This window comes from Neolamprologus brichardi, chromosome 20, assembly GCF_056152115.1.
Source record: "Neolamprologus brichardi isolate AB-2024 chromosome 20, ASM5615211v1, whole genome shotgun sequence".
NCBI lineage: Eukaryota > Metazoa > Chordata > Actinopteri > Cichliformes > Cichlidae > Neolamprologus > Neolamprologus brichardi.
The window spans coordinates 20,361,538-20,649,895 of NC_142123.1; the positions used below are offsets into that span (position 1 = coordinate 20,361,538).

Here is a 288,358-nt window from a genome sequence, read left to right on the forward strand (position 1 = left end):
TGTCAAGAATTAATTGCTGTATTTTAGTCATACCATAAACGATTAAAATTGAACATGTGTGCTGAAAACAGGGTTTCAGAAAGTCTTTTTGGTTCTGGAAGTTATCTACATTTGGACTATATAAATATATCCATTGGTAATCATAAGGTTTTTTGTCTGATTGTTCACACTACAAATAAAATGTGACAGCAAACGCACTCTAGTGTGAACCGTTCACATCCCTCAAAGCGGTCCGCATGCGCAAAAGAAGACGTCTCACACAACGTGCTCCGTTTAGACCCAGACCAAACAGTATTGTTTGACTGATGGCCCTTAATATAAAGACTTGTTTCAGACTTTACGTTTTCCAATTTTGCTTTAAGTTATAAAGTTATTTTGTTATTTACATATGGCCTAATAATGATCCTTATTGCTGTTTTAGAGGAGCGGTGCTTCAAAGGCTAGTTGGAGATTTCTGTCAGAATCTGCAGATTAAACAGTACAAATAAAATGTTCACGTTTCTCCAACGTTGTCTTCCCAACAGTTTCACTAACATCTACGCTGGATGGCCAGGAAGCGTTCACGATGTCTTCTCCAGCGCTGATAATTGGCGTCTGTGTTGTGTCAGTGACGTAAAAAACGGATTTAATGGGACATGACCATTCAAACAGCAGTCGCTTTCTAAAACATCAGATATGTATCGGATTCAGTACCACATACGAAAGTGACCTAGATCGGATTTAAAAATATCGGATGTGTGCTGTTCACACTGTCATACCATGATCGGATATGGGTCCCATAGGGTCAAAAAAGTGAGATTTGATGCGCTTTCGCCTGCAGTGTGAACGTAGCCAAAGAAATGTTTGCCAACACTTCTACTGAAGTGTAAACTGAGCATATTTGCACACTGCTGTGTTGAATATACTGTATGTACGGCCACATAAATGTCTTTTGTGGTGGTATACTCATACTGTTTGTTATTGTTTGTGCTTCCAGGTGTTTAACGATCCTATCCACGGGCATGTGGCATTACACCCGCTTCTCATCAAAATCATAGACACACCTCAGTTCCAAAGATTGCGAAACATCAAGCAGCTAGGAGGGACCTACTTTGTCTTTCCCGGAGCGTCCCACAACCGATTCGAACATTCGCTTGGGTATGTTTTTAGTTCAACAGACTGCTTATTGAGAAGTGTTAAACTGATCTTGTTTTGCTGTTAACTACACATAAAGCTGTAAAATCATACGGAAGAGCATATCCTTCTCTCTAATATAATAGTGTTAGAGTTTTATCACAGGTCACACAGAAAAATTAGCTCCAAGTGTATTTTACAGTGACAAACAACCTATTCATTCCTGCCTGCCTCTAATAACAGCTTTCTGTTACACTGGCAAATATGGGTATGGGCAGAAAATAAGTGGAATAACAACACACAAAGTCAACATTTCAATGACTGTGAAACATAGATGTGTCACACATTTTTAAACCTTGCCAACCTTTTTTCAGATAAACTCATTGCTTGAAATACCTGAAATTGCTAAACTAAAAGTAAAATATATCACATAATCAAGTTTCACTGTGTATGTTGTTTGAAATAAGCAATTTTGTTTTGTCCTGGCACAGTGTGGGTTACTTGGCTGGACGGCTTGTAAAAGCTCTAAACGAGAAGCAGCCAGAGCTCCTTATCTCTCGCAGAGACATCTTGTGCGTGCAGATTGCTGGGCTGTGCCACGACCTGGGTAAGTGGTGTTATAAAAGAAACTTATTAAAACGTGTCACAAGATACTGACGTAAATTAAAATGGACTAAAGATGATTTGCTCAGCCAATGCTGCGTTTACCATGATTACTTACTGGGTCTGAGCACAAGTTAAAATAAAAGTGAAGCTGTGTTATTTTATTCTTATCATCTGTTTACCAGACTGCAGTGGAGCAAAGTTAACACAAACACATTATGTACTTTTCTCTTCCTAGGACATGGACCATTTTCCCACATGTTCGATGGTGTGTTCATCCCCAAAGCACGTCCTGGTATAACCTGGAAGGTACTGAACTCTGTGGCACAAATGTTAAATGAAAACAGCAGTTAAGGAGAAGTATGGAGGTCGCATACAGGGCAGTATCAGCCACAGAGGGAGTCGCAGTAGTTCAGCACCACTTTATTCCATGTAACCCAAAATAAAAATATATAATTATATATTTTTGTAGCTCCACTTTTTCTCAGTAGCAGCTTGGAGCCTCTCTATGTCCTCAGTTTCATTTTCCCTAAAACTACTCTTGCATTGTTGACATGTGTTGTTTTCTTGAGGTTTTAGCTGCTCCAGTGAGTCTTAATAAAACTATTTGGCAAACAAAGAAATGAGAATCAGCACCTATGAGTCACATCTACAACCTACTTGCCCGAACTTGCATTTAAGCATGCAAGAAAAAATACTTTTTTTTTTCCAAAAGCCATCATACTTGACCTGAAGTCCTGAAGCTAATTATGATTTCTAAAGGAAATAATGTTTCTGTTTCTGAGTTGTTTAAAATTGGGAAGTTACTGCTTTAACAAGATGTTTTTAAAAATAAAACCACACTGGATCTGACTTTTTCCAGACAGATGATGACTACTGTCTGGAAAACAGGCGATCTTTGTTGTGGCTGTTTTGGGAAGTTAATGGAAAAGGCCTCGAGTTGTCTAAGTCATCGCACTTTGGAGGATAATGAAGCTTGAGTGCTATTGTGTAAATTATTTCACTGCTACCTAAAGACATCCAGCTAATGTTAACATTTAATTGGTGATGTAGGCTTTTAAAATGCCTGCCTGCTCAACTCCCTTCATTCTATCGGTAGTTAAAACAGTTTTTCAAAATCAAATCATAGTTCTGAAATTATTTCTACTTGACCTTACAGTGAAGATCAATTTGCAGCAGTTGCTGGCGATTTTTGTTTACAGAAGCTTTTTATTGGCAGTTATAACAACTGCGGGTCAAGACCTAAGCACAAAGCATTATTTGATTTGATAATTTCTCAGTTAACGGCAAAGATAGCGATTGTAGTGTTCAGACTGATAAGGAGAGCTGATAAGAACCACTAAGCATACGGTCATTGTGTATGTTATGACCACAGGCCTGCTGTCTGGCAAACGTGAGAGATAAGATGAGCTTTCACGGTTGTTTCCTGTCATGTTTATTCTGAAGTCAGCACTTTCTCTTTGAGTAACGAGTCACTGATAGTTCAATCTACTGTGTATCTCCCAGCATGAGACTGCCTCTCTCTCCATGTTTGACTACCTGGTGGAGGCCAACAGGCTGAGTCCTGTGATGGAGGAGCACGGGCTGGTGCTGCCTGAGGACCTGGACTTCATTAAGGAGCAGATTGCTGGACCATTAGACACAACAGCAGCTAAGGGCAAAAAGGTACCTATCAGTTATGCCTGAATGGAACATGTCAGTAATTTCAACGCTCCACTGTCGGATATGTGATTTCTGTATGAAGTAAACCAGGATTTAGAGCCCTGCTTTAAATCTACACTTTAGTCTGTATGTATATTTACATGCTGGTGTGTGTGTCTGCAATGCATTGTTATACCATCACAGGTGAAACTGTGTCTTTATGTTGAGACTTCTGTTAGAGTTTCTCTATACTGGGCACATCAGACTACAGTGTAGGTTAAAGGTTTAGACCAGGGGTTGGCAACCTGCATGCGGCTCTTTAGTCCTTATACTGCGGCTCCGGGTGGTTTGGGAAAATAAATTAGAAATTTTTAGCTGAAGTGTATTCTATTTGTGTTTTTTTCTTTTTTTAACTTGTAGTTCTAAATTGGGAGATTATTGTGATTTTGAAATATAAAAATAAAATTATATCTTATTATTTTTTCATCGCTCAAAATAAGCGTCACACTCGCGGAAGCCGGTGTACCCGCCGAAACGCCGTGCATTTATCGAGACTTTCAACCCCAGGTAGGCCAGTTATGGATCTTTGGATCCACATTATGTTGGCAGCTGTTCTCCTCCGTGAACTATGTTAAAAACAAACACCGCTCACGCCTCACAGATGACAGCTTACAGTCCTGCGTAAAGATGAAAGCCCTGATTTGCAGACGCTGTGCGAGACCATAAGTCTTATTGTAAACATATCACGACAGACCCGACGATGTTTTCATGAACCTGCTTTTCAGCATCTCTTTATTGACCACTTTCCACACACGGTTGCTCTACGCTTTTCAGCTCACAGCCCGACAACACAACAGCAAAGAGAGCACAGACTTTAAGGAGGCGAGGCGTGATTGCAGGTGCCGCTCAGGTGCGTCCGCCTCCCCTGCAGCGGCGCTGCAGACCACGCCCCGCCACACACATTAACCAGGTAAAATACATATTTAGGCAGAATTTTGCAAATATCTACTTTTTTTTTTTTTTTTTAGCAGCATAGTGCTTTTTTTCTAATTACTTTTTAAAAGTCAGGTCAAGGCTCCAAAAGCCCAAAGGCGATATAAGGGTGGCGGCTCACAACAGTTTTTGTTTGCTACATGGATCATTTTAGTTCAGCTGGGTGTCTTTCCTTTTGTTATATTTCTTTAAGAGTTCAAAATGTGTTAAATAAATAAATAAAATGTAATTTTCTCTGTAGCACTTCATGGATTTCATAAGCAACACACCTTAGTTGCTCTGTGGATTCTTTTAAAAAGCAGTTAAAAACTTTTCTGTTCAAACAAGCCTTTTGTTGATCTACGTATTTTATATTCTTTACATTATTTACATTTGATCTTTTACATTGTGTATAATGTCTATTGATTGTATTGTTTATTTTAATATTTGTGTACAGCGCTTTGTGACTGCCTGTCTGTGAAAAGCATTTAATAAGTAAACTTTACTTACTTACTTTAGTTGTTCACACAAAGCATAAAGGTAAAAAAAACAATATATACAGCGTTATCTTCATTTTAAATTTCAAAAAGTATTTGCAGCTGCCAGTGTTTTCTTTTGCGTGGAAACTGGGTCCAAGTGGCTCTTTGGGTGTAAAAGGTTGCAGACCCCTGGTTTAGACTAATCCAAAATCTTCAGGTTAAAAAAAAACCTTGTTGAAGTTTAGTTTTTTATATTTAACCTTAACTTTTTTTTCTTAGATTCTTTAGATGAATTTACTTTGAAAATGTAATTATTGAAAGACATTTGGAAAGTCTCCTTTAGCATAAAGTGCAAGTTTATTAGGTTAACCATTAACCTGATTTGGTGCCATTACATTAATTGTGAACTTAAACAGCTTTTATACAGGTTATCTGTCTCAGAGCTGGTGGGTTTTTTTTCCTTAATGTTTTCCTTGGTTGTTCATGCTTTTGTTTTTTTGTCTGTTTGTATATTTTTTTGCATTCGATATTATCGATCATCTCCACAGTGGCCGTATAAAGGCCGTCAAAAAGACAAGTCCTTCCTCTACGAAATCGTGGCCAACAAAAGGAATGGCATTGACGTGGATAAGTGGGACTATTTTGCAAGGTGGGGCTTATTGATTTAGTGTTTTGTTTTAAAGTGATTTCCTAGTTTGTATATTTTCTATTAGATTTAATTACCTATCTCCCTTAATTTCTTTCTCTCCATCTTAACTCAGGGACTGTTACCACCTGGGCATCAATAACAACTTTGATTATAGCCGCTTCCTAAACTTTGCCAGGGTGTGTGAGGTGGACGGACAGAAGCACATCTGCACTCGAGACAAGGTGCTAACTTTTGTTGCATCTGTTTGTTTACTTTAAGCAGTAGTTTGAGTTTTATAAGATATTTGGTCACTAAAATACATCCGCTCCCTTCAACAGGAAGTGGGAAATCTATATGACATGTTCCACACCAGGAACTGTCTTCACAGAAGAGCCTACCAGCACAAAGTGTGCAACATTATAGAGAATATGTGAGTAGCTGATCCCTCTAATCGTTTTGCTTTGCTTCATGCTTTATATTCTCTAACTGTACACAGCAAAATGTCCTCACATGTAAAAATCTGTTGGACGTGTTTCTCCAGGATCACAGAGGCTTTTTTAAAAGCAGACCCACACCTTCAGTTTGAAGGTAAAGATGGGAAGATGTTCACGCTCTCCACTGCCATTGATGACATGGTGGCCTACACCAAGCTGACAGGTGTGTATGAAGAGTGTTGTTAGCTTATATTTGTAGTGCATCAGCCCAAAAAAACGAGGCGAGGTCAAGTCATCATCCCATCAAAAACAATCTGTTTAAAAGAAAATTTAATTTATTTTTCAGTCAAAACCTGTAATTTTCAAACTTGTGTTTTAAGAGACAGTATAGTAAAGGTCTTTATCGATATTGATAATCCAAGAAAATTCTGCTTAATTAAACATGATCAGTATTTATTACTAGTGCTTGTCGTTACTTGTTAATAATCTGCAGAACTAGCTGGCTTCTTTTAAGTGTGCACCTGCAGGTTTAGTGACTACCGAGTTTTGGCAAACCCTCAGTAAATATTTTTATTCTCTCAGACAACCTTGATCTGTTTGTGCACTGTGTTAACTGCCTCTGTGATTAATGCTGAACTTGTGGAAATACCAGTTTGGATTAAAGAACAACCTCGCTTTTAATATATGGAGAAAAAAAAGAAACATTATGATTGGTGTTAAGGTACAATTTCTAATCAACTAATTAACTAACTAATAAACTCCAACCACTTATGCACTAAAATACAGCATGTGTTGTGGGTGTCAAGTAACTCAGATGAGTAGAAAAAGACTAATTTGTGTTTCTGTGATAATTGTGTGCATGAGAGATTGAACCGTAAAGCCACATTTTTATTGAAGGATCTTTTTAAATACTGACATTTTTGGTTCTTTATTTACTTGTACCCTCTTTGTTTGCCTGGTAGATAATGTGTTTGAACAAATACTCAACTCCTCCTCCCCCGAGCTTGCAGAGGCGAAACAGATCCTGCACAACATCGTCTGCCGGCGCCTCTACAAGTGTCTGGGCCAAACTACCTCAGAAACTTCCATACATGTCACCCAGGTATTTTTTTTCTTAGAAGATTTCTTATAAAAGCAAAAGAATTAGCAACAAAGCATGCAAAAAATGAAAACAACTTTGCTCAATAAAATAATACATAACAAAATAGCTCAGAAAGGTTAATAAATTGCCTTCAAAGTTGAAAGTAAAATGCAAAAGATGGCAGGGGTGTTTGAGTAAATCTGAACCCCAGTAAAAAGGAGCAGGTTTAGCACGTTTATTGGCTCGACGAGGTTCTCCCACCTTTGTTTTTTCTCAACAAGCAAATTTTATGATAGAAAAAAATATTGAAAATGACGCACTTGCTTTCAGTGTTATTTGTGAGACTAACAGCAGCCGTCTTTCTGTCTCATCACTGCAGCATGCAGGGAGAAAGCATGAACTCCTCCTAATTTAACTTCCTAATTATCTTTGTACTTTGAGATGATGATGATGGTGGTGATGAGGGGACATTATGTGTCCTGAAAGTAAAGACATAATGTTTCAGTTAATACTGAAATGAACGTAATCTGACAGCTGATAACGTGAGTTGCAGTCCGAGCTTTCCCAGTTGCTTGTTTTGTGCAATCAAGAAACAAAACATGCCAAACACAGAGAGATTCTCTGTTCGCTGACGCATACAGAAAAGAAAATGATCAGTACTAAAGTTTCAGCCAAATGTTGACATTTTGCAGTTTGCTAATTAAAAAATGAAATGGAAAAATCTGCCTGTTATGTTTCTGCTGTTTTGCCAAATGGATTTGATATGAGAAATTGCTCATTCTGTGGTTCTGTGTTTGTTAGTTTTTTTTATTTTATTTACATGCTATATATAGAATTTCAGTTATTTATAATATGTAACAAAAAAATATGATACAATGATATAGCTGTGAACTCTGCCATTTCTTGCTGTTTACAAGGAGACGATCAAGAGCTTGGAAGCTGACCTGGCCCGATCCATCCCTCAGAGCGGCACCCAGGACGTCAATCTACAGCCAGAGGACTTCGTAGTTAGTGTGAGTTTTTAATTAATGTTAATATTTATCATATAATTTGCTCATGGCCTTAAAACCGGGAGATTCTTTTTAATATGGATATGCTTTTGTTGCTTGTCATTGGATTTAGTTATATTTGGAGTCAGGGTGTTGCCTGTACTTTTGGGGCTTTAGGCTCTTCTCGATCTAATACTTTGTCTGTTTTAGGTTATTGTCATGGATTATGGGATGAAGGAGAAGAACCCCATCAACAATGTGCGTTTCTATTGCAAGAACGATGTGACTAAAGCCATCCAGATACGCAAGAATCAGGTCAGAAGTAAAGCAAGATGCGAAAAATTCAATTCTTGAATATGTGAGCACGTTTCCTTTGGTTTTTCATTTATTCTTCTTTTAAAAAAGAGTGTCTCTTTCCCTCTGCCTCTGTAATTTGTGGCTGCTGTTGCTCTTGTCAGGTGTCTAAACTTCTTCCAGAGCACTTTGTTGAGCAGCTGATCAGGGTCTACTGTAAGAAGACAGATGATAAGACTTTGGAGGCTGCCAAGAAGCACTTTGTTCAGTGGTGCATGGACAGGAACTTCTCAAAGCCTCAGGTACTGTTTATCTGCTGCACTGTAAAGAATTGCAGTTGAATGCAGCGACAGTGGTTAAAATATTGAATGGAGTCACATAATGAATAGGTCTGTGTTGTTACCTCTCTGCCACGCCTTCTAGCCTTGCAGTCGTAATGCAAGAGTCTATGTGGATTGCATGGGCTTAAGTGCTAATTGCTTTTATCCATATGTTATTATGGGTGGATAAAGGCATGTGTAACAGTTGTCCTCTCCTTGCGGCAGTCATACAATTTAACTCCAAGTTTCGGCTCCAATTATCTGGTGCTTCAAATTCTAAAAAGAGGCTATTAGTAGCATGTTATATCTGCAGAGTGTGCAGGTAAGTTATATTAGATTATTAGCTGATTCAGTCAAGCTATAATAGATGTTTTTAACATTTGTATCAAATGAGAGTGTAAAAAAAACAACAACCTTATTTCCTTAATCAGAAGTTCCAGTACATTCACAGAGCTTTATATGTCCCAGATAACTGTTTAGCTGCAACCGTGGGCTTTTTGTTTTCTGGCTTTGGGACACTGAACCAGCTCTGCACCCTCTCCAGGAAACTTGGAGAGGCATGTTCTTTGTGGACTTGGAAAAGGCTTGGTGTATCCTGTGGGAGTGTATATCGGGCCCATAAGGGCACAAGACTGGTTTCCATTGTTGGTATTAAATCAGACTTGTTCACTGAGGGCGTAGAACTCTGTCAGACCTTCTTTTTGTCATATATTCTGTTCATCGCTCTTATGGACAGAATTTCTTGGCTGTGCCTAGAAAGTGTGTCCATAAAACACTGGAAAGCTTTCCAGTGTGGTGGCCTCAGGATGGAAGTCAGAGAACTGCTTCTCTACTCCTCCATGACAAAAGGAGCCAATTAAAAAATAAAATTGTACACAGAACTTTTAAAAGACTGTGTGGTTTGCTTGTAGGTTAGATATAATGTCACTTCTGTTTTTTAACATAATGAACATACAGCTCATTAGCATTCGTGTTTACGAAGTATTATGTATGAATTTGAAACCGATATGCTGTTAAATCCGGAATAAGTAGCATCACTTAACAGTCGAACTCCCTCTCGTGACTTGCATATCATTCTTTCCACTGCAGCTGGCAGCTCTTCATACACTGTACCAATAGCAAACAAAAGCCCTTTTCATGAAGGATTATTATTTCCAGGGTTGGTCATGTGACTTAGAAATGTTTTGTCACGTATTTGAGCTTGTGATTCTGTAAAAAAAAAAAAAAAAAAAAGTCTCCATGCTTTGAAAGGACCAAAACCTCAATTTGCATCCTGAATATTTTCCAAAAACCAATATATTCTAAAACAAACTCCCTAATTTTGTTATACAATATACTCAAAATGATGATAAAGACAATCTGAAACCTTGTGGAGGGAAAACAAAGAGCACAAATAGCTGAGATGCCATCTGTGAGTTATATGGTTGGGAATTTGTGGTGCAGTTTGTACAGAAGAAGTAACGAACATGTAAATAAGGCTAAACCTGGTGACGAAATGATGAAGAGCTTGGGATTTAGCAGCTAAAAAGCCAAATATACAGACAAAAAAAATTGAGGGGAAATGTAAATACTGAGTTTACACTTGCCACATGGCCAGAAACTACACTATAGATGATCTATAAAACTGCTCTGACTGCTAGATGATTTAGTAATCAGCTGTTTTCTAAACAGCAGGCTGAAGTAAATAAAAGGTGCTAACAGCTGGCTCAGACCCTGAACAACCAGCCAATATTTTTTTTATGTATCTATTTATGCACTTATAATTTGCAGTACCGTAGTGTAATGGCATCTCTCCATATTAGAAAGGACTTTTGTTGCTGAAGAGAAAGCAACTGTTTGACAGCACTTCCACCTACTAAAAGCAGAGACATTTTCTCTATGCATTAAAGGAAGTGACAGATCGAGATATTTTAGTTTTAATTTACATCTACTATCAGTACTAATCATATAGAACATGCTCTGAGGCCTTGTTACTTTAGCATTTTTGCATAATTTAAAAAGGCATAAGTTGCCTGCTGCTCCTGTCTTTTGCTTAAAGACTGTAAGTCAATGTCCTAGAAAGAAAGAATTGTCTTCCAGATCCTTCAATTACTGCAATCACTTGTTTATTTCCACTGCTCGTCTCAACAACACTATCTTTTGTTTCTGTTCTCACGCAGGATGGAGACATAATAGCTCCAGAGCTGACTCCTCTGAAACCCAGCTGGTCGAACAACGACGACGATAGTGAAGAGGGCGCATCCACAGAAGCAAACTGTGTCAATTTAAATGGAAAAAAGACGGCCAAAACTAAGCTTTTCTGGTGAGAGAGGGAGATTTTACATATGGAGAAAGATCAGATTAAACAGTGTGCTATATTTTTCTGTAAGGAGTGTGCTGATGAACACAGCAAGTTGTTTTATATCAAAAAGGTTTAAAATATTCAAAAAGAGAAGAAGCATAGATGTCTTTCAGAACTTCTCAGGGTTTTTTGTTTGTTTGTTTTTTGGTTCGGTTTTGTTTGTGAATATGGTTTTAATTTAGACTTCTCTGGGGGGAAAAAAAGTCTTATCATGTCATTAGATACCAAATGATGAATCAGGTCAGTTCAAATGTTACACAGACTACATTTCAGGGCAGTATATCTTATAGCTGGGATTTAGGTATTTTATTCAGCTTCAGCTAAAGTTTGATGCTGTTCAGAACTCTCAGGCTTTCACGCACAAAATGTTACATATGAATGTGTGATGATATTTAAAGTGAGCATTTGTTTTTACTCTTGGGGTTGTTTGGAGAGTTGGTTTGATTTTTACTTTGAATGCGTGTGTTTTTCTCTATTTTTGAGTGTTTTGTGGTGTTTTATTTATTCTCCTTATTGTATCTCAGATTGCTCACTGTCATCTTCACCTCAAAGTTCAGTGCGACATTTTATTGGTAATGTGTTTGGGATGCCTTTTAAAATGATTCTTCTCTTGCCACAATATGGGGCATCATCATCAGATTTTTGCTGTGTTTAAAAATACATGTATTTTTAAAACATGCGATTTAAAACAATCACAATGATGGAGATAATCCTGTCAAAATAAATACTTTCCTTCAACCATGTCCTTCTGTATGAAATTTTTATTGAACACTAGAGGGCAGCATGCTCCCAGTCATGGCAAGGCAAGGAGTTTAATAAGTAAATGGCAATTTTGTGGTGTGATGGATCCAGCTCAGTGTATGAGCATGCAAATCATATGTCAGATGGCTGGAGTGCAGCACCTGGGTTCAACTGTGCCTTCTCTCTCTACCCACAGTCCTGTCTGTTTATTGACTAAAATTAAAGAAATAATAATTATATTTCCATACACATAGAAGCTTTATATTGTATTGAATTGAGCTCTGAGTTGTGGATGTGGCAAAAATTGTTTTGCAATACATATGTAAATGTCAGATGTTTTATTAAAAAAAAAAAAAAAAAAAAAAAAAAACTTAGCCCAAACTGCAAAACATTTTAAGCCAAGAGTAACAAGTTAATATTTACCAATAAAAGCAGAATAAATGTTTAAGGAAGTCTAATGTTCCCATAACTAAACTAGGTTTTGTTTGCTGTCATATCTGCCTATCTCACAATAATTTTAAAAAATGTCTTTTAAACATAAATTTAGTACTTTGGATAACATTTTGCATAAACTAAGTCTAAAGCAGTGTAAGCATGGTAACTTAAGGAGGAACTTTATACATGTAGAACACCTTTGTGAGGAGCACGCTACAAACACTTTAGACATCATCAGTACTCCCAAGATCAGTACACACCTGTTTTGTTTTGTTTTTGTTTATATTTTTGTTTTTTAAATTATACAATAGACCAAATATGATAGAATTTTTCATTCATTTACAGAATTATAATTTTTCAGATATTTCATTGCAAGCACAGCAAGGTCTGCAGTTTTTCAGTGTCGCTAAACAGATTTTGTTCTGAATAAAACAAACATGGTAAGACAGCAGTATCAATAGATAGATAGATAGACCAACTTAATACTTCGCTGAATAGTGGAAAAAGTGGACTTTCTCAAAATAATACATCCAACAAATTTAAACATGATTGATTGATTGATTGAATCTTTATTTTGAACATGTTAAAAAAGTACAACAACATAGAATTAAAAGAGACAAATAAACAAAGCAAAACAAAAAGAAAACGAGCAACCACAACTACAAATATCTTTTATGTTCAAAAAGGAGCAGGAAGAAGCATGAGCTTATTTAATCCCACCCCTTTTCCACTATCTAGTAATTTATAGACTACCGAAATACCTCCTTGCAATCACATTATATGTCATGTGTATTTTATTTTATTTTATTTTTATTATTTATTTATTTTATTTTATTTTTCTATTTTTTTATTTTTAATATATATACATATATGTTTCTATCTATCCATACATACGTATTTACACATACGCACATATACACATTTTCAATAACCCCATTAACACCTCAAAGGATACACAACCTACAAATATATATATACCCATACCAACATACCCGTGCACCCGCACTCACATGAAAATATTAGACAAGAACACCCTATCAAATCTCTACCTCCTCCCTGTACCCTGTAAAAACCATCTCCTTAAACCGCTTTTTAAACTGTGCCATGCTCGGACATTGCTTTATATCTTTACTTAGTCTGTTCCACAGTTTCACTCCACACACAGAGATGCAAAAACTTTTTAATGTTGTACGGATACGAGGATGTTTTAAATTTAATTCCCCCCTCAAATTGTATCCCCGTTCCCTTTTAGAAAACATTTTTAGAATATTGTCAGGAAGCAGGTTATTTATTGCTTTATATATAATTTGTGCAGTGAGAAAATGAACCAGATCTGTGAATTTTAGAATTTTTGATTTTAAGAATAGTGGATTTGTATGATCTCTGTAACCGGTTTTATGGATTATCCTTATGGCCCTTTTTTGTAATATAAAGATTGATGATAGCGAACATTTGTAAGTATTGCCCCACACCTCTGCACAGTAATTCAAATACGGTGCAATCAGGGAACAATAGAGAATGTGGAGTGATTTGTGGTCCAGAATGTGTTTTACTTTACTCAAGATTGAGACACTTCTTGAAATTTTGTTATGTATATGATTTATATGAGACTTCCAGTTTAATTTATCATCTATAATCACACCAAGAAACTTATGTTCAAGTACTCTTTCAATTTCCACACCATCTATATGAATCTGCACTTGTGCATTTCTAAGGGAATTCCCAAATAAGATTATTTTAGTTTTACTTAGATTTAGCGATAGTTTGTTCCTGTTAAACCATTTTTTAATTTTGCACATTTCTGAAGTAATTGTATCCAGCAGCTCCTTTAGATTCCCCCCAGAACAAAAAATATTTGTGTCATCTGCAAATAATACTAATTTTAATATATCAGATGCCTTACAAATATCGTTTATATAAATAATAAATAATTTTGGACCCAGTACAGAGCCTTGTGGAACACCACAAGCAATGTCCAAGCATGATGAGGAATGGACACCCAGCTTCACAAATTGTTTCCTGTCACTTAAATAATTTTTCACCCATTGCAGTACAACCCCCCTGATCCCGTACCGTTCCAGTTTATTAATTAATATGTCATGATTGATTGTGTCGAATGCTTTCTTGAGATCCAGAAATACTCCAGCTGCATACTGTTTCTGATCTATAGCATTCGTAATCTCCTCAATTGATTCGATTAATGCCAGAGATGTTGATCTTTTTGATCTGAATCCATATTGACTGTCAGAGAGTAATTTATATTTATCTAAGAATTTGTCTAATCGTTTATTAAACAGGTTTTCTAGGATTTTGGAGAATTGTGGTAGTAAAGAAACAGGCCTGTAGTTTGTGAAGTGGCGTCTATCCCCAGTTTTATACAGCGGCACAACTTTAGCTATTTTCATTTTGTTTGGCACTTTTCCCGTCTGAAATGAAAAGTATTGGCACATAGTTCTAAAATGTATTTACAAACGTTTTAAATGCATTTTTTGCAGAGTTTATCTCAGTCTTGTCAAAAGTGTACATTTAATGTTATAGTGTGGGTTGTTTTTAATCAACTGAGTCGTTTTATTTCTTTCTGATAGCGGATCATATCCCGTCCATGGTTCTCCGAAGAATAATAGTAAAAATAGAAGAAGAAAAGTGCTTGACTCGTGCATTCAGTAACGGGTCACTGACTGTTTTGATTACACAGCCAATAATATTGCAGTCATGTGGTCTTTCTGGTGGCCTCAGAGTCGGCAGCACAATCATGTGTTGTGATATTTGCGGCTTCAAGATGAACACATTTTATCGGCGTCTTCTATAGCCTAAATCACATGATAATCTAAGATTATCCGCCTGTTTAAGCAGGTGGGATTGACTGTTTTGACCCAAATTTAAGAATGGTTCATCGTCTGAGTTATCCAAAAGTTTTTCGATGTAACAAAAGTTTTTCACTGATGTAACAAGGAATGTTCCAGGTTTATTGTTGTATTTATAGTAGTCATGTTTCAGCTGTTTTAATAAGAAATATTTTTTAAATAATGAATCTGAAAATTATTTCCCTGCTTATTAATATTTTTTGCGGTGCCAGATTAAAGTAGTTGTTTTGACGTGTCATTAGTTTCTGTGAAAGATTCTCTTTAAAAAGAAGAGAAGTATTATAGCGCCATCTGGTGGGTTGTTTATGGACCCATCAGCTGTTGAGAGAAATAGAGAAGTGAATGAATTGAGGTATTCATTATATTCTAAAACAAAGTGATTGATTTATTATTGAGGAAAAATATATCTGCAAAAGAATGAATCAATCATGAAAAGTCTTTCTTTGCGTGCTGTCAAATATGAAGTTCAGAATCTTCTGTCTTTCTTTTTTTATCTCTTTAGATTGATATTTTGTTCTTCATATGATAATTTTGGAATTTGATCAGTTGTTTTGTTTCTTAAATAATTTTTGTGTTCTATGGTACAGTTAGTGCCAATAATGGATGTATTTAAACTGATAAATCTACCTTCTGAGTCAGGATTAGTTTAGGTTTCAGTCTGTGTAATCTTCTGATGATTCAGTACAGATATACCTCTTTGCCTTAAGTTATAGCAGGAAGGAAAGTATTAATAATACACTGTGGAGTCTATTGTTTAATCTATTGTCACCGGGGTTTGGTAAATGACTTTGTAGTGGATATTTATTAGAATTAAACTTGTTTAGGTAAATAAATATTTTGTAAGATTTTAACCAGGAAGCCCAGTCCTCGTCATGAAATAACAGCTACTAATATCAGCTGCTAAATAAGATGTTAAGCATGGAGGAAGACTTGGATTTATTAAAGAGTTCTGAAAAGGGTTTATGAAATAAGTTATCAGATAATAACTGAGGGGAAAAAATTCTTGCAAATTTATTAAAAGTAAAAAGCAAAAATATAACATATTTATAAGCTTAGCAAACCTAATTTCAGACAGTTTCTCCCATTTGTCTTTCCACAACCTTTCGGTTCAATCCTCACTGCATCCACTTGTATTAAACTGTGTTGAACACAAGAGGGAATCATACACTCATCTTTGGCTGCTGATCAGGAAATGCTGCTGAACTTCTTTCAATATAAACAATAATCATGTGATACAAAATGCACAACACTTACCAAAACTCTGTGTTTGTTTGTTTTTCACATTTTAGAAATATGGGGACTAAATGTCTCTAAATATTTGCATTTCATGTAGAAAAGAAGCACTTTTGTTCTTTGTGCCAGAAAAAAGTAAACGATTGGTTTGAATTCAAAACTTTACTGATTCACTAAATATCATTTCAGTCATAGTCAGTCTGGGGTCTGACTGTGATTGACTAAAATATATTTTTTGTAATCTTTTTCTTTTTTAACTACCTGAACAACTGGTGCAACAGTAATTGATTAAAAAACAACAACATGGGATGAGCCCCTGTTACTCAACCAGGAAGGTTATCTCACAGGATGTATGCAGAAACACCCGCCCTGATGCACCATGGGCACTCTTCCACATCCTGTGGCACTGCGGCAGGCAAAGAGTATCTGCCACACACACTCACACTGTGCACCGGCAGGACCAAGGCCAACTGCCTGCTAGTATTTTTATAATCTTCATCCTCTCTGACCTGTTGCACCCCTCCTGGCGCCACTGGTCTCAGCCATCCCCCTGTGATGCCTCAGCTTTACACTCATGCACACACATACACACACATGCTCCTGTACACTCAGCAGTCACTCCATGTATAATTGAGACCAGCTGTTGCAAGGTGCCTCTTCCCTTGACCCTATACCCTTCCCTCACCCTGCTGCTGCTGCACTTGCCTTTCTGACTTAAAGCTGTTCCAAAGCCCTCCTCCCCTCCCTTTCCTTTCTCTTGCCTTACTCACCCTCCTCCTATTCCTCCCCCCACATGCCTCCGAGTGTGTTTACTATCAGTTGTTGTGTTGATTGATAAATTGGTGTGATTTTGTTTTTGTTCTGCCGTTTTGTTTTTGTCTTCTCTCGTTGATGATGCCTCTCGAAGAAAAAAATGTTGTTGTTTTTTTTGTTGTTTTTTTAGCTGAAGTCTTATCCTGATACAGATTTTTAAAAATTTAAGAGAAGACATTCAATCCACACATTGTAATAGCCGTTTAGAGTCACGGCAGACTTTACTGATCTCTCAAAGCAAACTTTTTTGGGGGTGGATCTATAACCTCCAGCTTCTCTTTGATTTTGACTAATTTCAGCCCAGTTTAAGTTTAAATTGGTGAAAAGGCTATCCCACAAACAGCAACACTGTACAGACATTAAATATAATCTGTAGCTTTTTTTTTAATAACAAGTAATTTAAGTTAATTTTTAAGCACATATTTTTAAAAAATCATCTCGTGGCAGATTTAGATTATTTTTTAAGGTTTTGGCCATTTTTGATTAAATGATAACTAAATAATAACTTTTAATTTCTGGATATTTCTGAGGACTATGCAAAACATAATCAGAAGTAACTTTTTCTTATGAAGTAAAGATTTCACATGAAACAGTCACTTTATTTACAAAGTTTTGGCAAACAAAACTCCAGTTAAAGTAATCCTTCCTGTTTGATAGATATCCACTGGATTGAGGTATGTTAGGGAGGTGAGATGTAACTGGCCCACTGGTGACGGCAAACTGCTGCACTGGGTCTGGAATGTGTGGATTTTTGGCAGAGGACTGGAAGAGGCAAGTGGAGGAAGGAGGGTGAGGAGAGGGCGGTAGGAACAGACATGTCAGACTCTCTTTTCCAGCTGGTCGTGAGGGGTCAAACTGTGCGAGGATGTGTGCATGTCATGGCCTCTCATTAGGGGGTGAGACGCTGCGGCTCCAGACCCCCATGGTAGGATTGCTGGGTGAGTCTGCGGTGATCCTGCCACTTTGATGCCCCTGACCCCCACACCCCCCGCCAGGAGGTTAATGAGCCTCAGTGAGCTCCTAAACTATGCTGTTATTGTGTGTAGCTGTGGGTGTCTGTGTTGTTAGATTTGAGCTGCAAAGACCCTCCATAGTTTCGTATCGCATTCTCGTATCGCATTCTCGTATCGCATTCTCGTATCGCATTCTCGTATCGCATTCTCGTATCGCATTCTCGTATCGCCCATTTAGTTATATTTGTTGTCTGTAAGCTGCTGTATGTGTCACTGCAATCAATAATCACCATCTTCTAATTTGTTTTTCATCAGCATTTTGGCCATCATAGGACTTGAACACATGGAGTATGCATGGTTAACAAGCATTAGAAATAAAAAGTATGAAAAACTCCAATCATTTTTTTCTCTTTTGTGCTGCCAGTTTAAAGTAAAAGGCTTTTTCTCATATCTTTTGACACAAACATGTTCCAAACCAGTCATATAGAAAGTGAAATCGTTTCCTGATGAGAGCACAATGGTAAGTATGGCAGTGTTATCACACCTGCAGTGTGTGCACAGATCACTCTTTTTTCACCTGCAGATAGTTGAACCTTTTTCAGAGCCACAAAATGCACCTGTTTGGTTTTCAAGCTAAAATAAAACAAACCTGCAGTTTACCGTTTGTCTTCTCCCCTGTTCACGTTGCCGCACCATTAGGCTGCTCGACAGAATGAAGTCTGCTGTTTTGTGTACTGCCTCAACATTGGTGATTACTGACCATAATTGCCGGTCTTACTTGACTATTTTCCCATTTGTGTTTTCCTCTAACCCCTTGAAAATTGACCCCGGCATTACTTCACATTGCTGAGCAGGCACTGAGACGTAAATGTGTTGTTAAGGGCGGGGCAGAGCGAGCCCCAGCCTGCAGAGGGAAGGCACAGGAGTCCAAAACAGGTGCTCATGTTCCCTTTTTCTTTTTTTTCTCTCCTTTCTTTTCATCGTTCGTTCTTTTTCCTTCTTTCTTCTCTCCACACCTGTTGAAGTGTGAAGAATCATGCTGTTTTATCCAAGCAGCTTCAGCCAAGCAAAGCTATGCCAAAAACAGTGGGAGTCTGTGGGTAATTACTTAACTTGTATGTTTTATCTCCTCTGCCTCCTCCCCCCCTTTCCTCCTACCTAATTCCCACATTTTATATCAGGTGTTACTTCTGGGCTGATGAGTTGTGTGTCTTTTAGCAGGTCATGACAAAAAGGGGGTGGGATGGGGCAACATGTTTGTGAGAGTGCAAATGGGAAACCCCCAATAAGTAAGAAAGGTTACATGGATAAGAACGAAACAGAACGCAACCTGTTACATTACACCTGTGCCATCTGCTCAGAGCTCAGCACTCTTACTGCAGTAGAAACCAAAGTGGCAGCAGAGACCTCCAGTGATTTGATTGTAATGTGACTGATGTCTCCAGAGACAGTGGCGGGGGGTCTCTCTCAGGTGGAGCACCTTATGGGGCCCACAGAAAGCCCTCTGGCTTCTGTCTGTTGTCCCACAACAGGGGATCAAGATTTACCCAGCTGTTTGGGATCTGTGGTTATGCTTGACGAATGAAAGTTGACTCTAGGTGCAAAGCCCAACTGATGAACACTACTGTCTGCTGAAAACTATATAAATGTCTTGAGATTATCGGGGTTTTTATCAGGAGCGTGTGTGAGGAGATCTGTTAAAGAAGAATAAGATAACACCACATAAATAAATGATCAACAGTCCTCACCAAACAAAGAAGGTCCAAGAAGAGTACAAGAGATGCACTTTAACTTTTTTTGTGTAACATATGTGTATGATGTACACACCTGTTCATTAGAGTGTCTGGAGATCAGCAGCTGGTTTTCGTACCTGCAAGTGTAACCCGTGGATGTGTTAGAGAAAGAGGTCAGGAAAGGTAAAGACTTTGACAAGACAAAAGATTCAGCTCAGACAGCAAAATACAAGTGAACTTTGACAGAAGGTTAAGTCTAAATGTGTCTAATTTTCACTGACAATACATCTGTCTGCAGAGTTTTCTGCAGTCTGAACCTGAAATCAAAGCTTTGCCCTGAACCGAATGAACAACAAAAGAATAAAGAAAAATTAAATGGGAAGAAAATTTATTAAGGTGGTTTTTGTTTTCATTTTCTATAATCATCAAGTGACGTGTGACACACATTGGAAGTAAATTGCACACTTCTGGTTCTTTGCATAGAAAACGAGAACATCTTTATTGTCACACAATGTGACCAAGACCAAGGTGAGCACATTATCGTTGACTCTCGTTGACTGTGCTTCGCACATTGTTTATTGGATGACCATGGTAGTTTATTTCAGCGACCTCTTATTTGATTATAAATTAGACATTTCCTGCAAACACAACCATTTTGGATTGTTTTGTTTTTTCCCTTGCAGTTTCCTTGCAAATGTTCTCATTGTTTTCCTTCACGCTGGCTTGAACAGACCAGTGAAATCAGGTGGAAGCTGACATTGTTGCTGTAAGTAAATAGCACAGTTAAATTAGAAGTTAGAAGAATTAGTGTGACAATATCACTCACTTTTAATGTCTCTATATTAATATGGCCACTCTTCAGGAAATGATTGTGACGGAAAAAGAAGGAATTTATACTTGATGACCAATCGTGAATCCATGAAATAAAATATTGACAGTGCTATTAGTTTTATACTTTTATTTTAAGAATGATTTCCTTAAGGATGCTTCGGCAGTACTAATGTTTAAAACCAATGAGTTCTGCAGCCTGAAGACTGCAGCTAACCAGTATGTGGGAGCTAAATAATGTAGTACCAGGATGTGTTTATTGTGCTGCATGGACTCACAGCGGAGCAAATTACATATTGTACACTGAAATAAAGCTTTACAAATAAAATCAAATTATCCAACCACAAATCACCCAAAATCAAGTCATTATGGTTAAAATTATGAGCTTTAAATCATTAAATGAAACACGAACTCACACTACTGAGGGCTAAATACAATAACTTTTTTCATATAATGAAAAGTTTCAGTTTCTATAATAATACCTGAATGTAACTGCACATTCAACTATAAGTTATAAGTTAATTTTTACAATATGGCGATTCAGATGAGATAATGTGTAATTTAAGTTTGTAGAAACCGTTTGAAATAAATATGTTTACTGTAACTCTACAGCCAAATTGACACTTATGCTTCCTGCACTGATTTTCTTCTACAGGTGAGAAAAATAACTGCACCTAGTATTTGTTTCACTGATTAAATAACTGTGTTAAATCTAACGGTGGATGTTAAAGAGGCGTCATTGCAGTGAAAACTGACTTGGTCACATCTGGAAAGGCTTTGTGTGGAGCCTCTAGTTTCAAATGCTGCATTTTGTGTGTGTTTGGGTGGCACTGGGAGGCTGTCATGTGTGAATCCTTTCAGCATTCTCCACAGGGGTGTTGTTTTCTTTGGGTTTCAAAAAAACAAGCTCTCGGTTAATGATTTCAGCGTGGGTTTTTTTTTCTTTGTGCTACCAAAAGTTCTGCCTCATTCAGTGCAACGTATCAGGTGCAAATCTTCCATTAAAGTGCTGCGGCATCCGGCAATGTGGCGTGTTCAATCGATAAACCGATGGTGCGTGTCAGATGATGTGCTGTATGTGTGTGTTCGGGCACATGTGCGTGCATGCATGCCACCCTGTGCTCCTGTCATCTGTTTGGCCCCTCTAGCTGGTAATCTGAGCATAGAGATTAGAAAGAAAAACACCACAGAAGAATGTCTTTGGTTGAGCCAACGAGGAATTTACAATGGCCTTCAGGCTGCTTTGACCTGTCCCTGCCTTTCTCTTGCTGACTCTTTCTCTCACACACACAAACAGAAGAAAATATCAACCTGCACCCTTTTTCAGTTTATCAATTATTAAAACATTTATTTCACCAACTTCAAATTAGGCCAAACAACACATTCGTTCAAAAAATAACAAATATTAGAAACATTATCTCATTTATCTGGCAGCAAACCAAATGTTAGCTCTCAGGGTAAACTCTAATTATCCTTTAAAAATATCACAATATGCACTTGTATTGAAGCTGTAATATCAATTAACAATCTGGGTAATCATTTCTTTAAATTGCCTGTCTTTTCTCTTTTGATGCTGACGATTATTTACAGTTTATATGAACTTAACAGTGTTATCATTCCTTTTTCCCTTCTCTATTGTTCACAGGGGCTGAAGCAGCTTAAGGAATAGGTTGCAGTAATGTCACCATGTGGGTAGACATGACAACATGTAGCATGTTGTAGGGCAGAAAGGGAGCTTGAGCTCGATGCGTCGATGGAGTTCTAGTTTCAGTGGGACAGCTGCTTCAGTGCCCAGGTCAAACTGGACACCAGACCGTCTGATCTGATTCCTCTCACTCCGTCACAGCCCAGCAACCTGCCTTCCTCATAGACAAGCCACAGCCGGTGTGTGTGTGTGTGTGTGTGTGTGTGTGTGTGTGTGTGTGTGTGTGTGTGTGTGTGTGTGTGTAACACAGGCAAAAAGGAGGTCTTTGCCCCGACGAAGGGGACAGGTGTTAGGGACAGGAGGTGCCGTGTGGCCCGGGGGTGTGGTCAGGTGGTGACACACCTGTCCCCCCTTGCACAGGCGGGTCTAGTTACACACAAATACACGCTGACTCGCATGCAGACGACTCACATCAGCCAGACCATGTGTTCTGACATGCACCATTAGACCATCTACCCGCTGATGCCATCTGGGATTGATGACAAACCTGGTGCGCCATAGAAAGCAGTAGATATGTTACACAAAGCTTTGCGTGGATATTTGGTTACCATGAAAAATGTGCATGACAAAGAGAGAGAGAGACAGCTTATAGAAAGTTTGCCTGGATGTGATAGATAATTTTTCCAAATATACTGTGGCTTAAGTTCCCTTATGTAATGTGGCTCAGAAAATCAGTGTTGACTTTGTTGATGAACTTAGGAAGATGGCAAACCAGTGAAATGAGGAGGTTAACTCTCTACATCCAACATGTTTAACGGCTAGTACTTGACTAACTAAGAATATCATCACAGCAGAGGCTGATTTATTCTCCTCTGAGTTTGTCTGAGAGCTAATGTAGCCTCAAGCCCTCGTGATTTTTTTTTTGCTTTTGCAGACTTGTTATCTTAAGCTGCAACGTACGCTGACTCAAGTTACAAAGTTGAAGCAATTTATTGGATTTCACTCAGCTTTTCATGGAGCCATTAAATATGTTATACAGCTTCTTTTTACATACACTATTGTCATCCTTAAAAGTTGTAAACAGACTTCAATTCCAGATTTTGGACCCTTAAGGTGCACCGTTGCTACATGTCCCTCTGTGCTTTCCATTTAAAAGAGTGTAAGTGGACACCAGTGTGTGTGGCACATGCGGCATTTCTGTAAAACCTTGGAGATGGGGAGATAGGCGTCTGGCCCTGGGGTGTGGATTTCAGGCAGGTGCATGTGCCTGCCCCGCGGCTCCTCAAGGGACAGGACAGGACGGGACAAAACGAAGAGGAGGAGGAGGAGAAGAGGGGAGGCAATCTGCAGTAACGCACACAAACCCCAGATCCTCACTCAAAGGCTGTTCCCCACCCATCTTGTCCTCCCTGCCCAGAGCCCCTCCTTCCTTCGCTCCCCACCATATCCTTCATTGACTGGAATGTGCTTGGACAATAGAACTGTCCTGGTCCTTCGGCTGGTGCCCACCCACTCCACGCCGGGCCCACACAGGCCCTGACAAGAGGACAAAAGTGCACCTTGCACTCCTCAGCACTACCAGCAGCACCCTGGGGGAGAATACCTGAATACCTGAGGTAAAGAAAAGGAGACAGGCGGGCAAGAAAGAATGAAACAACACGAGGAGAGAGAGGGGAGAAGGATGAATTTTAAAAGAAAACAAAAACAAAATAATACTCAACGCAAGATAATTTTCACTCTCAGCTGCCAAATGAAACACAGACTCCTGGAGAGATCCAAGCAAAACACAAGAGAGGTATTGCACTTTTAATATCCTCCCCCTCATTAGTCATTATGTTGCTCATGCTTATATGTTATATCCATTTTGATACCTGCTTTCTTGGCAATATCTCACCCAGAAAGTGTTTGATCCTGCTCTTCCTCCAGTACTCTTTTATTCCCTCATGTCACGACTTGCTGGCCCCTGCCTAGCTTGTCCTGCGTGTGGTTTGCTCACAATCAACCCTTACACTCCTTTTCTTGCATCACAGTTAGTCCTAACTGGCTCACAGCTGAAATACACACCAATGCCACTGGCAGAGCAGCAGTTTGGTGATTTAACTGCTGAGCTTCGAGCAACTTTCTCACCAAATTGAAGCTTCACAGGCTCCCTCCTCCTGTCTCTGGGCGAAGGCGTGCTAATCAGTGAAGTGAAGTGTGCTAAGCCTCAGTCACATTACCACTGATGAAACCACAATCACTTTTCCACTGCACGGCAAATGTATGTGAGGTCATGATACTGAAAAAGTAAAGCAACTTTTAATAGAACACGCAGTCGCTTCACCTCTGGCAATACTTCATCAGTGCTTCTGCTCTTTGCCCAAGTAAGAACTTTATGAAGCATACTGTATGCAAAACCTCTCCTCCACCATTTCCTAAACCATGCTGCTCCCTTTGCACATGCATTGCAATACCTACAGGCAGTGTGCAGTTGCAAAAGGTTAACAGATAAAATAACGTTGCACATAAAACAACTTCACAATGAATATCTGTTGGTAGACACTGAGCATGTGCAGCCAAAACTACTCTGATCCACTGGGGTTTCCTGTGGTTGCACTGGGATGTTGGCAGCAAGCTCTTTGGGATAGAGCCTCCGTGAATCGGGAATATTCCACCATCTTGAGGGATTGTTGATCAGATTTTGATGTGGGGAATCTGGGCTCTTTTTCCCCCTCCAGCTGTTCTTGAGCACTCTTTATGTGTGGCAGGGAGTCTTGTCCTGCTGTTGACTACAGGGTTTTGCATGGCGGTCTTTAACAATGTTAACGTGGGTGGTACATGTCACGTACACGTGAATTCTGAAGATCACTGCAGATCATTGCACTGTGACGAGATGAAGAATGTCTCTCATTTCACCAGCCATGTTGTGGCTCATTAACGGACCTGTTTGAATCTAAATCTAAGTTGAATCTAAAGGAATTTTGTCCTAACATATTGGTATGTTTTTAACAATTACATAATCATCTATTTATTTTTGTTTATTCTGACAAGAGATATTTGCATCCATACTACCCCTGTATTCTCTTGCCCCATATTCCCATGTAACTAAAGATTAGTAGTTCTTTAACTGTTTATGAGCAGTAGAAACATTCATGTAGAGAGCTCTGCATGACACAAAGTTGGAAGCTTCTGTTAAGCACAAAGTATCTCATTTGTTTACGCTCCTGTTTCTTTATGGCTCATCCTCTACCCTCTGACCCTGTGGGACAGAGTGTCTGTGTTTAGGAGGAAAGCACTGGCCACATAACACTGATACACTCACACACTCTCACACACACACACACACACACCACTGAAAGGGGACAGCAGGAGTGCGGAGGTGGGCAGGAAATGGCGTGTACCCCCTCCTGCAGGCCATATCCTGTCCTTGGGTAAAACGGGTTTATTTGTGCAGAGATCTGAGCTCTGCGTGCGCGTGTCTCACATAGTTGAATGTGGATGTCTTCGGAGAGGTAATGAAAAACAAGAATTTAAAACAAACAGAGTTGGAACAAGAAATAATTTCTTTGGACTCGGCACAGGAATAAAAAATAAATTAAAAAAAAAAAGATCTGCACGTGTTTTGCACATTGATTGTGTGTTTGTGTGAAACTCTCACTTGAAAACCTTCCATAGTCAGCATATCTCACACAGCATGTCATTGATCAAGTCTGCATTGCAACATGTAGCATTCCTCTGTAAATTCTACTCCCTAGTGATTTGATTAATGGCCCACAAACAGAAACAGTCATTCTTCTCCAGACACCCACCAAGCCACCCCACCCCCACGCTCCTCCAGTGTCCAGTCTCCTCTCCCTCGTTCTGTTCCTCCTCCCGTTATTATCTTCTTATCCTTACTTCACCCTCCCATGCAAACCTCAAGCCGTTACTTTCCTCATCCTGCATTATTTTCTGGAGTAGAGAGGTGGAGATTTGTCAGCCCTCTGAAAAATTGAGCTTTTTTAATGGCTTTTTAAGGACAAAGGTAGAGAAGAGTCCATTGGGACAGCTCCAGGAGAAAAGCGGTGGCATTGTGTAAGAGCCACTTGCAAAAAAAAGTTTGAAACTTTAACCCAGTGACTTAACCCTCCTGGCTTGAATCTGATCCTCTAGTGAATTGGTTTTGCAACCCCTGCCAATTCTGATTTCAGCAACATACCTTCTTCAATATGGACCACTGTAAAATCCCAGCAGAGACACATCAGCCCCTCACAGAGACTCACAAATGCTCTCATGCAGTCATGTGCACAGAAACAGCCGTAGCCGCACCCAGATGCTTTATATCAGCACTTTTTGGGGCAGGCTGTGTTTGTACAAGACCGACAGGCCACTTCCCGTGTCCTAAACATTACCCGAAACCTTTCAACATATTGGGTCCCAAAAATGTTCATGCTACACGTTTGAAAAAAGTTTATTTCATTGTTGATATCCTCTGCTGCTTACCATTTCTCAAATCCAGAGACCCGGCTTAACCCGGCCTTGTGATCTGTTCTTTTACACTCATGCAAAGCCCCACTTATGAGTCAGGGTGATTGTTTAGAGAAAGCCATATATTTTGCGTTTCCAGGATGACGCCATCCTAACAAAATAAAACTCATCCCGCTGCGTATTGTCAAACATCAGCTTTTGCATACACAAAACCAAAAGCAGGGTTTGCTCTTCACTGGACACCGTCCAGCTTTTAAAATCACAGAGTTATCAGTGAATACATTTTCACTGTTTTCATTTGTTAGAGCAAACTAATAACACTTCAGACATTCTTTCCATGAGAGTAACACATGTGGTATATTTAAATAATCATCTCAGCATTACATTATTTCCTGTTACTGGAAAATCTAATTATTACTTTAATTCAGGAGCAAACTGCAATGACAGTAGACAGAGCAGCCCTCTCTGTGTTAGGCTGTGATATTGTATGTCTGTCACTAATGGCTCAGGAATGTTAAATTAGTCAGGGGCTACATGCGTGACGATGTGAACATTAAAGCACTTTGAGGAGACCAATATGATATTACACACACACCGAAAAAGAAAGGTGACAGGTCCAGTGATCTCATTGCCTCAAAGCTACAGAGTGATAGACTGCCTCCCACACACTGCAAACCAGGAAAAATGCCCCCCGAGCAAGATGTCAGAGTTAAATTTCAAAACGGCCGAAACACATAAGAAATGACAGTCTGTTTGGTGGCATTGTTTTGGATAAATTTGGTTTGGCCGAGCTTCAATGTCCCAAGGAGAAAATGCAATATCTTTCTTTTTTATCTTTCTTTTTTGCATTATTTGACGTGTTTTGCATCTTTCTAACACATAAAAGTGACAAGTTCAAGCTCAGTTCAGTCCCTTGTGGCGTGCTTCTCTGCTTTTCTGACTCACTGCCTGCGTAGGTGTGCAATGACTAAATGACTCTCACCTCACAATTAACAGGAGCCCAGGACAGACAAATGTTTTTAAAAAATCCCCCTTGATCACCTCTTTATTCAGCCGGTGTGTGTTTGAATGCGTGCACACACGTGTGTAGTCTTTCGGGTGCTGTTTACATTGGACAAGCTAAGTCATGCAATCTGATCTCAAGCTTTTTGAGTGCCCCCGCAAACCCCTGTCACACACACACACACACACACACATGCATCCACCTCTCAACACCGTGAGCTATTGGAGGAAACACTTTGTTACCTCACTAAGACATGCTGGCGTCAGTGTGTGTGGGTCAGGAGGGCAGTAGGGATTGGAGACACATTGCTGCCATGTGTTCACCCTGAATGTTCCCATTCAGGTTGTGGAAGACTGCACTTTCACCAGAACTTCCTACCAGGTAACCCAGAGATTAACCATTCCTGCACAAGCTGCAACTTATTTCTGCATTTGCTCATCTTGACCCCAGAGCGCTCCTTCCTCTCCCAAAGCTGGACGTGGGTCAGTGGGACTCTTCTCAGCTGATTTCACACAAATTTTCTTCTGAAAAATAAAATCACATCCTTTTTCTAGCTTACCATTTTCTTTGACACCAGTTTACTTGCCTGCCTTTTTCCCCCACACCTGCAACCGCAGTGTTCCCCACCTCTTGGGCATGTGTCCTCCATCTGTGCATGCTGACAGCCTGGCAGGTGTGCGCAGGTGTTCCCCTCATCACTCAGCATCACACAAACCCATCACCGCTCCCCCTTAACACACATGAACCCATATACAACAACGTACAGCTCTATCTTCCCATTCAGAAACTGTCATGTCTGTCCTGATGAACTCATTTGTATTTAAATAAGAAGCCTGCTGACACACACAAGAAGCAGACGGGAACGAGCTGTTATTTTAAAACAATGCTTTTATTTACAAATGACAGAAAAATTCACAACCTTAAAAAAAGGCACATTCAGTTCAATGTTTCATAAAAACTGTATGTCAACACTTATCCAAAATACAAATGTCATTTAGATTGTAAAACAGCCCTGAGCAGTTAGTCCCTGGTTCAATTCCTGGCTGACTGAACCATTTGTTGCACGTCATGAATGTCTGTTGTATATTTCCACTATTTCCTGTGACTCTCCACTTAAAAATGACAACTTTTTTTCTTTTCAAATGAGACATTTGTAAAAAGGCAAGGTGTATTTTTGGTCCTATAACACACACACACACATATTGGAGTGTCTATTGAAAGTGTTTCTGGCTTGCAGAGAGGCACACCAGGCAGGGGGTGTCACCTGTTGTCGAGGTCACAGCTAACACGTCCCTCAGCGCCCTGCCTCCACAGTGCACCATGCAGACAGCTGTCTCTACACTCACATTTGCTCAGATACACACATGTCATGTATGCATAGTATAGTGAGGAAGGACATCCCCACATACACACACACACACACACACACAAGCAGCTGCAACATTGCCAAAGTCCCGGACTGGCGGGCACCAACGGGCTCCCCTGGGAATTAATTGAATGTCCACCTGCTCTCAAATCACAATGGATGAGACAAAATTGTGACACAGATAGGACCTCAATCTGATCCTCTAATTGATTAAGGCACATTTCATAAAAGTATAACTGCTTTTTTTTTTTTCATGTGTGTGTGTGCAGCTAATAGCATTGGCTCCCATCACAACAGGTAGCTTCAACTGAAAGGACAACAGGAGGAATGTGACTTTTACGAGGAAGGACAGCATCCAGAGGCGCTGTGTTTGTTCAGAAGAGACATGCGACTGAAGGTCCTGGAGCAGGAGCCACACTGGTACTTCTTCACCTCAGAGTGGGTCTGCATGTGGGCGCGCAGGTTGGAGCGATCGGCAAAGGCCCGGCTACAGTGCTGACAAGCAAAGGGGCGCTCACCTGGTTAAAAAAAAAAAAGAGAGAGAGAGAGAGACAATCAGTGCCAGCCCAACATTCCCAACACATTAACAAAAGTTTACCCCTGAGTCATTGTTTTTTCAGATACTCTAGAGATAACAGAAAACAGTGGTAGGACACACTAACTTCATTAATGCAGAGTGCCTTTTAACATGCAAAGCACCTGTGAGGAAGATTAGATTATGTCCCCCCCCCACCCAGCATTTGCTCACACATCAGGAAACGTCAATGAATATCAATGAGAACAAGGTGCAACCAGCTGTTAAGTTAACAAGCCTACAGATCTTGGAAAAATCAATTGTCTGACATACCTGTGTGTGTGCGAATGTGTCCCCTGAGGAGCCACGGTCTGGAGAAAGCCTTGCCACACGTGGTGCACACGCAGGGCAACGTGTGTGATCGAATGTGCATTTTCAGGGCACCCAGGCTGTTGTACTCCTTGGGGCAGTGTTTGCAGTGGAAGACCGGGCGTGCTGAAGCCTCTGTGGTCATAGGAGTCTCGGGAGCACAGGGGGGGAGCTGGTGGGACATCTGATGCTGGGAAAATGCAGAGAGGCTGGTGTAGCTCTTGGTGCAGTGCAAACAGTGATAGATTGGCTGAATTGTATCTGGGCTTGGTGGATCCGAAGTACGTCCGCCGTCCTCCTCTTCCTCACCGCTGCTGCAGGAGGGAGAGCTGCTGAGGTCCAAAGGGCCCATGGGTGAAGGGGGGAGAGATTCTGGGGAAATTAGGGGGTGAGGTCGAGGCAGGATGTCCACGCTGAATATTAGCGTGGCGGGTTGGCAGGTCAGTGCAGAGCTGTTCTCTGATGGAAGTTCAACCAGTGGAAAGTTTTCTGGCACAAAAGCTGGAGATGCAAAGGAAATGAAGTCAGGTTAGTTAAATGGGACAGACAATCTAATAAACCACTAAACCCGTTTTCATTCTTCGGGTTCACGTTACAGCCTATTTTCATCACAAGCTTTCTTATCATGAGTTTTTCCAGGTGACAGGGACAAGAATTAGGAATGCCCAAGCTGCTACATGACAGGTATACACCTTATTACGTCTGCCACATGACTGTTATGTGTCTGCAGGTAACTTGATGGGGAGCTCATGACTGTGATTCCCTATGTATCTAATGCACTCGCAAATATCTTGCATACAATCACGGACAATAGCAAACTTACCTGTGTGGCTCTCCGGGTAGCGTTCCCTATTATGCTGCTTCTTGTAGGGAAAATACTTCTTGACAAGGAACGACCGAGGCATCTTGAGCTCTAGCTTCACCGATGGAATAACAATACAAAATAAAAATAAAAAACGGGGTTGAAAAATACAGTCCAAGGCGTTGTGCGCTCTAATCACAGCTTGAGCAAACAGCGGATTCCTGTCGGGGTGGAGAGAAAACTCTTGGAAGATTGACAAGACGACTACCAAAGTTGAATCTGTCTGGGGGATCCCAAACTTGCCTCCTCATATAGTAAGCAGAGGAGAGAAGCAGCGGAGTGGGTGGGCACGTCTCCGCCCACATACACACCCCCGTGTGTCCGAGCTGGGCGCCACCGGCTCCATTCATCACAGGTGATCAATGTGCCAAAAGCTGCTGCAGCGCCCTGATCTAATTATGCATTTCACGCCTCTAATGGCTGGCTTTCAAACATCGAGCATACGCGTATTGTCATGAAATGTGAACGGCCGAGTGTTCAATTCAATGTGAAACATAGCCTACCTGAACTGAAATGTGCATATCAATGTTTTCCATTGTGAGGAAGACCCGGAGCGAGAAGTGAATATGTAAAACAGACGGAGGGGGAGACGTTTGCCTTCAGGGCCAAAAGATTTCTTTTATATTGTGTTCAGTCGAAGATCCTGATATGAGTTCAAATAGGTCCACGGTAATCCTAACGGGGCGTCCTGCAGGAAAAGCACCAAAACCAAAGCATTTCCCATTTTTGCAATAATTTTGCAAAGAAATAAATCATACACCTTACACCATACAGCCCTTTAAAAAATGGGCCAGCAATAACTTGAGCGTCCTCTGTTGGTCCATACTGGAATGCAGTCAGTGGTTTGTGGAGGAAGAATATGTTTTGCACAATATATATTCACAAATACCCGAAAATCAGTGTTAAAAAATAAGATTTGTGGCACTGATTTGCACAAAATATTGTTATTTCTATTTACAACCCGCACAATAATGTGCAAAAATGTCACAAGTAATCGTATAAGCAGTTTGAGAATTTCACAATTATCATTGCATTGCAAAACAAGTGACACTACGTGACTTTTACAAGCAAATGAGAATAAGCGTAGGTTTTGTCCTCACTGACTACCCCTCTCATTCTCTCTCTGCGGGGGACACGTCCGTTTGAATAAAGGCGTCGCTGTTCTCCAGATTGCTCACAGCGTGATATAAAGTAAAAAATTAACAGAGCCGACAGGAGCACATGATGATGTAAACTGAGACCTATTAAATCCACTTTAGGCGCTTCTCTCGAATGAGCATCACGTTTTAGACTTCCTCCAAAGGTTTTCCAATCAAAAGTCATGTCTTTGTCTCCGTTGTGGGTTACAGGGACCGTTGGAAAGATCATCAGGCAAAGGTTTATTGTTATTTTTTTTATTTTTTTTAAATTACATACCAGAAATTTATTTTACCTTTATGATCACTTTAGAAAGCTGTATCTTTCTCTAATATCTTTGCTTATATTGGTTATACTGGTAAATATTGTCTAGTCTTAAGAAAGACTATATATATATATATATATATATATATATATATATATATATATATATATATATATATATAAGAAATTCTCTTTTTGTAAATATCCTTATTACTTGTACCCATTCTGTGTTTTACGTAATAATCAATCCAAAAAGAAGTGTAATTTATGGACAGATAAAATACCTTTATGGGACTGTTGTGTTCTATTTGTTGCTGTTTCTGCTGCTCTCTTTGCCAGATATCGCAGTGACACTTTTTACCTGGATAAATAAAGGATAAAAGTCACCTTGCCAAAAACTGTTTTGAAGCATCCTCCTGAAATGACAGATGTATGTTTAAAAGACTCTATATCGACGGGTTATCTACAAAATCTTAAAAACCCACAATCTTTTTTTTTTCTTTTGCAAATGCCAGCAGTCACTGTGCACCCTCTAAGTGTGAAAATCACGTGAATGCCATTCACTAGACAAGACCATCACAGTCTTCACTGGTCCTATTTAGCACTGCAAAAGAGAGCGGTTGTGTGTGAAGGGTGTATATACACCTGTCTAAAGGCGCCATTGTCATGGCAGGCCCGATAGTTCACACATCGTTAGAGCGCTCCTTGACTCCGACGCCACGTAGGCTGGAGGGTCATGAGGGCAGGTCGGCAGTAAAAACAAAAGCAAATAGCAAAGACACACGTGAAAGTGATCTGAGCGGTGCTTCTGTGCATGTTTAACCTGACTCTTAAAAGCGGTCGAATGAAATAATTGACATTAAAGGTATGCGCAGTGATATGATTACGTGTGTGTCTAACCCTGACACACTTTCATGAGATTTTCTCTCTTTTGAAGAAGTCGTAAGAGTGAAAACAGCTGATTATACACTGCTGAATCTGCCCCTCCGTGCAGAGCAGTGTGTCTGCGGACAATTTGTGACACAACAGGGTTGGAGTGACCTCATGACACAGTGGGGACATGAAGACATGAAAAGTTGTCTGCTTGGAGCAGATGTTCTTCTTTTTTCTGGCCTCCGGAATAAAGCAGCCAGTGTTCTCAAAGCCTCCTGAAAAGGAAACTGTTGTGGACGACGAGTCTTGTAATTCAGACTCATCTTAGGAGGGCTTCACTGGTGGAGAACCACAAAATTAAAACGAGACGCTGTCTGTCTAACATTAACTGGGTTCTTTAGAAAACTGAATAAAGATATGGATGAAACCAAAGGGTAAAAGGTGTCACACAGTCCAGGATAAACTGTAGTACAGAGCAGGTTACAAAAACGAAACTCTGGGCGTTTATCAATAAACTCAGAGTACAAAGAAAAACTTACTGTTTTTCTATGACATTATAAAGCATCATAAATTGTATTCTGTATGAGGATAGACAGTTTTCTAATGACAGGAATAGGTCATTTCATTGAATTGTACATTGCTAAACTAGTAATTATTTTATCACCAGTGTACTGTAGATAAAAGGTGTTTCTTGTATGCACACATAAATGAATCCATTCATTCATTTATAAATTATAACTTTTTTCATGCATTGAATGGAACATTTCAAAGCAAGCCTTACCTGTGCAGCTGCATATGTAAACAAAGCATATATCAAGTATTATAAACGTGAGTTGTGAAAGTGATACAATATAAAATCAGCGGGAGTCAAATTGACATTTTAAACCTCTGTAGCTGCTGACCACTGCTGACCGCCCCGATTTCATTCTCATTATTCTGTGTCCTTGTATGGGGACATCACATTGTGGCTTTTCTGCACCTTTATCCTCTGTTCTTCTCAAGAAATTATTAGCAGTCTGTTCTAATGTCATACACAAACGTTTACTTCAGGATTCATTTTTTGAGCAGGGTTTCATTAGTGCTAATAAATGTTCCATATTGCAGAGAAGAAGGGTGTGTGTGTGGGGGGGGGGGGGGGGGGGGGGGGGGGGGTTATAAGGAGGGCTATAAGGATAATCCTTAATACTGGATATAAATCCACTATTCTTAAAATCAAAAATACAAACATTCTCTGATCAGGTTCAATTTAAAGCAGCACAAATTATGTACTAAGCTTTAAACAACCTACTTACTCAGAGTATGCTCAAATTGTTTTCTAGAGAATAAGTTAAATTTAAAACATTCATGTATCCATACGACATAAAGGAGTGAAGCTGTGGAACACACTGAGTGATGAACCGTCCCAGCATGACTCTGTTAAAAAGCAGCACAAAAATATGTTTTTGCAAGGTACAGAGTGTGCACTATTTAAACACTATGTGTGTTAATACATGTATGTGTGTGTACATTTATGTGTATATATATACATCTGTAAATATCTAAATCTCTTTTCATGTTACAGAGGTTATAAAACCAAATTCATGTAACAAATTATAAGAAAGGATTTATGATAGGACAGGGCATAAACAGGGGAGAAACTCGTGGTTATAAGTTACTAAATAGTTTCAAAGTAGAGGGATTAAATAAGATTGTCTCCTCATACTCATTTTAAACAGTTATAAAGTTATTTATTAAGATTTGTCATTTTACCCTGGGGGGGGGGTCTGTGTTGTTGTTGTTTTATTATTTTTAACATGTTCAAAATAAAGGCACACATCCCATCTCATAATACAATAAAGAAAAACATTATAAGCTCCTAAATCTTTTATTTAACCAACTTTTACTGGAGCTGAGGATATTTATTTAGCATGTTTTGATATGTTTTTCTTTTGTTTTCTGAGCAAGTCACCATTTCAACATCCAAACACTTGCTTGGACATGTGTTTTTTTTCTCAAGTGCATCTTAAAACCCTTTTTTTGCATTTTAAATCCACCTTGATCACTTTTGATCAGCCCGGTGCATTGTTACCATTCAGTCTATTCAAGCAGCAGGTAACGGCCACTCAAGCACATTAGCATTTGTTTATGCATATTGACTTCCAGGCTGAAAACAGGTCAAGTCTTCTTTGAACGGTGATTGATGATAGGCAGGAATACTGTAGCCCCCCTGGTGTGCCTCTAATTTAATCTGGAAGAAAGGTGATAAGTCTTTAATTTTTGGCTCTATTGAGTTTTTTTTAAGGGTTTCATCTACTAAGTGATGCATTTTCACATATTAAACTGAGCAGTTATATCTTCAACTCACAGGATGGAAAATATTTGTTCCTTGAACAAAATGCTCCATCCTTTCACCACCACAAGTTTGCTTTGTTTGTGCTTGTGCATGTGAGAGTGTTGCCCTACAGTTCAGAGGTCTTTAAGCTCATCAGCAGGGAGATAAGATTATCCCAGAGGAATGCAGAGGTGGACTCCGACACATATGTTCTGTGGATTGCACGTTTCTGTTCCAGTCTCTTTCTCCAAGACACAATCACTGGTGGTTAAACTCCGGCCCATTCAAGCACATTTTGATGTGGGGAGGCAAACCGACATATCATGCAGATTAAAGCTGGTCTACCAGGAGTTTATACAATTGACTGGATATTTTCTGTTTTTGTAATCAGCCAAGTGAATTACACACTCACTTACATTTACAGTGGCTCTTTCAATCATCACTAACAATTTCAAATGCTCGGTTCAATTAGTTTTCATTTAAATGGCGCCAGTTCACAATAACAATCTGCCACTGAAATTGTGGAGCAAAAGCGTCGTTAGATTTATAGTAAAACATCAAGGATGAGGTCAAGTTACACATTTAAAGACATTTTGTGCTTTACTTTAGTGGTAAATATTGTACTTTGTACTCAACTAAATTTAACTAAAAGTTGCATTACTTCAGCTACAACTTTATACAAAACCTACGAGTCTTACAATAAACCATACGACACATGGATCATGATAAATAAAGCCTGAGCTTTGGGAATTAGCTCATTTAAATGGTTAAACATCTGTAGTAAAAGGGTTTCTATGCTAGACTTTATTTCATTTTTTTTTGTGTCACCTTTATTTATTGTGATACTGACATTGTATCCTCTGTATACTTTAACCAAGGGTTTTGTCTTAAACAGAGACAATAACTACATTTTGGTTCTAAAATCTTTTTGTGCTTTTCCACCAGACTCAGACTGTTCAAATCTCACGTGTGCCATCTCCATCCTAAACTTGCAATGTTTTTCTGAACTCCATCCCTGCCATGAAAATATGATAGGAAGATAAGCTGCTACTTTATAAAGGCAGTTTTTCTTGGATTTGATGCTTTGTGTTCCTTATATCAGTATATGTAAGATATATGCATATTTCTACATTTTGACAGTGCACTATGAAACATACAGACATATACAAGATAAGAAAACAAAACATACATGCAAACAAAAAAACACATCATTATAACACAATTTACGCCTCATGTCAGGGTAAATACTAATAACATAGGATTTGCATAACATAACTTTAAATAAACTATTAATGCTACAGCACAAAAAAATGGACGGTTGTACCGATGAAGAAATATAAAGAAACTGGATGATAACAATCAAAACATCAGTATAAGTGTGATGATGTCGAACTGAAGTGGCCAAATCAGGCGGTCAGATTTGACTTTGATTTTCTCATCAGTCATAATTCATTTACTGTGTTTTATATACTACAAATGTGGAGTTTGTTGTGCTGAATGCCAGATATCATAATGACAGTTGTTTCTTTACAATCAGCACATAGCAGAAGTCTAAAGAGTTGAAATAATAATTTGACAAACTGTCAGTGATTACCACGAAAATACAAATTAACAGTGTTTTTATGTTAAATATGAAGAGCTAAGTTGGTCAGATGAACAAATAAAAGTGAGATTGTTTACTCTTTACTATTATATTAAACACCGATTTTCGGGAACTATTAAAATGCTGAATAATAAGTATCATCGCTATTCTTATTCTCATCAATGTGCATATGCTGCACAAGCGTATTGCATTATGTACAGTTTTCATACACCTGTCACCACCAGATAATAACTCTGGTGATAATAGACTTCTGCCGCTGCACGGTCGTCTAAACAAACATTTGACAAGACAACAGACTTGGTAATGAGCAAACACGTAGATGGAAACATTTTCTCTCCTTAAATGAGGCGATGAAGGCTGATGTTTGTTTAAAACAACATCTGGAAATCTGAAGCACAGAGTTAGTTTCTGTGCCTTTACATTTACTTTTCTTTCCTTCAATCCTAAAACTTGGATCAATTCCCATCTCCAGATGCTGACAGAGATGGAATTTGCCCAGATGCATTCAAGCGTCTGTTTCTGTGCGTCTGTTTGCAAGCTTCTGTTCTACCCTTATCTGGATAACATGCAGACACCGCAGTCCAATCACAGGCAACCTTTGATGCAATATATGCTACAAGCAAAGGTCAGTTGATGGCCAGTTTTTTTCTAGGCAAAATTAAAGCTCTTGCAAAGACCACATGAGGAAAGTGCATGCTTTTTTTTTTTTTTGCTTTGTTTTTATAGCATAGTGTGATCTAATCTAAATTACTCATTTGAAAGTCTTTAATTTTTCTTTTCATTCAAAGCTCATGTCTCATGTAAAGCTTTGTTAAATATGTTTGCAGAAAATGTGTTCAGTTAATTAGAAAGAAAGAAAGAAAGAAAGAAAGAAAGAAAGAAAGAAAGAAAGAAAGAAAGAAAGAAACTTTGGTTGACACAATATTTCAGTTATTTTTTTTGTTTTGGGGTTTGTTTGTTTTTTCCGGTTTTTTCGGGGGATGAAGGCCAACAACTTTATAAAAACATATGCAAATTTGGGGGATTAAATCAATAAAACATTCAATACAATTTTTATTACAATTTTTTAACATGTAAGTGACAAGCATTGATAAGCATAAAAAACGGAACATGAAACCTGGGAAAACCTTCATATTCACATTATATACATCTGTTTTGATCATACAGTCTGATATCTACATGAACTCTATAAATAATACCCTACAAATAGTTTACACTGGCAATACTAACCTGTACCTTTGCAACTGTGCACACAATATATTAATCATTGTTATAAACATTAAACAGTTTTATATAACACTCATACACTCTGAATGTTTTAACATGCATAACTCAATGCACATTATATTCTGACCATTATTTTCACTCACAACATAAGAATTTCGTTCCCCAGGGTAACCAGTGTGTTTCACAGTGTTTAAGACAATACATTTTTTGAGTCTTGATAAATATGCCTTCCCCATACACAGCATTCACAATCACTAATTCTCTGATATCTCTTTCCACTTTAATTTAGTGATTTTTCAGGAGAGGAATCGGCGCCCCCTACTCTTCATAAACTGAACTGATCTACAGAAGGGATATTCTAGGATTAATCACAGGGGGGCGACTGTAGACCAGAAATACCACTGCTGTTCACGAATCAATTATCAGGTCATAAACAACCAAATAATCTGGCCAATAATCTGGCTGCTCCGCATTGACCTGTTATGTGTAATTACTAGGTGAGAAAACAGGTTGGATCATAACAGCAATTAAACTGATGACAGGGTCAAGCACAAGAATCCTACCTATCCACACCAAACACACTGTTGGTGTTTTTTTCTTTTTCTTTAGTGGTTATCAATGAAAATCTTTATGCAAACCGACACTTGCATGCGTTCTGTAGAAAACGTGTTATGTAACACTTTGATAAATAAAACACTGACGTTTTTGATAAGATTCTGATCTCTGTAGGCAATATGGTTCCTCTACAAATCCTTTATTAACTTGTTTCACTGCTGAGCTTGTGGCTCCTGCTTTTCTGTTTTGTTTTGTTTTTTTTGTTTGTTTGTTTTAAAGGTACACTTTTTGCACGCGTCTAACCATGTGCATTTCAAATGGGACAAACACGTGGTGCAGCAGTCAGCTGGGGTGTTAAAAGTGACTGACGTTTCTCCTCCTTTCCCACCTTCAGCAATATTTGCATGACACTTTGTATGCATGTATCACACTTTGGAAATAAAGGTTCTTGTGATACAACATTTTCAGTTCATAATGTGCTGTATTATGTGGGTCAGGCTGGATCTAGATTATTTTCTAGGAAGCATTTTGAAAGGAATATAGGTCATTTTTAAAGTGTTGCTTCACAATTGTAAAAATAAGACAAATATACACCAATAGAAATCATATGTAAATGTCTGTGTTTGCAGTGGGTGTAAAATAAACATAGTTTTTTGTTTGGTTGTTTTTAATGATTAAGCTACGATAGATTAACTTACAAAGTTTTCTCTTAGGTAAGAGAACTGTAGACTCTATGCCTCTTAATAATTAAGACTTGCAAGAACTAAGAGACATACACGACCTGATGACATACTGCAAGAAAATGCAGGTGATTAGGTGTGGCTGATGCGCTTTTCTCTGAAAACTCAGCACAACTTACTCATGTACATGAAAATCACACTGTGTACCACACCTTTATATTTATTCATTTATAGTTAAAGGCATCTGAAAAGATGGACCTGACTGTCCAAACCGGCCCTTCAGTTTCTCAGAAAAACGTCTTGGAAGTATTTAGCATAATGACTGTTAACACACAAATGTAACAAAGAAGCTCCGGTCCTCACATCCCTGGGTTCACCCTTTCCTCAAACTGAATAAAACTTAAAAACAAGATAATACGATTAAGTTCAAGACCCCTCAACACAAAAATGTAATGTTAAGTAAAACATAAAGATGTAGAACTGCAGAACCTGATGATGAATGTAATAATCTGGATTAGCAAAACATTACTGTGTAATATAAAGATATAAATACAGGTGCAGACATTAGAGCACAGCATGTAAGCATATTTTATAAGGTTATCTAATGAATTAAAATAGCAATTAAAACTTAAGCTTTTATCAAATAGCCAATATTCACGTTTAATGGCGTAGAGCACAGACTAGTCGAGTTTTTATTTGTACAAAAAATAAAGTACCCTATATTTCATTACTCTGTATGTTAAAGTTTTGCTCCTCTGCTCCATTTTTCATAAATCTCAACGTTTTAGTGACTAGATACAGTAACATTCTCTGTTAGGCTGAAGCATAAAATGTGATTCAGCGCCTCCTGGCGGTTGAAAGAAGGGCCTGCCAAGCAAAAACACGCTAAAAGTATATCGTTTAATTTTTATAACAACATTTTATTTAATTCTGTTTTACCGTGGATCTTAGGTTGCTAAAGCCCGCGTGTTGTTTTTTTTTTATATATAAATGCACAAATCCCCCCAAAACACACACATACACCCTCCTCAAGTAAAGCAAACGCGAATTAATCAATGTAAGCAAAATAAACAGGCGTACATTTGATTAGCTGCTAGGCTTCTACTCAGAAAATGAATTCAGATAAAAGCTAACTGTTTATCTCAACCTGATTTAACCTGATTGCTAGATCCAAATCAGATCACTGCTAAATTAAACATTATCGTTCAATAATGGCTTCGTAAAAAGCGACGGTATCGCAGTATTTGTTTGCCTTCCCCCACTTACAACATACAAAAAATATAAACCCTGGTAAAAGAAGTGGAGATGCCGGGGATTGAACCCGGGGCCTCATACATGCAAAGCATGCGCTCTACCACTGAGCTACATCCCCTGTTGGAAATCCTGGCGCATTACTGCGTATATAACAGTACGCATCCATGAACCGGAAGTTGATATTCCTTCTGTAAAATGAGTCGACGTTGAGCAGGTTATTTTTGTTCTCCTTGAGACCAGGTTATATAATTTCAGATCACAGCTTTAGCCTTTGACCCTTGCAGTATTTCTCTGGATACAAGTACATTACTGGATACAAGTACATTACTGTAAGTTACCTTTTTGAATGGATGAAGAAAAGTCCCGAGGTACTCCAGCTCAAAGTGGTGTTTTTTTAGTAGTGGTTTTGTAAACACAGGAGCTCAACTGACGTCAGGATGGATGAATGGGAAATGTATCTGCTTTTTTGTATCCTTGTTTTGTGCTATTTTTAGCCTGCACATCTGAGCAATCTGCTCCTCTTTTTCCATGCTATCTGTAAAGCAGATAAACTGATGGTGGTGATGAGGGCTAAAACTATACTGAAAGACACAGGCACGAAGCCTGATTATAATAATTCTGAAATGAAGTGAGTTTGACACGAGCGGCTGAAAATCAGGTCCTTCTCACCATCCTAGGTACCCTAATCCTTCAGAGAATTTAAAATAGCTCCCCTCATTAAGTTTCATAATATTCTCCAGGGGAGCATGAGCAAGGGGCTGTCTGCCCCCTCTGGAGAGCACAGTTTGTCCTCACTCATGCTGTGTTTATCTGCACACCCTTGCCAAGGACACCACTTACAGGCCCTGTTTGCTCTGCCCATGTAGGGACAGACCCATGGGATGCACGCATGGCCTGAGGGCTTCAGGAGGGCTGAAGGAAGGAGAAGAGAAAGGGTGAGAGACTTTGTCTACACAGGGCTCTCCCAGGATGAGGAGGGATGGGCACCCACTGATGCTGTTATTGTGTAAATTGTGTAAATTTGGACTGGTGACAGAATGCCACCATGCTGAGTCTGTGCTGAGTAATAAGGAAAGGCTGACAACCGTTATGTGGTGAGGGTTATCTGGGGACTGTAGAGTGCTGCATGTACAGACAGGCTGTATGCAATATGAGATCCAAAAAGGAATTCTTTATCTAAGGCCACAGACCTCCAGACGTTACACTGGACAGTGTCAAAGAGGAAGACTCCAACTTTGGAGTTTCAAGTGTTTCTGTATACAGTGTTACATATTACAGTAGTTTATACAGTTAGTGTGGATTTTTAAAAGAATGGTTTGACATTTATGTTTTGACAATGTTCTTGTAGTCTTAACACTTGCAAAGTTAGATGACCTGTGCATGAGCTTTGGTGGTAGAGCTACCATATCCAAGTAAAACAGAGCTAATCAGTAAGTCTAGCTCTTACCAGATTTCAAAAATATACTTAAAAATAAATGCATTTATTAGCAAGTCTTCTCTTCACAATCAAATTGTGGCTTTGCATCTGGGTGTCATTACTACCCTCCACTGGCTGCATTGCAAACCTCATCGAGGCAGGATTATGCAACCTTTTTCTCCCCCATATGATCAAACTGATGTAGACAAAGTATTCATAACGCCACATATTCAACAACTCATGAAAATAAGGCTACAAGCTGCTATGAAATTCACTTACTTACGACAGCTCTTCGACTGCATAGGACACTGATGAATCACACTAAACATTACAGTCACTTGCCTCAAGCTTCTTTGGCATGATGATACCACTTATAGATTTTTGTGGGTTTTCTTTTGTTTTTCTGGATAGAGATGTGCAGCCAGTTTTGTACCTCTGCCTGTGTTTGTTTTACCCAAAGGTGTTCGAGGAAGTAGAAAGTAATGAATTGTTTCAACATATAACGTACTGTTAAACCCTACAAACTGCGATGTCAGTCAGTCTGTCATTTTTATACAGATTAAAATATCTTTTGTACAGAGGCTCATAATTCCTAGAGTATAAATCCTAATGATTGGTGCTCTAGTACCTACTAAATTAGCATTATCACTTCTTTTAGTGACCTATATCAGAAAGATGACTTCCAAAGAGTGTGGCACCTCAGATTCCCCTGTGAACTGTAATAGTATTGGTAAACCTTTTAAGCCATTAGCACCTTTTTTATACAAATATCAGAAGAAACTCGCACATTATCCAACTAGTCCTTTAAGTTCTCCACCCCTTATAATGTGTGTCATTTACTTTACTTCTGGCACTGTAAGTTGTCTGACCTCCTATCTCCTGGGGCTACTGTCTTATCATCAGCTGACAGCCAGCTACGCAGAAGCAGAAAGGCCCGAAAGAAGAGAGGGGCACCAAAAATAAAGCCTTCATAACAGGGTGAAGAAGAGGTGAATGAGGTAATGCTTGGAGTCGACTCAAAACAAAGTGACACATTTTTGAAAGTATGTCAGATCAGTCGATTTGATTTATGTGAAAAAATACAAAAATATTTTATGCAAACCACGAAGAAAATAAATTCTCTGGAGATCAAACTGAAAATGTTGTTTAGAAGTAAAACACAAATTTCTGTGAACAATAAGTTCCAATCGTCTCTCCTGCTCCCAGCAAGTCCCATCAGTATTTGTTTTGTTCCAGTCAGGAACTCACATTATTGTCTGATTCAAGCTTCAACATGCAACAAGCTGGACTTCCGAGTGAGCTGAATCATTGCTGCGCCTCTGTATTTCACCACAGTGTTATCCTTCTCATGCTGGGAACCTGGGTTAGCTGTGTCGGCCAGGAAAAGAACAGGTTTGCTGTGAAATAGGAACATGACCATGAACGTGAACCCAGACAGGAGGGGGAATGAGGGAGCTAGAGAGGGAAATACCGCTCTGACCTTTCGCCTATATTTTTTCCAGCTGGTAGGGGAAACTGTGGGAATCCGTGAATGCAGGAAAAAGCTCTATAGCCTTAGGCAGAAAATGGAAAACCGGAGCCTCTCTTCTCTGTGAGCAAGCTGGTGTGGCTGTGCTGCTATTCATTGCAGCATATTGCTAACACCTTAAAAAGCATCTGAAGCACGTCATAGCGACTGACAAAGTGTTTTACAAGGACGTACACAGGAGCGAGCCAGTGACATGTACTGATTAGTTTGAGAACACAGACATTACACAAACACAAGTACAGATAGCTCTTCCTGAATGTTTGTGTTCACTGTGTTACTGGGGTTGAGATATCATCATCACTGCAGGGTGAATGAGTCTTCATGAGTTGCCAAGCACCTGGTAACCGTATAGGCCGAAACCTTATCAACCTGACGTTAGAAAGCTCGTGCTGAACTCATTGTCTGTGACCAGGCAGCAATTACATACCAAATGTCTAAAGCAGAAAGAACTAGCTCTCAAAGAATGTGTGTGAAACATGAGAGGTGTGGCAAATTTGTTTGTTTGCATTTGAGACATCCAGTCACACACCCTGGTCTTATTACTCAAGTTCAAAAATGCTTCAAAATATAAGACAGCATTTCCGGCTAAATCAACTATGGAGAAATTTCAAGATCATGCTCTTGTCATTGTGTAAAAGCTTCTTAACTTAAAAACATAAGCATAGGCCTTTAATAACATGTTTATTATAATCTATTTTTAAGAAATACACTAACAGATTCACAATTAAAAACTCTCACACTCAGCTGCCGCTTTAATCGGTATGCCTGTTTGCCAGCTACATTTTGGTTATGTAGACATGGTCTAGAAGAGCTCCTGAAGTTCAAACTAAGCATCAGAAATTGAAAGAAAGTGTTAGTGTCAGCTATCTCTGGGGTTTTACAGAGAATGGCCCAAAAATGGGAAAATATCCAGTGAGCAGCAGTTCTCTGGGTGAAAATACCTTATTGATGTTAGAGGTCAGAGGAGAATGGCGAAACTGCTTTGAGCTAGTAACTCAAATAATAACCACATATTTATCTAAGGTAAGCAGAAAAGCAGCTGCACAAAACAGCAAACCTTGAATCAGATATAGCAGCAGACTGCATGGCCTCACCTAACGTTGGCTGGTCTGAGGAGTCTCGATTTCTGCTGTGGAAAATCAGACACTAGTCTGTTGGATTTGTTGTAAACAACATGAAAGCTTGAATCTATCCTGTTTTTTTTATCAATGGTTTGGGCTGCTGCTGGTAGTTTAATTGTGTGGGGATATTTTCTTGGCACACTTTGGTTCCCTTAGCACCAGTGAAGCCTTATTTAAATGCCATAGCCTACCTGACTATTCTTGCTAACCAGGCCTAACACTTTATGACTACAGCATACCCATCATTTTGTTAACACACCATGTCACAAAGCTCAGATGAACTCAAAGTAGTCTTTTGAACATGGCAATGAGTTTGATGTATTCAGGTGGTCTGCACAGTCACAGAACCTCAATCAAACAGACGACCTTTGGGATGTGGTGGAACCGAAGATTGATCTTGGATGTACAGCTGACAAATCTGCATCATGGTATCATTTTAATATGGACTGTGTGGAACCTTTAGCACCTTGTTGGATCAGTGCCTATTAAACTAACTATTAAAGCAGCTCTGGGGGCAAAAGGAGCTCCAATCCAGTACTAGCAAGTTGCATCTGATAAGGTGTGAATACATACAGTTATCCACTTATTTAAAGAGGACCAGCTGCTACTGAATAACTGTCAAATTTATAGCATCCATGTTATAAAATTTAAATAAGTCATTATGTGTTTGGCTGAGTTTCAGCTGGAAGAACAGAGGTATGTTTCACCCTGACTGCTGACTGAGAAGCAGGTACACACCCATGGAGACATAAACATGCGTGTTGCTAACAAGAACCACTTCTATTATCAATTATACAATATGTATTTTATAAAAAACACAACACCTAAAGAAACACACATGTATAAAAGCACACACAGTAATGGGAACAGTCACAATGTGCTAACACAAAGAGCAGTGGATAATCTCATTGCTTTACAGACTGCTGGGTAAAAAAGTGACCACAAGGGGTATTTAAAACATCTAAAAATCCCATTGGTTACACAAAAGCTGCATTCAAAATAGCAAATATGATTGGCTGATATAGCAAAAGTCGTCCCCACCAGTGGAATGAAAAAAAATATGCTGAAGGGGAAGAGAATGAGGTTTATTTACTATTAAAATGTAAAGTAAAACCACCAGCATCACCGGACAAGAAAAAATGAACATGATGTAAACTGCGGTTATTAAATGATTTGAATATTTGAGGTTTTAGTAAACAGGTCACCCTCAGGGAAAAACATGCAAATGAGATTGCAGTTGTCAGTGTTGTCCAGCATCCAGCATATGAGTAGAAGTAAAAACTACACCGGAAATGATACTGTTTCATATTTTAAATATCTTGTTTATAGAATTTCACATCATATCACATTTGGGCCCCTAATATGTTAAAAATTAACTGCAAAGGCCTCACTAAAACTGGATCACACAAAGTTATTGCAAACATGTTGTGTCTGTGGTTCAAATTCCATTCAGATGGTGACATAACCGGTTTGTTGCATCAGATTCCTCTTTCTCCTTCTCTTGATAGTTTAAATACTTTCATTTCCACATCCTACTTTTTCCTAGTCCTATATTAAAGACTTATGTGAAAACAGACCCAGAGTCAGTTTACCTCCCCCCAGCCCAGCTTTCAAAAACCACGGATGCTGTTCGTGGAAGCTGATTAGAGTTCAGATTCCCAGTGAAGTCACCGTTTCCATCTGGGTGCAGGTTGACGGCTCATCTTGCCCAGCCCCCACCCTGTCACCAAGTAGACCGGCTTGTATCGGGTGTAATATTCTGATTGGCCGCTTTCTTTGGCGTGGGCAGGGCGATAGGCGTGGCTCTGAGTATTGTGATCTCACAATCAGCTGTTTTGTACGCTCTACATTCTGATCCGAGGATCAGCTGGAGGCAGCAATAAACAGGAAAATCTGCAGCGTAAAAACTAGAGGAAGGAGGGGAAAGCTGCAGATGTTATGATCTGAAAACGTCCGTGTAAACATTTTTACACGAAGCCCTTCTTCTAAGAAGAAAGCCTTTTATTTTTATATAATGGTGTTCTAACTACCTCACATAAAGGCTATCTAAAGCTATGCTTTAAGAGTTGTCGTTTCTACTGTGTGTGAGATCTCGTTTACAACTTGAATAACACTGCAAGGGCAGGTAAGCTATTTCATTTTCTGTATTTTTTATCTCTATTTCCTTTTCCAGATTAAACGCTCGGTGTGTTTTGTGTCTAACTGTGCTTTTAAAGAGGCATCAGACTAACCTACATCTTTGCAATTGAACCTGCTGCGTTCCTTTTTGAGGTTATTCATAAAAATATCCATCACATATCAGCTGTCGTGAAATCATAGGGATTCTTATTATTGAATTGCATCCCTTTGTCTTGGCCTGCCTTTTAGTGTGTGTTTTTTCTTATACTATGAAATGACCTGTTAATGGGACATGAATAGATGGGAAAGCAGTATGTTATAGGCCCAAATAAACAGCCTTAGTTGGGTCGATTCGACGTCCTGCATCTGCAGAAATGACACCAGCCTGCATATAGATTAATCCTATAGGACGCCAGCAGTCGTTGTTTTGCAAACTGCACCAAATGCTGGTGTGGAGTCGATGGCGGATGTTGATGTATTTGTTGCAGATCGACCTTTTTAGGTTTTGATTTCCACTAAAAATACACCAGGCCTAACCTGAGCTGCTCTGTCAAATAACCGACTCGCTGTGTATTCAAGAGCCTCTCTTCTCCTGTCTTTCGTGCAGTGTTGCTGAGCCACAACTGTCATTGCTTTGACCCCTCAGCTGTAGCCAGAGCTTATACGGATAATTCATGTTTAACCTGGATACCCTGCGCAGAAAGTCGCGTCTTCTCTGAGCTCGTCGACGCTCTGGCATCGAGGTCGATGTTTTATTTTACATGAAGAGCCTATTCTTTGTGTTGGAAACGTAAACACCGCTGCATATTTTTTTCATAAGGGTTTCAAGTCCAGACGACAGCCGTCGACAACAGCAGCCGCTCTCACACGGATGGTTTTTCGGTACCGTGTTGCAAAATGCAGATCAAACACGAAAACTATGTCGACTGCAAACACACGATCAGAAAATCTCGATATTTTTTCCCTGTTTGTTATTCTGACCGATTTTCTTTTTTCCTCCGGTCGCAAAATAGGCTGGAGCCTCTCCGTCAGTGTCAGTGACGTGGCGTGACGTCAGACGCAGCTTGTTTTTACTTCTCGCGAGCCCCGCCCACTCCTCTTATGAAATAAATAAAATAAAAAACCTCAATCAATAGACCTGCCTATAAATCCGAAACATATTAAATATATACTGTTGTGTTACTGCCACATTTTAATAAATACACAAAACCTTTTGTTCAACATGTAAGAAGGCTTTCGTCTGCATTATTCATGCCAATTCTGTATCTGAGGTACAGTCTAATATATATATATATATAATGTTCCTTTTGACCTGTAAGGTCTCCTTATTATCTAACAGCATCAGTGATCATATAAACTATAAATGAGCTAGAGTTACCCTAGAGGGCCAAATGTCACCTGCTGTCCCTGGCCAGATAAGGTATCCTAAAATAGAAAAAACAAAATGTGTTATGAAAATATTATTTACCTCACAAGAAATATTCAATCAGCTCTTATTTCCTACTGTACTGTACATATGCCCAGCTACAAGCAGTGATAATAAAGAAAAAGAAAGGGAAAATGTAATGAGCGAGAGTCACTTTTACTGCTTTTAACTTTCCGATAACGCATATCTTTCTGCTTTTTTACAAGACAGTCAGCATCATGAATCTTTGTCATTGTGTTAATGGGTGGATTTGACAAGGTTTCTACAAAACATACATCATCTGGTCATTAGCCATCATTGTTTCTTTGGGCCCTTTTGGCAGTGTCAGTACCTATAAGGCCAATCAGTAGCTCTCAGTTGGCAAGCTAACAAAATGGTCAGGGAAGTGCTTCTTACGAGTCCATGTTGGGTGTTTATTGTGCGGATCTCCTCTCCACTTTATGCAAAGCAGCACTGAGGCCTGAAAAACGTTGTTTATCAGAATTTACTTGTCATAGTCCCATGACTTAATGCTTTATTAGTCAAGGAATGCATTAATCTTTGTGCTGAGGTATGCACTGCAGCGCATCAGCTCAAAGACAGTTCCTCAAAAACATTTCATAGTCATTGTTTAGTGACTGAACGTTTTTTTTCTCACAAGATCTAAAAAACAGGTCATGCAACCCAGATCTTTTTTTAATTAAGAGATAAGAGATAAGAAAGATAAGTCTTTATTGTCATTGCACAGTCATACCTAGTACAATAGTACAACAACATTGGAAACTGTCCTGCGTCGGTACTATGCACAACAAAACACAATACAAACAAGACAACACAACACAAGACAGTAACTTAACTGAATAAATTTAAAAAAGAATGAGTGTATGACAGTAACTTAATTATATATATAACAAGTTAAATTACTTTCATCGTTTAAAGAAAGGGCTTAAAAGGTTTCGCTTTTTTTCTTTTTGCACCAGTTACTGCTTCACTTGATTTATCTCATATCCTATCGTATCACTTCAAGCACCTGACATCAGCAATCCCACAAGCCTGCTCTGTATGACTGCAATTAGGATGTGTCTTCCCTTTTTTGCTCCGTTATCATGGTGATTCTCCAAATAAGGACAGAAACCCATCATGCATCCATGCATATCTGCTCCCATGACTCTTTGCTCTATAAATCCTTGCCTTTCACCTTATCTTTACTAACCTTCTCATTTATTTAGTGAGAAAGTTCAGCTTCATACACTTTACATTATAGTCAATGAGATTTCTGGGGCAAATGAGACTGTGGTTGAATGTGATGATTACTTAAATAGGTTATGGGCTGATATCGAACCTCTGCAACATTGAAACTAGTATCTTTAGTAAATACGCACTAACCTTGAATTCACAAACAAAAATAACTGTGTCAGACAGTTGCAGAGCGTGTTGAACTCTGTGATCTCTTGGGTCTCTTTGCCCTATATACTCAGTTTAAATAAAACTCAACCATTGAACATGCATAGCGTTGTCACATAAGCTAGACTTCAGGTTAACATTACATCAGTGTGTTCACATGTAGTTCACATCCTCGTCCTTTGGCCTCAGCACCTGCTGTCACAATGTTTCTGGTTTTCTTTGCATCTTTCACATGTGCACACACACATTACTTGGTTTTGTAAGAGTGTGGCTCTTTGTAAATATACCTTTTTTAGTTTTGCCTACTTTTTTCTAGAGGTGGATACCAACACTGGACAGATACTAGCATGGAAGGATTGTTACTTTGTCTCACTATGTTGCCTTCTTAATTGTGTTAAATAATTAATTATTTCAAAATTAATAATTTCTAAATCCACGAAAAGCTGAACGGTGTGTTTTGTTTTATTAACTAATAATTAATCACAACCACAATAAATTACAATGAAAAGTCTTCATTCAAATTTGCACAGAAATGCAAATGAATTCAACTCACAAACCATGACACACTGCTCTCCCCTACATAAGCTGCCTTTATAGGTTAAAAGTATCAGTATTGGTACTGGTATCAGTAATACTGGCCCTATATTTACTTGGTATTAGATGAATACCAAAATCATCTTCTTCTTCTTCTGTGCTCTGCCCATCTGTCTAGAAACTGAGAGTTGATTGGTTTTCTTGACCTAATAGGGGAGGGCAGTGTAGTCATTACACACTGGCTTGCTGATTAACTCATTAACTCCTGTTTCTTATGTAACTTCGCAGGACCTTCACAGTCCACTAGGGGGGCCCGACCCACATTTTGGAAATCACTGCACGAGATTGCTTGTAGTAACAAACCTGTAATTATTATTCGATCGTTCTCAGCTCTAAAAAATATTTCAGCATCTTTCAAGTATTTGTCCTTTTGTTTAGTTTCATCTACTATTACTGCAGTAACTGTTAAAAAAATGCATTCATTAACACATTTACCTGGACACGCAGGCAAAATTAGCAACTATCTTGCAAATATGAGGAGATGTTTAGCTGCTAAGGCCAAATATTCCCTCAGGGGTGCATGGCAACCAAAAACACAGCAGCCAGAAGTAAGATGCCAAATGAATGACAGGCACAGTGTTGATGTGCAGCCCCCAAGTGGTCAAAACATTAAAAAGAAAAAAAATGGAGTGGCCTTTCAAAAGTGTTAAGATATAAAGTGTTTAAAGTGAGTCGTCTTGAAGATTTTTTTTTTTTTTTCAAAAAAGCACTGTTGTTTTATAAACTCATTATAAGATTCCCACCTCTTCTAATTAACACGTTACTGTTAGTGTTCAAAATAATAATAGTAATTTTTTTAAAAATAGCAACACTTTTAATGCCACTAAGGTTTGAGTTCAGGCTAAAAACAACGATTGAATTGCATTTTTAAATAATCCTGACCTCTTTTGTTTCTTACTCTCTTTATCTAATGTATGTTTCATCTTTTCATTGCAACTAATTATCCTCTTTTTCCTCTCTCCCTTAGGCCTTTGCTCCAAACCAAGTGAAACCTTATATTTGCACTACAGAAGCCTGTCCACACCTGTTTGTCAAAACAAGATCCAGCAAGAGGCTTCAAGTTGGGGAAAAAAATAATCAAAGAACAGCGTAAAATAGCAACCGACAAGAAATTCAAAAAGGCAGCTACAGCTTTTTCTTTGTGCACCACAACAAAAGCACCAGAGTCATCAACACTTGACAATACGCGCAGTAATGTTTCAGCGTCTTAGCAACCTGCTGTTTGGGGAGGTGGAAGAGGTGGCAGCTGAGCTGAAGGGACCCAACCCATGTGTGACTGAGGCCGATGAGGAGGGATGGATGATTGTCAATCTGCCTGGTGAGTCAGAGAGAGCATTGTGCTGGGCTTGTGTTGAAGGGATGGTTATTTTAAAAGCCACATCAAAAGTGAGGAAATAGTCAAATTATGCTTTGTGTGCTGCTGTGCATGTTTATGATACTGACTAATATATGAAGTGTAGTGATAACAACAGTGGGATGATGAGATGGGGTGAAGTATTATGATAAGGGCGTGGCTCAGCTACACTGCCGCTCATCCATATGGCTGCCATGCCAAAGGTTGTGTTGTCCGTCAAATGGCGGAAACACATAGCTACCTGTGAACATGCATCTCCTTCCACTTTGTTTATGATCTTGATCATGACAAAGACAATTTTAAAGTATGAGAATGTGCTTTAATGCCTGCTCAGAAGAAGCCAAACAAACAACATAACATAAAAGTACCTCTCAGCAGAGTCAAGGCAGAAATTATGTCAATGACATAATCACAGCTTTAGAGGGTCAACACAACTAATGATGTGACTCTTTTATGTTTCCTTACCCCTCCTCCCCCCTCTTCCTTTCCTCCAACTTTTTTTAAATACCCTTACATTCCTCACACTGGTATGTGTGTGCGTGCGTATGTGATCCCTTCTTTGACCTGCATGGCTTTTTGAAAAATCTGCCACATTTGCATAACTTGTGCAACATCTTCCCCCACCCTGACCCCCCTCTCATCTGAACCATCTCATCGCTGCCATGTGCTCAGAAGAGTCTGACTGCATGATGCAGGTTGATGATGAGTCAGGAATCCCATTGATCGCACAATCATTCCCAGAGAATAACTTGTCAAATCGTCAAGACGCACGTACAAGGACTGAGTGCCCGGCCCCTGTCCCCCACCCCCCTCACAAGCGTCGTAGGACACATAAAGGCCGGCCACAAGGTGCAGTAGCATTAGTAGACCCTGTGTCCTGTCCCAGCCCCAGCCCATCAGACATGGGTGCTACTACACCCGTGACCCTGCCAAGACGGGTCAGACTGTCCACGCCCTCCTCCACGCCGTCAATGTCCCCAGGCTCTGGGAGTGAGTGTGGGGGCAGTGGGTGTAGCAGTAGGGCAGGCTCAGAGAGAGGCTGCATGGATGAGAGCTGGTTTGTCACCCCTCCCCCCTGTTTCACTGCAGAGGGAGCCACTGCAGAGGCCAGTCCGATGGAAGACCTGCTCATAGAGCACCCCAGCATGTCTGTGTACGTCTCCCCGAGCAACCTGTCCATGGTGTCCAACAGCAACCTGTCTGCAGTGGCAGAGGAAAGCATGGTTAGCCTGGGGGGCAGCGTGAGGTGAGAGCGATTGGCTAAAAATATACCTGCCCTTTATCCACTTTTTTCCCCAGCATCAGCTATCAACTATCTTATCTTTTCTCTCTTTTCCATCAGAGCGGCTGAACCAGCTTCGGTCCCCGCCACTCACGCCACTATGCCCACCAGGGTGAGCCGTGGAGCAGCTGCCCAGGCCGGTGCTCTGGCCAAGGTCACCCAAGTGGCCAGGGTCCAGCGTAGCAAAGCCCGAGTGGAACGCCGCCATCTGGGGCGCAACCGCATCCAACGCCAAAACCGCACCAGGGAGCAGATCCCTCGCCACGCAGCCCACACCAGAAACACCTTCCTTCACCAGCCCAGCAAGCGTAACTTCTGCCACTAAACTCCCCAGCGCACAGGGGGCATTGTTTACTCTGAGGGCATTAGTAGTCACACATGAATAAACGCAGTCAACCACAGCTTTTTTAATTTCCGTTGCACTTAAGATAACAGTAGTGTTTTGTTGTTTAGACATAATCTGACTTCACCTGGTAGCTCAATTCCCATTCTGGTGTTATGAAACCGAACCCTCTTGAATAGATATTGTTGACCTTTTTACTACTTATTGTCCGACACAGTATCCAAACCACAAAAAAAGTCTTTAAAATCTTAAAAGAAGCTATTCATAGTAATAATAATGCTTGAAAAGCACGAAAAACTTGATTTCTATAAAGTTTCTGTCCAATCTTGCCTCCCCAAGTTCATCCCTCCGCAGTGCATTTTATTTTAGAGAAATTAATTCAGCTAATACACCTCCGTTAAATTTATTTAATTATTTTGAAGACAATAAATTCAAAGTGAAGTTTATTTTTCTCTGGCTGGAATAACAGTTTTCTGATTTTTCCGGTGGAAACAATGCAAGACAGATTTTTTTCTTTATAACACCAAAAACAAGTCATCATGTCTTCAAAGCTTTATGTTAAGGAGATAAAAGGATTCAATCAAAATATGATTTTTTTTTTTGTTCAGAAGAGGTGGAAGGATATACCGTGTGTGACGAGGGGGAGAGGAAATTCACTAGACATTTGTTTCTCTCCAATTTGGTGCGCTAATGAGCAAAGTACACGACAAAGCCCAGGAAACATGAAGCAACCGATTTCATCAGAGGAAACCAAATGTTGTGAGATTTCTCTCTTCTTTCTTTGTGAAGGATAACAGCAAGTTGATGATGGCGAGAGTATGAGCAAAACAGATTAAAGAGTAAAGCAAAAAGACATGATGAATTGGAACATAACTGAATGAAGACTGAGGTGGGTTAACGAGAAAGGTTCACAGGAAAGTGTAACGTAACCCTCTGAGCAGCCTGAGTCCTTAAAATGTAACATCAAATTTTATTGGAGAGCTTTTAGAGTACAGCTGCTGCTTTTGCATATTCAAATAGTTGTCGTTGGCACTTCTAAAGTCATTACAGATGAGGATTATAAATGCAGTGGAAATATCCAAGGCTAGTCTTTGGGTTACAGGGTATGGCAGGTCATAGTAAGTGCAGAGCGGTATCGGTGGTAACTCTTTATTTTGTTTTGTCATCTGTTTTTCTGCGTACTTTGTCTCGTAAACAGTAATTTTATTGGGCTGTTTCTGTTTGCATGATTCCAACCGGACAAAATATCTAAACTGTTCCCTGCCAGATAAACAGAAAGTAGACATTTGGGCTTTTTAAAGTCAACACATTATAATCGTTTCTCCCCCCGCAGATCATAAAACAGCACGATTATCATTATTTGTGTCCTCTGTACACTAAAGCAATGTGCCCAGCACACACATCAGTCATTCTTTTACACAGTGTGTGCTGTGATCTTATGTTATCCATGTGAACACCAACAAAGAGAGCATTTTTTTTACATCTGTCCCTTTTATGGATAAAAGCACTGTCTTCACGGGACTTATTTTGTTTTGTTTTTAAAAAGACTAACACAAGCATCTTCATCCAGATTCAACACTTTCAACAAATATCATCTTCCTCATGGACGCCCAGCGCATTGCTGATATCTCCTTCATTATTCTCATATTTCTTATTAGCACATGCAGCTCTAACAGTGTCCACGTAAAGATCTAGCTTACTGATATGTATTCAACAACAATAGTAAACAATGGTGCTGAAGTGTATACTGATGTTTGTAAATTATTTGAGAAATGGATGTACGTTTGCACTGTCATACATTTTGTGAGTCAAAAAGTTTTAGCGGTGTGCCGTGTGCTTGTTTTGTTTTTGTTTTCTTTTTTCCTTTTGTGATAATTTTTTCTTCTTTTCATTTTGACCTGGACTGTGTGTGAGGTGTCCCGATACGTTGAATCCTACGAAAAAGACACAGATATCTGTCATCTTTTTCTTCTTGTAAATATTACAGAACAATTTATAATGCTTTGCTAGATGTCATAGCCTCTCAGGACTCGAGTCCACATTATTGTGTCCAACGGGACTGATGAGAATCCAGTCTCTGCCCCATCTCTGTGCTCGCTTTTTAAACCAGGAGGGCCACAAGTGGTGTCATTGCTCCATTTTCAGTGTCACCTTGTTGAGATGCACCATTTAAAAAAGAAAAAAGATATAGGCTCAGAGTTGACGTGCCATAGGCAAACACTGCCCTCCAGAGGGCCCACTCGACACAGCACCAGCTGCTGTGTAAATGCTGTTGAGGGTCCAGTCTTATGACCGTACTGAAGTGTTAAAAGGACAGACTGAGATACATCGAGAAAATAGATGTCCTGTGTGGTTCTTGAGTCACATGCTAAACCTTTTTTTCTATCAATAATCCTACAAATTACTTAATTTTATTAAATTACAAATGTTTCTGCTTTAAGGGTGGCTATAATGTATCCTGTCGGTCTCTCAAGTGCAGCGGGTGTATCTGAGGTGATGAGCGTGCACACATACACATCAAGATATCTCTGTTTAGGCTTTCACACTCTCTCCAAGGGGCTTTTACTATTCTCACTGTGCCTCAGAGGAAGCATCTTGTTTGAGGGGAAAACAGTAAAAACAGGTTAATGATGAGAGATCACAGGTGGATTATGGGTGCACGCCAAATCGCCGCAGATACCTCTGATGCTGAAAATTTCATTTACTTTTATTTTCCGTCCTTTATCAGCAATGAAATGTAAAAAGGAAACATGTTTAGGTATGTTGTGTGTGATTATTGCAATGTGTGGTTTTAGGAGGCAAGGTCATTCAAAACTTGCAGGGGAGGGAGTGGGCACCCACTGTGTTGAGCCTATAGCAGATGTGGGATGTGGATAGTGACAAAATGAGGCAGTAGACATATAGTTTATATATTTAAAAAAAAAGAAATGTATTATAAAAATACAATAGAACATGCTTGTATTTTCCCATATAGTTATTAGAAGAGTTGTTCGACAATATAATATTTTAAATGAAAGCGTTGAATGTCTGGGGAGTTTCACATGTTTTACGTCGTGCCCTAATATGACGGCAGCTTCAAAACACTTGGGGTTTCCCCCCCATGTTACATCTCAGTTAGTACACCCTCCCTCCCCTCCATGAAAATGAAAGATATAGACATATAAAATTTGATGTATCTGATATCTATGGTGATTGTGCCTTTCACTATTTCTGCATGGTTTTTGTGATGTACTGATTTTTTTTCCCACACCCAAAGCGGACCGTTGTCCACTGACAGGCAAGACCTATGCAAAAATCAACGGATGGGTTGTCCAACATCCATTCAGAAAACACAGGTACCCGCCAAAAATACCCCCCACGACAATAACAACAATAAATGCTCAGGTTAACACCTGAATCTCGTGTCATTATTTTCATGTGGGACAGCAAAAGAGGTGTTGGAATACAGTCTTATATAGGAAAGCTTAAAAAGGCCGTAGTACTTATTATTATAACACTCAGTGTTATTATTTTATAGCCTAACATTTAGAAATAATGCATAAGCACCTGGTTGAAAGCGCAATAATTGTGAATATTAAACTATATATGGCTTTTGACTTGGCATCATAAATATCCAAATTGTTTGGATTATAAAATTTTATAGCTGAAGTAGTTAACCAAATAATCGTACAGCGTAGGGTTAAGGTGACTAGATGTCCCTCTTTAGCATGTTTATTCCTTGTCCCCCTGTCCCACATCTGGAGACTTGTCCCACATTTTGACTTGTTCTACACTCCTTCTAAAGTCTTTCTTTTACCAGACGTGCGTGAAGGGAAGACTTTTTATGATATTCAAAACACAGAAGGTCAGTTTGTTTAATGCCCGTTTAATGTTTTTGTCTTTTTTTTCCCTTAAATATATTTTTCTGTTTCATGCAGGGGCAGTGACACAATATGTATCTGTGTCATAAGCAAAGTTTTAAATTTGCCATATTTGGCTCAAAGCATGGACACATTGTATTTGTTTGGAGAGAGAGCAGGGGATATATTTGGCCCGTGCTTGCTAATTAACAATATAAAACCATAAACATTTTTATCAAATTTCTATTTGCAAGCTAGACATGAAAATTCCATTGGTGGCATTGATGATGTTTTCCTCTCTGCCCACCAAAAACACAGTGTTTGCTTTGCATTAGTTTGCTAAGACCTGGCTACCAAGTAGCAAGTACCTTTAAGTACACCTATTTGAATATAGGCAGTTCTTTAAGTGTCTTAACTGCAGATGAAAGTAGGTTTTTTTGTAGACAGATATAACTGTTTGCAAAAAGGGAACAAGCGAATAGACAGGTGTGGTTAAAGAGAGTAAATACTGTCTGTGGACTGAAACTGGGTGGAGTCCTGTTATGCTTAGCTTTGAGTACATTAGTCCAAGCTGAGCAGGAAACTTAAAAGACTGACGAGGATTTAAAAAATAAAATAAAATAATTATGTCACACAGCAGAGTTTTTCATTGTTTTAAACAAACCAAAATACGTTTTATTATTTGGATTTCTCAAAGCTGCCACTACTGTTTGTCCTGATCCAGCACAGACTGCTGCTGTCTGGTAAAAATGCAAACCAATGTGCAAATTACAAGAGAAAAAAAGAATCTAAATGAAGCTTAATTTGGATAGCGCCTCACGTACCTTAAAATGTTCTTGTTTCAAAACCTAACCCAAATGACCCTGAATGTTCTAACAAGGACAGCGCCTGCAATGTTTTAACGCTCTGAGGGGTTTGCTGTAGTGATGGGTCGTTCGCGAACGGAATGGCTCTTAGAGCCGGGTCTTTGAAGTGAACGACGCGAGCCGGCTCCTTATTGGGAGCCGTGAGGTTGTTTTTTTTTCGTTTTTTTTTTTTTCTTTCTCTCACCCTCTCTCTCGCCCTTTTTTCCGCTAAACTCCGCATGCGCGGCCTGTACTTTGCGCTGGGCAGAGGGGGGAGGGGCGTTAGTTACACTCGCAGTAGCACAGGAACAGAGCCAGAGAGAAAGAGAGCGAGGGACAACAACGTCACATTAGAAAGGTATAGTAATCATCCGCTATTTTCAGTTGCAGATGATAAAGGATTCAGAAATCATGCAGGCCCATATGACAGAGAATGTGCATCTTCTTTTTGTTTTAATATTTTAATTTATATTTAATTGTGTTGTGGTTTGCAGTGTTTTGTGTTGTTTCACGTTAAATTTGTTTAAAAGGAAAAAGCTGAAAATTTAAATAGTTAAAAGTTTAAAATGTAAATAGTTGTTTTTTGTATTATATGATTTATTTATTACATTTTATGTGGAGTGAATAAATAAAGTATATTTATGGTGGCCCTTAGAGACAAAGCACGTACAAACTCCAAAACACGTACAAACACCTAAGCATGTACAAACTCCAAAACGCGTAAAAACTCCAAAACACATAAAAACTCAGAAGCACGTACAAACTCAGAAGCACGTACAAACTCCAAAACACATAAAAACTCAGAAGCACGTACAAACTCCAAAACACGTACAAAAGACAACAGAAGTGCTCCAGGTTTCTTGGGCCCAGTGTTGAGCTTTTGTTACCTAGTGGCTACACAAGCCAGGAAGTATCAACAACCGGATTTGGTGTGTGGTAGTAACAGGTAAATGAACTTTTTTTTTTTAAATTATTTGAATAAATATGAGTGCTTGTCTATAAATACACAAACAATACACACATGTTTTCAATTGTGTAATTTAAGTGATCTGGGTAGCTCTGTTTTGGAAGTTCAGTAAACGCTAGAAATGTGTTTTGGAGTTTGTACGTGCTTTGTCTCTAGGGGCCATATATAAACATATATAAATAAAACCACTTTTTTTTACATCAGTAATTCCTTTTCTGCATAATTTTATATTATTGTTAATGATTAAATAATTAAAGCAACAAAACAACCTGAAGAGTCGGTTCGGAGCCGAAAGAGCCGGCTCTTTTTAGTGAGCCGAGCCGAAAGAGCCGGATCTCTAAAAAGAGCCGGAAATCCCATCACTAGTTTGCTGCCAGTCAACATCGCGCCCATTACTCCCCCTAGCGGCCAGGAGTACTTCCGGTTTGTTTCTCGCGGTCATTCACCGTTTATGATATGTATGGAGCGCATTTCTCTTAATGTGTGTGCCTTTACTCATACATCTGTTGACTTTACAGTTCTCCGCTATTACTCAGCTCTATGATATGGCAAGTTAGAGCCTGCCCCACAAAGCTTCCTCCAAATATTTTTAATCATTAACAACAAAAGAGGATCCAAGTTAGAGTCTAGAGACATAAAGGTCACCATGATAACATTTGCAAACACTTCTTTGTTTACTTTTTCCTGTTTAAATCGTTCTAACAAGACTCTTATCAAGTTAGTTACTACTTCTCCACAGTCCAGCCCTTTAGTCGGTGCAAGAAGTTTTCAGGAACTTTAAAAATGTATTTGAGTGCAAGAAAGTAAGATTAGTCACTGCTACAGAGGATGTATTAGGATTAGACACTGGGGACTGACAGTTAAAAAAGTCTAAGTCAAACTAATGTTTTTTGAAGTATAGGGAAACACAAAATTGCAAAGCTCAGGGTTCACATAATGCAAATAAAACACGACATTATGCTTCGATATAGAGAACAGAAATTAAACTATGTGGTAATTTGTAATATATCATTCCTCCATTCACAGATACATATCTCAGCAGGAAGCTGCATGAACCAGATCTTCAGACTAGAAACTACAAGGCTGAATGAGACGAGTGAACATAGATAAAATGTAACTCGAGAAAGGGGACTTAAGTTAGTGGAAACTTAGGTCAGGACGACTTCAAATGTATGTGTTTGCTGGGCACAGAGAATGTGCACAGATTGTACATGCATATGGATTCTCTGCTGTGAAGCTTGAAGCTAGAGGTGTGATGGTATAGTGAGTGCTTTGCATTTGACACTGTGTTTTTTTTTATTTTTAAATCAGGTTTCAATGCAACACTTTATCAGCAATGGTAGTCCCAGAGTAGCAGCTACACAAAATCCCATTTCATTTGTGCTCATGGGATTCATTTATCATCAGGAAATGATGCAAAGACACACAGACTTACACCACAGACTAAGAGGAATAAAGTGAAGAAGCGACCTGACCTCCATAATCTCCTGGCGTGCAGCTTACATGCTTGGTGAAATCTACATGTAATTTATTTGGTTTTGTTTGTTTTCCTCTGCACCTTGTTTCTGAAATCTGTGAGATTTTTCAAGGTAAGTTCTTTACCCCTTTGCCTCTACCACTATTGGATTTGGTATATACCTACTGATCTACCACAGTAAAACTTTGGTTCTTCAATCAGTCAACCAAAACTTTATTTCAAACATATAAGTAACAAATGTTCATACATATAAAAAAAAAAAAACTGAAAGCATCATATTCACATGAAAAAGAAAATGTTGACTATTTCCAGTTCAAAAGAAGTAGGAGGAAGCAAATGCTTTTTAATTCATACCCCTGTCTAGCTCATCTTCTATACTGGTTTCAGTTAATAACAGTACCACTTTTAAATATGCCCATTTAACACACTGATTCATGCTATGTTGATACATAGATCTTTACACATTGATCTATAATTATTTAACTACACTTATGCAAAAGTATTGCTTTTTAAAATATATCATTATATGCAAATATCAATTTTTGTAATGCACGGTACAAAAATATAAACATATAACACATACCTCATCCATAAACTGCGTTATAAATGTTTTTTTTTTACACAATTTCAACACTGATTCATATCCTTAGTGTCTTTGTTTTAACATATGTATTAAATATGTATTATTTTAGCCCTTAATTGGACTACCTTTCTTTTAATCAGGCTTATTGTTGTTGTTTAATATGAAGCATAAGATGCCCCCCTGCATCACAGTCAATCTAACCCCAGACGCTTTGCTTTGAAATAAATAAATAGAGGAATTTCCCATTAAGAGATGACATAAGCAGGCCACTGTTGCAACTCTATCACTGAAGTAATTTCATGTCTCTTGCCTCCTGTTTCACAGATGGAAGAACAAGAATAGAATAAGGCTTTATGGGAGGGACCGAAGTTTTGTAAGTAGAACAGGTTTTTGTGCACCTGCTGTGACCTGTTTGTCCAGCTCACAAACACACAAGGTGGAGGTGGACGGTGTGCTATGGTCGACCCTTGTGAAAACAGAACTGGGATTAATGGTCTTCAGCTGTGAGGCTGTTCGAGGCCCCAACGCTATCTAAGTAAGTTTAATATTGGTAGGGGGACTGTTGAGGATAGGCGTGGTTTAATGGTGTTTATTTACAGTGTAATATATTTAAATTATTCCGAGCTTCCCTCGGTTATTAGTTCGCACTCACATGATTATTTAAAACACCCTTAACCCGAACAAGTCCAGCCGGTTATCCTGAGCTGTGGGGCTTTGGTGTGGGCTGTAACACGAAGCTAGCTTCCCAGAGCTGCGCGGTGGTGATTCAGCTTTGGCGACGGAGCTGCGTTCACCTCAGCTCACCTGCTGCTTTTAAAAATCCAAAATAACCCAGTCGGGAACGACTTTTTATTTTAGTATCACTGGTATTATTTGACTGGAGGTACCTTACAACGACGGTAAGTGACGTTAGCCGAGCTCCGAGCGCTTTGTAGCTGAATTTAAAAAAGGAGATGTGCTAGCTTGTGGCATCGCGGTGGTGGAGGCGCCGCGGAGGGAGGGAGGTCCGTGTTTAACCGGCAATAACGCTGTTATTCTGCAATAGTAATAGTTTATGTGTCTGTGTGTGTTATAGGCAAGCATGAAAATATTTAGATTAAGCCATATTTCGCGAGGGTTTAGATACATAATAAGCATGGTTATGAACATGTGCGTCTTTAAGGAAATTCATCCTCAAAAACTAGTTATTCTGCGTGGTTTTTCGTCTTTGCAGGTTGTAGAAAATGCACCATCACTGGAGCTACACATCCGGAGAACAAATGAGACTGCTGTGATCTTTTTGTAAGGGTGCCAATGTCACACTAGAGATTTACAGATCACGGTAGGAAAACTGTGATTTATTGGGACATTAAAGATAAAGCAGATGAGGTCATTCTCCAGCGCCACAGCAACACTAGCGGTCCATAAAGGTATATTTTAGTGATTTATTTGTGTTTTAGTGTGGATAATAGTAGCATGTGTGTGGCTTACTATCCCAGACAAGGAACAAGTGGGACAGTGAATATGGATATCCTGCATTAGGTCCTCAAAGATAAAGATACAGTACGTAGAAGTCATGCACAACGCTGCTCCGGAAATCGTTTCCGGATACCCGAGTGGAAGCGTGGTGGATAAAGATGCCAATCCAGAGACAACCTTGGGGAGCGCTTACTCTCCAGTGGACTACATGAGCATCACCAGCTTCCCCAGGTTGCCAGAAGATGACGTGTCTGGGGAAAATACCCTGAAATCCCGCAAGGATGATGACAACGTCCTGAGTGAGCAAGATACAGGTCAGACAGAAGTTATCAAAGAAAATCGTTTATCTCACACACAGTCATGGTTACAAGGGAGCTTTTTTTGTGATTTGAGACTAATAGCGTTTGGTATGGTGGTGCTGTGTCTCAGACCCAGATCTGTTTCTGAAGTCGGCTCGCCTCCAGCGTCTCCCCTCCTCGGCTTCAGACCTAGCTAGCCATGATGCTGTGTCGCTGCAGGAGACCAACAGAGACCCTTTTACAGAAGAATGTGCCTGCCAGCGAGATGGCTTGACAGTCATCATCACGGCCTGTCTCACCTTTGCTACAGGAGTCACTGTGGCTCTCATCATGCAGATCTACTTTGGAGACCCACAGGTAGGGTTGCATGTCATTTTTCTGTAGTCGTGTTGCAATGCTGTTGCTTCACTCAAATAAGTATGGGTTATTATAGGACTATGGGTGACTCCACATGCTTCTTAGCCTCCTTAAATGCAAGCCTCTGTCATTCTGAATGTTTTTTAACTGCCTCTCTCCCTTTCTGCTTTGTCTACTGCAAGGTCTTTAACCAAGGAGCAGTGGTGACAGATGTGGCTCAGTGTACATCTCTGGGCTTTGACGTTCTTGAAAAGCAGGGCTCCAGTGTTGACGCCGCCATCACCGCTGCTCTCTGTTTGGGAATTGTGCACCCTCACACGTCTGGTATTGGAGGGTGAGTTATAGGAACAGATCAATCTCTGCTAAGCAGAACCACCATTAAGTATGAATTTGAAGACCACTTTTTGCTCTTTTGATGATCAGCGGAGGCGTTATGTTGGTGCACGACATCCGTAAGAATGAGACAAGGGTCATTGACTTCAGAGAGACAGCACCATCGGCAATCGATGAGAAGATGCTGCTGACAGACCTTCAAGATAATGTAAGGAATTACTCTGGAGGACTCCTTATTATACCTATATGGGGTTGCTCAGAGAGTTGAAGTCAGCCTTGTCACTCTTTTGATTATTTATGCACTGTTTACTTTGCATTGGCATTTCAGAATGGCTTGCTGGTAGGAGTTCCTGGCATGCTCAGTGGGCTGCATCAGGCACACCAGCTCTATGGCAGGTAAACAGCATATCATGCAGTCCTTTCTTCTTATGCCATAAATAGTTGTGGCTTTCTGGATTATCTGCATTCCTTTCTTCTTGGTTATTGTTTAATTCACTTTGTTTGTGACGCTCCTCAATGAAACAAATCATTTTCTTTCATTGTTCTTTCAAGGCAAGAATAGCAAAAGCTGATATTTTGAGCTGTTGACAATGACTGTGCTTCTCTCATTGTTCAGAACTTAAGCAGTGACTCATTGTGAATGTACACCAGCTGTGTTTAAAGAAAAGCCAGTAGCTTATTTTTGTCAGATTGTTAAGCCGCAGTTACTCTAATGCTGTGTAATTATCCTGATCCAGAGGCCTTGGCTGTTAAGAGCTAACCTGCTTGATCCGTTTAGGGAGAAAATGTGGCTTCTCAATTTGGTAAAATATACTCTTTGAAAATGAGGAGTGTCTGTATGAAATATATCATATTTGTAAAAGAAGGCAGACTTGTATGACCTTTGATTTCAACAGGATCCCCTGGAAAGATGTCGTTGCCATGGCAGCAGATGTGGCCAGAAATGGATTTAATGTTACTCATGACTTTGGTAAGTATAGGGTAATATATAGAACAAATTGCTTGGTGTGAAATCAGTGGGGTTTTTTTTAAAATCTCATCTGCCTCTCTTTTGTTCTCTCCACAGCTGAAGCTTTGGCAAAAGTTAAGAGCCAAAACATGTCGGCTGCATTTCGGGATTTATTCCTACCCAAAGACCAGGTTCCCCTCACCGGACAGTTCACCAGACGCCTCGATTTAGCAGCTGTTCTTGATGCTGTCGCTGTTAAAGGGATATCAGAGTTCTATAGTGGAAATGTGGCTCAGAAAATGGCATCTGCAGTAAGGATAAACATTTTTTTCACCAAGCTACAGATGTGATTATATAAGTGGTCATGAATCCTGCATAGTCTCAGTGGCGAGTCGTTTTCCTTCTCCTATGCTAAGTCACTGTTATACTTGCCCTCTTGTTCCCTGTACGACTCGGGGAAATAAGGCTTCAGAGAAATTCAACTTCACTGTGACTCTCGACTACCTACCTTCAAATTAAAATAAACACATTTTATAAACTAGAAGTATTGCTTCTTTGTGGAAGTACTTTCATGTCTACAAAATTAAAACATATAAGAAAAAGCTTACATAAATACAAAAATATTTAGTGCAGTATTCAATATTCATAGCAGTTCATGAGATACCCATGACCTCTAATCTACTTCTTCCTGTTCCTGGGCAATAATTTCTATTACTTTTAGGCCCATGAACATAATTTTTCATTAGTCTTGTCTCATATGTTCTGAAATGTGTCCATCACTGTTGGGTGTAACCGTTTTCAGTAAAGGTCTAGGTTACGATACTAAATTCAGTAATAACATTACAGTTATTTGTACAGTTAGTCCAGTAATTACTTACAGGTATTGCTGCGCTAATAACTGTAAGTAATTACAAAAAATATTTGCCTTTTTCTTCCTGTACACTTGCGCTGCAATCAGCGGATTTCAGTTTGTCAGAAGGGAAATGATGGAGCGGTCTCCACTCTTTGAGGAGTGGAGATGTTGAGATGACTTTTATCTTTACTGCATGTTTTTTTCTGAGAAGAGCAAAATGCAAACCACAGCATTTGCTCTTTGCAAGCATCTGCAGTAGTTAGTAATAGGTGTGTCCTCATTAATAATAACTAGAAAGCAATGCAACAAGTAGTGTAACAAATTACTTTCTCCGGTGAGTAACTGTGTGAGTAAAATATTGCATTACATTTCAGTAAAATAATGAACATTGTGTAAAAGAGTGCTTTTTTGTGTGTGTAAATCTACACAAAATCAACATGAATTGGATTAGGCATTTTAAAGAACTTGTTTAGAGCTGGGGATTAAAAACTAGCGGATTAAGTAAAAAAAAAAAAAAAAAAGATGCAACAGTTGCTACTTCTTTTACAGCGGAGATTTCTTGGTTGCCAAGGTGACCCATCCCCACTTTGTCTGGACAATATAAGTGATGTCATGATTCATGTCAACGAAGATGGATGATGACAGAAATTGCTTTTTTGTGATTGTTTCACATTTTGCTCTGAGACTGGGCTAAAAATTACAGATCTCACAACAGAAAATGTTGTGACAGAATGTAATAACCAAGCTCATTACATGCAATTATTGTGACAGTGACTGGTGTAGATTTAAGCAGCACTAGCTTAATAAAATAATTCATTGCAATGAAATTTGTTGAAAGTTGTTGGGTTTTTTTGTTTTGTTTGTTTTTTTTAACATGTGGGGTAGCAGGCATCACAGCAGGTTATACCAGATGTTGTTCAGTCTATGTTCAGTCTTTAAATGTTTGTTTGTTTGTTTTGACTTTTTTCTGTAAACAAAATCATAAATTACACAATCTTAAATTAATCCTGAGATTCTAAATAATAAGGCTGTGCGATATGACTAAATATAAGACATTTCTCATCCCAATAACGATATATATATATATATATATATATATATACATATATGTATGAAAATAGTGCTTTTTCTGTAAATTCTGTGAATCTCGGGCAAATCGACTTATGTGAAGTGTTTTCAGCTGGGCGTCATGTACCTGGAGTCGAGTGTTTTGACCGATGCATGAAGTGATATATTTTTAGACATAAGTTGTAACAGACACCATTTTCTTTGTGAGTATTTATTACATGGCGTGCTGCAGAGGAAAGCCTGTTCTAACGTTTGAGTCTGGGGTTTATTTTGAGCACCTGATGCCTCTTTTTTGCTTCTCATCCGTAAACTCTCTCCACTCTCTTTCATGTGATTCTTGCATAGGTGGTTGACGAGGTTTGTCGTGTTTGAGTCCATGTTGGGACCGGTTTGTGGCATAATTTGCATAGTTTTCTGGTCCGTGTCAGACTTTTCATAACCAAACCATGTCCATGCTACAGAGGTAGCCTCTTGTTTAGGAATAACATCCTCGATTTGTTTTGACTGGTCTTTCTGTTTGGAGCTACCTGGTTCTGCCTCATCTTCACGGGCTATGCTGGTATTCTCTGTGCTGAAAAAATATTGTAAACAGTGTATTTTGCGACACCATGAGACAATGATAGCGTATGATTTCAAACGATAGATGTTTTAATTTCATCATATTTCTTCATATCGCACAGCCCTACTAAATAAGCATAAGAGTAAGGTAAATGAAATGTTCCTGACTCTTAAAATGTCCAGTTAGTAACATTAACACACAGGATAAAGAATACTCTCCTCTAAATTTCAGTTTATCCTTCATTTTTTTTAAGGTGAAAGCGAGAGGCGGAGTGCTCACAGAGGATGACATTCGAAACTACAGCTCAATCATACAGAAGCCAGCAGAAATCACCTATCAGGGTAAATACCAGTTCAGCTATTTTCAAGAACACAGCACTGATCTGAAGCAGTTCTGTGAACACAGCTTGTCCTTCCAGTATTTATTTAGTAACAGCCAGTTACATTTGCAGTTGACAAAGTCAAAGGGTTAAAGCTGGCTTGGGCAACATGTTTTTGGTATCATCAGACAGAAAACCGTAACAGCCTTTCAGCATATTGTTATTTAACCGATCTGTAAATGAACTGCACCGCCTCCGGGCTTCAGGCTCTGTTTTGCAGCTAGATAAAATTTTGATCAGATCAGGTGTAGAGAGTGAAGAAGTCCATGGCAGAAGTGAGAGTTGGTGCCCTTGGCAAACACATTTCCGATGTATATCTATTCTGTCTAATGATCTGTTGGTGTTTCTGAAGGACACCACGTGATGGCAGCCCCAGCCCCACATGCAGGCGTTGCTTTGATCACTGCACTCAACATCCTTGAAGGGTACAACATCACCAGCCAGATGCAGAGGACCACTACCTACCACTGGATTGCAGAGGTAATGCAAAACAGTTTAGCACAACTTACAAAGCCTATTAAATGTGTGTAAAGTAAATTAATTGACAGGATTAAAAAAAAAATATGTTAATTATGCATTAATCTTCCAGGCTGTGAAAATATCTCTGGGCCTGGCTAGTAAGCTGGGAGATCCCATGTATGACTCCACCGTTCCAGAGATTGTTGATAAGATGCTGAGGTAGATATCGGCTCCCACTGCCTTTCATATTGTATAAATACAGCCTAATTAAGTAAGATATTTTATTTGAACCCTGCCCTTTCTTTTGCAACCTTCAAGTAAATCACAGGCTTCCCAACTTCGCGAGATGATCAGTGACTCTCAGGCATTCCCTGTCCAGCATTACACAACAACCTTTACCTTGGAGGATGGTGCAGCAGCGGCCCAGGTCATGGTCATGGGCCCAGACGACCTCATTGTGTCTGTAATGAGGTATGCAACCCTTTAAAAGGACTGTAGGGGATTTAAACAATCCCAAAGATGTTTAAGAGTTTATGAATAATGCAAGTTAAGACTTTTTTTCCTCACTTCTGCTTGTTTTAGCTCACTAAACAAGCCCTTTGGCAGTGGGATAGTGACTCCTTCAGGAATCCTTTTGAATAGCCAGATTCTGGACTTCTCATGGTCTAATAAAACACAGAGCTCATCACCTAACCCAGTAACTGTGACTTTTTTGTTTCAGTGTTAACAGATTTGTTCTTAACACATTTGCAGCATTTCTTATGGATTTTGTTTTCTTTTGGTTGGCTGTAGCATAACAACCTCCACCCTGGGAAAAGACCCATGTCCTTCTTGATGCCCACAGCAGTGAGGCCAGCCGTGGGGTTATGTGGCACATATGTAGCCGTTGGATCATCCAATGGACAGAAGGCTCTCAGCGGCATAACACAGGTTGCTTAATTACTGGAGGAATTTGTAACATTCATAGTTATTCTTATAAATGTGGAAATACACGCTGACAGAAGTTTACTTTGATGTTATTCTGATCCTTCGTAGGTGCTGATGAATGTTTTATCTTCACGTAAAAACATGAGTGACAGTTTAGCATATGGAAGACTCCACCCACAGCTGCAGCCCAACACCCTCCTAGTGGACTGTGAGTTTTTCTTACTGATAACCTCTTTTATCAGGTTTGATCCAAGCATAACAGTGTTGGCTGACCATTACTGCTATGACATGCAGTATACACCATGCAGAGAGTCCTGTAGTACCCTTGCACCTCTATGGCGTTATTTTTGTGGCACTATTCTGAGCACACGTAAAAAAAAGTTTGCAGGTGCTAGTGTTGTATTATGAGGAGAAATTTATTTTGAGCAAAGAAAAGCTGAATTTGAGTGAACAAAATTAATTGCTGTGTGCAAAAAATTTATTTCCGTGTTTGCTATTATCCATACACACACACAAAAGCACTTATGCAAATATGTGATGTCTTGATAAATCGAGCAGGTATTTGAAGTTTACACAGCAACATTCTCGCATGAAAATATCTTAAAAGTTTATTTTGTGACCCAGAAAGAGTAATATTTCAAACTCCGCCACTCTGTGTTCCTCCACCACTGCCTCGTTTGAGTTTTGGACGAAATGGATTCTGGGATATCGCATTTCGTCATATGGAGACCAGAACAGCCAATCAGATTTTTTTGCATCCAAGTCTGTGATTGGCTGGTTTTGTGGCACAAATATAACGGTGTACAGAAAGAGTTGAACGCGCACAGGCAGAAATGTTGAGAGCGCGAGCAACACATTGCGAGCGAGCGCAAATGCAAAAACTGAGCGAGAGGGGCTGCTATTGTGTGTGTGTGTGTGGATAATAGCAAACACTGAAATACATTTTTTGCACGCAGCAAAGAATTTTGTTCACTCAAATTCAGCTTTTCTTCACTCAAAATAAATTTCTCTTCAAAATACAACACTTGCACCTGCAAACTTTTTTTACGTGCGCTCAGAATAGTGGCACAAAAATAACGCCATACACCTCTGCTTACGTTGTCTTTAGGTTGTGTTTTCTGTGTACACTATGCAAAGTAGAGGAGGAGCAGGAAAAGCAGCAGGTACTTCTGCTGTAATGGGAAGCAGATGCTGAGGTTTAGTGTTTCCATGGAACAGCGAAGTGTCTTGATTAAAAGATCAGTCTTCTGTAGTTTTAGTAGGATGTAGCATAAATGGACTGGAGTGGTACTTATATAGCACTTCTCTGACTGAGCACCCAAAGTGGTTTTTACTACAAGCCTAATTCTTTCAGTCACACACACATTCACACAGCGCTTCCATTCTATACCTTAAAGCACTATGTCTTGCATTCGCACAAACTCTCACACTCAGACTGATCCATCGAGAGCAGCTTGGCTGATGATCAAACCACCAACCTTCCAATCAGTGGACGACCTGAGCCACACCCACCCCCTAAATCTTAAGGTCATATGTGGAAATCCCATGAGAATTTTGTTTATGAATAATAATAATATAGAATCAGTAGCCACTTCATTAGTTATACATAGACTAACCGATATTGGACTACAGAAGAAAAGCATTGCCTGCTCTGATGGGTCTTGATTTATGCTGCAGCATTTAGATTCATACTTTGGCAACATGAAGGCATGGATCCAGCCTGACTTAACTCAACAGTTTAGGCTGTTGCTGGTGGTGTAATGATGGGGATGATATTTTCTTGCCACACTTCGGGCCACTTAGTAAGAATTAAGCCTCATTTAAATGTCACAGCTTAACTGAGTATTGTTGGTAACTGTTATGACCAAAGTGTACACACCTTCTGATGGCTGCTAACTGAAGCCAGCCATTGATCTGGCTAATAATGAACCCACAGTTAACTTGTCCACGTAATCTAGCAACTTAGTGCACGGGCTCTTAAAAAAGAATGAAGCTTGGCAGTTTGATATCTATGATTGCCTGGGAAAATTGTGAAGATGAATACTGTGTTACAAAAAAAATGATCTGGTTTATACACTTTAATTCTTGTTCTCTGGCTCCATTTTTATAGCAAGAAGGACAAACTACTAACTGAAAGCTTCTAGATAGATCTAACCAATCTACAGCATTTGGCTCCAATCAGTTCACTAAAGTACAAAAGAAAAATGTGACCAGCTAATCTAGGTAGCCTGAATCTATTGGTATTAATTCAAAGGGATCCTAATGTAGAATCACGAATTATCATCTTGGTTGAATTAATAGTCCATCTCTCACCTACCAGAGCTTATTGACTGGTATATGAGCAGCAGAGTGATGATCATTGGCTCAATCAGAGCCTCTGCTAACTTCTCACTTGTCTTAATCTTGCCCTTGAATCCGTTCATAAGTCAAAAGCCAGAAAACACGTGCATGGTTACAAACATGATATACTAGGTCCTTGTAGAATTAGAGTTTAACCTAACTGTGATCCCACAGCTACTGTTTTTATTAGCTCAACATTATGTTAGTACCATCTTCTGTCTCACACTTTCTCTTTCTCTCTTGCAGCCAAGTTTTTAGAAGAGGATGTGGAGGGGCTGGAAGCTAAAGGTCACAAAGTTCAGAAAAGAGATATTTTGTCATTGGTGGAGGGCACACGGAGAACTAATGACCTCATCATTGGAGTGAAGGACCCCCGTAGTGCAGATGCCTCTGCCCTTACTATGTCCAATATGCCTTAGTGCATCCGTCCAATCTTACAAACATATAATGCCAAGATAGTAAGACTTACTCTGTATGATGCCTAAAGAGGGAGTAAGGAGGCTGCTGATCAGATAAAAGTAGATAAGCAAAAGATTCTGAAAGGGATCCTCTGATACTAATTTTTTTTGCTCACAAGAATACTAAACTGGTCACCATCTTGCATATCAATCACTCTGCCACATCCTCACATAACATCCAGTCACGGTGTACATAGTGTTGAAAATGTGTGTTCAGTACCTTTACCCTTAGTGGCATCAGTCTGCAGCCTGCATTATGCAGAGCAGGGTAAAGAAATGTTAGGTGTGCTCATTAATTATTATCCAACACACAATAGAGGTCGGTGGTGAAAACAGTAATTTTTAAAGGTTAGAAATGATTGGGAGTAGCAGCTAGTTGAGACCTGAGTGAGCGGTTTTATATTAATGAAAGAAATGATGCCACACCATTTAAACGACACATGCATGGTGCAAAGTGCATATGAGCCATCGGATTGCTTTTCATCTTTTGCACTACATTTCACCATTAAACCAGATTGCGCGTGAGATCAAGTGGAGTGGTGAAAGTGATTAAGTGATTAAGCCGTGTATTGTCACGCATGAACAAGACTGTCCTGAACTGAAACACAGAGGCTAAAGCTTTTACTTTCCTGCTCGTTATATGGTGTGTAACTGTGATTAGATGTTGTTTGGTACAGCTGCTGCAGCTTTAACTGTTGCAAACAATCAGTGGCTCTTTGGACCATTTTTAAGACTAGCATTATATGTTGTACATAAATGTGATGAGACCGTCCTATCTCAATCGATTTCCTTCATCAAGTGAATTTGATTCCATTTAAAAGGTTTTAAATATCAGTAGAGTGAACGTATTTAAATACATAATTTAAGAAATTTGAGTTGTTGCATGATTTTGCTCTCACTTTGAACCTGTAAAGGCTTTTTTTTCTAGAGCTGGGTGCACTTGTTCGTAAATTTGGATTGATCAAATTCTTTAGAATTGGAATGAATGTAATGACTATTTTTATATGAACATTTGTTGTGCTGTACACATTATTTCTACTGTTGGAGCATTACATTCACTCGGCACATATTTAGGAAGGGATGTTCTGTTTACTTTTTGCCTACTTTTGTTGTTATATTAGCTAGAATATTTGAGGAGCCAGCAACTTTTGTAAAGCATTGCACTTGTACACAAAAAGGGTTTGATCTTTGCGTCCAGAACGGCCAGTGCTGACTAATCAAATTGGGGTTTTCACCTTATTTTCTCCCTCACCAGTGCAATATGACTGTTGATGCTTGTTTCCTGTACTGTAGAGTGCCATGCCTTAAGGCACACATTTGCACAGTCTGATGTTGCACCTGTCTGTTTTTTTGTTTGTTTGTTTTTCTAATGTTTGCATTTGTTGCTGATTTTAACAAAAATCGGCACTTTTCAGACCCAACAAATAAAAAGCTTGCACACATCCTAAACAGTAATGATTGTTTATCTGTTTTTTGAGTCTTCATACGCTGAGAAAAACATTTGAGCCACCTATTTCCGCCAGATTTTCTTGTAATTTTTACAAATTGGTCTTGAGCAGTAGCTCTCCAGGCTTTTTGAAGACTTTTCAAAGTGTTTCTCTGGACGTTACCACTCATTTTCGTTCCTATCTGTTTAACTGAGGAATCTGTTTTTGTCAGTTAAACCATTTGACACGGACCTCTCAATCATTCAAACAACAAAAACCTTAGCAAAGGTATTTTTAATTGTATCTTTACATGACTGTGAAAAATGCAAAATATAGCAGTTTAATTGGCATTAAATTTTATTTTTACATTTAACAAGGTGATTCCCAAAGTGCTATTAGCTGAAAATTTCAGTTATCTTGGTCCTGTATGCAATGTGTCCCTAAAGAAATTTGAGTAAACTGGATAAGTGGAGGACAGAAGAAGTGCCAGGCTGAGAAAACTACCTACACCAGATAAAGATTATCTGAAAGACATGCCTTTAACAAAAAAATCCCTGCAGTTAATACATCTACTGAAGCCTGATCACAAATGATCTTAGTGGAAGGGTGTCATCAAGAAATCATTAAGGAAGGGAAATGGGGAGAAAATGCTGAGGGATGTCAAAAAAACCTGAACTGAAAATCAGTGGCAAAGAGTTATATGGGGTAATGCATGAAAGCAAACATTTTCCAAGCAAAGTATAAAGAAATGAGAGGCGGGTCAAGGCTTTTGTGCTGTACTGTACTGTATTTGACCAAAAACTGAAGGAATAAGGTAGACCGTGGTAGACCAGGGTTGGTTGTCACATGCTTTTCTCTTGCACAAACTGCTCTTTCAGTACTCCTTCAGTAACCATTCCTTTGTTCAATCAAAATGTGTGTCCTTCTCATTTTTACAATTAATTGCAACAAAACGTAATTAACCATCACCAACACTGACACTTTGTGACAACCAACCCCATAGCAGGTTTGGTTGTACCTATAGTTATTAATTGGGTTTCAATAAAAATTGTGATTAAAAAAAGAATGTATAATGTTGTGAGGGGGTTTTCTGCCTTTCAGATAGAGCCATCAATAAGTATGAACACCACCTAGTGTTCTGTGTATTTAAACTGTGAATTTGAAGCAGTGATAATTATTGTGACTTATTCTACATATGAGCAGTTAAGGAATTTGCAGTGCTTTGATAATGTAACCTTTATTAAAGCAACAAAAACAAATGAGAACAGATTCCACATTCATGAGTGTATTCTGAAGTTTTGTATCACTGATATCATTAAAACAGCCAGAATCTTTTTAAAATCTTTTTGTGCAGGATTTTTACAACAGGTAATCTACGCAATAATGAACAAGTCAGTGTAAACATGTCAGAAGAAGAATGAAAGTCTAGATCAGGTGTGTCGAACTCCAGGCCTCAAGGGCCGGTGTCCTGCAGGTTTTAGATAATACCCTGGGTCAACACACCTGAATCAAATGATTAGTTCAATACCAGGCTTCTGGAGAACTTCAAGACATGTTGAGGAGGTCGTTTAGCCATTTAAATCAGCTGTGATGGATCAAGGACACATCTAAAACCTGCAGGACACTGGCCCTCGAGGCCTGGAGTTTGACACCTGTGGTCTAGATGGATGCTCAGTTATACATGTAAGGAAAGAGATGTATTTTAAAGTTCTAAAGATCTAGCAACCCTGTAACTTACCCAGGTCAATTATGACAAATGTACACCCCTGGACTGGTACAATATTTGTGAGATTATTTTTTCAGACAACAAATTTGGCTGGCTACTTGTGCATGACTCAACACAAACCATTCTGCCAACCAACAAACAAAAAGATTTGTCATACCTGTGAGAACTAACCCTAAGACCAGTGAGACAACAATCCCCAACTGACCTCTTGTTAAACATTTTAACTTTTTTACCACCACGGCTTGTGAAAAACTGTTTCAAAGCAAAGCTACTGCTTTGAGCTTTTTAACAAGTGTCTATTTTTAATTACTAATATTATGGGATTTTTTTAATACCAAAACAAAACAAAAAATAGTCACACCAATGAAAATTACAAGATACAAGTGCAAATGTGTGATACTGACAGAATTCCATAGTGCTTTCTAATGTGGTAGTAACAAGTAGTGACAACCCCACTACTCTATTTGACAGAAAAGGCCCATTTAAAATTATTCAGCTGGTATTTTACAAAACCGAATTATAAAATAATAATATTTATTATTATTATTACAATTTTAGAATGATGTTAATTATTTTTATTTACTTCAGTTACCTTTATAAAAAAAAAACGTTGTTACTTCCTCTGTTTTTATTTTGAAAATCATCGCCGGAAGTTGTAACTTGCTGTAAATTTACACTGTATTTGATTCATGTTTTGTTAGCTAATCTAGCAAGCAGATGCCGACTGCTTCAACTTATTTTCAGATGAATATATGTGGTAAGGCTTTTGCTTTTCTTACGCCTATTTTACTTACCTTATGTTGTAAGCTAAACGTAGGGAATTGGAAAGCTAATGCATTGCGTTTCAATGCATTCATGCTGAATTACCTTCTGTGCTAACCAGCTAACGTAGCTAACGATCGCTAACTGGAGCCTATGGAGAAGCCAGGGGGAACAGCCTTGACGTTAATTTTGACCTCTTTCACAATGTGGTGAAAGCCGAAAGTAACACGGTTATTAAATGTGCTCAAGAGGCCAAGAAAATGCACAGCAGCATAGGATATGGGCAATCTGTGGTCGCCCTGCGGATTTTGATCGCTTTACGTTAGCTTATGTTTGCGCTAAGGCCCGTGCCACGGCTGGGCCGTTGTTGTAAAGCAAGTTACGGTTCATGGCAGTAAATTTATGTGTTGTAACACTTTAATTGGCAGTGATGGAAATTAACCTATACTTTAAATAACTGTACCTCTTAAAGAACAATCTTCTGTTATTTGACATGTCTTCGATAATAAGTTCACCATCACCGGTCAAAGTGACGTCATTGTATTACAGGTGTGTTAACGTATGATTTGCAATGATGGCCATTTACATACTTGACGGGAATTTATAGGTCTTTGCTGTACTGTGCTATTGTCTTGAGCCACTACTCATTTCTGTTCAGTTTGCTTGGAAAATGGTGCAGAGATTTAGTTAAACATGTGTAAAAATACAGTATATGAGGTGAAAGCAGAGTTTGTACAATTCTAAAAAGCTTGAACTCTTAGGCAAGCTTTCTTTTAGGCAAGTCATTTCCTTAAGTAGCCTTTAGGAATAGTTCTATGGAACAGAGCTAACAACCATGCCACCATGCTATTGTATAGTGGATCAAAATCTGACGGTGCTTTTCCTCAATGCAGCCCCAGACCAAGACAGAGTGGTCCATCCTGTTTGACAGATGATTGTAGATACTTTTTTCTCTCCTGACTTCTCCCATACATTATCTGCCATTTGACACAGAATAGGGCTGTAGACTAGCCTTTTGCCAAGGCTGCACTGGTGCGTCTAACTTTTTTTTTTTTTTTTTTAGTTGGACCAGCACAAAAGAACAGCTTGATAGCTTATGGACTATCCTCCATTGCAGTGCATCATGTTGTCAGCTTTACTGTATCTTATCAGGGAAACTGGTCAAGACGCTCTCTTCGAAATGTATACACTTTCCCCCTTTTACTTTCAGTGGGTTCTGGCTCGGAGTTGATCGTATGTGGCTCATTATCTGATGCTGTCTCCAGACCAGTATTAGACATAACCTGAGAGGATGATGAGTCCGTGTCAGAACACTGGCTATGAATTTCGGACGGATCGGGCCTTAACTTAACGAAGAAGTTATCAAGCATTCTTTTCATCTTTTCCCATTACCCACAGCTACATCCACTTCTATCGGGCCTAGGCTACTTACTCCTTTCTATCCACCTGCACTTTCAAACGTACACACACACACACGTAGGCCTACAGGAATATCTGGACCATGGCCAATCAGAGAGGTCCCGCACCCTTGACTATCTCTCATTGGTTTAGACCACGATATGGGCATAATGTGTGGCTGCTGTTGACCACACAGAGACTTTTTTTTAATTTACTCGAATGGTTGGTCGCACTGGTGCAACCTAGCCTAACCCAATTTTTTTTTTTAGTCACACCATTAAGAAATTAGGTCGCATGTGCGACCAAATTGGTCACACTCTAGAGCCCTGCAGAACTTTCAAATTTCAGTTCATCACTCTGTAAGTTCATCACTCTAATTTTTGGTCCATTTCAGGCATAATTTGGCATACCACTGCCTTTTTTCCTCTTTTCCCTTAAGAATGGTACTGTTTTTTTGCAGTATGTAGTTCAGTTTAGGCCTGTCACTTCTGTTGTACCCCACCTTTTTAAGGACACATTTTTTTTGTTTCACCTCAAACAAAACAAGATGTGTCCTGGGAACAAATGATGTTTTTGCAACAGGCTGCTTGCAACAAAGTGCCTTAAGATACAGTTTAGACAGGTTCTTTGCCTGTTATGTGTAGACACAACACGGGTCATTCCTTTAGTTAGGTGCCTTTTTTTGTTTGAATGATTCATAGGTCAGTGTTAAGTGACTTCACAAATAAAACCACATTCTTCTGAAATGGTCATGGACAGTGAATGAAAAAGCCAAAGACCAGTGAAAAGGTCTTTTTGAAGGTCTTTGAAAGACCTTCAGAAAGCCTGGAGAACTATTGCTAGAGACCACTTAAAAAAATAAAAGCAAGTGTAGCTCCATCCTTCTATTTTCTTCCACTTATCCAGGGTTGTTGGGGGTTTTGGAGCCTATCCCAACCTGCGATAGGGCTAGACTGAGTACGCCTTGGATAGGTCGCCAGTCTGTCGCAGGACAGACAGAGAGACAGACAATCATTCACACTCAAATTCACACCTATGGACAATTTAGAATTACCATATTACTAGTTAACCGAACCTAACTCCAGCCAGAGTACCCGGAAAGAACTCACACAGATGTGGGGAGAACATGTAAACTCCACTCAGAAACTGCTCAATGTGACAGCGGTTAGCATTGTTACCTCACAGCAAGAAGGGCCTGAGTTTAAATCTACCATCAGGCCAGGGCCTTTCTGTGTGGTGTTTCCAAAGTCTGACTCGTTAGAAGGAAAATATAAACAAATGAGGGGTCACGCAACTCTTTTTCATAGAACTTTGTGTCCTTACCTTGTTTCCCTTTAAGATTGGTGCCACCACATACAACTGAGCCATCAAGCATATATATTATACTAATATATAATACATATTAAAAAAAATTCAATTATAACTCACATTTTCAGTTATTTGTCACAAACACTGATGCTGTCCAGTTTATTTTATTTTTTCAACTGAGACATTGTGGATTATAAAATGAATTTGGGATTATTTATGTATTTAATCTTTTTTCTGAACCAGTATAGTTAGTTTGGTTTGGGTTTCAACAGAGGTCACGTATCAGTTAAAATAGTTAAAATGTAAAATAAAATAATTGGCTGTATACGGTCTATCAGGCACCATGTGGCTTAACATAAACTTTGTGTCAGGCCTACCCTATTATACTCTTAATCTATGTCTATGTGTGATTGCAGCATAAAACAGCTCACACGCCACTCCTACTAAGAAGGGAGGATGGCACACCACCGCACCCCACCTGAGACATCCCAGAGGACGGAGTACCTAGAGGCTGATAATGAATCCGACAGGGACTCTGGTGTTGGGGATGATGCAGGAGAGGATGCTGACAGTTGCCATGAAAGCACAGTAACGGAAGAAGAGAAACGTGAGAAGCACGATGGCGGGGAAGGAAAAAGTGGGGAGGGAGAAGATTTTACAGTCTTTGTTGCCTTTCAAGGAAATATGGATGATGAAGACTTCATTCAGAAACTTGAGACAATCCTCAGAGGGATACCAAACGTGCTTGATATGGGTTAGTTCTATTTCCTTTAATGCTTTTATTTTGAAAAAGCTATTTGTGTTTGACAATTTGCATTTTAAAAAGCTGCTCATTAATAGATGAACAAATGCAAACTTTCAAGTGCTACTGAAAGTTGTTTCTACTGATGTCTGCATTTATATCAGTCTTGAGCAGAATCCACTTGGATCTTTCCATGTTTCTGATTGTAATGTTGACTCTTAGGAGTCTGTTGACACTGTTGACACTGTTGACAATATAAAATGGCATTCTAATGTCATGAATCTTTAATGATGTACGGTACACTGACTTTGATTCTGTCTTGTAAAACAAGTTTTACAAGGATTGTAAATGCAGATATGTTACCATTTGTGTCCTGGTCCCCCCCCCCCCCCCCCCCCCCCCAAAATAACCAGAAAAAAAATTCCCTCCTGTGCACTGTAATTGCAAGACCACCTCATTAATTATTGCTCCTCTAGGCCCTGAACGGCTTCAACCACAGCATGTGGAGCCGTGGAACAGTGTGCGGGTTACCTTCAACATTCCTCGGGATGCTGCTGAGCGTCTCCGTCTGTTGGCCCAGAACAACCAGCAGCAGCTCAGAGACCTGGGGATTCTCTCTGTCCAGATAGAAGGTAATGGCACAGTCCTCACGGTTCACTGCACATCAAAGCAGGATGCATGAGACCATTTTTGTCTATGGCACTTCAATATAAAGCATGCAAACAGGACTTTCTGTACAGATTAAGTTACTTATTGTTTCTGTCCATTGATGTTCAGGGGAAGGTGCCATCAATGTGGCTATGGGACCAAATCGAGGACAAGAAGTCAGGGTGAATGGACCAATGGGTGCACCTGGTCAGATAAGAATGGATGCTGGTTTTCCTGGTCAGCCTGGTCCAGGTATTACTTTACTCAAATTAACACACAGAGTAGCCATAGGAAGTTCTTGAAAATTTGTTTATTCAAAAACTAGTAAAAAAAAATATTAAATTACAATTTGTATTAGATACTTCTTTTTTGGTTCTTGTTATCCCTAATGTGGTCTTGTTAGTAATTGTGAATTTGTTTTGTTTGCAAAGAATTTACACATTTTTGTATTATTTTTATTTTTGTATTTCATAATGAATAAATATGCATATATTTCCTCTAGGGGGGGTTCGAATGGCTAATCCATCGATGGTTCCTCCAGGGCCTGGCATGGTAGGTCAGACTATGTTACCAAGTAGTAGTGGACAGATCCACCCTCGACTTCAGAGACCACCTTCACAAACAGGTTCAGGTTTCTTATTTCTCTACATGTTGCATTTTAGGATATGTTGCATCTTATACTGTACTGTAACAGAAAAAATTGCTTCTTCCTGACTCACAGATGCGATGGATCCAATGATGTCAGTCCAGCAGCAGCAACAGCTTCAGCACCAACAGGCTGGTCCCCATGGCTCAGGCCCCATGCCTCCTCAAGCTGCCCATCACATGCAGGCTCTACAGGCTGGGAGACCGCTCAATCCTGCTGCACTGCAGCAGCTACAACATCAGCATCACCAGCAGCAACAGGCTCAGCTCTCCCAACTTGGACCTAGACCTCCATTCAACCAATCAGGCCAGATGGCTGCGCCCTCTGGCTGGAATCAGTTGCCTCCTGGTGTCCTCCAGCCACCCACAGCCCAAGGAGGCCCTGCCTGGAGAAAGCCCCCACCCCAAGCACAGATGGTTCAACGCCCACCTTCCCTTGCTACAGTTCAGACCCCCAGTCATCCTCCGCCCCCCTACCCAGTTGGCAGCCAGCAGGCTGGGCAGGTATTCGGTGCCATGGGACAGGGACAATTACAGCAACAACAACAACAGGCTGGAATGGGTCAGTTTGCTGCTCCCCAGCCTAAAGGTCAACAGCCTGCCACTGGTGTTGCAGGGCCACCAAGACCCCCTCCACCCCTACCACCAACTACTGGACCACAGGGTAACCTCACTGCCAAATCCCCTGGTTCGTCCTCATCTCCTTTTCAGCAGGGTTCACCAGGGACACCACCTATGATGGCTCAGAGACCTACAACTCCACAGGGCTTCCCCCAGGGTGTAGGTTCACCAGGAAGGGCAGCCCTCAGTCAACAGGGTAACATGCAACAGGCATTCATGGGAATGCCCCAGCATGGACAGCCTGGGGCCCAAGTTCACCCAGGTGAGATGCTCTTCATAGTTATTTATTGTCACACTAAAAACACATTTTTGGTTATCAGAAAAACAATACGTATTTGGTTCTAAGATGTCTAAAATATCAAAATGTTTTATATATGCAGGTATGCCAAAGCGACCCATAGGCTTTCCAACCCCAAACTTTGTTCAAGGTCAGGTGAGTGCTAGCACTCCAGGAACCCCTGTTGGAGGCCCCGGCCAGCAGCTACAGAGCAGCCAAGCAATGGCTCACACAGGTAAAATGTCTACAACACTGCACATGTGTGGGATTTATGTCTTAGGTGCAACACAGTTATCTGCTTTCTAATACATTAAAATGGGCATCTTTTATATAGTTATTTATTTTCTTTTGGCCAGTAAACTGTTAAGACAATCAGAATTTTTTACATTTAATAAATATATTTGTATTGTTAGAGTGTAGTTTAGCATTATTAGATCACTGAGAAACAGCTTAAAATAGTTAATAATGTATAATAATGCAATAATGTATAATAAATAGCAATAAATTCATTATAGGCCTTAACTTTGATTTTGACAAACTTAATAGCGGTCGGCAGGCCATACAGTGCCATTTGTACTAAAATAAAAGGGTTCATTAAAAAAATAGCATCAGTAAGTAGCTTAATCTATTTTCCTTTTTTTTTTAAGAGTAATGTATTCTGTTTACCCTTCTAAGACCAAGTCACAATTCGTCTTTTTTTTTTTTATCAAGTTTTTCATTAAAATATTAGAGTAATGTATTTTAAATTATTTATCCTATGGATCCACCTGTGCTGTTTCTGATAAAGATGAGAATGTATTTGTCAGTGTCAGTGCAACATGCGTGACACATTGAATAAGAGCACGATCTTAACTCTGCAAAAAGCCAGTGCTCTATTTTGTCAAGCAGGCCTAGAGACCCATCAGCAACTCAGCAACCTAGGTGGTTGGCATAAGCGATAACACATTTTCACTAGTAATCAGTGGTTGACCGGGGCTTTAAAGAAAGCGATGAGAATTCACACCAAAATTTAATCGACTCTTCCTTTGGACGTGTTTCACTTCTCCAGCAATTCAGATGGTACACCTTTCACATAATAGTAGGTGACTTGTAGTAGACTAATAGTAATTTATCTCTGGACACTTTATAATCTAATTTAACAAAGCCTGGCTCTGTGTGCAGTTAGCAGAAGGCATAATAGCTGATTACCTCACATGAAATCCGTTAAGTTATTGTTTTTATGTCCCTCCCCAACCCATTTTGCATTAGGAGCTCAACCCTCAGCCTCTACACCAAACTCAATGCAGGGACCACCCCATGCTCCACCTAATGTTATGGGTGTTCAAAGTAGCATGGCAGGTTCAGCACCTGGTACAACTGCTGGGCCTAGTATGGGCCAGCAACAGCCTGGCCTCCAGACCCAGATGATGGGCCTCCAGCATCAGGCCCAGCCTGTGTCCTCCTCCCCCAGCCAGATGGTTCAAGGCCAGGGTGCAGGTCAGACTGTCCTCTCAAGGCCCATCAATCAAGGGCAGAGAGGAGGGATGACCCCACCCAAGCAGATGATGCCTCAGCAAGGCCAGGGGGTGATGCATGGGCAGGGTCAGATGGTTGGAGGCCAAGGGCACCAGGCCATGCTCCTGCAGCAGCAGCAGCAGCAACAACAGCAGCAACAAAACTCAATGATGGAACAAATGGTTGCCAACCAGATGCAAGGCAACAAGCAGGCTTTCGGGGGCAAGATGCCAGCCGGGGTTATGCCTGGGCAGATGATGCGTGGCCCTTCTCCAAATGTACCAGGTAACATGGCTCAGTTCCAGGGTCAGGTTGGCCCACAGCAGATGACTCCACAGCAACAACAACAAATGGCTCAACTTCAGCAGCAGCAAATGCAACAACACCAGCTGCAACAGCAGCTGCAACAGCAGCAGCAACAGCAGCACCAGCAGATGAATCAGCAACAGTCTCAGCAGGTTCCTGTTGCTGGAAATCCTAATCAAGCTATGGGCATGCATGGGCAACAGATGAGACTGCCTTCAGGGCACCCTCTCATTCAACAACAGTTGCAACAGCAGCAGTTACAACAGCAGCAGAAGCAACAACAAGCCATGATGCAGCAGCAGCAGCAGCAGCAACAACAACAACAGGCAGCTCAGCAACATCCACATGCCATGGGGGATCCAAACAGTGGGACAGGAGATTTGGGAGTACAACAAATGGTTCCTGATATGCAGGCACAGCAACAGCAAAGCATGATGGGAGGCCCCCAGCACATGCAGATGGGAAATGGGCACTTTCCAGGTCATGGCATGAATTTCAACTCACAGTTTCCAGGTCAGATGCAGATTGCAGGACCTTGTGGACAGCCAGGTGGCTTTCCTGTTAGCAAAGATGTTACACTGACTAGCCCACTGCTGGTCAATCTGCTGCAGAGTGATATTTCAGCCAGCCAATTTGGACCAGGAGGAAAACAAGGAGCAGGTGGGGGAAATCCAGCCAAACCCAAAAAGAAGAAGCCAGCACGCAAGAAGAAGCCCAAAGAGGGAGAAGGTCAACAGCAAGTAGAGGGACTTGGGTAATAATTTGTATTTGTAACAGTTTTTGCCATGGGATGCAATTTATTTTCATCACTCATTGGTTAATTGTCTAATTGTTCAACAATTTCTTTCTCTTCTTAGTAGTCTTGAAGTGGGTGCTGGCATGGAGGATGCTGAACTGCCAAATCTTGGTGGTGAACATGGTATGGGCTTAGACAACGCAGGCCAGAAACACCCTGAATTTGCTAACAGGCCTGCAGGTAAATAGCAACATACATTTCTAGTTATTTTGTGCACATTTAAGTTGCATTTGGTCCAGGGTAAATACCCCAACATTATGTATTGGCAGTAACCTTTTTTTAATACACGACATCTTTAAAAAAAAAAAAAAAAAAATAAAAAAAAAAAAAAAAATATATATATATATATATATATATATATATATATATATATATACAATTTATTTATTTTTTTATATTTTTCTTCAATTTATTTATTTATTTTTATTTGTGAATCTTTTTATGCTTTTACTTAGGCTTTCCTGGCCAGCCTGGAGATCAGAGAGTACTGCAGCAAGTACCCATGCAATTTATGCAGCAGCAGCAACAACAACAACAACCACCATCGCAGCAACAACAACAGCAGCAGCAGCAACAACAACCACCATCACAGCAACAACAACAGCAGATGCAGCAGCAGCAGCAACAACCACCATCACAGCAACAACAACAACAGATGCAGCACATGCAACAACAGCAGATGCAGCAACAACAAATGCAGCATCAGCAGCAGCAAATGCAACAGCAAATACAGCAACAGCAGCAACAGTTGCAGCAGCAGCAACAGTTGCAGCAACAGCAGCAACAGTTGCAGCAGCAGCAACAGTTACAGCAACAGCAGCAACAGTTGCAGCAGCAGCAGATGCAACACATGCAACAGATACAAGGTCTCCAGAATGCGCAAGGACAGCAGGGAATGACAGGACAGCAGACTACAGGTCAAGGCCAGCCCCAAATGCACCCTCATCAGCTACAGCAGCAACCACAACAGCAACCACACCTGCAACAGCAGGTAAAGAAGTTATGTACATTAGTGACAATTTTTGGTATTAGCATAACAATATGTCAGTTCATACTTAGCAGTGAGCCTCATGTTTCTTTCTAGCAACAACAGCAGATGATGATGATGCTGAAGATGCAGCAGGAGCAGGCGAAGAATCGTATGCCCATCCCTCCAGGAGGGCAGCTGCCTCCCCGAGGAATGGGCAATCAAACTGAGGTGCAAAGACATCCTGTCTCACAGCAAGGCAACATGCCTGTGATGATCAGCCTTCAAGGACCTGGAGGGGTGCCACCATCACCTGACAAAGCCAGAGGAATGCCCCTGATAGTGAACCCACAGGTGAGGGCCCTGTTGGGACATACATTAACATAGTGCTGAAATTCTCATCTATTTTTCTTTTTAGCATTTAAGTTTGGAGTCCAAAAATGTAATATGAACAATTTGCCTTTGTTTTTCCTCTCTACTTTTTAGCTTGCAGGGGCTGCACGACGAATGTCCCATTCTGATGCAGGACAGGCTCCCCAAGGAACTGGATCTGAAGAAGCCCCTTCAGGTGCCCACTCAAAGCAGGACAGACCTGGTGGCCCAGAAATGGGGGGACAACCAGGAAATGGCACTCAACAGATTGTGGGCAATCAGGCCTCCAACACTCACATGATGAAGCAAGTCCCTGGTTCAGCGCAAATGCCCCAGCATACAGGAGCTAGTCCTCAGCAGCAGTTACCCACTCAGCCTCAACAAGGAGGTCCCATGCCGGGTCTTCATTTCCCTAATGTGCCCACAACCTCACAGAGTTCAAGACCTAAAACCCCCAACAGAGCCAGCCCCAGACCATACCACCATCCCCTCACCCCAACCAATCGTCCACCCAGTACTGAACCCTCAGAAATTAACCTTTCACCCGAGAGGCTAAATGCCTCTATTGCAGGGCTTTTTCCTCCCAAAATTAACATTCCTTTGCCTCCAAGGCAGCCAAACCTAAACAGGGGATTTGATCAGCAAGGTCTTAATCCAACAACTCTGAAAGCCATTGGACAGGCACCTCCTAACCTAACTTTACCAGGAAACAACAATGGCAGTGCTGGTGGAAATAACACTAACAACAATCAGCAGGCATTTTCTGCTGGTTCTGGTGCTGGGATGGTAGGTGCTAAACAGGACAAACCAGCTGGAGTGCAGGGTAAGAGGGCAAGTCCCAGCAATAGTAGGAGGTCAAGCCCAGCCTCTAGTCGTAAGTCAGCCACCCCGAGTCCAGGAAGACAGAAAGGGGCAAAAATGGCTGTCACTGGCCCTCCACACCAGCAGCAGTTGGTCAGTCCTCAGGGGCAAACAATGATGCTAAGCCCTACCTCAGTACCTCCAAGTCCAGTATCTATGGCTTCACAAGTGACTGGTTCCATGGAGGCACAGCAGACCCAGAGCAACCTTCATGGAATTCAAGGTAACCCTGCTGATGGAGTCAGGGATAGTCAGGGAATGATAACAGCAGAGCAGCGACAGATACCACAGTCTCAGTCACAGCCACAGCCTTTAAGGGAGTTATCAGCACCCAGAATGACTAGCCCTCGTCTGCCTGCACCTCAGCAGCCTAAAACTGACTTGGAACTGCAGGCTTGCACTGTTGATAGGCAGCTGACGCATTCAGCACCTGTACAGGAGTCCGAGGTCTCACCTGCTATCAGAGCAGCCCCGACTTCCCTAAACCAGTTACTGGATAACACAGGTGTTCCAAATATGTCCCTGAGACCCTTACAGAGTAGTACTGTTAGGGATGTAATGGGAAAGGACAGTCCTAAGTCTGCTTTTGATCCAGAAAGACCACTTCACAGTAATTCCCAAAGCACAGATGTGGCAGTGTCTGTTGCTAATACTGCAGAAACCGAAGCTAAACTCAAACCTGCTGTCCCAGTCCCTACCAGCAGTCCTAACTTACTGCCTGTTTCAGTTCCTGGTTCACATCCTCCCAATAGCATGAACTCCAATACCACTCCCAGCCTTAACCAAAACTCAGTTTCCAGTCTTGGTGTCATTCCTAGTTCAAATGTAAATGCAACACCTACACACACAGTCAGTACCAACACTAATGCCACCACAAGTGTAAACCCCAGTACAATTGCTTCCAGTCAGATTAGTTCTGCGTCCACTGTTAGTAGTAGTTCGAACTCTAGCTCTGCTGTAAACCCAATTGGTTCGGCTACTAAACCAAGCCCTAGTCCTAAAACTGTGACAAGTGTCCACTCAGTCATACAGATCCCTGCCTCTTCTAGCACCATTTCCCCCAACCAGATCACTGTGTTTGTGGCCTCAAACCCTATCACTTCTGCCCCTGCTTCACAGCCGCCCACATCTATGGTTTCAACTATGGTGGCTGTCCCTCACAGGAACATTAGACCTCAGGACATCCGGCAGCAGAGCTCAGCATCCAGACCTCCTCAGTTCATCACAACCACCCCTGTATTTATCAACCCAATTTTCCAGGTCCCAAGTTCATCTGTGGCTCCCAATACTACAGTTGTATCTCAGTCAGTCACCATGGTGGGGTCTATCCAAGTGTCAAATGCAAATATCCAACTTTCTGCTGCTCCAAGCTCTACCCAGTCCTCAGGGACTAACATGACCAGCAGTCAGCCCACTAGAAATGCTGTTGGACAGCTTCAGATTGCCACTAGTATGTCATCACCGGCCCTAGCACCTCCCCTAGGTCTTCAAAGTAACCCAGCAGCTAACAAAACAGAAAGCCCTGGTGAGGCTACTTCTACTCCAAAATCTCACCCAGTTCCACAGCCATCTCCTCATCCCAACCCTTCAGCATCTCCCTTTCAGCCACCTCTGGCTTCTCCTCTTCCCTGCTCTAGTCCTGGGGCTGTTAACACCGTCTGGAAAAGCCCTGTCTCTTCATCTCCAACTGCCCAGTTAAGAAGTAAGCCTGCACAGGTTGCTGTAGCTGTTTCTGTTACAGCGGACTCCCAGCAAAGTCCTGTAGAAAGGCCTGCACAGGGGCACACAGGGGCTGTGCCACCACAGGTCTTTCATCCTCCTGCTAGTCCAGCCATTCAGATTGAAGCACAAGCCCCCCATACTACTGCTGTTTCCCAAAACACCCTTGCTATACCTGCAGTTTCATCTCCAGTCCCAGTTCCTGGTCAAGTCACTGCTCCTACTCAGATTATAAGCCAGACTCAAGCACATGCACCAGCTTCAGTCTCAACCCCAATGCAAGCTGTAACATCTCAAGCTCCTGTTGTGGCTGTAGTTGGTACTCCCACTGGTGTTTCTTCTTCAGCTGTGCTCTCCACGGTTCCTCTTGTGCAAAGTCCAGTACCGTCCATTATTCCAACCCTTGCCACACCTGGACCTGTTCAGGAGGGTTCCCAGACCACATCCTCTCCAGCTGCTAACCCAAGCGGAGTTCCAGCAGGCCAGTCTGACCCTGCAACAGCTGTGGAGCCCTCCATCCCAACAGCTGGAGCAGCTGCTGAAACCACTCAGACCACAGCAGGTAAACGTGCAGCCGTGAGCTACATTAATTTTTGAAGCTGATGAGCACCTTAATGCACCACATGTCAGTCATGTGCTTAGGTCCACTTATTGTATGTTACAAAAAACGTGTATAATGCTAGCTTATGTATGAAGTATTGTTTAATGTTTATGTCTTTTTCGATAGAGAAAGGCTGTTTCTCTGTGCAAATATTCTGGCAACTGATTCCCATAGTGGGAAGAATCCACTGCTTAGCTCCCTATATACAATTACATAGCTATATCATATCACATGTGCCCATATGTGAACAGTTAGTGGTGTGTATTTTAATGTGTTATTTATTTAGATATGTCAATTGAACTGTTTTATTCTTTCACCTCCCAGCACCTATTCAACAAGAAGCTCCACAGTCACAGGAACCTACTGCCACCGAGAAGACCGGTTAGTGTTGTTATCCTTGTTTTTGAGCTGTTAAAATACTTCTCGCTGAAATAGAATATAAGCAATTGGGATTTAAATTGCACGTGAATAATTCCTGTTTTTGTTTTGTTCAGGTGAAGAGGCTTCGACCGGTTCTGAACAGGGGTAAGATCATGTTCTTTGTTATGGTTTGTTAATTGCTGTGTAATGTGTCACGGGCTAGGGTTTTTAAGGTGTCCCTTACTGCTGATCTTTGAAAAAGCTGGCCTAATCTTAAGATTGATGCTTTTGAAGAAGAAATGCTTAGACATTTCAAGCTTCACTGAAACTCAGGGAGTTCATTTGCTTGGCCACGGAGGGATACATGGTGAAATCAATGAGCCAAGTGGCCCCAGCAATGGGTACGTATGATAAGCATGCAACAATATAATTATATTAATGCATGTCAAAAGGTTGAACAATGAGCAGCCTATCACAGAACAAATTGTAGCTCTCCCGCTGACCTTTATGGCCATGTTTCTTTTCCTGGAGATTGTCGTGTTATGGTGGGGGGAAGTGAAGCCATGTTTTGTTCAGCACAGTGTATAGTTTACCGCTGTTTTTCCACTTCTATCACAGATGGGCAAAGAAAAGAAAGGCGCCCATCAACTTAGTCTCAAGGTATGTATTTTAACACGTTTGTGCTGAAAAGACACAAGCAGTGATCATGTCAGCGTAGTGGATGCTGTCGGGATGAAGATGGACAGTATCTGTGGTAGACGAGGAAAAACAGCAGAGTCCTGATTGGTATTATATCTTTCTCTGACTAGAGCAGAGTTAACTCACACCGTTGTCTGTTTGGTAACACTTTCTTGTGTTGTTCTCCTTTTCTTTTCCATTTTTTCCCCTTTTCTATCTTGTTCTCCCAGAGCTGCTGTGGAGAAGCCCAAAGGGCCAAGCAGGCGCAGCTCCCGGGCTGAGAAAGAGGTGGAGGAGGAACCAGTAGCAGACAGCAGCCTTAGGAAGAGATCGGCCAGGCCTGCAACCAGTGCTGCTGTGAAAGGTAATTAAAAAAGACACAGTATCAATCACTATATCCAAGCTGTGCCTGCTACCATTTCCCCGACACAAATGCATGTTTTCTCTTTGACAGAAGCTGGAGCGAGCCCCACGCAGGCCAAGAGAAGGAAGTCTAAGTAGGCACGACTACAGTTGTGTTTACCTGTGAAATGTACTGTAAATGTTTTTGTTTCCCCGCTGTGAATCACTTGATAATGGTTTCTCTGAGCAGGATTATAAATTTTTACTAGAGGAAGAGACCTGTGTACAGATTGTTTTAAAAGGAATCATGCTATTGTCGTGTCCACGTGAGATTGTAGTTAGAAGGTGTGCATACAGTTTGTGTGAATGTGCTTTTTATATGAAATGCTGGATTAATCATGTGAAGATAGATGGTGCAGCTTGTCATGACGGTATAATGTAAAACAAATAAAATTTTCTACCGCTTTTGTTCTGTGGGAATGAGTCATTTGATCTGTGTGTTGCCCTTAATTCGCTCTTTAGTTGCTTTAAACAGGAATGTCAGACTTTGAGTTTAAGCGGGCCAGACCAGTAAAAGTAGAGATTGACAGACCACGTGACTTTCGCGCATTGCTTTGTGGGTACCCGTGGCAACAAAATCAAAACACTGCATCAAGTCCTAGTATTTCCAGCACCGGTAATAATTAATTCTGCGGTTTTAATCCCTACTTGCATTTTATTTGCCCCAAAAACAGTTATGTGCAAAACGACGGAGAACACGGCAGGTCCGTACAAAGACAGACTTGACGAAAAGGCAAAAAAAAGGACGAGGAAAAAATCAGAGTGAAATGGTCAGACCCATACTAGCATACAGAGTGGAGTAAGGACGTTAGTGTGCTGCCCAACTTTCATCACGCACATATTTATTATTATATGGTCCTAAGTTTTAGTGCATACACTCACAAAATGTTTAGTAACTTCAGATCCCTGCAACAAGCCCAGGTCCAGTTTACTTTGGTGATTTGGACTATTCCATTTAACAGCTGCTATTTTTTCCCCTTTATCTCCCGTACAGGCCAACGTCTTTTCAGGTTGTAGTATTACACAACATTTTCAGATCTAATATAAATAAAATGAGTGTTTCGTAATTCATTCAATTTATTGTTTTTATTTATAACTTGCATTATTGTTTCATTCTATTATAGAATCTTACAAGAAAGAGGCAAAATTGCATTCCATTATGCTTTATTAGCTACTTCGGTAAAAAACAAAAAAAACCAAAAAAACAAACAAACATGCAAAACAACATACTGGAAAACCGTTATTCATCACTTGATTGCTTCAATACAACACTTGGGCACATATATGCGGGACGTTTCGTGGCTGTTTTGATATCTCTCTCTATCTCTTAACCGATCAAATCCCGCTGTGGTAGCAGCTTTCCACTCGGTATGACCCCGGTTGATAGAGGGTGCCCAGTCTGGATCGCATTCCAGCATTTTTTTAGGCTGATTTCCTACAAAACACAACAAACATTAGCCCGAAAAGCCACAGTGAACAAAGCAGCATAGCGCAACGAATTCAGTTCAAATCAATATAAAACTTGTTTGTAACCTACATCAACAATTATGTTAAGATAAATTACGCAATTACAACTACAACAGAAGGCCTACCTTTGTGGAAATGCTTGGAGTAGACTAACATGTGAGCTGGAGTGTTCTGAAACGTTATGTTTGGTCTGCAATCCAGGCCATCCGTCGGCTCTTTGTTATTTCGGAAACATGGCTTAAACAATTTCTCTTCCACGACGTAATCCGATAAAAACCGATCTCTTTACCGTCGGCTTCCCGTGGCTGTCATGCGACCGGCTATTGTAGTTAATAATACAACAGCTTCTTGCCATTTTTTGTATTTCTTTTTTATCGCTGTGTGACTGTTTTCACGTAAAAGCCTGCGTGCGCTAGTACCGCTTGCCACTCGTTCCCAGAATCCTCAGACATTTTCAATCTCTAATAGAGATTGAAAATCTCTATTAGAGATCTCATTTGTTTGTTCATAGATTGTTTGTTCAATGATTGTTCATAGGTGTCAAACATGAGGCCCGAGGATCAAAAGACTTCAATGTGGCCACTGGACATGACATAAATTTTGGACTTAACATAACAAAGTGTGGGGGGTTTTTTTGTTGTTGTTTTGGTTTGGTTTTTCCAATATGTACTATAGAAATATTCTGTAAAATAACAACAAATGTTCACACTGAGCTAACATAACTTTTTCCCGTACGTTTACACACATATTTATCAAATTGAAGCCCAACAGGAAAAGCTGGAAAAACTTGTGAAACAGCTAAAAGTTCAAAATCTTTGCGCTCCAACACAATTTCCAGTTTTCCGATCTTTTATGTCCAGTGTCCTCACCAACCCGGTAAAAATGGTGTTACGATAGCGGTTCAGGTAAGGACCATGCACAGCCTTCTTCCAGGTTGGGTTGCGCATGCGCAGTCGGTAAACATCGGGACTCCATTCCAGGCTGTCAGTGAGGGTTCCCCGAGACTCGCATCCTGTGCGGCTGCATCCTTTAACAGCTGTCTACTCTTAACTTTACCTGCGTAACAAACAAAAACAACTTGACCATGAGCGGAGACCACGGACGCGGAGACTCCCAGGTAGCTTTTGGCCGATAATTAGTGTCTTCTGTACAGTTTTGGATCGATTCTCTCAGCAATAACAGACATAACACAAGTATTAACCATCAGGATATGAAATGAGTGCAAATTAACGTTAGCTGTCGCTGCAAGTTAGGCTGCTCTGTTTATTTTAGGAGAAAACTTTTACATTTTTGTGCTCTCTCGGCTCTTTGTTGTGCAGAAATACGCACATTCCTAGGCTCAGCGTATATTCCTATTGAAACTTGAATAAGCGAGCTTACCGGCGTTTTTAAAATTGAAATATTAAAAACATTTTTTTCACAATTTTCAGGTCAATTCCGGATCTAAAGGAAGCGGTAGGACCTCTAATGAGGATTTTCTTGTTCATTCTGACTCTTGATTTCCAGCTGGAATCTGTCTACTGTTAGTTTTTTTAAAGGACAGAAATGGCGTCCCAGAGACTAAGTCCCTTCTCCTCCACTCTCTTGCGGCTATTGTTCAAAAAGAGGGTCTGAAATGCACACTTGCCAGTCTCGTTTTTTTAATCTGACGGGGTATTCCGAAAGGGGCTGGCGTCGTGTAAATTTTGCATGCTTTAGACTGGCGATACGTGCGTGGAATTGCAGCGAATTTTGGAGCCGAAAGTGGCCGAATTGGGGCTGAGGACTTAGTCTCTGCGCCATTTTCTTTTTCTGTATGAAGCAGGCAGGGCGCCGAGCACAGAGCCAACTGTCTGCCGTGATATGGAGGCGAGAGCTGGGAGCTTATCGCCTCTCCCTGCCCCTATCTCACCACCACCTGTGCTCTGCCTCCATCCTTCCTTAAGAGATATTTATCTGCACTGTTAACGAGGAATACTCACACCAAACTTCAAGCCCTCTCACACACACTGAAAAAAAAGTTGCACGGCATTATTAAAAACATCCACATTTTTTTTATTTTTTTGGCACAAATTATACTTAAATTACACTTAAGTTGGGAGCACCCTTTTTTGTTTAAATGCTTTATTTGATGCAAAGCAAAGCTGTCTGAGGGAAATTAGTTTCTTATTAAAATGTGGTATATATTACAAAAGCTGATTATGTGGTTATTAAACTGCCATGACAACAGAGAGTCACAAGGTGATGATCAGGCTGTTTCAGGTCTACCTTAGGGGGGATTTTACTCAGCAGGAACCATTTTAATATTAGGAGAACATGCAGAATCATTACGGGCTAGTCGTTTGGCTGGCAGCAGGAGTGTATGAAAACAAAATTGATCTATGTGGAAAATACCCTTGGAAGAATGATGTTTTGCTGGGTGGGTATGAAACATACTTAGCCCCCCCCCCCCCCCACCCAGTCCTCACCAGCCAAGTTCTTCTTTTGGAGATTTGTGTCTCTTATTGTCTCATGGCAATTATCTCTGCAAGCATTAAGAGATTTTTGTTTTGTGTGTTTGCATGTTTGTTGACAAAGTGTTTCTCTGAGATTTGGAACCAGAAGTAAGGGAACGGACGTTTGTTGCACAGTTCGTCCTTAAGATGTCACTTCTCACTAGATTTGTTGCAGCTTTACCAAGGCATGTACATTCAGCTGTCGCTTTATTAGGTACACTTTGCTAATAGCAGGCTGTGGCCTGCCTTCAGAGCTACTTTAATTTCTAGTGGTATAGATTCAACAACATGCTGGAAACGTTCCTTGGAGAGTTTGGCCCATGTTGACATGATGGCATCATAGTTGCTGGAGATTTGTAAGTCACATATCCATCCAGCCATGCATTCCATAGTGTGCTCTTTTGACTTGTGATCTGGTGATTGTGGTGATCCTGTGCAAATTTTAGCCTGTTTCCTGTTCTTAGCTGACAGAAGTGGCACCCAGTGTGGTCTTCTGCTGCTGAGAGATGCTCTTCTGCACATTTTGGTTGTAACAATTGGTTATTTGACTTACTGTTCCTTTCCTATATGCACTTTGGCCATTCTACTCTGATCTGTGGCATCAACAAGACAATTTCTCCCAGATAACTGCTGCTCTCTGTAAATTGTTTTGGACCACTGTAAACCTAGAGATGGTTGTATGGGAAGATCCCAGTAAATCAGCAGTTTCTGAAATGATTGGGACATCTGGCACCATCAACCACACCACATCAAAAATCACTTCACCTTTCCTCACCTTTTTGATGCTGCCTAAATACATAATAAATGCTTTCATGTGAATGGCTGATTGGATATTTGCATTAACAAGCAACTGAATAGGTGTACCTAATAAAGTGTTGGTAAGTGAATGTTGCCTTGGAGGTGACACATCCTGACAAATCATGCAAATTGCAAACAGCTAATTGTGAAAGAATCATTTAAAAAGTTTTTGTTCTGATATCTTTAAATGCTTCTCAACAAGTTGATTTCTCCCTTGTACTGTAGACACACACAAACATAAAGACAAGCACAAAGACAAGGAACACAGACACAAAGATCACAAAAAAGACAAGGAGCGAGAGAAATTCAAGCACAGCAACAGGTAAGACGTCTGTTTCTTTGTCTCAGTTATTTGGTGATCTGCTAAACATCATTCACACCTGCCTTTATGTTTGGCTGTTCCCTTACTCTCTTGAAATAGTCGGTTTTCAGAGTTAAGTCTTAGTAATGGTATGTATTCACTTTTGCGGTGTTATGGGAACATTTTAAATGAGGAGGATCCTGGCAAAATCCAAATTTCATTTTGTCAGTATCAAACACAGTAATATGAAAGACTCAATAAGGGACTGCTGATTTAACTGAAATAAATACAGCAACCTCAAATTAAGTTTCTTAATGAAATCTTTCAATCTTGGAACCATTGTGGATTTGTTATGGTTTCTTTTTGTGTGTCATAAGTAGCTGTCATTACTTTGTCAGTTATTGTTGACAGCCCGCGTCTCTGTCTTTGTGTGATTAAAAACGATAAGCGTACGTTGCCGGTGGTTGTTTTTTGTTTTTTTTGTGATGGCATCTTCTGTGTCTGCACATCCGGACCTCGTCTGACCTTTTACGCTTGATCTCTGCCTTTTGTGTCTTCTGTGTTCTAGTGAGCATAAGGAGCACTCTGAGAAGAAACACAGAGACAAAGACAAAGAGCGACTGAAGCACAGCGACAGCAGCTCAGACAAACACAGACAAAAACACAAAGACAGGGACAAAGACAAGAGGAGAGAAGAGAAGGTTTGTTTATGGGTCGTCGGTATGCCTTTAAATGAAAAGCTTTATATGTGTTTGGAGTAAAGATTGTGAGTCATTATTTTTTGTGACAAATTGTTTTTCGTCCTGTTTTTTTTAATGTTTCTAAAATCCTCCAGAGAGATTGGCCTCATTAGAAACAAACACTAACAAGCAAACAGAGCCCCTCTGGTTTTCAGTTAACTCTGACTATATGCTAAAGTTTAAAATTTGTTTTTAAAGTTGGCAAAGGTGTGGCATACGTTTTAACATGGTTTTCTATATTTTCCCGTTTCTCTCAGATTCAATCATCTCATTTAGAGAAGCCTAAAAGGGAGAAGGAAAATGGATATGTGAGGTAAACATGATTGCTTTGTTGCAACTACAGACTCTGCACAAGTCCTGAAGCACATTTCATTTTTTTATCTATTACTTCTAGTGGTAAAATGCTCTTGAACAATAGTTCTCCATGATTTCAGAAGGTTTTTCAAAGTTTTACTTTGAACATTGGCTGATTTTTGTTTTGTTTTGTTTTGGGTTTTTTTTTTTACTTATTTTCAGTCCAGTCCTTGTAACTGACCATTTTCAGAGGAATGTTTTTTTTGTTTGTTTTTTTAAGACACTTAACACTGATCCATGCATCATTCAAGCATAAAAATGGCACTTGCCAAAATTGATAAAATTATGAACACAGTAACATGACAGATTTTGATTGAACCTGGAATATCATTTGAAAAATGTCTGGCAAATCCTTTATTTTTCAGCTTGCTATTTATCCCAAAACACACTACTAATATAGTTAAAAGCAAAAAAAAAAATAGAAAATGCAGAAAGAAACAGTCATGGATTAGCCAACATCCAACAAAGAGCTTTGAATGTCCTTCTAGAAGTCTGGAGAATGATTCCTGAAGATTTAAAGAAATTACAAGACTTGCCTAAGAGACTTTATAAATGTGGTCATACCAAATATTGACTTTCATTTTAGAAATGCACAAACTCTGTTTTTGACTTATAGTCTGCAATGTCATTTATGCCTGCACGTTTCAGTCCATCACTGCACCCATTTCCTGTTTTTCTAGCAAAATAACAAGAAATGACGGATGGCTAAAGACCTTTGCAGTTATCATGCAGTAAAAGTACTCATGAATCAGCCGTTAATTGCTTTTAAAATAATTATACTAAAGAGCAGTTATTGCTTTGTTGTCATTTACTAAAATGCTGTTCAATGTCTTTGACGTGCCAATTAGAGACAGGAGCCCTGCTGGCATTAAGAGTGAACCTGAGGAAGACAATGGCTTCTACCCCTCACCCCAACACAACAAGAGCTCCAGACAAGAGTATGATGATGAAGAGTAGGTGTCATTCAAATGAATCCAAAACTCTTGTAGTTGCAGTTCAGCTTTGGTTGTTCATGTAGTGGTGTAATTTTCTACAGATATGAATACAAGCCCAAAAAAGTCAAGTTGGAACACGACAAAAAGGCCAAAAAGAGGAAACATGAGTACGACGAAGACGAGGAAGATGAGGTTTATTACATGTTAATACACTGTAATGACAAAAATATTTTGATGGGGCATCTGCTGTGTATCTCCTTGTAGATCTATTTAGTTGAATCCATTTTTTTAGGGTATAAAGCACAAAAAGAAGATAAAAGATAAAAAAGGAACAGATGGGAAGAAAGTGAAAAAAGAAGAAGAAGAGAAGTGGAAATGGTGAGTTAATTATAGACACAAATTGATCTTTTCCTCAGGAAATTACAAACCACTTATTTAGATAAAGTGCAGTTTTATTTTTTCTCTCACCGGTTGTGTTGTGTTGTTGTTTGTCATGATTAGGTGGGAGGAGGAAAGATATACCGACGGCTCCAAATGGCGCTTCCTGGAACATAAAGGTCCAGTGTTTGCGCCTCCATACGAACCCTTGCCAGGCAAAGTTAAATTTTACTATGGTGGTGAGTCAGTTTGTATTAAAGAAAACTTATTTTTGTGTACTTATTATTATTTTTTTTATTAAAATAATGTAATTTCCTGTATTTGTAGGTAAGCCTATGAAGCTGAGTGCTCCTGCTGAAGAGGTTGCAACATTTTTTGCCAAAATGTTGGATCATGAGTATACCACGAAGGACATCTTTAGGAAGAACTTCTTTAAAGACTGGAGGAAGGTGAGGAAAATGGACATGGCTCTGCAGATAGTGTGAAGTTCCAAGTATTTAAATGGGGCTTCACATGTCTTCTGTTTTATTTTAGGAAATGACATCAGAAGAGAAGTCTGTGATTACTGACCTAAATAAATGTGACTTCAGTGATATGAGCGAGTACTTCAAGGCCCAGTCAGAAGCTCGGAAACAGATGTCTAAAGAGGAGAAACAGGTATTCCTGCTGCAGTTAGGTGCACTCTTCCAACCTCGAGAACTCTGGGATTTCTCAATATATGTTCATACATCTTGTAGAAAATCAAAGAGGAAAATGAACGGCTCCTTCAGGAGTATGGTTTCTGCATCATGGACAACCACAAGGAGAGGATCGGAAATTTCCGCATCGAGCCGCCGGGCCTTTTCCGAGGACGGGGTGACCATCCAAAGATGGGCATGCTGAAGCGGCGCATCAGACCCGAAGACATCATTATTAACTGTAGCAAGTAGGAAATCTCTTTGCCACCGTTATCGCCACCTCAGTTGCCCTGATCTTTAACCGTTCCTGTTTCAGAGGCGAAGCATAGCAGAAACATAAAATCTGGAGACAGGTTGTTGTTATTGTGTTTAGTTATGAGATTTACCACAAGGTGGCCCTGTAAAACCATTTTAGGTGAGGACGTGAAAGATGATGAGACTGTTGTTGTTAAAGGGATAAGATAAAAAGATGTGTGCATGTGAAAGGATATAATAAGCAGCAACTGATGAGGCTTTGAGTATTGATGAAGTGTTTGGTCAGGAGGTCACAGGCATTTACCCCACACCGATCACCTTGTTTTACCACCTGTCTGCCTTGTTTTCTGTTAATCTATGCTTCTGTCTTTTGATTTTGTGATTACCGTATTTATTTACAGGCTGTGGAAATGATGTTGTTTTTGCTTTGGAGGCGGGATGTGTGTGAGAGTTTGTGGGAAAGCTAAATTGTAGCGGTCAGTTGCCATCAAAGAAAAACACTGGGTAAAAGATTGTACGTGCTGCCTGTCGCATATACAGTATGGCAGATGTATCACTGACACACACATGCGCTTCTGGCACCATGTCAAAGGTGGTCTTCCTGTCAGTGTAAACTGTATCTGTGCAAACAATAACACAAGCCAGGGAGGACATGTTCACCCCCGCATACTGGAAGGTGGGATTTTATGTTCTCTTTACACTATTGTCTCATAGCTGTGGTGTTTACACTGCAGAAAAAAGATCAGTTATTTAATTTTTGGTACCTCTGAGGAACGCTTTTAAATCAGCACAAAGCTCCACTGTGAGAACAGCTCCAAACATAGATCAGTGGAAATGTGCCAGCATGTTTTGCACCTCTTTGGTAACTCTGGCTCTTTTTCTGTAGGGACTCCAAGCACCCCAAACCTCCCCCAGGGACAAAATGGAAGGAGGTTCGACATGACAACAAAGTAACCTGGTTAGCATCTTGGACAGAGAACATCCAGGGCTCCATCAAGTACATCATGTTAAACCCGAGCTCCAGGATCAAGGTACCCGCGCTCTCACCGCCTTTTCCCCCAGTAACCTTTTTTTTCTACCATTTTCCCATTGATGGGACATAGGTGTGTGTGTGTCTGTGTGTGCAGGGTGAGAAGGACTGGCAGAAATATGAAACTGCCCGGCGTTTAAAGAAGTGTGTGGATCGCATCCGTGCTCAGTACAGAGAGGACTGGAAGTCAAAAGAGATGAGGATCAGACAGAGAGCTGTGGCGCTGTACTTCATAGACAAGGTAAATAAGAATACAATAAAATTATGGTGACTGCACCAAGTGATAAAATAGATAAAGAAGATTATAGACAAGAACGCTTTGATTTAAGTAGTAGAAGTAGAACTAGTGGAAGTAGTAGGTTGAAAAGGGAAATCTGTGTAAAGTGACGTGAACTATTGTAGATAATTCAGCTGAATTTTCACATCTCGTGCATTCCCTATGCCTCCAAGCACTACGTTCTCATTTCCGTCCATCATCCCCTTAATGCGTTGTCTTCCACAGCTGTCAGTCACTCACCAGTTCCTATTCAAAGCTGAACATATTCCAGGCCACCATAAGGCCATTGCTGACTCCTCGTCTCATCTCTCACTCCAGACATCCAGGGCCGTGGGCCCACGTGCAGAGGCAGTCCTGATGTCTGTGCTTGAGATATAAACCCCACAAAATTAGAATGAATTTCCTTCCAACTTCAATCTACTTTTCCCTTTTTCAACATTGCTTCTTTGGCTAGTTCCCTATCATACGTCATATCATCTCCATCTATAAAAATCCCAGCAATTAAATCTTATCTTAGACGGCTTCCCCTCTTCTTCCTCCCCCTTTGGCTCGGGTCAGTGTCACTACTGGTAGCATGAGGCAACACCTTCACCCTACAGAGGTTTCACAGGTAGCCCAGCTCCTCCAGGATGGCACATCAATACGTGTCATTACCAGAAGGTTTGCTGACCGTAGAAGGTCCTTAACCCATCAGTAGGACCAGTATCTGCTCCTTTGTGCAAGGGGCAGGGTGAGCTGGGCTCTGTGCTCCCTGCATGAAACCGTGGGGCCTGATTGGCATTTGCCATAGAAGACCAGCATCTTTGTGGTTTTTGGGATGTCTTTAAATTCAGCCCTCTGTAGGCTGAAAATGTTCATTTCCATCAAACAATTTGGTATCCTTTCATTTCTAACACATTACACCAGTCTGTGTCAGCAAATGAAATTTACTGTTAATTTACACAAATCATAGGTCCTTCTTTAGTTCCACTGGTAAACTAAGTCTAAGATTAAACCCCAAACAAATCTGCTCCATTTATTTTCTTAACAAGTCATGCTGTTCAGAGTCACATGGGTGACATGGAGTTTATCCCAACTGTCATTGGGCCGTGGGCGGGTTACATGCCGAACAGTTCAGCAGTTCATCACAGGGCGTACATAAATCCTGACCAAATGTTCTGCTCTGAGGTTTTGCTTATGTTTGTGATGTTTGGTATTTTTCTCATAGCTGGCTCTGAGGGCAGGTAACGAAAAGGAGGAAGGCGAGACGGCGGACACTGTTGGCTGCTGCTCGCTGCGAGTGGAACACATCAAACTGTACCCCAAGCTGGACGACCAGGAGTATGTTGTGGAGTTTGACTTTTTAGGAAAAGACTCCATCCGCTACTACAACAAAATACCCGTGGAGAAGAGGGTAAGGAAGGAAATGAGAAGGGGAGGAGTTACTGAGGGAAGAAATTGGTGCTCTGGCAGATATTGGTTGTGTAATGACAGATGTGGAATTTAGTGTTGATGAGATAAAAATGTTCTAATCTATGGAGGATGTTTGTGCAGGCAGGTGATCAGAAAGAAATAGTTTTCCCTCAGCTCTGCCTCACAGGGTGGTCTGTTTCCTGCCATTAACAGAGTGTACAAACTACACAGACACACACACACACACACACACACACACACACACACACACACACAGAGTGTTTCGTTTTTAATTGCAAATTCTTCAGCACGTCTGGGTCCTGTCTATTTGGCTGCACTTCCTCTGAAGTACCAGTTAAAAAGCACTCACACAAAGCACACTAACCTGCAGTCCATAAACCACCTGCACTTGTCATCATGGGCACAAATAAGCCCACACCCTCTGCTGGTAACAATGTGTCAGTGCATCCATGGCACAGTTAAATGTAAGTGACTGATTTCAGGCTGAGTAAATCTTTGTTTTTGTTTCCTGTCAGGTCTTTAAAAACCTCCAGTTGTTCCTGGAAAACAAACAGCCTGAAGACGACCTCTTTGACAGACTGAATGTGAGAAACACACAAGAATACCTGCCTTCACGTTAACTGTTTACTTTAACTACTTTGTATAATTCTGATTCACCTGCCCTCCTTAACTGTTGTTCCCTCTTCTTTTCTGTGTTTCCTGCAGACATCTATTCTAAATAAGCACCTACAGGAGCTGATGGATGGACTTACAGCCAAAGTTTTCCGTACCTATAACGCCTCCAGCACCCTGCAACAGCAGCTCAAGGAGCTGACCTGTTGTGAGTGAAAATGGTTTCATGTAGTCTTATAGCAACTCATTGTCATCATTAAATAAGTTAGTGCTAGTCTCTTTCATCTCTATCATTTGTATTGATGGAACAATTTATTAGGTACTCTTTGCTACTCTCAGGTTTGGCCTTCACAACTGCCTTAATTCTTCATGATATAGATTCAACAAGGTGCTGGAAACATTCCTCAGAGATTTTGGTCCATATTCATATGACAGCATCAGTTGTTGCAGATTTGTCAGCCACACATCCATAACTCAAATCTCCCATTCGACCTCATTCCAAAGTTTCTCTATTGGTTTGAGATCTGGTGACTGTGGAGGTTGTTTGAGTACAGTGAACTTCTTGTTATGTTCAAGAAACCAGACTGAGATGATCTGAGCTTTGTGACATGGTGTTTTATCCTGACAGGAGCGGGGTTACATGGATTCAGCAACAATACTCAGGCAGGCTCAGCTGGTATTAAGGGGCCCAAAGTCTGCCAAGAAAGCATATCCCGCAACATTACACCAGCAGCAGCAGTCTGAACTATTATAAGACAGGATGAATCAGTGTTTTCATGTACATCAAATTCTGAACCTACAGAATGAACTCAAATCTCATCAGATGAGCCAATCTTCTGTTGTGCAGTTTGGGCGAGCCCGTGCAAATTGTAGACTCATGTTCGCGTTCTTTGCTGACTGAGGTGGCACCGGTGTCATCTTCTGCTGCTGTAGCCTTTCTTCTTCAGTGTTAAATGTGTTGTGCTTTTAGAGGTGCTCTTCTGCATACCTTGGCTATAACAATTGGTTCTTTAACTTTTACTGTTTCCTTCCTGTCAGCTCGAAGCATTCAGATTATTCTTCTCTGATTTCTGACATGAACAAGGCATTTTTTCCTAGAGAAGTGCTGCTCTCTTGATATTTTTTCTTTTTTATACAGTTCTCTGTACCATTAGAGATGGTTGTATGGGAAAATCCCAGCAAATCAGCAGTTTCTGAGATACTCAGACCAGCCTGGCACCAACCAGCACGCCAGCTTCAAAGACATTTAAATCACTTTTCTTTCTCGTTCTGACGCTCGCTTTGAACTTGACCATGTCTACATTCCTAAATGTACTGAGCTGCTGCCATGGCTAATTAGATATTTGCAAGCAGCTGAACAAGTTTGCATAATAAAGTGACCTGGGAGTGTATGTGAAGCTGTAACTGGTGGCTTCTGTGCTGTGTTGTGACCAGTTACTGTAGAAGTGATTTTGTTTTCTACAGTCACTGTTTGTGACACCTGGACTCTGGAGTTTATATTCATGACAGTGCAGGTATTAAAGTATTGTTTCCACCATGTAAACAAAAATACTGACCCCTGCTCCTCTCACACAGGTAATTTTAAACCTGTACTTTTAAGCTGTATACCAGTCTACTTGTACTGTACAGACAGATGTCATTATACGCGTGTCTGTTCATTAAAACTGGGAGAGCAACAGCACAGAGGAAAGGTGAAAAAGGAAGGAAGAAGGAATGACTAATAATAACTGTTCACATGAGCATTGTACACTTAATGCCTTTTTGGGCCTTTCCATTCAAAAATAACTACTTTATTACATTATGTGATATAATGATAGTAACAGCAGGTTAGCAGCAATTTAGCAAATTGGCTAAACCCTTACTGCGCCTGCAAACAGTCACAGCAAAGTTTGGGTCATTTTAAATTTAAATCATTTTAAACTTTTCCTCTTATGTTGTTTTTGGATCAACAGCTGATGACAGCATCCCAGCAAAGATCCTATCGTACAACCGAGCCAACCGGGCCGTGGCCATTCTTTGCAACCACCAGAGAGCTCCACCCAAAACATTTGAGAAGTCCATGCAAAATCTTCAGAACAAGGTAAACGTCTGTGTTACGACCGTTTCTGGTTTTGTTATTCCTCCCTTAGAATTTTTTCTCAGTAACAGGCATTTTTTCGTACCCATTAAAGATAAAGCTATCCACTCTTTTGGTGGTGCAGGTTTTAGACTTCACTCTGTGTGCATTTGTTGTGATTGTAGATCGATGAGAAACAAAATCAACTATCAGCAGCCAGGAAGCAGCTGAAGGCTGCCAAAGCTGATCACAAGGCTTCCCATGATGACAAGAGCAAAAAGTAAGAAAACATTACCACCGCTAATGAGTACAAGAGAGTTTGATCAATTACTTAATTACTTAAACATCTTTGCTCCTCAGCAACAAAGTTTAAATGGTGTCCAGGGCATTTAAAGTCTGTCGTTATAATTCCTCGTCTCTCTCTGTCTCCCCGCCTTCGTACACCCCCGTCTTTGTTTTCCTTTGCATCTTGTGTATCTGTCTTCTTCCTTCTCTCTGCCCTGTGTTTGTTTTTCTTTGTAAGGGCTGTGGAGATGAAGCGTAAAGCTGTACAGAGGATAGAGGAGCAGCTGATGAAACTCCAGGTGCAAGCCACAGACAGAGAGGAGAACAAACAAATTGCTCTGGGAACCTCCAAGCTTAATTACCTGGATCCACGCATCTCTGTGGCATGGTATTTATTGTGCACAAAAGACATTCTGTATCTGCGTTTATTAGCTGTTAATTATTATTTAATCAGAGCATCTTTTTTTGTTTGTTTGTTTGTTGTTTTATACTATGACTTTATGAGCAACCCCCCCCTACTGATAAATAGGCAGGCGGTCTCTGGGTGGGTGGGCATGTGCAGTCCATACCTACCCTTGGTGACAGAAAGGCAGGAAATGCTTTTGCATTGTAGGAAAAGGAGCAGCTCAAGCAAAAAAGCTAACTGCTGCAAAAGGAAAATAAGAGGAAGAAAAGCGTGTGAGCATGAGGAACAATGGGGTTTGTTTCTGAAAGCTAGGGAGCGTCGCAAAACAGCCCTCCTTCCTCCATGTGGGAAGGCAATGAGGTGCTGTCTGTGGGTGAATGGAGGGACTTGGCCATAGAGAGGGGGAACATGGTGGTCCGCCCTCCTTAACCGATGCCCCACAGCTATTTATGGAGAACCTCCTCCTCAAGCACAATGGATACAGGAATCCTCCGTGATTTTCTTGGTTGTAGGGCGTAAGGGATGGGGATCCTAGTAAAGGGTGGTGCATGGGAACGTGGTGTAAACTATGGTATTTGTGAGTAATGGTAAGGTGAAGGTACACTGGCTTAACGGCTAGGAAATTACAATTTTAGCTAGTTAATCATGGTTTCTCTCATTTTGTTATATCTCAGTAACAGCTTTAGCTTTTGGATGACTTAACCAGGAAAGTCATTATTGAGTCTTTATCTACAAATTTCAAAATTAACTGTTAACAAAATGATAAACGGAGAATCCCAAAGCTACAAGAGCTCACAGGGATTTATACACGGGAAAGCATAGCCGATTCTGTGCTAAAGTCGAGGGAGGCTGTACTGTTTATACACAGAGGCCAACACAAGCCGAATGTTACCTACTAATCACAGACAAGAAACTCACATGACTCATGAGACTGAAGAACACTGGGGAGTCAGGACAGAAACCAAAATATAATAATAACACAAATCAGAAATGAATCACTTGAATGGTAAATCTGAAGCAAGGAGTCAAAAGTTGAACACGAAGATCAAAAACTTTAAACATTAAAAGCAGCAGCAGCAATTAAACAGAAACTGACTTTCACTAATGTTAACTGAGAGTCCAAATAACACACAAGACCCTTGAGACCATAACATAAACAGTACCGCGCTGCAGAAGAAGTATAAATACTTAATATACATTGTAATATTTATTAAGTAATCTTTGTCAAAGCTGTCTAATCAAAAGTGTTTCATTCTGTCTTTATTCTTCTTCTACTCCATTCTTGCCACATTTTATGCTTTTAACTTTGCCCTCAACAGTCACATAAAGCTGTGTGAAGTGTGATTGTTAGTTTGTTAGAGTATTGGATCCACATGTTAAGGTTTGACCTTCAATTATAAACCGTAATTGTTTTTTTTTAATGTAAAAACTACAAAATCAGAAGCTGTGTTTGTTTGTATGTATTAGAAATAATATGAGAGCATAACGATTGACTGTCAACCTGTCCACTGTGTACCTTTCACCCCAACACAGCCAGGATAGACTCCAGCCTCCCTGCAACCCTGAATTGAATAAACAGATTTAACAAAGGATGGATAAATATGTTTTATGTCCTGCCACAGGCAGCAGGCTGGTAAAGTTTTGTGTGTCATTTAAGTACCTTTGTTCCAGACGTCTCAAATCACAATGATGTGAAAAGGAAAGCTTTCAAAGACTCGACCCCAGCAACCGCCTTTAGCAGCAATAACTTAAAGTAATTGTTCTCTGTAAGACTCGTTCACATTGTTGTGAAGAAACTTTGTCACACATTTCTTTACAGCTTTAGTTTTGCTTTAGTTCATTGAGGTTTGTGGGCATCTGCACAGCTCTCTTAAGGTCCTACCACATTTCATTTGGGTCAAGGTCTGGACTTTGACTGGCCTGTTGCAACACCTCGACTCTTATTTTTTGTAGATTTGCTGCTGTGCTTGGAATTGCGATTGCCCATACTTGTGCTGAGCTTTAGCTGTTGGACAGATGGCCTGACATCTCCCTCAAGAATATTTGAGTTCCCAGGTCAAAACAAGCCCAAATCATCACCCCTCCACCCCCGTGCTTTACAGTTGGTATAAGGTGTTTCTACTGATAAGTTTGTGGTAGAAAAAGAGGCCTACACGAGGGCCGTGTAACTGGAGTGAATCATTTTTTTTAACCTCACCAGTAGTTCAGTGTTCTGTGAATGTGTGCATAAAACCTTTCTTAGAAAACAGAAACTAATTTTCTGTTTGCAGCTGATTTGCTCTCTAATATTCTTCTTAGACTTTCCTGTTCAATGAGTCACATGGACACTTTCATGCCACATTGTTTAGATTGCCTGCAGACCAAGTACAAGCAGCCCAGAGTCTCCAAGCCAAAGACGATGTGATGTCCTACTGATATCCAACAAACTGCTGCAAATTTACCAGTACTGTAACAAAAAATAAAATCCAGTATTAGTATTGACGTGACAGCAGACATTCACTGCATGCTTTTTGTGGCCAAGTTATCACAATATGTATAGAATATATGAAAAATTAAGTCAAATCTCTTAATCTTTAAATTGTTCATATTGTGTTTTATTGTTTTTGTCAAATGAAACTCAAAAAGCAAGAGAGAGAGCGGGGGGATCTGAAACCGTAATTATACAGAAGCGTAAGAAAACTGCAGTTAACGGAAGCTCGCAAGACCTGACAGCAGCCATCTGAAACAAAACCACTCTTTTATCAACCTATTTGTCGAACTGCTACTGTTGCATTTTACCCAGTCTTTCTTTTTTTATTCTGTCTTGTCTTTCCTCCATTCCCAGGTGCAAGAAGTTCGGCATTCCCATTGAGAAAATCTACAACAAAACCCAGAGAGAGAAGTTCGCCTGGGCGATCGACATGGCCGATAAAGACTATGAGTTTTAAACCTATTTAATGTTTTACCTTTTATACCCATGCCTTTGATATGAAAATGGTTTGTAGGAGATGTCAAAATGTTTCCACTGTGTTGCTGCTGCAGGGCAGTGAAGGAGGAAGGTAAGCCTCTGCTCGAGAGCCGATCGCAGGTGAATAATTGTGCTGTACATAAGGATTAGCTATGTATAGGAAAATAACTCCTTAACCATTTGACCAAGCTGCCGAAGGGCATCTCTCTCTTACAAAACTACAGTAGTGCGTATGTAGCTGCAGCTATCTGCCTGTGACCCAGCAGTGACGGACGCATTAGTATTATCTTTTGTGAGATAAAATGTACTGAAATTTGTAAGCCATCAGATTTATTGAGAAATAAATCTATATTGTCATAGAATAATGAATTAAACAAATGTTTGTATGGGAGACTGTGAGACGCAACACGAGAGAGAGGTGATGTGATGACTTTTTATTTGTGTAATTTTAGTGTGAAAGATGAAATGAAATGACAGACTGGTGACAGTGTGAAGATCAGAAAACCCCCAGCACTATGCTCGCACAACTATTAGCGCACAGAATGTCGTCCTTTTTTCCATCACCTCTCTGAGTTTGCTGTTTCTTTCAGGGATGTACATATACTTTTTGTCTGTTTTTTGTTTTGTTTTGTTTTTTTAGTGACTGATTCAGTATTTTTTAAAATGTGTGCTGTAAGCATTATAACAGAAGGCTTTTCATTGCTCAAATGCAACTTTTGCGTGTTCGTTTCCTCAGTTTTACGATGAACTCTGTGTAATATGGATCTTGGTTACTTGAAGCAGCTGAAAGGCAGTGTATGTACTGTATGCCAGAGCTAAAAAAATAAAAAAATAAATACAGGATAGCTCCTCCTGACAAAAGGGGTGTGGATTTTTGCCAAAAAAGATCTCAAAAGTCTGTCATTGTAACGTGCTGTTTTTGTATTGCTCTGATAAAGCAGAACGTGTCTTTGAATTCATTTGCAAATGTGAATGGATATTCTAACTTTTGTCATTAATATTTCTTGCTATATGATCTTGTACCACACAATCGCAATCCTGATTAGTTGAATGCTTGTTTTGAGCTTTGTAGGTTTCAGAATAAAACATCAGACTTGTCTTTTTCGTCTTTTTGTTGCCAGCTTTGATTCATTTTCAAGTGGGTATTAAAAATAAGCTCATTGTCTGATTACACATGTCTGTGTAATCATTGTCTGATTCCTGATGTGGAGGGATTCAACAGGAATCAGTACACAACTTACTTATCATTATTCTCTACTGTTACAATATACTGTCAGTATTTAGATAAATGTTTTAAAATGTACAATTATAATGGAAAAAATAACTTAAAAAAATAAAAGTTTATTTAAGGCTATGTTTAGGAGACACAGTAAGCTCTGTGTTCAGGAAAGGTCTGGGTCTTTAAGAGGCCGATACCATTCCGCTTCAACTGCTCGTTGTGCCGTTATTTGCAGTCAGAACAGCAGGGTCAAACCGGAAGTGCCATGATTGACTACAAATTAAGTGCATGTCTTTGTCACAACGTTTGCCCTCAAAAAGAGTTTTGCAGATGTTGGATTTAGAACGCAAATCAGGTAACGGTGCTTTACCTCGCAGTAATTAGCAGCTATATACACATATTTTAGCTGAATATTGTAATACAGGGCTACTGACTGACTTTTAGAGATGGCAAATCAGGTCAAAACAACAACCCTTAGTCCTTGGGTTTATAAAACATGGACATTAAAGGCAGCGGGAGAAATTTAATGTCACAATTCTGTTGAGCAAATACAAAAAATATCGGTGTGTTGATAATACTGTACACTGAAGAATAATTAGGGAAACAGGCGTCAGTGGTTTCTTTGAAGGACATAAATCAGTCTGATTAAGTTATCTACCTGAAATGTAAGTGACCTTAAAGTGTAGTTATTGGTTTTATTTTGTCACTTTTTCCCACTAATAAGTGTGACTATTAGAGAAACAAACTGTCTGATGTCTCTGCTTCTCCACATCTACGTACAAAGAAATCCAAGGTAAACAACAAGAAGAAAGACTGTTTCAAAATGCTGCAGTAAGAAAAATTACAAGCATATAATTAGATGGTATTAGTAATAAATGGCTTGGATGTAAACTTAACATACAAGTGATAAATACCTGTTTAAAACTATAGACTGTATAAAAAGATGGACATAACCACTATGACATCAACCGTGGCTTTGGAATTTTGGATTTTAACTAAAAAAATTAATTGCCCTACTGAAATTTGTTATGAGGGCTGAAACTGTCCAAACAGACAGAAACTGTCCAAATTGTATTTTGCAAACGTTATTTTTTGTGTTGTGAACCTGAACATTTTACCATAAGAGTGTATGGAATCGGACTCCATTTAGGAGCCATCTTCAAGTGACAACTACTTGTTTTTTAATTTTAATTATGTTGCACCAATTCACAACATCAGCCGCCTCATGGTGTTTTGTATAGGAGAGTAAAGGCCCTACAACATTAGAAACGCTCCCCAACAATCAGACGCTCTCCCCTATGAGCCCTGCCATATCTTGAAAATATGACAGGGTCACCATTTCCTTCAAGGAACCTCAAGGAGCGGCAGTTTTTTCTGCTTCCTCATTCAACTGTGGATGTTGCTTCCTATTTAAAACCAGTATTACAACATGCTTCACCGTCACCACAGATGATAAAGCACGACTACTTTGATAATAAACATTGATAATGATAATAAGCATGCATATGTTAAATGTGTGAAAGATATGTGAAGTGTTATGTATCTGTTTTTCATACAGCTGTTGGGAATAGGGTGACCAGATCGCTATAAAATAAATGCAAACTAAACACAGTTTGTGCGAAATGCTAGCTCATAAGGAGGTCGAGTTATTGTTGAGGTTTTCGCTATAGTAATGTAGGGTCATTACTTTACCATACAAAGCACCTTGAGGTAACTGTTTTTGTGATATGGCACTATATAAATAAAAGTGAATTGAACTGGCATTAGGATAACCTTTTTCTGACTATATTAAAAAGCTTTTGCAAAAGCCAGAAATGTGCATGAACCAGTCAAAATGTGTAACGTTGTCTCAAGATGTGGGACAGTGGGGGCAAGGAATAAAACAAAAAACAAAAAACGAATAAATAAAACTGCGATGTCCCACATAAAGAGGGACATCAGGTCGCCCTAATTAAGAAACGGGCGCGTTACACGAAATTAATCTTTTTTTTTAAAACTACATTCTCAACCTCTTTACGCGACGCGAGTACTTCTTTTATTATGAAAAGCCGCGACGGAAGCCTAGTGACAGACTCCGGGTAGCTTGACGTGCCAGAGAGGGCCTGCGCTGGCTTGATCCGAGAGCAGACAAACTTGCGTAGTCTTACCACGGGCTTCTGTGTCTGTCTGCCTCTCTCTCTCTATGGACGACCAGAGGCGAGAAGAGGAAACGGGAATTGTTGTTGTCCGGACCGCAACGCCTTATGAGAGCCCGACGATGATTTAATCACGGAAAACCTGAGTGTGGGTGGGAAAAAAGAAGGAGAAAAGACGCGAGGAGAGAGGAGCAGCCAGCCGTTGGAGATGTGCGGTCGGGCCGAGATTGCGGCGGTAGGTAGTTCCAGCACGGCAGCCCCTCTCCGACGTGTTGTTTTCCCAGTTAATTTTTGTCCGCACGGAAAAGGAAAAGGAGGAGTAGGAATGAATAGAACAGCTACTGCTACCTCAGCCCCCCTGTTTTTTTTACGGGTCTAGCAGGGTATGTTTGTTGTTTTCGCCCAGCGAAATGCTAGCACACACCGGCCCCGCTTCCACGCCGTGAAAATAGCCAGACGGTTCTTGTTACAGCGTTAACCCCACTCTTCTGCCATTCGCCACCAGTTGTATTCCTAAAAATGTTTTCACAGGAAACTTTTTTTCCTGTAGGGAGTTACAGGCCTGTTGGTCATTTTCTTTATTTAATTGAAAAAGCAGTCTAAATAACATTAAACTCCGTTTCTCCTTTCTGTTGTATTTATCTACATCAACATGATTTCTCGTTGCACGATGGGTTTCTGATGCAGCTCTCATTTATTCACACCACTCTTAATGATACATAATGCACTCTCTCTGATGGGATTGAAAGGTTGTAGCCTAATCGTTGCTCTCAGTACTTGTACCCTTAAGTTAATAAGGTCAAAGGTATGTTTTGAAATATATTCTTTGCCCACATTTTCATTATTTACTGAATTTATGTGCTGCAAAACTACATAGTGATATTTTGTATTATTTTGTTTAGCATGTAAGTACGGTATAGATAAAATAATCTGAGAAGTTGGATGTTTGTAATCAAAACGTACAACGTAAAATATCTAGGTCTCTGGGTAGCAGTGTCTTACTGTGTGCATTTATTTATAAAGATTGGATGATAGAAACATTTACACTTCATGCAATATCGTTTAAAGCATGGCTCTTGACAGCATCAAACTCTTTGGTGCCTTATAATGTGCATGCAGCACTGACACACATGAAGTCCCAGAGGAATTGTTGTTTCACGGGCTTCCCCTCCCTTCTTCTCCTGCTGTAGGTATCCCTGTCTAAGCCTGGACTGAGCAGATTGTTCTGAGAGGAAACGGATAACAAACAGGGGAAGTGAACATGGCTGGGACCTCTGGCTTCTTTTCCAACGGACCTGTTCCGTGGATGGACAACGCCACAGAGATGAACAACCTGTACCGAGACCTGGAGCTGGGGACAGTACTGACACTATTTTATTCTAAGAAGTCCCAGCGGCCAGAGAGAAGGACATTTCAAGTAAAGCTGGAGACCAGGACTATTATCTGGACTCGGGGCACGGATAAAATAGAGGGCGAGAGTGAGTATTCTGTCAGTGCAAACATGCTCATACAAATATCAGCGCTCCTGATGACTGGTAAATTTGTAAGGTATATGTGCCAGAACTGGTTGGTTGGCATACAGTCAGAAATATGATGGGTGTAGTGTTTTTTAAGATGCTTGAATGCCTCACAAAAGACTTGCACGATGGGCCGACATGATGGTATTGTGAACAGTTGGATAGTGTTGTCAGTTAGGATGTGATGTCACATCTAAAAGCCCCAAATAATTGAATTCATACAGCAAAGATGCAGTGAAATCTCACAATTCCACTGATCAATAAGAGACTGGTGGTGCAGTGATATTGTAGATGTGGGATTTTTTTATTTTTATTTTTAATACATTACAGCTAAAAGTGCTTTAAGCGTCAAGTAACTTGTCGCTATTGGTGTAAGATATTTTAGTTGATGTCTACATTGGAACCCAAGGCAACTGATTAACCTTTAAAGACTCCAAAACCTTTGTGTTGTAAAAAATGTAAGTTGTACTGCCAGGATTAAAAATTAAAGTTACTGAGCAAATACATGAGTAGTTTAAGAGGTTGGGTGGTTTTACGAGGTTTTTACACTAAAGACAGTTTGGAGAAACTGGGATCAGTACGGTAGAAGTAAAACTGAACCGGCTGCTTTTTAAGCGCATAAATCAATATGATAGCTAAAGTTGTATGATAGAAAGAAAACATGCAACCCCGCCTGTGTGTCGTAATATCAGTGTTTAAAGTGCTTCTTACTGAACGACAGGTTGCTTAAATGTTCAGTTGTTTGGGATTATTTTCTTGCAATATAATATATTTATTTCTCTTGGAAAAAGCAGGTATGAATATCAGAGGAAGAAGAAATGAAATCACGTGTCGGGTACAAATAGTTGTAGGGTCGACGCAGAGAAGAAACACTGTTTCCTTGCGCTCTTTTGTTCCTTTTTAATAGGAATATTCTGTATAGTACCAGGAAGCTGGCATTCAGGTTAATCTTCAACAAAGCAGCGTGTCTAACTGAGGACGCACAGGCCTTTAGTGAGTCGTAATGTCATCTGTCTCTTGGGTAGCAGGATGCCTTGTGCACAGCTGCACTCTGCTCCGGATGCAACAAAAAGGCACACACACACACAGAGGAGGTTAGGCTTAGTGGTGTTCTTTTGTCCTTTTTTTTTTTTTTTTTTTTTTGTTTTGATGGGTTTTTTTTTTTTTTGTTAAATCAGTATCATCTTCTTAGTGAAGGGTTTCATACGCCCATGAGCTCATAGCTGCCATTTGATACTCCTGGAGAGGTGAAATTGGCCTGAGCTGCTCATTAATGTTCAGAAATAGAATACCAGGGTTTTTACTGGAAGTGTGTAATCGTTCAGGAACGATTTGGCCCCGTGTATTTACCCCTTATCAATGGCAATGAAAGAATGATGTCCATTAGCTGTGGAAACAGCAGTCTTGTATGCTTCTAAATATAAAGTGCTGAGAAGTGGACCCATTTGTTCCATCCTCTCTTAAAGTGTATTTTGTGCATTTTTTTTCACCACTCCACGTGATTTGCCTTTCGGTTTTTGCCCCGTGTTTCCAATCAGATAATTGGCTGCGCTCATTTGTGGCTCGCACACTTGTATATTACTCTACAGCACACTATGATGTATGTGCGGCTTGACATAGCAGGATGTGGTCTTGCAGAATAATTGTCAGTAGACAGACGTGCCTTCTGAGCGTGTCATAAATATACAGCTTGGATACCTGGGCTTCACAGTCTGTCTTTTTAAGTGAAAAAGTTTGCTCCAGTTCTGTTAGTCACTACATGAGTGTACAGTTTGTTTTCAAAGCGACTGCTATAACACGTCCTGCACAGCACCCTCAGTAAAACTCAGCAGTATCATGCTAATCATTTTCTAACCCCCTCGTTTAGTGTGTGACAGATACCAGGTGACATGTACATGAATCGAAATCTTGTTTGAGTCATTAGGCACCATCAACTCATTTTAATATCAGAGAGCTACGGAGATGGAAAGTGAGTTCGCTGGCAAGCTTTGATGAACTCTGAGCCGCTTCTAGAGTTGTATGAATTAATACTTTTATACTCTCAACCATTTATTTGAGTTTTGTGTCCTGGCTTGAAAAAATCCCAAAACAACTTAGTTATTGTAACCTCATAGTCATACCCTGTTATGTTTACAAGCTCTGGTTGGAGACACTGAAATACAATTGGCAAAAAAAAAAAGGGCATAAAAGCACATTATTTAACAAAAATTAAGCCAAAATGCAGAAGCAGTGTGTGAAAGACTAATGCTGCCAATCAGATGCACTTATTTGGAATAGAATAGAGTATGTCTTTATTGTCATTGTACATGTACAGCGAAACTGTGCAGGAAATATAAATAGACAATAGGACAACAGTAATAAATAACAAAGCAAGATGAAGTCACTCATTAAAAGGACAAATTGCAAAGGACTTGGTCTGTATATATAGTCTGTATGTAAGTAGCCTGAAAGATGAGGTGCTACTTAGACAATGGGTCACATTAGTGGGGTGGTGGGCAGGTGTATGTATGGAAGACATGGTGGTGGTGGCCTTAGCTGTTTGTGAGTCTGAAATTGATCATCAGTGAGTGTGAGCATCTCTACAAAAGCAGATGTTTCAGGAATTTACTGCTCTGGGGAATTCAGGTGTGTTAAGTGGCAAAGAGAAAAGACACCAGGGAAGTATATGAGGCCATTTCCAAACAATCAGTCTTTAAGTGTGGATCTCCTAACAAATTCATTGCAGACTTTGCAGTCCTCAGAAAACTGCAAAAAAAACTAAAAGCTACATCTCAGGCTGTACAGGCCTCAGTTAGCATTTTAAGTGTTAAAGTTTGTGACAGTAAAAAGAGAACAAGATGGAACAAGTATGGCTTGTTTGGAAGCCTCTTCTTAATAAAAAGAACATGACAGCACCGCTTAGGCAAAAATGCATCTGAGCAAATCACAAGACTTCCGAGGCAATGTTATTTGAACAGGTAAGACCAAACTGGAGATATTTGATAATAATGCAAAGCAACACCACTAGTGAAAACTAAACACAGCATGTCAGCACAAACACCCCATACCAGTTGTCAAGCACGGTGGTGGAGAGGTGATGGGTTGGGTTTGTTTTGCAGCCACAGGAACTGGGCACCTTGCAGTCATTGAGTCAACCATGAACCATAAGTATTCTAGAGTGAAGCCATCTGTCTACAGCTAAAGCTTGGCTGAAACTGGGTCATGCAACAAAGCAGCAAATCTACAACAGAATAGTTGAAAAAGTGTTGCAGTGGACAAGTCAAAGTCCAGACATCAGCCTGAGTGATATGCTGTGGTGGGACCTTAAGAGAGCTGTGCATAAATGAATGCCTGCAAAGCTGTAAAGAAGCGTGGGACGAAATACCTCCACAACAATATGAGAAACTCATGAAGGCATACAGAAAATAATTACTCAAAGCTATTGCTGCTATAGGCGGCTCTATATGCATTTGAATCATGTGGTGTACTTAATTTTTCACACATAGTTTCTTACTGAATTGTGGTTTATTTATTTTGTTATTCATCTGAAATTCTATTTACCTAATTGTAAGACCTGGTAAAGACTAAATAGTAATTTATTATGTCCTGATATGAAAAATCTTTAATGTCCTTCCTTTTTGCCGTGGCGTTGGGCAACATTAAATTGCTCATCTTCAAACAGCGTCACGGGCTAGCTTCACTGTTTAGCGGATTATATTTAATAACATACTGTAGAAATGTTTCTGTTATCCAGTTTATCTCTGGTTGAAGAAAACCACTGTGGGTAAATTTGTTCCATCTTGATAAGCCTGGTGTGGTGTTCATTAGAAGTTCTACATCCTTTGCACTTTTGCTCAGTTGAATGTTGAGAAAATCTTCTCTAAATCTGTAAGTGTATAGTTGGACATTAAGTTTTTATGTATATTATGGATATTAATGAACAGTTTATTGCAAACATTACAGAACCCCCTCTCCCCCCTGATTTTTGGTTTAGAATATGTCAAAGGTGTGTGTGTACGTATGTATGTGTGTGTCTATATATCTATATCTATATATATCACATCACAGCTCAGACACTGATAAAATTAAATATAACCATCACAGATTTTATTAAACACTTCTCACATGTAGTGTGAACCACGCAAGGATAAATGGTCAGCAGTAAGCATGAAATTCAACTCGTGGGCAAAGTCTTGTAGAAATGCAAGCTGCAGTGTAATATTAATTCCAAGACAAATACATATAAACTTGCTAAGTAATGACTGACACATCGTAAGTTTGAATATGAGACTTTTTTTCCCCTTTTTTAAACACTACATAATGATGCCGTGCTGCAACTGCTCCTAGGTTTGGGACAAAATCAATACTGCAGTATACCACATCCGCTTCCTCCTATGGTGTTATCAATACACTAGCAACAGAATCAATTTTTTTTATTTAACCCTGTGAGGCCTCAGTCAGTACTCTGACCCCTAAGCCTATATTATCAGAGTATGTGATTTTTATATTTATTTTTATTTTTTTTAACCTTTAAAAACTGACAAGCGTCAGTCCTTTAGTTTTTCTCCAAAGCTTACAGTAACGCTAAAATGGCTATGCGAATTAAACTTCTTGCGCATACTGCCAATCTAAATGGATTCCTTAGCTAGAGCCACAATTTCTTGACTCTTCATGTTGACATTGAGCAAATAAGAGAGGTTAAAATGAATGTCGTTAACCGGCTTGCGTTGAGGAAGAAGCAGCTCGGAAAGCGACAAATGCAGACTGCAAGAGAATCGGAGAGCTAACTGAGTGAATTTACAGATTATTCAAAAGTTGAAAAATAGTGATAATACTCACTGACAATACAGTGCACTGAATACATGGATAACTCGAGTTTTTTGGTCTTTTAGGGATATTTTTCACAGATATTTGTCTTGCACTCTACTGGATATCACTGAACTGTTGCATTGTAATGACACAAGTTACTTTCTACCTCTACTGTTGCATTGATCTGCTCAGTCACAGAGGGGCAGTTCACGTAAATGCAGAAACGGTCAAATTCATGGCATTTGAATAACAGCTTTAATTCTAGATGAGCACAAGAAAAGAAGCCACATCTATTTTGATAGTAATTTATGTCTTTTAACAAAAAAATCCTCAAATATGTTTATAGATTTTTCTACTGTAAACATTGTTGTTTGCTTAATATGACTGCTAACTCAATATCTTTGGGCTGTGGACTCTGATCATAACAAAATTAGATATTGAAATTTGGACTCTGGGAAACTAGGATGGGTATTTTCCACTGCTGCCCTGAGTTTTTACACTGTCATCGGGGCAATAATTGGCAGATTCATCTACAATGAAAGGATTCATTGACAACCTTTTAATTTGAATGGTGCAGGAATGTAAGGTATAGACAGGATTTAGAACTGTGTTGTCGTTGTTGTTGTTATGATACGTCGGTGAGCAGTTTTGACAATAATTCAAACCACATACTGTGTTTTAACACGCACCACGACATTGGATGAGTTCCTTTTCAGCAGCAGTACCAATAAATGTTCTCACCTGTAGCCTGGAAATCGTTTTTTGAGAATGAAGAAGTCTTTGGGTTGTTTATGTTAAGTTACATAACCGGCGGGTGGAATTAACTTGCACACACGTGTGAAAACTGTCGTCCTTCTGATGTGCTTTTTCCATACCTCCCGCAAAGGACGTGCATACACTGTAACACCTCAGACGTGATGTCATTTCTAACTGACCCACCTTTTTTTGTGTGTGTTTGTGTTACTCGTTTGGATCTGGCCGTAGTTTATATGTAAGAACATTTTCAACAAAATACTGAGACATTAGCCCTCAGGCAGCAACGCTGTTACTTAATCAGAAACTGCTTTCAGATTGATTGTCTGTATGAAAACGTTGTAAAGAGCAGGCTGTTGCTGGAAAACAAGCAGAACTCAACAGCAGACTCGTTCCATTTAGAGATTGTTGGAAAGGGGAACTGAACCCTTTTAGCGGCTTGTCAGATGTTTGTCAGAGGAAAAGTCTTCTGCTGAAGTTGATCCCATATGCTGTCAGTGAAGCTTACATGGATCAGCTGATGTGGAAGTGTGTAGTGAAACATTGTCACAACATAGGCCGCATAGTCACTTGGAAATGTTCAGGGGTTCTTTCTTGCTTTAGAATGGATGGTGCACATAAACACGATTGATCTGCTTAATAGTTAAAAAGATGAGTCTGGGGCTTACCTAACAGATTTATTTCTAGTTATTTATGGTTAAAAATATAAAAGATGCAGTCCAGGTAATTTATGGATGTGCCCATATGCAAGAAAGATCCCACAGTGTCAAGTTCATATTGCATACCCATATGTTTTTATTTATTCTATAGTCATCTTTATATTTTATCACTTAGAATATTTAGCAAAATAATTGCTCAATGGTCCTTTGCTGACATTGTGAACATGATTATCAGTCAAAGCTCTTAAGTCTGCATGGCCGAGTGTGATGTTTTCAGTTGCCATAAAATTCTAAGCGAATGCTGTGAACGTATTGACTTTTGACACCACCGTGGTTCAGCTGTAAACACTGCAAGAAGGTGTGCAATTTGAACCCATGCAGAGTTGAAAAATATGGGCTATCTGGGAAAAGGACACTGTCACAAAAGCGATTCTTAATCTCAAGATTTTGAGTCGGTGGTTGAATGCAGTTCAGTAATAATAGCTTATGTCTTTACCCATCCAATCCAATATTTTAGGCTTTATAGCAACACTAAAGCTGACAGTTACTTTTGATTTGTTTTATTTGTAATATTCTTTCTTTTAATTTTCTTATTAAATGTATGTGAAATGTCAGAAAGTTGGGCCTTCTTCCTATATTTTATTTTTGGTTTACAGTATTTTCAGTTGTATCAAAATGGAAAAGAAGCACATCCTGACATTGTATGTGAAACAGTAGAAGTTTGACATTTTAGATGAAAAACAGAAATGTTCTTTTTGATCGTTTGCTTTTTTCACAATATCATAACATTGGCTTATTTAAAGTAAAACAACAACAACAAACAAACAAAAAGGAAATTGGGGGAAGGGGATAAACTTTACATTGGCCAAAGTTTAAACATCAGGCTGTCATATTTTTACTGACAATACTTTTGCTTGGGTATGAAAAATGTTGGAAGACAGGGCACAGCACAGAAGGAAGTGTGGTAGTGTTTTGCAGGATACCTCCTCTCATCTCTTTTGGTAAGGTTACACCTCTGGCTATCTCTTTCTTTCCTGCATCTGTCTGAGGCAAGTTCCAAATATTTTGACACAAATGACTAAAAGTGTTGTCTAACAGATCAGCCTGTCAGAAGTGCTTCAGTCTAAACGGAAGTCTGCTGGCCCATGTGGCGGGTTAAGTAAACGGAGATATGATATATGATTAGAGCACAGTTTGGTGAAATTCTGTGAGAAGACATTTTTATGCTTGAGAAAAGAACATGCACATGCTCACCTATACGCAAGCACAGATGTGGTGTGTAGGCGACAAAGGCACAGGATGTGTGGTTCAGGGGCAGGAAGAGGAGCAGGAGCTGAAAGAAGTGTGTGTGTGTGTGTGTGTGCTTAGTAGGAGAGTCCCTGCTGTAGGTCTTGAACTGCAGTTAATGTAACACTGATAGGAACCCGCTGTGCTACTTTGCAGCCCACACACTTGTAAAGTTTCTCAATGATTGTTTATGGAGTTGAGATAAAATTATATCTGGTCTTTTTTTCTTCTTCTTTTTTTCATTTGTCATGTGAAAACGTTAGCATTATCATAGTTCCGATCATATGTTGTTTAAATGTTTAAACACGCACACTTAACAGCCTGCACTTACGAACACAGGTAGGTACATACTGTGATATATTTGTCATGTATATTTATATTTGAAATCTCAATCATTTAGACCTGACCAGTAGCTTCTAAAAAAAACAAAACAAAAACAAACAACAACAAAAAAACTGCCCTCTCCCCATTGCTTACTAATTAGTGGTTTTTGATCTATACTTAAATGTGGTTTGGGTCACCGCCTCAGCTTCATTGTTTTATGTGGTCAGAGGGGCTGCAGGTACTTGCACAATGTTTTTATTTTTTGTATGTTAGACTGTTAGGGTTAGTACTGAAGTGTTTCATGTTTCCTACATGAAATGGAATTAGAAAACAAGGAGAGCTTGGAGCTAAGTCTGCAGTTTTGTGCCAGATAATGTTATTTTGATTATTTCCATATCATTGCATATAAGTTTTGCACACCATATTCACACCAGAATATTACCGTGTCATGTGTTGGGAACCTGCAGCTTTGTGTTTTGCTAAATATTACATATCTGTCTGTATCTACAGTTGATATTCGAGAAATCAAGGAGATCCGTTCTGGACAGAAGTCTCGGGACTTTGATCGCTATGTGGAGGACTCGGCAGCACGGCTCGATCAGGCCCACTGCTTTGTTATTCTGTACGGCACAGAGTTTCGCCTTAAATCACTCAGCCTGGCAGGTATGCTCAGAGAAGGACTGCTTACACATTGACAAGAAGTAGCCTGTTACCATTGTACCTCAATAAGATCATTAGTACCATTGATAAATCAAATCTTCACATTTTGTTTTTGCTGGGCTTCTTGTATTTTTAGCATGTGACAGAATTGAGTTATTTAGATCAGCTGTTTTTGCTACAGCAACATCTGATGAAGAGATGACCATGTGGGTGCAAGGGTTAACCTCGCTTGTGACTGACACATTGAAGTCTCCAACACCTCTTCAGATCGAGCGGTAAATCTGAACTCAAAGTTTGTGTAAATAGACGGCATTATCTGTTTTCTGTATGCAATAAATCGCTTAAGTCTTTCTTTCTTTTCTTTAATTTTAAGGTGGTTACGTAAGCAGTTCTACGCAGTCGATCGCAACAGAGAAGACAGGTAACTAAACTCGGTCAAAGGATATCAGCTGCAGAGTTAATCAGATCGCCCTCACAAGAAATGGATGTTATTAGATGTAACTCAATTGTTTGCTACACCAGTTGTGTGCCCTTTCATCTAAGAGCACATAGACTTGCTGCAACCGGCTGGTAGGTGTCTGTGAGAGAGCTCAGCTGAGGTGTAGTAAGGGAACTAACCCCTCAGCCGCACACCAACAACTCTTCCTGCAGCAGGAAACAGACTGCAGAGAATGGAGAGGAGATGTACAGAGATGTTTGTCTGTTACATCCCTGACAGGCCTTTGTTACTGTGTGTGCGCCATGTATTGTCGTTTCTGGCCAAAATTCCAAGCTGTGTAGCAGAAGTGAAGCCCAAACCACTCAACAGAACATGCAGGGTGTCTGTTTACAAGGTTTCAGCCCATCTGTAAACTCAAAATGGCATTTCTGCCTCACAATAGTATCTACAAGTAGAAGTGTTTGCACATGTTGCACATGCTTATCCGTGTTTGTTTTATTTTTCAACAAAACGTGTTTAGGATATCCTGTAAGGATCTGAAGAGCATGCTGAGCCAGGTCAACTACAGGGTGCCCAACATGAGGTTCCTCCGAGAGAAACTTCCGGTAACCTCTTGCTGCTTACTTTCCTTATCACAAACCTCCTTCCCACTCCATCTCCCCGCCAACTACCCTTTCACGATGATGTTGTTTGAGGCTAAAGATTTATGATTTGCCGTTAAAAGTCATTTCACTTTTCTTTCTGATTCTCTGCTTCTTTTATAGGACTCGGAGATGAGGAATGGAGACGTGTCCTTCAGCCAGTTTGCGCAGCTTTATCGTAGTCTCATGTTTGATGCCCAGAAAAACGTAAGTGCAGTCTTTTTATGTATCCACAGATAGTCCCTGTGCTTTCATCCCCCTAGCACCCCATCTGATGCTCTGCCAAGGCTCACTTCATCTTCCATCTGTCCGTTCTCAAATGGCTTCAAGATCAATATGCACCAGCTAAAAACCCACCAAACCTCTATGGTGGAGGCCATTAGGACACACAAACACACACACACAGATAAGAAGGCAGGCAAGCAGGGGTCAGATAAAATGGATAACCTCAGTGCCCTCCCCCCACCTCACAGGATGTCTAACACTGAAAGTGCAGCGCTTTGATTAATTACTTTAAATGTTTTTTGTCTCTTTACTATCTTTTAGATGGAAATCCCATTTCTACAAAGGTAGGTATACAAAACGCACACACATACACAGTGATGTTTTCTCTTGCATCACGGTTGTTTGCTGAAATTAACCAGTACTTTTTCTATCAGGTTCATTGATAGACCAGAACAGAGGATTTCCCTGGAGGACTTCAAGAGCTTCCTTTTGGAGTCTCAAAAGGTATTCTCTCGGTTGTTGGACATTTACATACTTTATTGCCGATTTGTTTTGTTTTCATGCTCTAATGCATGTTTGTGTTTGCTGTTGCAGGAGATGTGGGCCACAGATAACAACAAAGTGCAAGAGTTTATGTTCGGCTACCTGAAAGACCCCCTGAGGGAAGTGGAGCAGCCTTATTTCCAGCAAGACGAGGTATGCGCACCTCGATGCCTCTCGCTCTTTCTTTTCCCCCCTTTTCTCACTTGTGTTCTTGTGTTTTTTTCTGGGTCTTCGCTCACTAACGGAAAAATGTACCATGTTTTCATAGGTTATGTTTTCCGATTTCCCCCCTGTGTTGTTAGTGTGGGAGGGAGATGCTCAGAAATTAACATGACTGGCCATGATCTTGGCCCTGAAGCACCTCCTCCTACACAGATATGAAAGGTTATTGAGTATGTTGCAGCATGACAGTTCTGCAGAAAGCGAAGGATGATTTTTGTGGTCACCGTAAAGTCATGAATAAAAGAGGAAAGTGGGACAAGCGAGCCTGCAGGAGGTGATGCTGTGTCTTCGTGCCAGAGGATGTTAGGTCACTGGTGCCCAGGCCTTGATTATGTGCAAAGAAAAGCCCATGAATAGTTAAAAAAATACATACTTTATTTTAAATATTATCACTACATGGAAATTATTATAGTTGAAGTTTAATGGGGAATCTGATATGTACAAATCCTACTCTAATGTGATGTTTTTGTTTGCTGATTATGGAATCCAATGTCATTATGTGTTTAATACATAAGTTAAATCTAAGAATCTGGATTAAGCAATTATGACAATAATTATGACATTTTGAACCCCACATGTTCCCCAGATGTTTCATCTCAGTTTTTCTTCGTTTTTGTAATTTATTCATGTTGGCAGTTGTGCGTGGTCGGTGATTTAACAGTGTTTTTTAGAAGCATTCATATTATTTTGACATGAAACATTTATCTTAGTACTTTATCTTGTACTTTCCTACTTGTTAGCATGTGTACAAGTTGACTGCCCTGTGGTTTAGAGCATTTGTGTTTTTTAAGCATGTGAAAATGTGCCAGAAAAATTTATATTTGCAAGGTGTACCTGCTTACAGGATAGATGGGCTCGTGCAGTGAAATGTTTAGGTTTAGTATTTGTTTTTGTTTTTTTACTTTATATCTTGGAATTTAGAATTATATTGAAACCAAGATAGACCTTTTCACCAGTAACATAAAAATAACAATAATTTTGGTGGAAACACAAACTCAACAGTTCTCACAGTCCAAAGGCTCGATCAGAACTTGGCAGTTCGCCTCTCCTTGGGGGCTCTAGCGCATGCCTGTGCATACAAACAGGTGTTGAGCCACTTCTTAAATGCCTTAAGCAACGGTGCCCTGATTCCTGAGTATTTAGGTCAGATGTTTTTAAGAATCTGATCATTATCATTTCAGTGCCACGTCGGTATATTGCTGTAAGTTAGGGTCTGTAATTCTTCCCACTTTTCACTGCTCCTCATTCTCTCTTGTGTAGTTCCTCACATACCTGTTCTCCAAAGAGAACACCATCTGGGATTCCTCCCTGGACCAAGTGTGTCCTGAGAATATGAACAACCCCCTCTCTCACTACTGGATCTCCTCTTCGCACAACACGTAAGCATGTCTGGTTTGCCTGCTTTAATTGGGCCCTGGGAATGCTGGAGTTCTTGAAACCTCTGCCCAAAGGGGGTCTTTTGAACTGGCTTCACACATCAGATAAAAGTGTATTATTTAACAATCTCTTTCCCGAATGAGATCCAGGCATTTATTTTGCAGGAAAATGTATTTTTCCTCCCATTGAAAAGTGTGTGAAAGTCAGCGCAAGTAATTCTGTACTAAATGTGAAACAATGCTCATTGGAGCGACGGAATGAAAATTTCCCATGTTCCTTTGATTAGACTTGAATTGACTGACTGAATGAGTAAGAAGTATTTATCCGGTCAACAGAGGAGAACGAGCTCTTTTGATATGACTGTATCGATTTATTTATGTAATCACCATAAAAAGTGTGTTCGTGTGCTAAGACACTCCCTGACATGTTAATCCCCCGAGAGCCTGTGTGGCTGTGTGTTTTGTGTACATACTTGACATTGTGTGCTTATTTTTAGCTACCTGACAGGAGACCAGTTTTCCAGTGAATCGTCCTTGGAGGCATACGCACGCTGTCTGAGGATGGGCTGTCGCTGTATTGAATGTAGGAACACACACATACCCACCCACCCCCCCACCCCCCCACCCCCCACATACAGATCCTGCAGTTGTCCCGTCACTCACACACGTCTCTTTATTTTCTTTATCCTTAAAGGATAAAAGATGAAATGATGTTGCATGCATGTGTCTGTTTTTTTCAGTGGACTGCTGGGATGGCCCTGAGGGAATGCCAGTCATCTACCATGGGCACACCCTCACAACCAAAATCAAGTTTTCTGATGTCTTGACCACCATCAAAGAGCACGCCTTTGTCACATCTGAGTGAGTGTGCATGACAACGTGCTATTCTTGTTTTGTTTTCTTCTCTTTTTATGACTGTCAGTAGGGATGTGGTGATTAACAGGATAAGAGATGGTGAAGATAAAGAGATGACGGGCACACACTAATGTAGAAACACTGTGGGCAGGCCACAGTGACATCACTGTGAGAAAATAAAAGTCACATCAGAACAAAGTTAAACAAGGGGTTTCCTTGGATTTGCCACTCCTCTGAGGTTGACTCGGTGGTCCCTTTTACAGATATCCCATCATCCTGTCCATAGAGGACCACTGTAGTATTGTGCAGCAGAGGAATATGGCCACTCACTTTAAGAAGGTGTTTGGAGACATGCTTCTAACCAAGGCAGTGGATATCGCAGCAGATGGGCTGCCCTCACCCAATCAGCTCAAGAGGAAGATCCTCATCAAGGTCAGAGCCTCTTGGAGTCATGAGAAATCATTTGATTTTTGGGGGGTGGGGATTAGTAACCTTACTCTGTCTGTCCTTCTCCTCTTATCTGATGCAGCATAAGAAGCTCGCAGAAGGCAGTGCCTATGAGGAGGTGTCCACCACCACTCCCTACTCAGAGAATGATATCAGCAACTCCATTAAAAATGGCATCCTGTACCTGGAAGATCCCATTAACCATGTAAGCATGTTCAGTGTATAAATAGTTTCTGAATCCTGCACGAGAAAGAATTTGTGGGCAGAAATGGTCAGAAAAGAAAAACTAGCTTCTGTATCACATATGCTTTATGTGGTGTTTATCAGTAAAAACATGAAAAATCAAGTTAAGACAAATTATGTTGCAGTCTTCCTTTATCAGCATTTTTTCCTTGGGATATCAAGTTCTTATTCTGTATCATCTTGTGCCACTTTGCACTGTAACACATGGATCTTGTAAATATTTGATCCAGCTAACAATCTGTCTCATTTCTCTCCCTTCATCCCAGGAGTGGTACCCTCATTTTTTTGTTCTGACCAGCAGTAAGATCTACTACTCAGAAGAGACCTCCAGTAACCCGGGAAATGATGATGAGGAGGAGCACAGAGAGGTTAGTAGGTCTGATCTGCTGCTGAAGTACAGAAATTATTTTTGAGCGTGAACATTTGTTCGCATTGTTCGTAATTTGATGCAATTTTAATATTTAGAGGTCTGTGGGAGGCTCTTATTTAGAGATAAAGTATGTGGATACACATAACGTGAACACATCTTGAATCTTCCCAGGTGTCCTATGGTATGGATCAACATGTGACAGAGAAATGGTTTCATGGAAAGCTTGGTGCTGGGCGGGATGGACGGCAGATAGCCGAGAGGCTGCTGTCTGAGTACTGCCTGGAAACTGGAGCTCCTGATGGCTCCTTCCTAGTTCGGGAGAGCGAGACTTTTGTCGGAGACTACACTCTGTCTTTCTGGTAAAGTACACATATTTTGTATTTAAAAAACATCTATTGGATTTCAGGGTGGAAAAGGTAATTTAGGGAAAATCACTTTTAAGTATAGGAAACTTTAATTTGTATGTAGAAAACTAGCACACGTCACTAAAATATAACCAAATTTAAGTGTCGCACTGACAGATCAGTCAGTGATAATGGCTGTCACAGTGTGACGTGTGATCTGTCTGATATTTTGAGCTCTTTGTGAAAGGAGGGCAGGACAGATCAGTCTGTCTGTTATTTACCTGCAAGCTATGGGAACGATGTAGAGATGGTATCACAAGGCAGTTTGTTAAAGATAAACAAGAGTTCACGTGTTCTTAACTTGTAATCAAACTGGAAGAAAAACTGACCTTTCATTGTTTCTCTCTCTCTCTCTCCATGCCTCCCATCTCTGCAACAGGCGCTCGGGGCGGGTGCAGCACTGTCGCATCCACTCTCGTCAGGAGGCAGGCAGCCCAAAGTTCTACCTGACTGACAACCTGGTATTTGACACGCTCTTTGCTCTGATTACACACTACCAGCAGGTGGCGCTGCGCTGTAACGAATTTGAGATGAAGCTGACTGAGCCGGTACCTCAGACCAATGCTCACGAGAGCAAAGAGTGAGTTCACATATGCATTTTCAAAGATTACTGAGAAAGTGCTGAATTTATTACGTGATGTGCATCATATTTTTGTTTTTGTTTGTCGCAGGTGGTACCACGCCAACCTCTCCAGGAGCCATGCAGAGAACATGTTGATGAGGGTTCCTCGCGATGGGGCTTTTCTAGTCAGGAAAAGGGCAGAGCCCAACTCCTTTGCCATTTCATTCAGGTAACTTAGTTGCCAGTTTAAATCTTAGATGATCAGCATATTGAGTGTAGATGCACATAAATGCCTTGGATCACTGTTATTTAGCAGAGTTCTCTCTTTGGGTTTCTTCACAGAGCCGAGGGTAAAATAAAGCACTGTCGTGTGCAGCAGGAGGGTCAGACCGTGGTGCTGGGCACCTCAGAGTTTGACAGCCTTGTAGATCTTATTAGCTACTATGAGAAGCACCCTTTGTACCGTAAAATGAAACTACGCTATCCCATCAACGAGGACACACTGGAGAAGATAGGCACTGCTGTAAGTACCACATTATACAGTCTACAAAGGAAACGTCTGGCCAGTGAGAAATGCTGTATTGTTTCATGTCATTATGCTAGTTTCATTCTGTGGTGAAGTCACCACCAGCCTAGCAAAAAGAAAAACAAACTCATAATGTATTGCCCAATAGGAGCCAGACTACGGGTCACTGTATGAGGGAAGGAATCCAGGCTTTTATGTGGAGGCTAATCAAATGCCAACATTTAAGGTAAGAGTGCAGGATGGAGAAATCGAAGGTTAGCTGAGATCTGCAACATCAACACTTGGACATAAAAACATGACGTTACCTTGTGTGCTGTCTTTCAGTGCACGGTGCGAGCCATGTATGAGTATAAAGCCCAGAGAGACGATGAGCTTTCCTTCACTAAGAATGCTATCATCTCTAATGTGGAAAAACAGGAAGGGGGATGGTAAGTGAGTGGCATCAAATCCATTCAGGAAGTAGCTCTTAATTATTAATTTAGACTGCGAATACGTGCTTAGCATTAGAGAACTACGGTAAATGAGTGAATGACACATTTAAAATTCTCTTAACAGTCCTGGGATCATTTTCTAAATATGAAACGCTTCTAAATATTTACAAACCACATCCCTTGTCTCTTTACCCCTCCCGCCTCTTCTTCTTTCAGGTGGAAGGGTGACTGTGGAGGAAAGAAGCAGATGTGGTTTCCGGCAAACTACGTGGAGGAGATCAGTCCGTCAGCAGCCGAGCCTGATAGAGCTGTGAGGATCAAACCCTTAAAACGAGATGCTTACTCAAGCACTTTTTTTTTGTATTTATTTAAAGAGAAATGAGTACACCTGCTCCCACCACAGTGAGGTCATTCATGTCTTTATTCACAAAAATACATATGTGCTCTCTGTTTTCTGTCAACAGGAGATGACAGAAAACAGTCCTCTTGGAGATATGCTGAGAGGAAGTCTTGATGTGTCTGCCTGTCAGATTAGTAAGTAGCACCTTCGCTTCCTGTAGCAAGTCATCTTGAGAGCAGTAAACCCCTACTAACTGCTTTTAAAAATAAATTTAATTGTAGGACACAGTCATCACTAGGGCTGGGCAAAACGGTTATTTTCCTAATCGATGAATCTACCGATTAACTTTTCAATCCGATTCTGTTTTGATTTGATTTGATTATCGATTATTTCCCCATTATTTGACTTGTATAGCAATTTCACATTTACTAATTTATGTATCTCAATGAAAAACACAAATTTCTTAATTTCAACACCTTTTAATAAAAAAATTGCAAAATAAAGTTGTAGTAGTAGTATAATCTTATATTAGAGATAGCATTTAACAAGAAATGAAATGTGCGAAGTGCATAGCCGTCGTGCTTTTATGATAGGCCATTTCCACCTTACAAAGCCGGCAAACGACTGAATCACTTCCTTTTCTGTTAAAATATCACCATACTGTAGAACTGCGTGTTCAAGTGGAGTGATTTAAGTTGACTGCGGCTGCCTCACTCGTGTTGCCGCTACTCACTGCCGCCATGTCTGTTTTGAAAGTGACGACGCATCGACGCACATTCTTTTCACGTCGACGTATTTTACGTGACGCGTCGTCCCGGCCCTAGTCATCACTCTCTTTATTGTTATTTTTCTCCATAATCAGCTTCTTAGTTTAATAAGTCTTCTCTGTTTTTATTATTACTGTTGTATTTCTCTCCGATTTGCATTTGATATGTTATTGACATCCTGCAGCCTAGTCAGTACACCCCTATTAGTTCTGGCACATGCTGCCTTGCATTGTTAACCTGAGTCCGTTTGTCCATCTGGGTGGCTCGTTGGCACCATCTAGTGGTAGTATGAAAGATGAGCTAAAAATGCTCAGAAAGTAATTGCATTCATTTACAAAAACATGAATGTTTTAATTTAAAAAAAAACAAACAATTCTAAAAAGGATTATTTGGTTTTATATAATCCTATCATCCTTTAAAAATAACTCCTTGCTGAATGTTATCACTTATTGTCTAATACTGGATGATACAGATGGTTTACAATAATTGCTATGGATTTGTCATCTTGGGCTCTTCTCAGGTGGTTCTTCTCCATCATGTTTTCTTCCTTATGGTCTGTTAGTCTAGTATGTCCATGATTTCAGCACCAGCCTCATTTATTTACTTTTTTAAAACCGTCATTACTTCCATTTATTGGTTCCCTTTTTCTAACTTTTTTCTTTTTCTTTCTCTTCAGCTGTTCGTGCCGAAGGGAAAGGCAGCAGGCCCTATGTTTTCACCCTGACACAGAGTACCCCTGTGCGGATAGGCATACCGCTCGACATCGCTGCAAACACGCAAGAAGAGCTCAAGGAATGGGTGCTCAAGATCCGTGAGGTCACCTTGACCTCAGAGGCCAAGGTAAATATACAGAAATAATATGCTTCACATGAAATGCACTCACACTTTGGGTTTAAGCTGAGCAGTGATGTGCCTCGCTGTTGGTACTACTATATTTATACTTGTGCCATGTCTGTGGCCAGATAGAAGAGGGGAAGATGATGGAAAGGAGGAAGAAGATTGCACTGGAATTATCTGACCTTGTCATCTACTGTAGGCCTGTGCCATTTGATGAAGAAAGTAAGAACTATGTGCACTCACTCGCCTGCACACATAATAAAAAGAAAAACACCAAATGCAGATGGGGTCACATTTCTCTTTTGTCGTCGCTTTTTTTTTTTTTTTTTTTAGAGATTGGCACAGAGCGAGCCTGTTTCCGGGACATGTCATCCTTCCCTGAAACCAAGGCAGAGAAATACGTCAACAAAATCAAGGGGAAGAAGTTCCTGCAGTACAATCGGCTGCAGCTGTCCAGGATCTACCCCAGAGGCCAGAGATTAGACTCTTCTAACTATGACCCGCTCCCCATGTGGCTCTGCGGATCTCAGCTGGTAGCACTTAACTTTCAGACAGGAGGTATCTTCTCTTCCCTTTTGAAAGCAAAGCTGGAAGACAGACAGTACATTTCATTTGTTTATGTGCTTTTTACATTTTTTTCCTTCTATTCCTTCCTCTTTCCTTCCCTGCAGACAAGCCCATGCAGATGAACCAGGCCCTGTTCATGCTGAACGGAAGAAGTGGCTACGTCCTTCAGCCGCCCATCATGAGGGACGACAACTTTGATCCCTTTGACAGACAAACACTACGGGGTGTGGAGCAAGTCAGTCTAGAGATTGAGGTACAGTAGACTGAGGACTGGATTTTTCTGCTTTCGGGTGTGATGCAGTTGTGCAGAAACGAGTCTGCCCTTCATCTCTTTGGGAGAAATGAAGCGGGTGGTGGTTATGGAGACAGACAAGGTGAAACTGACAGGTGGTGTTTTGTTAACAGTGTGATTATAGTTGCCCACTGGAGCAGCAGCAGTGATTGTAACACAGCTCGGAGAGGTAACCAAGGTACTTTACAAAACCTAGCAACCGATTGCTAAATACATTCCCCTTTAGTTGCAGACGTAATAATATTTTTTGATTAAAGGTAACTCACTTTTCATAAATTATGAATAAACATTCATGAACTTGTTTAGAAATCAAGTCAGGAAGCTCATTGTTGTTTCTTCACTGTGAGACTCACTGACTGCTTCCATGGGTGTACTGCAAACACTGCTCATAGTCATGCTTTTAATTACACATGTTTAAAGGAGTTCAACCTGTAGTTCAAACACTCAGTTGGCAATTGAGCAGAAAAACACATTATAAGATGTCACTGATGGAAAAGCATTGTGTGTTTGTTTGTAGCAACATGTTAATGTAAACAAAAATTCCAAAGACGTAATCGCTTTTTGTCCTCTGAAGGTCTTGGGCTCCCGGCATCTGCCCAAGCATGGACGTGGCATCGTTTGCCCTCTGATTGAGATCGAGGTGTGTGGAGCGGAGTACGACAGCGCCAAGCAAAAAACAGACTCTGAAGGTGACCGCTGCTCTTATTTAAACACAAGTTCCTCTGCCAGTAAAGGCAGGCCCTGCCAAAACTGGGGAGGAAGAAGAAAAAAAAAAAAGCAGTTGCTGTTTGCTGGATATATTTTCCTCGTGTAATTTCCTGTATGGTCTTAGGAAAAACAGGAAGTTATACAAACAACTGTGCCATGTGTGGGAATACAAAGGGAAAACATTGAAACTCGCACAGCTCGCATCAGGTCGTTATGACAGAAGAAACACCTTTTTTTTATGTTTTGATGGTTTAATGCATAGATTTTGTTTGCTACATACTTTGATGTGGATACTGGGAAATTTTACTGCAATCTATACTCTTTAAAATTCCCATCAGTGAGTAAGGACAGGATTACTTTAGTACAAATTTAAGAAATGTAATCTAGACTTATAACTACTTTTTTTTTCAGTATATTACTAAAAACTGGTATATCGGCATATTGTACTGTGGGCTCTAGCAGCATTTGTTCCCATTTATATTTATTTGCCTGTACTGGTTGTACACGCACTTTTTAAATGTCAATCATTTTATCAGTGAAGTTCATCAGCCCTTTGAATTTGGCACTTATTCAAAACTAGGTCATCAGATAACTTCTGTTACTTTAGATGGCAGATTCCGATGTAAGCCCAGCTCATATTTATCTTTTAAATATAAATACATAAATATAAACTCAAAATTTTAACACATTTAGCATTTCCTTCTGCTGTTTCTTTTCTCACTGCTCTCTGGTTCTACAGAAAGGGCAGCGAGCCAAGGAAAAATAATTTTCTGTTAATGACATACTCGTTTTTTTGTCCTGGAAAGTGTTTTATTTCCGTCTAATGTAGAGGTGCAACCTTTATCTAGCAGCTAATTACAGAGGTCTTTATACTGCTGTTACAAGGGAAATATAATTGCACAAATGTTAGAGAATTGAGGATACACGCTTTACATTTTCAATGTTTCTTTTCTTCTGTAGCTGATAATGGTCTCAATCCCACTTGGCCGAGAAAGACATTCCAGTTCACCGTGTGCAACTCTGCTTTTGCCTTTCTGCGTTTTGTGGTGTATGAGATCGACATGTTCAACGACCAAAACTTCCTGGCTCAGGCCACGTTCCCCATTCACGGGCTAAAGACAGGTACGCCTTCAAAATGTGTTCTCTGTAAATAGTTTTTACATGTTTTGTTGCTGACTTTAAGTATCTCAGGGTCTTGTTTGAGGTGAGGGGTGAGTAGAGCAGGGGATTGAGTGTAAAAGTGAGTTTTACCAGTCGATCTACATTTATCTGCTCACTTACGGGCATGAGCTTTGGTAGTGACCAATGCAAGCACTGGAAATGAGCTTCTTCTATAGCGTGGCGGATATCTTCCATAGAGAAGGGCGTAAAGCCGCTACTCTTTCATATTAAAAGGAGCCAGCTGAGGAGTTTCACATATCTGACTAGGATGCCTCCTGGGCACCTCCTAGGTGAGGTGTTCTGGGCATCTCCTGTTGGGAGGAGGCCCAGACTAAAAGCTGGAGAGGTTACCTCTCGACTGGTTTGGTAAAGTTTCGGTATCTTCCCTGAAGACCTGGAGGAGGTGGTGTGGGCTTCCCTGCTTAGACTGCCTCCCCAATTGGCAAAAAATGGATGGATGGATCTTTTTGCAGACCACTAAGGAAAAAAAAAAAATAAATCTTTTGCTTCTGTCTTTATAGGTTACCGGTCAGTACCTCTGACGAACAGCTACAACGAGGACCTGGAGTTAGCTTCTCTGTTAGTCCACATGGACATAACCAGAGGAAGGGTGAGCGCCACAATGTTTGTACTGTCAACAAACCACTCAAAAACATGCAGACACAACTTGAAGAAGGCCAAGCTGACATATTGCTGACAAATTAGTAATGAGTGCCGGGAAAGCCAGATCTTGATTTTTATTTATTTATTTTTTTTAATTTTCTGTTTTTTAAATTTTTATTTTTTTTATGGAAGAACAAATAGTCAAATGAGCTTTACACAGATTTCGTTACCTTTGGATCAAGGTAAACATACTCTTACCCTGTTTCATGACTTTATGTAAAGCTAGGTGAACTAGCATGTAGCTATACAGTTACTGAACAAACATGAGAGTGCTTTTACTTTTTGCATCTAACCTAGGTTTTAATTTCCATCATGTTTAATTTCCTGTATGTTAATAATACCACAGGACAGCCTCTTTTTTTGATTCTTACTTTAAAAGCAGGGGTGAGTGTACCTCATGTCTTAGTAGTGATAGTATACTGTACATTTTTCTGAATTAAAGGATTTGTATGAAAAACAATTAGCTACTTACTGGTGCAAAAATGTAAGGGCAGTGACATTAAAAGAAGAAGAAATGCATCACTATTTTAACACTTAAACCATGAGCCCCAACCCCATCACACCCTCTGTATTCAAACATAACCCTTCGTTTAACTCAGCCCACCACCCCTGGCTGACTGAGCTTCGGGTGGGATCGCACAATTGAAATACGAGCAGCCATAAGCAAAAAAAAAACCCAAAAACAAACCACCAAATGTATAGTCACACATTAGCCGGCAGGTCTGCAATGAGATTCGTCAGATAGTGAATGGTGCAAAACACCCAAATGGACCATAAAAGGCTTCCATGTATGAAAAAATGTCTCCCTTGGGCCTCTCAGTACAGCGGACTGATGTTTCTGTGTACGAAAGGTGAACGCAATTATTTTTGTTTAAAGCTAATGCTTCATTAGTGGTCCCAGAATTTGCTATTAGTGGGCATTGTTGCAGGGGACTCAACTGCTTTTATCTCGAGCATCGATATAAAGCACAGATTTGGAAAAATGAGTCCTTTTAAAAAATACTTCCGTTTGTCTGAGTTAAGTGCTTGTATGTTCTTTGTCTGTAGCTGCCTCCCTCAAATTATTTCTTAATCCCTCCCCAGCTTTTCTTCCCATTTACTTTTGCCTTTATAGTTCATCTTATGTTCTTGAATGACCTGACAAAATTATAAATGCAAGACTTTAAGCTCATCTTTGATTATACAGAGCACCACTAGTGTTTACTCCTTTGTTTTGTTTTTTATTTCAGGATGAAAACGGTGAGGTTCTCAGCCCATTCGCTGCAGTCGGGGCCTCATCAGTGTCGGCAACAGCTCAGTCAGTGCGGGAGCGTTTTGGGGAGCTGAGCTCAGTCTCCTCAACGTCCTCCAGCATGTCTCCTTTGCCTCAGTCTCCAGCCCAGGCCATGGCCTACAGAGGGAGGGAAGGCTCTTTTGAATCCCGCTACCAGTCCCCCATAGATGACTTCAGGGTGTCCCAGGAGACACTGCTGGACATGGACGCGCAAAACAGAAGGTGTGTGTGTGTGGTGTGTCTCTCTTTGGGGTGTTAGATGCCTGTACAGAGTGTTTTGGACGTGTAGAAGATTACAGACATCATCCTGTCTTTGTCTTCACTTCAGGATCCCGCGGAGGACCAGAGTGGAGAACCGTGTCTAAGTCCAAGCCAATCAGGACGCATTTCTGTTGCAACCCCCCCTTCCTCCTCCCCATCCCCACCACCCAGTCGCCTCTCCCCTGTACCGATGATGTCACTGACTGCTGTGAACAGTTTCCATGGAAACGCCCACCACCGCTTTGGCCTACATTTCAGGCAGCTCTCTCTCCCTCCATTCACCCAACCCCCCCCACCCCCCCCCCCCCCCCCCATTTTCTCTCTCTCTTTCTCTCTCTGCCCCTCCCTCCCTGCTGCCCAGCCTCTCTTCACCACTTGCCAGACGAGAACGTGAGGGGGGGCATACTCGGACATTAGAGGGGCGAGGGGGGGTCACTAAGAGGAAGCTGACCGCTGTGGGCAAGAAGAAGAAACGACATTCACAGTAGAACAAAAAGCAAGACTGAAAAAGTTCCAGCTCTGGCCTGACTGTTTGTAATCTCTCGTGTTTTCAGTGTGCACAGCTGCTTAGTTTGAAGGCTAAGATGAAGAAAGGGGACAGTTATAGAAGGTATCAGTTTGAAACTGTTTCCAGTTAAGTTTCTTTGCTCTTCTCTATTTGGCGAATATGAATATATATATATATGTATATGTGTGTATATATACACATATATATTTATTCCTGCTGTGCTGTTGGCCAGAGAACAGCACCAGCTCACCTGCTCTCAAAGAGCTCCTGTCTCTATGTTTTTAATTATTACGATTATTTAAACCTTTAAACATTCATAATGTGATTTCTTTTTGTTATGTACATGTGTAAAACATGAGGGCTCTCACTGCTTTTAAAAACATTTCTCTTCTCTTCTTTTGTTTTTTGTTTTTTTGCAGAGGAAATAGTGTGCCTCCAGCATATCTCCTACCCTAAACTTGGAGTGATATTACATTTTTATTTTATGTTTTTTTTTTTTCCTGTTTGTGTTTGGAGCAGTGAGAGAGCAGATCATATGTTATGCCTGCACATATACACACTTATTTCTAACCTACATTCCAGGAAAAACAAAAAGTGCACATCATTCCGTGTTTGCTGCGTTTCACACGCATTTACAAGCCAGTGTGACACATTGAGACATGTCCTGGGAATCCAACACCTCACTGTGTGACGAAGCAGGACCAGGGATAAACGTTAAGCCAAAAAAACAAAAAGGTCTTATTGTGAGAAATGTGCTTTTTTTATTTTTTTTTCCTTCCACTTCTTACTTGTACTACCAATGTGTTACAGGCCATATTTACAGATGTCCTGTCACTCAGAGGGACGAGTCACAGGGCTGTGGGTTACAGCTAAAACATTATCCTGTTCACTCCCCTCAGCAGTGGTTATTATTTACAGTCGCAGTCAGACATATTGGTTTGAGGGACATGAATGTGTGCCTCAAACTACTATAAAAATAATCTAATTAGATTAATTTACAGGGAACGCTGTAAATGTTTTAAATTTGTCAGTGCGCCACGATTACTGTAATTATGATGATTGTAATAGTTACCCTTTTAACTATGCAGCCCTTTGTTGCCAGGATTTATGAAGCAGTGGATACTCCTTTGAACTCAGATTTCACGTCGTAAAATTATGTCTGGCCACTTTATTCTGAGCATTTTAATTTGTTCACATTATCTCTTGGCGTAATGGCCACAGATCGGGGACAGTTCATATTAAAGAAAGTGTGTTTTGATTACAACAAATATGTATTCAAATGGTTTTAAGGTTCTAAGAAAGTGTTTTACTGTAACCAAACAGTTTTGGATATTCTTTGTTTCTTGTTTTGTTGTGTTTTGTTTTTTAGTTAAAAAGGAAATCTGTATTGACCAGCAGTGGTTGAGTGAGAAGGGTTCAGTTGCCAGTGTTGGGAATAAAGTAATCGTGCCATCTGGTACCCATCACTGGGCCACAGCGACATAAAGGACCGTTCGTGTTTGTGCTGTTGTGGTATTTTTGGGCAGTTTTGTCATAGCTACATGCTGCTTCCCAGAATCCAGTGAGGATTACACTGCCTAAGAGGTAATTAAATTGCCACTGCCCTTGGTTTTATTTGTAATGAAATGTGCAAACAAAACAAGAGGGAAAGAAATAGAGGCTTTGTGCAAAACACTGACTGATGGATCGAAGCGAATGCAGAATGCTACATTTCATTATTGTGAACGTTTGTCCAGCTGGTGGATCAGAACCTCCCTTGTGCATTGTGCAGTTAAAAGTTCAGGGAGATGTTCTTTCCTGTGATTCTGGGGTAAGAGCAAGATTGACATGAACAGGCAGAGTTAAAGCTTGAATTTTTTCTTTGTTTTTTTCTGTAGCTCATTTATGGATGACAAAGGTAATCTGCACCTTCATTGAACCCAGAAGGAGCACTTATGGTGTTATCTTTCCAGGTTTGTACCCGAAACAGTGTTTTCTCTGCTTGTAAGTGGTGACTATATGATGTAAGCTCAATATTCTTGCTCAGTGTTCAGTCACTGGGGCACACCTAAGCCATATGCTATGATTAGAGGTAAAGGCAGGGTCAGGAGTGAATACTTGAGGTCTCAAAGAAAAAGACAAAAATGTTGCATTTGCACCCCCATACTAATCCCAAAGCTCCTCCGTGTAACATTTATTTCTCCGATGGATAAGAGCTCACCCTCCAATGCTGCATTGCTCTCATTGCTGAACTGTCTGCTAATGTCTATGTGCCTCGATCTGTGTACACATCACATTGAAGCCACGTCTTTCACCTGCCCCGCTGGGCATAAATCACCTGCACAGCCATGGTACACCCACACAGGTGCTGTCACTTTGCTTCTCTGCACCGTGTGAGCCTCTACAGACCACGTTTGACTGACACGTCCCCGACTGTACTGTTCACTTCTGTCGAGACAAAACGTACTCCCGCCAACCTGTAATGAGCTCTAATCTGCCAGAATAACCGAGAACACCTGTGTGGGTGCACAGAGCCCTTAACTGTAATTTGAGTTTTGCGTTTTTGTTTTTCTCCAGTCTTGTCTGTTTAGTTAGTGACAGCTCCATTTACAACCGCCTTTCTGTAATGTGCCTAAATATGGAGAGGAAGAGTATTCATCTTAATTTTGCCTTTCATATGAAACATATTCAAGCCTGAAAAGTAAATAAAATACTTATTACTTATACATCTTTGTTAGCCTTTCTTTTTTTTAATGTGCTGGTGTGACTCGGTGAGGTTAATTCTTTTCGGTTCCAAGACCCTAATGTAAGTGCAACAGGTGTCACTAACTACACTACGCCACAGGAAATCTGTACTGTAGTTTCAATATGAGAATGTGTGAACAGCAGCCTGAACGTGACCAAAGTGTTGCTGTACTGAAAGTTTATTATCAATACCTTAAACCCAATTATCTGAAGGCAATTCTACTGTAAAAGAAACATAAGTACATTATTGGAAAACAGGGCAAAAGGCCACGTTGTGGTAGATACACCCTACTCGTATTGAGTTAGACTTGTGTTCTTGCTAAACTGGTGTAATTCTTTGTTGCAAAATTATTAGGTTGAGAGCTGGCGCCTGATTTCAGTACACTGAAGTCATTGTCATGTTCAAGAAGCTTTCTGATATGGCGCGTTATCAGCCATCAGAAGCCATTGGAAGATTGGTCCTGGGATAGACCGCAGCAATACTTGGGCTGTGGCACTGAAATGATACTCTGTAATAACGGACCTAAAGTGTGACAAGACTACATCCCTCACACCATTCATTACATCATCGCTCCCAACCTGAACCTTTGATAAAAGGGAGGATGGAGTCATGTGCGTATTGTAGCCCCAGTTTCCTAATCTTAGCTCAAAGGATTGGCACCCAGTGTGGTCGTCTGCTGCCCAAAGATGCTCTTCCCCATACCCTCGTTGTAACAAGTGGTTACTTTTGTGGCTGTTGCCTCCGCCTCAAAGCAGTCGAACCATTCTCCTCTGGCACCAAAAGGCATTTTCACCCAGGGAACTGCTGCTCTGGATATTCTTTTTCTGACCCTAGACATGGTTGTACGGGAAAAAAAAATCACAGTAAATCAGCAGTTTTTCAAATACTCAGACTAGCCAGCAGGTGTCCAACTCCAGTCCTCAAGAGCTACTGTCCTGGAGCTTTTAGATGCATCCCTGACACACCTGAATCAAATAAATGGGTTGTTTATCAGGCCTTTGCCAAACTTGATGGCCTGCTGAAGAGGTAATCCAACCATTTGATTCAACTGTGTTAGAGTAGGGATGCATCTAAAAGCTGCAGGACAGTAGCTCTTGAGGACTGGAGTTGGACACCCCTAAACTAGCCCATACAACCACACTACATTTAAAGTCACTTAAAGTCAGTTTGAACCTAAGCATGTCATCTTGACCATGTTTACATTGGCTGATTAAAGATTTGTGTTAATGAGCAATTACAACAGTACCTAATAAAGTGGCTGAGTGTTTGCAACAAAGCTAGCTCGACAGGGGCTTAAAATTACTTATGAGGTAAATCTTTCATCATAAGGTTCTTATTTGAGGTTTAGTCCTCTTAATTTGCCTCGGTGCTGTAAGCCATGTTGAAAACTTTACTTATGAACAGACACACTGAGCCACAGCTTTCTGACATTGCTTTTATTCTGAAATGCCATCTGTAAAAATTATACATCAAGCCTATGGAACTCTGGTAGTTCACAGTTTGTTTACAGTGTGATTTATTTTATAACAAAGTCTCATAAAAACAAATATACGTACATATCCGATACGTAAAGAAGCACTTGATGCTACAACACAAACCGTATGTCATGTAGTCTAATATACTGTGTCACTTTTTTGTTTGTTTGTTTTAGACTCTAAAGGGTGCTTGCCCTCTTTGGATGAAACAATCCCCGATGTCGTCCCACGCTGAGCAATTTCATGTTAAATGAAAAGTATGTACAGATACGAAAAGTGTGAACAAAAACATGTTCCAAAATAACCTCGGGTTGAATGAGCGTCAGTGCTGCTTTTCACATTTGTTGCTGTGAACAGGGCAGCTAGCACATTTCTAAAATAAACTGCAAGCATGAAGTCAGAGTTTGTGATGCAGGGGAAAAAAAAAGCAGCATGAAGACGGCACAATGGGGAAAATAAGGTTGATTTGATTTACGTTAAGGCCTAGGCAAGCACCCTGCAGCAAAACTGCAGTTTTTCGTACCCCAAAAAACAAACAATGAACAGTCTCAACGCTTCACTGAATCGTGTCTCAGCTTAGTCGATAAGAGTCCAAACCCAACCCCCACCTGATCAACATCTGCCAAGTTTGCAGTCTCAAACACACTTTTTCCCCCCCCTCTTCTTCTGCTTCCACACATCCACCCCTCTCTTTTTTTTCCCTTCCCACCCCTTTCTTTACCCCCATCACAGCAGGCAGTTGGAAAAAACATGGCAGCAAAACGCTGTCAGCCTGAACGCCTACACTGCCACCTCCACTCCTGCACCTCAGTGTCTACTTTCTCCTGAAGGGAAAATGGCGGAGGGGAGAATAGTGGAGAGTTGTAGTGGAGATCTAGACAAAACTGGAGAAGGAGAGAAGGGAGTGGGCGGCTGGGTGGGTGGATTTTGGCGGGGGCGGGGGGGCTGCTATAGCGTCCATCTCATGTAGGCGGTTTGGGGGATGTGGGGTGTCATGCCCACCTCGAGGGGTGTGAGCGGTAAGGAGAGACAGAGAGAGGGAGAGATGGGTGGGGGGGAGTAGGGGTGGGTGGGTGGAGGTGGCTCCAAGATCCATTTCCTTCCAGTGATCTTGTTACAAACGCATCTGCCGTCTTTTAGTCAGGCTCCCGGAACAAAGACCACCTGCGATGTCAACTCCATCCTCGCACAAAAAGGCCTCTTCAATCAGTTCCTGTTGCAATTAAAAAAAAAAAAAAGATTAAAAAAGGAAAAAGAAATTAAAAATCTGTCACCCTGACAACACGCTCCAGAAAGCACGTCTGAATTTCCTTCATTGCTACACACAGTGTGCTGGAGTTACACAAGCACTGGTTTGAAACAAAAACCTGCCACAGCATGCCTCATTACTCATAATTATGATGAATGTGTGTGTTTGTATATTCTATCTTAGCGCTTCTGTATCACCTGAGTGACGATTATAAACATTTAGGTGTGTTCTAATTATCACCTTTTAACACCTAAACCCTGCCACAAAAAAAATAAATTGTTACGGAGGCGCAAATAATATTTTCATAATGAAACACCTTCTGCTTCTGCTTTTAGAAGTTCTGCAGCTTTTCTTTAGGTGTTTAATTGCTCAAATCAGGATATTTGGTCAGACCCTGCAGGGAGAGCTTACGCTCACGCTGATGAAGATTACCTTTAGTAGCATTCACAGTCTCGTCAGCGTTTGCGTCCTCTGCTTCTGTTGCGACACTGCACACCGACGCCTCCATTTTCTCCTCCATCCCACCTCCTGCCTGCGACTCTGGAGGGGAGGATCCTGTTGTAGGTGGCTCTGCAGCCACACCTGGTGCAACCGGTCGCGTTCCTGTTGTATGAGCAGCGGCACTGGTGGCGGCAGTTTGTTGCAAAGACGCCTTAGTGGTAAACCAGTGTCGCACCAAGTCTGTTGTCAAACTGCTACTCTGAGCAAGTTCCTGCAACTGTGCATACAGAAGGGGAATCAAGAGGAAGGTTCACGGTTATTTTAGGTGCAAAGTGGACTCGTAGATGACACATTTCACCTTTTCATACTCATACCTGTTTGCAACAAAGTTCTTTTAGAATTTAGACAGTTTCCCTTTAATGACATGTTATTGAAAAAACCCTCAATATATTGCAATAATATTACATCTTACACTAGTCTAAAACGTCTTATTTGATTTTCAATGAACTCTAAAGTTTTAATATCATATGTACATATTTAGTTCATATTTATTTAGGAATCAATAAAAATCTGAAGACAGATGCTGATGCTAAATGGCAACAATCATATTAAGGCAAAAAAAAAGAAAGAAAAAAAAAGATCAAATGTGAAGATTTTTTCCAATTCGAAAATGTATGTTCATCAAAGATCCTGATGTTCACGTGAGCCTGCAGCTCAGTTTACGTGACTCATGAACACAAGTGTAAATTTGAACAAAAATGTAATATTGTAATAATGATGTCTGTTCACACAATGGCATTTTTTAAATCTCTTTCACTTTTTTGTCAATGCTCTTTAAAGCTACTTACAGAGATGGAGAGAGCAACATGATCAAATTTTAGCCACATGTGCAAAAAGAAAAAAAAAATGCTGCACTTGTAGCTATGACTTTGTTTTAGTTCCTCCTGACACCAAGAACGAGTTCAGAGAGAGATCGAGAGATCTCACTCCTGTCCAGACAGGACATGAAAAATGCATTAAAAAAATGAATGAATAAATAATTTTTATTGCAATTTAGAAACAGGCTGGATTACACAGTTGTTCACTAAAACGTACGTGGATTGAAATCGATTTGCAAATGCTACTAGGTGACACACTGACAGATTAATAGAAAGGAATGCACGTCTCAGAGCGGCTTCAGAGACATTTACATATATTTACTTATAAAATAAGATAATCCACACACTGCTTTGTTGGTGAACTGTATCCAGAATTACATCACATGATACCGTTGTATCCTGTATTTCCTTTTCTTGGTTCAGAATAAATGCATTTTACTTAAAGTAAAAGTAAAATGACCACGAAACAAATAAACAAAAGCATCAATTAGCAAACATGTTTTTTTTCTTCTAAAAAGCCTAAGCTTGAGCCCAGTTCTACCAATCAAATTCCAACAGACCCTTGAATGCATTCAACATTTTCACTGTTTGCAACCCAAAACCTTCCTTATGACCTCACAACATCTCCAATCAAGCACATAATCCCATATCCACTTCCTGGATTATATACAGGAGTGTATAGAAAGACGAGTGGGGTTAATTTTGTTTGAAGTGTGTTGCCAGAAAAACATGTAAATTAAAATATATAAAGCAATACTTTTGCCTTCGCAGGTCAACACTGAAAGAATTGATGGGAAAATAACACTTTAATCATGAGTAAACCACACACACCAACCAGAGGAGAGGATTTGCTAAAATAGCAAATGCCCCTAACAGTACATTGATATAACAGGAAGTGAGTCAGGGTTTTTCTATCACATATGAGGTTTCAGTTATTTACACCTAAAATCCCCAAAATATATATCTAATGCAACAGAAGCATTTTAAAAGTGGAACTCTAAATGCCTAGTGTGACTTTCAGGAGTGATATGCCTGTATAATTAGAGGATATGCTGTCAGCTTTTATAAAAGCAATAGTACAGAGAAATCGCTTGATTCTCAGGTTCCTGTGTTTCTCAGCTACGGAACTATAAAAAAATGTTTGTTGCTGTTGATACCTGTGAGTCTTCCAGCCTTCCGTGGACGTCAAGGTGAGCCTGGAGGACGTGCACGTTCCCCTTCTGTAGGTCTTCCTCCAGTGCCATGTTCTGGTACGACTCCAGCCACTTCAGCTGGCCATTCTTCTGCACATAACGGCAATCTCCGAACCAGCGCACCACTTCAGGCCTGGGCAGCCCAGTGCTTGAGATGAGTTCATCGTACTGAGTGGCGCTAGGCCACTGGGTCCGAGCGTAAACTTGTTTCAGCAGATGCAGCTGGTCCGCTGTCTTCTTACCTCGGACGCCTGTGGGTTTGGGGGAGTGAGCTGGTTTGGGTGTTGGCGTGGAGGTCTGCGATGTTTTGGGGGTGGCAGATGAGGCAGGACCCAGGGAGGATGCGGCCGTACTATCCAGCCCTTCGCTCTCAGTTTTCCCATTGGCCTCTGTCACCTTCAGCATCTTCAGATTTATTTTAATAGGGTTGACTTTTGGTTCCCCTGAACTTTCATCTCTCTGCCTCTCTTCTCCATCAACCTCGATATCCTCACCCTCCTCCTCCTCTCGCATTGCCCGCTCAGCCTCCTCTTTCTTTTTCTCAGCTGCCACTCTCTTCCTCCTCTCAGCAAACCAGCCGTGGATTTCTCTTCTGGTCATCTTGGTCTCAGACCGCAGTCTATCCACTTCCTCGCCTGATGGGTCTGGGTTCTGGGAAAAGCTGCCCTCTAGGGCTTTAACCTAACATAATAAACGCAAGTTAATTATTAGTGTCTTTTTTTCGATGAAGACAAAGAACTGGCATCTGTGAGATATCTGATTAATGATTTTGTTATTCAAGTTAAAAATAAAAATAAAACTACCATCCGTAACAGTTCAGACAGAGTGAGATATTTAAAGACATCATCTTTGTAGTTTACAAAAAACAAAACAAAACTCTGAATACCTCATTTTACAATTTTTCAAGCCTTCCAAGACCAAAAACTAATTCACTTATTCATCTTATAAGATGTGCATTGAAAGAAAATAAAACACATCCTCTTTTAGATTTGAACTTTACTGCTTACATTTTACTTGCACATTCAAGTTTGTTGTGGTAGTAGCAGCTAATGTAGATGAAGTCTACACCCCCGGAGACACACTATTTATCTAATTTTGTGCAGCTCCATCTGGAGCCACAACTCTTACAAATAGAAAGCTGATCTCTTCTGCATTTATAAACAGACTTTGATGTGGAAATCCACAGAACTGAGTAATCACGACAAAAGGAAACCTGGCTAACTGCTAAGCTTATTACACTTATATTACACAGCAAGCTTGCGTAGTAAGGCCTCACCTGGTGGGGTTCTCTCTCCTTGTAGCGGATGGCTGTGAAATCAGGTGACGGTGGCCTGGGGAGTCGGCGGGAAGGTGTGGTGGGAGAGGTGGGTGTCTGTGATGATGCAGATGGGCTCAGGGGTGCAGCGCTGTGTTGGGGAGTTTTCGCACCAGAGTTGTTGCTACTTTCTGACAGATCGATGGGGTTGGCACTGCCAGCGGCACTTGTTCCTGGCGTACCCGGACTGCTGCCCGTTCCGGGTGCGGTGGTGGGTTTAGTCTGTGGTCCTGAGCCGGCACGTGTACCTTTGAGGTTGCGAAAATGGTAGCGCCGGTCACTAAACCACTTGCGAACTTCTCGCACTGTGAGCCCCGTCAACGCAATGAGCCGGTCCACCTCCTCCTGGTTGGGAAACTGGCACACCTGAAAACTGTCCTTCAGGGCATTGAGCTGCTCCTGAGACTTTTTGCCTTTGTAAAAGCTGGGATCCAGGAAGGGGTTGACGGGCGTCCTGGATCCCAGCGTGCTGCTTGAGGCAGATGCAGGGGATGGGGAAGAAGACTTGGAGGCAGGGGAAGAAGCCTCCTCCATCTTCATGGGTGGGGAGTCACTGGCAGAGGGGTCGACGTCATCTGCGCTTGTCTCACTATTTTTGCTGCTGTTCCCATTATCATCTTTGCTCTTCGGTAAACTGTTGCCATTGACGGTTTTGATGTCTGTGATGTTTTTGCTTTCTGTGGTTACTTTGTTGTCACTCTGCAGCACGCTGGTGTTGTTGGCATTGCTGACATCTGTGTTCTTGGCATTTACATGCCCAGTTGCATCCCCATTGCCCTTGTCGCTGGAGTCAACATTACCGCTGCTGTCTTTACCATTGACACTGCTCACCTTAGCATTACTATGACTACTGCTTCCCAAGCTGAGGTTGATCACGCTAGTTTGACTGCTGCTAAGAGCACTGCTAGTGCCCCCTCCCCCACTCCTACTACTATTACAGCTGCTAATGATATTCGTTCCTGTGCTGCTGCTTCCCACTGACCCCACCACCATGCTCACACCTTTGTCTGCCACCAGGGCCGCTGCAGGTCGGGCCTGCATCATAGGTCGCGCTGCTGCCTGGGGCTTAGGTGTGACAGCTAGGGCAACAGGAGTACTGTTAACCTGGATACCGTTTGCCATGACCGGCTGTGTGACGATTACCCCTCCTTGGCCGACGAGAGACCCCTGCAGGATGTGAGGGATCCCTGTGGCCCCAAGCGATGCAGGCAGGACTGTGATGGTTTGCTGGGCTGGGCTGTGGTGACTCTGTGGCTGGTTGTGAGAGTTGGAAGGTGCCGTTTGAATTATGGTGTTGAACATCTTCCTCCTGGCCTCCTCTATCTCTTCAGGAGACCAGCTGATGCCTTGCTTCAGTCTCTGGGCTGTGAACCAGATCTTGATCTGCTCTTCTGGGAACTTTGTGACCACAGTCAGGTAGCAGAGCTCAGCTTTTGTGGGGTACGGAAATTTGCTGAAGGAGGTCTTCAGGAAGGAAGAGGAATCCATGGAGGCACTGTAGGTAGGGATGCTGCTCAAAGGAATCATTACCTGAGAAAGAAAGTTTGAATATCAGCCACTGATTTTACATTTAAAAATTCATAAGATTTGGATAGAAAGAATTACCTTTGGGAGATTTTCTGAGGAGGAAGTTGAGGAACTGGAGGAAATATTTGAGGAGGCGGTGACTGGCGCAGAATGATGAAGGTTTCTGTTTTGAACTACTGAAACCACCTGGAAAAAAAAACATTCAAGAATCAGAACAAGTGACTCCAATAAAAAAAAAATAATTTTAAAAACATTTTTTATCTAAAAAAAACAAAAAAACAAAAAAAAAACAGGAGAAATAAAAACTGACATTTACCTGTGTGATTGGTGTCTTTAACATGGGTAATGCTCCTGAGCCATTCACTATCTGGATTGCTGAGGGAAGTGTGACCTTAGTTGTTCCATTGTGGACAATCGTAGGAACATGGGCGACTGTTACTGAGGCAGTTTCTTTTCTCTCAGTCTCTCTAGATGCAGAGATAGTGTGTCGGTCTGAGGACGCCTCATCTGAGATTGGGTGAGACACCACAATCCGTTTAGGCTCCGATTTGCCCTTCAGCATCCGCATAATTGGGGTTTTAGTGATAGAAATCTCACTGTCCTTCCCGCTCTCTGGCCCAGCCACCAGATGTTGCTCCACAACCAGCCTCCTGTCTCTCTTTCTCAGCCGCAGAGTGGTGTTCAATGTGCTGGGGTGAACCCTGGCGTTGTGTAATGCTAGGCCCTCAAACTTGGGTGCTGAAACCCCACAGCTGACACAAAAGAAGCTGGGGTCAGCACGGAAGTCTGGGTGCCCGGAGTAGACGTGATCCAAAAATAAGTTAAGGTCATGCGTTTCGAAATTACAAGGCTTACATGTGTAACTGCCTGCACCATCTTTGACTGCATCCCCCGCCTCTGGTTTGGAAGACTCTCCAGGGTCTAAGGGGCTCTGTGTGTCACTGCCAGAAACCCTTGGCTGACGGAGAGCAGGAGAGTCCTGCTCAACCTCCTCTAAGGGGCGAATAATCTTGCTAGGTATCATACAAGGAGTGGACGACTTCCTTTTGCTGGCCATGGTGTGAAAAAAAATGGGGCTGGGGGTGGGAGGAGTGGTCAAATGGCTGAGAGTGAGGTGTGAAAAAGAATATGGGTTTCTCGTTGACTATAGACCAGGCATGGGGGAAGGGGGGTGGCGGGTCTTGTCCGTGGGTCCACTTGTGGTTATCACTTGAGTTTTTCGGGAAATCCTGCAAAAAGAGAGTGAAACACTGATTAGTTTGTCAATCACCAGCCAACAGTTTAGTCAAGTGGTTTGGTGAGTTACAATCACACAAAAAAGAGAAAATTTACATTTTAAGTGCAAATGAGTTGGGCGACTGAGAACAAATGAAAAATCTTACTCAGCGCAGCAAAACCCAGGTCCATCTCAGCGGCGGAAAACACATCATTGCTGACGTCGTTTCCAGGTAAAATGTCAACAGCACAGGTAATAAAGAACACCTCGTGGAAAGATTGAGCTCAAGCGCTTTAAAATCCACAGATCTTGCTGCTCAAAACCTCTGATCAGAGAAACCCAGGGCTGTCTCTCTTATGAAGGCCTACACACAAGCTCACTCTGCATCTTCACTGATGGCTTGTAGAGAGAGCTCCTGTCCTACCCCCTTCTTTCCCCTCCCCCCACACAACTCGGTCTCACTTCCCCTCTTTCAGACACACCCCCAACAGAGAGGGCACATTCTGTATTTTTTTTTTTTTTTTTTAAATCCAGGGCCTCTGTAGTTTAACTGAATATCTTTATTTAAATTCCTACAGCAATATAGTGCACGTAACATCTGGGCAGTTGAGCAGTTCAGATGAACAGATGTTCTGCGGGAAAATGGCTCCATCCTAACAATGGTACACATTGTACAGACAGGAATCACACCTATATAAGAATTCAAATCTTAAAACCTTCACAACACCTCTTAGATTCTTTGTCTCCATTAAGAAAAAAAAGATTCCTATTGGAAGACTTTTCCCTCTCCTTCCTTCCTTCGCACAGAGAGGTAGTGATGCAGTTCTAGAGGACAGCTCTAGGGCAATTACTCTCCCAGTCACTCTGCCCTGACATGACACCTCATGCGCAGAGCAGCAAAAGCTCAACAAAGTTCAGCGGCTTAGAAAGACACAACAGGAAAATGCTTAAAATCTCACCCAGTCCAGCCCAGATACTTCACCAACACATCCAGTTTTCACATTTCAGCGCTCAAAAGCTTAAACCCTTTCGTGCATGCAAGCAGAACAATTCCATGCTCATATTAAACTTGGCTGTGGGTGAGGGGGTGGTATACCTTCAGATGCTTAGCCTCATTGTGCACAAGGCTGTTCACTTATGACAAGGTGAGCAGCAAGCTCGATGTCTCCATTCGACAAATCCGCTAATGATGAATGTCCTATTTCTAAAAGTGCCCACAGACACATTAGCAGATCTTCGATTTGCCATAGAAAAGATCACAGTACACTAATTCAAAACCCAGTTAACGGACGAGGGCTCCAACTGTGACCGAGCACAGGTATGCAGAGTTGACTCTCCTGCACTCAGAAGCCTACGACAACCCAGACAGAGGCGGTAAAAGCAGGTTAAAGTTCCCATCATCTGCTGTCTGCCTTAGTACTGCTAATAGTAAAATGTTTTCTGAGCAGTCTGTGAAAACATTGCTGGACTCAAAATAAATTGTATCTTCTTTGTTTATTGTATTTTATTTTTTTGAACAGTAAGACTGGTCCCCTCTCTTTGGATCTGAATGTGAGGGGTTAACAGGCAAATTAAGTTTGCTACTGTGGAAGGAACGTGATGCCCCTTGTCCCCCACCCCACCCCGCGTGCACCAACTTGGGCTGTCGTGCACCCCTTCGACTCCCCCTGCCATTGAGTTCTGCATCAGGGGGCACCACTCTGCCAAGGCTGGCTGGTCACATGACCGACACAAAGGCTTATGGGTGGGCAGTCTCAACCATCAATCACGTGGTTCTGCTGGGTGCGGATGGCAGGCGAGAGGAGAGGGACAGCGAATGGGAAAGGACGGTGGGGGATGGGCGAGTCGGTATGGGGTGAGGAGAGTTGTTAACTATCGTTGAGGAAGCACTGAGGTGTTTCAGTGAGGAATTTTCCTACCCGATACCCCCCTCCAACTAGCCTGCCCAACCCTGCCTTCCCCCGCGCTTCAAAGCCCCCTTCTAGCTCCAAACTACAATCACAGTCCTTCCCTCTCCTCCCTCCCTGCTGCACTGCAAAAGCCCAGAACATTCAGCCACCGGACATAACCTGGAGTCCCGCTTCAGCGCCTGCATGCGGCGTGCACACCCGTGCAGTCAGCAGGCATGTGCAAAATAATCACTAACACTAAGACACCCAGCAAAACACAATGTCAGAGCAGCTAACTATGTAATCCTATTTCCACGACTGATCAAAAGCTGCAAACACTGACTGACAGACAGCAACTACCAACTTTACACATCACACTGTGATGGGCCTGTGAAAAATCAAAAACCACATCTGTGTGAACACAACTCCAGATAAGCCCTGGGCCTCAGCGAATGCGAAAGCAACCAGCAGAGACGCAGAGGCCTCTCGCACTCTCTTTCACACACACATACAGCTGCACACAGGTGAGCATCAAAACAGCACAAGCCCGAGCTATAATTGGCGAGTCGAAATGGGCAGCTCATGCCAGGATCAGATGAGCTCTCTGTTGACTCATGGGTGTGAGCGCATCAGCTGAAAACTTTTCATTTGAATGCCGCACATGAGTTGACTGACCATGCACGGGACGGTGGGTTTGTGTCTGTTATATGTGTGTGTCAGCATTTGCATGTGTTGGTTTCCTGTGAGATTGAGAGTAGAGGGGGTGGGGGGTAGGAGTGGGGTGCGTGTGAGCTCTTGGTGAGTGTGTGTGTGGGGGAGGCTGGCTGCATGCCTCTGTGTGAGGCTTGTTTACCGAGGTAGTCAGGCTGCAATTTTTCCTGTGTGTGTGAGTCCGAGAGCTCTCCCAGTGACACACAAAGACATTATTTTTGACCTCATGGTTCATAACCTATATTATTCTATGTGTCATCATTGGCTCAGCAAGGCGTGACCTCCTTTCATCCCGTGGCCTGACTCTCATCTAGGCTGGGGATGGATCCTGAGCACAGACCAATAATAGCTCTCTCTCGTACGCACACCTTTGTATAGCTTCACACAAACTAAACTAGTCGTCTCGTCACCTCGCTGAGAATGCAGGTGTAACACTGATGTGTGCTTGTGCGTGAAACAAATGTTCTCCCAGTAGGATGACGAAAAGGTGTACAGCACAGGCAGCTTTCTCCTAGTTTCCTCGCTCTTCCTCGTCTTCTTCACCCTCACTCCCCCTCCCTTTCTCCAACAGCCTCTGCACCCTCTGCTTCCCCTCCCTCCGCTTCCTCCTCTCAGAGCAAGTTTGGCCCAGGGAGACAGGTCGGCAGCGCCACTGGTGTGTTACTGTCCCCATGGCAACCACCTCCTACCCCCTCTTTCTCTCTCCTACCAGCTCATTTCGCTGAAGTACACGCATGTGGGTAAACACGCACACGTCTCCTATGCCATCCAGTCTCTGGCTCTAGCGGGGCTTGTTTGTTCCACACGCCCCTGTCAGTGGTATTTGGAGAGTCCCTGCCCTGCTCCTATTTCAGTGCCTCCCTCACACGGTGTTCATGTCTCCCTGCTAGGTGTGGTCGCCGTCGCCAAGGCACATTACTCTCCAAAGCTGATGGCGTCTCTTCCTGTTAACTCAGTGTCTGTGAGTCTTGGTTCAGGCATCTGCCCGGGCTACTGCTCTGGGGCTCCTGTGTTTTGGCCTACAGGGCCCTAAAGTCACGCAGGGCTCCTGTAGTCACTGTAGGCAATGCAGCCATGAGCGCATAAACAGGCCTGGCCTATCTGCCTGATGCTATCCTTTCAGGAGATGACAACCTCTCACCCCTGTGCGTTTTCCCCAAGCCCACCCTCAAAAAAAAAAATAAAAAAAAATCCAACGCCGTGTTTTGTTCTGCCTCAAAACAAACAAACAAACAAAAAAAACCCGCCTTAAGCTGCTAACCTTCTCTCATCAATCATTTTCAGGGTCTTGTTCGCTCATACACCCCTGCTCTCGAACAACCCACCACTAGAAATGCTCACAGGTTCTCTGCAGCCCAACTTCTTTCCACTCCCTCTTCGGCTCGCACACAATGCAGGCAACAATCAGAGCGCCTCTGAGCCTCAGTGACAGCACAGTGTCATTTTCATGTGATCCTGAGTCTCAGGTCAAGGGAGCGTGTGGCTGTGTGGGTTGTGCATGGCCGCATTGCTGTGGCCGCTGCCGGTGCATGCGTTAAAATTGGGTTGCTGAGAGGGGAGGGAGAGAAAAATGGCGGAGCACCATGCCTCTGTGCTGTCCAACCTAAAATGGCTGACATCACAAGCTGTTAACCAGCCAAGCAGAGCCAAGAGGCTGCTGCCGCTGCTGACCCAGACCTGCTCGCCGTGGCTGTGCGAGTGGCTTGCTCTGCTCTTCCCCAAGAATGTGCAAAGGCTCTTCAGTAGCAGATGACTCCTGTTTTTGATTTTTTTTGTGTGGCCATACTTGGTAGAGATCTGTAAATAAACTGTCTTACATGGGTCTGCAGGCACAGATGTGATGAAAGTCATTACCTACAGACTGACACACTCCAAGAATTGTTCAGCTTTATTAAATCATCAGCACAAATTTAATACTTAACAAGGGTTGCCAGTAAAGCATTTAAAAAGTTGTCTAAAATATGCAAAGGCACCATGGATTTTAATAAGCGACGTACTGATTAATCCTTCCACACAAAGCCACTCAACCTGTGTCAGCTACTAACCTAAATCTGAGGAAGAGAAAGGGAGGAGAAAGGAGGGAGGGAAACAGGGCCCAGGAGGTGGAGGTGGTAGTGATGATGATGGCAGAAGAGGGGGGTAGAGTGTACTATTGACTGAAATCTACAGCCATCAGCACACCAGCACAAAGAAATACAGCAAGATAGTAACAACAATAACAATACTAATCATCACCTACAGCTCCCCTCACAGCTGATCCACGTGTGATCTGAGCAGCAGTGTGGAAAACCTGGCCTGTTTCTAAAAGTGTAAAAAGGTGAGCTGGATTAGGCTAAGTGTCCGTGCCTGGGACTCACGTGGACGTCAAATTAGCGGTGTGGGAAATCTTTGCTCTAATCCCTGCAGTCAAACTCACTCATGACAACAGTGAAATAACAAATAAGACAAGTGGCTGCTAGAGAACAACAACAACAAACCCAGCTGGTGGAAGAAAAAAAAGGTGTGATTTTCATTTAAAACCAAGGTCCACACACATAGATTTTTCAAGCTAAATTTAAAAAAAATAAATTAAATAGATGGTAGATGTATGATGGAAGTGATTGGGACTTTTAAAAATGACTCCCAAACTTCTTCATTCATAGCACGGATTGACGGATTGGAAGAATTTTTTGGAAATTCAGCGCATTGTTTTAGGACATATTACAGGATTTTTTCCGGGTAGGTGGGTGGGGGCTACAGTGCACCCTGACAACATCTAATTGGCGCTAATTTGCTGATTAATCGGCGATATTCCGCGAAAATAGGAGGTACAATAAGAGTCTGCGCTGCAATGTTTCGGTCCCTGAGCGCAGCAGCGTCAGATATTTCCGAAAAATGATGCGTGTTCATCTTCCGCTCAAGTTAGGCGGAGTGAGCCCCAACTTAAAGGGCTTGTCTGCATTATAGGTTTGAACACTACGACCAATTCATACCGGAGAGAGAGAGGAAAAAAGGTAAGCCGTGCCCCCCTCCAAGCTTTTAAAAAAACTACTCTCTCTACCACCCCCCCAGGTTGGCTGTCGCCATTTTAAGCAGGCGACATGCAGCTGGCCAGCGCCGCTGAGCCACAAGCCCGTAAAGGTAAGACAGCTCGCGCACAAGTTTAGGAAAGGTGAACACTTAAGTAAATGCGTATCAGTGAAGCACACTCACCTCGCTTTGTCGGAGCTCAGCGTATGCATCGCAGGTATTAAAAAGTTTACACTGGTGCGGGTTCAGTGGAGCCAGACACGGACGGGGTCGGCTTTGGGCTTCTCTGATGGTAACTTATAGGTGTAAGGACCCCTCTGACAATCGGCCGCTGATAATAATAAACGTGACTGGAGCCGGACCGGTCCCCCCCTCCCTCTCACAACAACAACGGCCCCTCTCTTATTTTTTGCGCTTGTTTATTTCGAGTGGCTCTGTGTTACAGCAGGCAGTGAAAGGGGAGGAAAATACGACGGACGTACCGAGGGAAGAGGCAGACACGTGACGCCGACGTCACTGACGGTGGAATTGGCGTGAGAGCTCGAGCTCCGCCGAGCACAGAGTATGAAGTGACTCACGTATCCCGTACTGACTTTGACCCCCTACGCCCCCCTTCTCACCCAGCAACACCATCACCCCACCCCACCCCACCCCATCCCATCCTATCTACAAAGGTGGGGGTCCGTGTTTGAGGTTTTGAAAGGGTCACAACACCGTTAACCGTGCACGGTAACGGTTACAACACATCACACCTGTCCCCCCTCCCTCCTCCCCCAGGTGGGCTAGCCGCTCTTAAAGAGATAGAGCCAAACGGGTGCATGGCAAAAGGTTAATAAAGACGCACAATAAATATGAATCTGCTATTAAAGCTCCATTCAAACATATTAAACACCCACTACAGTTAGACGTGTTTTAGTCCACGTGACCTTTTAGCTGTAATTACGCAAATCTCAGTTTACATAGTCTGCAATTTATGGATTTCACTGAGCGGGCAGTTATCTGTGCTGTGAGAGTGTCGAGCTTTGAAGCTGAGTGGACAAATATTTAAATTTGCCGGGTGACCACTCAAATGACAGTTTATTAAGTACAGGTGAGGTAAAAGCTAATTTCTTTTCGTCAGGCTACTGTATAGTCTTCCTTTGTTCACAACAATGACTATAATAATAATGACTTTGACTTTGCCATCAGCTTTGACTTTAATAATAAAGTTTAATAATAATAACTCTTTATGGCTTTAAAAAAAGAGTCAAAATAAACAAAAGTATATAAATAAACAGAAAGGCTAGAAAGGAGGCTTTGGTGAAGTGATGAGGTGCTGCAAAGCATACTGAAGGCTCTGTTCCCATAGGTTTGGAGGTTGGTGCAAGGGATTGAAAACATTTGTTATATAAAAGGACAGAAATCAGCATATCCTCTACATTGGTGTTACAATTCAACTGCAACATAAACCACATCCTCAGCTGGCCCAGCACTTGAGGCCGCTTTAAAAGAATTTAGTTTTGCTGCCTGTTGCATTGTAACGGGTATTTTGTTAAACCTGAGAGCTTTCCATGCACGTTGGTGAACTCACATCACAAATCCCTAAAGTGACTAAAGTACAAAGACAAGCAAAACCCAGCAAAGTCAGAAATGCTCACAAAATGGACCACGGTGCAAAGCCAGTCGGCAAAAAGCAGCTGCATGGGTGTATCACTTTAAAGACATTCGTGTAAACTCATTTGTAGCTGATAAAGCAGATAAAACACATCATATAGTATTCTAGTGTTACTGATTTTCCATTGGGCCCTGTTTGTTATATGTATGTTCAGTTAGCTTCAAATTAAACACAATGACACATCCTCCACATCTTTCTGAATGAGTCACTGCTCGGTGGGTCAACTTAAAAGAGTCAAAGTGAAATTCTCTTAATGATTTTCAATAGTGCAACAAATAAACTGTAGCTAACAGTAGAGACCCATTAATAATATATTGGAGTCACTAGTCAGACACATTAATCAATTATTTTGCCAAACTGCTTTATTTGCAGTGACTACATTAGTTGTTCAGCTGACATACGTATAGAGGAGATGTTTAGGAGAGAGGGCAGTGCACTTGTTGACCACATTGTTTAACACAATCTTGGAGTGTGAGAGGATGCCTGAGTGCGTGAGAAGACGTGTGATGAGACAGATTTTCAAGAATAAGGGTGATGTGCAGAGCTGTAGTAACTACAGAGCTGATGAGCCACAACATGAAGAAATGGTAAAGAGTTGCTGAAGCTAGGTTAAGAAGGTGATCAGTGAGCAGCAGTATGGTTTCATGCTGAGAAAGAGCTCCACAAGTACAATGCTTGCTTTGAGAGTGCTGGTGGGGAAGTACAGAGAAGGTCAGAAGGAGCTGCACCACCTTTGTGAATGTAGACAAAACATAAGATAGGGTGCTGAGAGAGGGGCTGTGGTACTGAACGAGGGAGTCAGAACTGGCTGAGAAATACGTGAGGGTGGTGCAGCACATGTATGGGGACAGTGAGACACTGCTATAATGTTCACAGACAACATTGTGATCTGTAGCGAGAGTAAGGAGCAGGTGGAGGAGAGCCTGGAGAGGTGGAGGTATGCTCTGGAAAAAAGAGGAATGAAATTCAAACAAGATAGAATACTTATGCTAATGAGATAAATGTGGGTGTAACAGTAATGATGCAAGAATCAGAGGTAGTGAAAGTGAATGAGTTTAAATACAACCACCCAAACTAATACACAGTGCATTGGAGAGGTGAAGAAGAGAGTGAAGGCAAGGTGGAGTGGGTGGAGACAAGACTAGGGGTGATTTGTGACAGAAGGTTTGCCGCAAGAGTGAAAGAGAAGGTTTACAGTATGTTAGTGAAACCTGTTTTGGTGTAGGTTTGAAGATAGTGGCACTGAAGAAGGCAGGAAGAAGAGATGGAGGTGGCAGAGTTGAAGATGCTATGATTTACACTGGGAGTGAGAAGGGAATGGGGTTGGACATGATGAATATGTCAGAGGGACAGCTCAGGTTGAGCTGTTCGGAGACAAAGTTGGAGAAGGCTTGGACATTTCCTGATTAGAAAGAGTGGATATAGGATGCAGGATGTGGAGTTCCAGGCTAGAAGAAAAGAGTAAGACCACAAAGAAGATTTGTGGGTGTTGCCTAAGGACGGTAGAGATAAGGTGAAATGCAGGCGAAAGGAGCAGCCAAAAGGACAAGAAGAAGAATAAACAATTTTACACTGATTAATTGATTAATTGAATAAGTCAGTTTAGGTTAAACAATCACGATTACTGTAGTTATCATGGCATACGTTGGGGTTGCTATGAGATATGACTTGAACTCAATGGGGTGAAGCTCAATCAAAACAAATGAAGCCCTCTGCTGGACAGTGTAGAGAAGTACCTCTATGACTGTCAGAGCAGCCAGTAAGAGAAGTAAGCAAGCATCCATTCATCAATTTGTCAGCTAAAAAACTCATATTACATCAGTTATTACAGTTAAGTCACACATTATTCCTGTGATTTCATTTTTTAATCAAAACATATAAATCTTGCAGCCTGCTTGCGGTAAATGCTATTTTAGGAAATCTCTGCATAGGCTATATATAACTATGGATCCCAAACTTTTTATCTAACGACCATTTTTTATGATGTATTATTTATATAACAAGCTGGTGCTAGATAAGAAAAAATCCAGGATTTCACATGAAAAAAAAAAAGACCAAAAACCCCCTCTTGTAATTATTTTGATACCTTGGAGAAGTCCTGACACAGCATGCAGGGAAACACCTTTCTCTGTTTTTATACATGCTCACATCCACTGAAGCGCTTTTGATGTTTTCTCACCACAAGACATGCAGAACACTGTCCTTATTACTATCCCTTAGTTTTGAAATATACTTCAGAGCTGCCACAGTTCTTCAGCAAACAAGAAAAAGCAGCGGTCTCACAGACCAAATGAAAGGTTTTTCTTATTGAGATCAACAGATCAGTTGATTAGTCATTAGGTGCAGCTCCATGAGCTAACATGTGCTATTTGTGGAAGTCTCTGATGTGGAGATCTCTGAATAATCATAGGATTAAGGAAAATAGCCATGGAACCTTTTTTATGCAGCTTACATAAAAAGACACCTTTTTGGTCTTTATAGCTGCATGCCAGTAATTTATATACTCTGAATTTTTTTTGACTTTTTGTAAACATTACAACAGTGATTTTCAAGGAGGCGTATTGGTACTCTAGGGGCACTTCTGCAGTTTCAAAGATCCATCCACCCATTTTCTTCTGCGTATCTGAAGTATCCTACACAGGATATTCCAGGCATCCTTTTCCTCAGCCACAATTTTCCATTCCTCCTGGTGGCTTCCAAGGCTTTCTCAGGTCAGACGAGGACTATAATCTCTCTGGGGCAATCGTGGCTCAAGAGTTGGCAGTTCATCTTGTAATCGGAAGGTTGCCAGTCGCCCAGCTCCGACAGTCTCGGACAGTTGTGTCTTTGGGCAAGACAGTTCACCCGTTGCCTACTGGTGGTGGTCAGAGGGCCTGGTGGCACCAGTGTCCGGCAGCCTCGCCTCTGTCAGTGCGTCCCAGGGTGGCTGTGGCTACAATGTAGCTTGCCATCACCAGTGTGTGAATGGGTGAATGACTGAATGTAGTGTAAAGCGCTTTGGGGTCCTTAGGGACTAAGTAAAGTGCTATACAAATACAGGCCATTTACCATTTAGATTTCTTTTCTGATTTACTTTGAAAATAATGACTAAACCAAGTCACTAAAACCAGATCTCAAAAACCAAAGGAGATAATAAATAAATGGTTAAAAGAATCAGCCCAGAATAATAGCTTAAGTTAGTTAATACTTCTTGTGCTCCAACGTCTAATCAGTGAGACTTTTACTTGGATAAACAAAGGGTAATAATAAGATAATTACATATACTTTTCTGGATAGCTTATCAATATAGATAGCAGATTTAATTGTAATAGAAATGGATAAGCTTACTAAATATAATAGATGCAGATGTAAGTGTCAGTTTCTGAGTTTCACCATCAGAGGTCGCTGTGGAATTTATAGCAATTCTGAGGAATAGCGGCGCAGAAACGTCGCACTCTCTGATTGGCCGTCGCTGGCTGGGTTCAAACGATAGTACGCATGCTCAGACTCCCTTTTACGGTTAGCTTCTGAAACCTGTCAGCTCAGCGAAGCGTAGATTTTCTTAATACCTTCAAATATTTCCTAGCACTTTCTGCCTCCGGTCGGAGAAGAACAGTGAAATCTACCTGTAGGTGTCACCGAGCTTGGAGTGTAACTTTTCCACGTGTGTCGCTGAAAGAAAGCGCAAAGAATGACGAGCATTTCAAAGCGGAAAGAAGAAAGTCATCTAGTGAATGGAGGTGTAAAGCAGTCCACATGGAGCAAAGCCTTCAACAGTAACGCAGTTTGGGAAGAGAAGGTCAGTCACTTTGTCCTTTTCTGTTATGTTAGTGCTCTTGTTGTTAGTCGCCTCAAAGTTGTGAAAGCGTGTAATGTGGCAGCCAGCTGGAGGTATGGCTGCGAAGGATTAATCTGGGCTAGCTGTCAGATCTAAAGGGAGTAGAGTTAATCGTCTTGGTGATTTAGCCCTACTTTCAGATATTGCTCTTGTTTGTGGTTATTCATAACGAATTTCATTGCCTAATAAATATTTTAAGCCTTTCAAAGTCTGGCTGATATATTGGTGACTGACATTTCCCTATAAGAGAATTTCTTTATACCACTAAAATGTATTTATTTTAGTGGTATACTCAGTACTGGATGCAGAACATGTAGCTGAGTGTGTCAACATACAGTGCTGTATAGACAAAGATAATCCGAGTAAATACAAAATGCAGGTTTTAAGTGTGAGTTCATTTATAAGGCTTTGGGATGCCGGTGGACCACAGTGAGAGCCGTTATCCACAAATGGAGAGAACCTGTAGTGGCCCAGTGGTGAGCCTTCCCAGGAGTGGCTGACACAACTATTCCAAGAGTGCTTTGTCGACTCATCCAGGTGGACACAAAAGAACCCAGAACAACGTCTAAAGAGCTTCTGGCCTCGCTTGCCTCAGTTAAAGACAATGTTCATGATTCCGCAACAAAAGACTGGTCAAAAATCGCATCTATTGGAGAGCTGCTGATTAAAAAGAACACGAAGGATTGTCTCACATCTGCCAAAAAGCATCTTGATGATCCTCATGACTTATGTATTCTCTGAACTGATTAGACAAAAGTTGATTTTTTTTTCCACAAAATCTGTTACAACTGGCATAAAACTAACAGGGCATTTCTTATAAACATCATACCAACAGTCAAACATGGTGGTGTGATGGTCTTGGGCTGTTTTAGGACCTGTTAAATAAAATGTTTGTTTTATTCCACAGGACGAGTTCTTAGATGTGATTTATTGGCTCCGACAAATTATTGCAATTATCCTTGGTGTGATGTGGGGTGTAGCACCACTAAAAGGATTTCTGGGAATAGCCATGTAAGTGTTGTGTACAGCTTGTCTAAACCTTACATCTTTCACTGACCCTTTACATATCCTGTTGTACCAAAGGAAACACTGAAAAGCTAACATCTTTGTGTGTTTGTGTGCGCTTTTTAGATTCTGCATTATCAATGCTGGCGTCCTGTATGTATACTTCAGCAGCTTTCAGCAGATCGATGAGGAAGAGTATGGGGGCACGTGGGAACTCACCAAAGAAGGCTTCATGACATCTTTTGCCCTGTTTCTGGTGGGTTTAGTAATGTCTTTCAAAATGTATAAACTGTTGAAGTATAACAAAACTTTCAAAATAGGCTATTTTGGTTCCTGGTGTACATGCATGTAAATTCATGTTAGATGTCACATTGGGTTAAGCAAGGGTAGCACATTTGTAGTATGTTAGCAGTTCAAGGATGGCCCATTTATCTCTAGAGAGCTGTGTCAGTGGAGGCAGTGTACAAAGTATGTGGGTTTGTGCTGCTGTTGATCTGTCAGCCAGCCACAGAAATTCATGAAATTCAAACATACAAAGAGCTGAAGTGAAACGGAGTGTTAAAAGCAATGAAAAGCATCCACTGTCTGGGCTTTTCGTGCTGTTTTTATTGATCTTTGAAATCTTTTTTGTGTTTCTTCCATTCCCAATGAACGTAACACTAAAATGCAAAACTGTTACAAATAGGATGAAAGATTAAATCTTTAGTGCAGTGGCACTTTGGTGTCGCTGGAATTTGTTGAAATGCATAATTGTAAATTAGTGTTCATCAAGCAATTACACTAACAGTGCCTGTAGTTAATGACTTTATCTTATATGATTAATATGTAGCTTGCAAAGATGAGCAATAAATATTTATTCATTAGTGATAGTGATATGATAAATATGATAAAAAATAATATTTAATAATATTTATTATAATAATAATATAATTTAAAAAACATCATAAATGAACATGTGTGTTTTTATACACGAGGAAGGCGACAGGCTTTTTCCACAGGTCTGTAGGGTGGATTTTTGCTACTACACATAATTATGTTAAATTCTTTTTAGTTTATTGCTTCTCAAACACAGACGAACGCACAGAGAAGTACTTTTCAATTCTAGACTGCCCCAGGAGAAAGAAAACCACTGTGAGTGAAATGCAGTGAAACTTTAAAAGTTTACAGTTGGTTGATTTTTAGATGAGGACCAGATGTTAAACTGCTACTACCAAAAACACCATCCCCTTAAACCTCCATATTCTCCCTTTTTTGTTTCCCCCCTCCCCTCAGTTTTTATTTCATTTACAGATTTTTATGATTCATAAAATTTCAGCTCTTTGTCTAAAGCTTTTTAATTGTTTTCTTCTTATAGTATTTGATATTAATTTTCACCCTACTCTCTGACATGTTAGTTGATCAAATAAAATAAACAAAAAAACCTTCCAAATGCCAAGGAAGAAAATCCAGAGAAACATGTGCTCCTTAATAGGAATGTTTTTTTTCTCTAAATGCATTGTGAGATGTAGTTAAGGTGGTTTTGTAGATGTTTTTCTGTTTTTGAAGAGCAAAAACCACAAACAAACAAAAAATACCACCTCATTGAACCTTTTTAGATTAAATATCTGGCACTGTGGCTCAGGAGTGTAGCTTGATGTTGATGGTTGTTTGAATTCTCTAAAATATTTGCATGTCTGACATCTGACAGCAGATTCATACGTGTGTGTAGAAACCACAGTTTTGCAGGCAGGGCAATGATGTGCTATTTATAGTTACTCATATGCCAAGCACATGATATTCTTTCAAATGGTCCAAATCAGGTGACTGCATCACAAATATAATAAAGCTTCAATATGGAAACAAAGATTCTCATCCAACTTCATTGTGATATTCCCCCAGGCATGCAGTAAATCCAACCGTGTTTACAAAGAGCAAGTTTCTGTTAAAATTCAATCCAAATTTGTGATGGTTACGTTTAAATTCAGTGTATTAAGCCTCACAGCCCAGCAGGAAGTTTGTTTTGGAAAAGAAGAGAGAATATGTGCTGAGAACCATTACCAGAAAATTTTGGTTTGTTGCCAAAGTGCTTGCTCATAGGGGGTCATGTGATTGTTGGGTTTTTCTCTGTATTGTAGGGTCTACCTTACAACATAAATACATGTTCTTGTGAGAGATGAATATGATACAGTGTGAAGGTACCAAAAGTTCTGTATTACATCAGTGTTTTTAAGGCTATCTGATGGTTTTCTTCAGCTCAGTTTGAAATTTGTCAGGTCTGAGGCCCACGCTTTGATTGTCAATGTAATCACATCTTTTTCTCTCTCTGTTGATCAGGTGGTGTGGATAATCTTTTACACAGCTCTACATTTTGACTGAGGAGGAATCTGTAAGACACTAAAAACATTGAACATTTCTGCTAAAGTAAATTGTCAAGATACAAGAACTCAGTGGTATGGGATTATCAGTGCTACTACATAAAGTATGACTTCTCAGTGTGCAGTGCATCATGGGAATTGTCTTTGGAAGATCCAGGAAGAACACAGCAATGAAAATGTTCAAATACTGTCCTTTTTTTTTTTTTTTTTTTTTTTTTTTGAGAGTTTCTATTGAATGCATATTTGATTCATTCATTTCCTTCAACACTTGTCTGTTAAAACACTAAAGGCACAGGAAACCATTTGGTTGAATCTGTATCAATTTTTGTAAACAGTAGCTTGATGAGTGACATGAACATCGATTTCGGAGTGAAGTGGAAACTAATAGCGAGCACGGCCACTGTTCTCGCGGGTTATTGCTCACGGGCTGGCCAGTCAGGTGACAGGTGCAGGACAGTAAAAACAGCGTGTCATCATTTAGTCGACAGGGTTCAATCAGTCCACGGTTGAATGTTAAATGTCTCCTTTTATTTCAGGGACAAAAATCCACCATACCGGATGAACAGAAGTACTAGTAAAAGATTCAATCTGTGGCTTCACTGTTAATCCCCCAATCTACCTTATGTATATTTGTCTCTTTCTTTTTTTTTTTTTTTTTTTTTAAAGATCTTAGCTGCCTTAAAGTACAGCATATTACAGCTTACTGTTATGGTTACCAGCTACAGTATATGTATGTCTGTATTTTGAAGGCTGGAGTTATGTTTTCTTGTGAAATAGAACTCTATCCCCCCCCAAGTGGATATAAACCTTCAATTTCTTATTATTTCTAAAGATCTGCTGTCAAATTTAACGAATGTGAAAATTGTAGCTGGAGTCTAACTTTTAATATTGAAATAAATGCTGGTTGTAAGAGCGTGTATTGGCTAATATCCTATCTCAGTGTCACTAGTGTCAATGTGCTGCAGGAACAGATAACTATCAAATTTATCTCTCCATACATGTTCCTCAGTGGAAAAAGTGAGGAAACTTGCATGTTGTGGTCATATGCAATTCACAGATTTAAGTCAAACCTGATCTGTTAGAATTATTTAAATTTAATGTCTTTCTCATACGTAGCTTCCAGATCAAAGTCTTAGTTCTTGTGTTGAAATTAATTTAAACTTGTGTGTAAAATGTCTGCATTGTCCCCTTTCTTAAATCCAGCTTGTATTATGCAGATTTATTTGTATTTATGCCTTGTTTGATTAAACATTTTTCAGTATTTTATCATGAAGAACTTTAAAAAAAAGCAGTTCATGCAAAGTTAATGCAATGGTACTGTTATATTAGATATGCAGCTGGTGTTTGAAAGGTTTGTATTTTCTGATCAAAATTTTGGGAATCATTAAACATGGGCTTTATTTGGCCTCCATTTTCAAAGAGGTGGTCTCTTGTTTATTGAATCTAAATTTAAAAAGTGATTGAATGAAAACAAACTGTCATTGGAAGAATATTTGTGAGTGTTTACTGTGACTGTTTTGTATTTAAAGTTGCGAGTGGTAATGGCCACGAATCTTTAGTTCCCTGCGGTGTCTGCAGGAGGTTGAACAGCTGGTAGGCAGGGTGAGAGCAGTCTTTTACAATGTTTGGGCTCTGTAAAGGTAGCGTGTGTTTAATGTTAAAGAGGCCACCAGTGATTTTAATTTTTTTTTTAATTTAATTAATTTATTTTTTGGGCCGGTCTGGGGATGACCTTCTGTAGAGCTACTGAGCAGTCAGCATCGCACACTGTGAGGCAGCATGTTAACACACCGTCTATTGTGGAATGGTAAAAGGTCACCAGCAGCTTTTCCTTGATGATTCCCAGGCAGTGCAAATGTTGCCATGCCACGGTATTGATGGCTCAGGAGAGATTGTCATGTTGCTTCCCAGGAAGCCACATGAAAGATGAATGCTGTGGACTGTTTCCACACTGTCTAAACTTGGTACCGTTTAAGACCAAGATCTCAGCTTCTGGACTCATCTCCCCCTCTGTGGGGATGTGATGGAACAGGGAAATTCATATCATGGAGGTGCAAGAATATTATAGCTATTTAAAATAAACTTTAAAAAAAAAATTAGATGTAAAAATAAATACAAGACTTTTGAAAACAAAGCATTTTGTGTACTGAATTTCCTCAATCTTTCCCTACAATATACTTTCTTTCAAAAGTATTTTTATTAGACAATTCCCAGCAGGTCCCTGAGGTCATGTGACCAGGGCTTGCTTGCTGTCCAACACACGAGGCTGAAAACAAAAGGCGACAAAGCTTTTTGAACTGTGGCCCCCAGATTGTGGAACTCTCTCCCTTTGAGAGATCTGTGGACTCAGTGGTCGCTTTTAAAAAACAGCTAAAAACCCATCTTTTTAAAGATTTTTTAAAGGCGGTTCAGAAGCCAAAAGGGCTCCAAACTGGTGCTACCAAGATGTGCCTAATAAAATGTCTAGTGTGCGTATATATTTAACTGTAGTATTTATGACGTATGTAATTAACAGCTTGAAAAGTCAACGTAAACTTACCCTTGCACCTGTTTTTGAACTAGCTGACATCGTTCATAAAAACGAAGGAAACAGACGTCATCCCCCGCTATGCAAAGGGTGGGGGGATATGTGACGTAGAAGCCAAGATGGCGGCTCCCCTCTCCACGATGAAATTTTGGAAGCCGGGTAAGTAGGAATAAAAGCGAATAGATTAGCTTGTTGGTGGTTTGTTCGGGTTTGTATTTGTTAGCGTGAGCTGCTAACGTCGACCAGCGAGTCTCGGTGCGGCTGCAGCGGCTTTTACGGCAGCTGCGTGATTTCTGCAGCCGGCGCAGATCAGCTCGGTTTAACTGCGCGGAATCAAACTATAACCTGCCAGAAGAAAACAGACACACGCACTGTGGAGCAGGGTACAATAACACACATGATGGAGTTTCTGTGCGCTGAAACCTTTCTTTTATCGCTCTGCCATGACATGTTCATTGCACCACATCAAATCCTCCTAAATCCCTTTTTCCTCAGCCTGCCTGCGTTTAAATAAAATATCTTATCTCCTCCTTCACCATCTGCTCTGCTTCAGGCTCTGAGGCACCGGGGATCTCAGAGGAGCGGGAGCTGAACTCAGAGACCACCGGCTCCCCCATCATCTTCAACCCCCACACCGCACTCTCCATAGAGAAGCAGCGACAGAAACTCCCCGTTTTTAAGGTTTTTAAACCGCTCTTGCACCTGCTCTAATGTTTACAGGGTTATTTTGTGATCCCCTGTGCTTGTTGTTTAATTGTTCATTAAGTGCTTCTCGTTACTGCTGCCCCTCCAGCATAGAAACAACATCTTGTACTTGGTTGAGAGCTTCCAGACTGTAATCATAGTCGGTGAGACTGGATGTGGGAAGACGACACAGATACCTCAGGTTAGTGTGATTTACTCCATGCAACATTTATGGCATAAAAAGAAAAAAAGAACAGTTTTCTTGCATTTATGATAGCAGTCAGGAAAAAAAAAAAAGGGGGGGGGGGTTACCTTCAAAGTCATGCCGCAGTGACTCACACCTTTTCATGTGGATTAACTCCCACAGCGGTTTAACATGACCTTGTTTTTTGGTGCTTAGTAGCCTCTTTTGAAAGCAAGTGTTTGGACCACATCAGCTAGAATGTAATTTATGCACAGTCCACTTTTCATGCTTTGTACTTCCCTCCTTTTTTGGATCTACCTTCTCTTTTTTCATGTGATTTTTGTCAGTACCTGCTGGAGGCTGGCTGGGCAGCGGAGGGGAAGGTGATTGGAGTGACACAGCCTCGACGTGTGGCTGCTATCTCTGTAAGAACCCCACTGATCTCCTCCTATTGCGCGGCTCCTTCACTGTTTGCCAATGTCATTCCCTTCACAGCAGTTCAGCTCACACCGAAGGTCACACACATTCCTTAAACTCTGTATTTTCGCCCCTCTTTGTTTCCTGCTGATAGGTAGCTAACCGTGTGGCAGAGGAGAGAGGGGCCCTGCTGGGCCATGAGGTGGGCTACACTATTAGATTCGATGACTGTTCTGATCCCCACGCTACGAGGATCAAGGTATTTGCTTGTCAGACGTGTTTGTGGCCTTAGCGATAAGCGTTTTACATGTGTGGTTGTAGGAAAGCCCAGTTCTGTTTGTGTGTGGGGGGAAAAAGGTTTTAGAGGTTTTTTGAGAAAACCAACTTGGACTTATCATCAATATTTTAAGAGGCTAATTGGGGATCAGCCTCAGCAATACTGATATTTGAGGGGCAGTCCTAACACTAATATGTCATTATTTGGGGAAAAATATCTCATAATCTAAAGATAAGAAACCTTGTTTTCAAGAAAGTGTGTGGCTATGATTACTGGATCTTTGTAACCCATTGGCAGAAATTTCATTGAATCTTTCTGTAAATGTCCTTCAGTGCTTAACTGCACCTGTGTGCTTCAGTTTCTAACAGATGGCATGCTGGTGCGAGAGATGATGTCTGATCCTCTTCTGAAAAAGTACAGGTACATGACTGCAATAGAGCCATTAAGCAGTCCCTTTACGTTACTAGGGAGGCCGCATGTACAAAACCAGGACACAGAGCTGTCATGATGCTGGCCTGTGATCTTCACACTGAGATATCTGCTAAAAATCCTAACTCTTACATGTAAAGTTGTTTTTGTTATAAAGTATTAATTAATGTTTACTTTTTTGCAACTAATGTTCTTCATTGTACCCTCACCCAAAGTGTGTTGATGCTAGACGAGGCGCACGAGAGGACCCTCTATACAGACATAGCGATTGGTCTGCTAAAGAAGGTAATGCCCGCTGAAATGAATCTAAATTTTACGTTAATGTCCCTCATGAATTTACAGCTGTTTAAGTAGGAGAGAAAGTTGTGGCTCATTCCTCTGACTTTCATCCGTTTCTCTCCGATTTTTCGGCAGATTCAGAAGAAGCGACGAGACCTGAGGCTGATTGTGGCCTCTGCCACTCTTGATGCCAAGGTGACTGAATCATTAAGATGAGCAGATATGCTTGATTAGACAGAAAAGATAAACAAAAGACCGACAGAGGGAAAGCTGACGTCAGGTCAGATCACGTTGTACTGACATCTGCGATACCCCGATGATAGAAAGACACAATCAGGCCACGATTGTGCTAAGCATTACCCGAGTCAGCTAAAATGTCATATCAGATGTGTTCTGTACGTTCAGTTTAAAAAGGCTTTTATCTACACGTGCCATGTTTTTCAGCTAAACGCCGCTGGAAGTTGTGAACTTTCTCAAATGTCAGAGTGAGGGCAACAACTGTTTCTTTGGTTTGGTTAAAGTGAATTACACATTAAATTCAGTTTTAAATGTTTAATGTGTTAAATCTTTGCCAAGCCTGCCAGCTGTGGAAGCAGTGTTGTTGGCTTCTTTAATGTTAATGCAATTATAATGCCTCAATTCAAACATGAAACAGTTCAACTAGTGGTTAAAAATGCTTTATTAATGTCCATTTTATTAATTGAAATATGAACATTATGTGAAGAAATTCCATGACTTCTTCAACCTGAATGAGTCCGGCGATCCAGGCAAAGACACCTGTGGAATTCTGACAGTAGAGGGACGCTCTTACCCGGTGGATATCTTCTACACCGTCAGGTAGGCAACACACAGAATCCAAACTGAGCAAATAGTCTGTTATTTTTGCATATTCCTTTTTGTTGTTGTTGTTTTTTTTCCTGAGGTATGTTTGGTTTGCTTTCAGTCCTGTCCCAGATTATGTGAAAGCTACGGTGGAGACTGTGCTCAAGATTCACGAGACTGAGGATGATGGAGATGTCCTGGCTTTTCTCACTGGGCAGGTTAGGATCCAAATAATTTACTGACCTAGCTTTTATTCGACATCAGTCTGAAAACAGTAAAAACCAAATCATCCCATATACCAGGTTTCTTAATGGTTTCGATTGTTTTCTTTTCCACCTTAGGAGGAGGTGGAGAAGGTGGTGTCCCTGCTGCAGGATCAGGCCAGGACTCTGTCACGGTACGGCATGAAGAAGCACCTGAGAATTTTGCCCATGTATTCTGGTCTTCCTTACGCCGATCAGATGAAGGTCTTTGAGCGGGTGCCCTCTTCTGTTCGCAAGGTAAAAATCTTGTTTTTGTGTGTTTATATGGACAATCCAAGATGCAAGTCAAGCCAAAAATGTAGCTGGATAATCATATCAACATTTTTAGTTAATGGATGAAATAACTGCCATTTTTGGCATATATTAACAATCTTTTACTGTTATGATGAATTTCTTGTAATGATAGAAATGGTCCAGACTGGTGACATATGAGCCAGCAAGCAAATAAACCTTTATTAACACAATATCATTTCATTTTTCTTCCAGGTTGTGGTGGCCACTAATATAGCTGAGACCTCCATCACTATAAATGGAATTGTATTTGTCATTGACTGTGCGTTTGTGAAGCTGCGAGCCTATAATCCTCGCACTGCCATTGAATCGCTGGTGGTCACGCCCATCTCCAAGGCTTCAGCCAGTCAGAGGGCGGGGAGAGCTGGACGCAACCGACCTGGGAAATGCTTTCGACTGTACACGGGTATGTGTGAACCTCCAGCCATATGATACATGCAATGAACATATTTTTATTTACATTTTTGTTCATTATAACTCGCTTTCCCTGTCTTTTCTTTTCTGCATGTCTCCCTGTCCTCTCCCTGTCCACTTTATCGCTGCTGTTCCTTTGTCAGAGGAGGACTTTGAGAAACTGCCGGCTTCCACTGTGCCAGAGATGCAGCGCTCCAATTTGGCCCCTGTCATCCTGCAGCTCAAAGCGTTGGGCATTGACAACGTGCTGCGGTTCAGCTTTCTCTCTGTGAGTGGCTCGCTTTGCATCCACAGAGTAGCTGTGATGTGTTCACCCACTGTGAAAGGAATCGTAGTTTATATTTTTATTAGAAAGAGAAATGTGCCAAAAATGTGCATAGCAACTATAAAATGAATGCAGTTTGTGTTTTTAAAGATGTCATGGCCTCCTAAGAGTGCTAATTACCACTCCATTGTGTCTTTTAGAGTAAATATTGTGCTTAAAATTGCCTTTATTTTTATTATGATTTATTAGCCTCCTCCAGCTCAGACTATGGTTCAGGCACTGGAGCTTCTCTACGCTCTGGGAGGTAAGAAACAAGGTCCTTAAAAATTATGTGAAATAGTGGAAAAGCAAAGTTTGTCCTTCAACTATAGGACTAGCTTTCAAAATCCTGCACTCACAAGCTTCTTCGAGGTAAAATATCCTCGTGCAAAATGCAGACTCGTCGCTAATTTTGTGTCTCTTGGCAGGTTTGGATCATTACGGCCGTTTGACTGATCCCATGGGTGTGCGGATGGCAGAGTTTCCCCTCAGCCCCATGTTTGCTAAGATGCTCCTAGAGTCGGGAAACTTTGGGTGCTCCAAAGAGATTGTTACCATAGCAGCAATGATGCAGATTCAGAATATATTTGTCGTGCCACCCAATCAGAAGAAAGCTGCTGTAAGTGGAAACCGGCCCTCAGACGGAGCATGTTGTATTTTTAGCAGAAATGCTAAGTCAGCATAACAATTATCCTATTTATTTATTTATTTTTTGCTATCTCTGCCTGCAGGCCCGCGAGCACAGGAAATTTGCAGTTGCAGAAGGAGACCACCTCACCATGCTGAATGTGTATGAAGCATTCATTAAGGTATAGTTGTGAGCACACGTATGCACATTCCTCAGACTGTGACCATGAACTTTGCCAAAGCCTGTAGTAAAGTCAACTCTGACCTTGTGTTTTTACTTCTTTCCGACAGCACCAGAAGAGCTCCCAGTGGTGTCAGGAGCATTTTCTTAACTACAAGGGTCTGCTGCGAGCTGTGACTGTACGAGAGCAGCTCCGGCGCCTCATGAATAAGTTTAAAGTGCCGCGAACTTCCAGTGAAGGTACGCATGTTCTTTCTGGGCTTGTACCAGCCGAGTACACGCATTCAGTCCAAGACACATTCTGACTTGCTAGGCACAAAGTCTCCTGTTTTTAAGCTGTTTCACTTTAATCTTCTTGATGTGTGTCTCGCACAGGTGATCCAGATGTGATCTTGAAGTGCATTGTCTCTGGATTTTTTGCTAATGCAGCTCGCATTCACCATTCTGGTTCCTACCGGTAAGGACAAACGTCTGTCACTTTATTAGATGTCTCAGTTTTCCCACCAGAGGGGTTTTAACAGTTTTCATGTTTTGTTTTGTTTTTTACAAAAACCACTTGGTGCACTCCGTCATTCTTTTTCCTTTGCCAGGACTTTACGAGATGATCGTGAGCTTCACATCCACCCAAACTCTGTGCTGTACGGAGAGAAACCTCCAAAGTGGTCAGTGTTCATTCTTTGAGCTGCTGAAGTGTCAGTAATGATCTTAAGGCTTTGCAGAGAACTGAAATGCTTAACTGTTTCTAAAAGCATCTTTTATTTGGATGTGTTTGAGAGAAACATGCTGTAAACATTTCTGTGTTGAATTCTTTCAGGGTTGTCTTCAATGAAGTGGTGCAGACATCAAAATACTACATGCGTGACGTGACTGCTGTTGAGTCCTCTTGGCTGGTTGAGTTGGCCCCTCACTTTTACAAGCAAGCCAAGGTATGTCAAACAATTAAAACTGACTTACTCCAGCTTATTATTTGTTATTAATCTCAAATATATATTGTGCAATAATTGTGTTTTGTTTTCAATCTCAGTTCCAAAAGAGTTGTGATGCTGTGTAAAAATGTAAATAAAAATGATGCGCAAATCTCGCAAACCCATATTTTATTCACAATAGAACATAGGAAATATCAAATGTTTAAACAGCGGCTCATTTTGAATTTGTTGGCAGTAACGTGTCTCAAAAAACTGGGATGGGGTAACAAAAAGCTGGAAAAGTAAGGGGGTATTGAAAAGAAATGGCTGGTGGAATATTTTGCGTCTATTTAGGTGAACTGGGACTGCGCCTACAGATTGTAGAGTTTCAGAATAATGGTCTTCAACATAAAATTGCAAATAATTCGATTCATCATCATCCATAGTACAAACGATTCTGTAGAACACAGAAGATTAACACTGTTAATCTTGACGTAGCATTTTCAGTGGGAGAAACATTTAGTCTCTCATTTAAGTGACTTCTATTCAATTCAGTTCTATTCAATTTTATTTGTACAGCGCCAAATCACAACAACAGGCGGTTTATATTATAAGATAGATCCTACAACCCAACAATCATATGACTCCCCTATGACAATCATATTACTCAACAATCCATCCAATGTCCAAAGTCCAGCAGCTGGTCTCCTCAGCTCATAGATGGTTACATACTACTGTTAAAAGCAGAGGGGATGCCACGCAGTGGTAAATGTGGGCTCTTTCTAACTTTTCTCAGACATGTTGGTGCTATGACATTCAAAACAACCCTTTTTTTTTCTCTTTTTTTATTTCTACGTTCCATCTGATTTGAAGAAAGATGTGAAAATCACTGCATTTTGTTTTTATTTACATTTTACGTAGTTTAACAACTTATTTGGAATTTGGGGTTGTATGGAGACAGTCTGTGAACAAGCTCACAGCTTCTGTATTTTTTTTTTTTTTTTTAATTATTATTATTATTATTATTATTATTATTATTATTATTATTTTTGTGTCTTTTAGCATGGCTCGCTGGCCAGCAAGAGATCCAGGGTCCTCTAAATCTCCTCATCACTTCACCACGATAAAAGAGGAAGAATAATTTACCACTGTGCCCCTTCTCCATTTCACTGTATATAAAGATGTAATATATATATATGTATATTTATTGTCCACCTGCACAACCCCATCTACACTATGTGGCCATGCTACACTGGGATTAAGCGGTATAATTTAAATGTTGATGTAAACATTTCGAACTTGCTCCATCTGAGTGTGTCTCAGTTTTGGCTGTGCTGTAGTTTATATCCAGTCTATGAGAGTAAATGCTAATGAATGTGAAATGAGTCTAGGCTGTGCCTGACCCAGTGTCCATTCTGGGACGGTCATGTAGTTCATTCATATATGTGTGTATATATAATCATAGCAGGCTCAGGTCCAGGGAAGGGCTTCGGTGCCACAGGCCTGTCCACACCTGGTCCCAGGCTGCATTTTTTTTAAAAAAGTGCTATATTTTGTTTCCTGTTTCCGATGGATGATAGAAGACCCTGGTCTGTGAGGACGCGCCCTTTAAGAGCATGTTTTTGTTTGTTTGTAGTTATTTTGCTTTCCCCATAAACTGGGTGCCTTTTATGTTTAAATTAGTTTACTTAACCTCAGATTTAATTTTGATGTCTTATAAATTTCTTTTCCTTCATACAGAATGTAGTGGTATATATTTCCAACGCATCTACAGCATACCAAAACTCATGGTTTTGTTCAGTCAACCTGAGATCCTCCAATAATGATACTGTGAAGGGATAGCATTACTTTTGGATCCTCGTTTTACACTCTTACCGCTCGACTACAGTATAGCTCAGACATAGTGGCCTTGTCACCACTTTGTGCCAGTTTATTTTGACAGTGTGTTTTGCATTTCATTTTGAAATGTAATTGTAGATGTAAGGGGGGAAAATTACACCCAAACATTGTAAACAAAAAGCTGTGAAACTAAAACAAATGAAGTGCCATTTGTTCCTGTGATGACGTAAAGTGCATCTAAAGCCTCAAAAGACACTGTAGCAAACATCTGACTACTTCTTATGGTTTCATAGTTTTAACAAGTCTGTTTGTTTTTGTGTCCATCAGTATTGTCTAAGCAGCTGTTTAGTAAAAGGGTTTTTACATTCCACATGTATGGATTCACGAGTTTGTCTTTTTGTTTTCCTTCAGAGGTGTTTGGCCCTGAAAGCTTCAGTGAGCTGTATAATAAAGGTTTTGATATTATACTCTGCTGGGATCAAACCAGTACAGTTACTCCTGCCACCAAATTTTACATCTGCATGCCTGTTTTTTCTTCTTTTTTTTTTTTTAGGTTATAACTGTAGATGCAAACAAAACAAAACACCAAACAGTAGGTAGGCAAACAAATTCAAATTAGATGACTACGATTAAAAGTATCTCTGCATGCTAAGTTGTGCTCTGATGTAGACCTGTACATTTAAGATCACCTCGTAGACTTGTTGCAGATGAAAATATTCGAGGTGACTTGTTCTCTCTCATTTTGTGCAGACACTGAGTATGTATGCAGCCAAAGCAGTAATCTGTAGACCCGTGTAACAGCTTACCTCTGAGATACAACCTGCCACCTGCCATGTCTTCCTCCCATCATCAAATAAAGCCTTACTGTCATACACTTAAGTGCTGAGTGTCATTTGCTGTGCTCACTTAACTCTTTAAAGCCAAGTGCATTATATTTGATATATAATTTTTTTGAGACTTTTACATCATCAGCTTATTGGGTTTTTTTTGTCCCTTCCCGAAAAACCAAAATAAATGTCACGTTAAATTTATAAGGAATAAATCACCCCAAAATAGCCTGATGTAGCATATATGTAAATTAATGTCTTTATATAGACTTTTAAATTTCAACAGAAGTTTCAATAAATACTATTTTCAGAAAAGTTGAATTTTATAAATTATTTAATGTTTCAGGCTTTAAAAGGTTAACTGGTGTTCTTGCAGTACATGTGTCCGCCGGGGGGTGTCACCATTGCACCGCAAACAGTGCCGCTGAGGCACAATTATTCAGAAGCTCATCAGTAAGTGCAGCGGCATTTATCAGTGTCTGTATGTATATTTGTTCCGCTTGTGGTAAGTGCGTGTGCTGTAAGTGGCTGCTTTTGCTGTGACAACTTGCTTTGTGGATCATTTGGAGATGCGGTCTGATGAGCGCCTGGGCCCTAGCTGCAGTAATCTGTGTACACAGTCGGAAATGTAGACACTGCATGAGTATATTTAAGCGCATTTGGCACAGATGTAAGTTTTGTTTAACTGAGACTTTTCTGTTTGCTTTATTTTTTTTTTTATTTTTTTTTATTTTTAAAAAGGCTTTTTTTCTTTAAGCTTTCCTCCAACTTCTAGGAGTGTGCAGCAAATGCTCTTTGGGCCACATGTTACTAGATACTACAAAACCATCAAAACAGCATGTCGCAACCTTATTTTCTGATATATGTGTTGCATACAGAATTTTACAATACACACAAACAACAAACCAATCAAACAAAAATAACACAACTCTTTGGAGTTCCTAGTGAGGGTGGAAAGGTCCAGGGGTTCAAATAATGTGAATTATTTGAAGAACAAACTTCTAACACCAATAATTGTATGTCTTTTGAAAGCTACTTGGAACAAGAGGGATATAGGTTTAAGATGGTAGCCAGGTCTAGCATACAAAGGCTAGCTGAATGGCAGGTGAGCGTTTTACAGGTGCTTCAGTGTACGGCACACACCTGACATGCAGGCTGAGCAGCAGACGCCATCTTTACGTGCATTTCTACCAAACTCACTGCATCAATTATCTACTGAATATCTACTGAGTGCTTCCCCAGACTGTGCCCCAACACAGACAAGGTATAAAGTTAAGATGTTGTGTACAGCAAGGACGCTTTATGTCTCATTGAACTATTTTGCTTTTAAGCTGTTAGCTAGTAATGTAGCTGGCTAGATTTATGGCAATGCTTACCTAAAGTGATGCTTTTAGTCTGATGCTGCTGATGTTAACTGACGGATTTAAGAGGAGACGATAATGTTAACTTTCAGGCGGTAGCTTGTGCCAGGTAAACTTTATGAAGGGGTCCTAATTAAACAAACAATAACAAGAGTCCAAAAATTACAGGCCTAAGGAGTAAAAGTTTCTTTTCTTTTTTACCTTTCTGTGAGTTCGGTTAGGGTTGAAAGCCTGATTTTTTGCTTAAAGTCTTGAGGCTAACCTGTGCTGCACATTTATTATTAGTTAATGCAGGTGGTTGTGGTTTGATAACAAAATGAAGCATGCTGAGAAAGAGTTGGAGTTTACAGTAGAAATGAAAACAAGGAAGAAAGCTTACATACTTGCTGTAGCAGCCAGTGCCAGCCTAAAGAGGGGGGGGGGGTTGGTGCAGACACATATCTTTCCATGGTGTAGATAATCACAACAAGACAATATTTTAAATTGGGCCAGAAGCAAAAATAATGAGCTGAGTTTTGTTTTTGTAAATTATTATTTAATTTCTAATTTAATTTTTTTCTGTATGTTCTTAGTAGGCAGGTGAGTCTCCCAGTGGAAGGAAATAGATGATTTCCTCCCCATCTTAAGGCTGCGAGTACAGGTGAGTCCTTTAAAATAGGGATAAATGAGAATTTCAAATAATGCATATAATGTCTCAGTCTTTCCACAGAGATGGCCAGCATTTACACTGCACATGTCTTTTTAAAGTGAATACTTTCTCAGTCTATAAATGGATCAATTTTACCTTAGTTATATAACGCCAGTGCACAACAACAGTCATTTCAAGCCACTTTACATTGTAAGTTTAAAATCCCTAGTATAAGAGCCAACATTAACCCACCTGTGCTCTTTCATAGCCATTTCTGTTGTTATCTAGTGATGCCAGGTTATGTGGTCATTTGAGTGTCTTATAAAACACTAAATGCACTGCAATGCAATGCACCTATAACATAGTTTGCTCAGTCGCATTGTCACAAAGGCACTGCTGATGCCCCTTATGCATTTGGTGTGCTCTTTGTTTTAAGGATCTTCGGTGGTACGGCGCATTAAGCTATGGTGTTTCTGTCTCACTGTCAACTGACGGGAATGATGAATTTCTCAACCTGACATCTTCGTGGAGGACAAAAAACAAGTAAGAGATGAAAGGCTACATTACTACACGTGTTTTTCAGTTCCACTCAGTTGCCCATTAGTGTTGTATAACCACATACATGTTAGCTGACAGCCGGAGGTATCAGTGATTAATAGCATGCATGTGACTCGGACGAGGCAGCAGTTTTGAACAGGTTGTGTGTATGTGGTTGAGCGTTCCTCGCCATATTTCAGCACTGTCAAAAAATCATTGACATGTTCCATCCAATTCAAAGAATGTTTAACTGTTTTAAAGCGCTTGATGGGAAAGCAAGCCATGTGTGACTTGTAATTACCCCCTGTTCAAAGTTTAGACGTGTTTTGAAAGAAAACATTGTGGTTAATATTTCCCCACTTAATTGGTAATGAGTGCTTTTTTACAGTTTTTGCAAGATTTTGTTTGTCAGAGGGGTTCGCGGTGTACTAAGATTAGGTTTATGATTAGAAATGTGATGATGTTACTATTTTACCTATTTACTGTGTGGCTTGACCAAAAATTGTTTGTTATTTGAGTCCGTTAAAATTTTTCTCAGTAAATGTTCTTAAACATTAACAATTTCATGATACTTACACAGTTAAAAAGTTTAATCTGCTTAGAGGTTGATGCTCACTGCTGTCATTACCTTGATAATAAGGCTATTTAAAAAAGGGAACGCTTCTATAGTTGTTGCATTTAAAAAGAGTGCAACATAAGATGGTAATTAGCGTACTCGTGCAGAGAGATAGGAATTTTTGCAGTCACGTGCAAAATCTTGAAGAATAATCTGTTAAACTACTAGCACCTATTTTATCGGACCATATTCATTAGAAGAAATAACATGTTCTGGGATATATGTATGCGATTATCTCTCTGAATATTTTTTATAGCATCAGAGGCTTTATTTCCAAGCAGCTGTATGCATGGGCGAAAAAAAGAAGCCTTCAAGCACAGGAGGAATTTTTACATTTGGGAGGGAGGATGCAATCAGTAGCGTGGGACTTGCAGAGGCCTCCTCGGGTGACAAATTGAAAGTGTCTCGGTCTAGTTTATAGCCCTGATCAGGTCAAACGAAAAATATTGGAGGTCTGGGTGAGGAGACAGGCCCGCCTGGTGCAGATAAATGGACTGATCATTTCTTATTGAGAAACAATTCCTAAAAGGTAGTTTACTGTGTGACTGGCGAAGCGGCGAGCGGAGAGCAGAACACGCACCCGCTGCTCCCTCCCTGACCCTTCCTCCACTGCCGGAATTAAATGGATAGAGAGAACGCGTGTTTCTGATGGCACTCCTCCGCCAGAGAGACACTCCATTTGTTATGAAGTAGGGGTTCTGATGAAGTGCAGGGAGCTCCTTTTTCTTTTTTCCTCCTTTTTTCATCCTTCCTTTCTCAGGCACTACAAGGCCGGCCTTCAGTCTGCTTCACATGAAATGGATGGAAGGAGCCGATTGAATTTTACACTCCCCTGGTCATGATTAATGTGTTTGGTGAGGACTGTCTTGGCAGTGAAACGGCTTTACCACTAGCTGGTGCTCAAGCTCCTTCATGGCTGTAGTCTGATAAGTTTGCACAGTGGTACTGTAGGGGTGGGGGGAGGCTGTTAAAGCGGGGCAGTTTTGTTGAAGAAACTGGTCTTCACATAGCCAGCAACCCTTTTAACTCATCTCCCCTTGTGTTAATAGAAAATCTCTTGCCTACGCTCGCTTGTTATTACTTCACGGTCAGTTTCTCAGTGTGCTCTGTAACCCGTGTTACTTGGCAGGCCATGCTATAAATGCCAGTTTATCACTTAACCTTCTGTGAAAAGGTGGAGGGAACTAATGAAAGATGCCAGGTGATGTTAGCAGACACCTTAACAGATGCTGTAAGTTTACTTATTCAAACTTCATACATGCATGTGAAATGGCACCAATTTTTTTTAAAGTGCAACATTTGACTTTGAACATTTCTTTAGCTTGTAATGGTAACAGCAAAGTTTCAAATTAAATAGTTAATTTTATGTTATGCATAATCAATTCCAAAGCAAATATAGCCCTAATTTAAAGGCACAAACACACCCAAAGCAGTATTTCCCGAGCACACGCACTCTCTGGATGTTTTCAAGCACACCTGTTTTTTTTGGCTCATGAAGTTGAATATGAGGCATCGTGATAGTTCAACAAACGATAAGAAGCATCTCCTTGGAAATTGCCTGGAAAGTACAAAGCGACACAACAACAACTCATCAGAAAGTTTTTCAGCATCATCTGGTCTGATTTATGTGGTATTTGCACATGACTGTCCACTGTGAGATAAAACACAGTGGGTAATAGTTAATTATGGCACTGCACTTCTCAAATCAGAGGATGCAGATTTAACACTATACTCTGCATCAAGAAAAGTACTGGGACAGACACATTACAGGAGCTGCTCAGCCATGGAAACATGAAGCATGAAACTCCCGGCACACAATTTTTATGCTGATGTTAATACTGAGGAGGTTTGGAGCTCTGTAGTCATAGAGTCAGCAGGTCTTTGGTGAATTTTCACATCATATACACCAGCACTTGGTTACCTGGTTGCTTTTGTAATTTTATGTGATTTGTGGCTGAGCTGCTGTGTTTTTAAAACACTTGTACTTTGCAATAATGCAACATGGATCATGGAATATCTAGGACAGAAGAAATTTCACAAATGTGCGTGTTGCAACTGTGACATCCAGTTACACTACAATGTCGAATTCCATAAAATCTTTGGAACAAAATACATGGCTAAATGCTTGATTTTATACATGTGTGGCAATAGGACTGAAAATGCCTGAATTCAAAGAATAAGAGATGGATACTTTGGTCCATATGGTGTAGGGATCGCCAAGAAGGAAGGATTAATGAACTAAAGGAGAAGCCTTTTACATAATTCAAAGCAGCTATGCCTTTACTATTCATTATGTATTATTTTTAGTCCACTGCAAACTGTTTTACTGATGCACATGTTTAAACACACTAAATATTTTATTTTGTCGTATTAATTGAAGGACATGTCCTGGCTGGGAAATGATGAATTGAAATGGATTATTTTGCATTATTCTGTCATTGCTAGGTATTTTGTCTGAGTATTTAATTTGGCACTGGGGTTTAGCACTGTTTTTTCCCAGCTAGAAAGTCCTGAATGTAATCCATTACCTGGCCGGGGCCTTTCTATGTGGAGTTTGCATGTTTTCCCTGTGTCTATGTCCCACAGTCCAAAAATATGCAGTTTGTGGGTTTTGGTTATCCTGAATTGGCCATAAGTGTGAGTGTGACCGGTTGTCTGTCTCTCTGTGTTGGCCCTGTGACAGGATAGCGACCTGGACAGGGTCTACCCTGCCTCTTGCCCTGTGGGCAGCTGGGAGAGGCTCAAGTGGCTCTGGGACCTTGAATTGGATAAGCTGAAGAAAATGGATGGATTTATTTTGTTAGAAATCACCAAAGCACCTGCAGATTAATGTGAGATGGGGATTAGCTTCTGGTTAAAGTCCAAGACACATTTTGCACCAAAATGCCACTTTTGCACCTCCTACCTGTTTTCACCTTCTCTTCAAAGCTGTGCACGGTGTGGTTGGCATCCAACTTCTACACATTTATTTTAAGTTCATGATGTTACCAAATTGCTGGTGTTCTGCTTGCACCGTTTATTGCATTTTAAATATCACCTTGAATAATAAAGAGATCATTCATCCTGTTTGTGTATCTAATGATTGTGTATCCAAAACCTGTGATCACATATCCAACCCTGTTTGAGTAACATGAATTTTGTAATTTTCAAAAAGTCATTATGTTTGTAAGTCCAACCAACATCAGCTCATTTCTCTTTTGTTATAAGGAACAGTTTGTAAATGTGTAAAGTAGTAAACAACTCAGGTAATCACAAGAATGTGTTTTTACAGGACACAAACTTTAAATAAACATAGTTTTACTAAGATAAGATTATTTTTATTATCCTTTGAATTAGAAAATGAACCCAGAATTATAATCTGGGGACAACAAGCTGGATATCGTCAAAGTATCTGGTGATAAGAGACCCATATTTAATGGCATTAATGGCAGCAAGGCTGGAAGGAATGGACTGGATTTACAGAAGTGCCTTAGATGAGAGATCAATAAAGAGGTAACTGAGTGGATAAGCCAGACTAAGCAGGAATAGGAGCAGGTTTAATTTTGCATAAATAATGTACAGTGTGAGAAGAGAGAGGGCGATAGAGGTCGGACAGCCAGATTGTGGGTCAGTCCTCCATTTTTATAATATGTCTCCTCCAGTATTCAGGTGCAGTTTATTTCATTTTATCTTGTTTGTTCATCAGTGCTGTTCATTTGTTTCTGAATTAATTTCACCTTCTGCTGTACACACATGTAATCTGTTTATAGAGTTATAGCCAATAGAAACCCAGTAAGTGGATTTTATGTTGCCCTGCTGGAACTCCCAGAGATTTCTCCTCCATCGTCCAAGCCCTGCTTCGATCATCAGGACTTCAGTGGATGATGGATGGAGCTGTCTCCCTCCAGGTTGTCTTAGCATCTGTTGCATGGTGCTCACTGTATCCTGCATGGTTAATGCTTGCATGCACACAGATAGACCTCTACCACTGTTTGTGTGTGGGCCGTTTGGTGGGTAATGATGTAAAATGAGAAACACAAACCTACCTTTCAGCACCACATAGAAATGGTTTGAAATGACTGTGATCTTACATAATGATATAATGACGTACGCTTTTACAAACTCTCTAAAGGAGATGATCCACCTTCTTGAACCTCAGCTAACTCTTAACAAAATGGGTTTCTGTGGCTGAAATAGTCTAAAGGTGGTTAGCTGACCAGTTTCAGCTAAAGGTACGGAGGTTGGGGGGAGAAGATAACTGAAGATAAAAACAATAGGAGAGTGACGAAGGAAGGGATGGCTGAATGAGGGAGAAATCAATAGGAAATCAGTGTTTGGGGAAGGCCTGTCGTTTATCAGGTGACACGGTTAAACAGCGTTAAGGCACTAAAAGTGAAAAATAAGGGCCATCCCCATGCTGGTATTGATCACAGCGGAATGGGGCGGCAGAAGGCCGAAGCCACTAATAAAATAAGACGTATCTGAGTGGGAATCAGCCAGGGATCGATGGGCTTGGTGATCAAGGCCAAAAACATCTTCACTGGGATTTAAGCTCGTTCTGCTCTCTTGTGCCCCCGTTATACACCTCAGTGTGAGCAAAGGATGATGTGATAGAAGCGGTGGGGTCACTAAGAGGCTCTTCAGACGGGGCTCACCTGTTCAGTAAGAAATTGTAGCACAGAGTGGAGTGAAGGTGTCGATTATTTGAGACGACTAGGCAGAAGAAGGGAGAGAACGTCTCTCTTGACCTCACCATACGCTATGTAGAAGGTAGATGTAGCCAGCAGGATGTCGCTGGCTTTGATACCTGGTTTAACTCTATCTGATGAGACACACGTCTTTATTTTTAATGATTAATTTTAATTACCTACAAGTGTACATCAAGATCTTAAGAATGATCAGACAGGATACATTTCAACACAACCTGGACTATTCAACTAACTTAGCGCTTTTTATGGACTGTAAATCATTTATCCCTGTTTAAACTGTTTAATTTACACAAATTTAAAAAGTAGCTAACCCTAATATGTGTTTCAAAGTATCCTGAATATTAAAAAATAATTTGTCATTCTGGGATTATTGAGTAATAGCAGACTTGTTTTTAATCAAACACAAAAAGAGCCAACACACAAAGCTTTATATACTTCACAAAGATTACTTTTTAGGTTTGCCTCATCAGCTCTTATTGGTGCTCTGCTGTCAATAACAATGACAATCCTGCAACATCTTTCATTCTCTTCTTGTCTTTATCTTCATCACCCTCATTTCAAAGCAGCTGTGTTGGTGTCATCATGCCAGAGGTTTTGTCTCAAAATGGGGCCATAACAAAGAGGGAAAAAAAGAAAAAATCAGTTGTTGTGGCTGTTTAACATCTGGGTGTGAACATTTAGCAAGTGCAGCAAAGCCTGGAAAAGGAGGGTTTTTAGTATTATTACAGTTTCTTACTTTGGCACACTTTGGCATTAGAGGGGTGTTGCAAATAGACAGAATAGCGCTATATGGAACATAGTTTCTTACTCTCTCTTTTTCATGCTCTTGGTCTTCAATTTTTGCAGACCAAGGATCATCTGGAGAGGATAGGGTAGCAAAGATGCAGTTAAGTTGAAGCCCGTGGAAGCCTTTTTGTCTGTTTAGTTCTTCATAAGCAGACACTAGTGAATCCAAGTGTTCCAAATGTGAATGAGGACCACATGTTTTTATGTTCTGAACCCCGTTTGCTTTCTCTACTCAGTATAACGTCTGGCACATTCAAATGTGTAGAAACTATTGGCCAGCTGCTCTGTTCACTGCTCAAAATGAAGTCTTTTAGTATTTTCTTGTACATGCAGCTGTGGTATTCACATTATTTATAATGTAGAAAGAAATTTCCTGATATGGGGATAAATTCCAATAATAATTTAGAGTCACCAGGGGGTATGACAAAGGTTTTGTGAGGTTACATGGGCTGTAAAAGACTTAAGAAAGCCAAGCTGCTGAATGAACAGTGACCACTATCAGTATTAGTGAGGAACAGTGTTTTCCTTCTATCGCCACATTTTTCTTCTCCTCTTTCAGCTCTTATGTTTAACAAATCCTACAAGTGAGAGGCAACCAGAGGAGCGCAGTGTGACAAATAGCAGCAGATCATGCAGAAAATGTGCAATGCTAAACATCGGTTACTACACATGGGAGAAATTGTGTGTTTGTGCAGTGTTTGCTGTCCAAGGAGTTCTGGTAGCAAAGTGGAAAAAAAAAACAGGATCACTCTCACAGCTGGGGACTTGGAATTGAATACATGGCTTCATTTTCACAGCTTAAAAAAATTATGTTGAGGAGAGCAGAAAATCTTGCTGGGGTTTTGAGTTTCTTTTGATGTGTCCTGATGACGATTATGAAATCCAATAAAAACTAATTAGGAAATTAGGAGGTAGATCAATAAGGTTTGCTCTGGTGGAGCATGCTGTGTGCGTGTGTACGTGTGCGCATGTGTGTGTGTGTGCGTGCGTGGCGGTCATTTTTTGTCGACCCCCTTCTGCCCAGTAAGTGTGTTGCAGCTCTGACCTGGCCAAAGCAATTGTTACTGATACTCCTCTGTGGATTCAGTCTGCCCTACGCTCATATGGCTGTAATTTATATTTTGTTGACTGCCGGTTTCTTCGGCCGTGTGTAATCAGATTCTGTGAGTTCTCATTTTTGCTAATTCCACCCTTCTAATGTTACAACTAATGTACCCTGAAACCTCTTTATTGCGCTTTATTGCTCCAGCATTGCTTTACTTACTTAATTTATTTATTTAGAGTTGGTTTGACCACCCACAAAAACAAGTGACGTGGTGGTGGTGCATTGACAGGAATGTGATGGAGAGTTGTATGAGGTTTCCGTCTCGCCCTTGCCTTGACAGATGAATTGGTGTGTTCGGGTTTTGTATAGAAAACAATTTGATCTTGAATTTTACACTTTCAACACTTTGAAAAAAGTTTAATGGTCATGAAATGAATCTGTTTATAGGACAGCCTTCCAAACTAACCATCATTTGAGAAGAGTAACCAAGACCATGAATACAACTCAGTTTGAATTGTGAATGGAGTTGAGGTGTGCAGTGGTGTTGGAGCGGGGGTTTAGTTTTGGGGTATGTGGTTAGCCGTGTAGGTTCAACTCATAGGCTTGTAGGAAAATAAATGAGTTGCCAGGCCAAGCCAGGCCAGGGCAAGATGGTCACAGGGTGTATTGGACAGTACCAGCTCCTTTCTGCTTCCCTCTCTGACACCCCAGTCCTCTCCTTGGCCCTACTTGCCGCCCACCTTTCAGTATGGAAACAGGCCCTTATTTAGCGGCCGGACTCGTCCGTGTCCGCGGCCGGCTATTTGTCCTTGTCTAATTATGGCTGCTGGCTGCTGCCCGCGTGCACATGACTAATGGAGGGGCTGGGAACGGGGAGGGGGTGAGGCTGGGTGCAGGGAGGAGGCAGTGGGGGAAGAGGAAGCAGTGGACGAGCAGACCGGCCGCTGGTGATTTGTGGATCAGGCACTCTGTCATTGCCCTGGACCCATTTGTCTTCAAGAGCAGTCGGGAAGAAGAGGGGTGGAGATGGAGGGGATGGTGAGGGTGAGGGGGCGGTGTTGGTGGTGGGGCTCCAGGGCAGAAAATGGTTTACAATGACTCCCATTTTCAAGCACTTTCATCCTTGGCCGTAGCAGTCTGCATGGTTTGCCAGGAGATGGGATGGAATGGGCGGCTGACGTGATGTAGGATATGACAGAAACCTTGACAACTCACTGCTGCTATTTCTTTTTAGGGGTTTAGCTTGATGGCCACCCTCCCTCTCCCCTGAGAGCAAGCCTTATCTGTTTTCTCCCTGTCATGTGGCGAGAGCAGAGGCTCTGTGGATTCAATCCTCTGCTGCCTGCACTCAAACTTAGAAACTAGCTGTACCACAACATGCCTGACTATGCACACACATTGCGCACACCGTAGGCCTTGTCTTACATATTTTTTAAGGTGATCCTGAGATAATCCAGAGAAATTAAATAGTGCTTTTAAAAATTCCTATTTGGTGGTAATTAGGTATGTTTGTAGTAAAGTACTCTTTAGGTGGATTTTGTACCAGGCTCTCATTCTCTGCTGGCTTTTTTTTTTTTTTTTACCACATTTCCCTCCAGTTATGTGGAGGTAGCTGAAGGCACCTGCGTCCCTTTTCCTCCTGGAGTCCTTATTATCCCGAGCTTAGGTTTCTTCTGCTGCTCAGACAAGAAAGAGCAGCAGCAGGGCAGGAACTACTAACTCTGTATTGATTTTATACAGTTTTTTATCTGCCCCCCTTTTGCTTTTTCTCCTGGTCTTTTTAAGTAAATAAACACAAGATTTGTCATGTTTGTCCAGGGAGAAGAGGGGGTCGATGGAGGGGATAGGGGTGGTGGAGAGGAGCCAGGTCCAAGCCTCGCACTAGGTCAGCCATGATTAATTCTGCCATCTCATGGATGGAGGCATTCGGGTAAGATTGTTGAAGGGTGCCTGTGGAGCCTCTCTCTGACCTCCCTTGCTCCTGTCCCTCCCCTAACGCTCCTAGGCAGCCCTGGTCCTAAATCACCGACTGTCAGTGTCTTGGCAGAACAATGGTGCAGGGTCTTCTGTTCCATCTCAGGCTCCAGCCGACTGGACACGGTTTCCTCCATCGTTAGTGTGAGTTCGTAGCCTCTCTGGTCCTTCCTGGCCCCTGAGCCCCACAGGACCCACAGGAGGCAAGGGCTTAAGCTTTGCCTGGCTGTCTGATATGTTATTGGGCCTGCAGACTGCTGGTGTGGTTCTATATGCAGATTATTGTAGTGTAGTCATGAAGTCTGAGTGTTTTATTTATCTGCTTGTATAAGTACTTTTTGAAAACATTTTGACTGGTCATCAGTAAGCAGTTAGAAATTGTGTCAAGGTGACTTTGGGCTCTTAGAAACCAATATAGTTTCTTTCTTCTTCTTTTTTTAACAGACTAAAGGTTAATTTGTTAATTGGTAATATGTTATTGGAAGGTTAATTATAATAAAAGAAATCTGCAGTTGCATTCTTAAACGCATGAATTGAATTATATCTGTTTCTTTTAACCTTTTCCCTCAGTTGTTTTCTCAGACTTTTTGATTTGTCCTCCTCGATTTACTGTTTAAAGTCAAGAGTCTCGGGTCAATCTATCAAATCTTCTAACTGAGGGTCGATCAATATGTCAGCAGCCCAGCACACCCTCAGCAGTTATGATGATGTCCGTGGTCCTGCGCTTGGCTCGGCTGCTGTTACTGCCGCTACAGCGCGCTGAGCAGGGGATCGAACCCAGCCTGTCAGGGGGCCTGACGGAAAGCATGAATCACTATTACTGGAGCTGCTGTTTGCTCCCCCAGTGGAGAAGTGCAAACTCTGATGCACTGCAAGGAGTGTACTGTTCTTGACCACACACACTCACACACAGACAGATTGTTTGTACCAAGAATAGTATTCATATACAGGAATCTAAAGGAGAATTAAACAGGAAAAACAGGAAAACACCCCCCCCCCCCCCCCCCCCCCTCCCACACACACACACAAAACTAAATGTGCACACTTTATCACGCAATTAAGTGTCAGTTGGTATTTGACCCATTAGCTCCTGGAACCTGATCCAGCCTGCTCACCACCTCTGGACTTGTTATCCTGGTGTGAGCTCAGTTCAGTGGGCCTGGAAGGGTTCCGGTTACCCCTCTAATCTCATTGAAACGCTTTAGCCACGGCCAGCGGATGCCTGCATGTCCGACAAACAGCCCTCACACTAATAGCACCATGCTTTGTGTTTATGGTTTACGTGTGTATGTTCAGGCACACACATATAACAATATGGATCTGTTACTTAATAGTGAGCACAGGACGGGAGAGTATGTTGAAAAATTATTTGTGTGTGTGTATGGATACACAGCATGTTTGTGTGTAGAAATAATATTCTAGTTTACAGGATGCAATTCCCCTTAATATGCCCATCCTAATGTAATTTGGCGTCTATGGAGTGTCTGTGAGCCGGGCCGGGCTGGTGTGTATTTCTGCTGACTGCTCCTATTTTGTGTTTATATGGATGAGTGGCTCTATGGGAGAGCATTATGCATCCTTTTCAGCATTTAAAGATTATGTGCACGTTGGCGGCAGAAGCATTATACAAACAAGGAAATATGTCTTTGATTAAAATATCTTTTATCTCTTTATTGATTAAAAGGCTTAGTTTGATAATAGAATTCTCTGCCCCTCCCCCCTGGGCTCTTCGTTTCATTTTTGTGCTCTCAGTTTTATCAGTTACCCCTCTGTGGTTGTGAAAAAAAAAGATATATTTAATTTTAAGTTTTTCAACAAACCAAATCAAGTTGTCAGCCAGTCAAATTGAAAGGTCAGTTTTTGACCTCTGTTACAGGATAATTATCACTTTGTGAATTAATTGTCTGCAAATTCTTCTTCTTTTTTGTGCCATTCATATGTGTAGATTCATATGTGTCTTTCATTGTCCTGCTGCATAATCTAGGTGTGCTCAAGTTTCAGGGCATGAACTGATGGTCCGACATTCTCCTTCAGGATTTTTTGCTAGAGAGCAGAATTCATGGTTCAATTAATTCTACTGGTATGATGTTCTTTTTATGAAATGTTTTGATGGTTTTATGCCACGTGTAATGGGACTTATAAAAAGTTCAGGTTTTGTCTTGTGACTCTTGTGAAGACTGGAGAACTATTCCTGAAAACTATTACAAGAGAAACAAGAAAGTGCAACAACGTTTTGCTACTATAGTTCTGCTGAAGAATAAAGGTGGTCACACCAAATATTGACTTTCAAGCTCATCAGAGTTTGGTTCAAGACTGTTGTACAGTGCTGTAGTCATATTTCAGATATATATTTCATACATTCTGACTCAGTAAATCCAACTTCCTAACACATTTTGCCTGCTTCCAGTTATAAGAGCAGTGATACATTAATTATTTACTAATGGACTTAGTTGCTCAAATAGATTTCTTCCACTAGCATATGCACCTTGTAAGTGGAAAAAAGTTATTTAAAAAAGCCCACTTGATTTCCTGGGAAAGGTCATATGTGGCAGCTGAGCTGACAGACACATTGACACAAACACAGGGAACATCTTGTCTACAATGGCTGTATATTCTCCAGCTCTGTTAGCAGTTGACATCAGGGTCACATCATCTGTCTGTACCTCATTAGTCAGGTCAGGAAAGGGTGAGAGCTCAGATCATGTCTTTAAGACCCAGCATGTTTACCTGTGTCCCTGTGAACACCGTACTGTCAAGTTTCTTGTCTTTGTGCCGAAGAGCGCCAGCAGAGTCAAAACGCAATTCAGTTGTGTGTGTTTGGGGGTGTGTGTGTGTGAGACTGTCTTGCGTGCTTGATGGGAAGAGACTGAGCTGAGGCTGAATGAGAACAGATGGAGATGTGCTCTTTAATTAACCCTGCGGAATCACAGGGCTGAAAACAGGCCTCGGTCCGTGAATAACATCCAGCACATCCAGGGTGTTGTAAGGTGCAGTGTTAGTGTATATGACTTGTGTGTGTGCGTATGGAGTCTGCTATGGAGTAGCCGGAGCATCGACCCATTCCCCCATCCCCCTTCCCTAGAGCGGGGCGTTTTATTTCTCATTAGCGGGCAGCAAACTGCTGGGGGATGAAATTTGCTAACAGGAATTAAAAGTGCATTAACACATCTGAGAGATTCATTTCTGCTAATAGTTTTATTAGTGCTCTGACCTTTCAGTTCATTAGAGGACTGCTGGAGAAGGGAGGGGTGGAGAGGGGAAGAAAAGGGTGGATAAGAGGGTCTTAGGGCTCATTGTACTTGGGTAGACCTTTGGAAGTAGATTCAATCACAAAACGACCATAATGGTGGCAAATTACTGGACTTGGAGACCTTTTTTGATTTGTTGGCTGTAATTGCCTATTTAAAGACATTTATACAGTTGCCTTTCACGTTCCCCTTGAAAAAAGTGTGGTCCTTTGTCACCTTTCATGAGATTTTGATGGTTCAAAAGTGTCACCCACCCTTCCCCCCCCCCCCTTAGCACCAGCTCTAAGATACTGCCTGCTCAGTCTCAGTGGCCTGGTGCTCACCTCCCTCCAGTCAATTACCAGAATTTAACACAATGTTTTTCAGGTCTGTTAGCGCTTGAGTGTATCACTTATCCAGCCGGTTAATTGTTTATGAACTGTGCCCTCCCCTTCTCTGAAATGAAGTGAGGGAACCAAGAAGGGAGCAGTGTGACAAGAATGGCATTTGTCTGAGAGGAATAGGTCAGAGTAATCAACAGTGCTGTGAATATAAAGTTGACCAATCAAGTAAAACAGTCGCTAACAGCGTCCCCTCTATTTGTCATAGATAGGACGATAATGTTTGAATTTACCTCGCCAAGGAAAGCAGCTAAGAGGAAATTAATGTTGTTTTCTTTCTGTTTTATTGGAAAGCAAGTGAGGCAAGTTACAGTGCAATTTGCTTCCCCCTGTTCCCTATAATTAGCACCTTACAGAAATGAAATAACATTGACGAGAAGGTCAATAATCCTGATCTATAGTGAAATTAATCCTGCTATCGACACAACAAGCAAACAATACAATTAAGAGCAGAGGGAGGAGAGAGTGCGGAAAAGAAGAAAGAAGGAAAGGAGCAGGTCTGAGGAATAGGATGTTTTTATCTCCTGGGTTCACTGTGCAGAAATCCTGTGAAGGTTTCTAATTAATTCATCCATTGTTAATGAAGGCAAAGCAAGGAACCAGAGATTATACACGAGGAGAGGAAGGAACACAATTAGTGATACCAGCTTAATGATTGCTTTTTTAACTTGCTGTTGTTTTTCCTCTTGTACTTAGTTGACTTGCTGGGGTGCTTTTATTGCATATTTTAAAATCAGCGTAACCTCTGCCACGTGCCACCATGATGAAAGGCGTCTAGAGAAGTGGTAAGGTAAAGTTCAGTGTGATGTGAAATTCACTAATGTTTTAACAGCCTATGCCATTAAAAACCACCAATTGATTATTGTTTTTAAATACTGCACAGACTTGTGGAGACGAGCTGAGCTGCATGTCTGCAGGCATTATTAAGGATCCTTGTTTAGTTATTATTGCTATAAGCTTGTTAAACAGCATGAAGCACCAAATTATATTCTCTCTGTATGTTGGTGCTTAATTGTCTCATGTTATATCCAGATGCGAAAGAAAGCTTTAATGATTTTTTTCCGTTTTGTGCCCTCTGATTGCCCAACTTCCCTTCCGAACAGTCTAATATTTAATCCACCCTGGTTTCAGATTCAGAAGACTTTATTTATCCCCAAGGGGCAATTAAGAGACTGACCTTGCCGACCGTACATACAATACACAAACATCACATTGGGGAGACAGGTCAGGCTAGGTAGCTGGCCGGTCAGCTGGCCGGTCAGCTGCACGAGCAGCGACCAAGAACTGAACAATGGAAAAATGCACAACATCAGGAAGGACAAGGAGAAAAAAGAACTCCCCCCAGACTGAGCTCCAAGAGGGAGATCAGTTTGAACAGAAAAAAAAAAACACCTCAGTGCATAGCACATGAAAACTCTTAATCCACCATAGAAACACATGACAAGCAACAGAGATGGGTAAAAGGTGAGAGACAGCCAGTGTAGACAGCGCATCCGGGCCTGCAGTATATGCGCCGGACCTCTTTAATCCACTGGTGTCCTTTTATTGTGCAGTACTTGCTCAATCAACTCTTAAAACTTAATTTCAACATTGCTTTTGAATTGATCAAATACACGTTTTTGTTTCCTCAGTCATGTGTCGTCTGCCCATTTTCAACATTATCTGTTTGGTGCACAAAGTATTTCAGTGTTTATTGGCTAAATATAGGCAACCACTGTGTCCTAGTGTAAACAGGAGTCCATTATTTAGAGTGTGTCTGAGCTTGGATTCTAATTTAGAGGTTTTTTCAGTCATCATAAGCACACGGTTAGCAAAGCCTATTAGTCTGAACTCTGTCCTGCCTTAAAGACAATGTTTCACGACCTCCTCTGTACCTTTAATAATAGGTTTTGACACCTCAGGGTATATTAATAAAGACGTGATTTAACGACCATTAGAATAGTTTCCAGATTTTTCCGAGGCTAGCTGCATCAACAGGCACCCTCATTGACTTCTGACAGCTGACTATTTTTCCTATTATCGGGCCTGGAATATGATAGAAATCCTACGTTTGTGAGAAGGGCTTCAAGGGTTACCACTAGTAGGATTTCAAGGGGTTAAAAGACACCTTTTATAATATTGGTTAATTAGCCATGTGCCGTACTAATCATCTTCCTGTTCTCACCGATCCGTTAGCACACAGTAGACGTCTCAGATTCACAAGCAGCATTCCTCACACAGTCTGCAAAAAAACTGTACCGGGAAGCCCTGCCCTGTCAGCCCCCAGCAGATCATCCAGTGCCACTGATGGAAGGGACCTGGTGCTGTTTCCAGCTGAATAGTTTTATCTGGCGTTGGCCTGGCCTGGGGATCTGGAGAGGAGCACAGGGCAAGCATGGTGGGCTGCCCGAACGATGGTGCATCTGCGCGTCAGAGGGTGAAGAAGGATTGCCTTTCAAGAATTACGAGCCATTAAATCAGAGCCTGGAAATCTCAAGGTTCCCCAAGACTGCTGCACAAGGAATCTGGGCTCGAGAAATATTGTTTATGGTTTAAAAGGCCTGGCGATGGATTTATAAAAGAAACATTCATCATTGCAGGAAAACGGAACAAAACATTCCGGAAATAAATACTCACTCTATAGGTATACTTGTCACCCAGACAGCACAATAACAAGTGAATTGGGAAGGAGATCCTTCATTTGCTGGCAGTTGGCCCCCAAAACATGCTCTGTATGTGTGTGTCTGTGAGGGGGGGACTGTGTATGTGTGGTCACACAGTGATTGGTTTGAATGTGAGAATATCTTAATGATGAAGCATATCAGTATTTTTCATCAAGTCCCCCTTGTGCTTAATTTGCATATGAAAGACGAATACTTCACTGTTATAAATGGGTTATGTAAACCACAAAGTTTTATAAGGATTTGTACTGTGAATTTTTTATACTCAGTGTAAAGAATCAACCTTTATTTTTTTTAACATTTCCCACTTGAACTGTCTATTTAGGTAAGACCTCCACTAGACATAATTAATGTTATTGATTGTCTCTGGCTAATCCGTCCCTGGAAAAGAAAAATATGGCTTTAGTGAAGTAGCACTTAACAGGAAGGTGATGGGTTTTTGTGCAGTGGTGTGACCTTGAGACAGTATGAGAAATCTATGCTTTGGTCTCAGTGCTGTCTAGTGCCCTGAACAGGAGGTGCATTTAAGGTTTTTGGTAAAATTTAATTTGTAATACTTGTTTAATAATGCATCAGATGATCTAGTCCTCCCTCTTTTAGGGGTTTTCTATTTGAGCTATAGCTCATACAAAGTGTTTAAATGACCCAATAATCTGCTCACTATTCTATCTACAGTCTGTGAAATACACTGGGGCTCTACAGCGCAAACATTGCAAGCAACTTATAGTGTCCAAATGTGAAAGGCGGGAGCAACTTCATTCATTGGGTTGATGGTTAAAATGACTAACAACAGGTTTTATCTTAGTAGTAATCATTTAATAATTTAACTTCATGACAGGCAAAAATTAAGCAGATTTTAATTATTTAAAATAATTTATATATTTTTTAACATAAAGTATGGGTGTACTATTTGTGCCCCCACTAAACATCTCTCAGCTTTGTAATCAATGCGAGGATTTTTGACCAAAGGTTATGTGATCGATCATGACTTTAGGTATTTTCAGTATACTGGAAATTAAAGTGTGGAACATTATATGTTGTCTGTATTTCCATTATGCAATATATTGAGCACCTTTGCAAACATATTTCTTTGACGCTGTATGTGAAGCTGTTCAACTTTGAGGTTAAAATTTACTCTTGAATTTCAAAAATTACTCTGGAAACTTTTAAAAGTCAACAAATTAGATTAAATCAGGTTTGGAGGGATCACACTAAATTTCTGATTTAAATAATGGATTCAGAATGGATAAAACTTTTAGAAGCCTTCACTATGTTTCTTATTTGGTCAGAGGTTTTTTAGTGCATCTTATTTTCACAAATAATGAAGTTCATGCAAAAATATACAGATTAAGATAATATTTTATAAAATGTTCCCAATTTCACAGACAATGTTTTTCTGATTAATTGTATGAAATAAGAAACTTAAAAGGTCCTTAAATATGCTTGATTAAAAATTATTTAGTATTTTAAAGCTGTAAATTTTACATATTTAAAAAAAAACTTGTCACTTTCTTTGCACGAGAGTTGCCACCTTCAAATCTCTGTTTCCACAAAGATAGCCCCCACCACTCTCCCAGTCATTATAAAGGTCTTGCTGTTATGATTGGTTGGATTTACACACTTGTCCTCTGTGCAAGTGTGTTCAAAGATCCCCCGAGGGATAGCATGATCTGTGCCCGGGCTTTCTTGAAGCTATTGATTGATGAATCTGTAAGATTATGCGTATTGACTGATATTGATAAAAGAGGATTTGACCAGCGCCATGCTCTTTCACATAACTTATTCTCTTGGGAATTTGTGATTGGGAGACAGTCTTTACATATTGAAAATGAGAGCGGGGAAAGAAAACGAGCTAAAGAACAGATGGCAGTGATGAAGTGGTATTACTGGAAAAAGAAATGTGGGAGAATTCGCCATTTGATCTAGTCATGTAAGTGTGTAGTGTAATATTCCCTTACAATCACATTGGTGTGGAGATAAGTATATAAAAGCTTATGTAAATGTGAAAGCATTACGTACATATATACGTCTGTGTTTTTCTTACCCAGGAATACTATGTGCTGACAGTCGGTGGGTAGACATGTACACATGTGTGCCTGAGTGTGTCTGCGTGTTGATGGATGGGCCGGCAGGGCAAGGCCGCGGATAAGAGTGCAAACAAACTGGGTAATAAATGAGAGCGACAGAGCAGCAGTGATGGGGCCCACTCGCAAGCTCCTGATGCATGCCGACCAGCACTGGCAGCCATTTGTATTAGAAAAATGAGGAAGCTATCACAGGGATGAAGAGACAGTGTTCATCCTAAAGTGAAAAAAGGTCTCTCTCTCTTTCTCCCTGTGTTCCGTTTTCACTTCCTCTGCCTCGTCTTGATTTCACACACACGCAAACACATTTGTACTGTGGATTTGAGCTCAGCAGGGGAGTAATCAGGGCGAGGTAGGGTGCTAATGTAGGCCATAATGAGTTGAGCTCTCAGTGACACATCACACACCACTAGCTCTGTTAACACAGTGGTGGGAAGCACAGTGGTAGAGCTGCTTGTACCACACAGACACACATGCAGACACAAACGCAGGTGTAACTGCAAGCCTGGTGACACCTGGGACAATAACTTCAGAACAAAACCAATAAAAGGGAAAGAAATAAAGGAGTGGAGGATCACAGATACGTTGTAGTGGATAATGCTGAAATAGGTGGCAGAGGTGACTAGTATGTTTCTGAAGCTGCACTATTATTTCCATAATTTGAGTACTGTAATAACTGTAACTAAGTAGTATTATAGAGCACCATTTGGACCATGCACACTATTAGAATCATGACCATACAATAGATTATAGTTACACAACTGATAAATTCAAACAAACTTTGTTGCTTTGGAAATTGGACTTGCTAAAGGTCAGTTTTAGTGCTTTAAAGCTTGCAGTGGAGCCTTCTTGGAGCATGGTAAGCTTCTCAGAGAAGAAGTGGAGTCAGGAAAACCACGTTTCAGGACAAACTCTGTGTGCGTCTATTCGTGTTTGCAGTTGGTTTGTTATTTGCGTTTGTGCTAAATCTGGGTGCACAATCCTTCACGGCTGTGACGGCCAGTGTTCTCTGTGCCACCCAGACACCATAAGTACAGCCTGGCACCACAATGAGGGCAGGCTGCATGCGCTTGCCTTATTTATTTATTTGAGTCTTCATATGTGTGTGTGTGTATGTGTATTTCAGTGCATCCCAGCATACGGGTACAGCTGGGGGGATGAAGAATTTGGGCCTGCACCTGCATGGGGATAATTAATGTGGATGGAGTGGTACCAACATAAATCAGTGCCTCTTGCAGCCTCAACAGGACTTTTCTGTTTAGGGTCAAAATCTTCTCACGCTGCACTGGATTAATCACGCCCGCAAGCGAAGACGAGGTGGTACGGATGCAAACTGTATTTTGTGTGTGTGTGTTAGCGAGTCTGTCTTTTTTGTGTGTCTCTCCTCCTTCATGGAGCACATGAAGGAGGAAAAGCTGTAGGGCTATTTTTTCCCCTCTACACCTTCATCCTCAGCATTGTAATCTCTTAGAGGACAAACAAACAGCAGAATGTCATAATTTTCACAGCTGTATAATTAGCCCCACCCTCCTCTCTACAGTGATGAATAGGTGAACCTTTTGTTTGCATTTGTCATGCAGCGGTGGCATTGTCACAGATGTGAGATGCAGAGGTGCAGGAGGTCAATGCATGCGGGGATGGGTGTGGATGCCGGCTCGTGATGAGATGTTTTTCATTCCGCTCTGTACATATATTTGGACTCTCTAGTCAAGACATCCCGGTGTTTTACAGATCAGAGCTTATCTGTGCCTCTTCCTGCTATCACTGACAGCAGGCCTGCTGTTCTAGTCTGCAGCAGATCTACATCCTACTCTGTCCACTCCTATCTCCTGGACTGATAGCCTCTGATTGATCTCATCACCTCCCTCATCTATTATTCATGCCACCTTTCATGACCTGATGGAGGAAGGGCAAAAAGTGGAAAGGAGATACTACCTGTTTGCTGGCATGTCTGTTTCAGAGGAAGAAGCCTACACACAATTAGTTAAAAAAGTTTATTTTTTCCCCCCTTTTGTCTTCACTTCTAACTCTATTCCCGAACATGTGTTCATAGATCTGCCCTACTGGACTGATCAGTATAATGGAATGGAATAGCTTTGAGATTGACGCCCCATGGGGGTACACAGAGATGGGCACTGGGACAGAGAGACGTGTACTTACGGCTGTTTGGGAAGGAAATTAATGGTGCATTTTTTGTTTTTATAATGTGATTTAATGATGCAATTCGTCTAATAAAAAGAACATTTTTTAACATTCACACGTTCATTTACGCATTCCCTCCTTCACAGAGGGGAAACCCAGTGGGCCACTACAAACATCTCACTCCTCTCACCCACTCAGAGCGCTGCAGGCCTTTTTATTGCATGGTGATGGATGATTTCAGTTTGGCATTTTTCACCACCGCGCACCATCCAAATACTCCCCCCCTCCTCATTTGAGTGCATAAAGAGGCCATCCTATATTCACAAAGCCGACATCTAATGCATATTGAGTGTGTTTTGTAAAGGATCATTTGATTGTCTTGTAAATGAAGCTTTGCCTCTCAGCTGCTAATTTAGCCACATTCCATCTCATTAGAGAGGAGAAGGAGAACAAACAACAAAGGCATTCGCCGAGAAATGAACCCTTCTTTGACTTCAAGCTGCCATCGCGGCTGCTGTAGTGCCAACAGTTTGAATAATCTTGCGCTAACAGAAGAAGCAGGAGGGCTACAGTGAAACCTCAGAGTGACTGGCTCCTTCTCTACTTTTGCTCTTACTCCATTTACCCCTCCAACTTTCCACCCTGGACCTCTGTCTGTTTAGAGGATGTGCAAGTGTATCTGGTTTCCTGAAGCATTTAGCACCTTAGCCACAAAACCCGGACAGGAAGCCCACTCTATTCACAATGTATCAATTGCTCTGAACAACACTCCTCTTACCTCCACCTCCCTTCAATCTGTAGCTGGCTCAGCAGACACTTCTCACATACCTTCACGTGCAGCGACTCGAGCTCAAATTTGCAGTAGCGCAAAAGGATTTTTTTCTCTCTCCTGTAATGTTAACAGTGAATATACAGTAACCAAACCAAACTTCATCAGCATTAACACCTCGAGCTAAATGGACAAGTATTCCTGTGTTCACACAAACACACTCGGGGAGAATCTGACCTTGGCACCAGTTAGTCCGGGAGTTCATCCTCCGGCCAAGCTGGCAAGTCAAATGCTTCTGGCAGCCAAGACAGTGGCCTCAGCCACTGCAAGGCTGCTGTCATCTGTTATGCAGCATGATACACAGTGGGACGGTTGCAGATAATGAGCAGAGAGGAGACAAAGTTTTAAACTATAAGAAGGGTCTGATTTTTTTCTTTAAATTGTTGTTTGTGTGAGTAAAAATGCAGGTGTTTGGGCAGGGCCATTTCTTGCACGCTAGCAAAAGTGTGTGCACATGATGTATACATATAGAAGTGTGCACGTGCATACGTGTGTGTGACGGAGCAGAAATAAGCGCCTGAGGTGATGCCTTTCAAAGGCACTTTAGAAATTAAAGCAGTGCCACTGTTCTGTAATGGGGCTTAAATGATCCAGAAAACACAAGATATATTGAGCATTTAATGAAACACACAGCACACTCCTTAATTATGCTCACTGCTTCACCAAATTGTCTGCCAAACCTGCGTTTATGCCTTGCATATACATACAAAAACACACAGGCGGGTTTTTTTCATGCATTTATTTGCATTTGGGGAAAAAAATTCTTTGATTTTAATTGTTGTTTTCTTAAGCGTATTTCCCTTTGGATATATACATTTAAAGATATGCACAGATTCTGGTTTAGAAGAAGTTTGATAGTCAGCCCTGATTATAAAATTTGGAAGAAATTCATTTTGTAGCAAAGAAATTGACAGAATAACTTGTTTATGAGTGGGCTTTTGAAGTCATTTAGGGTGGCACACAACCTACTTTAATCCTAAAATCTACCTTCTCTATGGGTTCTGGTGTAAAGAGCAGAGAAGCAGTCACTCTGTTCCTCATTGTCTGCGAATGTCCTTTGTGGTTTGGCCATACATTAATAATGTAAAGGTAATGATCTCTAGACTAAAGGCCCTGTCCTGTCTTGTCTCCCCCTCTCTCCCTCCCTCCTCCTTCGCTCTCTCTCTCTCTCTATGTGACCCTTCCCCCGTTTCTCTGTAGACCAGCCAGAGGAAGGACGTTGTAGCGGGCCGGCCAGAAGGGGCAACGACTGTTAGTTGTAGAGGGTGAGTCACAGAAACGGAGGAATTCCTGTGCTGTTGGAACATCGAGGACATGGTTTTGCCTCATTGATTACTTGAGGAAAAGTGGAAGGAAGCAAAGAATAATTCTGTGAAAACATCTCTTCTCATCCTCTCCTCTCGCCCTTTTCCTTTGCTTCTAAAGTTTGGTCTTACAGAATGATGGATGAGGAGCTTGCACTGTGGCCTCCGATGTCCTCTCGTCTTCCTCCCTCCTTATCCTCCTCCTCTTCCTCCTTCAGACACACGCTGACTTCAATGCACAGTGTTAGCCAATGATGGATGGAGAGATGGCAGTGTGGCAGTAATAGAACAGCTCTGTTGCTCATTGATTTGTTTTCATTTTCATGTCTTTATGTCTTTTGCAAATCTAAATATAGATGTACATAATGAGAAAAATCTAAATTTTCTCACAGAAGGCTTCTAGAAGTTTTATTTTCTGAACAAAAATGTTTATAAGAATCTAATGGATTATTATTAATATCTTCAGGGATGTTGCATATATTTGTTGCAAGTTTATATTTTACCTACATCTGGTTAACAGAGAAAGTACACAAAGTATTAACTCTCAGTTCTGGTTTTAAAAAATGTCAGACAATGCAGGAGTGATGGACAGCAGGCTGTTTATGCAACATTACATATTATTAATCATCTTCAAATTTTCGGAATTGGGGGGGGGGACTGTACAAAGATGAGGAGGAGGAGAGGGGATGATGAGGAGGGGGAGGACGAAGAAAGAGGAGGAAGAGGAGGGGAGTGGAGGCAAAGGAGGAGGGTTAGAAAGCCACAAATAACTACCATCAATCATCAAGCAGTCAACATTTTCACATGTTAGGATTGCCTCTTATTGGCAGCAGCCAGAGATCTGTTTGTGTGTGCGTGTGTGTTTGCTCTGTCTTGCCCAGCCTAGACTTCTCTCCCTATCTCACTGTCTTCACCTTTCCTTAAACTGACGGCACGAACAACAACAGTTGAGAAATCACCCTCGTCAGCAGGAAGCTGGCAGGTGCGTTAACTCCCCTAGTACCAAATTAGGATGTGCAAGATTGCAGAAACGCCTCGGCTCTCATATCTCCCTTTTTAATCACTAACATTTAGACGAGTCTGGATGGAAACGCACATTAGGCTTTAGCCAAGGATTTTCTTTGGATGCCGAGCCAGGTCTCAGATCGCACTCAGCCCTCCAAAATCTAAGTGGGATCTTTGCCTTCTAGCCTGAGAGAAAGATCTTAGGTCAGGCTTCAACTTGGGTGTTGTAAAACTACTCATTTATTCAAATGTTACTGCCCAAAAAGAAGTTGGGCTGTGTTAAAGTGCATGTTAAAAATCATTCCAATAGGACCTCTTAGGATTAAATACAGGGAAAATGAGTTTAAAGGTTTGTTCATTCAGATATCTAAAATGATATTGTGTGGGACAGTCACAGCTCTGCCCTTAGACGGTGGCAATCTGAGTAGTTTTTCTTTTATAATTAATTTTGTTCTTAGTTTTTAGAAAATAAATCTGTTATTAGAATAATGCTTATGCTTAATCCTTATGTTGCTGCACTTTGGCTCGCAGAATTTGATGGTTGTTACAAACACCGTCATCAAAAACACATTTTGTTGAGATTGTGGATTATGGAAAAGTGACACTAGGGGGTGCTCTAGGTTTGTCAAGCCAACTGTTGAGGCTTCACGCTGCTTACAGTTGGAGCTGTATGTCCAGAGTGTTGGTGTGCATGCAGATGTGAAAGGACTGGCTGTCCAGTCCTGTCACACCACATCTTTCCACAAGACATATTTATGATTAACCCTGTGTCCCTGTGTATGTCCGCGAACGGTCAGAGGTTAAGCTTCTAAGTTACAAATTATTGTGTGAGAAAAGAGTTAATAGATGACGGCTTTTCCAGGAGTTGGTCCGCAGCTTCATATTTAGTTACCTAATACCACTGAATATGAATAAAACTTGCTGAGTGGACAAAGAGTGAGTGCTCTAATTGGGTATTTGAAAGATATACTGTTAGTCTTGTTTATGCATTTTCCGAATTGGAAGGACTCGCTAACTCTGTCCTTAATTATGTATTTTTTGCCCTTTCTTTATTTTTGTGCACATACACTCACACACTAATTCACAACGTTTGAGATGTGTCTTCTCAGTTTCAGTACAGTGAAGTACTAAAGCAAGTAAGTGTGTGTGTGTGTGTGTCTCTTCAAACCTATAAACTCAGTAATTCAATCATGCGGCCTTTAGGGGAAATGCTCTATGATTAAGCTGTCCTTATAGAAGCACAACATTGCGGCCCTATTGTTTCAACGCAGTATTTCTTCTTGTGTATTTTTCCAGCTTTGTGGCATCTCGTGCACTTTCTTTCATTTGTACTGACACAGTATGAACCCTTTCATTGACCTCCAGCTCTATTGTTGTGGGACTCACTTGTCTGTGGCTGAAAAAAATATAATCCTGGCATGATTGTAAATTAGATACATATTTTTTGAAAGACAGAGCTATAATATGGAAACTTATTAAAATCAGTTTCTGCAGTGTTTTGAGGTTTTGGTTAACTGCATTTGAATGTTTGCCTGTGTTTGTGGCCAGACAGTGTGGCTGAAGGATACAGCACCCTGGGCAAAATGTTTGTGTCACACTCTTTAAGTTTGCGCTGCTTCAAGAAGCACACAAAAAAAGAAGATTTTTAGCATGTGTTTGTCTTACATTGTTGAAGCCATTTTCCCAATACAATTTATTCCACTATAAATCTTGTTGTTTGCCATGGTTTTGCTTTTGTGACGAAACACTGGAAAAAATTCCAGAACTAGAAATGAATGAAAATGTCTCATGTGTGTTTCAGATTTTGATTTGTATTGTTAATGTGTTTATTTTCTGCTTTTATGCAGATCCTTAAAAACACTCTATACATGCAGAAGTTTTATAGTATTTAAACACAACCTCATTTTTTTTACTTGATAATTTCCTACCTCTCACTGTCAGATGAGAAATTGTTTAATCATTGAAAAAGCCATCCCAGGCCCTCCAGATGTGTGGCGGCAAGAAAGCGTTAGGAGCGACAGCACTGATGTTCAAGCTCCAGATGAGAGAGACAAGTAATCCTAAACATGGATGTGGAGAAAAACGGCATGCATCTGTTCATTGTCATCTTGTAGGGATGTTGACTGATGATGCACCTGATCCTCTCCTCTCCTCTCCTCCTCTTCCAGTTACTTTCAGACTCCGACAGACCTCCCCACCCCTACGCTGAAAACGGGGGAAAATCACAGAAATACACAGCCAGATTATTCACAGTACGCCATTATTGAATATGTGACTAACACACTGAGAATCGCTCTGGTAAATCAGATTAAAAAATGAATTATTTATAAGGACATGGAAAGCCGGTCCGACAGGGTGCAGAGACTGGAAGAATACACCAACAATATATCCCAAATAACATTACAACTTTGATCATGACACATACTGTAGTTATTCATTTTTATAATGTTCACAAATGTTCCCCTTTTATTCTGATATTGAAATATAGCTCATGGTAAAATTACATGGTAAAAGTGGTTTATTATTTTTGTTCGAATAATATTACCTCTGCTTTCACCGCCTCACCCACACGCGCGGTCTAAAAGACAGTTTGATATATTTTCACGGATGCTATAAAGCCAGATATCAAATCAGTTAAAACCCACTTTTGTTGCTATTTTCGTGTCACCTCTCTCTGGTGCATGAATCGTATAGTGCATCACACTATGATACACATATAGGGAAAGACTGAATCCCTTATTGATAACTCGCAAAACATCAGGTGGGTTGTTATTCTACTTTACGGTTTCATTGTTTCGTACACTAAATCAAAGCTCTGTTGTTAAGGATGTAAATTTATAAGGTAGGATTTTTGATGATCTGACAAAATTTTAAGAAGAAACACACAGTGTGACAGAGAGACGAAGATGAAGCTTTTTCTGTGTTAAAGTGTCAGAGCTATTTTAAGAGGAATACAGTGCCGTGTTATTTTGTAACTTCCCTAATACATAAGCCAGGGTGGATGTGGTTTTTAGCACCTCGCTTCATGTGCTTTAAACAGCTTGTCTTTCTCTCTCTCTCTCTCTCTGGAGTTCTTTTAATGTTTAATTAATCTAAAAGCCTTCTTGTTGTTCCTCTCCAGGAGTTTGAATTTCTGTTGGAAGTGTGTGCTGGTTGTTTCAATTTCGCTCACCCCTTAAACCACCTTCTGTGGCTGAGTGAGCGCTTACACCGTCACCAGGAGAGACGCTTCACCCTTTTCCTGTCCGTGTTTTTCCCCAAACAGTTTTGGCTTCAGTGGTAGATTCGGTCGGTGTTTCCATCTCAGTCTCTCTGTTGCTCTCTTTCTGTGCTTTGACAAGCAGCCAATGTGCTGACACCGGGAAGCGTTTAAGCGTGCAGCGATGTGCCAGAGTCGTCCTTGTCTAAGTGATTACTCTTTTATCTGATCCTTTGCTCTGATGTTACGGTCAAATATTTTTCCACTCACTTAGCTCTTTTTTTCCTTTTCTCTCTCGATTACATTTCCTTTATTCCTCCTCCTACAACTCAGAGTCACACATACTGTATACATATACATATACACCTGGACTCCAGTGGCAGGTGTGGTGCTTGAGTCCCGCAGGCTGCCACAGGTGAATGTGGGTGAAGAAGGTTATGTCAACACCTCTAGCCCCCTTGACACCCGTCTCTCCACTCTCTTATGGGTCAAACCACACATTTGGCAGGAGGCAGGGGATTGCCAGGGAGTTTCCACTTTGAACAGAGATGAGGTATAGAAATAATTCACATCTGGAAATAACACTCTCCTCTGTTTCCTTAAGACTTCGCCACTTCCCTTTTGCCTTTTTGACCTTTTCTAACTAACATAGGTGTCAGTAGTTTCACATTTACTACTCCCTGAGATCATTATCTCCACATTTGGGGGAATTTAAGAGTTGACATGCTAATTTTTTCCTTTTGCTTCAACCTAGCATTAAACAGTGACTGTTAATAGAATAGTGACACCATCAATGTTTGGATTTCTTGTTTAGAAGTCTTTTTTTTTTTTTAACCTATGCAGGTTTATCTGCCACCAGCTACCAAACCTCAGAAAATTAGGCCTCGATTGCACAACCAAAACAGGAAGACAACAGCACTGATTTATGTTTTTACATTGCTCATGCAAAAAGACAATGAAACAACACAATGAGACTTTACCTGAGCAAAGGAGAACACCCGTTATCAGAGGAAGGCAAAACAGGATGAAGAGGGAAGTAGATAGAAGCAAAAAATAAAACAACAAGCTTCGGATTTAAAAGAGATATTCATATCAGTAAGTAACATAACCTTCCTTTTTATTCTAATACAACATCAGTGCTGTAAAATTGGCATTTAAAAAAATCTAGTTATTTATCCTACCGTGATCACAGATTTTTTTTATTTTATAAAATGTCTTAATTATTTTTGGAGCATCCAGTTATTTTCACTAGTTGTGCTACTCTTTTCATTCACTGAACAATCTGGATGTTGTTGGTTTTGAATAGAAATGGATGCCCCCGATGGCATCGGGAGCATGCTGAAAGCCACATGGGTATAATGTTTGCAACAAAGCTCAAAGCTAATATTCATATCCATAGGTGTGTGATAAGAGTGGGAGGAAGAGGGGAAAGATGGGAAGGATGAAGGAGTAGTCGCATCAGCAGAAAGTTGTTGTTCTGTGGCCTGGAGACTCTATTTAAAGTGGGGTCTAGGGGTAGCGGGTGCAAAGGAGGGGGAAATTTGGAGATAGTCTTGAAGTGTGGAGTGGTCCGCAGCCTGGAGAAAGGTAGGTGGGATGAAGGAGAGAGTATGGGTGGTGGGAAGTTAGGAGAACCCTGCGCAGAACCCCTCTGTTGTTTTGAGTTCAGATTGAGGTTGGAGTGTTTGTGTGCATTTGGTGACGATCTACGAGGGTACCTTGCTGCGTGGGCGCGAAATGTGTGTGAGTATGGCCTCGCTTGTGTGTCTGTGTGTGTCTGAGGTATTAATCTTCTTTGTCAGTGGAGCCCAGATGCAGGGCCCTTCTAGCAGCACAAGCCCGGACTCAGCAGTCTGCACTGGGCTCTGGGAAGTAGGCATGGGGTGTAACGCGGGGGGGATGGGGGGAAGGATGTGGATGCTGCTGGCTGTGTTACTAGAGTGGGTTGCTCTGATGAAGAGGGCAAAGGGGACAACACACAGCAGATTAGCTAATGATATTAGCCAGAGTAGACCCTCAGGTAAAACCCAGTGGTCGCAATTAGTGAAGTCTCTCCAAGGTTGCCCTGTGGCCCCTTACACACACCTATACACACACACACACACACACACACACACACACACACACACACACACACACACACACACACGAGCGATCACTTGCATTAAATACTGACGCAACTCTTGCTCCACATTAGATTATAAGCCCCTATTCCCTCTATCATATTCCGTTGCACCTCCGCAGTCTACCCTTTAGCCCGCTCCATCTTCTCTCCATTAACATCACTCATGAGCCCCCTTCACTGTTTGCCCACTGTGAGAACAGACGAACTAACATGTTTGCTCTGCAGGAAACGAACACTCACAATCACTCAATGGGAGCGAAACTGGGACTGTGAGCGAGCCGACTGACTCTGTTCATGAGTATGCTGATACGCACAGTTGCTCAAACAAACGCACACATGCAGTACTACTACCACACACACACACACACATACAGGCTAAAAAACTTCAAAGCAGGGGGTACGGAGATTGACATAACAAGCTGATAAACCTCTTTCTCCCGTTAAGTTGCCAGGACAGCACTGAGAGGAAAGGTGTTGGTATCTGTTGGTGATGAAAGATATTAATGTACTAACAAAACAAAGTTGATTTCATCCACAGGGAATGCTGAGAACAACACATACTGATGATCATGCTTGTAATCAATCACAAACTCATTTAAAAAAATAACTCAATGGATTCAACTAAATACACTGAGAAGTAGATCAGCTTTAAGCCACTAATAAGTAAGGATTGCATGACAGCATATGCAGAGTTCATTTATGAGATCAAGCAGCTGATTAGTCAACTGATAAAACAAATCAAATCAAATTAGATAAATATTCATTACAGCTTCTCAAATGGGAGATTTTGTGGCCTTTTAAAATATTTTTCATTCTTCCACAAAAACAGTACAATTTCAGGTTGCATTAGAAGAGTGGTTCTCAAACTTTTTCCAGTTTTCCTACTACAAGCAAAATTCCTGCCTGAAACACCACAATTTTTTATCAATAAAAAGGGGCCAATATAAATTTTAGTAAAAAGAAAAGTGACCATTATGGAATTAACAGTTTCTATTTTTTTCTGTTAAAAAAATCATATTATCTAAATTAGGCTTCACTTTATAGTGTCTCTTGGACATCCAGTCTCCACCAGCGAGACCTGCAAAAACACAGCATTAGCTTTTGGGATATTATAGTAGATATTTTTCACTTTTACCCCTCAGCCGTGAAAGGCTGATGGGGTATTGTCAGTGTGGACACCCAAGTTTGTGAAAGTGCTAACTTGAGAACGAGACTGACTGACTTTTCACTGACTTTTCACTTTCCTCTATTTATAATATATATATATATATATATATATATATATATATATATGTGTTTGTGTGTGTGTGTATATTATATCATTAGTTATTTGCGATTATTGTCCAGGTAATTTTCTATTTATTTTGTTATTTTCTGTAGCCATTGACATTCATTAAATATACAGGGTGGGCCATTTATATGGATACACCGTAATAAAATGGGAACGGTTGGTGATATTAAAGTCCTGTTTGTGGCACATTAGTATATGTGAGGGGGCAAACTCCTCAAGATGGGTGGTGACCATGGTGGCCATTTAGAAGTCGCCAGATGTCACTGTAGAGTGGCATTAGTCGACATCCCTTCGGCAGATATTAGCTATTCACAAATGGCACCCTTACAAACTCCAGCTACTGCAGCATCTCAACGAAGATGACCCAGATTGGTGCACAGAATTTGCAGAATGGGCAAAACAAAAATTGGAACAGGACCCTCAGTTCACGCAGAAGATTTTGTTCAGTGATGAACAAAACTTTTATGTGAATGGTGAAGTTAACAAACAAAACCACCGCTATTGGTCTGACACTAACCCACATTGGATGGATCCCTCCAAGACTGTTGGAACAACAAAAGTGATGGTTTGGTGTGGTATATGGGGTACAACGATAGTGGGTCCATTCTTCATCAATGGAAACCTCAAGGCCACTGGATATTTGAAATTGCTACATGATGATGTGTTTCCCTCTTTGTGCACTGAAGCTGGCACGTTCCCTGAGTTTTTCCAGCAAGATGGTGCACCACCACATTATGGGTGGCAGGTCCGAGCATTCCTAGATGAACAGTTTCCTGGAAAGTGGATTGCTTGTCGTGGGCCAGTTGAATGGCCCCAAGGTCTCCCGATCTGACCCCCTTAGACTTTTATCTTTGGGGTCATCTGAAGGCAATTGTCTATGGTGTGAAGATATGAGATGTGCAGCACCTGAAACTACGGATACTGGATGCCTGTGCTGGCATTTCTCCTGCGGTGTTGCTATCAGTGTGTGAAGAGTGGGAGAAGAGGGTTGCATTGACAATCCAACACAATGGACACACACATTGAACACATTTTATAAGTGGTCAGAAACTTGTAAATAACTCATGAAAGAATAAAGTTACGTTGAAACCAAGCACACTGTTGTTTTTCTTGTGACATTTCCAATAAGTTTGATGTGTCACATGGCCCTCTTCCTATTGAAAAAACAAAAGTTGTATCCAGGATGGCCGACTTCTAAATGGCCACCATGGTCACCACACATCTTGAGGAGTTTGTCCCCTCACATATACTAATGTGCCACAAACAGGACTTTAATATCACCAATAGGGATGGGTACCGGTATCCGGTGCCATGATTGCACCGGTTCTGACATAAACGGTAGTAACCAGACCGAAAAGCAGCGCACATTTCGGTGCTTTATTTCGGTGCTTTTTTTTTTCCTGAGATGTCATGCACTTTGAATTCTAGCCAATCATTTTATGTTTCCGAGGATAGTAGGTGGGTCCAGGTACGTACGTTCTTTTAGAGCAGAGCTACAGATTAAAAATGCCCAAGGTGAAGCGGTCAAAGTCTGGCTGTACTAAACAGCAAAATATGCAAACTCAGCAGCCTGCAACAAGTGCTTTAAGGTGATACTGTCAAAGGAGGTAACACCTCAAATCCGATGAAACACCTGGCGACGCATAGCGTTTTTTTTTTAAAAGCCGAAAAATGCGCAGTATTTGATAGCTTGCTGCGAGACCTCACACCGTGCACATCTACTGCGGGTGTGGTGCCGGTTATCTGACCCGGAGTTTGCAACATCCCCCAAAAACCCGAAGAGGAGAGTCCTGGCCCCTAGTCCTGCCAGTGTAGCAGAAATAATGACGGATGATGATGGCAGCAGCAGCCGTTCTTCTCTGCGTGAGTAACTTAATGTTGTTCGTGTGTAATTTACGTTGAGTAGGCTAACCACGTTATTACATTAATGCATGTAAGGTGAACTAGCAAACATCATCATAGCTACATGCGGCTGTCTTCTTGTTTGATGGCAGATACTCCCTTCACCCTGGCCAAAAAGGCTAAAATGACTAAAGAAAAAGTGGAAAACAGTTAAACATGAGAGGTTTTTGGACAAAGTTTGTGTTTTTCCCATTGATTAACCCTTGATTAACCCCTGCATATGAAACCTGGGGAGTTGTACTTACATCTTATGCCATCAGCTTGTCCTCGGTCACAGTTTCCTTCCACATATAACTTTGCAAAAACTGCATAAAAAGCACTTGCAGCAACAAAAACAGAATATTCCAGAAACACGCTTTGCCGATCCGATCAGCTGTTCATAACACTTCCTACATTGGATTAGCCGTCAGCGCGAACTATCGCATGTCCGCTATGACCTGCCCGAAACCGGAAGTGACGTCATTTTCGCGGAAATGTAGTTTTTTACCATCCGGGCCTCAATGAGCCTATACTGGTGTTTTTAAAAGTTATGTTTGACTTTATGACTTTCTGTGTCGTTTCTGGGATGCTTAGGACTCATATTGCACTGCTGGAAATAGTTATTTTGATGCATATGCTGCTTTTTTGCAAATTTGCACTATAATATTTATTTTCGTTTTTCCTGCAGTGTATAAAAATTGGTGTATTTCAAAAATAAAACTATGAAGGCACTCAAAATAAATTTCCTGTGGTGGGAAACTATTTTGTGCACCTTTTTTGTATTTACAGTTTTGAGGGATAAGCCTCTTAAATTTCTCTAACTAGAAATATATGTTAAAAAAACAAAAACGATTTTCAATTTTTTTGTAGTTTATTGCACTTTTTTGCAATTTATGTAATTACTATGCACTTAATTCATACATATTATTAAAATCTAGGCTGTAATGGTTGTATTGATGTATAGCAACTTGAAATGCTCCCAAAAATGGCTCTACAGCATGTAAAAATATAATATAAGTTCTGGCGGACTTGGTTCTACGGTAGGTCTTAAAGGGTTAAGCACTGCTTCCAGCCAAGAGTGATACTATATATGCCCTATAGCTGCAGAAAAGGCTAACATTGTTATCTTTTTACAAAAAAACAGCTGAACATGAGAGGTTTTTGGACCAATTTTGTGTTCTCCATTCTTTAAGCACCGGTTTGAACACTGTTTAAGCACCGGCACCGTTTCAAAAGTACCGGTTTGGCACCGGTATCGGATAAAACCTAAACAATACCCATCCCTAATCACCAACCATTCCCATGTTATTATGGTGTATCCATATAAATGGTCCACCCTGTACATTCACTGACCACCTTATTCTGAAGGCAGAAGAGGATTTGACCTCTTTTGTCTTCAGAACTGCCTTTATTCTTTGTTACATAGATTTAAACAGATGTTTGAAAACATTCCTCAGATATTTTGATCCATACTGACATTTTAGCATCATATAGTTGTTGGGGATTTGTTGGCTGCACGTTAATGATGTGTGCCTTGTGTTTCACCACATCCAACAGATGCTCTGTCAGGTTAAGTTCTGGTGACTGTGGAGATCATTTAAGTACATTGCACTCAATGTCATGTTCACTAAACCAGCTTGAGATGATTAGAGCTTTATGGCTTGGAGATATCCTTCCATCCAAGTATTGTGGCAGGAATTGAGACCCAAAAGATTTCAATGTAGATGCTCTTCTGCATACTTTGGTTGTAACGAGTTGTTATTTGAGCTACTTTTGCCTTCCTTATCAGATCTCTAACATCAACAAAGCATTTTTGCCCACAGAAATGATGCTCATTGGATACTTTCTCTCTTTTGGACCATTCTCTGAAAAAATCCCAGTAGATCAGTAGTGTCTAAAATACTCAGACCAGCCTGTCTGTCACCAACAACCAGTCACTTAAATCACCGTTATCCCAAATCTGGTGCTTGGTTCAAACTTCAGGAGGTTCAAAGTCTTGACCATGTTTTTACCATGGCTGATCAGGTATTTGTCTTAATGAACAATTGAACAGGTGTATGCAATAAAATGTATTATTATTTAATACATGCATTTATTTGATGCCTTATTTATAAGAGTCAAGTAACAGCATTATTGTAACTGTATTGTAATTACTGAATTTAGTACAGTAACAATGTCCCGTTACTGCACTACTGAAAGATATAATGAGATTATAGTAAGATGTCATTTTGGAATATGTTACACCCCACACTGACTGCATGCGACTGCAAAGTTCATCCCTGGTAGCCACTGTTGATTGACTAACCACTCTGATTGGCTGACTCTTGCAATCAAAAACTGTAAACAGAACGTAATAATAATAATGGATTGCATTTATATAGCGCTTTTCGAGAACCTCAAACTGTACAATTCCATTATTCATTCACTCTCGCACCACGTAGGTGGTGCTGCTGTGCTCACAGGCAGAGTTGTACGCAAAGGTTGATCAAACACAGGGAAAAGAGTAGAAAAAGCTTTGGTCATGCTTAATATGGGCATCATACAGTATATATAATCAATAGAATAAGTAGAACCAGGGCAGGTGATAGGGTCCTTGCAGGTGGGGCCAAGGCTCAACAGACAAAGTGTAGGGATTCAGCTTTAATTTTCATTCTTGCTTTTTTATTTTGTTGGATTTTTCTTCCCTACCTGTCCTGCCTACATTACTGCTTCTATAACATCCTGTTTAAAACTTTCTGGTGCCATCCAACAACTTCTTCCCCTCACACAGTGTCAGAATAAATACACACAATGATAATGTCTTCATATACCTCGATGTAAAAACACAATCAGTGGGAAACCTGCCAATGCACAGCAGCACTTTAGATTTCTTTTGACTGACTTATGATGAGCTGCTTGTCATCTTTCTTTTCAGCTGATCAGATCTTCTTTTGCAGTTTATCATATCTGAAATAAATCTTTCCTCAAATTGACAAACACACTGCTCTCGCGCAGTGGGAAGTGTTACTTTTCCTCCCTCTACATCTCTGTAAAGTGGTGATCACCACTTAGAATTACATACACAACCTGGCTTTCCTGTGACAAAGTGATGAATTGTAAGAGCTTAGAAAACATCTCTTTTGCCCTGACTCTTTCTGTCTCTCGCTGGCTCAGAGAAGCGTCTTTCTGTAGTCCCTTGCTGGTATTTTTCTCACAGCGTCTTAATTTTCTCTCATTTGTCTGTCTGTCTTTTTACAGAGAAAGACAAACTGTCCTGCAAAAGGGGTAACATTATTTTCACTTTAATAATAAGGTTAAATTACTGATCTTTACAGTGTGTATGCGTGTGTAAATGTGTGCTTTTACTGCTTCCCTTGGCTTGTCAGCTGTGTCTCTATTTTTTATATGACCTTCTTTCTTATAATGCTGCTTATCTTATCCAAAAGACCATCAGGCTGGGCGATTAATTAAGGTGCTGTATCCCTCCAAGTGATGGCTTCCTCTTCCTTCTTCTCTTGCTTCTGTCCCTCCCTTGCTCCGTCTGCAGGAGATTAAACCGAGACCAGCTCTACTTTTCTTTCTCCTTCTGTCCATCATAGTGAAAAATTACCTTTTAGTCTTCTCCTTAATCGCGTTGGCCGCAGAGCAATCAGACAGGAAATAATGGCTCGGTGTCTGGCTGTGCAGGCCCTCGACTACAATGCTTCAAGACTGGACTGAGGTGAGAATGGGGAAACCTCATATTAATGACTCCTTGTAAGTGTCATCTTTCTAGAAATACAGATAGTGTAAAACTATCGTGCTGTCAAACCTTGGTGGAAATACATTTATAAATGTTGGACTGCTTCTCGGAGCACTCTCTCGAGTCAATTTTCTCCTGCTTTTACCCTCCAGATCTACATCCCGCCTTCCTCATTTGTCATTTATTCTCTTCTCTGAGAGCATTTGTCCAGAGTTTGTCTGACTTAAAAGAGAATTGAAAATTTGGACTCGCTCTGAGCTCAAAGCTAAAAGCAATATTTATTTTTTAAAGTTTTGATCTCTGCAAAAAAACCCTTCAAACTATAAGCAAGATGTTTCCTTTCTCATTCGCTAAAAACTTCTTCCTTCTTTATCAGGAGCCATTTCTGCTGCCCGATCATCTCTACTTTTCCTTCTCGGCTCTTTCAGTTTGATTCAGTGTGAATTAATTGTTCCTCATATGGGAGACGGCACACGATTAGTCTCAATCCTGATAATGGCGTGTGGCTTGGCCGCGGGGAATACACTGCCAATTTGCTCACAGCGCATCTGCCAAATGATTGGTGTTTACACGCCACATCCCCCGAGGAGTGTTTGTCACAACGCCACTTCTTACATCTCAATAACGCACACACTCCCGAGGCAGATGTCATGAAAGACGCACACCAGCTCACTTGCATCTGCACTGACACAATCTCAAGCAGGTAACATGTGCTGGACTGCATTTATTGCACTGACTTTTGGGCATATACATATTTTTTCCCTAATTTTCTTAATTCGTACATGACACAATCCCCTTTCTCAAACAGTTTAACTCCACACCCCCACCTGCCTGCTCGCCTAAACCTTTCCTCCTTCCTTCATATCTCCTCCCTAACACAGTGCTTCTTCTCTGCTGTCCCATTAATCACCCCTCTCTAATTAACAGGCCCACTGTTCCCAGTCTTCCCACTGCTCCCACTCCACACCTGGCCCAGCCCTGCTGCCCAGCAGGCATGCAGCGCACGCCAACCCTCAAACGCATATATGCACACGGTACAAACTAGAGCGCAGCTGGCAACTGACCACCACTGAATTGGGCTTTAGTAAGCAAAATTGGTGTATAATACAATAAGAATTGAATAATGCTGCTTAACATTAAAGTTTTGTTTTAAATATTGTTGTAAAATGTAAAGGATGAGGTAAAGTTCCTTTGCTGGACACTTTCTACGCATTGCCTGCTTGTCTTTCTCGCCCATTCATTCATGATGTTATCAGTCCTGTCTTCCTTATAATAACTCAGCTGTTCACCCCTTTCCTCACCTCCTCCCCTTTCATTTTTACAACAGACCTCACCCACACCGTCTTTGACTCACATCCGATTTCCTCCTCCTTTCCCACCTTCTCCCTGTCCGCCCCCTGTTAGCCAGGGTGGCCCGGCATTGCAGTAATGCCATCTGCCAGCGCAGCATGCCCACAGCCACGTGTCCATGCACACTTGCCCACAGACTTACATGAACACACGCACACACATACAAGCTTGGCAAGGACACCTTCCAGCGCAGGATACACCAGTATCCACGCTTCCGCCACCATATCACCATAGTCCCACGCATTGTGTAACACACACACACGCACACTAGCACAGCCCTGTTGAGTCACACGCTTCATCCGTCTCCCAACAGGGGGAGCCGGGGAGCATCTGCTGGAGCTAAGACGGGAGTCGGACCGGCTGCACTTACAGTAAGAGAGCAGATCATTGCAGCAGGCACATAGTGCCTAATCATAGACAAACAGAAGAGAGATGACCACATGGGTGTGTGTTCCACACCGACTACAAATGAAGTAAAATAAAGGAACGCAAACTAGCAATTACATGCAAATGCACATTTTTGAGGTAGCAGTCTATGGGAAATTTTTGCGGCCTCCTAAAACATTACATTACCGTGTGCTGCAAAAGTGCTTCAGATGTTTGGTAGCTTAAAAAAAGGTACATAGATAGAGAAATATGAGGGCAAAAACAGTGTTGTCATACTTGGAAATGTGTGGATAGAGACAAATATGCTTTCATTTCACATGATTAAGTCTGGCTAGAAAGAAGTTTGTTATTGTTGTTTGACAAGGTTTTTTTTTGTATTTATATGTGTGCTCACAAATATAAATGGGTGAAGATATGCCATGTCATAGCATGACAATGAAAAGCACCGTGCAAAAAGACACGTAAGGAAGTATTGCTACATGTTTCCCCTCTGATTATTTATTTAATTCAATAATTTATTTAAATCTTCTCGTTCTTGTTGACATTGAACAAGACAGAAGCAGAATTCACGGGAAACGCAGCAATTAGCAAATGAGCTCTAGGATGTGTTGCTGCTCGAGCTGCGTTTTGGTGCCGCATCGGGCTGCTGGGGGTGGCAGAATGAGTGTGTGCGCGTCTCGGGGGGGTGAGGGTGGTATAGTGTGTACTTACAGTGTGTGTGAGTGTGGTGCGCTCCCAGGTGCGAGTGGGGGTCTGTGGCAGTATATTTATTAGCGGCTGTCAGGGAGGTGACACTTTGATGAATGGTGCAGAGTAATCAGGGCTGGGCTGTGACAGGCTGCACTCACAGCCTTCTACCTGCCAAACAACCCAATCACATGCGCTCATATGCACACTTGCATGCGCTTACCCCCCAAACACACACACACACACACACACACACATATCCAAATGCATTTAATTCAGCACACAAATGTTGCTGTATATGCACGTGTTCAAACACAACCTTCCGTAAATATCCCCCCGCCGCCACCAGATGAACTAAGTCATCAGCGTCCCCTCATCGGCTCCTCTTTTAACAGCTCTTGCTCAGTCCTCAGACTCTTTCGCATTACAGTCATCTCCGCCGTGACACTGTGGTTTGAAGGAGGACATTTTTCAGGAGATAATTGAAAAGGATAAATTAGGTCGAGATAGTTTGAGTGGAAAAGACAAAGAGACAGAGCTATTTGGGGGGAAAATTTGCAGAGCTTTGTTGTTTTTTAATTGCCGGTGAGAGACAAGGTAGCCTTAATTAGTCCTTGTCTATCTCCTGTTGTACTGGAGGGTCATATTTCTGTGACTTTTGGCTAATTAGTCAACTGCTGCAGACGTAACACCTACTTTCCCCCTATAGGATGAGAAATATCCTCCAGTGGTGAGTGGGAGAATTTAGGTAGTTTGGTAAATTACCCAAGTTTTCCATTTTTGTTCAGCAGAACTGCAGTTGTCTTTTTTTCTTCTTTCATCCGTTCAGTTCTATCTGTGTTCTTCCATCATTTAAAAAATGTCGAAACAACTGAGAAATCAAGCAACTGCTACGTGCTGTCCTTGGAAAGAAACCGCAGCAAATACAACTGAAACACAAAATGGAAATCATTACTTCTCAGCAAGTTTTTAATGCATCCAAACCAGCAAGTAATGAGAGGTTGTAATCAAATAATTTCACTGAGGTTTGGGTTTCCAAACAGTTTTCCACTGATTCTATCGACAAACCACAGTCTGGCCCTAAAGAGAGGAGACCAGAGGGGTGTGTGTGTGTGTGTGTGTGTGTGTGTGTGTGTGTGTGTGTGTGTGTGTGTGTGTGTGTGTGTGTGTGTGTGTGTGTGTGTGTGTGTGTGGTGGGGAGGAAAGAAGAGAAGAGAGGGAGACAGATGAGAGAATGAAAAGACAAAATGAGAAAAGACAGAGAGAAGAGAAAAAGAGATATGGGATAGGAGAATATATGAGCCAAGAAAGGAGGACTCGTGTATGTTTCTGAGTTTCTCTCTCGCTGTCTTTTAACAAGCTACGGGATGGGAGCCGCTCACACATATACTCACTTCATATGAGTCTGTATAAGCACCTTCTGTAAAACCTCAGAAAGAGGATGATCCTCACTTGATAGTACAGGAGCCGTCCACTCCTACTCCTCCCTTTTTTCCCTCTGTCCCAAAATTACATTTTGCCACTGCCAATAGGGTGAGATCATTTTACCCCATTTCCAATGCTAGTGTAATTTTCTTGCTAGAACACTGATCAGCATATAAGCATTATTATCTAAACCCATTTATGGATTTAACAAATAGCACGAAATTATATGTTCGGATGGACATTTTCTGTCTGTGGTTTTAGGCTGAATTGAGAGGTGATTTTGAATATTGCTAAAGAAGAAATATGACCATTTTTAAAGTTATTACAGTTTATATTAGATCATCAACTGCTTCAATGAGTGAATAAACATTTGCACAAAATTAAATGAGCGTACTAATTAATGACAGAATGAATAAATGGACTGAAAGGATTCTCCCTTTCTCTCAGTAGAGGATTCACTGCTAGGTTGAGTGAGCATTGACGGAGTAACACTTATTCTCTCTGTCAACCAATGGAAATCAATTGGGTGGTAATTGCAGTATTTGACCCCTCTCCTGTCTCCACCACATCCCATCTTCTCTCTGTCCATACATCCTCCACACTCTGACCATAAAGACGGGTCTGAGACAGTCAATTCATTTTATACACTGGGCATTTCCCCTACCAACTAGATTAATGCGATATATTTAATCGGGCCTGATAAAATCTGTGAGGCAAAAAAAAAAGACAAACGGGAAAAGGAGGATGAGGGGGAGTGTGGACAAAGTTAACAAATTCGGGAAAGGGAGTGGTGAATTAAGACTGGGAAGAGTTTACAGAAGCTTCTTATTGCGACTGCTGTCTTGCAGTCTGTGTTTTCGTGCGTGCGCTTTCCTTTATGTGTTTAGGTTAGAGATGGCTGGTCAGATGGGTAATGAGTGACCCTTCCTCCCTGGCATGGTTGTGCTGTCACACCAATATTAATCTTCCCACATCACCCCCTCTTCTGAACCGACAGCAAGCCTCTCGGGACTGTGCGCACAGACACACACACACACAGGCATTGATGCATAAACGAGGTGGCAATGATGAATGGAGATGTTCCTATGATCTGTTTAATAAGTGTTAGGCAGGGCACTCTCAGAGCAATGGGAGAAAAGATGGCTTATATACATATCTGCAAATGGAGCCAAAATTGACTGCATTTTACTACATTTGCACTGATCACCAAGAGAAAGCAACGCTCAGGATGCATTGGGAGTTATTATGTGGAAAGAATTTTGTATTTGTTGCAGCTGACTCAGTCAATTGAGGAAAAATATATTTGATAAATAAACAGTTACTTTACTTTGGTAATATTTAGGTAATTTTCTTGTTTTTTTTTCTTTTTCTTCATTGTGGTCAAATAGCAGCATTTGTCACATGTAAATATGATTATTGTTGCATTTTGGACTTTGGAGGACAGACAGAACAAGAGATTTAAAAACATCACCTTTTTACCATTTCACACGCCTAAACATTAATCAATATTGATGATTAGCAGTTGCATATGTATGTATTGAAGTACTGCATTACTGTGTCAACTAGCATGGATCAACCATGAAAAAAATTGGCCCCACCTGTTGAATCTGTGCATGTGTTTGCATGATAGCTGCTGGGAGGGGTTGAAGGTGCCAGAGCTGTGAACATTAAGAGTCAAACTGACAGTCTGTCAGGATTACCGAGGCAGAGCTGACATCTCAAACTGACAAACTCAAAATATCCACATACTGCAGATGTTAAATTAATCATGCCAAGCGCTGATTTCAGTCTGAGTTCATGAATGCAGTACACTCAACACATATGTCATGTAAACACTTTTATGTCATAAAAATATTAACATTATCATTTAAACGATAACAGGTCAATTGAAAGTGACAAGATTGAATCTTCAAAAATGAGTGTTGGGTTAACTGTTGCTGTAGCTCAGTCTATTTTAAAGTGTAGCAGTCAGGCTGCTGGGTGCATGCAGATGTACTGGTTCTAGAGAACTTCAAGAGATCCTAATCACACTAATCTAATCCATTTAGTAGTTTGTTTAGTAGTTTTCATTTGCATGTCTTTATCTTCTTATCTGTTTGAGTTCTCTCCTTTTCTCTAGCTCTGAGCTTAGACTTCACCTCTCAGAAGACCCTTGGTTTTATTTTTTTCTCTCTCTGTTAAGAGCCTGGTCATGGAAGCTTGGGTTCTGTGTTGGCTGACAGCTGCTGCTGCATGCCTTTTTTTCCTCTCCCTCCCTCTCTTCCCCCTCTTCTTCTCTCTTTTAAACACGCGTCCTCATTTCTAAACTATCTATCATGCTGGCAGGGCCAGTGGGGCCTTTAAACTGTGGGATTGGCACTTTCTCAGCTGCTGAGCTGGAAAAGGGGGCTGCTTGCAGACTGAGACACAAGCAGTAGGCCAGCCCGCTGCAGGCGGGAGGAACAGGAGGTCTGTGCGAATGCAGGTGGACTGACGGTACACCTTCGTTCCTTGAGTTTGCGTATGTGTTGAGGTGCATGTACCTGTGAAGCTTTTGTGCTAAAAGAGTTCCTGCTGTGATCCAAAACACTCCTTATTTTAAGGCTGTTGAGTTTGAGATTTTGCTAATGCTGCTAGAAAACCCTCACTTTGAAACAAATTTAAAAAAAAAGTTCAGTGGAGTAAAGAGTCGTTTTAGGAAATTAATTGGAAAGGAAGTTGATGGTTTTGAGATGGGACTGTGAAACAGAGTGTGCGTATTCCAGGGGGTCGTCTGCAACGAGTTGACAAACTCCGTCTCACTCGGGAGTGAGAGGTGTCTGAAAAGATGGGAACTGCTGACAACATCTGTGTGTATTTGTGCGTGTGCATTGAGATGCCACGTTTGACAAACATGAAGAAATAACAATGAGGTGCTGTCAGCAGGTCTTGTCCCTGCCAGGGGGTTGGAAGCGAGCACGACGTGTGATTTTCTCAGACTAGCAGAGAACCCGCGATGACGCCTCATACCGATGTGCACATGCGAACGGGCTCAAATGTGACACATGCATGTCTGCACACACACTTGCACACACACACTCACCAGGGCACTACTGTTGGATCTTTACCAGTGCTGGCACTATCCCCAGTAGGGCAGAAACACAGACACACACACACACACACACACACACACACACACACTTATAGTATGTCCTAATGCTAAAGGACCATGTGCCAGTTTTAACGCTTTACATGAGGTCTGTTTCTCACCCACACATCTTGCCCTTGAATTTCTCGGTATGCTTTTCCTCTTGAGATCTGACGCAACTGTTCCAGCACCACACGATATTCCCAGGGCTCTCTGCATCTTCTGGTGCCAGAACAGTCACACTATCACCTCATCACAACAAGCAGAGGTGTGAGGGGATGCAACAGTAAGTCCAGGACGAACACATATGTCCATCCTTTCAGTCTTACTCTCACAGTCAACAGTTAGCAGTCTGTGCCTCTTGGCTCTCCCTGCTTTGTCTCACAGTCAGGCTATTTGACAGTAAAAATAAGTGACGCAGCCACTTTAAGCATGACAAATAGGTACTTAACAAGGTGATGATATACTACTGGAGAAAATATTGAATCACTTTGGAATACATGGGAAAAGTCATGAATTTATTCAATCCTATTTGTCACTGTTAGTTTGCCAGAACTTCTGACTATTCCCTTAGGGGTCCACTCCTTTTTTATAGTTATTTTATAGTTTAGCTATAATAAGTGAAGGCATATTAAACAAAACTAGGGAACATTTTGGTCCTAGGTGCTAAAACTAAAATCCAGACTTTTGAAGTTGAGTTGCACAATTTTAAGCCAAGTGTATTTTCATGTCTATGATGTTTACAGAAGAGAAGTCTATTTATTTCTTAGTGAGTAAGATTTAAAACATTATTGTCACACTGATTGCACTTACAAAGTAGTTTTGTTTTGTTTTTTTTTAAATTTTGTTGTCTATTTCTCTTAAGCTTCATTCTGTTTGTACTTTGGGGTCTGGAAAAGACTTGCTTGCATAGACACCGACCTTTTCTGGTCCGTCAGTAGAGGGCGATCTATCCTCAGTGGTACAACCACTGTGTGTGCCTGTGTGTGTGTGTTTGTGTCTCATCATTTAGTTAATTTACCAGCACACTGGTTGTTTCCGTGTGCTCTAATTACACTAAGGCAAACAGACTACCTCTTTCTTTGTCTGCTTCTTGCTGCTTTCTATGTATCATTCTTTCTTTCTCCAAATGATATATTTAAGAAGAATATGCGAGTGATCTGTTGGGTTATGTGATTGTTTGGGCATGATTATGGCCTTTGTGTATATATGTTGAGCACCTCCTTCAAGTGCTTCTCTGGAAATTTACCAAGTAAACAATAACTGGAGGTTCATAAAATCACATAGTGTCTGCAGCTGTATTTGAAGAACTGCTGGAAAAGAAGCAGTTCATTTAATTGACTTTTGATGTTTTTATGAGTGAATTATCCTTTTACATAAATAAAATCACATTATTTAGAGAGCTGGATAAGATATTCTCTTTAGCTGTGATATATACAGGAGATTTCTTAGTATAAACAGTGTTTCTATTGTGTGTTTTTATCATGGAGTTGCAAGCACATGTTTTAATGACTTCACTGGGAAATAACATTTTGGGATCATAGGATTATTTAAAAATGTAGACAGTCAAGGTGATACATTTGGCTCATTTTCAGTTTTCAGTTTCTGTATTACCCTCATTGGAGTTCTTATTAAATCAACACCTTGTTTTATTAATAATTGGCACTGGCTCAAAGGGCATGAAGGTTTTTTTTGTGTATTTTTTTAAAATCAGGCACGCACAACTTTTCTTATCTTTTCAGTACTCCCTGCGATAAGGTTTAATATCCTATCCTATCGCATTTTTTCTTAAAGCAGATAGCTTTTTAGTCTTTATTTGGATAGGACAGTGGATTCCCTTTTGGATGGGTCAGGAAGTGCATCCAGCGTAAAACTCAAATCAAAGATGTGGCGCAACCAGCTGTGGCGACCCCTTGTGGGTAGGCAAAAATAGCTTTACTATTTGGATAGAAAGAGTCAAGTGAAAAAGACAAAAACACAATAAACGACCTCAGGATGGATTTCAGCCGAGGCCTCTGCATTATGTTTACAGCATATAAGTCAACCGCTCATCCCAGGTAGCCAACAAATGCCCTGTTACCGTCCCTTTTAAAGGTTGTTTTTAATCCAACTTGTAGCAACTTCACTATAGTTGAAGTGAAAGTTATTTATTGTGCATTCATCTTTTTATTTCTCTCCTCAGTTATACCGCTTGTATGTAATCTAGTGTTGCCATGTCTTTGGCCATGAAACACTTGGTGTGATGATAAAGAAAAGGTTGTGTTTGTGGGTATTCGTGCCGCATGTTATGTTTATGGATATCAAGTTGCCAGAGAACTGGGTTATACTTGTTGTGCAGTCCTTTATAACAGACGAACTGTGCGTGACTTGGCATGAGTCACCCCTTCCCCATAGTTCACTAGATTTCACTCATCGTGACTCTGAATCATACGTCTGTATATTCAAAGCATGTTTTTCTGCTCACTCAGACATCAGGCATCAGTTGTTAGTCTCAAACTGTGATAACATTACCACTATTGTGATCACACCAAACCTTTATTGTGCCTTTATGGTAATGTATTAACTAGCCCCTATGAGACCTCAGGCACTGATATTATATAAAATTTTGGCGAACTAACATATTTGAAAATGCATGTCTAGAGCTTGTACACTAAATCAGCACTTTGCTATATATATAAAGGCTTGCATATATTCTTGAGAATGTTGCACGTGTGTGTGTATTTACGTAGAAAGTTCTGATGTGTCTGTGTGGGTGCGTGTTCGGCATGAGGGAGAGGTGAGATAAGAGTCTGCTGGAAGCATGTTCAGATTGCCTTCAATTAGTGCGGTTCAGAAGAGATGAGGGGAACAATGGGATATAGATTGGCACTCCACTGGACAAGAGACAGCGGAAGATGGAGAGTGTGTGAAGGTGGGAAAGTGAGGTTAATGACAGTCTACTCACAGACAGATAATCTCTCTCTCTCCCTCTCTTCTCTTTGGGTATAATCAGATTCTTTTCTCTATCTTCCCCATGTAGTCTTCATAATTATTATAACAATTAGCTGCCTTCTCTCTGCCGCTGTGAACTGTCCACTGATGCTGGGACTACAGTTTTTGCCACGTTCAGCCCTAATCTATCCTAAGAGCCTGGTATTTCTCTGCACCATCACATCCCATTGCACATGTTTAGAAATAACTGAGCATTTAACCCACTTCAAAGCACCTATGCTCACAGGCTGTGGGCAGTTAATAAGTGAGCCTTACAGATGCTGGTGGGTTTTGTGACCACAGGGCATAGCCAGGCTAACAATGTGGGCCTAAAAGGTTCAACTACTCCTTCAACATTGTAACAAACACTATATTTACAAGAAACCAGAACTGTTTACTGTGAACTGTGAAAGTTTAAGTGCCTGAATTTTACCAACTGAATAAAGTTCAGGGGTGGAAATGACTTAAACTTCTACACTCAGTGAGTTTCAGTTTTTGTCTCACTTTAGATGCATTCATTATTTAAAAAGCACCTTTCTGTGAGATTTGTTACGTGCTTGTGAACGTGTATAAAGCCTTGCATGTATTCATGATCAAGAATTTGATGCCCTCCAAACAGCAGGAGAGAACAGGTTTCTCATTTCTGTGATATTTGAGAAGTCAGATTGAGGGCTTAAGCTTTCTTTACCGGATGGACGGCAGATCGGTTGAAAATATAGAAAATAAAATCTGATAAATGGCAGTTGCTTTGAAGATGAACCCTGTCGGGTGTTTTTGATCCTGTGGTTTTCCACCGTTGCTACCATGATGTTGATATTTGTTGTTCTTAGTGAAACCTGAGACTTTTCATGTAGCTTTTGAAAAAATATTCAAGGTAGAGAGATTGTCAGTTTAAGCTCTTATACTTCTTAACACTAACCTAATAACCTGAAATCCTGTGTAAAAATTTGTAGTTACAGCAGTAGGCCTGACATGCTTGTACTTGTTCTGTGCAAAAAATAGTTTGAGTGTGAACACACAGTGAGACAAAAATGATCATTAAAACCTCTATTACTGAAGACAGAGGCCTGGTGCTGTAGGCGTGACGTGTGTACATGTCCCAGCACAGGAGCCAGCATAAAGTCATGGCAGTGCACCAGTAAAGATGCTGTAGGTTTGACATGTCAACAATTTCACCTTTAGATTTATATCCTGCAAAACTAAAAAGTGTAAATTAGGAGTCATTAAAACATTTTTAAAGAAAGATATTGGTTAAATGTTACCATTTATTGTTTGCCAAGTAGATGGAGGTCTTCTACTCTTTGGCTTGAAGATGCAGGAATGAACCTTTGACAACTTTCTTGGGTATGGGACACTGTGTCGGGGCGTGACCTGCGGTGCCGTGCAGGGAAGGCGGACGCACCTGCACGGCATCTGCAATCACACCCCGCTAACTTAAATATTGTGCTGGATCGTGTGGTTGGGGTTGTTGTGGTAATGTTGAGCTGGCAGCGGGAGAGCTGCAGCTCTGTGTGCATTGTTAACAGCAACCTTGTGTGCTAATAAAGAATGCTGCAAAGCATGTTGATGTCACTGGGTCTGCCGTGGTCATTCACTTATGTTGCCATTTTCTTCCATGTATCCAGTTAAGGGTTGCACGGAGGACTGGAGGCTATCCCAGCTGTCAAAAGGCCTGGACAGCTTACCAGTTTATCCCAGGGCTAATGCAGCACCTACACCCAATTTAAAATTGCCTGTTAACCTAAACCCCTGCATGTCTTTGGACTGTGAGAGAAAGCCAGAGGACCCAGAAAGAACCCACACAAGCATAGGGAGAACATGCAAACTCCACAAAGCAGGTGGATTCAAACCCAGGACCCTCTGGCTGTGACAATCCTGTGCTGCCACAATCACAAAACAACTTTGAGCACGAGGACCAGCTGGCTGATGCAGAACATCTGCTTAACCTCATCACTGGGTTTAAACAACCGCATCTGGTGCCTGTTGATATTATTACCTTTTACAACGGCATTGAATTCATAACTATAGGAATACATTTTACATGTAAAGACTGCCAACAGCCATACAAATTTTCTTCCTTCAAACAGCTTTAAAGTGAAGGAATCAGTTTGATTCCCGAATTATAGGAGTAAGTGAAAATCTCTCTCTTCTGTGTGTTTGTGTCCAGTGCTGAAGTGTGTAACCAGGCCTGCTAAGCTGAAGCCCAGTGCTGTCAATCACACGGGGTGGTGGGGGAAGAGGGGGGCTGGTATGCAGACACTACTGGCTGTCAACAGACCATAGGAAAATGGATGCCTGAGAAAGCCATAACTATGATAAATTTACTCCTTCAATTCTCGGAGTAACCCCTCCTCTCTCTCGCTCTTTCTGTCTCTCTCACTAACACATTCCTATAGACATGCATGCATTTCACATACAATGCCCCCTCCCCTCACTCCACCAAAACTCCATATACTACCTCTGCTAGGCCCCCACCTTTTCACCAGCAGTCTGCGAACGTGTGACTAATGTATGCGGTAAAGCTGCTTGCTACCATGCCGCTCACAAGCCCACCACCACGCCGATCGGCCCATCCATCTTTGCGTCTGCGTCTGAGGCGGCATTCAAATAAATTTGTCACTGTACGCTTATGAAATATTGATGGCGAGAGAGAAGGAGATGGAGAGGGAAAGTTTTGCTTAGGGACAGATCAAAAGGTTTGGGCCAGTGAAGGGAGGAAGAGCCCAGTGTGAACAGGAGGGTTGTGATTTTTTAGCAAAGGCCAGATGGAGCTTAAATAAGGACACAAAGTCTCAGTGCTGCTGGGAGACGACAGCAGGGTTCATATGCTTCAAAACTTCAGGCAGTAATGAAGACACAAGCCAAAGCATTTATTGTGAATATAGACCTCAAAATGAAATGGGTAATCTGAAAGGTTCATCCAAATGACAAAGAAACATATTTATCTTTGTGGTAATGCCTTCAGTTTTTTTTACTATCCCCTGAGATTTCTTTTCTACCTCATTACAGTAGAAATACAAAGAATTCTCAAAAGCAGAGCTGCGAGCTAAAATATGACCTTTACTTTTTTACTTTTATTAACCAGTTGATTTTCAAACTTATTCAGTACTGCAGTTTAGTCTTTGAATTCTTTCTCCAAGTACATGATCATCTACATGATCATCCTGCTAGTCTTCAGAGATTTCTGAATGGCACACATTTGGGCTGAAAATGAGGATAAAGCACACAGATAGAAGAAATTGTGGCGGTGATAGTTCACACAACATTTGAGATGTGGGAAAAACCTGAATAAACATAAAAAATAGTGTAATATTTGCTGCCCTACCATTTTAGGATTTTTCTTTACTCAACGTCTCGTCTTTACTTTTTAAAATTTCATTCATCACTCGTTGCAAATACCAAGACCAATAGATCGCTAGTACCGGCCAATATAAATGAGTTTAAGTGAGTCTTTTTTTCTGACAAAACTCAAATAAATTCATGAGGAGAGCCAAACCTAGCCTTAGGGGGTCACAAGCTAGTGTATTCTAGTGCTGCTCGGATAATAAACGTTTGGTGTCAAGAAGAGGATCGGATGTAAAATCTGCGCAAAATCAAACATACAAACCCATCCATTGGAGCGACACCTTGGGAAATAAGGGAACAGCCAAAATTACCTCCAGTTTGAATTTTCATGTGTTATTATGTGACACATAGAAGTAAATACAGCTGATAGGAGCACTGTGCTCGAGCCAAAATATGTGACAAAAGAGTTTTCTTGTAAACAAAGATACTGAAGTGTTGTAAATTGGTTGAATGTATTTCCTGCCTTATTAATAGTATGGAATACATATTGAAACAATTATAAATATTGATTACCTAGAAAACAAATTGTGATAATATTTGTAACCATATCAACGAGCTCTATGCTACAGAATTAGGACTGGGGCAATCTGCCCTGCTGGGGTAGAATACCACTTTAAATAATCTTTTAATGAGGTAGATCGATGTCAGTACGACAGAAAGCTTCAAACCTCCACTAGTAACAAAAACAGACTGTTCTGTTAAACCAATTAAAAGTGCAGAAACTAAAAAAAAGTGCTTTGTCAAGCTCAGGACGGCGTATTCCAAAGAGGGAGGAGACTCAGGACAACAAGCTGCATGTAACTTGTTCCAGCACAAAACAACCCGAGTCCAGATGTCCATTTTGTGTGCAGTTGTGGGTACTGGCAAGTTTGTGGGTGTTTGTGTGGTGCATACCAGTGCACAAAGGTCCCAAACATCTCAGATGAGCAGAGGAATGATAGGAATTCTGGTAGTGAACTAATGCACTTTCATAATGGTGATCTTTCCAAGACTTCTCCTCAGGTGTAAGTTACACAAGCGTAAAAGAGCAGCAGGGTACAGCCTGTAATGCTTCCAGTAATATGCCCATGGAGGTAAGAGGTAAGGCTTATTGACTGTTGTGATTATGTGTGGTTATTGTTAAGTATGATAAGCCTTCCATTGTGTGGTGTTGATAGAAAGAGGAGAAAGAGGAGTCTGTCAACAATAATGACTCATCTTTAGAGATACATTCCTTCTTTCTCTGGCCTCCGGGAAGCACATGATCCTTCTTACTCCCTCCTACTAAAACCTACAGTATCTTTTGGACCCACCATCACTCCCTCCCTCGCCAGTCTTCTTGCTGTTTTCCATCTGTCCGTCTTTCTCTCTGTCCCTGGGCCTATCAGCATGATGAGTCACAGGACTGTCTGTGTCAGGGGCTAAATGTTTAGTCCTCTGTTTTCAGCTCTCCGAGTACAAATGCACGGCAAAGAGAGATCCAAACTGGTTAAACATGATGATGCCAGAACTTTCCACCCTCATTGCAAGCACTCTTGTGCTGTATTTGGTCAGAGATAAACACAGTGTCAACAACACAGGGGAGACATGTTGTGCTTATTCTGAATTTGATGATCCTCAAGGCCACATGAAGAGATAAGGGGAATCAAGTGACATTTAGCGGGAAATGAGGGTAGAGTTATCTGTCAAACATCTGCTCCACAATATTAAAGACAAGTTTGTGTTTGTGAGTCTTAAAAAAAACAGATGGATGATTAAGATTCTGGTCAAATGGCTTTGTGGTTCACGCAAGGTTTATTTTCTGCATGGGTGCTAAAAAATGTCAAATTTGGCTGCAATCAACATTTCTATGATGCCAGTGTATCAAACAAAAATATAAACAGGGTCACTTTGAGTGATAAACTACAGAGAATTAGAACCTAAAGTGGAAGCTCCTGTGCTGAGTTTCTGTTGAGAGTCTTTTGTTCACTGTCACTTTTCTCATGGGCACAGCATATAGCTAGTTTCACTAAAAAGCTCTGAAACACCACTGAACACCTCCTGCTCAGCACTAAATGGCATACAGATCCTGTAAGTGACTAACTGCTGAAAACAGTTGAGAATTTAGCAGCTAAAGAGTCAGCTATTTCCCTCGGGGTTTAGTGAAGACTTTAACTTATCTCGACATTACCCAAAGGAGCTGTATGTGACAACACAAATGTCTGAATCAGTCTGCTTGGACATTAAACAGACTTTACTCTGCCAGCTTGCTACTATGACATCTCCATAATGTCCCTAGGAGCCCAAGTTTTTGTGAATCGAGCAAGTTTTTGTCCAGAGAATTTACAGCGAGTGAGTGAATCTCATGTGTCTTGCCTCTTGAACACTAAAAATGCACCACTTATTTCTAATAAGTGAAGAACACATCTGACAGGGGCTATCCCGTGTCATTCTTTGATGCTGTCTGGGGTCATGTGATAAAATGATGAGGTTCACCAGGAACATGTAATGTGTAGAAAGTTTGAGAGCTTTTCTTATCTGGCTTTTACAGAGATATTCAGCCTGGATTGTAAGGTTCACACAGAGGTGGTTATCAAATTCATGAGAACTCACACAGGCCTAGAGGCCGATCAGTAATCCCTGGAAACCTCTGGTCTCTAAGCAAAATGTCATTTGGCAAATGATTGCAAGAGGTTGCTGGGTATTGCTGGGTTTAGACCAGTTGCTGCAATGCACCAAAAACCTCCTTGTAATTGCTCTGGTTGCTAACAGATTGTTGTGGTTGCCAGTGGTGGTTGCAGATGCCTCCCTTTTACTGTCCAAGCTGTCATGAAAATTGGAAAAGGTGCAGCACAAACAGGAAATGGAGGATGTTTGCCTGTAAAGTACACGTTACACTTTTTGAAATATGTTTGATTTAGTGGCAAGCTCACACTCTTCAGTTTTACTACTCCAGTAATTCATTGCTGCAGACCAAAGCATTTGCAGGGAGGTTTTAAGTGAAGTACTGTGTGCTTCTTTTTGATCAATTTCACACTAAGCTATCACTCACCAGTCATCTGGAGAATACACATTTTTTTCTCACAACTATTGGTTGTCACTGACCTGCATCTATGGGGCTTGACAATCAATTTCACAGCGACTCTAGCAACCAGTTGCAACTGGAATACATTTTTTTTTCTTGTAGTCGGTAGTTGCCAGAAGGTCAATGATAGGCCTCTAGGCCTGTGTGTGAGTTAACTTGGTATTATTTGACCAATCACATACATTGGATGAGTCTGCTGGCAGCAGGACAACATGCTTTACAAATAAAGTGAAAACTACAATATTAGAGAATATGAAGAACTTAAACATACAATTCAAGCTAAAAGAAATATATTTGCTGCAGCTAATGCAGCTGTGTGTGCGATAAATGCAGTATGTGTGGGATGAAAAAATGGCTTATTAATGCTTGACTGTGGCTTGCAATGTAAATCACTTTAAGTGGTTAGTAATACTGGAACAATGCTGAATAAATATAGTCTATTTCAAGCCAGCAAGGAACGCTGGCAAAAATGGGATGCCTGTGTCAGCTAATAGACTTATCAGCATCACAACCCTGGCATTAATGCAGAGGAAGCCCTGACTACAATTACAAGTGTGCATTCTCTTATAACTTACACATCCATTTATAAATGAATGTGTCTGATGTATTCCTGTGGTGCCTGAGACATTTTAGCCGTATTCTTTGTGGCACTGGTGGGGTAAACAAGAGACGGCGTCTCTTTTGGTTAAATGTTCTGAAAAGAAGTAAAGAAGAAAGATAAACAGAATTCAAACCAACTGGTAGGCTGATTCGCAAATTTTATATAAGGTCAAAGGCGTCTTATATTTACAGGTCCATAGGATTTTCCAAAACTGGTAATGTTCTTTTCCAGACAACTGATTGGCGAGTAGGTGTAGGTTTTGCATGTCTTGACTTCTTATTGCAGACACATCCCGGTGTGGAGCAGAGCAGCTGTTCAGCATTAGTTACCATCCATCTATATGGATAAAAGTACTGAGCCACATATACTTTACACCTACAGAAGCTGCTTAGCCATTGAAGCTCAGGTCATGAAGCTCCTAGTGCACACTCTTTGTGCTGATGTTAATTTCTGAGGAGGTTCTTAACTCTGCAGTTACTGAGTCAGCAGAGCGTTGGCAACTTTTACACACTGTATGCCTCACCTGCAACCTAGTGCTGTAATTTTTGCATAGTCTGCAACTTCATGGCTGAGTTGCTGTGGTTCTTGAACTCTTTGACTTTGCAATAATGCCACGTACAGTTCATGGAATATCCAGGAGGGAAGAAATTTCAGGAAGTCACTTGATGTAATGGTAACATCCTATTACAGTACCATGTCTAAAGTCAGTGAGGTCTTTAGAACGACCCATGCTTTCAAAACTTTCTGTAAAGGGAGACTGCATGGCTAGCTGCTTTATTTTTATAGACCTGTGGCAATGAAACTGAAAACACCTGAATTCAAAGATTAAGAAGTGTGGCCCAAAGCTGCAATATAGGCAATCATAGAGGTGATCGAGCTTATAGTTGCAACCCCTAGACTCTGGAATAACCTTCGACTTGATTTTTGTACTGCAGTTTCTATACATTATTTTCACTCATATCTTAATACTTTGTTTGCTTTTTTTTTACCTTTGCTTTTGATTCAAGTTCAGTATGAGTCCATCAGCTTTTTTATTTCGTGGTGTCTTTTTGTTTTAGTTTGTTTTTGGTCAAATTTATTGTATTTGTTTGTTTTTAATTTTAATTTTATTGTTTTATTTTATCGATTTAAGATTTCATCTTGTTTCTTTTGAAAAAGCTATAGAAATAAAATAATAACAATACTTTTACTTTCCAGTACCAGTAACCAATACTTTTGTCCATATAGTGTACCTCAATAAGAAGTGACCTACCTTCATAACACTGACCCAGTGTTAAATACCTGAACTTACCTTGCTAAAAACCTAAATCTTACTTTGTAACTGCTGGATATTACAAATAATGTAAATAAATATTAAAGGTTCATTAACAAGTAAAATGTTTATTCATGTTAATGTCGGGCTCATGAATTGTTTCTGCTGCCTGTAGTCAGTAAAACAAAACAGAATAAAACAAATGTATACAAACAGGTATTACATAAATTTTGAGCCATATTTAGTTTTTTTGTTTTCAGTAATACAAGGGGAATCCTTTTTATCACTCATTCTGGACAAATTAGGCCACATTTCCATCCGATGAGCAAGAAGTCTCACTGGTGAGCTGGTTCAGAACACTCGTCACTTTTGTTTTTTTCAGATGTTCAGCTTTGTGCCTCCACACCCCTTACCTATTTGATTATCAGGTATTATGACATGATTCTTTTATTCAAATATCTAAAGTCTACTTTCCCAGTTTTTTTTTTTTTTTTATCTCTGTTGTTGCATGTTTGGCTCTTTGGTGCACCTTCCTGTTTGTGCTTTGCTCTTTTTAAGTGATGTCATTCTGGGCGTTCACACAGTTGAATGGATTGGAGTCAGAGGGTAACAGATGTGGATGTCTGTCTGGCTAATGTGTTCTATGTGTACATTTTTCACATATGTCTGTGAACGCATGCATCTGAATGTGAAGTGCATTTTATTCCATCTTGACCCCTGAGATGTATGTCTCAGTGTGTGTGTTTCTGGTCAAACAGCGAGACAGATGTATCGATACTTCGGACACTCATAGGTCATGACTCTCTATTATTTAGACAAAGGCTGTCTGTCACAACCTGTGTCTCGATCTTTCTTTTCACTTCTTATTTATCCCTTCTTCCCTTCCTATTTATCCATCTCTCCCTCCTCCCTCAGCTGACACACACACGCAGACGTGCAGAGTCCTCCCTAAATCACTCTTTGACAGAAAGAGGGAAAGAATGGGGAGACGGAGAGAAAGAGAGAGATAAAGGGGGTAGATAGATAGAGAGGGGAAAAAGAGAGGGATGAGGGTTTGAGCGTACATGGAATGAACCTATCAATCCAGGGTGCCTATTATCCCGTGTGAAATGCCTCTTGCTAGCAGACGCCTAGTTAGTGTGCCTGTTCAAAATTAATAAAACGCCAGCCGAGTCTGGGCTGAGACTGCGACAGGCCGGGTTATTGATTAAGTCATGTCACAGGAATGGAAGGCTCTGCCATTAAAAGTACAAATTATGCAGCACGTTTAGCCATGCCTCTTATTCATGTAAGAGACAGGCAAGAGTCACTGGAAGAATGGAAGCCTGCTCCATTTCCTAACACTGTCCAATGCATCTCTCCCTCTATTGTTTGGGTCTTTTGTTGTATTTAGGATCCTAATAATGTGAAGTTGTGTGAAAAGAAAAGGTTAGATTGCCTGTGCCTGGAAATAGCCCGAGACAAGACAGTCAGAGTGAGACAAAGAGGAGAAAGGCAGAGAGCGATTGCTTTTGTCGTGGACGACGGCACAAAGAGAACTCATAGCGCAGTTTATAAAACGTAGCGAGAGATTTCAGAGCCTTAAAATATAGCAGCGAAGGGTTCCCAGTGAAAAGAAGCTATTTAATGATGTAACATATTAAATGAAATTATTTTGACACACAGCCAGATGCCAAGGCTCCTCTTGTCTTCAGTGTGAAGAGTGATGGAGGTTTGGAGAGGGGTGAAATTAATTTGTCGGGAGTACGTTTGTTATGAGCTTTCCCTGTTAGGTGTTCAGAGTCACAGGTGTGACGCGCAGAAAGAGCAACAAGACAGACACGAGTAACGGGAAAGGGTGCAATCAGCAGGCCTCTTCCTTTCCTCCCTACTGTTTTTCTGCTTCACACATGGCTCTGCAGAAGGAAACATGGCTCGATTTCTTTTAAGTATTTGTGTGTTGTGGTGGCGGTGGGGTTCAGTGTGTGTGTGTGTGTGGGAGGGGAGATAGATGGGAGAGAAATGAGAAGATGTGGGAGTGTCAATAATTTATAGGAAGTGCCTTGTGTCAGAAGGGCAAAAAGAGCTCTATCCTGGGATCCTAAGGCCACTGCCATGTTTAGAGCACAGGCTCTCGTTAACACAAAAACGTGCACTCTATAGACATGCACACACATGCAGACGACAACAAAAGGCATATGTAAATGAGCGTTTGCACGCGCACACACACATATACCCACCCTTGTGCACAGTTATACAGACACAAAGCCAAAACATGCACAACAACAACAAAAAACAGCCTCAGTTTAGTCAACTGGCAGGTCATTAATTTCATGATGCAGAACCAGAACGCAAGCGATGAAGATGGAGAGGAGAAAAAAAAGTGTCATGTGTAACTGTGCAGGTCCTGATCCATCTAAACAGCTTCCACCAAACCCTCAAGAAACCTGCGTTCATGTATTCTAAAGTCTTTTTGTTGCTGTGGTTGTTATTGTTGTTGCTTCCAAAGCGCCAAAACCGACCTCTTAGATCTCAGAAGGAAGCGAAAGAGAGTTTTCTGACTGGCAGCCTCTTTGTTGTATGATTTATTACCTATCAAAAGTCAGAACTGAAGCCCTGGTCGTTTGTGAGTCTCGGGTGGACAAATGCTACCATTTTTCTGCCAGAGACGTTTGTCTTCTTATCTGACACATCTGTACATCCGGGCACCTGAAAGACTCATTAGGAAGAATCAAATTGCTGCTGGGAGAGGAAAGAAGGTCAATAACAGCATAATACGGCCTCATATTTTTAGCTACTTGTGAGTAAAGGTACAGTGATAGAGGGTAGTAGGCAGAGAGGTGGGCTAACAGAGGAATGTGACTAATTAAACTTCTAATTGGGACTATTATAGAACAGATGCAGGGGGAATTAAAGGAAAGTCTCCATTACCCATCTCTCTCTCTCTCTCTGTTTATTTCTACTGTCCCCTTTCCCTCGTCTAAAGTACCTTTTGGCAGTCACTGCCTTTTTTCCCTTTTCCTCTTGGCTAAAGAGCCAGCCGTGGCTAATGGCACAGTGTGCGGTAGGCAGACTGCCCCCTTGGCACTACCCACTGGAGGAGTAGAGGGCTTTAAGATGGCACAGAGCAGTAAAAACTGTTAGCTGAATAAAAAGCCACTGCGGGGGAGGGATAGACTGGCTTTATGGCCCTCTGTGCACTTTGGGGTGTTTAAATTTTTGTGGCTTAAGTAGCAAATTATGAAACGTCTTAGAATGTGATTGTGCAAGGTTTTGTTTTGTTTTTAATTTGCATATTTGTTTATACACGGATGTACTGCGCACTTCAACTTGTGACTTAACAGCCCCTCAGATGTGAGGCAGAGGAGGAGGAGTGTTGGATCGAGGTAGCGACAGAACGACAGAGGGTTAGAGAAGAGAGATGGGGGAGGGTGTGAGAGCTGAATCAGCGGGTAGCTCCGCTAATCGCTGCTGCTCATCTGTTAATGGAGTTAATGAAGAATGGGAGCAAACCAAATGCGCTGAGATGAGAGAAGTTCCACCACACTGCATAGGCCGCTGCTCTCTGTGTGTCTCTTCCACACAGTCACATCGACACAAACACAGTCATACACTCACAGCAGCTTTTTATTTCTTTCACTTGTTCCCCTGCTATCCTGCTCTGCTCACCACATTTCCAGAACCTATTGACACAAACACTTTCTTCTTGCACTGTCCCACACCTATGTGCGCAATCTGCAACTTTCTCACTCGCCCTCCCCAACACCCTGACATATGCACACTTACACACTTTCGTCGCTTGTCCTCTTTCCATATGTTTCCTTCTTTCGCCTCATAAAGATTGCAGCCCCCTCACCATTCCCTGGTGAGCAGATACATTGTGACACCACTGTGCTTGCGTGCGAGGTGAAGAGATATTCAGCGACGCCATGCGGACCTCTCACCCAGCCGATAAGGCTGATGGGTTGACAGGTCCCTGCGGAGACACGAACACAGCCAGTGCTCACTTGTTACTGGCTCAGTAGCACTTATTAGCAATCTATCAAACACTTGTTATTGACACAGCAGTTATCGCTCTATCATGACACAATTTTAGAGTTCATTCCCATCAATCAACATTAAATTCATAATTTAGATGTTGCAAGAGAGCTTACGGGTGTGATTGTATATGCCGTGCTATAAAGTAAACTGTTGAATTCACTTAGAAAAGTCTGTGACAGTAATCTTGGATAGAAAACTTCCTCAACATGTTATATTTAATAAAAAAAATGACTACAAGAGACTGTAAGATATGAGTTAGAAGAAATTGAAGACGACAAATGACAACCTTGGTTTATAGTCACAGTGTCTCATATAGTTTGTCCACCAGAGAGCATTGATAAGCTACTTTTAATGACACGACACCTCATTCAGGGGCCACACTTAATCTACTGATATCTATCAAGATTGCTTGATTATGCAATGTTAATATTTCTTTTTATTTCCTTTGGATAAGGATGTCATTGGTATCTCATTGCCCATCCCCCAACCTAGAGGTCGAGGGGACACCTTGCAGGTGGGGATGGGGTGGGGATCTCTGTAATACAGTATGAATTTGCAGAATTTTTACAGTGAAGAGAACATTTTTGCAGTTGTTCCATGGGACTATTTGTAGTCCCAGTTCTATCAGTCATGCAGTATGATTTGGCTGCCCTTACATGAGCAGTACTTGTGGAGTGCAAAAATGGGGCTGCATATGCAAATGTAGTTTCTAAACAATCAGCTATAGTCTGAGAATGCTTTTGTTTGTTTGTTTTTAGTCTATTATTATTATTATTATTATTATTATTATTATTATTATTATTATATAAATGATCAGCACACAGAACAGGAAGTCTTCAACTGGGCTATACTGAACACCCTGGTAGGAAGGAGCAGAGACTGAACTACCAACCCTGCTGTAAGTGGATAAATTCTGAATGCTTAACCATGAACATGCCTTTTGTAATGTGTTAATGTAAAAAAACCCTCCACATAATTTTATAGTTAATTAATTTTGATATCCATAACCTTAACTGTGAAAAAAAATCCGAAGAGGATATATTCCCTAATGTTTTCATGTCTTCTTTACTTTAACGATCCAAAAGGCTGTTTTTATAAGCACTTCTTAAAATGATCTTGGAAAAACTTTTTCTTTCACTATTTCATTGCACCGAAAAATAAACACTTATGCACTCTTTTATGCAACATGGTATTGTGTATTGCAATGCTGCATAGATATATCTTAATTTACCTACTCTGTATGTACAGCTCTTCAAACAAGCTTGCAGAAACAGTTTTTTGCAAATCTACCTATCTAACTACCATTTAACACTTTCTGACAATATGTGCAGATGTCTATATTCATGTGCACGGTCAAAGAAGAGCTTATTATTTTGTTGTGTGCATGGCAAAAATACAAAGCTTGATGAGCTTACCAAGCAAATACTCTTACAATGTTAACCACACATACATATGCACCCCCCCCCCCCCCCCCCCACACACACACACACACACACACACACAGCCTGCTGGTTAATCAGCTGTGTAAAGTACCATATCTATCTTTCAATTTCCTCCCATTAGGGCAGACGCTGGCTTGATTAGGCCCTTAATCTCCTGAGATTGAGACATTAAAGCATGGAAGTGATGTATTCACACATGCTCGCAGAGTGTCACACGTAGCCAGGAAAGACTCATCTGCCACAGCCGTGCCATGCTTGCTGCAAAACAGCCGTAGCGCTCTATCTATGATGAAGAGTTTTTTTGTTTGTTTTTTTTTGCTCTCTTTTTGCTTGTTATTGTTATATCCTTCTTCTGTTCTCTGTCACCTTCAGGCCTCTACAATAAACCAGGTCTTGCATTGCAGATGTGTTTCCCATAATTCCTGCTTACATAAGGGTCATTAAGTAGGAGCTGGTTGCAGAAATGGAACTGGGCAGCAGAGGAAGCTGGGATGGGCCTTCCTGTAATCTCAATGACACTCACACATGGGTGCATTTGGCTTGTATTTGAGGTGATTCAGCTTCTAAAACTAGTTTATTTTCCTGGATCTTGTTAGTTTCACACTTGCAGGATTTAGAAATATTTGTCTTTCTTTTTTCTTTTTTTTAGAAAGAGAGCAGCAGAGTTTTCACAGCAGAAACACAAAGCAGGAGGGGCAGGTGTATGGAACTAAGAAGCAAAGATGTCTTGAGTTCTGGGCCATTTCCTCCAAGGACAATAACCCCATCTTGTTTAACAACTCACCCAGCAGGGACTATTACGTTCATTTTAATTGGCTTTCACTTTAATTGCACATGTGGAAGGAGGGGGTCTTTTTTTCCCTTTTTCCTTATGCTCTTAAAGTTAGGCTTGACAAAATGAGTTTAATCCAGAGCTGTGTTTGTAAGAATCTTTTAAGTGGAACAATTAAAGCTAAAATAATCGTTGCATTGTTTTCATCCATCCTTTCACTTTTGATATTATGATTGGAAGAACATGTGGCTTTGATCGCTGTCTGAGGTGGAGTTCAGAAGCAGCAGGAGAAGAGGAAACGTCCTGTTCAATATCAAACCTCTACACATTACAGTTTGAGGCAATTAGCCTCCTGCCTTTGCTACCAGTGGTCTCCACTCTCGCCTGAACAGCTGTGGAATTAGATGGGGAGGACCATGAGTTGGTTAATGATGAGGAAAGTGAGAGTTTTGGGTTGGTTGAGAGTGAAACAAAAAGAAGGGAACAGTGCACTGACAGGCAGGTTTACGTAAAGGATGCAAAGAAGAAAAGGGGACTAGTGAGAGTAAACGTGCAGCAATGTGTACAGTTAAATGTTACCGTGATGCTCCGCTCCGCTCCACTCTCATGTAGCTCTGCTAGTGATTTTCTTAATTGAACAGCAATTGCACCAATTAAAACTATTGAGTGTTATTCATTACTGCTGTCTAGGAGCAAGCTCTTGCCCTCATTAGGCCTTGTCAACCCTCTTCATTTATTATTTTTCTACACCTTAATTTTGTCTGTCCTGTCTTTTTATGTTTATGCTATGTTTTGGTGTTTTCACCTTCTTTTTTCTCAACTGTTGTTTGTCCCGAGTCTTCTTTCTTCTTTGCCTCAAATCTATTGAGTATCTGCGTGTGATCGTGCATATGCGCGTGTGCACGCACCACTGAATTTATTGTCTAAAGGGGGCAGGAAAGCGTGTCCTATCCTTCACCTGCAGGCTTCTTAGCTGTATGAATGTTGGACAGGGTCAGGAGAGGTGAGGACATTAGAGATCATGAGGATCCAACGGGCCTCATATCCGAGTGCAGGGATTCCCCCAACCTTTTCTGACAATAGGGCAGGAAGGAAGGAGTGTGCAGGCTGCAGGAATGGGCCAGGCAGTAACAAGAGACAGGGCAGAGATTCACACGTGTGTTTGTGTGTGCGGCAAAGGCAATGTAAGGAGAAAAGAAGACGAGAAGCACCAAAGCTAATAAAGCTTCCAAAATGAAAGTCGACACACACATCCAGCACACAGAGTCTAGTGCATATAATGTGAAAGGACCAGGCAGTAACAAACCACAGTGTGATTAGAGACAAACACTCTACGCACATGTTATACGCTCCTAATTCTTCTTTCTGTTAGTTAAGACTCTGCAACACGTTAAAATGACTCTGCATCCAAAGTCATGTGCTTTCCCACCTTGAATGAATTGTGTGCGGTCGTGGCTTTAGACAGACACAGGAACTGTGCTAACACTGTAAAAGTCTAGTGGAAAATTGTGACATGGATGTGGAGAGGTGGATGGAAGTGCTCGACTTCAGCCCCTGCAACCTTGGATCAGGTCCCAACATATGCACTGCGTATTTTGGTTTTTCCTCATTTCACTACTTTCCAAAGCTGTTTTTTTTAATTGTCCAAATCTTATTAGGCATTAAGTAACTATGTTTTAAAGATAAGCTTTAATGTTTGTTTGTGAGTTGTCTCTCCAATTCTTTTTGACACTTTTCATTTTCAGTGTTGGTGGGGTCATGTGTGTGTTTTAGGGTTTTTTTTTTCACATTTGCCCTGAAAATCAAATAACAGAGATAAAACCTTGGTGTTGTTTCCAGAACTGAAATCTCTTTAGTCAGCTCCTGCTTTTGACCTTGAGCTACTCGCTAAGACAAAGGTTGCGCCATTTAGCTTGACTTCATTATGCACTACAAAGCTTTGACTTTCTCTTTGGAGGTAGTTTGATGCTATCTTAGGCATCTGATTACCATCACGTTGTAAGTAATATGATTCACCGTGCAGAGTTAGGAGTGTCAACAGCTCAGGTTGTCTGTACTGCTAAATGAGCAAAAAAATAATTAAAAAAATAACGAGAGAAACCTGCAGTTTAGCATAATCTTTAATTGAGCTGGTATGTTTAAAGCATGGTATTTGGGATGCCTTGCTGAAAAGCCCTGGTTTAGAACAGGAAGTTTGAGAAATGGCTGTTACGTTGTAACCTCTGGCTTTTATCTTCCGTGCTTGAAAAGAGAAAGAAAGAAGGAAAAAGGGAAGGAAGGAAGGGGACCAAGATAAAGATTTCTTATCTCAATTGTCTTGGCCCTGACCCTTTTGTCTCTCTGACTGCGGATACTAAATCAAAACTGTAGCGTGACCTATGACCCAACTGCCTGTTTCAGCCTCTGCTCATAAATGATGCAGAAAAATATATCTTAAATTAGATTAGATAGCAGTGATTTTGACATTTATTATTAAAAGCAGTTTAGATTACAGTACACAGTAGCAGTAGTTACACAGAAGTTTTAGCTCAATCATAAAGTGATGCTGGAAGGTATGAAACACAGCATTAACTCTGTGTGTGTTTGGTTCGTTGATAAAGGCCTTTAGAGGACAGGGCCATCAAGAGCTTCCCTGCAGCTGGATCCTGTCTATAGTGCTTTTCAGAAATATTCTTCCCTCATGACCTCTGGCACACTTTGCAGCGCTATTAAGTTATTTCATAACTATTTGTTCTGGATTTCTGGGAAAAGAAGTCTCAATCAATTTTTTTAAAGTCACAGCCACTGGCTAAATTTCCACAGTATAAATTAGGTCTACATATGTAAAAATACATGTTGGAAAATATGTATACTTGCTATCAGTATAATGCGGTGATAATAATATGACTATAGGAAGCACCCTTAGTAAAAATATGTAAAACATCCTGATCCTTGATCCTTCTAGCCTCACTTTAACCAAAATAAATCTTAAATTAACTGATTGGGGATAATCTGAAGAATTGTTTTGCAATTTTCTTTAGCAAAAGTTCAAAACGCTTGCTGGTCAGATCTTCTCAGATGTAACAGTTGGCTGCTTTCCTTTGTAAAAGTAGTTTTGACCTGTTGACTAAGTAAAATAAGCTATTTGTTTATGTCATCTTGAGCTTTTTGAACATTGTACATCTTTAACTCTTGTGGGACAAAGTTTAGACCAAGACGTATGTCGTTACTGTATGAATCATAAATGCAATCTGCAGTTTATTCACTAATAAATACATTCTTAGCTGCAGCCGCAGTTCAGTGGTGACAAAATCCTTTGACTAGCACTGACCCATTAGGTGTTTACGCGATCTAAGAACGACAAAAAGGGTTGCATTGTTATACAAAGATAAGATTAAATGATCGAATCCTGTGGAAGTTGAGGACTTTCTTCGTTTGTTTGTTTGTCATTCATTGCAAAACAAAACAAGAAATCTGAAAATGGTACATTGGGCTTCGGAAAATTATGTGTGTTTATGTAGAACACTGAATAAATACGATTAGCTTCCAATGTAAACGTTTTATTGGCAGCATGCCTATTGAGTTGTTTGTGATGAATGGAAAACTACAGCTTGAGCCTCAGCGTTACCATCCTAGGGTCAGCCAGCAGATGGACTCTGAGAGAGATTTACGCCACGTTACTATAACCCTGCCATACCTCACTCTCTAAGGCCTTGATGAGAGCGCGCGACCGAGACAAAGATGTGTGCTGATGTACGAACACGCACAGACACCATGACTTACAGCCCAGTTCTTTTCTTCTCTGCACTGTAGGAATGCTGTTGTTATGAAGACCTTCAATCCATTTCTTCTTTGTCCCCTCTCTCATGGACTCACTGCAGCCCTGTAACTCACACTGATGTCAAAACAAACACACTGATAAACAGCCAAAAGCAAACACCGCTTCCCCCCCACACTCATGCACATGATCGGCGGAGACATGAGCGACCCACCCCTCTACTTTTACCCCCTACCCACCAATCCCCACACCGCCGTCCCCCACATTGCCACCAATATTTCTCATGAGCTCTCGGCCACCAGCCCTTCATGAATTTTTATTAAACAAAACTCTAAGCAGATTGATTTCACACCGGCTGCTTTATTGCATTTTTATTTAATTCTTTCTCTCACTCAGATGCTCACTTGCTCCTCCCTGCCCTTACCTCAGTTTCACTGCTCCATCCTTTCACCTCTTCATTCCTTCCTGATGCTTTGTTCTACTTCCTTTTTGTGTTTCTTGCCCGTTTTCTCGCTGCTATCTTTCTTTTTTACACTGTCTTCCCCTCTTTCCCATCCTGCCTCCTCTGCCTTTCATTCGCTTCATTTCCTCAAGCCTCATTTTCCTGCCAGTCCTGATTTATGTTCTTGGATTTGTGGCCCTGAAGAGAGTTGTTGTTGGTGGGCTGATGAGCTTTGTTTTGAGTTTTGTGTGCGTGTGTGCATGAGTGTCTACTCTTGTAGGCATGTTTGAGTTTGTTGAAATGCATTGGGTTTTATGTGTCATTTGGGCTGTTTATTAAGTAGGATTGAGTTGTGTAGTCAGTGTGATAAGAGAGCATTGCTAATACATGCAGATTTCATTTACCATTATCTGACCTTGGTCAACGTGTAGTATGTTGCAAAAACGTGAGGGTCATGCACTCTGATTCACATAATTTTCACTTTAAACATACAATATTTTGGAAAATATGAAAGCCTGTTTTACCACCATGTTAAAGTGTAAAGATGGGGTTTTACGGGAGGCAGTTTTAGTAGCACTACCCCTAATAGTCAGCCAAATGTTAAGCTGTAATCTGACCCAGTTTTTTTTTAGTTGGTCCTCTATTACTCTGTCAGGCGGGAACAGAGATTTTTGTTTTCCTGGCCAGTGCATATGATTATTAGATAGTAATTACATAATGACTACTAGCTGACTTTGGAAATCATTATTCAGGCTGAAGGCAATAACTTTCTGGATGCTCGCTGTCACTCTGGCGCTGCTAGGAAGTAATTTATGACCCTGTTAAGTCGCTGTACCTGGCCAAGAAATAGTCCACTAGATACACCCCTTGCAAAAATGCACTGTGATGTTTTGATGCAGGATATGGGTACTGTGTTTGTGTCCGTTTGCGTAGTTATATGTATGGCCATGAAGTAGAATTTAATTTGCTCCTTAGCAAGGTAGAGTCATTCATCCATCACTAGAAATAAAGCGCAATGCTTAATCTTTTGAACTCAGAAATCACCACTTTAGCACGTTCAAGGACAGAGCATGGTCAGTCCTCTGCCTATGGCTTATTATCTATCACAGGAGATTACAAGTTTTAGAGTTTTACTAATGTTTATGTGCATTCCCACCATCTCATACTTAACAATCGAAGATGGTGGGAATGCTCTGACTTTCGGAGCTGGAAGTCTGACGTGACAGGAAATCCCAGTTTCATATTTCAGAAAATGAGAAATTCTGACTTCAAATGGAATTCACTTTAAAGATGTGTTGGTTTGTCAGCTTAAGAGGTGTTGGGAGGTGGATTTTGTGACCACTGGATAGAGCCAAATTGCCTGTTTCCCATTTTTTTCCCTTCTTTTATGCTAATCTGTATTTAACAGACTTGATGTGAGCGAATGATGTTGATTCTTTCTCATCATTCTGAGCAGAAAATAACAAAACAACAACAACAATAAAACCCCTCCAGCTACTTCACAAAAAAGTTTCTCTTTATTGACGTAACCTCTTGCGTCTGAAGCCGTCTGAATCCTGTTTAGAGCTCAGCGTGGTACAGTCATGGAAAATGTGCTCCTGTAATCTGTGACGATGGTTCATCCAGATAACCAGGAGTTATAATTTAGGAAAATGTCTTTGTCAGTCATAAAGCTGTTTGCATAACTGATGCTCAGCTGGGAGATGGTCAGCCTCTCTGTGCTTATAGCATCTGGTACTGTGGTGTGTGTGTGTTTGTGTGTGTGTGCAGCAGTAAGCAGTCGTTGTTCCCAATACAGCCTGAAGTGATGAGGCTGTGTGAGGCTCCTGCTGAGTGTAATGAGGCTCCCTGCAGCTCTGCGCTGCCTCACCGAGTCTTCCTCTGTCTCTTGACCCAGCAAGCTAAACCACACATGCACAGACACACACACACAAAGAAACTCCTCTTGCTTGTATTTTAAATGTTTGTTGTATTGCTTTTTTTCTCATCTTTCTCTCATGTGCTCTCCTGTACTTTTTCTTATTTTTTTGTTCTTTGGGCCACTTCTGCTCCACCGTTTTTGCTCCTACCCTTGTTTGTCACCCTTAATTTTTTTTCCGCTCTCCCCTCTCAACAGGAGTTCTTTGTAATTGGCCTGTCGACAGCACATTAGCCCGGATTAGCACTGTAGGGACTTCTGGCTGATGCTGTTGACCCCTCCAGTCTTAGGCTACAGGTCATAAACAGCAAAAACAGCAGAAGCTGCTTGGCCAACTTCTGCCGTTGTGTATGCGTGTGTGGGTCTGACTGAGTTAAAGTATTATAAGAACTGCTTGATAAATGCATACACTTTACAATTTCATATAATTTTACTGTGTATTTTTTTATGCTTACTTGTGAACAGTTTACAAATCGTGTGTTTGGTGTGTGCGTGACGGGGTTCAGTAGTTAAGACCTCAGACACATCAGCCTTGTGCAAAGGTTGACGTATGTATATGTGCCGACCATGTGTTAAGTGTAAAGACCCTGCAGAGTGACAGGTTATCTGTCACTACGCAGGACCCCACCCTGTCTTCTCATCCAGCTGACACCTCCACGTGTGTGTTTGGTCCCGTCACAGTGTTCAGGTGGGGGAGGTGAGCAGAAGTAGAGTAGTTGCCGATGAGCGTACTCTAACTGAAGTGTTGAGTGTCTAATAGATCAGACGAGACAGCCCTAAGGCCACTGTCTGCCAAGCAGTCGTTCTCTCAGTGGCGCTCTCTGTTATGTCTGTGTCGTTGCTATCTCTTCCTCTAACTCACTGTTTCTCCTTAAACTTACAACCTTGAAGTACAGACGGGGTACGGACAAACTGGCCATGGCGTGCACGCGCGGGGAACTCCTTGTTTTGATAACAAACGTCAAGTTAAGGACTGCTGGCTGTGTAAATGGAAAAAATAACATTCATCTTTTCTCTGTGTTCCATCTGTGTGAAGAAATATCTGTGTTCAAGGACATTTTGACTAATTTTGTCTGTCTGCTTTTTGCAGTTTTCCTTTCTCTCTGTCTTGCTCTCTTTGTCTCTGTAGGCCTCACATAGCTCCAGAAGCACCACCTCGTCCTTGTCCACCCACCTTTGTTTCTAAACAGATCCACTTTTTATTGCTGCCCCAAGGCAGATTGAGCTAAGCTAAGGAAACAGAGAATCCTAATGTAAGGCTAGGTATGGAAATGAGCCCTCTGTCACAGTACTCAACAATATCTCCTGCACTCTGTCTCATTCTCCTGAAAATAGAGAAGGGGGAGAGGTAGAGGAGATGCTGGCCGGCATTGTTCTTCCTGCCCAGTTTTGTGAGAAATTAATTAATTATGAATGAGTAAGTGAGTTAAGAAAGGGGCTTTTGGATTCTATTGGTGTTAACATAATTACAATTCTCTCTTTTTTTAAATGAAGGGACTGGGGCTATTTCTCCCGCCTCTCAAATGGGTTTTTATCGTCTTCAATTTGGGAAAGAAAAGCTGATAAAAGCCTTTATAATGCTTTAATTTGGCATCGATTTGCATGAATCTCCTTCAGTAATTATCAACTTACCCCTCCCCTTATGGATGACAGAAACAGCAGATTCTGATAAGACAGAGGGGGAGAGTGTGTGTGTCTGTAAGGGTGGGGGTATCTTCTACTCTCCATCTCCCATTTTTCTATTTCCATATCTCATCCCTCTGTCTTTTCATTGGGAGAGGCGTGGAGCGAGTGATGGCAGTGGCAAGGGAGAGGGAACAGAAAAATCCTAAATCAAAGCACTCAATTATAGGGCTGCAGTAATTATGGGAGCCCTTGAATTGAAGTGCTCTCGGAGGAGAGATGGATAGATATATGGATGATGCATGAGGGGCGGGACAGATAGGTAAATAAATGAATATGCCACACAGAAATACAATGTAGCCTCCGAGTCCGGGATGACATAAATACATCTATTAATCGATAGGTCGCAAACCATCCCAATGCAATTAAAAGGGTATTGAGTGGAGTGGGCCACACTTGGGCTTGGAAGTGGCTTTTGGCAGGCTGTGGTGTGTCAGAGCCCTGACCTGAGGGAGGGTTAATGCCCCCTTGGCCCTCACTAGCCTCTGGCCTGTGTATGTCCAAATGCTGAGGGTCAGTCCATAAAGGGACTCCAGTCTCTGTGGGACCGTTTACAGGTCAATACAACAGAATGAGTTCTATCAGCTTTACCACCATGAAACCACTCCACTGCTGATAATCCTCCTAACACTGCTCGGAGCATCCGTTTGACTTTTTCTGTTTATTTTTCTCTTTATGTCAGAGTGTATTTTCCTCACTCCTTTGATACGGCCTTATTGCAGATCTCTCACAATAAGCACATCCATGTGCATGTCCCCATATGCGTTTGGGTGTCAGAATGTGCGTAAGTGCGCGCCAGCTTGCCATTGACTGGCTTGAAAATCCATCCTCGTATTAGCACATGCAGGAAGTTTGTCATGGGCCCTCTGCTGTGCCAGAGCTCATTTGGTGCGAGGTGAAATTTATCACAGATGTTTCTCTTCCCTTACTGAGCCTGGCTGCCAGAAAATACAAACAAAAGACTGGTCTCTGCACACAGATTAAAAACAAAACATCACAAACTAACAGATGCAACCCCTTGTTTCCAATTAAAACACACTGAAAGCAAATTGTTTCGATTAAAATGTAGTGTAAATGTAGTAAATGGATTAAAATTATTTTTTTTAAAAAAAAGAGACTGTGTCTTACTTGTAATGAACTGTGTATTAAGCATTGTGTTTTGATTAACATGTTCGTGTGAAGTTGTTAGTCTTTGCTTTCATCTCATCATTTCTGTATGGGTTGTCTCCATAAAGTCGGTGCTAAATGGATAAATGGATGGGACTCTGCTATACCTACAGCACAGAGTTGGGGCCTGTGTTTGTGATTAATGTGCTCCTGTCTGGGCTGACAGTGTCAGAGGGAGTGATGCGTTGGGATGAGTGCCACAGCAGCCTGCTGAATTACTGGCTTCCTTTCCCACTGGTGTAAAGTCAATCTCCATGGAAGGTCAGTCGCCCCCACACGTACATTAGCGTCTTTTAATCCCCATCCGTCAGGGCAAGCCAGCACTATGCAAGATAATATAGGAATATAGAAAAATGCAGGAGGCTTTTCTGGAAAGTGGAGGGATGTGGACACCTACACTTCCTTTTTTTGTATTCATGCAACTCACAAAGCAGCAGCCTTTATAGTTTTAATATTTCTCTCCATTGCTGGCAATGGAGAGAGATGCCCAGTCAGGTGGTCACTGTGGAATCAAACTACAGTAGTGTATTATAACATGTGTGTGTTGTCTGTACTGAGTGTGAGTTGTACTTGTTTCTTTACTTGCTATATTTTATGATGTGCTGCATTTGTTGCAACTTCTGCTGTCCTCTTGGTGAGGTCTCCCTTAAAAAGAGATTTTAATCTCAATGACACTTTTACCTGGACAGATAATAATAATAATACTAAGACCTTGTTTGTACCTGACTCTAAACTTATTGGATTATAGAAAAATGATCCATACTAAAGAAACCTTTTAGCTGTTTAGAAAATAATTAAGTTATCTAATCTTGGGACCATATTTACTTTTTGGTTATTGTTACTGTTTATAATCATTCTTTCTAAAATATGGAAAATTTCACTTTTTTTGTTTTTGAAAGCCAGAAATAAGACACTTTTTTATTATAATTTATTTTTGTATATATCATACATCAGTGGTTCTTTTCACAATTTACATGGTGACAATTTAATATAAAACCACTTTTAAAATTACATCCAATATTAAAATATGTTTTTGGGAATGTTTCCATTACAAAAAGCTGCCCAGAGAATTCCAAACAAGAGCTGAAAAAAATGGCTTGCAAAGACTGCTCAATCCAAATTTGGCAGCAGTCTACTCTTAAAATGGTTCACACCACCAGGTGCTTTGGGATGTGTCTTCGTAGTGCTGTTTGATTTATTTCTACCAGCATCCAATAAGTCTATATGTCCCAGAAGCTGGCTGTTTGTCTTTTAACTCTCTCTCTCTCCCCTTCCTCTGCCAGCCTGTCTATATGGACATGATGCCTGCTAAATAGAGACCAATTGATTGTCTGATTGATTGGTGTCAAAGAAGAGTGTTTTTTTATTGCAAACTGCAATGATTAGTGTCTCTGAGTCTGCCGTCCTATCCTTGTCAGACCACCTGCCTGTACAATATCATCCAAATTTTCTTTTTCTTGCCTACATAAAAATGTTTTACTTTACTTCTCCGTCTCCTACTGATTGTCTTCGGTATGCATTGGCCTCTCTGTCTGCTAAAGAGTCTCTTGGCTCCTGAAGGAAGACAGCACTAGACAGGTAATCTTTTAATCTCCCCTCAATCTCCCTGCCTTTTTAGTCCATTCACTGGTAAAACATTTCATATTCTAATCGGCTCCTATGTGCGTCACATCCCCCGCAGCACCTCTTAATACTATTCTATAGATCCATCAAACTCACCAACAATCTAAGATTATTTAATTTTTTTCCCCCTCTCTTCCATGTTCTTTTTTGGGGGGGCATTTACTGGAATTCAAATGCAGATTTCTACATCTTCTTCCTCTTACCTCAGTCTCCTCTTCTTCTCGTCTTCTCTGTTTTTGTACCTTCATTCCTCACCACTCCTTTTTCCTCCCTTCTTCCCCCACTCACCTCCTTTTCTTTCCCTCACACTTTGCCTGGAGGTTAGTGCTAAACGTGCATCATTCAGCGAAAAACAAAAGGAGTGAATTGATTGGGTTATCAGCTGCTGCTCTGGTGGGCCCTTTGATCAGAACTGAAAAGCAGCGCTACATGTCAGAATTCTGCTTCAGCAGCTCTTTCTGAGTTTTACAATTACTACACGCCACGGTCACATCCAAAGTTTCCCCTTCCTCTCTCCCCACAGTCTTAGGGTTATAGCCTGCAGCAATAAGCGTTGTTACAGCTCATTCTGCTTTCTCCCTCCTGAGCATTCAATGGGGAGATTGTGTTAAGGAGATGCACTGCTGTGGTAAGCTGGCTGTGGTAGCATAGGTGCACCTGGGGCTGGCCTGTGCTGCTTTGACACTGTCGCCCACAAAGGGCACAAACTGTGGATATTCCGACTCTGCTTTGAATACAAAAGTATAAACAAGTTTATCTTTGGATGAGTTATCCTTGGAGCAAGATAGAGGAAATGCTCAAACTTCCCAATTCATTAATTACTAAGCCGTGCAAGGCAAGGTCAGCACAGAGCAGTGGTGTTTGCTCCATTCTACTTTTCTCAGGTTTACCATAACCTGCAAGGTCAGCGACAACAATAGAGAGGGAGATTGGCTCTGTTCTGACCTGATGAGAGGCAGCAGTTCACACATCAGATTAATGTGCGCTACATTACGGTAAGTGTACGTTTGAGGAAACCACTTTGGTAGAACAATGAAGCAGGGACTCACAAAAAAATAGAGGAAGTTCACTGAAAAAATAACCGCTTAGGATTTCAAATGAAACACACACACACACATGTATGCACACGCACAGAGAAAAACGCATGCACTAAAACAATAGCGTCGTTCATTTCTTTTCTCTACAGAGAGCCTAAGGGTCTAGGCTCCTAAACAGTCACCTCGCTTCCTCAGTAATTGGCTGGCTGGTACTTAAGGCCAACAGCTTTTAATAAGCAATATAGGCAGGAGCCAAACTGACAATAACAGCTGCCCTACATCAATTATTGGATACATATCCATCACTTGCTGACTTATATGTGACCCCAGGCACCTGCCAGCTAAGGTATTGACTGGCCAGCTCTCCCCAGTGCAAGTGACAAGTTCCATTTGCAATCACATTTATTAAACAGCTGTTAGAATGACTGAAGGTGTGGGCCAGCCCACGTTCCTCCACCAGCTCTGGTGCTTATTAATCTAAAGGCACCAAAGAATAGATAAGTGTCTGAAGTGGATCGCTATGAAGTGGGTAAAGTATGCAAGAGAATTATTAGAGGTGTTTCTCACTCTCTGTCTCACCTACACCTGACTAATGCATTGTAACAACTTTATCTAGACATTTGTAAACTGGGTGAACTCAAACTGTGCTTGCTTGTGTTTTTTTCCTTTATTACACTTAAAACTTTCTTTTTAGATAAAGGGCTGGGTCATGTGACCTTCAAACCTCCCTTAGTTAGACTGCAATATGCCTTGGCTGCTGGGGGCTTCCCATGATGCACTGAGTGTTTGTTTTGAATCATTAATCATTTAATCATTAGTTATTATTAATCTCTGTCTCTCTTCCACAGTGTGTCTTTTGTCCTGTCTCCCTCCCTCTACCTCCACCCGCTCAGATTGCTGGCCTTCCCTGAGCCTGGTTCTCCAGGAGGTTTCTTCCTGTTTAAAGAGTTTTTCTTTCCCACTCTTGCCAAGTGCTTGCTCATAAGGAGTCATCTGATTGTTTGGGGTTTCTCTCTATTTTTGCAGCATTTTTAACTTGCAATATACATCATCTTGAGGTAACTGTTGTGGTGTTCTGGAGCTATATAAAGAAAATTGAGTTTGTAATAGATGTTCACTCTGAAATGTTCATCGTAACTTTTGAGTTCACTCAGTAAGGATATAAGCTAGGGGTGCAACGATACTCGTATCGATATTGAACCGTTCGATACAGTGCTTTCGGTTCGGTACACATATGTATCGAACGATACAACATTTTTAATTTATTTTATCAACTTTCCTTCTGAAGGTGCTGTCTGTGTTGAGCGCTCAGTGGATCTGCACTCGACAGTGCAGCCTAGGCGGAGTAGTCGAACACAGATTCACTGAGCGCAGGGCAAGCTAGCTAGACAGAAGTTAAGCTCGTTGCAACATGGCAAATTGAACCTCCCCCACCCTCATTCAGATCTGGCGTCTGGAACTATTTTGGTCTTCATGTGACGTATGACCCTGAAGGTAAGGGTGTCATGGACTAAAGTAAAACAGTATGTCAGATGTGCCACGCAATGCTCAATTACATGAGTGGGAACTAGTGTGTTAGCGCAGTTAGCTCGTTAATGTGTTGACGCTGTCCAGCCCCACACATGGGGCAATCCGCGGTAGCTCGTTAACGGAGATTTGCCGTGTTGTGGCGTTAACCTTATTTCAGATTAAGGCTGACAGCACTAGTGGGAACACAACGAATATGACTGCACATTTACCCGATAGCATCCTAGTGCAAAGACAAGTGGAAGCAGACAAAAACAACAAGCACGCATACAAACTTTACCCGAGTCATTTAGACAGCCGTTAGCACATGATTCTCCTTATGGGGACCTGATATGTTTAATATGCTGCTGAGAATATAGCCCAGAAGAAGCGTATAGTATAGCTTTTATTTTGGAAAGAGACATTTCTCTGTAATAAACTCTCTTTTCCAAAGATGAGTGATTCCTCAATCAGATACAGGGCTCGCAAAATCGCTAGCCCGACGTCCCGGGGCTAGCGATTTTTCCAGTCGGGCTACCCTGCTCTGCTCGTCGGCCTATCGTAATAAGGAAAAATATATGTCAATGCTTTTGCATTCTTTCGGAAATGTAGCTGGGTAATTATGTCATTGGCATCGGTGAGCTACTGTCAATATGTGACATATTGAAATCGCGTTTGAATTTGCGCTTGTTTTTTGCTTTCACTTTGCAATCGCGCGAACTGTGTATAGAGAGCGATAGCACTGATTGGTGAGTGATGATAATTTGCGCACCAATTCCTCTGACATCGTCTTATCAATCGTTAGCTTACTATGCAAACATGACAAGTGAAATCTCCTGCAGCTTAAACATGTGAGAGGTTGATCGCGCAGAGAATCGCTGAGCTTATGTGAGTGCGTGTGTAAAAGCAGCAGGATATATATTTTAGTTCTGCTGAGCCAAATAAGACAGGTCAGGGTGAAGAAGTGACAGCCAAAGAAAAGCTTACCACAAAACGGAAAAGTTATGACAAATCAGACTATAAGGCAAAAAGAAAGTGCAGCTTTATGGTTTCATGGACAAAAGAATTTCTGTGGCTGCAATATGATGAGCTAAATAACCAGGGCTGCACATAAGTGGTCCGCAGGTGCGCATTCGCTGTCAAAATAAAAAACGCGCACAAGATAAGAAGTTGCAACACGTGTTTGCATACATAAGATTTTCAGGAGGAGGACAGACATTTGTTTAGAACTCTTAAAGATGTCGAAGAAGCTCCTTTAAGCAATTACTTTGGTGTTCCTCCACCTCCAAAGAAATGTCAGGAGTCCGAACCACAAAAGAAGCGCGTATTCTCGGAAAAGTGGTTGCAGGAGGTGAGCTGGCTTTAAACAAATGATGAACGCACAGAGATGTGGTGCAGAATGAGCCGTGAAAATTTAATAAATGACAAATTAATAAAAAGGCATCAACATTTTTTTGTGTATCGAAAAAATATCGAACCGTGACACCAAAGTATCGAACCGAACCGAACCGTGAATTTTGTGTATCGTTGCACCCCTAATATAAGCCTTTGCATTTCTAAATGTATAACTGACAGCTCCTTAACATGTGAAAATACCATCCTTTTTATTGCCATTTGTAAAGCCCTGTAGTTTCTGCAGCAGGTCTTTAAGTGCTTTAACAAGAAAAAAAGCTTAGGAGTTCACAGCCAAGTCTCTTTCAAAAATTAAGAGAGAGGAAGATCAGAGTAGAAGACCTGATTAAATGAAAAGGATACTGCAGAGGGGCTGAAAGTAGTTCACTGCCATATCAGTTCATATGTAGTTAATGTCATAATATTACTTAAAATAACATTTGAAGTTAGTTTGTCCCTTTGCACTTTCTTAAACACCTGCATTGTTATTTTTGTCTAATTATTCTCTTGTGATAATTTCCACACACTGCTACCTGACCTAAATACCTCATGCTATGTTGTATGCAATCTACATCTTAATACATTTAGCAAAAGCATAATAGTCCATCTGCTCATAATTGCCCACCGTATACATGTGCATAAAGGAGAGAAACACGCCCTTTGTCAAGCTGAGTTGACAGGGAAACTGTGCTTCAGGCTGTTACCTGTGTTTTGTAAATAAGGTGCACAACTCCAGGATGATCAGAATCAAGATGCAAAAGGCTTTGTTAATCTGGTTGTCTGGGTAAAAGAGCAAGTGAGAGGACGAGGCAGCAAAATGATTAAGGGCCAGCTGAAAAGCAGCGTCCTGTCTTCTTTTCTCTCCCCTCCTTGTTCCCCCAGCCTTCCTACCTACTTCATTCCCTGCCCCATTGAATTATGCCTTCCCTAATTGGCTTCAGTGGCGCTTAAAGCAAACAGTTTAAATAAGTAAAAGGCACTTGGATGAGGAAGCCGGGCCCTGCAATTATTGGAACTACATCAGTCAGGGTGCTGCTCTACACCAGTGCTGTTCTTTCTTCTCACTCTCACTTACTCTAACCCGCATCCACCTTTCTTTTTTTTTTTTGATGGTGGGGGGCAGTTAACCGAATAAGAGAAGATAAAGTGAAGTCATGTGTGCTTCTGTGTGTGTTTGAAAGCGACAAACTGAGCCAAGGTAGCGCTGAGCTGGCCTGACAGGGAGTGACAGGCAGCCCACAGGTACAGGATCCATTATCTAATGACCGTACCGTTTAATCACGCGTCTCACTGACATGTTTATAAGGCTGAACTTTGCGGTGCTATTAGAGAAAGAGACGAGAGAGGGCCGCAGCCCCAGCCTCGACGCCCCCAGGGCAGGCCTGGCCCTTTACCTCCTCTCCCTCACCTATTATATGCTAATTACACCCATTTTTAAACCACGCTTACAAGGAGTTAATTTAGTGGGCCATTACGCTGGTCTATATTTCAGGGTGCTGTGCATAGAGCCTTTGTGGGGCTTTGGGGAAAGTGTAGAAGTGAGGATGAGAAGCTGCAGGAAATGGGTGAAGGGTGCTTTATGTCTCACAAGGGAGATGGAAACAGAGGAGGGAAGAGTGGCAAGTCTACTGGCTCTGCTATTTGTCTGAGTGGAATGAAAGAGCTGGCACAGCCACTTTGGGTCAAAGGCTCAGCGACAGGAGGAAAACTGTGGGCCTGACACAGTTCTGGTGTATATGATTCTGCTTAGCTTGGTGGGTTACATACATACATATAATTGAATTACCTAAATTAGTTATTTTATTAATATGACTGTCTAATAATTATTAACTGTGGTTTCATTATACACAGGATAAGAATTTACGTATATTATTGTGTTATAACCCTACAAATGTCTGGTGTGAAATTTTATGAGACCAAGCCAATTATAGATAAAAACTGACAAAATTCTGTCAGATCCTTTCAGTGAAAATGTGTGAAGATGTTTCCACCACTTGCTCTAATTTGAGACGGACCTCAGTGACTGTAAAGTATGTTTTTGCGATTTTTTTAATAGTCTTTCCCTGTAATAATCAAAGTATATTAATATTAAGAAAGCTCACACAACTGTCATCAGCAGCAAGCATCACTCTGATGTTTTATTCATATATTCTGAGTTACTTTGAGATTACTTTGCTACAGCTGGGGAAAAGTGATTTGAGAATTTGCTGCTAGCTTATTCTCTGAGAGGAGGGTAGGTAAAAACAGGCGCGGGGGGATATGTAGTGTGTGAGAGAGATGGGAAGGTATGGAGCAATAGGGACATGAAATCAAAAGGGGAAAGTGATATTTAAGAACTCTAAAGGGACAGAGGCCCTGTGGAGCAGCAGAACTGAGTAAAGGCAAAAAAAAAAAAGATGGAAAGATGTGGAGACCGGAGAAGGAGGGAGTCTGATCAGTGAAACAGCAGAGACGTAGTGGTGATAAAAAAAAGAAAAAGCAGGTCCCTGCTCTGGGGGGTAATTAAATGGCTTTCTTCTTATCTCTGTTTGTGACACTCAGACACACCACTCTATGTTCACGCATACATGTCTACATCCTACACAGTGAAAGCTTGTGTCAGTTATCTGTCTTCATGTCTGTGAGCATGTGAAGATAGCAGTCACAATGTGTTGTCTGTTTATTTGAGGCTATGGCTCTGCTGTGGCTCTACCTCCAACAGGCAGGAGGCTATAACTCCATCACCTCCCAACATATCGACTCCCTCTAAGGGGGATCGATACTGGAATGATGGCCCTCCTATGTCTTCCCCATCCATCCGCTAGGCCATTGAGTGTATGTTAATGTTATGAATTATCGAGAGAACAGTTACTATTGATTGGCTGAGGATTATTGGTGGGCTGCATAGTATGGAGTGGGGAGGGTGAAGTGAGGCTGGGGAATGGCAGACCAGAAGGGAAGGACAGGTCAAAATCCTGCAGAAAGGTTTAAGTATCTACTAAGACTCCTGACCCCTAAAGAGCCTAGGTCAGAGGTGGCCTGAAGGGCAAGGCTGACTGTTGTTTTCAGTCCCTTGTCTCCACACAGTCACTCAACGTACAACACTGATCGTGTTCAAAGCGCTCGCTATCGTATCAGTTTTCCGTTCACAGCAGTGCTCATTTTCTCTGCAAAACTTACTTCAGTGCACACCGTACTACTTTGTTGACGAGCTCTAAACGAAAATTAAATAAGCTAAATCTTTTTTCAAATAAAAAAATATCTATATCTCCAGCAGTTCTTGGTGTAACGTCGGAGCTAAGTAAAGCCATTGTTAAACAAATTGCTTTACAGGAACAGTGAATTTGATTTCCACCAGAGTTGTTGAAAGCTTTGAGAAAGTGTTTGCTGATAGGCTAGTGCATAGTATTCATATAGTTGTTTATTAAAATGATAAAAATAAGATCTTTATTGTCATTTTTGCAGGAACCATGAAACAAAGTTTAGCAGCTCTTTGGTTTAGCAGCAGAAGTCCAAAATAAATAAAAGGTATAAAAGCAGCCTTACTCTGCTATATGGTTTTTATTTATTCTGTCAACCAAATGATATTATTCAGTGTTAATACATAAACCTGTTTTTACCTCAGTCAGGCAAAGGAATGATGACCCTCTGCCTTGGTGAGCAGTCTGTCCACAGTTTACTGTGGGTCACATTTTAGTGATCACATAATAAGTTCTAAGAGGTTTTAAGGCCACTTTTCCTTTTTCACAGCATAACCTTCATGTAAACTACTTACTAAACAATATTCAATTTAGACTATTGTTGTTAACTGGAGATTTTCAATGTTAATACATTTTACATAAAATAATGAAGGAAGAACTTACTGAACAATGAAATAGTAAATGATGCTTTGCCAAACAAGTTGCATACCACTTCTTTCCTATTAGACGGTGATGACCATGACCCTATTGGTCAAGATGATAGGAGGGGTCCTATTGGTTGACTCTCACTTTAAATCACCATAATGCTAATCTCAGTGATGTGGTAAGTGCTATGACATGCTGTGCAATACAAGAAAATGTATCACTTTCTTTCTGTACTTCACACATTACATTAATAATAACATATACACAACAATATGATTCTTTAAGGTTATTTAATATGAAAAAGAATGTAGTACTCATAAATATATATTTATTAGTGTGCAATTATGTCTTCCATCAAATTGATGTATTCTCATTAACTTTGAATTAATCCATTAAAAATATATATGTGTGGGCGGCAGGTTCTAAAAGCTGCTACTGCGTCCCACCATGCTGATTACAGTGGCTGAGATGGACATCGCTGTTCCACCAAATCACATTTATTCTTGTAGCCAGAGACCACCCACATATGTAATGTGCCTTAAAAGTTAGTTTTAATAAGGATGAGAAAAGACAGTGACAAGACAGGAGGAGAAACAGAACTGAAACACAAAGGGGAACCAACTAAATGCAAACCTAAAGTCATCAGTAAGTGAAGTAAAACTGAAAACCCTAGGTCCAAAACCCAGAGATGACGACAGAGACAAATAGATTTTGAAAAATTAGCTGGATTTACTAAGGTGAGCCAATCTGTTGCATCTGCAGTTGGACATTAGACAGTGTTAGAGGTGCCTTTTCATTCATCTCGGCAAAAACAAGAACAAGTCTAACCATGGTATCTGCAAAAAAAGGATGTCAACAGTTATTTCCTTAAAATATTAAGAAAAACAAAAAGCATGAGAAACATTTGATATTTGTTTAACTGATAACTAATAAACCTTTTGACTTTAGCTAACAAAAAGCACTAAAATGCGGTTGAAACAGACATACAGAGACTGAGATTATATCTGCATAAAAGTTGCCAAAGTTAACACTAACTCAGACACATATTTTAAATATTTGCTTAATTTGCACTCCATCTGCCTCTTGCTTGAAGTTTTATGAGCCTATTGTGTGATTGTTTACAGTAGCATGCATTAGTTACATACGACACACATATCTAAGAGAGATTATTTATGCTAAGGGCAGGGTTCTTCATTTTTGGAAACTCACAGGTTATTCTTTATTATCTCTTGTCGTCTCGCTGCGATATTTTCATTCGAATGCATGACTCTGAGAGAGCGTTAAAGAGGGGAGATCAAAGTCTGTACACCTAATACTGTCAAAACACAGACCTCCACCCCTCTGGGAGGCATGTAAACACTCAGACACACATTCATACACACATGTGACCATGACTGCCCACATTTACAGTCTCTAGTTTGTATGGTTTGGAAATCTCAGAGCTCCCACAGAGCCCAGGGGACAGAAAAAAAGCTATTTCCCAGGCAGATGCTGAGCTTATTCAGCTCAGGGAAATTTTGCAGCCTGAGAGAAGTTGTGCCACTGCTGCCTGGGAAGCTGTGTGATTGCACAGGTGATCATAACAGGACTTCAAATGGGAGCTCGCTGAAAAGGTAAACTGTGTTAACAGATGCCCTAAGTTAACTGGTTTTCTCTCGGTGGCCTTGGTTCATTCACTGGTGATGAATGATACATGTGAGCATCCAACACTGTAGCTGACACTTTGTGATATAGTGTACTCTACTGGGTTTAGGGCATTCAACACAGAGAACAAGTACAAAAGGAAACGGTGTGCTTGCCAGCAGCTCTTATTGTCCCACAAAATACTTCAAGTCTTTATATGAGCTGCTGAGCAGTCACATCACAAAAGCAGTACCACAAGCTAAACCATTAACCATAGGATGGCTGATATAGCGCAATTATTTTTCTCTTTTAAATATGCAGTACAGTGTATATCATAGGTTTATCAAGTAACTAACCATTGTAGTCTCCTTTTTACAGGTATTATTTTTCACAGATTTCACAGAGTAGTGCAAGCTGTTCTTTTTGGACATGAATGCATCAAAGACTATAGAGATAGACATGGATTTTACAAAGAATCCCACAGCCTGTGGTGATAAAAGACCAGGCTGTTGAGTTTGTGCAGCAGTTTAAATACCATGGCTCTATAATCGATAACAAACTGACCTTTGAGCTTCAGGTGGATTTTGTCTGTAGAAAAGCTCACCAGTGTGTGTATTTCTACCACAAGCTTCGTGGTTTTCATGTTGACAGCACTTTTATGATAATTTTAATTCCTGTTTTATTGAATCTGTTCTTATTTTTTTTTGTATGCTGGTTTTGGGTCATAGACCCTAAGAAATAAAAAGAGAAGTGTAGTCACAGTGTGGGTCAAACATACAAAAATTGTAGGTGTAACTCTGAATGACCTTCCTCGCCTGTATAAGGTTAGGAGGCCCAGTCTATCCTGGCTGATCCGAGCCTCCCCTCCTCAGAAGAGTTCAAGTTGCTTCCATCCTGCTGTAGACACAGTATCAGTACAGGACAGATGGACTCAAAAACTCATCTGTCCCCGCTGCTACAGGTCTTTAAAATAATTTTGTTTTGTGTTTTGCTAATTTTGTTGTCTGATTGCTGTGATTTCAGGACAGATTGGCGTTTGGAGATAATAAAGATATCCTTGATCACTGAATTTAGTGAAAATGTGGGACATACCATGTTAAAAAACAGTCAGTTGCATCTGCCAGCTACAAGAAAGGCCTAGTTTTTAAATCATTAGATGAGTTTTAAGTTTAGTTTAGGTGTATAGTTAAAAATAGTACTTATTTCAATGGGAGTAGCCTTTAAAAAAAACAAAAAGAGACTAGGCTATATGTACTGGTATGTTTTAAATAATGAAATGTTTATAGTGCTACAATGTTTTAGCCCATAATGGAAATCAGTGCAGTAAATATACTCTTAGACTTGCTATTCAAATGATCTGATGTGTTATGGTAGACCTGAGAGATTACCAATTTTTACAATGACTATTACCATACAATGCAGTATTATTACAGTAAGTACCCGTAATGCAATTGCTATCCCTGCAAACTGCTGCCAACTCTTAAAGTACCCCAGTTGTTAAGTATAACTGCAGTGCTTGTCTCTTGCTGTGTGTGTGTGTGTGTGTGTGTGTGTGAGTCAGTTGGAGGGAGTATTTTTATCTACAGATGAGTTAGAGAGAAGTGTTCATTTCCTGGGCAAAGATGTGTTGCTCTTTAATATTGTTTTTTAATGTTTTACTCTTGTCATTTTTTTCCACCTTTGTGTGGTGTCCAAGGCATGGATTAAATTGATGATGAAGCTAATGAGTGCTGATAGAAAGCCTGGATAATGTGCTCATTGCCCGGTCCAGTGCTGGATAATGTTTCAAATCCACATTCCCAAAGGTTTTGTTCAGAGTCAACAATCTGCACACCGGGGTCTGTTTGATCAGTGCAAAAAAAGACGACTCAGAAAACAGCTGATATCCACTTAGTTTTTAAGAACAGCACTGGGAGTGAGACAGGTTGATAATAAACATTTTTTATCTTATACTTTTCCAAAGCTCATTTCACATTACAGTTGTTTTAATAACCTTTCAATTTAAACAAGCAGCACAGTTATTTGGGGGCATGTCATAAACTGTAAAACTAAGATGCCGCAATATAAAAGGGAAATGAAAACCAAAAATATAAATGCATTGTCTATAATGGCAGAGGATGGGATTATTCGAAGTATCTCTAAGCCATTTATGCCTGAAGCATTCCCTGCTTTAAAGTCTTCTCCGCTCTGAGCCTATAGACATTTACTGGCAATTGATCCTATGTCTAAGTGTTAGTCATAAATTAACACTCCTCTGCCCTCCACCTACGCCTTACTGTATTGTCATCTGGCTCATCCAATCACTAGCTACACACACCATCCCTCCCTACACACACACACACACACACACACAAACATGCACAAAGTCTACATTGCACTGTGACTCATTTGGCTTTAGTCACTCTAGGATCTTTTTGATTTAGCAGGGAAAGTGTATGAAATGAATTAGTTCAAAGAGACCAACGGGTGTAAGGAATTGGAAACAGGTGTGACACTGGGATTGGTGAAGACGATGGTACAACTACAGTTATTGGCTAAAAAAGAAAAACATCAGAAGCATGGAGGGCTGAAGTAAAATACCTTTGATGTCTGTGCAGTTGTTGAGAGAGTGTGCAACACATTAGGCCTCTCCTGTGTCCTGTGGGATTAAAAATATAAAATAAATAAATAAAGTTAGTCTCTCCTAACAGCAAGAGCCCAGCGATCACTACCTGGTGCCACCAGTATGTTGAATGAATTTTTAAAGATGCAGATTACAGTGTGTAAGAAATATTTAGAAAGACATTTAATCAGTGTTTATAAGCAGTCTTTTTATTATATGATTGAAATCCATATTGTAATATAGAAAAGAAGGAAGTAAATCGCACATTTTCCATCCATCTGTTTTTTTTTTCCATTTCTCCATTTCGTCACAGGGCTGACACAGAGAGACAGACAACCATTCACATTTACACTTACAGGCAGTTTAGTTAACATGCATGTCTGTGGAGTGTGAGAGAACCCACACAGACATAGGATCTTCTTGCTGTAAGGCAATAGCACTGCCACCACACCACTGTGCTGCCCACATCTTGTTAGTTCATAAACACTCAATGGCCAATCTCTTGCATAGATTCAGTAAACTGGAAATATTCCTCAGACATTTTGGTCCATATTGTCACTACAGCATCACACAAGTGCTGCAAATCCATGAAGTGATTCTTTCTTTTCACCAGATAATTGATCATTGGGATCTGGTGACTGTTTAGGCCATTTGAGTAGAGGGAATTCATACTGAAGAAAAGAGTTTGAGATTATTTGAGCTCTTTGATATTATTGCATTTTCCTGTTGGAAGCAACCATCAGAAGATGGGTATACTGTGATCATGAACGGATGGACATGATCAGCAATACTTAAGAAGGCTGTGGCGTTTAAGTGATGCTTAGCTGGTACTAAGCGACCCAGAATGTGCAGAGAAAATAAAGTCCAAGTCCAAGTTAATTTTTTCCAATCTTCTGTTGTCCAGTGTTGGTGAATCCATGTGAATTATAGCCTCAGTTTCCTGCTATTAGTTCACATGAGTGTTTTCTCAAAAAAGAAAAATTGTATTTTCATTGATTTATATGGTGATGCAATTTTACTAATAGCTGATAAAAATGATTAAGTATATTGATCAACAAAAAAATTATTAGACATTTTTTGATTAATCAAATGTAAAACATTCGTAGGTGCTGCCTTTCTTTAAAGTTTCTTTTCTTTTACATATGTTATTGTAAACTAATTATCTTTTGGTTCTGGTGTGATTTTATGTTGAGAAAATATTAGTCATAGTCATTTACTTAATTCCAACTGAGACATGCCTTTCAACTATCAAATTTCAAATCAAAATCAGATTACTGTGTGAATAAACAGACTAACAGTCTAAAAACAACATATCAATGAGAGAATGTGGGAACAGGGCAGATATAGTTAGTTCATTAGATTTCCAATAAAATGTAACTAACCTGTGAATAACAACTAAATCAGTCTTTTAATAAGTTCATAAACAGTGAGCTGGTGAAGACTGGGCAAGGGGTGGGGGGTTCAACAGGGGGCTCCTAAATAAGAGTTGCTGCGTGCAAAGGCATATATCAGGATCTGGCTATAAAGCCTGCCCTTTCTGGTGGGGAGTAGTGGGAGCAGTTGACTCCTGTCTGCTCTAAATCATTCAGTTCCCGCCTCTGCCAGTCTAGCGTGCACACTCCCACCCTCATAAATGTCACCTGTTAATCTGGCTTCAAGTGCTACTCAGTGCATTGACCCAGTAACATTGGTATAACATGTTCTACTGAAGACACAGAGTCAGTACTACATTATATACTTATATATTCACACACAGTACTAATTGTCGCGCAAGTGATAAAATACAAAGATCAGTCCTCTGGTTTTCTCTTAGCATTACTCTAGTGTTGCTGGAGACTCTTACTATGTTGCCACATTAGTAAGCGATAGATTGAGTTACTATTTGCCTTATCAAAGTGCAACGGTAATGATCAAGCATTGCAGAAAGTAATGTCTGATTTAGACTTCTGTAGTGTATCTGTGCCGGCACAGTTACCAGCATTCGTGCATTTGCGTGTTCTTTTATTTGTTAATTAGCTTGTGGTAATGTCCCAGTGTTTTATACACGGTGCTAGCCATGACAGAATCAAATAAAATGCTGGGAATTTTTTCCCCTCCTGGGTACCTGCCCTTTGTTGTGGTCATTTTAAAATAGGCAAGCATCCTGGTCCCTTAAAAATTTTCCACTTCTTCTGTAAATTTGTCCGCATGTCCATTCTGCTAGTTTCTGCAATCTTCTGCTAGGAATTTGCTGACCTTGTATTGGGCAGATGATCTTGGCTCACTGATCCATCCTAAAACTGTGACTAAAAAGTAGCTGGAAATGCGCAGAAGGAATCAAACACTACTTAGGTGGCCATAAACAAGCATTTAGGGCTGTGTTGATGCCATCGTACAGTTAAATTTCCACAAATGTACATGTCAGGTTACAGCACAGGTTATATGGTAGGGCTTTGAGGTGGTTTGCAGTTACGATGTGTATATTTAAAACAGAAATATAAATCCTCTGTAAGTGCTCCAAAAAATCTCCTATTAGTATTGGCTGAGAGAGAAAGCCATACCAGCATTCACACCTACAGTCGATTTAGAATGACCAATTATTCTAACATGCATGTATTTGGAGAGAGCCAGAGTATTAAGAAACAGGGAGAACATGAAAACCCCACAAAGAAAGGCCCGAGCCATCCAGTGATTCAACCCCAAGAACCTTTTGACATTAGGCGCTAGTGCAAACTACTGTCAGTTACAAGGAGTCTTTGGGTGGCTACTGCAATTACAGGATGATAACGACACCACCAGACACACATACATACAAGTTAAAGGTAAATAAACATAGTTATCTTTAAAGGGAAGGAGATGTGTAGGAGATTACAACCACACAACAGTACGGTATGCTGGAAGTTTACTTGTCTGATCATCTCCACACATGTATCTCTCTCCTATCCTTGCTCTCTTGTGCTCTCCCTGCAGCCCCAGCAGTGTAAAAAGCCAACTGGGAAGAGTCATGGTTCTCGTGATGTCCACTTTGGCATCAAATGTTTCTTGTTTTGTTTGCAGATTTGTTTTATATTAATTTCATACTAATCCCAGTCATTCTGCACGCAGAGTAAAATTTGCAAGTTGCTGTGATTACACAGACTAATATATACCTTACCCCTCACAAAGACACACGCTTCAGTGGGGTCCAAGCCCACCAACAAAGACTGTTGTATCTCAATTTATTCAAAAGTGATATACATTTTTTTTTAAATGACGTATACGCCTGCTTGTTTTTGTGCAGATAAGTAGTCAGGTAGTCATGCGTCTTTGTGTGCGTGTATGTTTGTGTGTGTGGGGGGGAACCCCTCAAAAGTGCACGCCGATATCCAAGTCACTGTATATAAACGTGCGCGTGTGGTGTTGTGGCTCCAGGACTGCTGTGAAGCAGCCCTTGTCTCATTAGCATGTCAATTGACTCCATCTGCTTTGCACATGAAAGAGCCAGGATGTGTAGGAGGACAGGAGAAAGAAAGAACGAAGGATGTGGAGGGAGGGCGGGGACAGCTGTGTATTTATCTCCACCTTGTAGGAATTTGTATCATACACTGAGTGCACTTATTAAGGATCACAGTATGCTGTGCTGTCTCTCTTTCTCCCTCTCCCTCTAAATCTCTCTCTGTCGCTCTACCACAGTCACACACAGACTTATAAAAGCAGAACACTTCTGGTTCTGATGTTCTGCTGTTTGCCGGCACAGGTTCCTGTCCTGGGGGACCAGAGAACAGAATTTGCACTGCTGTTGATAACACAACAGTATGTGTGCTCATGTTCACCTTATGCTCCCTGTTCACTAAAGTGCAAAATACGGTGCCAACACCTCTCTTTTATGCTCTCTGTCTGTGTGCGTCTTCACAGCAATGACGATTCCCATAGTCTGGTTTAAGACAACAAACCACATCCAGCTGTTGCAAAGTAAACACAGACAAACAAACAAACACATAGAGAAATGTACAGACAACACACAGGCTGTTGCTACTGTTGCTAAGATGAGGGGGGGAGGGTGATAAAATGAGAGAGGGAGAGGGTAAGAGACACACAAAGAGGCCTGAGGGGAGGGCAAACAGCAGGTCTCTTTTTGCCCAGCAAGCAGATCACACACCCCATAACTGCTCTCTCACTATCTGCACCTGTTGCAGATAGCGCCTGGATGCTCCCAGCCTATTTAGCCAGCCTTTATTCACAGTTAGTTCATTTACAAGCACCTAAGTAGCTTGGTTGTCTGTTTTTTAGCAGTATAATGGAATTTCTTTAAATGCTTACACACTAGCAAATGACAGTTGGCTTTGCTGTAAGGCATCTGTAACTGGCCATCACCTGTGTTGGCCTGTTCCACTGGCACATATCAGCCCTCGGTTGTGGTCTTTTAAAAAAATTATTCAGCATGAATCTATTTAAACTTTTGCTGAATAAAAAGATAAAACATGTGGCTGCTCTCCCACAGTAAAGCCCACCATTTCACTGTACTTCAAGTCCAAATGTTCTCACAAAAGGGGCAGAACAAATTCATTCAATTTATGGTCATGTTAAGATGATAATAGGCTTTGTGGGTGATGCGTGTGGAGTGTGCCAGCAACGCATGAAGCTGACAATACATAGAACAACTGTGGTATTATGTTCCAAAATGAACATGTTAGTATGATTAGGAGCTGAAAACATGTCACCCTGAATTCTTTGTAACAGATTTTGATGCCTGTCTTTGAGGCGCTTGCATAAGTTTTTACATTTTGGTCTTTGGGTTACTGATGCACCTGTACTTGCCACTGCCATTGCACATGGTGCCTTAGTCAATATCTCCCGTAAAAATATCTATATGGTAATTTTTTTATACTTTTAGTACCATAGAAACAAAGAAAAAATATTTTATTTTCAGACTTTTGGCAATGTTCTACAGGGTGGGCCATTTATATGGATACACCATAATAACATGGGAATGGTTGGTGATATTAAAGTCCTGTTTGTGGCACATTAGTATATGTGAGGGGACAAACTCCTCAAGATGGGTGGTGACCATGGTGGCCATTTAGAAGTCGGCCATCTTGGATACAACTTTTGTTTATTCATTAGGAAGAGGGCCATGTGACACATCATACTTATTGGTAATGTCACAAGAAAAACAATGGTGTGCTTGGTTTCAACGTAACTTTATTCTTTCATGAGATATTTACAAGTTTCTGACCACTTATAAAATGTGTTCAATGTGCTGCCCATTGTGTTGGGCCTCTTCTCCCACTCTTCACACACTGATAGCAACACCGCAGGAGAAATGCCAGCACAGGCATCCAGTATCCGTAGTTTCAGGTGCTGCACATCTCGTCTCTTCACACCATAGACAATTGCCTTCAGATGACCCCCAAAGATAAAAGTCTAAGGGGGTCAGATCGGGAGACCGTGGGGGCCATTCAACTGGCCCATGACGACCAATCCACTTTCCAGGAAACTGTTCATCTAGGTATGCTCGGACCTGGCACCCATAATGTGGTGGTGCACCATCTTGCTGGAAAAACTCAGCTTCAGTGCATAAAGAGGGAAACACATCATGTAGCAATTTCAAATATCCAGTGGCCTTGAGGTTTCCATTGATGAAGAATGGACCCATTATCGTTGTACCCCATATACCACACCAAACCATCACTTTTGTTGTTCCAACAGTCTTGGAGGGATCCATCCAATGTGGGTTAGTGTCAGACCAATAGCGGTGGTTTTGTTTGTTAACTTCACCATTCACATAAAAGTTTGCCTCATCACTGAACAAAAGATGCTGCAGTAGGTGGAGTTTGTAAGGGTGCCATTTGTGAGTAGCTAATATCCGCCGAAGGGATGTTTGACTAATGCCACTCTACAGTGACATGCGGCGAGTGCTACGCTGTGGGCTCTTGCTGAATGAAGGTAGGACAGCCACTGATGTTTCTTCATTAGTGACAGTTTTCTTGCGTCCACATTTTGGCAAATCCAACACTGAACCAGTTTCACGAAACTTATCAAGCAGTTTGCTAACTGTAGCATGGGAGATGGGTGGTCTCGTAGGGTGTCATTGAAATCTGCTGCAGTGACCCGGTTACTGCGTTCACCAGATATCAACACAATTTCGATCCGCTCCTCACGTGTTAACCTCTTCGACATGTCAATGGCTGTGAACAAAGAGAAACTTGTAAATAACTCATGAAAGAATAAAGTTATGTTGAAACCAAGCACACCATTGTTTTTCTTGTGACATTACCAATAGGTTTGATGTGTCACATGGCCCTCTTCCTATTGAAAAAACAAAAGTTGTATCCAAGATGGCCGACTTCTAAATGGCCACCATGGTCACCACCCATCTTGAGGAGTTTGTCCCCTCACATATACTAATGTGCCACAAACAGGACTTTAATATCACCAACCATTCCCATTTTATTACGGTGTATCCATATAAATGGCCCACCCTGTACATTCTTCAGCTTCTTGTCTTAACCTTGTTTCTTGCAAGCAATCATCATCACCCAAGTGCAATTCTGTGCAAAGTAAATTCCTAAGTGGCTACCTCTCTTCAGCCTCCCTGCTCCTCTGTGATTAATCTTTTCAGTTTGGAGGTGTCTGATGTCCCAGGGATATTCTGCCATTGAGGAACTGTGGCCCACTAGCCTTAACACATTGGGGACCTGTGGCGGATATATTATGAGCTTTCGTATCCTGTCCACACGGATTCCCAGCAGTCTACAGAGAGCTGCTGGATCTAGCATTATTTGGGACAGGGGCAAGCTAGAGGGTAAAATAGGCAATTAGAGAGAGTTAAGGGCAGAGCAGTAGGAAGAAAAGGGAAGAAGGGTGGGACAACTAGGATATGAGATGCAGGGATTTACTCCCTAATCACGAATGAGGGGATGGATAAAGTGAGGGCATGTGACAGGATGCACCAGAGGAAGATATGGACAAAGACGCGCCAACATCAAAGACTTTATGTGCATCTTACTACCTCCATTACTTCACTCTATACTGCTTCTGCTCTTGTGTTGGTGACTCTCATTCTCAATGCAGGCAGCAGCAAAAAGGATATGGCTCATTTACACATAAAGCTGGGTACATTGTCTTAGGATGCGTATTTTTTATTCTTCTCCTTTTATTTTATTTATTTACTAAAGTCCAGTTCTGCCTTAAAGTAATCATAACAAGGGTTTATTTTCTTGATGTATATTTTAAAATTCCCACTTTTTATTTTGTCTGCTGACTGTTCATAATCAAGGTGTCATACTGGCACTGTACTAAAATGAAAGCACAGCCGCAGCTTGTTTGATAGATTAAAAATGCTAAATAAAAACTTTATCTTAACATTTGCCCGAAAAGGAAAGATAATGGCAGATATTGTCCAGTACAAAATAGTTTGGAGCTCTGTGTTTTTGGGTTTGTAAGTATGATCCTAAACTGTGAATAATGTTGAATAATTCAGAGCTGTTATTAAAGAGATAGATGTGGTTGTAGTGGCTTTTTGACCAGGAGCAAAACGGTGAAAACGCAAAAGAGGCTGCAGGTGCCTTCAGACACTTCAGTCGTGGGTGTACAGCTGATTCTTGGAAGCAATAAAAAAACGCCACAGATGTAAGCACAGTGTAGAGATCAAACACTTAATGTTTCGCTCTATGTGTGCATCTGTGTCTGTGTATGTCAGTGTGGCGGTTAATATGTGTGGGTGTAGTTTCAAAAAGATCATCTTGATGAAACTCAGTGAGTCAAAATTAGAAACATATGAATGCATCTTTGCTTCTGAGTACTAATGTGGATCACCACATCGATGAAAGGATGAAACACTGGAGGGTGAATCACTGGCATCAGTCGTGTAACATTGGGACCACTCACCTTTTACTCACATTGTGTTTATATTATCAGCCTCAGCCTCATCTCATTGTTATGAAAAATAAAATGTACTGACATGAGGGTGTGTGTCGACTCTGATCAGCCAGTCTGTAGTACGGCTGTGTGCTTGTCTATATTCAGTCATACAGTAAGATTAACCATACATTCCTGTTAACCCTCAAATCTGAATCCAAGTACAGAAAGCTGCTTCCTGGACTGGGCTGTGGCTCTGCCTGGAAAGCCACTGTCTTCCCCTAAGTGGGAGTTTTGATTGGACCAACAGACTCATGCATGCCGGTCTGAGTTGGCGGGAGGCAGCTGCCGGTCTGTGTGTTTTTCCTGGTCTGTTTGGTATGGTTTGAACTTGGTTTTTGTCTGTACCAGCCAGTTGTGACCACATCAGTGGTGCTTACAGGTTTTACTGAGGAAATGAACAGATACATCTGACTCAGCAGCACTTAGTTCTGGTTATGATCTTCATATAACACACACACACACACACACACACACACACACACACACACTATTCTGTCTTGATTACATAGTGTACTATAGAGGTTTACTCATACGAACACACTCAGCACAACTCGTCACAACTCTTTTTCCGTTTTTCTCTTGTCTTTGGAATTGCTCATTCTCCAGAAAGGCCACAGTTCCCCATGCCAGTGAAGTTAATTCTCAGGCACCATGACTGAGTCATGTGTTATGCTACTCAGCAATACATTTCACTCACACAGGTGTAGGAACTGCTGACCGGGCTGTGGGCCTTGTCCCAGTGGATCCGCAGGCAATGATCTAATGGTCATCTGATGCCCTCAGCTCCATCGCCATGACTGTTCTCTCTCCCCTCTCTCACCTTTCTGAGTTTCTCTACAAGTCAAACTAGTAACTCGCTTTCTTTCTCGTTCTCTGAGCTTTGTTGTCTGGTTGAATGTGACCAGAATAGTCATGGTGATGTCATCGGTGTGAGTCAATAGGTGCTACAGCGTCCAGCTGAGTTGGCGTTCTCTGCAGGCTGGGAAGTTGTTCCATGTGATCACGGCTTAAAGCAATCACATCTGGGTTTCACTTAGCAGGGGCTTGGCCATAGCCAGCACATTTTTTGTTACTTTCACTGTGATTATGGTGAGACCTTGTGATATTAATTAAAAAAATGCATATCTAGATATTTTGAAAAGAGACTGAGATTAACACAGTGGGATTTATATTGATGTAATTTTTTGTTGCATTACTGATATTGTATATTCAGTTTATCCGGTGCTTGCAGCTTTCCCCTCACACACAATCCCAGCCTTGCTCCAGTTGACAAAGTTAGGAGAACTGTTAAAACAATACACTAATAAAGAGTTTGCTCCTTTTTAAAACAGCCAGAATCTGTTGAGGGAAATAGTGATTTTTAAAAAACCTTGCAAAAAATGGGAGTTGCTGGTCTGCTTTTTAGAATATTTTTAACATACAATAACTATCCCATTGAGGCAACAGCAGACAAATAGCTTCCTTGATTGTATGTGGTACAATGACTGTCTTTGGCAGTGGAATCTGGGAGACTGGGTGGAAACACTGAACACTTTTACATAATTTCCTCAGGGATTAATAAAGTATTCTGATTCTGGTGATTCTGATTCTGAGACAGTGATTCACTGTCCTTGGAAAGAGTGCAGGTAGAGTGCAGAGAGAAGGTAAAGTGGAAGAATTATAGTGCACACTTAAACTGATTTCTTTAAGGTATTTGTCTGTTGTGATTGCTGACTGTGTCTACAACAGGACATGGCTCTAGCTTCTGCGCCAGTCAGTGCTCCTTTCTGCGTAGGATTATTCCTACTGCCATTCACTGTCGCTAACACACGACTCTGGTTTATAACCTCATTCAACCTAGAAAGAAACTAAACTACACTACATAGACAAAAGTACTAGGCTACCTTACACCTGCAGGAGCTGGTTACCTGTAGAAACCCATGCCATGCTGCTCCTGGCACACAGTTTTTGTGCTGATGTTAAAGCCAGTTGATGTTTGGAACTCTGCACTTATAACGCAAAGTGTTGGTGACTTTGATGCACTTTGTGCCTCACCACCTACTAATCCTGCTCCATAACGTCATGGTTGAGTCACTTTGCTCCTAAACACTTCCACTTTTCAATAATACCACTTACAGTTGACTGGAATAGCTAGAAGGGAATAAATTTAACAGATTGATTGCATCCTATTACAGTACCGAGTTTCTTTCACAAATGTTTGTAAAGACAGACCACATGGGTAGGTGCTTGATTTTAGGCACCAATGGCAATAGGAATTTAAACACCTGAAATTCAAAAATTAAGAAGTGTGGCCCAATTTGTCGATATAGTTTATGTCTAAATGGTTTTACTTTATCCTGAAAATTTCCACAGCACCTGTCTGAGGAATAAACTACTTTTATATATGACCTATGAAATTTGTTTTGGCATTTTATTGATCCATGCTAAACATTACATTCACAAAATTGCCTAATACATGTCATATGTTGCTTTCGTAGAAAAATACAGAGATATTTACTGTGTATCGCTAGTCAGCCTAAACATAGTGAGGCATGATTTGGTCCACCCAGTCCTAGTTTGGGGTCTTTCCGAGTCCACATTCCAGTAAAGGAGTGCAAGGATTGCGGTAGCTATGTTGTAATTCTCTGCAGATAATGTGCGTGTACATGTTTGTGTTTAAGAGAGAGAAAAAGAAGCAGTTGGGAAAGGTGGAGAAACTAGGAGGGACATGTGTGTGTGTGTGTGTGTGTGTGTGTGTGTTGACGGGGGTCTTTTCACTTACCACTGAATGTGGGCAAAACATGTTACACCACTTGAAATTTCCCCTCTGCTGTGGCATTTTCCATAAACAAACTTTATTTTTCAGCGCCCAGACAAAACATCCAGCGCAGCTGAGAGCACATTCATATAGCTCCAGGCCATGCTAGAGACGTGTGGGCAGGAAATATTATTTGTTACATTGCGTTACACTGTAAATCGTATGTAATGCTCTTTGCAAAGTAGTGGTAAGGACAAGCAAGTGTATTTTTAGGTTTATAGTCAGGGATGAAACATAATGACTGTAAAAGTTGATTTGCTTGCATGTTACGTTGTTGTCTTGTTATGAGCCTCCAATGACACAGTGACCCTGAAGTGATTCAGAGGACAGATGATTAAATTGTAACATCTGTTTTGCGCAGTTTATTGCACAGTTTCAGGAGAAATGTGTCTGCTCGTTTGTAAATGTTTTTCCTGAAGGTTTTCTCATCTCAGCGGCAGTATTCTCTGTACACTATTGTGCTGAGTCTGATTCTTCCTTATGTGTGACATCAGGCTTTTGAAATTAATCTTAGGCTGACAGCAAGTGCAGAGTCATGTTTTTCACATATGGAGTAAGAAAAGCAAGTGTGAGAAATTGCATCCTCTTTAGGGATGCAGTTTATGTGTTTACTTTGCACTCATTTGGCAAACTCTTTTCTCTCCCAGACTGATACACATCTTCGCCTCCACGTCTAACTTGAACTAATTTGTTCCCCTTCTGTCTTTCAGACCCCCTCAGAAGTGTTTCTCATTATGTTCATCATCTGACCATATGGTTTCGCACTATTTGTGTGTCTGTGTGTGTGAAAAATCCACAAGAGTGCAATAAGATCCACACATACACACACTCATGGTGACTTCACTTATTGAACCACACACTCTGCACTTGAGCCATTTAATTCTCAGAGATCACAGACTTCACTCTTTTTGCTGTGGTCTTTTTATTGGCCTGCTGGTGCATGTCCATAATATACACAAACACGTATAACCATGTGTACATGTGTGCGAGTGTTTATGCTTCTGCTGTGTGGGTTTTGCCTCATAATGCTGAGTTTTTCAGATGCTACACATCATTCCTGAACACACAAACGGGCAAGCGCACACAGGAGCTGTGGTTTGACCTGACGTCGGCAGATGAATACAACTGAGACCTTTTGTTTCGGGTCAGACTAAATGTTGTAATATTGTGAAGGAAGAAAGCCATCCAAAAGCTGATGTCTGTGCTGCAAAGTGCACTGCTGGTTCAGAAAGTATTTTTTACTGTTCAAGTTTGCAGTCTTTGAAACTGAAACATGCAAATCTCATGAGTAATTTAATTTTAGTAATATTTTTAGTCATGTCAGGGCAAATGACAATGAACATAAAGTACAATAAATAAAAGAATAAAACAGTGTCCCAGTTTCAGTTCATATTAAAGGAGGCTAGAGTCTGAAATTTAATTGCTTATGTGTAGTAGTACATTCCCATACAACAGTATTATTTGGCCCGCTTATGCTGTGGGCAATATGACATACTTAATCACATTGAGAAAAGTAAAAAAAACCCAAGGGAGGTAGATGTTGTATATATGCTAAAAATGGGTAACTTTATCCCATTGCTAGATGGTTGCTAGGCAGCGTGATTGTGTCATAATATATCAAGCCTAATTAAACTTTTACCCTTATAAATTAAATGTTGTTGACATGAAATCAGAAGGACAAGATGCTTTTATAAGGTCTTATAGGTGCATAAACTTTAATTATTTTAGTCTATTGCCAGATGGTTTCAACATGATAATGTCATAATAACTGATATAGATACGAACCTTCAGGGGACTGAGATGTGCCTGTGTTCCACAGACAGAGGTTTTGTATATTATAGTATATTCATATAATACAGCCTGTTTGGTGGCCCCATAGTATTGTGATTTAAATATTTACCTGATAAGTGAAAAGATCACCAGCTTGACTCTGGAAGGAGACACGGGTTTGCACCAAGAAGGGCGCCGAATGTAAAACTCTGTCAAGAATCTGTCAAACATACCGAGCTACACACTGTGTTGAGCCCTTTTAAATAAGGGATAATTTTTGGATTAAAGGAATCTTTTATTGTCTCTTTTAAAAGAATCTTGAAGACTTGTGCTGAGCTGGACATTAAAACCCAACCATTTCAGTGCTCTCTGATGGACCTCCAAAACTCAGTTTCAATCCAGATCAGCACCTCCTTATCTGTTTCTGCTCTTACAATATATCTTTGCCATTACCTGGGACTGTATACTTTCTGTCCAGATGCCACACAGGCACATACACACATAAAGCACATATAACCACATACAGCACAGGAACACAATAACCTCAGGCCGCAGAATATTAGAAAATCACCCAAACCCATCGTCCCCTCAGTCATGGAAAAAAGGGGGGAAGATTTCCCAGCTATATTAAAGGAGAGGTAGTAGCCTCTGTCCTAGCTTCCCTTCATCTCTCCCCCGTTTATTCTAATCACACAGCGGCTGTCTGCTCTCCTGCCTTTATTTTGCTCTATTTTTCCATCTCTTTGTTTTGTTTTTCGCCTGACAGTGACTGGGTCTCTTCTGCCCCAGGGGAACAGAGTTATGAGCCTGATGTCCTTTCATAGTCAATTGTATAATGTGGCTTGTGTGTGTTTGTGTGTGAGACGGTGTGAAAGAAGCGAGGGGGGATGCTCAAGAGAAAGTGTGCGACAAGAGCCCACGGATAGCTTATATACCAGTGTGGGTGTCTGCTGTTTACAGATCATGTCCTTCATTGTGGTATGTTGGTTGGGTCCTTCCAGGATGCTGCTATCATGCTGACCTCCCCGCTGTCCTGTCACACACTACTGGAAGTGCTGTAATCATACGTTCAGCACAGTCCTCCTCTACGTGGCCGTGTTCTCCCCACGAACCCTTTGCCCAGTGCCATGCACTGAACATAAGAGTGGTCAATTCATTCTTGTTCTTGCTGTGCTGTCTTAGGTATTGTGCATGAATTTATTTTGAGCGATTGTCAGGTGTCTACTAGTAAGTGTTGTGAACTTTCTTAGATAAAAGTGAGGCGCAAGTGTTGCCTGGGGGCTGAATGTTTTTGGCTGTTTTTGTAAACAAAGCCTCCCCACAATTCTGCTTATCAAGGGCAAAGCGAGGCAGGCTGACTGCACATCTTCCCTGGTGTCAGGCCCCCTCACCCGGGCCGGGAAACTCGAGCTGCCCCTTTCACCTGCTCCTGAGCGGGAAGCCCATGGTCTGCGGCTTATGTTTGAGCTTATTGTGCTATATTCAGACAAGCTAATCTCGCTTACTTTCTGGGAGTAGTAAGGACAAGAATTAGCACTACCAGGATGAGTGGACAGAGAGTTATAAAGGGAAATGGTCAGTCATCGTTCTGACATGTGTTTACATTGTGGCCAACTTCATTTTAGTCACAGCTCCCTTAAGAAAAAGGTACTTTCCCATGTCACTGTTTCTTGCATCAGGTACTAAACATCACCGGGTGGCTGATGTGTGGTCCATAAAAATGTTTTAAAGCCTTAATGTGGTAACGCCTTTGTGTGTATTGAATGCTGTCAAATGGCTTTTTAGTGTGAATTTTGGTGAGAAGAATTTCTGTTGTGCGTGACCTGAAGTGTTTATTTTATTATTATTCCTGACGTGAATCAAATTGAGTATTATAAGAGAAACATAAACAAATTGAGGAAATTCTTTATATTAAATAAAGAATAAAAAGAATTCATATGTATTTATTAAGTGGAGATATTTTACCACTTGTAATAGGGATTTGATTTTTGATTTTTTTTTTTTATTTTGGGGTGATTTTACTCTTATTCTGAGTGAATAAGAGTAAAATCACCCCAAAATATAGGAAAAGGTCAGATGTAATCTCGACTTTTTTGAATAATGTTTTTAGGGTGGGCATTTATTAAGAAAGGTCCCAGTGTTTCACACACAGATGTATCAGTCTGTGATCACACCTGCTAAATCCCACCCACCTTTAACAGAGTCTTATTAGTGCTCCAGTTCAAATGGTAACACAACCCTTTTGATCCAGTAAATTGTTTCGAGGTGGTGTATTTACTGATTATTCACTTGTTGACTCATTAGTTATTTACTACTTAAAAAAAAAACGTATTTTAGTCTCCGGTGTGCTTTCATTTGAACTTTCTTTCAAAGAAATGATTAAAGACTTAATTTCATGGCCATATGACTTAACTTACTCGCTATTTCACGGTATGATGCTGTGAGCCCCACACAAGGCAAAGAAGCCTGACCGTGACTGACTACTGCTCTCTTAGGCTGGGCAGGGCACTTCTGGAAAGTCCCTGGCTGATGATGGGGCTGGCAGGCTGGGGGGGTGGGCTGGAGTCCTGGAATTGTGTATGTTTTCCTGGATCAGGAAGGAGGATGTGGTAGACAGAAGACACCCCTCAGCTCACCCTTTAAAAAAATCTCCAATACCCCCTACCACCCACATCTACACACTACCTCACCCGACAGCCAGTCTTAAGAGGTACAGAGAGCAGGAAAATTACCCTTCCAGTAAAAGCCAGGGCAACAGATGAGGGGAAGTAGGATGAAAATGATGGAAGGAAAGTGTTCAGAGGATTGGGAAAGCGAGGTTTGTGGGGCACATAAAAGGCTAAAAAGCCCCCAATAGGAATTGTAACTGAAGCAGACAGAAAGAGGGTTGATTTCCAGTTAGTTTGTATTTGCTAAAAACACGTCACAGTGCAATAAATTACCACTGGCCGTTAAGGTGAATGAATTAAAGGTAGACTGGGTTGTGTGGCAAACAATATGCGTTCCCTTGTGAAGGATTATGTGTCTTATCTGTAAGGTTATGTGTTATGTGTTGACAAAAAAATGGGAACTAACAGTAGTCCATCTGGGCCGCCCTGCCTCTTAACCCAATGTCTGGTTGCCATTTATCTTACAGGCACGAAAACCTACACACACACATCCACACGCAAACTCCACCACCACCGCACACGAGAGAATACAGCTGTCATATAACCACATCACACACACTCACACACATAAGTATGGTCCACATTAGCCCACTCTCTGAACACACTCAAAGATATTTATAACCTAATAGATATTTTTCTCACGAGATGGCGGATTACAGTAAAACTGTGTGAATCTGTTTTTTTTGCTGTTCCGGTTATATACTGTAATTATGAGTGACTCAGATTGTGCGTGCCAAAATCTGTCCTGTTTTGTTTGTTTTTCATTTATATTTTCCTGTTTTTTTCCATTGTGTGCACATGTGATCTGTCAGTCATACTCCACGGGTCTGCATTATGTATGTAGAGCTGAAGAGCTCAGCTCAGCTGTATGGCCCACTCAGGTTTCACCTTGGCACCAATGCTCTCACCCTGGCAGCAGATTCCACACACTCCGCCATGCCAACTTTCTACTGCTTTCCACACCACCTGTAACATATGCTCACTTCTAACGAGGGTAACTACTGTTTCCAAGACTGCATGAGCCACAACATATCATATATCCTTCTGCTGCAGAGGAATAACAGAATATTCCACATCCATATTGCTCGCAGTATTTCTGCATGTATAAGAGAACTTGCAATTTAATGCATACGTTGCAGTAAAGTTTGGCTCATAAGGTTATTGTTGTGCTTCCAAGCATAATTGTCTGGGATTCGAAAGTGCTGTTGTTAACTAATTTTATTATTTTTTGCAGTTATTAAAAAAAAACAACGTAATTGCCAATGTCTGAAAACCTTGATGCATTGTCTTTAAATACTTGTTGGAGTTTTTTTTGCCCGAAGCAGAAAAGGTGTCCAGTTGAAAACACAAAAAATCTCAAATTTGGAAAATTGTGTTTTATTTGCCTTAAAAAGGAACTGATTTTATAACTACTGTAAATGTCTGTTTACATATTTTGGGCAGTGCAATGCATATATGAAAACTAAGCTGACTAAAGCTCTTGGATACTCTTGCTTGAGCTGTGTAAAGACTAAGAAAGTCCCTCAAGTAAAGTTCCTTGAAACACTGTTAGTCATGATTACCTTTCAATAATATACCTGTAATGGAAAAATATGGGGGGGTTCCTTTTAAAAACAAATCTATCATGAAAAAGGAATTAAGAAGCAATCAGAAGAGGTAAATTATTTACTTTGACCCTTTCTCAATAGTTTTCTATCATTAGAAGTCCAACAGTGTAACAGAAAAGCTAATTGGTGGATTCCTAGATTGGATAATTAGTAGATTTATCTGTTCTTTTACTTTCTGCATGTATTTTTATTTATTTATTTTAAGTTGAGATCAATGATTTAATTCAGACTGAGGGACAAACAGATGGAGGCCCAGTGGTGAAGGCGACAATAGATTCTCCTTATGTGGGCCCTAACCTTGGCCCTCTCTCTGCCAGTTTCCTACCCACTTTGTCAAGCCCATGGGGGCACTGCGGCATCGGCATCCAACAGGCTGGCAGCTGTTTTTAGGAGTCAACCCCTTCTTGACCCGGCCTCCTTTCACCTCACTCCTGAGGGAGCAGTACAGGGATCAGACTCCCATGTTGAACCGCTTTTCAATGATAACACTAATGTGCCCGACTTCCTCGCCTTCAGGATACGTTCAGCAGTGGTGCAGCGAAGGACATGCTCTCACTTCACAGAGAAACACTGCGGTGTTCAAAGTAAAGGGCATGGCGGACAAAGTGTGCGTGTGTAAGTTTTCTGTGTGTGCGTGAGTACACACAGAAAACATCTATAAATGAGAATAAGACAGCAGAAGTATCTTTAGGCCTTTTCTGCCATGTCAGTACCCTTGTTCTGCTCTGTGGTCCTGCTCTGACCTCCTGTCACGAATCTCTCGCTACATAGCACTCAGAATAAATAACACTCACGACCAAGTGTAAGGAACTCAGCGCTTTACCCAAACTGTGGCCTCACTCAACCAGCTGTGGGAGGCCAGGGCATCGGGGTGTGCTGCGGTGAGTGTTTGCATGTGTGGTTGCTAGTTTGGGAGGGCTGCTTGTATTTGTGGGTGTGTGAAAGCAGTCTTTCTTCATGTATGTTTTTGGTGTGTACATGTTGAGTTTAATACTGAGAACTGGAGAGACTGAATAACCCTGGTGATATTTGTATGTTTTGCTATTATCAAGTTGCTGGTGTGAAAATCATTGACTTTTAAGTCTTATGAATATTTTAGTCAATCTCACCTCTTACAGTACATTCTAAGTAGTACACTTAAAATAAGCTGGTACTGATTTTTGAAACTAAACTTGTGTTGTAGCCACAATATGTAAATTACTGCAGTGTCAACTTATTCAGACGGATTACCATGGAAACACATTTACGGTCCTCAGAAGATAGCGTTTATAACACCTCTTCTTGAGACATATTACTTTTCCGCTGGCTTTAATTATGCTTTGTTTTTTCTTCTGCTGCTGTGCATTGATAAAATTGTGTGTAAACTGTTTACAAATGACAGTTCCAACCATGCATTTAGGATTGCCAATGATATGTTGAATTTAGTTGCCGTAGTCCAAACAGTGTCCACAGTTTTTATTACTGGAACATCTGGCAATTTATTTGCACAGAGCAGCAGGCTCAGACTTTTGTTATTGACTCATCAGAAGAAAAATACTGGGGTAATACTTCAAACCAAAAGAAACTGAAGAAACCCAAAGTAAGTGTACCTGCTCTTCAAGCAGTTAAATAGTTGTTGACTGATGCTGATACCAGCACATTATTTCTAGAGAAATGAGAAACACTGGGTTGGTATGTGCAGTATATCTAGACAAAAAGCTGACACTGTGTATGGATTAAATTTAACCAGCTTGCTGAAAACTGATTGATCAAGTCACAGAGGCCTCCTGGTAACCTCCTGTCACTAGGGGAAAAAAGTGTGTTTGTTGAGTGGTTGGCAAGTAGTTGCTGGATGTTGTTGGTAGTTTCTAAGTATACGTGGTCACAAAGAGGTATATGGTGCTACATATACCGCCTTGCATTTGCTTTGGTCCTCTACAATCATCCATAGTTTGTATGAAAGATACCCAGACATCTGCTGGCACTCACCACCTGCTTGCTAAGTGTTGAGAGTGATACTGTGTGGCACAAACCAGAAATGGAGACTGCTCACTTTCAAAATAAGACTTGCTCCCTTTGAAATGTATTTCTTGTACTGGAACAACTTTTACTTTGAAGGTAAACGTTCTCTGTTTCCAGTTTATGTTGCATTTTCGGAGGTTTCAGTACAGCTCTGTTTGTTTTTGCAGACAAGTCTACATTTTCCATTCAAACTATGGGCGACCCCAGCAATCCTGCTAACAATCGTACTAGCAACCAAAAATGATCACAAGGAGTCTTTTTGGTGAATTACCCTCTTTGTGCCTGTTTTCACTCAGTGATAGCCACTTCCAGCAGCCACTCGCCAACTGGTCAGGGAGTACACATTTTTCCCTAGAGACTAGAGGTTGCCAGGGAGTCACTGACTACTCTCTAAGCCTGTGTCTGTGAGTCACTGCAGCTATTGACAGATACTGGAGCTGCCAATGTCATCATTAAACTATTTTTAGGCCAAACATGTTTAAATATGCCAATTCTGATTAAACAGCCCAATTCAACGTTCAACAGGAAAATTGGCAAAACACTCTAACAAGCAAGTTAGCTTACTTGTTCAAGATGAGGTAGCTTGTTTCGCTGTTGAACTGTGCGATTCAAATTAAAACAAGTTTACACCTGACTTTTTGGCCAGCTGTCGAACAACATGGAGCCACACCAGCGACTTCTTTGACACGGTGTCAGTTAGTTTGGAGTCGATACTCAGTAAATGTTGTGTAAATGTAAACACTAATTAAACTAGCAATCACATTTTGGGTTTGGGCAAATTCACAGTCAAAGCGGGGTAGACCGTTCTTCCTAATAAAGCTGTTTCAGGACATTGCTTTATGAAAGTAACACAGATAACTGTTTGTTTAATAAGAATTTGATCTGACAAAAGAAAATTGACTAGTTGACCCTGAGATTGCAACCCCTGAAAATATTGCAACCCTTATTGTCTGATAACCGGAAACTATTATCACCCAGGCACAAATGGGTTTGGTATAGACATTTCCTGTCCACTTTTCTTTTACTTTAATCAAGTCAAGCAGATGGTTAACTCTGGGCTTTGTTCCTTTGCATGCATTTCTTCTGCGGGGTAAACTTCCCACTTCATCCCCAGGCTTGAACAGGGTCTCTCTGGGGATAGTCACAGTACCATCAGGCCTACTTATACCTCTGATTATGCGTTGCTGGGCCAGCCGTTCGATTGTGTTAATCTAATGACCAGTGCTGTATACGACTATTAAATGATGTTTTCCCCGAATTACAATAATGCTTATTCTGTGCATGAATGCAATACAAAGTTTATTATGCTTCCTATGGATCAATAAAAACTTAGATTTACAAATACAGATTAGCATAGTGAATAACAATTAAGAGGAAGGGTGGATCGATATCACTCAAAATAAGTTGGATTCAGACGGAGCCTCTGGGGATTTCCAGCCAGCTTAGCCTCTGACTCACTGAAGGGAGCAACAAAAGCCACTAAGGGGATACCAGAGAGGTGTAAAGGATGGGATTGTGAGGAAGAGGATTTAGGAGTTTGAGATTTTTTACAAAGTGGTACAAGGAAGACTTGGAAAAAGGGAGAGCTATGGAGGCATTTGGCGGGAGGTTGATGGTGTGAATAAGGAAATAGATGACAGAGAAAAGCAAGGATATGAAGGATTAGCAAGGATGATAAAAACACACAAGGGAAGTCAGGAGATAGAATTAGAAAGGATAAGACAGACAAGATTTGAAATAAAGAAAAATGGGAGCCTGAGATGATGGAAAGGATTGGACAAGAGAATGAGGAGCAGGCACGGAGAGAGGGTGCTCGGTGGGGAAGTGGGGTGCTAATTCAGAGAATGGATGTGAATAGCAGCCAAGGCATTTTTGTATTAACATAATTAACAGATGGTGTTAGTGATTAGGTTACATGCGATTCAGGAAGCCAGGGTTGTTAGCTGAGTGTTAAGGCTGCATATTCTGTGAGCCATGAAAAAGATCGGAAAAGAACAATATCAGTGGAGGGAATTAAATCAACAACACCTACACGCACTTAAACACACAACTGTGGGGGAAGTGGGGTGTACCCGCACACACAATCACAGACGCATGTGTGCAAACACATAGGCGCCCGCACAAACATGAACACACACTGGATACTCACACTCTTTAAACACGTATAATAAGATCAGTAACACACACTAGTCCAATTGCAGACTTAAAATGCATTGTTTCTGGGTTTTTTTAGTGTACCGGCGAGGGACATAAAGGCATTTTATGAGCCATGGCCCACTTTCAAAGCTTTGTCGGCTATAAACACAGCTTTGATATGAGAATAGTGACATGCTGCTGGGAGAAGACTCTTTGTGACTCAGTAAAATATAAAAATAGTCCTGTTGGCTCACTAATGTGAACATGGTGATGCCTTTTGTTCTGCATGCTATTGTCTGTAAGTATAGGCAGAAATGTCTTTCCGTGTGTGTGTGTGTGTGTGTGTGTGTGTGAGAGAGAGAGAGAGCAAGCGAGAGGGATGGGTGAGAGATTACACCTGGGTTAGTATCAAAGAAGCTCTGCCGTATTTATGAATTTGTATGTGTGTATGCTTCATATTATACTTTAGTCTGTTTGACTATAAGTTGCTTATACAGCACAGTTCCCACCAGTTTTGATTTAGTCTTTCACCTGTTTGATATTATTTTGTATTACTCACTTCATGTCTGCTGCCATGTGAACGTGTCTGTCTGTGTTTGTGTCTGTCTGTATCTCTGTCTGTCACATCTGCCAATTGCTTTGTTTTTCCTGTATACTTACAACAGCGAGTTGACTTGTCTGATAAGTCTGTGTACCATGTGAACAGACAGACAGACTATACAGTGGAAACAGGCATTTTGCCTTCAAGCAATAGGTACTTGTGCACATGTGTCTGTCTGTGTGTGTGCTTGCGTGGTGACTGTGTCTTCAATGCAGTCTGGTTTTAATGGCCGTGGGACTTTGTCCAGCATGTAATTCAGGCAGATGGGAATGTGTTTGGATGATTCTGCGTGTGCATCAGTGTGTGTATGTCTATTTATGTGTGCGCATTTGCATTCGGCAGTTTGGTCTGTGTCCAGACAGTCTTAAGAGCGTCGTCGTCCGCTGGGTACTGGCGTGATTGTCACTGGCCCTCTGGTAGTTTTCAAATCAATCACAGGTTTTCAAACTCAGACCAAAACTCCGACTGTGACTACCAGTTTCCTGGAATAATCTTTTCCCCCTAAATAACCTCACATGGTTTCAATGACTTCTGCTTTGTGATCATGCAGGTTGGCGTGTATCGGTATTGGGTGAATCCTTCACCCCGAGGCTGCTTGGGCAATATAATATGGGTCTGTGTGTCTTTCATTTTGGCTCCATGTTGTTGTATTTGGTATAAACTGGCAGTTAAGGGAGCTCATTAGTGCTTGATAGACAGATCCTAGCTGTAGATTGTTAATCAAACACGCCGCCAACATGGGCACCAGCACCAATCTCTAGTCTCAATCTTAGCTGTTTGTTTAAAAAAAAAAACAACAACCCTCAGGCTCACAACAGTCATACAAATTTAATATGGTTATAAGTACTTTAAAGATTAATGGGTTACTTAACTAATTGCTCAATAGCTGGAAATACTTTTTTTATATAACATCACAATTTAAAAATGATTTATTTTCTCAGATTGTAGAGAACATTCTAGTGATCTCTAAAGGATGTGGTGAATAGAAGGTTGAATTGTTTTGTTAAAAATGTAAAGAAATGTGTTCACTGATGATGTGACTGCTGATGAAAGTAGCAGGATTAAGTGTATAGTTTGGCTATACTCGCTGCTAAAGAGGTGAAGGTCTGGCAAAAAATCTCAAAGGAAGAAACAAACACAGGGCGACATCTATGATTTCTAGACTTCAGACGGTTCATTGACTGCAAAGTTGTGGGTTTTTTCAAATCCTAGTCCAAAACATCCTTTTATTTAAAATTATGTTAGTTTGTCTTGAGGGGCTATGTGTAAAAACAGCTTTAATTGTTAATCAGTTAATGCAGATTTTCTGTAAAATTCCTTGAGTTAAAGCTGAAAGTCTGCACTTCAGCCACATCTATTTATTTTATTTTCCAAAATTACAAAAATTACAAATATTGGGCCACTTCGATATTTGAAGAAATATAGAAGCCTTCACAGCAGAAGAGGCAAAGCTGAGGATACCGTCTGTGTCTTTTTCGTCAGCATTGCACAATCTGGCATCTTTAGCCAAAGCCCCCGATAAACGTATCACAGTGTGTTAACTTTTGTGCCTAACTGTCAATGAGAGTGGCTTCACAATGCTTATGTATGTTAATATCCATTACAGATGATGCAGAGCAGGAGAGGACTGATACTTTCTTTTCTCAACTGTGCAAAATTCTCAATGGGAACAACCCCAAATTATACAGCAAGAATTTTAATACAGTATCTTTCTTAAGCGAAAAAAAGAACATGTAGTCTGCAACAGATGGTTTGGTCTCCAAAGATCTGATCTCAGAGTCGTTAGCTAATCTGGGATTTGCAAATGCAAATCCAGACAACTGTAGCAAGTTCTCCAAGATGATTTTAACAACTTCATTTTCTGGAACCTTGACAAACAAATATATATATATTTGTTTGGGTGAATGCATTCTGTATTTAAGTTTAATTGTATTAAAGTTTAATTGACAGCAGGAAAGTACTTGTGAAATTTATGTGTTTTCATACTTATAAGCCATATACTTAATAAACCTGTGTGATTTACATCTATCTCTGGTGTAAAGCTAGGCATTTTAAAACTGAGGTGGATGGGGATCATAGCCAAGACCCAGTGAATAGTGAAGGTGCGTCTGATGTAGCTTGCTATTTCAACATGTGCTCACATGCTAGATGGTGTCAGAGCTCTCTATATGTCTGTACTTCCTTTCAGAATTTCATAATTCAGTGATGATAACTGTCTGAAGTTAGTAATATGGTGTTGTTTTGCAGCATTAGAAATCTGTGGTGCTGACTCACATTTCCTCGCAGGATATTGCACATCTTTTTCCAGTTGGTAAGAAGACAAATTATGACCTTTACTTTATTGTTACTCTTATGGTTTACATTTTGGATTTTTTATTTAATCCTACAGATTAGCCCCATCATTAGCAGTTTGTCACTTAATAAATTATAAGGCCACTGTGTATCATTTTGACCACCATGCTGTATTGTGTGTAAGTGTGTAGATTTTATTTAAACAAATGAATGAAGTTTTAGAGGTGTGATCTAAAATAAAAAATAAAAATGAATAAATAAATAAACATGAGAAAAAATTATTGTATTATAAAATGAAACGTGACAAAACGACCACAATGTTCATATTTATAATATAATCAGTCCTATAGCTATAGTATTGGCTACAGTAAAGACGACCAGACTCAAAAATTCTCATGCAGTTTGAGCCAAGGTCTTTCTCTCACCTCTAGTTTGAATCTACAGTTATTGTTCCTTCAGTCCCATGTCCACTCCACTTCATGCCCCCTTCTGTAGCCTAACTTCAGAGTGGAATCAATGCAGTATTAGAGTAATGGCTTGCTGCGACTGTGCTTGGGTCATTTTATGGTGCGGACATGGAAGCAGAGGATCAATCAGAGCCATGATATCTTATTACTAACGTTAATTCACCCAGAGCAGTATGGATCTGTGCATTAGCCCGGCGGAGCCGTGATTTAGAGCAGAGTGGAACTGAGTGTGGATATGGCCATATGCGTGTTTGCGTTTCTAACACACATAGTGTCTGACTTTTGTTGGTTTTTGTGCATGCTTTGAGGTTTGCTCCATTGCATACACTTGTGTGAATTGATTTTTGTCATTTTACTGCATGATATTTAAATGAACTGTAATCAGGGGGACTTCACAAAGGAGCAGAATTTAGGATAATAAAATGTCCAGTATTTGCTTCTTCACCCTTAGAAACAGTCAAGGCAAAGCTCCAACAAACAGCTTTACTTACCAAAGCAAAGCTCAGCTGGTCATCCGTCACATGCACCCTGTTGCTCTTGCCACATGGGATTATTTCCTGGTGGAAAATATATCTGAGGAGTGGGACTTGCCCAGGAAGGTTCCCCCCCAAAAAACATGTTTTATTCATCCAGTGTGCCACTTGGAGTGGCTTGTTTTGGTTTTTGTTTAATGTTTCTTCTGAAGACCAACATGTGCGTGTGTGTTTTGTTGCTATTTTGGTGTTTCTGTCTCCATTTCTGTCTCCCTCTCTTTCTCTCTCTCCCTCTTTCCCCTTCTCCCCTCTCTCTTTTCCTCCATAGTGTGTAAATGAGTTTGTGCATGTGTTTGTGTGGGTGTTTCATCCCTGGAGAGATGAAAAGCCTAGGACCATATGTTATGCAGCAGTAGGCCACAACAGACAGCACTGTTGCAGAGTTCAATAATAAGGATTGCCCAGTGGCAAAGGGCCAGTTGGAGGTTCAGTTGGACCAGTGGCCTGGTTAGTTAGTTGCCAAATTGGGCCTATGCCTAAAAAGTTTTTGTCTTACTGCTTCTCACTGGCAGTAAGCCTGTATCTTTGTCTTTCTCCAGTGCTCTGCTTTGTTATTGGCTCTCTAGGCCCCGTGTAATGCTTTAGCCAATGGAGATGTTTCCTTGAAGAGTGGAAACATGGCCATCCATGATCATTTATGCAATCAAAATCCACACTAAGTTATTTGGACTCTAAAGTGAGTCTTAGAACACAAAAGATCCACAGAACCAGCAGCAAATGCAAACATATTCTCACTAAGTTGCCCTGGCCTGATGTAATATGTTCAAACACAGATTCAAGTACAATAAAATTAACTTGACGCCACAGCGGTGTTAGTGAGTCGCAGTAAATATGATTTTAAATCGTGGCTGAAACGGAGGTTTAAATAAGAATCAGAAAGAATACAAGACTGACAAAACTGCATGCCCTGCAGTGATTAGTGGGATAACGCTGTGTGTTATAATAACAAATATACCAGCCATCCACCCATCTACTGCTTTGCCTTATCAGAGTCGCAGGTGCCTGGTGTCTTGCAGGCTGCCCCAAGTGGCGGGGTACACCGTGGACAGGTTCCCAGCCTGTCACACATTAAAAAAAAGAAGTTAAAACTATTTTGTAAATGTATTTTTAAAGATGTATTTTTTTGTTTTTTTTATAAATGATATAATAATCTATATTTACTGAGCATGACTGTAATTCATGATCACAGATTGTGGTTGTTTATACACAGTTTTAGGGAAGTGGATCTGCTGACATGTGCAAATTTAGCTAAATCCACCCTGTTGTGGTTAACGGCTGTGAATGTTACTGCTGTATATTATCACATGCTAAGTTAATATAAAAAGCAACTATCTATCGTTCTATCTATCGTTCTATCGTTCTATCTATCGTTCTATCTATCATTTTTTTAAGCCATAAACACAACCCCGAAATGTTGGCAGGAAAAATAACTGAACTTTACCCAAGCACCTCTGCACAACTCAGCCACACAGATATATGTGTATTCTCTTGTGTAATAAGGACAATCAATACTGTCACTGTAAAAAATCAGAAAAAAGAAAGAGACCAAAGTGAAATTGACAGATAGGTGGGGGAGTAACAGGTTTAAAGTTAATTTGTGTTCACTCTCTCCTTTTTCATATTGTCTCCAGAAGAATCTCCTCCCTTCATCTTACCCCCTCTTCTGTTTTTTTCTTTTTCTTACTCCATGTCTCTATCTACACACACACACACACACACAGACACACACACACACACACACAGACGCACACACACCTACACACACACCTTCCCCGTAGAGGTCATTTTAAAGACAAGGTTCGGGCCAATCAAGCTGAAGTTGTATAGCCCTAGTTGTGGCTGCCTGATTGAGAGTGACATTGACACGATTACGACAGACAAACTAGATTAAGAACGACATGGCACTCCCTGCCTTACTTCGTCTACCCTCTGTCCCTCTCTTTCTATCCTGTTCCCCCTCCTTCATTGCTCTTTGCTCTTGTTGTCTGTAAGTATACGGTTGTATTTCTCACAGACTTTGTCCTCTAATGACTCTCAGCAGCTCATCTTTACTCATTTGTGTGCCTTTCAAAACAAAACTTTCATGAGTCCACTTTATGTGTGGGGCCTGCTTCTATTAAACCTCATTATCATCAGTAACTGAAGGCTTATGTTACTCAAAGCCTCCAATTGCTTTATCAGAAAATCATGCCAGTTTCTGCTCTTCTTACCCTGGCTACAGTTGACCCACAGTTACAGGGCTGTTTTATTAAATGCACTACTGTCAGAACCCAGGACCATTAGAAAATGGTTGTCAGTAGGAGCCTTTTGCCAGCCAGCAATCTTCTCAAATTGCCTTACCTCACTTTCTTGGTAGCAGCAGGTCTGGTACTGGACCTACAACTCATACTGACATGGGATGAAATGAATCTACCGCTTGCATTCTCCTTTGTCTGGTGAAATAACAAACCTGGCTTGATGTGATGTGCATGAAATTCATTTCTGTGGGGACAGAAGATCCAAGCTGGCTCTTACTCTTACTTAACATCATGATCCTTAGTCAGGATTTGATAATAAGGACAGAATGTGTGCATTGCTGTGATGCAGAATGTACTGAGAAGACTGTTTCAGCACCTCTGTTTGCAGTTGTCCGTTGATAACATCATTTAATTTCATTAATACATGTTGGAGATGATTTGTTGAAACTGACTATTAACTTTTTACTTCTCAACATCTTATCGGCGTAACATGGAGAAAACAAGCGCTTCTTCTCTTAAACTGGAATTATGCTTCTGTGGGGGTAGCGCGCTCGCAGTGAGCTGGCAGTCTGTGGACAGCCGGTTTACCTGCAGAGAGCATCTGTTGTCAAAGGAGGCAGCGTACAAAGTATGTGGTACAATTGATATGTGGGGTAGCAAATTATTTTTCATGCTGTAATTTTTGATCTTTGATAGTTTCTTTGTGCTTCTTCCATTCCTGGTAAACTCGAATATTGCTCCCTTCCCTTTTCTGACCTTTCAGCGACTAATCAGCATTCAGTGACATAGAGCAACACCCGCGTCCGATAACATACAGTTGGGATTTTGGAGGTCTGCACGGGAGCAACTTTGCAATGGCTTTTCTGCACATATAGAAATTTGTGCGCAAACAGAGACCATTGTAAGACCATAAATTGAAAGGCTGATACATGAGGTGACTACCTACTAGCAGTTTTAACTAAAGGTGGGGTTACCTCTCCTTAATATCGTCTTTTTGTCTTGTGTGTAAAATTGTAAGAAAAACAGAACCTGCTGTGATTTAAAACAGTGTAATTCTTACCTCTTTTGACCTTAGGCCTCAGTCACACAGGTCTAGAGACCGGTTAGTGACCCCCAGGCAACCTCGGGTTGCTAGGGAAAAATATGTATTCTCTGGTTGTTGGAGGGTGCTGGGATGCTGGGTGAAATCACAAAGAAGTTGCAGCATTAAAAACATCCTGATTATTGCTTTGGTTGTTAGCAGATTGACACAGTCGCCCATAGTATGTGTGGAAGACACCGACTAGTTTCACCTAATAACTGCCAATATCCTCCACCACCACTTGGTGGTAATGTGAGCAATCTTTAGGAAAGTCGTGATTCAATGTTTTTACATGTAATGTTGTGAACATGACTTTTATTAAGTCTATGTGTCCTTTAAGCATGCATGTGTGGCAATGTTTTGAATACATGCATATTATGCTTGTGCTTCTTTTTTGACAATTCCATGTTATGTGTATCTCTTTGTCTCAGTCTGTTTAACTGTGTGTGTGTGTGCGTGTGCGTGTGTGTGTGTGTGTGTGCGTGAATCGAGCTATGAGCGTCTAAAGACAATTCCCTCGGTCTGATCTAATAAGCGTTCATCTCATTTCTGAGCTTTCTCCTCACCTCCTCTTTTAAACTTTGTTAGTATCGGTAGCCAGATTAGCTTAATGAAGTCCCAGGGAAGTCACTTTCCCTTTGGATGTCTCTCCACTCCACACTTTGTTTTGTATATCCTGCTTCATATGGTGCTCTGTGGCTGGGAGGGTTAGCGAGTTGGTCAGGGATCCTTTTTCTTAAACATCAACCTATACAAATTTCTATTTACACCTTCACTTTGTGTGCCGTATAGTATGACTCTGAATGTAACACGGCTCTTTTGAGTGACATTGATCCCCTGGTGATTGACCTCTGATCTCTGACTCTTCTGGATGCCCCTTAGGGGTCTAGCCAGTATGCGCTATCAGCCTCTCCCAATCTAATCACTGTTACACCTAATACCTCTGAGTGCTATTAACTTACCATCAGGTTATGGACTAACTTGTGACAACACACACACTCACACACTGTTTTGTATTGACGTGTCACACAAAGATAAAAATAAACACAGTGTTGAGGCTGCAGTTGGGTAGATATTTCTCCTGATTTGGAGGAGAAACAAAGGCTGAGGGAGAGAGAGATAAATGGTGGCACCTTAGCAATTATACAGGTGCACTTTTCTTGGGGGTTAATGCTCTTAATCATACATCAGTATCGCCCAGCAGAACATAACTCCAAAAGATCTCCCATTGATTTGTCATAAGGTAAGAGAGTGCATGTGTTGGCATCTCAGATATAATTCCTTTCATTCCTGTGTTCATCCTAAACACCTAATGTGTGTTTTTATAGCCTAATTCTGAGTCTCTCTCAATTTTCTGAAGTGTCTCCATTAGTGGTTGGATCAACAGACTGGTTTTAGTTCCCCTTGAGGGAAAAGAGTGAAAGGACCCCATTGTGTATCTCTTCAGTGATCCATCTCCAGCTGGTCAATACAGAATAATCTCTGTTATGGAGGACTGATTCTTGAAAAGGCACAAGATGACTCCGTCTTGCACAGACCTGTGTGGATTTCATATTTTTGCTCTTAAGAGTAGTGCACGTTTCTGTTTGGCTCTCTGTGTGCATGCAAGTGTATGTGTGTCTGTAGTGCTGGTCTCTTTCATCCTGGCCTATCCCTGGGGACAAGAGTCATAGTGGGCATGCACCCTACTCTAGACCTTCTTTGATAATCTTCCCTAATTGGTCTTAGTTGCAGTCTCATGAGAAAGCTAATTAAAACAAGGTGTTGAAGGGGAAAATAACAAAATAATTGTGGTTGTGTGTGTGTGTATTGCTCTGTGTGTGTGTGCATGCTCATGCTAATATCTGTGTATATTCATGTGAAGCCGTGTTTCACCAAAGTCACATTTGTTTACAGAGATGTGACTTGAGGTTTTCTTGTGAGTGAGTCTTTATGTGTTTATAAGAAAAAGTGTGATTGAGCATTATATTTGCTCCATCCTCTGCTGTTTGTTTCCATAAATGCATTGCATGCATATGAATGTTTGTGATTGTGTGAATGAGTCGAGAAAAGCAGACCTGCTGCAGCTGATTGAAGTGCGCTTGTTTTTTTTTTGGAGTTGCGTTTTATCAGTGCGTCTAATCATACGCGAGGTCCGTCTTTACTGTTTCAGCTCTGAGCCCCTCCAGTCTCCTCCTCACCTCAATTTTGTCTGTTCTCAGTTTCTGCTCATATGACTTCTCAGTTTCCTTTGTTATGATTTAAAGACCTAATGGCTTTATTCTTGTTTGAAATTTCAGTGCCTCTGTCTCTCTCATTTATTATCTTTTTGCTCTCGTATTTGTAACTTGATATGTGTACACGCTCTATTGGGTCAGCTTTACATTCATGTATCTGTATTACAGTAAACAACATAATGAACGGAGTTGGGTTTTGAGGTTTGGGGTTCGACAGAGATAGTGAGAAAAGTGAGTCAGAGCATCCAAGTGAGGCACTTTGGTGCTGCACCGTCTTTGCCACAACAGCCTGTTCAATTTGTTCTCTTCTTCTTCTACTTCTTTCCCTCCTTCATTTCCTTTTTCCATCACTGGCCATCTCCATTTACTTATTGAGCTGTTCTGTCATTGATCTGTCCATCGACTGGCCCTCTGATCCATCCTCCATCTGTCTACCACTGACAGACTTTTAATTGATGAGAGAGCAGGTCAAATTAAGCAATTAGGCCAAGTGGCGGAAAAAGAGACAGAGCATGTCTTTTTCAGGTAGACGGAGGGTGAGGAGGGGCGCTGAGTGAGGATGAAGAGGAGAAGAAGGGGTACGAGTGGGGAAAACGAGGGAGAGTTGGGAGGGAGGGCGGGGGGATGTTGTGAAGGATAATGAATGCGGGAGGCATAGGCAGATGCGGAATGTTTACGCTTTTTCATTTTGGAATTTGAATGAATTTTTCATAGCTATTCATAAAAAATCCATCAATATTTCACCTGGGGAGAGTGAAGGAGAAAGAGAGGGAGAGGGAGAGAAAAAAGGACCCTTACGGAATGAGTTGTCATGAAAGTCCATTGAAGCAAACAGAGTCGCTGGAGAAGAAGAGAAAAGAGGGAAGGAGGAGGGATGTAGGGATGTTTATGCCGAGGACACAAACACCTAGATAGGGGTAGCGGTGCAGGAGGAGGGGGAGTGCGAGGAAGGGAAGCGGAGGGGAGCCTACAACGTAAATGTCTGGGTGAGAATGAGAACGACGGCTGGTGTGGTATCTGTCGGAA

The 288,358-nt window shown here is 40.9% G+C and overlaps 10 protein-coding genes and 1 non-coding gene across 20 annotated transcripts in view; 8 read left to right on the top strand and 3 right to left on the bottom strand.

The window, feature by feature from the left end:
• Nucleotides 1-11,633, top strand: part of LOC102798050 (deoxynucleoside triphosphate triphosphohydrolase SAMHD1-like) — a 13,598-nt gene extending 1,965 nt beyond the window's left edge. The window contains exons 4-16 of the mRNA XM_087833629.1: nt 977-1,137; nt 1,605-1,720; nt 1,955-2,025; nt 3,223-3,381; nt 5,357-5,457; nt 5,570-5,678; nt 5,775-5,866; nt 5,978-6,093; nt 6,833-6,972; nt 7,869-7,964; nt 8,151-8,255; nt 8,399-8,536; nt 10,714-11,633. Coding sequence (XP_087689755.1) covers nt 977-1,137; nt 1,605-1,720; nt 1,955-2,025; nt 3,223-3,381; nt 5,357-5,457; nt 5,570-5,678; nt 5,775-5,866; nt 5,978-6,093; nt 6,833-6,972; nt 7,869-7,964; nt 8,151-8,255; nt 8,399-8,536; nt 10,714-10,860 — 1,551 coding nt within the window. The 3' untranslated portion in view covers nt 10,861-11,633. The remainder of the gene's footprint in view (nt 1-976; nt 1,138-1,604; nt 1,721-1,954; nt 2,026-3,222; nt 3,382-5,356; nt 5,458-5,569; nt 5,679-5,774; nt 5,867-5,977; nt 6,094-6,832; nt 6,973-7,868; nt 7,965-8,150; nt 8,256-8,398; nt 8,537-10,713) is intronic.
• Nucleotides 11,634-28,550: 16,917 nt separating this feature from the next.
• Nucleotides 28,551-30,907, bottom strand: snai1b (snail family zinc finger 1b). The gene is made up of 3 exons (XM_006796303.3): nt 30,662-30,907; nt 29,803-30,339; nt 28,551-29,473 (listed from the first exon to the last, which is right to left on the bottom strand). Exons 1-3 carry the CDS (start codon nt 30,741-30,743, stop codon nt 29,292-29,294), a joined length of 801 nt encoding a protein of 266 aa, XP_006796366.1. The 5' UTR covers nt 30,744-30,907; the 3' UTR covers nt 28,551-29,291.
• A 9,743-nt stretch (nt 30,908-40,650) lies between these two features.
• On the bottom strand, nt 40,651-40,722 carry trnaa-ugc (transfer RNA alanine (anticodon UGC)). The gene has a single exon. It is a non-coding gene; the product is annotated as a tRNA-Ala (tRNA).
• A 757-nt stretch (nt 40,723-41,479) lies between these two features.
• Nucleotides 41,480-56,561, top strand: tp53inp2b (tumor protein p53 inducible nuclear protein 2b). 5 transcript variants are annotated; one of them, XM_087833445.1, is made up of 4 exons: nt 41,480-41,539; nt 51,159-51,509; nt 52,218-52,791; nt 52,888-56,561. In XM_087833445.1, the coding sequence occupies exons 2-4, from the start codon at nt 51,386-51,388 to the stop codon at nt 53,150-53,152; spliced, it is 963 nt and encodes a 320-aa protein (XP_087689571.1). In that variant the 5' UTR covers nt 41,480-41,539; nt 51,159-51,385; the 3' UTR covers nt 53,153-56,561. The 5 variants fall into 5 exon arrangements, with proteins under 5 accessions (XP_087689571.1, XP_006796368.2, XP_006796367.2 ...); XM_006796305.2 differs by lacking the exon at nt 41,480-41,539 and adding an exon at nt 42,955-43,019; XM_006796304.3 differs by lacking the exon at nt 41,480-41,539 and adding an exon at nt 46,496-46,795.
• A 4,604-nt stretch (nt 56,562-61,165) lies between these two features.
• ggt7 (gamma-glutamyltransferase 7) lies at nt 61,166-72,775 on the top strand. Of its 3 annotated transcripts, XM_035910204.2 has the most exons (17): nt 61,492-61,780; nt 62,095-62,290; nt 62,403-62,653; nt 62,769-62,995; nt 63,178-63,329; nt 63,419-63,536; nt 63,657-63,724; nt 64,225-64,298; nt 64,395-64,588; nt 67,011-67,098; nt 67,489-67,616; nt 67,726-67,814; nt 67,914-68,066; nt 68,178-68,292; nt 68,388-68,525; nt 68,631-68,730; nt 71,109-72,775. In XM_035910204.2, the coding sequence occupies exons 3-17, from the start codon at nt 62,437-62,439 to the stop codon at nt 71,279-71,281; spliced, it is 2,034 nt and encodes a 677-aa protein (XP_035766097.1). In that variant the 5' UTR covers nt 61,492-61,780; nt 62,095-62,290; nt 62,403-62,436; the 3' UTR covers nt 71,282-72,775. The 3 variants fall into 3 exon arrangements, with proteins under 3 accessions (XP_006796372.1, XP_035766098.1, XP_035766097.1); XM_006796309.2 differs by lacking the exon at nt 61,492-61,780 and adding an exon at nt 61,166-61,416 and having other exon boundaries at nt 62,095-62,653; XM_035910205.2 differs by lacking the exons at nt 61,492-61,780; nt 62,095-62,290 and adding an exon at nt 61,166-61,416.
• Nucleotides 72,776-75,124: 2,349 nt separating this feature from the next.
• Nucleotides 75,125-89,835, top strand: ncoa6 (nuclear receptor coactivator 6). Of its 3 annotated transcripts, none has more exons than XM_006796312.3 (17): nt 75,125-75,230; nt 78,358-78,695; nt 79,160-79,315; nt 79,461-79,583; nt 79,834-79,956; nt 80,053-80,859; nt 80,978-81,109; nt 82,123-83,428; nt 83,532-83,650; nt 83,926-84,461; nt 84,555-84,791; nt 84,924-87,951; nt 88,315-88,371; nt 88,485-88,515; nt 88,969-89,010; nt 89,259-89,392; nt 89,483-89,835. In XM_006796312.3, exons 2-17 carry the CDS (start codon nt 78,398-78,400, stop codon nt 89,527-89,529), a joined length of 7,176 nt encoding a protein of 2,391 aa, XP_006796375.2. In that variant the 5' UTR covers nt 75,125-75,230; nt 78,358-78,397; the 3' UTR covers nt 89,530-89,835. The 3 variants fall into 3 exon arrangements, with proteins under 3 accessions (XP_006796375.2, XP_087690589.1, XP_006796376.2); XM_087834463.1 differs by having other exon boundaries at nt 83,535-83,650; XM_006796313.3 differs by lacking the exon at nt 88,969-89,010.
• A 2,030-nt stretch (nt 89,836-91,865) lies between these two features.
• top1b (DNA topoisomerase Ib) lies at nt 91,866-107,937 on the top strand. The gene is made up of 21 exons (XM_006796314.3): nt 91,866-92,014; nt 92,328-92,352; nt 94,395-94,491; nt 95,039-95,171; nt 95,468-95,523; nt 96,413-96,517; nt 96,601-96,691; nt 96,792-96,877; nt 97,001-97,116; nt 97,205-97,326; nt 97,412-97,534; nt 97,615-97,802; nt 98,696-98,840; nt 98,937-99,080; nt 100,324-100,509; nt 101,045-101,113; nt 101,235-101,349; nt 103,094-103,221; nt 103,383-103,477; nt 103,721-103,870; nt 106,713-107,937. The coding sequence occupies exons 1-21, from the start codon at nt 91,982-91,984 to the stop codon at nt 106,813-106,815; spliced, it is 2,310 nt and encodes a 769-aa protein (XP_006796377.1). The 5' UTR covers nt 91,866-91,981; the 3' UTR covers nt 106,816-107,937.
• A 2,207-nt stretch (nt 107,938-110,144) lies between these two features.
• Nucleotides 110,145-134,637, top strand: plcg1 (phospholipase C, gamma 1). The gene is made up of 33 exons (XM_006796315.3): nt 110,145-110,424; nt 111,380-111,667; nt 120,028-120,180; nt 120,359-120,452; nt 120,551-120,598; nt 121,137-121,221; nt 121,381-121,464; nt 121,804-121,826; nt 121,917-121,986; nt 122,077-122,178; nt 123,508-123,626; nt 124,121-124,206; nt 124,364-124,484; nt 124,742-124,910; nt 125,008-125,130; nt 125,435-125,536; nt 125,710-125,897; nt 126,322-126,522; nt 126,614-126,733; nt 126,847-127,027; nt 127,179-127,256; nt 127,355-127,458; nt 127,678-127,771; nt 127,926-127,995; nt 129,245-129,408; nt 129,531-129,627; nt 129,739-129,963; nt 130,077-130,225; nt 130,839-130,953; nt 131,933-132,094; nt 132,655-132,743; nt 134,026-134,291; nt 134,398-134,637. Exons 2-33 carry the CDS (start codon nt 111,451-111,453, stop codon nt 134,432-134,434), a joined length of 3,936 nt encoding a protein of 1,311 aa, XP_006796378.1. The 5' UTR covers nt 110,145-110,424; nt 111,380-111,450; the 3' UTR covers nt 134,435-134,637.
• A 4,354-nt stretch (nt 134,638-138,991) lies between these two features.
• Nucleotides 138,992-153,014, bottom strand: zhx3b (zinc fingers and homeoboxes 3b). 2 transcript variants are annotated; one of them, XM_006796316.3, is made up of 7 exons: nt 152,650-153,014; nt 145,958-146,870; nt 145,720-145,827; nt 144,076-145,644; nt 142,764-143,480; nt 140,720-141,005; nt 138,992-140,251 (listed from the first exon to the last, which is right to left on the bottom strand). In XM_006796316.3, the coding sequence occupies exons 2-7, from the start codon at nt 146,696-146,698 to the stop codon at nt 140,241-140,243; spliced, it is 3,432 nt and encodes a 1,143-aa protein (XP_006796379.2). In that variant the 5' UTR covers nt 146,699-146,870; nt 152,650-153,014; the 3' UTR covers nt 138,992-140,240. The 2 variants fall into 2 exon arrangements, with proteins under 2 accessions (XP_006796379.2, XP_035766066.2); XM_035910173.2 differs by lacking the exon at nt 152,650-153,014 and adding an exon at nt 147,024-147,276.
• Nucleotides 153,015-157,596: 4,582 nt separating this feature from the next.
• On the top strand, nt 157,597-162,715 carry rab5if (RAB5 interacting factor). Its single transcript, XM_006796317.3, has 4 exons — nt 157,597-157,898; nt 158,845-158,948; nt 159,069-159,198; nt 161,256-162,715. The coding sequence occupies exons 1-4, from the start codon at nt 157,791-157,793 to the stop codon at nt 161,295-161,297; spliced, it is 384 nt and encodes a 127-aa protein (XP_006796380.1). The 5' UTR covers nt 157,597-157,790; the 3' UTR covers nt 161,298-162,715.
• Nucleotides 162,716-163,925: 1,210 nt separating this feature from the next.
• dhx35 (DEAH-box helicase 35) lies at nt 163,926-172,608 on the top strand. Its single transcript, XM_006796318.2, has 21 exons — nt 163,926-163,982; nt 164,377-164,504; nt 164,617-164,709; nt 165,039-165,116; nt 165,263-165,367; nt 165,744-165,805; nt 166,030-166,099; nt 166,229-166,288; nt 166,818-166,930; nt 167,037-167,133; nt 167,257-167,415; nt 167,665-167,875; nt 168,027-168,151; nt 168,398-168,452; nt 168,616-168,806; nt 168,919-168,996; nt 169,106-169,235; nt 169,371-169,452; nt 169,586-169,657; nt 169,810-169,921; nt 170,963-172,608. The coding sequence occupies exons 1-21, from the start codon at nt 163,943-163,945 to the stop codon at nt 170,999-171,001; spliced, it is 2,100 nt and encodes a 699-aa protein (XP_006796381.1). The 5' UTR covers nt 163,926-163,942; the 3' UTR covers nt 171,002-172,608.
• Nucleotides 172,609-288,358: the final 115,750 nt, after the last annotated feature.

Coding starts and splice junctions, on each gene's coding strand:
- snai1b (XM_006796303.3), bottom strand. CDS start 30,743: ATGCCTCGGTCGTTCCTTGTCAAGAAGTATTTTCCCTACAAGAAGCAG. Junction 30,340..30,661: donor CTACCCGGAGAGCCACACAG/GTAAGTTTGCTA, acceptor TTGCATCTCCAG/CTTTTGTGCCAGAAAACTTT. Junction 29,474..29,802: donor ACACATTCGCACACACACAG/GTATGTCAGACA, acceptor TTTTTTAACCAG/GTGAGCGCCCCTTTGCTTGT.
- tp53inp2b (XM_087833445.1), top strand. CDS start 51,386: ATGTTTCAGCGTCTTAGCAACCTGCTGTTTGGGGAGGTGGAAGAGGTG. Junction 51,510..52,217: donor GATGATTGTCAATCTGCCTG/GTGAGTCAGAGA, acceptor CCATGTGCTCAG/AAGAGTCTGACTGCATGATG. Junction 52,792..52,887: donor AGCCTGGGGGGCAGCGTGAG/GTGAGAGCGATT, acceptor CTTTTCCATCAG/AGCGGCTGAACCAGCTTCGG.
- ggt7 (XM_006796309.2), top strand. CDS start 62,437: ATGCACAACGCTGCTCCGGAAATCGTTTCCGGATACCCGAGTGGAAGC. Junction 63,330..63,418: donor CACACGTCTGGTATTGGAGG/GTGAGTTATAGG, acceptor TTTGATGATCAG/CGGAGGCGTTATGTTGGTGC. Junction 64,299..64,394: donor TAATGTTACTCATGACTTTG/GTAAGTATAGGG, acceptor TTCTCTCCACAG/CTGAAGCTTTGGCAAAAGTT.
- ncoa6 (XM_006796312.3), top strand. CDS start 78,398: ATGGCACACCACCGCACCCCACCTGAGACATCCCAGAGGACGGAGTAC. Junction 78,696..79,159: donor ACCAAACGTGCTTGATATGG/GTTAGTTCTATT, acceptor TTGCTCCTCTAG/GCCCTGAACGGCTTCAACCA. Junction 88,516..88,968: donor TCGACCGGTTCTGAACAGGG/GTAAGATCATGT, acceptor CTTCTATCACAG/ATGGGCAAAGAAAAGAAAGG.
- top1b (XM_006796314.3), top strand. CDS start 91,982: ATGAGCGGAGACCACGGACGCGGAGACTCCCAG. Junction 99,081..100,323: donor CGCTGTACTTCATAGACAAG/GTAAATAAGAAT, acceptor TTTTTCTCATAG/CTGGCTCTGAGGGCAGGTAA. Junction 103,478..103,720: donor CATGATGACAAGAGCAAAAA/GTAAGAAAACAT, acceptor TTTCTTTGTAAG/GGCTGTGGAGATGAAGCGTA.
- plcg1 (XM_006796315.3), top strand. CDS start 111,451: ATGGCTGGGACCTCTGGCTTCTTTTCCAACGGACCTGTTCCGTGGATG. Junction 121,827..121,916: donor GAAATCCCATTTCTACAAAG/GTAGGTATACAA, acceptor TTTTTCTATCAG/GTTCATTGATAGACCAGAAC. Junction 125,898..126,321: donor GACTACACTCTGTCTTTCTG/GTAAAGTACACA, acceptor TCTCTGCAACAG/GCGCTCGGGGCGGGTGCAGC.
- zhx3b (XM_006796316.3), bottom strand. CDS start 146,698: ATGGCCAGCAAAAGGAAGTCGTCCACTCCTTGTATGATACCTAGCAAG. Junction 145,828..145,957: donor TAAAGACACCAATCACACAG/GTAAATGTCAGT, acceptor TTTTTTTTCCAG/GTGGTTTCAGTAGTTCAAAA. Junction 141,006..142,763: donor GAAGGCTGGAAGACTCACAG/GTATCAACAGCA, acceptor CTGTATGCACAG/TTGCAGGAACTTGCTCAGAG.
- rab5if (XM_006796317.3), top strand. CDS start 157,791: ATGACGAGCATTTCAAAGCGGAAAGAAGAAAGTCATCTAGTGAATGGA. Junction 158,949..159,068: donor GGATTTCTGGGAATAGCCAT/GTAAGTGTTGTG, acceptor TGCGCTTTTTAG/ATTCTGCATTATCAATGCTG. Junction 159,199..161,255: donor CATCTTTTGCCCTGTTTCTG/GTGGGTTTAGTA, acceptor TCTGTTGATCAG/GTGGTGTGGATAATCTTTTA.
- dhx35 (XM_006796318.2), top strand. CDS start 163,943: ATGGCGGCTCCCCTCTCCACGATGAAATTTTGGAAGCCGG. Junction 163,983..164,376: donor GATGAAATTTTGGAAGCCGG/GTAAGTAGGAAT, acceptor GCTCTGCTTCAG/GCTCTGAGGCACCGGGGATC. Junction 168,807..168,918: donor CCAATCAGAAGAAAGCTGCT/GTAAGTGGAAAC, acceptor CTCTGCCTGCAG/GCCCGCGAGCACAGGAAATT.